This window comes from Triplophysa rosa, linkage group LG6, assembly GCF_024868665.1.
Source record: "Triplophysa rosa linkage group LG6, Trosa_1v2, whole genome shotgun sequence".
Taxonomy (NCBI): domain Eukaryota; kingdom Metazoa; phylum Chordata; class Actinopteri; order Cypriniformes; family Nemacheilidae; genus Triplophysa; species Triplophysa rosa.
Window position 1 is genome coordinate 8,331,619 of NC_079895.1, and position 284,363 is coordinate 8,615,981.

Consider the following 284,363-nt stretch of genomic DNA (forward strand, 5'->3'; position numbering starts at 1 on the left):
AACAAATGTGTAGGCTCTGGATACTGCTTCTCAGGACTGATCAGGCTCCAGAAACATGGCCTACATGTGCAGGTGTGATTGATCAGATGAGAGTGATGGAAGAGGAAACAGTGAGGAAAGGGTGGGTCTATCTCTCTCTCTCTCTCTCTCTCTCTCTCTCTCTCTCTCTGAGATGCTGATGCAGGAAGATTCTGACGTGCGTCTTCCTCCCGCATTTTAATGAGAGTACCGCTTCTGTGAAGCTATTAAACGAAATGAACCATTTGAAAGTGAATTTTAGATTTCCGGTCAAAGCGCTCTTTCTCAAGAATGGGTGTGGGGAGCGACGATTGTCGAGTGCCCCTCTCTACCCCCCAGTATCCACACCGAAACCTCTCGCACACAGCATGGATGATCAAAAGAGGCCAACGGCGGACGACCATTATGCCAATGACACTTTGAGTAAGAGTCTAGGGAACAAAATGACATGACAGCCATTAGAGTTTGAAAGTGGGACTTTAAAGAATGGCTGAAGGATGAGTGTCAGGAAGGAATCAAAGGGAGAAAGTTAAATCTTCATAACATTTGCCGCTCTCCACAAAAAATGAGTTCTTTGCAAACTAGCTCCCATTCAAGTCCAAAACAAGAAGATGAGTGTGTCCATGAAGAATAAAGCAGACGAGGAAGTTGAGTCTGGAGCTTCAGACATGAAAGCTAATAGGGCAACGAAGCTCCATTGTGCAGGTGGTTGATCATTCTCTTTTTGTGAGATGCAATATGTTCTGATATACTTATGTATCAGGAGTTTAGATGGTACCATATATAAACCACAAATAATAAAGAGGCCTTCCTGTATAAAAATATTCACAGCCAAACAAAATTGGAAAGCTTAAAACCAATTAAACAGCAATGTACTGATCTGCCGTTTGGTTTTTGTACTCGATTTCCCTTTAAAGAAGCAGCTTGCCCAAAATTTACATTTTATTATTTATCCACCATCATATCGCTGCTGTCCTTCCAAAACCTTTTATCTCCATGTTTCGTGATTTAAATATTTTGCCTTAATGGGTTTTTCCAATATCTAACCAATAAAAAGTTAAAAATAGTGCTTGTCAACAATACAAAAGTAGTGTTTTTTCCATTTCCTGAACAAGCGAATTTGGATATCCGAGGTTTCAGAAGGAGTGACAATATGTGACCCTGGACCACAAAACCAGTCATAGGTAGGATGGGTATATTTTGTAAATTTTCTACCGTAAATATATCAAAACTTTATTTTTGTGAGTGGATGTAGCAAAATTGCAAACAAAAATGGCCAGAAACACGCCTAAACCCACTCAAGTTTGATATGTAAAATGTAGAATTTCTGCTTTCTGGTTCATCTACTTTGCACAACATCATTACAGCAGTAACCCAAAAGAGAGCGTTAAAACAAACCTGTTTCTTCTTAGCAATGGTGGCTTAGCTACAGCACCTCTGATGGATAACTTTAAAAGCGATTTTCTCGATATTTCGATTTTTTGCACCCTCAGATTCCAGGTTTTCAAATAGTTGTATCTCGGCCAAATTTTTGTTATATCCTAACAAACCATACATCAATGGAAAGCTTATTTATTCAGCTTTCAGATGATGTGTAAATCTTAATTTAGAAAAATTTACCCTTATGACTGGTTTTGTGGTCCAGGGTCACATATTTACAACTTTTTGGCCACTTGACCACTTAAACACATTTCTAATGAGTTATACTAAATAAGTGTGCACTGTTTTAAAACTTTACACAGTTGTGTAAAGACGTTAAACAAAACAACAGTAATTTAGAATGGCATGGAGATGTCTAAATAACGTTTCATTTTTGGAAATTGCTGACAAAACAATTCTCCTCTAATGCTGTTTGTGCAATTTCTGATTCCTCCCCTCAATCAAATGCTGCATTATGCCAACGAATGTGACTGATCAGCTGGATTTTCTGGCACTGTCCACACAGCTCAGCTCTCCCTGCCTGCAGTGCACAGAAAAATGCATCTAATGCGTCTCCATGTCACATAATCAAGGATTTGAGAGTGTAAATCTTTGATCTGCCAGAACATTTTCTGATAGGATCACCCCCTCCACTGGCTGAAGTCTTCTGATCTCTCTCCAATTACTGGTGTCAAATGAGTCTTTTTACAGGCTGATTGGATGAGCGCTGTTCTGACAGTGCCCCTCCCTCTCCACAGAAAGCCTCTCTCCGTCCTCGGCTTCGTAGCCCTGGCCACCATCTAACCACCAGCTAACAGCCCCAATGGCACACGGTTAGGTCCCCCAGCACAGCTGGAGCTGTTTGGAGCAGCTTCAGAGCCAGTTGTAATGCAGCCAAGTTAGGGTCTCAAGGGTCTTCCATCTGGTGTGGAAGGGCAGGCTCTGGGGCTTGGCTGACAGAGTATGACAGAAAGAAAGGGAAGAGAGCCCACAAACCTGACTGCCTTACAGAGACTCACAAATCTTTTATTTATCGGCCTGCTCAGCTCGCATTTGCTGTAGTTAGTTAATATGCAGAGTGGGCTCCAGGTCTTCAAATGCCGCTGTGGAGTGAAGCTGGCTGAGTTTAGGGGAGGGGGGAGCTTCTCAGCCAGGCTCCCTGCTGTGAGCTGAAGGGGGGGAGGTCACTGTCCAGCTGTGGGGGAGATCTGGGGCTCTCATTTTTCAACTATCTTCATATTCATCACTACTATCAGCGTAATGAGGATCCCAGTTCACATGCGATGCATAAGGAGTGGAGATCTTAAGAAACCTATGACTTGCATCACCGCTGATTCTTATGCTGTTTGCTGTGCCCTAGAGGGGAACCGCTGAGAAATTTGTTTTCACTTGCAACAAATCAGGTTTGCAATTAGGTTCTCTTAATTATCACAGACCAACATAAAGGTAATGGCGTGCTTAAAAAGTAATAGGAAGAGAAAGTGCGGTTCTCATTTGCATAGTCTGTGTCAAGCGTTAGCATGTCAGAAAGCAGTGAATTCTGGGCTATTTCGTTCTGCCACCTAATTTTTTGATATGTGACTGCATTGGTGCTGAAACTACAGTATGTATAAGTAATCAGTTCCTCTATAAAAAAAGAAAAAATATAGTGGAGATAGGCTAATGCATGACAAAAATTTTATTAATAATAGTTATTTTTCCACTTAGTGTGAGAAAAACACCATAGACTCAATTCAAAATATTGACATTTTGTTCCCTTCCTAGAAAGTCTTTAAAAAAGAAAAGCAGTCTGTTCCTGAGGAACAGTTTCATGCTAAAGAAAGGTCAATAGATAGCGCCGTATGACATTTTCCTCAAATTTACGGAGCGTGTCAGACTGCATTGTCATGCGATGACGCCAATTTGACATGATGGCTCTTTACAACTGTCCCTTTCCTGTCATACTGCATGCACAGCAGATACAAGAGATGAACAAGCGCTCCAAAGGGGCTGTCTTATCACTCACATATAGCCACACACGCATCTGCACAAGCAAATGCCTCCGCTTGCCTCGTAACATTGAAAAAGAGGCTTGACAACAAATTTAAACAATTTAAAAACGCAGGCACGCTGGGAGACAAACACATTCTGTGGATACACAGTACAAACACAATACCATTAAGACAAACCACTCATCAGGCCACTGGGAATTTAGAAAGAGGTGAAATTGTGGATCTTCTCTCTGGTTTTCATGGGAACACAGATGCCAGCAGCTTGTCTATGCTCAGAGCAGCCAATCTCAGCAATTATTAACTAGGTGGCATTGAGAGCGCTCGATGTTGAACAGATCCCTAAGCTCTTTAAGGAACTCACGACATATTTTCCAGCAAGCCCTCTGGAGCATCGCTCCTCTCACACATACATGCTCTTTTTTTCCTTGGCACTTGTTCCTCTTCTCATTTAAAAGTTGTGTCCTTTTGGATCGAATCGAGGGGCTCCACTTGGCAACTCGGCATCGCCACTGTTAGCAGGTATTCTTCTCATATTATCCTATGTTCTTACACAATTTTCAGTCTTTGTGGTTAAATTATGTATTAAGGTCAATGTCAAAACTTGGAAGATCTGTAATCTTCTGGGAGTTTCCTTTTATTCGTTATTACAGTGAAGGCTGAACACAACTGTCAGGCATCCGAGGATGTGCGCAGCATGGAAGCTTGCTGCTCAGCGGGGCTCTTCATAGCCCCCTCTCCCACCCTCCTCCCAGGACAGACCCTTGATAGATTTACTCAGATAACCCATTTCACTTAAAAACTTTTTGTTTCTTCAATCTGAGACATGTCAAATGCACCTATAACAGTGGCATTTATCTAAAGGAAGACGTGAAAATTTGAGACTTGGGATGATGTCATCCATTCAGTTGCGTTTGGGGATTGTTGACGGGGGACTTTGAGATAGAGTTGAGCTTGCGGGTGGGGTATATCGTTGTGTCACAATGTCTGTACGTGTATCACATATCAAACATAAGTGATTATGTTTGATGGGAATGTGGTATACCAATCATGAGCAGTTATGAGCAGCGAACGTGACCCCCCCAGCATGCTTTTAGCTCGTGATGGGGATCTTCCTGCCCGCTCGGAGATTCCGAAACGCCTGGGACCTGGACTTGATGGGCAAATCCCATCTCTGCTGCCTGCTTAGTAAAAAAAAGACCTTGATCAATTTGAGCCAATTCTCTCTGGGGCGAGCATAATTATTTTCTGATTAGATTAATTCGGTTATACTTTGGTCCTTTCCAGAGCCATTGGCGTGCCTAGAAGAAACTCACTCAGTCATGCTAACAATTACACAATTAGCTGTGCAGCGCAAATCATGCAGGGAAATATAGCTCCAGCTAACAATCCACCCTCCTACACGCATAGACCATAACAATTATAATTTGTAGGGCTTTATGGTTCTCTGATGCTGATGGGGGTTGGAATAATGCGAGTTTACCCTGGCATTTAACCCGCCCACTCCTCATTATTTCTGCTCTAATGTGAATACCGTAAACGTCTCGATAACCTCAATGACAAACAATTCACTCTGATGAACGATCATTACCATTACAGGCAGCGTAATTGAATTCAGAATATCCTTTTTTTTAATACTTTGTAGTTTTGAGCATCGATTGTCCACAGGGGCGCATTCCTCAAACGGTCAAGAACAGCAAGATTTTTTCACTTTCAGATTTTATTACTTGGATATATCTTTACAATGCTAAATGAATACAGGTGTTACTGAATCATATCTGACATCTGCACAAACTGTTGTGTGTTTGAGCGTCACTCTGTAAACCTGTTTGCTTGTTTGTTTATATATTTGTGAACTTAAATTCAACCATAATGCAATTATCATGATGTTATATTTACAGTAATTAAAATGTGCCCAGATGTGCTTAAAGGGATAATTCACCCGAAATGAAAATTCTGTCATGATTTACTTACCATCACGTTGTTCCAAACCTGTATACATTTCTTTCTTTGGTTAAACGTTTTTTTTCTAATATGGTAGTCAGAAATCTCAGTTGCTAACAATTTTCTAAATATCTTTCTTTGTGTTCAACAGAACAGAGAAATTTTTACCGGAACAACTTGAAGGTGAGTAAATCGTGACAAGTTTTGGGTGAACTATCCCTTTAATCCACAAGGTTTTTACAAGAAACTCAACTTTTAAACTTGGTTTAGTTTCTGACACAAATAGCTGCTTAAAACAGTGGTTCTCAAACTGGGAGCCGTGGCCCCCTGGGGGGGCCCCAAGATGGATCCAGGGGGGCCACAGATTTTGTGGCATTTTATGAAATATAGAAATTTATCATAGATTTTATGCAATCAAACATCAGAAAAATGACACCACCAACCAAAAGAATTGAGGTTCCAGCATTGTATAACTGAATGTTTTTGGTTTAATTAAAATTATAAGTTTAAGATTATAAGTCTTTATATGGGGGGCCGCAAAGCGATGCACTTAACACAAAGGGGGCCTTAGAACGAAAAAGTTTGAGAACCACTGGCTTAAAATCAAAAATATGTGTTGGATTTTTGCAGACGGTGCCTGCTGTGGACCTCCACAACGTACTTGATCCCGTGTCTCTCTGGAGCGTTAACATCTCTTTGTTTTGCTGAGTGGTTTGATAAAAACTCTCTGTAGTCAAGCCAGAATTGTGAGCAACGTACTATGAGCTCACAACCCGTTCCTGACTCACACGCAGGGTAGGCCTCACGGCTTTTGTTACGGCCTGGATGTTCACGTTGAACATCCATTTTGAATTAAAGTTGATTAAAAGTAAAGGCAATTCGCATTCCTATAAGAATGTGAATGGGATGTAAAGATAATAAACAATAAAAACCGTCTCATCGGACCACATGCATAATAAATGTAGCCTGCTCAACTAATAGGCTTGTAGAGATCACGTTCAGATAGGCTACTCATTCTTTTCATCATTCATTTTTTTCCTCTCGTCCTGGCAAAGCGACAGCACTGCTACTATCTTAACCTTGCGTTTAGAGCAAGGAAAATAATTTGTGACTTGTACGCCTAATTAAGGAATCCTCCCTGACCTGCATACTCAGACTTCGTCTGAAATGTAACACAAGAGATGATTCAACATGAACTACACACCGGGCAGGACCCCGCACTAATGAATAATAATTACAGGCTCTTTGGCACCCAGACGCACAGCGGGGACAAATGCTAATACGCTTTAAACGTACACCGCTAGGAGTGACTAGCGGGTTCAACATGCGGCAGATTAGCCAAAGGGCCCGTGCAAACTCAAGGTGAAGGATGAAACATTTCTCTCGCAAGAAATTACAAGCATATTGGTTTGTTTTTCTGTGACGCTGGATGCAGACGAGCCATTGATGTCGAGAATTTAGTCCCTGTGAGAGCAGACGATTCTGGGGAAGTGGCGCTTCTAGCGTGTGTATGTTTGTGACACCTTTTAATTGGCAGCATTAGAGCTCATCAAGGAGACTGTTGTTTGTGAGAGCGCTCTGCTAACGCTTTTGTACTTGTTCTTGCGTGGCAGGGAAATTAAACTTTGCGATGTTATTTTTTCCCACTGTTTATTCTTTTGATCTGTGTGTACATTATTCGCTGCTCTTTGAATTTAAATTTCACTGTCATGTTTCTCTTTTCATCACACTGACGGTAGCAGCTCTAATAATATACCGCTTTTAAGTCACTGCGGGAATGTTAATTAGATTCTCTCTTTTTTTAATTAATACATCCCTGCAGGTTTCCTTATCAAATCATTTTTTAACAGCGGATCATGAAATTCGAGTCAATAAATTAGCGGAAAAAACCTCCAAATAAAATTACATCCAAAACAATAAAAATCTAAGGTAAAAGAGCGCACTGTGCGCTTTAAACGTGTTTACTAAAACAGCGTATCGTTGCATTCATATACTGAATATATTATTCTGCGTTGTGATTTTTCAGGATCACTCCAAAATCAAACCTGACGTTTCAATCTCTACTACTAAGTCAGCGCACACTTGCTGAGGTTACGAAAGATGTGTGATAAGCGTTTGTATTGTGGGATATTAGTGGTAATGTGTGCTGTTTTGCCTCCCTAAATGCTAGTGTTGTCCAGCGGCTTCTACTGTCCCATCTATCATCTTCAGCGGTGAGCCAAGGATTCTGGGATAGAGGAGCCACGTACTGGGTTGTGATAATGAAAGGTCACAAAGGGGGTGGAGTGTTGAAATTGCTTTACTTTACAATGAAACATGCTCAGTCCGACCGGTGCCTTACCCGAGGAAAGCAGAGGTAGAATTTCAAATGGTCTCAGCCGCTGGTGTAATAGATTTGTTTTCAGCATTGTGTTGCAATGGAAGTCGCCAAACTCATTACACATTCACATGGATCTTTCCCTATGTGTTGTCACATTTTTGGGTATTTTTCGTAAGTAAAAAGGTTTTGTTATTGGATTTGCATTGATTTTTTGTATTGGTTGTATTTTATTCTTTTTTCCTGGGTCAAAAGACTTGGCTGTTAGGCTTTTGTAAAATCGTGCAGAAAATTGATTTAGTGCAATTCTGTTTGGTGCTCATGGCATTCACAATATATATATATTTATGTTTTCTTTTTTAAAAGTCAGAACTGTAATAGAGGTTTGCTGTTTCAAATTTGTTATTCACTTTCCAGCAAGAGACATGACATGCCATGAAAATGCACTTTTGTGGTCTTAAGGTACACAAAGTATATATTTAAGACAATAAAAAAAGCATTTTCTCTACAAAATCTGCTTTCGGTGTGTGATAGTGTTCCTATTGCAAGTATATAAAAACATACTCCTAAAAATGAATCGTAATGTATCGGTGCTCAGTGTTAAAAACTCATATTCAAAGACCAAAAAATATATATTTGGCATTTATTATACTTTATAATGAACTGATTCACATCTTGCTGAGAGGTAATTAATACAGGGAAATCTTGAATTAAAGATGTAAATCTTGACACTTTTGTGGGGTGGTGTTGGTGGTGGGGGGTAAGGGACAGCCGTCTCTAAGGCCTGAATTATTCTTGGCATAGACCAATTAACACCATGTATCTTATTTTATGTTCAGTTCAATTAAGACCCTTTACAGATATTAAGTTCTTTTTCTTCTTTATAGTTGGAGATTGTCAGGAACACAGATCAAAGGCAAACGCTGCGGTCCGTGCACCATAGGTAAATCTGCTTTGCATAAGAATCTGCATGTTGCTACAAAGGTTTTTATTCCATTTTGCATGAATTAAAAAGCAAGATGGGAGCAGAAATATGGGAGAGAGGCGACAAAGCAGTCTATTAATCTGCTCTCAAATCTCTCTATCTCTCTATATCTACTGCTCTGACAGCTGAGTACCTCGATAGCTGAAACCCCAGCAGACCCGCGACGGCTGTGGAGAACAGTTTCACTTTTTGTCATTCCACGATCGTTCCTTGCGCTTTATTTTGATTTGAAACCAAGCGAGTCATAGGGAGTGAGTGAATGAATGGACATAGGTATCATTTAAATGGATGGCATCATTCATTTCTAAATCTGCAGTGGCCAATGTAAACTAAATATAACCTTAATAATGGTTATGTTTTTAATAACCTGCATTATGGTTATATTTATTCCGCATTGGCCACTATAGATTTCAACTTTAATAATGCTCCATGGGCAGATGGATGATTTCTTGAAAAGAGCTCTTCTGCTGGCTGCTTAAGAATCATAGTTCCAATGATATGATATGGTCAACATATATCATAATCATATTGAGAGATGACATCTAGAGAGAGGCACAGCCTCAGGGTAGATAGATGCTTTCAGGGCAACATAATAACACAAACAACCTGTTTTTCAGCACCCCTAATTGATGCACTTTAATTGCATTAAGCAGTGAGATATCAATAAATCAATGGGCAAATGAACTGGGCAACTATGAGCAATGACTGTTTAGTGTTGCCCTGTATTATTCTATTGATGTTTCACTAACAGCCGTCCTTGAGATATTGAATGCTATTCAAGCCAAGCGCTGACATCATAATAGAAGGCAGCGATGAGCAGTCTGGCCATGTGGACACTCAGTCCCGGCAACATGTATTTCTCGTACTTGTATGCTTTGTAAACATGCTTTTGTTTTCCAATATGTACTTTTTAAGACTTTTATATGGATCATATAGGTAATTTTATATAAAATGTTTGCAAAACATGTCAGGTCACACTTTTGTTCATAGTTCTACTGTTCTGTCCATGATTGCCCCTTGCATAGAAAAATTGCATAGGAAATTGTAAATGTGTATTAAATCGGTTTCAGCTTTTTGGTCCAGTATACATTAACATATATACACTGGCAATTTGTCACAAAGAAGAACATTCACTGTATAGGATTTTACAGTATATATCTGTGACTATAAGGTTTTGGTCTAAATGTTTTTTTTTTCAAGCAGTGATATTGAATGTTGATTTGAACATTTTGTTCAAAACCATAATTTAAAATTGCTTTTGTTAATTTAACTTCCAAAGTACAATTCCATTATCATCTTATAATCTGTAATTGTAATAAGTAAAGCCAAAAAACATACTGGGATACACTAAGGGAAATAAATCGACAATATATTATGTAGAACGATTGAACAATCTTTAACTGTGCTGTAAGATAAGTTTTAACTGTGCTGTAAGATTTTGTTTTATTTCAGGTTGGCCAAATTTCATCTTTTTTACACGTGGTAAGGTTTTCATGTTTAAATGTAATTTTAAACATGTTTTAATTGCTATGTACAGTATCTTAAACATTTTATTTAAAACAATAGTTTGGTCATCTTTTACATTTTATTCATGAATTATTGTAATGGCCAATAGACCCCATATTGTTCCAACATGCCCTGCTATGGTTTTTTTTTATCTTTCTAGGCATTGACAGTGACTGTTAATGTATAGCTGTAGAAATTGACTTTGAAAAATAAACCTACCTTGAGTAACATTCACTGGACTAATAGGTGTGACAACTAGCCCTGATTTCACCTACTATATATAGCCTATATTTTACACAAGAACAAGAAACAAGCAATGACCCTGTCTAATGACTTTGACAGAGATGCTTTTGTTTGATATTAATGTAGAAACTACTGTTATCTGTAGAGATGCTACTTATCAGACTTTTCTTTTACCCAATATTTTAAGACTTTGTATGGTAAGTATTTTAACTAGGCTTTGATATTTTATGCAAGTTTATTTTTAAGCCTTTTCGGATGCACTTACAACCTTGTGTCGGTTTATGACTGACAATTGCCATATAATGTTCAAAGAAATTTTAAGGATACCAGGCTAATTCAAATATCAAAATATTTTGGCAGGTGCAATTTCTTTGTTGGTTTATTCTCATAACCTCGCTGTCTCAATGCATTATTAAGTAAAATCGTTTTAATACAGTGGAAACTCAGTATGCTGTTTGAAGCAATGAATAGCATGTGCTGCCATCTAGCGTATCATTTATGTAATAGAATTTCTATCGAGTGTGTACTGTACTAATCACTTATATTTTGACTAGCTGTTTCAGACATATTCCATGATATTTAAACAATAAACACACATTCTCAGATTGTAACATGTTAAGAGTAAAGATCTCTAGTTCTTGTGTAATCACTTTAACTTTGGCTTAAAACTATCTTAAAAAGCCTACATTGATCTGTGTTTATCTGTTGTGCAGTTTGAGAAAACGAACAAAGAACGGCAAAAACAAGCAAAAGATGTTGTAAATCAAGCATGCAAATAGGGGGATTTAATCAAATATCCTGTGAGCACTAACTCAGTGGGAATCAATCAGACTAGCTCCGGATGGCCCTCTTTTTCCCTGCTGTGAACAACGTGCTCTGTCAGTGATCAGCAATAACACAGACTAGGGATGTAATTTCAGAAGGAGGGCTCACACACTTTCAGACGTGCATTTACGTACATAAACTCTTGGATGCATGTAAACACATTTTTGCACAGTGTTTTGTGCATCCCATATGCAGACCATGGTTTTTAATACAGATTTGTGTAAAATCGGTAAATTACAAAGGTGCAGGTTTGCACAGGTGCCATTCAGTCACAAGAAAGGAAGTTATAGTTGCACAGATACACACTTTCTGAGTCTGTAATAAAATTGCTTTACACTAGGGTCCACTAACAAAACTTAGGCCTCTTTTGTGAAAAAGCACAAATCAAACAAGTACTGTTACATGGCAAACCTCTGTACCGTAAACTGCAAAAGGGATACTTTCCTTACGAAAAATGTAAAAAAAATTGTAATCTCTCCATGTAGTCAGCCATATCTGTTGCCATGGCACCATGAAAGCGTTAACAGAACTGCTTGGGATGGATTGACTTGTAGCCTAATTATAAGAACTAGATGTTTACATCCCAGATGTCAAGACAGCATATCAGAGTAATGTGAAAGTAATGTGAATTAGACAGAAAACGTTTTCATGAGATCATGTGATCAGAGTGATGTGAAGTGTGTGCCAGTGTCGCTTGGCAGACGTGGGGCCTCTGCAGCTTCACCATGAGCCCTTTTTGGCCAATATGAATATTTTGGTTATTGTTTAATGGTGATGTTCCACTGATAATGCATCATTTGAGGACACGCGTCTAGAATTACATATGGGTAAATTTTGAAACATGGTGCAATTCTGAAATTTTGTCATATTAGTGCTGTTCACAAATTAGGATGCTGCTGTAGCCAAAGGAGGCATGTTTTGGCAAAGATAAAGAGTATGTTGTCTCATTTGGAAGATCAGGCAGGCTGTCTTTGATAAGACTTTACTGTATTTTAATGCTCATTAAAAATAAGTTTCAATGTGTTCTCATTTAAACTAACAATTGCTCAAATTAAACGGTTATACTTTTAATATGCATAAAATTCATTCAGTAATGACCTTTTCAATGCATACTCTACCGTCAAAAAGCTGTGTGTAATGTATGATCATGTTTTTGAAGTCCTAAGCAACCCTCCTCATCTGTTCTATTGCAAATTTGAAGTGTAAACCATTGCATCAGTTTTTAGTCATTATAGGCCACTGTATGTTTCTGAGCTCTTCTCAAATTCTAAAGATCCTTTTAAATTTCACAATTCTGAGGTGAGATAAGTTCTTATGCCCTTGTCCGTCACATCAATGAGATGTTACACCACAATAAATGTAGCTGCCTAAGTATAATCTCACTGATAAACATGATAGGAGTTGTTAGACTGATTCTCTACGCAGTCAAATCCAATGCCTTCTAATCTTCGTCTGCTTTTTCTGAATTATTCAAACAGATCTTGAAGCAACAGCGGCGTCTCGACAGCGAGCAAAGCTCCCTATGAGAGACCTTCAGATAATGTGAAATGAATGATGAAATTCTGGGAGACGAAATGAAAGACTGATGTGGTGTGTGTTCAAAGGTGGGGCCCGGGTCCCCAAGTCTCTAGGGGTTCAACGTGCCTCTTTTACATTTATTAACCAGTGATGAAAATGTTGTAATATCTTTGGCAAAATTAACCAAAACCAATTTCATGCAAGAGGCGTGTGAGCACGTCAGGGAAAGAAACAGCCATTGACCAACCAGACATCAGCAGCATTGGGGGGAACTTTTCTTCTCATGTTCGAGGAAAAAAGAAAAACCTAGATTGAAATCTTAAGTCAATTAATAGATGAAACACATTTTTGTAAAATAGGTTACTCATTTTTGTAGGACCCTTTAGGAGGCAATTTAGTTAATGCATGAAATAATTCACGCCATGATGTAATGTCCATTCTGTTTTATCTTAAAAGGAAACAGGCTTATCTGCCTTTAAATACAGTTAATAGCACATGAACAAACAAATAGCCTTAAATGCTGTTCTTTAATATTGATGACGATACTTGACCTGGGAACTTTAATGTGATTAAATAAAGCAATAAAATTAATATGCACATAATTATGTTTGTGTTATGTTTGAACCTCACGTTTAAACAAATAAAACTTCTCTGTGAACTCAACATTGAAATTTCAGTGCAATATTCACGCACCATGATTACAAAACACAATCATTGCTCAAACACATGGACAAAGATTTGCAATCTTGCCTTGGTGTTTAAGGCTGAACAACTAATAAAAGATTCCAAATCTGATGTTCTCAATGTATTAAGGTAGAACTTTCTTGTGTATTCTGGTGAAGTATGACCCCTACAGGTCATACACCAGGTCATACAGTACAATGTTTCCCTGCTCTATCATGCTGCAATATACAATATCAGCCATTTACTAACTATTGAGGCAAATAGAAAATAATGGCATTTGTATGTTGCATTATCACTTTTTTATTATTATACTGAACAATGAAAGTTGCTTGCATACTGCTAACATTAATACCCCCATGAATTTTCAAAGGCAAGAACTTTGTCCCTTTTCTCAAATTAAGAATGCAAACTGAGAGCAATTGAAATGTATTTTGAAATCAGTTCCTCTTGCCAAGCATTGATTTAAAATGTGAATTACAAATCTAAATGCCTGAATAAAGAGAGCGTTCTGTGGTGCTTTTTTTTTAAATCATAAAATACTGGGTGAAATAAATATGAAAGGATTTCAGAGTGTAGCCTACTGTAAATTACATGGTTGTCTGTGCTTTCTTAAGCACAATGTTATCACAGCAGTAGCCTAGTTTAAACAATCTAAACTATAAATAACTGACTAACATGAAGTTTCTTTCTGTTACATAATTTAAAAACAAAACAGAGTGTCATTTACTAGCAGAAATATAACCACATACAATTTTGACGATGTTTTTATATACATAACCTAGCATTTGGTTATTCAAAACAATGTTTCTGCAATTACTAATAGCAATTTTTCACCCTTTGACAGGCGTCTTTGATAACAACGATTCATTTAGGAGTCTAACAAGACGTTCGATTCACCAAATGACTCGTCTAGTTCAACTCTGGTACGGCAACTTAAACGAAATTGAATCCATAGTTCTTGTGAGTCAATTCGTTTGTGGTTCATTAAAAGAACTGCTTAAAAAGATTCAGTCGGTTCGCGTAAGGCGCTATAAACTCTCGCGAGAATTCTTTTCCCGGTGAGCTCAGGAGACGAGAGTTTGATTCAAAGTGTACTACTTCATCTGAATGAACGATTAAAACTCAAAACACATCTCAGTAACTACAGGTAGAGTAATGATACGTAGTTTCCTTTCATTTTTATATACTTTATATACTTAATTTATGAAATACTAACGATGTTTACAAGGGCTGTATCCGTTGTCTGCGTGCACTTAGTGAGTTAGCAACAACAGCAAAGCTGCTCATATCGCTCTCGTTTCAACAAAAACACGTTTATGAACCCATACGTTAACGTTACTTGTTTGAGTTTTGGGTGAAATTGGGAGAAAAATAAAGTTGACTATATATCTGCAGAGTGTTTCTTGATTTTAGAGTAAGGTTACGTGGTGGGATGTGGCATGTTCATGTTTACCACGGTAACCATAGTGTACGACAGAAAACCGTCTGCTGTCATAATATGCGACATTTATAAAACACTTTAAGAGGCATTCGATATCTTTCAACTTATTTTATTGATGATAGTGGAGGCAAGTTAATGGAGTTTATTGTAGTTTACTGTAACTGTTATTTTTGGAAGCTGGTCAAGTTACTATATTTCATTTTTTTGTAGCATAGGCTAACTTAGTTTATAAAAATGCAAACAAAAACAGCTAGCTGTTTATGTTCTGTCTGAGAAGATTAAATTAAATTTAACACCACACTAACCTCAGGCACAATACCCGTTTCTTTGTTTATTTGTATAGTGTTGCCTAAAAAGTAGACTAAAATGTAAGTTTTTACATGTCATTTACTTAATGTTTAGCTACCTTTGGCACAAAGTTTAATTTTCCTCTTTTCCACTTTAGGTTGTTTTAGAGGGAACCGTGCCCGGATGCAGCAAGTCAGAAATGGCATCACCACAAACACTTCAGCCAGTCCTGAAGATGAAGGTCGACGAGCTCTTCCTCTTTTGGTTGAGTGAGCCAAGCACTCAGGCAATGCTAAAAGACTACCTCACAAAGATCAAGAACGGAGATGAAATAGATCTGTGCCAGGAGGATTTCAAGAGCAGGAACACTCTGGTGTTAACAGAAAACAACAACTACCATGCATCAAAGATTAATGTGACGGAGAGAACGTGTGCGGCCCTTGGTGCACCGTGTAGCCCCCCCTCAGCCATGCTCCCTTCTGCAAGTGGCAGCAATAACAGAGCAGGACTCAATGCTCGGGCCCTACGCCGCTCTGTCAGCACTAAGAAGGTAAAGCACCTGTGCTCAGCACTGTTTATAATGCACCACACCACCCAAAATATAGCTGATCGTTGGTTTTTTAATCACGTTACAACTAGACTCATGCAAGCCTGGTCAGTCTAAAAAAATGCTCCACTTCATGTTCCACCTGCATTTGTGTAGTCAGATATGATTCCCTATCTTATCTTGAATCCCTCTGTTTACACTAGCAATGAGGACTGAACTGTCCATAACCCAGTTACTCTTATTTTATAATAGTTCTCTTTGGTGTGTTTGTGTTTAAATTAGCACTATGCCGTCTAAGTCCTCAATATAAACTGTTTGATACTATTACTGTATTTACAGTGAGTGTATATGAATCCACATTAAATGTAAAAGTAGTATTTGTGACATATATGCAAGCAGAGCATAGCGAGTAGTGTAGTAGTAGTGTAAGTAGGTCTTTCATAATATTCACGTCATCAATCATTATAGGGCTGGGGGATTAATCGAAAAGTAATCGAAACCGACATTAAAGGCGGAGTGTCCGATTTCTCTTAGCCGTTGTTGGTGTTCAAATCACCAAAACGACTCTCACTAAATCCTTGGTGTTTCGAGTCTGACGTCATCACGCAACAGTGCGCAACAGTGTTTTTAGGCGATTTTAACAATCAAAGGTAGTTTAGATGGTCAGAGTAAGGTTAGGGTTAGGGTGTGGGTTAGGGTAAAGGTTTCATAAGACTTGAAACACCAAGGATTTAGTCAAAACCAACAAGCCACGCCCACGGATCTGACTCGAAACACCAAGGATTTAGTGAGAGCCCACCAAAACAAACACACCCCAACCCCATCTTTCGCCTAATGTCCGTCCTGTGCACTGTGCACCTTACTGCTGATTGGCTACTAGTTTGTTTTGGTACTCGGCCCGACTCATTTGTCTAAAGCGTAATTCGGAAATCGGTTACTGAAGTAATTTTTCAATGTCGGTTATTTTGATTACTTTCCCTTTAATATCCATGTCGACGCATGCCGCTATCCCTCACTTTTTTCTTATCAGGGCAAAAGAGACTTAAAATATTCGATTTATTTTGGGCATACACATATATGTAAGACATTATTAGAAACTGTAAGTTGTCTACTTTTACGTGTGTACGCTTACAATAGCATCAAAGCGTTGTTATTTTGTAAAATAAAGAAAATTAAGAGGGCGCGTTATCAGCCGTCTCCACTCAAACTTGTGATATACTTATCACACAAACTAGAAACGTATGTCTAAAGAAAGCTTAAAATGTCTTCTTTTAAATGACCCGATTCAAATGGAAATCACATATTCTGTGTTTATGTAATATGCGTGAAAGACAAGTACAGTTGATACGAGACATTCTTCCAGGTCTGCTCCCGTTTAGTAATCACAAGACTTTTAGTCCAAAAATGTGCATATTGTGAGAAATATAGATATACTGAAACACGTTTACTTCATATTTCTTTAGACAGACTGATGAGTTTTAAGCTCCGTTCAACTATTAAAAACTCCGTCTGTTTCTTTCACGTGACAGCTCTTATGACGGCAGGACTGGTGTCTCCAGGCAGGGTCCTAAAGTACACCCGATTTCTCACGACACATAGAGGTCTGCACGGGCTTTAAACGAAAGCCCGAACCCGGCCCGTACCCGAGATTGTTTAACCCGACCCGACCATTACAGTTACATTTTAAGCCCGAACCCGAAGTGCGTTTAACAGCAAGCTTTGTTGAAAGGTGCTGCATTTTATGATTGCTTGTGATGATAATTAAACAAATAGCTACATGTAGGCAAACACAGTTTCATCAAGGCACGGCGGCCCCCTCAGCAGTGAACACACAAGAAAAAATAAGAAATAGCACAGACTTAACCAATAACGAAACTTTGCTGTGGGTGAACAGGTGTAAAAGTCAAAAATCATTTTTGAACCCTCTGGAACTGTTGGTTTAAGCATCGTCCTCCTCTGATTAAAAGTTAGCCCAGCTGTACTGAAGTTTCTCTCGCTGCTCCTGCTAACGTTACTTGCAGGGATGCTGAGGATACTACGGGCCAGTCTTGACAGTAATGACAAGATCATAATTCTTCCAGAGTGCAGCTTTCCCTGCATCATTTAGAACTGTAATACGTTTTCCATCGCTAATATTTTGCTTTATTGCACTCCTCTTACCATCACCTGCTGTGTTGTGACAACGAGGACAAGAGCGGGAGCACGTGCGCAGAACAGTTTACGCGAAAAGTGTGTGTTTTCTCTTGTGTTTTTTGTGGTCACAACGCAGCAAGCACACGCCACGGCACGCAAATTTGTTTGTATATAGCCTATATATTATTTTTTTTAGTTACAATCCCGAACCCGAGGCTATTCCTTAAACATTAACCCGAACCCGACCCGAGTGCCGACCCGAGGGTTGCAGACCTCTAACGACACATGCAGACAGATGATTTGCTGATTTGTGTTGCGTTTGTTCTCCTGTCTTCAGTGGCAAAGGAAATGTTTCCGAAAAATAACACAAAGATGTCTATTATTCTAAATGTTCAATAAATAACCATAATACTTTGTATTTTCTTTGATTATCTAAAAATAACATTAGATAAGAAATGTTTCATTAGAAAAAATACCCCACCTTTAGTTGGGCATATTTACACTACAAACCTTGTCAGTGATCTACGCGGGCAAAAAACAAGGAAAAATAAACAAAAACAAAATAATCGTTCAATAATCGTAATCGAGAGAAAATGTTCAATTAATCGAAAATTTTATTTTAGGCCAAATCGCCCAGCCCTAAATCATTATATGCCCTTCATGTGGGTTTTGTGTACACTATGAATCAAAAACAAATGTTTAATGTGTCATAGGGCAGTCCACAAACACTTCAGCACTTTTCAGTTAATTGTACATTCAGAATCCACTTATATCCTGTTTAGTTGAAAATATGAGACTTTATCGGTAGCAGCTAAGGAGGTCAGTTTTATTAACAATTGTACTACTGTACCTGGTTTTGCCACCAGAGGATGCTGCTGAATAGCTTTGGTTGCTTCTGGTCAGTTCTGTTCTGGTCAGTTCTGTTCTGGTCAGATGAGCTTTGGTCTTTTGTGTAAAGAAATATCCTTCATGTGTTCCTAGCCAGAGGTAGTTGAATCTGAATGCTGTCAATCCCTGGAATGGTAACGACTCTGTCATGGTATGATGTCCAGTGATGCCAGCGGACTTTGCTGCTAGTGTTTCTGTGGCTCCTGAGGCCTATGAGTTGGATTGTGCAGGCATGTTTTAAATTGTAGCCTCCACTCCTCCTGTCAGTACCACATTATTGTGACACCAATAAGAAAGATGGTACGAAAAAAAATTATAGTGATGCACTTCTGGAAATGTCAAGATTATGAGATATATTACTGCATCAAAATGCAAGAAGTGCCTGTAATGTGGGAAAAGCACTATAGATCTAAATCTGTTCAAAGTTTAGGGAAGGTAGGATTATATTGAAATCTAAAAACCAAAAACAGAATAGAACACACATCATAGATTTTTCCCTCCTTATATCTTGAAGGATTACAAATAATGATCCATTTTTCAGGCAAGACATCTGTTTGCAGTGAATTTAAATCATGTGTAGGGACATTATCTGTCCGGTGTGATTCTTTACTGTAAAATGCTAAGCAGATGTGTGGAGGCTTTGATTTCTATGTCCAGTTATTCTCAGATGCTTTGGTGATCCCCAAGCGCTTTTCAGAGGATGGAACAACTGTTGGATATTTTATATTTTCTGGCATGTACAATCAGCATGTGCCCACAACTTGTCACAATGTATTAAAGGGATTCTGATCCTGTATGTTCTATTTTAAGAGGCCTCAAGGAACTCTAGAACACAAACACATTCTTCTAAAGTATTAGATAAAAATTCAATTAACGTCATGCTGATGCTGTTAGGAACAACTGGTCCAACTTTGACACAGGACACAGATAAAGATAGCCTTGGTTCCCCTGTGCGGGAATTAACTACTGAGAATTTGGCTGCACTTCATAGGCAGTTTGCATATTTGCGTATGGTGTAATACAGTATGTATATGCTCTGTTAGATGCTGCTAATTGTCAACATTATTGTGAGTTTGTCACGTCTGGATCTGGTTGCAAGGCCAAAAGTAATTTTACAATTAAATGTGTTATGTTCAACCCTCTAGAACAGACGTTGATGGTGGTTAGTGAAAGGAGTGGGTTACATGCGTCAGACACATCTTTGGCCATTCCATTTTTTCTATATGTCGTGTTTTAATTGTGTGTCCTCCTGGCATTTGGGTGAAGTCTCATTCAGTTCTCTAACTGTCCATGCAGGAACTTGCCCAATGTATTAAATCCTAATCCTCTACAAATAGTGTTGAGCACTGTTGATGTCTCAGACTGAAAGTCACCGTCTACATTGTTGGCCCAAATGTTTTTTTTGTCACTCAAGTGCCACCCCACAGTAAGTGTATAGAGGGTATGCATTGACGTCACTTTCCCACGTGAACATGTCGGGACACTCTCCCCTGGGGAAATCACTGAGGAGAATAGGAGAAACAAAGAAACCTGGACTAAAACACGAAATGTTTTGCTGAAATTACAAGCAGCTGGATTCGATGGTGATCCGTACGACTTACAAAGGAATCAGGTGTTCCTAGACACTGAAACGTGTCGCGGAATTGTGTTTCCTGATATTGTAAGCAGTCATTTTGCTGAGTGTTTTGCCACCCACTGGGGTGTGCTCACGTGGTTAAGTGACGACACGTCCATACCCTCTATTTCTCCAGCAGTTTCAAATCCAGATACATGTTGCAAATCAGTTTTTTGTGCTCTGTGAAACTCATCTGCCTTGAAATCCCATTTTGTGGAAGAATAAAGAGAACTCTCTAGCACTTCATTTTGGCTCTCACACCCACATATTTTATTCAGCTGTGCATGAATTTAGTACTTGAAGCTTTTGTTTAAAAGTTTGTGAACTCTGTTTAACTCCTATAGCATGCCATCTGAACATTTATTAAATATTGTTTCTCCTCTCCAGCACTTAAATATGTGCTCGTTGGTTATCGCTCCCCATTTTTGCCTTGCCTGTCAGCTTCACTTCAACCAGTTGGCCCTACTGACTGGACACAGAGCTTTGTTTGTAAATTGGCACTTTCGGCCCAGACAGCTGCCATCTCTTGTTCGGGCAGAGCTTTTCCTCGTTCTGTTAGTACCAGTTCACTCTGACAGTGGAGCGATGTTTTTACACATAGCACACAGATTGAGCCAAACAGAGGGGAAAATCTTGTTGGGGAGAAACTTTCTGATAAATCCGAGTGGCAAACAAAAATATTGATAAGTTCACTAGTGAGTTTACTTTGGCCCTTTGATTTTCCGTATTTCTGTAATGCACTAATGGGTGAGGACAACACGTGCAGTTAGTGAGGAAATTAAGCTTATCAAATGTGTGCAGTATCCTGCCATTGTACAACAACAGGAACTGTGTTGAGTGGAAGAATGTGAACTTGATGATCTGACTTTTAAAATTACTTGTTTAAGCCAGGTGCGGCTTTATTTTTGCACTACCTTGTTTGGTAGAGACACTGCCTCCAAATCTTTTGCTGCATTATCTCTTATTTTTATAGCAGGTCAGATGTCACTAAATTGCGTCTGTTAATTCAGTTTGTTTTCATAACTGCGGTGGGCACGGGTAAGGGGTTTTCAGATGCACGGTGCCCAGACTGTGCTTTTTTTTGGATCTGCGCAGTATGAAGGTATTGATGTAATTGCTGTCAGTCTGGGAGCAGATGTTTGCTAAAGGACTAAATATACATTTGTTACGTGGGGTTGCCCAAACGGAGCATGTTAGGTCTTTTAATAGTCCTCGACTGTTTTAGCCATCATTCTTTGAATTCAACGCTTCCCCACTGTACTACTGACTAGGGTCTGTCATCTATAATAAGCTGTGGAATGGCTGGAAGCTGTAGCCTTGGAAAGCAAAATAAACAAAGCCCATGGGCGGCAATACATGTCGTTTTTTCCGCACCTCATTCAGACCTTGTGGTCTGTGTTTTTGCCGACCAGAGCACTAGGGGAGATGATTTGGATGAGACATCATTGGTTTGCTTTTGTTTATGCTTCCAGTCCAAACTGATTGGCTTTGGTTTAGACCACCACTGTGATTGGTTATACTGTATACATATTTTTACAATTATTGTGTAACATGCCAGTGTTGCTCTGTATATCTTCTGTATCCCACAGTGGTCCACCAGAACAGGTTTGTGTCTTTACAAAACCTCTATGAGAGCTGTGGAATGCACACTGAAAAGGGCAGATCCACACCCCCTCTGACCGTCACATCCCCCCACCTCTAGCACTCTCACACAGACACCCTCGTCCTATCTCCCCAGTGACTTTTCAGGATAGGACCGAGTGACCTCTGCCAGCCAATATTGGATGCATGGAGCAGCAGGCAGGGCTGCAACTTGGGCTACTGCGAGGCTAAGGAGAGCAGCTGCCACTCACTGGCGCTTCGATACAGACAGGCAGAGGAGTGTCCTCACGAAGCGAGATTATCCTGACCCTGGGCTGAATACTGTCCGTCACACTGGCTCCATTAGCTGGCAGCAGCATGAGAATGAAGGAGATCTCTTTACGGCAGGACCCTGATCTGAGGAAGGAGTTGGCGCTGCTGGCCCGCGGCTGCGATTTTGTGCTGCCCTCTCGCTTTAAAAAGAGGCTCAAAGCTTTCCAACAAGGACAGGCAGGTTGTCTTAAAGTGTTCCGTGTGAAGCTGTCAGACTGCTCCCGTTTGCTTATTGGTGTATGATGTCACACTCTGAAGTGAGGTTTTGCAGTTATTAGCCGTTGCGTTGAGCAAGATTGTCTCTTGTTTTGTGTTGCGTTTGAGGATTAAGCGTTTGCAGGTTTTAGAAGCATCCAAATGTTTATTATTACGCAGCAGCAGCATCTGTCAGCCCTGTGTTGGAGGTCGATGATGGCCATTCCCTTTTATAGACATGGCTGACACTGGCTAGCGAAGGCAAGATTAAACGTGTTCATCTCCCACACTGAGTAGAATCCCTCCATGCCACATCAAAGAGAGTTTTTGTAAATGCACATCTTCCATACAAGGCCTTATAAAGTTGTGGGTTTTAAAGGTCAAATCTCTTAGAAATTTGTGTCGTTTATGTGCAATTACTGATAGGCCACAGTTTATAACCTGCACTTAGCATTGCTTTGATACACAAACTTAGTCCCGAAATAAATCCCCAAATGTTTTTTAGGAAGCTGTGATTTAATCAGCAGGAATACTGCTTTGAAATGATATCGTTGGGAGATTAAAGTCTGGTTAAATAATGTCTTCCTCAGTGGAGTGTAACAGTTGCATCCTAGGGCAAAACATAGATTATTTTTTAACAAATTAATGTGTAAACTGAAATAGTATTTGTAGAAGCCACAAGTCTGTGAATGTGATTTTAAGTATTTTTTTTATTTCTGTAAAAAATAAACTATAAAATGCTCACATTTCTATAGGATGCTCCACCAACCAGACTTACTGTACTGTAAATGTGAACTGTATTGCAGCTGAAGTGGACTATCTAGGGACAGTGTAAAGTTATTTTTCAGTTTGACCACATTATATAAAACTCTGGTAGAAGGAAAAACGTTCTTATATGTAAACACCCTTGACGACAAACTCTTATTGAAAGCAAAGAATAAGGAAAATGACTTTAACTGCAAAAACTACAAACTATCAAGCTGCAAGCTACTTTTAGCCCTTATGCATGCAACAGCAATACGCAGTGTTTAAGTTTACGGTTTAAGTTGCAATGTTTTTCACCGAGACGTGCAGTCTTGTAATGATGTTTATGAATATCTACTATCGTTTTGCAGTGTAGGTTAGTTCCCCTTGGGGGATCCTTGTCAAATCTTCAAGGTCTGCCAGCTCTCCGAGGATTAAACGGTAGTACAGAGAAGGTCGAGGTTGCTAAAGTCTACATGTTAATGTGTTTGTCTTAAACCGAATAGCTAGTTGGATCTTGTTGAGTGTGACGTTGCTTATTTCAGAGATTGGGTTCTGATGGTTTTTCCTGTGTGGACGTTCTAGGGGGTCAAGATCTTCACAGCTGCAGCCTGACACTTAAATAGTTGAGGTTTTATGTTACAGTGGGAAACTGAGCCTTTGGAAAATCGGTAATAAGAGGAATATAACCACAAGTGTTTGGGTATGATGTATTTTCTGTAGTCATTTAGAATGTTTTGACATGGTATGCTTTTTTAAAAATAGGCTTTATTTTGGACTTGATGTGTCAAGTTGTCTTAGGATGATAACCACTCTTGTAGAAATTTACTGTTATGCTTGTAATGTTTTTGCAGTTTCTTTCGTGAATGTTTTAGTAAGGTGTCATCAGACAGATTGATCACAAACTAGTATGTTTAAAGTCTTTTATATAGATAAATATAGATTTGAGATTTTTTCCCTTTTCTAAATATTTGTATGTATTTATTTATTGCGTGTGTACTTTATTGATTGTTCTTGCCATTTGAATAGTGTTTCAAAATGCCCATGCCTTCGCCATGAGGTCAAATGTAAACACATACAGTACAAGGCCTTTAACCTGCTTATTTATGTCTCTTTGTTTGTCTATCCGTTATCTAACCCTTAGTTTAACCCCCAGTCTTAAAACATTTAAAGTACTGTACATAAAGCTTAGACAACTTTCAATACTTCTTAAATGTGTAACCAAACCAGTCTTTTTTGTGTTGTTGATCCACAGTTAATCTGTTCTGAACGGAAATGTTTGAAATAATATACAGTATATCATGATATCAGTACCCATGCTGCGTGAACTATTAAAAGAGCTAGTACGATATTAGTTAACCCTTCTATGTGAACAGGCTGGTTCCAACAGTTATTAGTATTTTCCCCCCACACTAACACTATTCCATTTTCCCACTGTCTTGGGTCCATCATATAATGTAAGGGTCCAAAAAATGGGCATCTGTCAGAATTGTTCTCAGTTGGGCATCATGGGACCATATGTCCTAATTATGCCGTCACCCTGAAACGATAATTGTGGTGCCGTTTTCAAAGCACCCATGCATCGCTCACATGTAGTGCTGGCAAATGTAAACTGCATTCTCAGTCTTGTGGCTAACTGTTGTTATTTCTGTCTGTTTCAGCAAGCGCAGGCTAAGAGAGAGGAGCCCGTTACACCAGCCTTAAGTGAAAGCATTCCAAAGTTCTACTTTCCTCGAGGACAGCCCCCGGCCAATATCAACATCGACAATCTCATTTCCAAGATCGAGAAAATATTTTCCCAGTTCCCTGATGAAAGAGTCACTATTAAAGACATGGGTCTAGTCGCCAAGGTAAGTGTGGTTTGTAGCGTGCCACCTTTACCCGCCTACCAAATTGTTAATTTGTGTAATTTACTTTTGTAAGATTGAGGGTTTGACTTTTCATGTAGTTGATGGGAAAAATATTACCACTGTTTATATGTTGAAAGACGTATCCTGAGGAGAATCTGTCTAGGTAAGCCACGGGATTCAGAACTTTAAACAGAATGGTTTATAAACACAACCATTGCCAATTTAGCCCAATTTATAGTTCCTAGAGCACACGTGAAAGATGTAGTCAGAATATCCAAACACTTCGAAATCTCAGAATATGTTGAATTGCTCTTTTGTTGTTTGCGAGAGAATGGTCAAGTGCTTAAAGTGCTTGATTTCCCCCCCTTTTTTTTTACTTAAAGGGGCGTATCATGAATCCGTGTGCCATGAAAGCCTAATCTAACACTCACTTCCTAGTCCTGAAATATATTAAATTCATTAGAAACATCAACAACAACGATTAAAACATCAGAATCACGGCCCTTTAACATAATGTCAACATTAAAAAAGAATGGCATTTATTTCGTTTTGTTTTCCCCCTTGTAAGACCTGGTCATTTTCTAAAATAATTGCTGTTGTTGAAGTTTTATTAGCATTGCAAGTGAACAGAGTTTTGTTTAGTGATTTGACCCTGTTAATGTGTGTCTCTTTATTAAAATAAGTGCTAATGCTGTATATCTGACAATTTGAATGTATTTTGACACCCTAAGTACGCAAGAACAGTGCATGCTACGAAAAAATCGGTCCGCTACGAATAAATTTAATAGTGTAGCACGCGTGCAATACAGTTTGGCAGGTGCATTAGACAGAGCCGCTTGTTTGTGTGAAGTGCATTTGTCGTTGTGCTTGTTCGTGTATGAGGTTAACTAATGGTGCACCACTTTATTTTTGTTTTAGTTTTTGCAAATAAAACTTGTTTTCCGGCTGCATCAAGTCCATTGATCTAGAACCATGCGATCTGCATGAATTGGGAAAACATGGAAGGAATTACGAAAGTGGAATTCTACTATTTAAATATAGACACGCAGAACAAGCAGAAGACATGAGTGAATGAGTTGCACACTTTAGTGTCACAAGCGTGACACTTGTGGATTTGTCTGTATCTTACTATACGTGGACATGAACTTCAGAGTTGTTCTAAGTTTATTTTACGAGCATTTCACTGTTTGAGTGAAGTTACTGTCAACCACACTGAAACTCAAGCATCTGCGCGACGATCCGCCAAAATAAAAGTCTGCTAAATTTGAACCAGTTGATAAAATAATAAACTTGTAGTAAACACTACAAGTAAAAACACTAGTATACTTTAATATTTACTATAGTAAGGTTCAAATATACTATAGTACACAACAATTTTACTGCAGTTTACTGTAGGAAAGGCTATAGTATACAGTATTTTTTATGGACAAATGTATTTACTACTGTATAGTAAAGCATTGAAAATAAAGAACTCAGAAAAATTTAAAAGGAAAAACTAATTTGGTAAAAACTAAAAATTATATGGCCCTAATTTATCCATTTGTATGTTAATGTACTTTTTCAGTTACATTCAGTTATTTATGTGATGACCTGCACTTGTGTTTTTTTAAAGATGATAACAGACGAATACTTGTGCTACAACTGTTTGGCCTGTGCTGCAAAACTTTAAAACTCTGTAGCACCGGTGCTATGTGCAAAAAGTTAATGTACAGCACTGAATAACACAATCTGTGTGTAACGCTTTTGTATCACTGCAGGCCTGCGAGTGCCCACTCTATTGGAAAGCCCCATTGTTCCACGCTGCTGGAGGAGACAGGAGGGGACATGTGTCAGTTCACAAGTTTGTGGCAATGTGGAGAAAGTAAGACAATAGCTCTCTTCACAGTGGCCTCTTGCATTAATGTCTGCACAACATCCAGTGCATTTTAACAAGTGTGCATCGTCCCATCAAGAGTGCAGTGAGCAGTTTTGGTTGCATGATTATGTTGTACCGCATTACTGCTTGGTTTCAGGTGCCCATGTAAAGCGTCATGATCTCCGAGTGGCTCTCTTGAATATAGTCCTGCCTTTAAGTCATTATTCCACCATCTTTGTAATGTAGGTCATAAATGAGAGTGTAAATTACGAAGCCTCATTTGTAGATTCCATTGATCTGATGCTGCATATTTAAAGTGAGGGGTTTCGGAGATCATATTGTTTTTTGAAAGGGTGGAAGAAAGCCTGAAACCATCTGCTTCCTCTCCACAGAGTGCTTCTGACCTGTCATGATGATGCATCCAAATTTCTTCACCTTCTGGCCAAGCCTGGCTGCAATTATTTGGAACAAGAGGACTTTATTCCATTCCTGCAGGTACAGCGTGCTGGAACAGAGACCCACCACTGCGAACACAGACACACACACACCGCACAGGAGCATTAATAGTCTCGCCGTTTATTTGCATTGCATCCAGTGCTTTGTGCGAATGGAGAATTTAAAATGTTCTGCTAAATGTTATGGTTGCGCACAGAAGTGCAGTCATATGGACTACGCTTATTCTTTGAGTCCTTTTAAGTGAGCTGTGATTTGCTAAGCTGGTGATTGGCATGTCATTTATATTCACACTGGCGGGATTGGCCAAGCCGCCCGGGCGAGCAGTTGCACAGTAGAGGAGATGCGTTCTGGCATCCACAGTTTAATTTGTATTGTGTAGCTTTAGCGATTGTTTTGACCGTTTTGATGAATGAAAAAAGTATTGCTGTGGAGTAGATTGGCCTGTCCTTGCCCGCTCCTTTACAGCAGTGATTTATGTGTTTTTCTATTGTGTAATTTCACATGGGAATAGGTCAAGGAGCCCCTCGCCTAAAATAAGTCGCCGTCATTTTACCGCCTTCTATGCATGCACACAGATATTTGACTATGGAACATGAAAGAAATCCCGCTGCTTGTGAGCTGAAAATGTGTGCACATATGTATGCATGGAGTGACGCTGGATGAAACCGAGACAAAAGCTCAGTTTTGAATTTGGCCTTAAACTTCTAAGAACAAAGGCACAATTTTAATACCTTTAACATTTCCACACGTCTTGAAGTGCAAGTGGACACATTGAAATGATTCGCCTTTTCTCTGTAATCTAATCCAGAGCCTCTTTGCACACTAATGGATTGAACGTTTTCCTCCATAAGCTGTATATGTTATAATATGGTGACTTTCTTATATTGGTGTGTGAATCATTTTTAAAGCTTTTTTCTTAAGGACGTGGTGGATTCACACACAGGCCTGGCGTTTTTAAAGGAGGCTTCAGACTTTCATTCTCGCTACATTACCACAGTAAGGATGACTCACGGTTTTGCTTTTTCTTTAACCTTTAAAACATGTGAACTATGCAACGTTATTAGCATTATTTATGAATAAGAACTTGACATTGTTTTCCTGTGTGCCAACAGGTGGTCCAGAGGATATTTTATAATGTAAACCGCTCATGGACAGGAAAAATAACATGTTCAGAACTCAGGAGAAGTAGTTTTCTTCAGGTAAATACGTTACAAGCATCACTTATATTTTTAAAATCAGTGCTTCATTACTTAGTGCTTTATTTCTGGTGTAAAATCTGAAAATTCCCATTAGAATGTGGCATTGCTTGAAGAAGATGAAGAGATTAACCAGCTGACAGAGTTCTTCTCTTACGAACATTTCTACGTCATCTACTGTAAATTCTGGGAGCTGGACACAGACCACGACTTGTACATAGACCAGAGGGACCTAGCCCGACATAATGACCAAGGTATGTCCCCTTAACCCATTGTGTGACATTGGTATAGATCTGAATGGCTATGGATGCAATAGAAAAAGAAATAAGACATTGTTATTTAATTGTATTACATTGATCTAAAGTGGTCTATTCTGTGCAGAAAATGTGTACTACACACTTCATGTCAGCAAAGCCTCTGTGGCATGCATTGTAAAACAAAAATGGTATTTAAAGCTGGGAGTGAAGTGAAATCCATCTCCTTCAGCAGCACTTCATTGCACATGTTTCTGTTTGGTGCAGTATGAGTTTAGTGAATTGAGTGAAGTTTTAATATCAATTTCCTCTAGCATGACGGCATGTCTGGCACCGCTATAGTTTTATCTCCTCTCTGGCTGTTTAATAATCACTGTCTTTTTACAATGATAAAATGGGAGCATTAAATTGCTGTCTTGCTGTTGCTATTTATGTGATTTACAACCTTTTGACAGCTTCTTTTTTCCATCTTCGAGCATTTGCTGTGTGTCATGTGATTTGTCTGCTCTCTTTGACAGCCATCTCCCACAGAATGATTGAGAGAATATTTTCAGGAGCTGTAACCAGGTACAGTCTTTCATTTGCTATGGGGTTTTCTTTTAAAGCTTGTGTGTCATGAAACTGGTTGTTTTATATGTTCAGTGAGTGCTGTGGTTCATTTTATTCTGATTCTCAGGGACAGGAAGGTTCATAAAGAGGGCAAATTGAGCTATGCAGACTTTGTGTGGTTCCTTATATCTGAGGAGGACAAAAAAACTGAGACTAGGTAACTGATATCTACATAATCTTTTTTTTTGCGCATTTAATGGTTTTTGTTTCTTTAGTGTGTTCATCATTGGCTCGTGCTCGATTTGAGGGGTTGTGGTACTGATGCTGTCTGTTGTTGTCTGTGTAGCATAGTGTACTGGTTCCGCTGTATGGATCTGGATGGGGACGGGGTGCTGTCCATGTACGAACTGCAGTATTTCTACCACGAACAGTGTCAGAAGCTTGAGACTATGGGCATCGAGCCACTTCCATTTGAGGACTGCTTGTGCCAAATGTTAGACCTAGTTAAGCCAGAAATTCCAGGTATTTTAACCGATACAGTAAATAATTTGATTTGATGTGATTTACATGCTGATTTTGTAAAAACACTCAAACCTGCTGTACATCTTGAAGTGGTTTGTTGATTTTTAGGCATGCTGAGTTGTCACTTTTTGAACTGGATAAAGTTTTCTAACAGCACCTTTTACAAAGCGCTCTAATATCTCCTCAGGAAAGATCACCCTCAGAGACTTGAAGAGATGTAAACTTTCCCATATATTCTTTGACACATTATTTAACATTGAGAAATACCTGGACCATGAACAAAGGGATCCCTTGATGGCTGCAAGGGTAACGAATGGCTTTTTTCCCCCGTTTTCTCGTTTTATTGCCATTATGGTCATTTGGATGATGTAATAGCAATTCCGTTTGCATGTGCAGGATGCAGAGACAATGGGACAAGAGATTTCTGACTGGGAGAGATATGCTGCCGAGGAATACGATCACTTGGTGGCTGAAGAAACTACCAACGAGCAGTACAATGATGGGTAAGGCCACATTTCCCATGTACACATCCACCACATCTTTATTACTGTATGAGCTCTATAACATCACATGCAGCAAATCAGCAATTTCTTAGAGGAATATATCCAGTAGACTCTGGATGAGGCAAAATAGTCATTTGTGACCCTGGATTACAAAAGCACAAGAACATTTTTAGTAAAAGCCAAAAATACATTGTATGGGTCTAAATTATCAATTTTTCTTTTATGCCAAAAATCACTAGGATATTAATAAAGATCATGTTCCATGAAGATATTTTGTAAATTTCCTACCCTAAATATATAAAAACTTTATTTTTGTGAGTGGATGGTCTGCTAAAGTGCCTCTGATTAACAACATCAAAGGCAATTTTCTCAATATTTAATTTTTTTGCACCCTCAGATTCCAGAGTTTTAAACGGCTGTGTCTTCGCCAGATATTGTCCTAGCCTAACAAACATGCATCAAAAGAAAGCTTGTTTATTCAGCTTTCAGGTGATGTAAAATCTCAATTTCGAAAAATTGACCCAAAAGACTGGTTTTGTCGTCCAGGGTCACATTTGTTGCAGTGAGTCTTTGCACTGAGATCAGTGGTTAAAGGGCTGATGAGATATTATGTGATGGTTTTAGGATCAGCACAGATTTCTCATGGCGAGATGAGTAGTAAAGCACACAGGTAAGACACACTAGGTGCAGGGTGAGGTTCTTTCCATGTTCTTCTCACTTCTGTTCCTTGTGGGTTCACCTGGTCCCTGTGAAAATCTCACAATTATTTTCCAGTGATTCCTCCAAATGTAAATTCCTTGCCTGTTTTGTCCTACCCTGTTTTTGGACATGTAAGCTTATGTTATGCTTCGATTTGAGAGTGTAGAGCGACTCCATTGTCATTTTTGGTTGTATCATAACAGACTTCACTGATGGATCTCTCATTAGGTTTATCCTTAATGTTCTTCACCGGGAAATTGTCAAACATGATTTATTTTTTAGAAATAGGTTTTGCGCCCTCTACAGAAGCATGTCATTATTTATACTTGCTGTTTTTGTTTTATTCTTTCACTCTGTATTATAGCAGGCGTAGTCTTCATAGCTATGACTGTGTTAACAATTTTTCCCTCCCTTTTCAGCTATGAAAATCTTCTCGACCCAGTTGACCACATTTCATGTGCTTTTGACCTACGTAATGAGAAGAGACCTCTGTTTGAGATCCCCAGTCCTCACTGTAACCTGGACCTGGATGAATATGAATACGAGGACGATTTTGAATGACGGCCCCTGAAAACACCATCTGGTAGGATGTAGAACAGTAAATGGACCGATCCTGTTCTCACAGTTATGCCTGGTTAGCAAACCAATGTTTGAGAGCTTATAGAATGTGTCCCACCCTATAAATGCCAAGCCATAAACCAGCATTCTGGGGACTCCTGCCTGTGTTTAGCAAGATGTTTGCTAGCAGGCAGTATATTTGTCAGTCTGACATCTGTGTACAACCAGGTTTCTAGAAGATGCACTATAGGTTTCAAGTAACTACATTGGACTTCAAAGTACACTTGAAATGTTGAATGTGCACTGTTTTTATATATAGTTTTTACACTTCAGATTGGCTAATCAGACATTCCAGAGATTAACCAAAATGATTTCAGTCCAACAGCTTGATTTCATGGGTGTCTTATTTCTCATGGACCTCTGTCTACATGCCTTATTTATTTGAGTCACGCATATGAAATAATGCAATAATCAGACTCTGACATTTTACTGTCTGTGTGAGAGGTGTTTCTAAATTATAATGTATTTATCAATGTACATATTTATGTTGTGCCTGACTCTTGTTTGTTCAGAACTTTTAGGCTCAGTCAGCTAAATGTTTTCAACAAATTATGTTTGTACTATTTCTATAGAAGTGCTTCTTAACAGTGTACTTTTATTGTAAAAATGAACTGTTTTCCTTTTGTCTTAAGTTTAATAAAGTATTAAGATAAAAAATGTTCACACTTATAAGCACGATGTTTGGATTTTATTGATTGAAAACATGTTTTAAACCATAAACATGGTAGAATAATCAGGATCTTTAATTGCTGCTTTTCTGCAGTCACAATAAAAAATGTCCGTTGACCTTCCCCCTCACCGTGTTTATACACTAGAAAAATATAAAAAGGAAATTGGTACAAATACAGCACTGAATAATTATACTTTTACACAAAACTAAAGGTGATTAAAAATTATGAAACCTTCAAGATTTACTTGTTTTATAGAGGGTGACCTTGAGCGATTGGTGAGGGAGGGTTGTTTGTTGGTGTCAGAGCTGATGAAGGAGACTGTCGTCTTCCTCGGCCGTGCCCATCAGAAATGCTCTTTAGTAAATAAGAGGCATCCAGGCCTTCTCTCGTTTGTTGGGGACTTGAGCATGATGTTACACAGCGAAGAAGTTTGAACATGTTTTGTTCAAAATTTGCATAGTGTAGGGAACATTAATCTTTATTAATCACATCTTATTTCAGTATTGAAATGTAGGCTATACTTTTTATTCATCCCAAAAGAATGGAAGTTGAAATTTGACAACATGCTTAATAGGTGAGGCATGTTGTAAACTGACAATATGACAGCTTAATTTTATCAGGGGGCAAATCTATAATGCTTCTCCATATGTTTTGTTTTTTTAGTTTGTTTTCTTTTTAGTCTTCACAAAAAGAACACATTGACGATCAACCTTGTACAGTTTTATCAACTCTGTGATGATAAAAGCCAATCAAAGATGAGCCAATCAAAAATATAGAAGCCCAACAAACTTTTTTGTCAGTACAAAAGTAATTATTTACAATTTTATTGAAATAATTAAAGAGGTCACATGATGCATTTTTATGTTTTCTAGCATTACTAAAAAGGGGCGCGAGCACTAATGTTATTTACCACCAAGTTAACAAAATGATAAACTTTTAAACTTGTGTCACACGACCCCTTTCAAAATGAACATTTTGGAGTTTTGACAAAGCACAGCTTTATAGCACAGTTCAAATCAATGTCAGCAAATAGAAGAAACAGATGAACACTATACCCCTCCACACACACACAAAGAGAGAGATGAGATAGAATGCTTTACATTTCTTGAAATAATTTCACTACGTTAAATATTGACTCCGTGTTTATTCATGATATGTTTCTCATAATTCTCAATACTATTCATAAAAAAATTACAATTCACAACAGTAATTACGGATATATATATAGAACAGCATATAGAGTTGTGATGCAACTTACATAAAATAAAAATATTGATTTGCACATTTACAGTAGTGGCCAAAATTTTTAGAACACTAGTATTTTTACCAGCTCAAAAATGGTTTTAAGTCAGTTATTTCTACCTGCTAATTAATGTCATTGACATATTAAAGCTAGCGCCTGTCAACGACCAAATCCTTTACGAGCTGCAAGAATGGCTTATATTCCAAAAACCTGCAGCACTCGGACAAGCAAATGTGTGTATGTCCGCTCAGAGCCTAATGGCGCTAAGCTCTTTTCCACGTCAAGGACCGTTTATATAAATATGAATGTTGCTATTGGTTTTTGCGTATGCTCACTCTATGATCAAATCTGCACGTGCACGTTTTAATAATGAGGCCCCATGTATCAGTGTTGAAAAACACTACATTTCCTCTTGAACTTGAAAATGTTTCCACACGGGATGAGTTTTAAATAATACTGATAGTATTGTGTCAACCTGAAACTATGGTTTACACTTGCTTCTCAATGTTACTTGGCTTGAGTAATCTGTTTACATATACAGTACAAATTACTGCTAATACTAGCCTATTTCGTTTGGTAAAGGGGGGGGGAAATAAGCATATTTATATGCTTGTCTAAAAGCTAATTTAAGCACAATCATTTAAACCGAAAGGTATTTAAGATCATGAGAGCCATTTTTGAAAGCATGAGAAGGCATTTTTGTTTGTTGTACATGCAGCATGGGATTATTACCTAATAGTGATACAACTGTACACTTAGTCAAACAAACTTATTTTTCTTATTTAACTCTTTTCCTTTTCAGATGGTCTGTTCATCCAAACACACTCACAAGTGAAGATCAAACATTCTCAAGGTTATACAGTCATTTACTGCACAGTGCGCACACATCATACAAAGACAGTCAATGCCATTGATATAAGTAATCATCGTATTATCAGCATCAGTTATGAGCTTATTCTGACTTTTATATTAGCAGTACATAACTGTCCATCTTCATTCTTTCCCTGCCACGTTATCGTTTTAATCCTGTCCCGTGTCACTCCAGGATAGGGGCATATGAAGGTCAGCCTAGATAGTTCCTGAAATTTTTGAATGTTCAAATAATACTTTTCATAAAGATTACATTTTGGAGGTTCATTGGGAAACAGATAGCATTCTGGCTCTTCTACTGTCCCATTATCCTTCTCCACAATCATCACCTTAAAGAAGTGACTTGGCAAAGCTTTCCCTCCCACACTCTCTCTTTGATAAAGATAAAGTGGTCCAGTGTACACATGGACGTTACGGACTGTTCTTTCTTCAGTTTTTTGTCGACAATGTGTCCAATGATGCCCAAGTGCGTTTGTTTAATTTGTGGTGCTGTGGTGCTAGGTTGCTGAACAAAGAAGCATCATTTTTAGCTTCAAGACACCACCTATGATTGGCAGCAGCAGCAAGATGACCTTTGTGATACTTTTTATCTTTCAAGTTTAGCTCCAAACAATTGTTAGCTAAAGTACTCGCATTTAAAATCTCATAAACCCAATCAGCATTCTTTGTCTCATTGTTGTATGACATTGCATATGACTTTCCTTTCCTTATTTCTTTCTCTGAAGGATAACCATGCATTAATTTATAGGGGGTTTGGGGAGATGCTATTTGGTTTGCACTAACATCTGTTGAGTTTTTTTCAGACATGTCTGAGAGTGGGATCAGTATGTAGAGGTGTTGTTGACAGAAATTTTGTCCAATCTGGTCCTTAGGGATCAATGTGTTTTGCCAGCGTTCAGCTGGTTGCGAGGCATCACCCACCATCTTCAGTTCAGTGTTACTTACGAATGATCTGCTATCTGTGTTTTCTTTTCTCTGTGCTGGTCCACAAGCTTGCGTATCTTCATTTTCCTTCAGATCAGGCTCTGCTTCTTCATTATACATCCGTCTTTTTAACTCCTGCAATACTATCACACGAGACCAGCGTTTTCTTCTGCTTGATTTTTTTCTCATGTTTTCTGTTTTTCTCCAAGCTTGTTTGATATCTTTAACTGACCAGATACTTTTCTTTTTAATGTCACATATAATTTCAATATCTGCTTTAGCCTGAAACCCACTAAAATAGGATAACAATTCCTTAACTATGTCATCGACAGTAATATGAGATGGGTATTCATCATCTGAAGAAGATCCACTTAAACAATTCATCTTGATGCAAAGGAACACAGTTAAGGAAGAAATCACCCGTGACTCGTGAATCTGGTGTTATTACTTCTTGAAGCTTCTCAACCAAGGATTTTTTTTCTGGTCTGGCTAAAATAAAACAAACAAACTTTGCGTCAGATTTCTTAATTCAGGACCTGTTAGACTCTGAATACAACAAACACAGGTTTTATAATGTACTCTGATGTATTAAAACAGAACAATATCAAGACTTTTATTAAGACCATTGTGTCAGCACAAGGCCAAAAGCCAGTTGCTAGTTGTCTCCTGCAGTACGCCCAACACTTAAAATTCATGTGGGAGAAATAATTCTAAAATTTGAGCGACGATCTGATGTCTAAAAGCTTTTGGTGATCATATTGAATGATCAAGGGAGCAGAAGTGTAAAGTAACGAATTACAAATACTGTCATTACTTTGAGTAGTTTTCCTTTTCGTATTTCAATTGTATTGTAATTAATCATTCAAAAACAGTTTACTTTTACTTTTATATCAATACGTACATTTACTCGTATACTGTAAGTGCTGTAATGGTGCCTTTACTGCGCTATTCCCCCCCATCAACCCCCCCCAACCCCGCCGTTGTAGAAGTATTTTTTGTTTTTCTGTCATTGCTAAAGAGAATAATCATTCGTCTAATCAAAGCACGCAGAGCGAACATGCGACCTCTCCACACATGTTGCGCTAGCTTCTTAAAGAAAGTGCCACTATCATTTAGATAACATTAAACATTCGGTATTTGTTTTGTTGTTTAAACAAGTGTTCAGATTTAACTGTGTCATTGTAGCATTGCCTTACCTTGTCTTTTGTAGAATCTCAGAAAATCATGCAGACTTCTACGTGCTTGTACAGGGTCCAAATTATATCCGAAATTTACGTACACTGTACACAGAAATGTGAGTCTCAGTTTTAGACATTGAATCGATGTCAAGTTTAGGGTCACCGTCAGAATGAGCCGTTCCTTTAACTATTTAAAGAAACTGATAACTAATAGAATTGAGATCTATGTAGTTGTTGTGGAAAATTACTTTTCACCTATTTCAGGAGATGCTAAAATGAGAATCGAGTCTGAGGATTGCCTTTGATCTGACATACAGAAAGTCCTGCAGTGAGAAAGCAAAAGGCATTTTATACCCTGCTCAGAGACAGCCGGATGTCACTTTGAAAGCAACACCCAAGAAACCAGTTCTAACTAGTTCCAGCGAGGAAGAAATGTACTTAGATTGTATACATACATGATATGTTGCTGTCTGGGTGTCAGTCATTTTCCACCATCCCCCAATACAAAGCACTTCCTTAGTTATTAAATAAAAATATAACTCATAATCATTATTTGATCACAATGTGTAAGTACATTTCTCATGCAGATTCAACAGACATTAACTGGGATCCAATACATGACATGATATTTCAAAAGTAAAAGATTCTGTTGTTTTTTCTTTCTTTCCCCCCACACTGTAATAAATAACTTTAGGATTTACTTAATTTTTGTTGCAAATTTGCGTTAATAAGTTTTGCACACTGTTTTTAAAGTATAGTATATTTTACTTAGAATTTTTTGGTGGCAAGTTTTTTTTAAGTAAAAAACAGAGAAGCAGAGACAGGCATCTCTATCAATTTACCAAGTTTAAAATGACAAACCCTTCTGAGATTATACTGCACTCATCTCTTAAAGGACCAGTCAGGGAAATCTAGAGGCATCTAGCGCTGAGGTTGCGAATTGCAAACAACGGCTCACTCCACCCCACCCCTTTCAAAGTACTACGGCGGCTGACACAACATGGCGAATGTAAGGGGACCCGCTGTGTATGTAGATAGAAATAGCTGATTCTAAGGTAATAAAAACATAACGCTTCATTATGTAAGGTCTTTATACTCCTCTGAAGACATAGTTATGAATATTTTATTGCATTTGTGTCAATAGATCCTAAAAATTACACCGCACCTTTAACACGAATAACATGTGCTTCCTTCCTATAGACCCTCACGTTTCTGTAACATCATAATCATTGTCACCACCACTGCTTTCTTTGTTTGTTTTTCAATTTTAGGTGAACTCACATCAAAAACGTATCATTATACTCTGTTATACATAAACATACATGATTACAACAATAGCTACTGAGAATATAGTGGACATTCAAGGAACAATCATTTTTAAGATCCTGGGAAATTTCCCCATGTCCCCTTATGCTTTGCTTTTTTTAGAAAATTTTAGAAACTTTAGGCTTCGTCAGCTTTCAATAAATTGGGTTTGTATCATATAGAAGTGCTTCTTTAACAGTGTACTTTTATTGTAAAAAATAAACTACTGTCTGTTTGTCTTTAGTTTAATTAAGTAAAAAAAAACCTCTTCACACATTCAGCAGGATGTTTGTGTTTTATTGATTGAATAAATGTTATGAAGGATAAACATGGTAGAAGAATCAAGAACTATAAACATACACTTTTCTGCTAAGTCACAAATTCCGTTGATACGATGTTTATAGACCTTCCCCCTCACCATATTTATATATTAAAAAAGTATAAAAGGACACATTGGTCTAGTTGTAATACAGGGTTTCTGGACTTTTTTAACATTGAAATATTTAAGAGGTTAGCTATAAATGTTTATTTACTACTGAACTTTACATGACCTTTCCAGGCTTGAATTACACAATTTTAAAAAGAAAGCGCTGTGACAATAAAATCTTGTGTGCTTAATTTGCATCAATAATAACACTGTGCAATGTGCACTTTTTTTACATAATCTGTAGTCTTATAGCACAGGAAAACACATGTAAACACAATTGTAAAATAAATATGTATTGAGGAACCAAATTATAATATTTTGCCATAGTTTTGAAGCCCACAGGCAGGGCAGATCAATAAAGTTTGTTTAACTTGCTTTAACCTGGTCAATAAAAGTACACCATGTTTATGATCTTTAGCTTACCTAGGGTTTTGTGCAAAAAAAAAAAATGTCTTGGCAACAATAATGTAATTCTTAAATTTACATTTCAGCACCAGCATACTAGATATCTGGATTTGCTTATTATTACAATTTAAATTTAATTTTTATGTACAGTAGCACATGTACTACATAGAGTTTATGTAGTAAGGGAATGCAGGTTAGTTGTCCTAAACAAAAAGAAAACAGTCCAATGTCTGGTGTGAACTACAGTATTAAACATCTATATCTACGGTATCATCATCATCCACCTCCTCACTGCCCCGTGGACCTTCATCAACTATAAGACTGCTGGTCAGTGGGGTTTGTGAGACCTTTGCTTCTTCAGAACTGCCCATAGATGAAAAACAGAAAAACATGTGACACATGATTGACTTTTCTTGACATTAGTCTGTCATTAAGACCTTTTATTGACCTCACCTTTTCACAAGCTTGTTTCCTTTTGATTCAATAGATGGTGAAAGGAACCGTTGATCTCCTGCAAAAATGATTGTATAAACCATGGTTAAAGTCAATGCAAAACACAGACATATGGCTGCATATTGTGTGCCTGCCATTTCGTTTCAACAAATATTCCAGTTTTGTTAATATGACTTAATGGCGATGTCCTGTTTTACCCTTTAAAAGGGATAACTCATCCAAGAATTCTGTCATAATTTATTCACCGTCATATCATTCGAAACCTGTACATGACTTTTGTATAACACAAAAAAAGACATTTTGAGAAATGTTTGAGTGGTTTTGTGTCCATACAGTGGAAGTCAATGTTAGGGCCAATGTTGGTTGGATTCCAACATTCTTCATTTAATTTTCGAGTGAACTATCCTTTTAATGTGAAACTAAACAGCATTTATTATTATATTTTGCAAAATTATTACATATGCTGTAATGACCTCCTATTAAATACAGCACTGAATAATTCTACTTTTACAAATAAACTGTAAACACAGCACACAATTAAAGGTGATTAAAATTGATTAAACATCATTTTCCTTGTGCTTTCATTTCCACGTTTTTGTCAATGTGATTTGATTTATTCCTTCTTATGGCAATTTTGATTTCATTTGACCTCTTACCTTTATTTTTCTAATGCATAAGAAAGTGCTTTGTACTGGTGGATGATGGAAAGTTACTGAGTAAGTGCACATGTTTACGTACTTCCTTGCATAAACGGGAAGTGAGAACTGTGTCTGTACCAGTGTTGGGTGTAACTAGTTACTAAGTAATTAGTTACTGTAATTTAATTACTTTTCCCTTGAAAAGGTAAAGTAAGGGATTACTCTTATTTTTTCTGTAATTTAATTACAGTTACTTCTGATGTAATTAAACTAAATACTTTGTGTAATATGTGTGTGTGCAGAAGAGGAATTGACATCAAAATTCAAAGTCTAACTTTAAAATCCATGCTTTAATGTATAATTCTCACATTTGTAATTAATAATAATACTTTATGTAGTTTAATATTATTTATTTGAATGAATTAAAAGAGCCGTTTCATGTCTATCCTTGAATCACTTAACTCATCAAGGCTGATGTAGGATATAGAAAGTAATTAGTAATGAGTAATTAAATACTTTTTGAAGAGAGTAACTTGTACAGTAATCTAATTACATTATCGAATGTGTAATTAGTAACTAGTAATTAATTACTTTTTCAGAGTAACTTACCCAACACTGGTCTGTACATGATGTTCTTTGACCTAACGTCTAGTTTTTGACTAGAGTCAGTTAGAACTGGTTGTTAGAATGCTTTAGTAAGAGACTTCTGCTATGGGTGTGATATCCGGCAGGGTATAAAAATAGTTTGCCTCTACTTCTTGTCTTCTCACTGCAGAACTTTCTGTATGCTAGACAATCTTCTTGCAAGAATAAACTATCAATTTTAGCCTCACCTGTGTTAAATGTGTTAAATATAATTTTTCCACAACAGTCAACTACCTTGTACATAATTTAAGTCCAAGACCTGAATTTAGCCACAGTTGACCCACTGACCTTCAAGATTGACTTGTTTTATAGAGGGTGACCTTGAGTGATTGGTGAGGGAGGCCTGTTTGTTGGTGTCAGAGCTGATGAAGGAGACAGCATCTTCTCCCTCGGCCGTGCCCATCAGAGATGCTCTGTAGTAAATAAGAGGCATCCAGCTCTCCTCTCGGTTATTGATAACCTGCTCACCTGCAAACTTCTGCAAATAACTGTAGCTACGGGAAAATCAAACGCAAGCATGTTACACAGCTAAGAGCTTTGCAAATGTGCAAGACACAAGATGTGCAAAAATAAACCTTGTATGTCCAAATTCGCTGTTTTTTAGGAAATGGAAAAAACACTGTACTTTTTAAATGATTGAATACTGTGTAGACAAAGTTGACAAGCACTTTTTAATACTTTTTATTGGTTAGATATTTGCAAAACCTAGTGACAATCGTGAACAGTGACCAATAATAATGATTTAAGGCAAAAAATCAAAATCACGAAATATGGAGATACAAGGTTTCAGAAGGACAGCACTGATATGCTAAATCTAGCCCCAAAATGATTGTTTTAACATACACAGTCTTCTTGTCAGGTTTGAGGAGCTTGCTCGAGAACTCGCTGAGGATGGTGAGGTAAGAAATGTGTGGTGGTGAGTGTTTCTCAGACTGCTGAATGAATCCTTTGAAAACGAACTCAATGCCATCCCTGCAATAAGGAACCCAGATGTCACTCAGAATCACAGATCCATTCACACATGCATTTCCTTTTACGTCAAAAATATTTCTTTACCCCTCCATCTATATTTGTATCCTAATGTGAGATCAGAACAGCCGTTGACAAAATTAATTCCATAGCCCTCAAATAACCAAAGACAGCACTCTTGTGCGCAGGCCAAATGAAGCCATGCACGTCTTGATGTAACTATTTTTATTGATGCGCAAATATAGCGTTCATTTAGTTTCAAGACATCTAATGTGAAGTCTTTGAAAAACTGCAGAACGAGGCGAGCTGACAGCAGTACCTGTGGATCATGGCCAGAGACTCGCGGGATTTGATCTGGTCCCAGCCGAAGGTGAGCGAGAAGCGTCTGGCCAGCTCTTTTATGCTGCTGTAGGTCTGAACCTTGGAGCTGCACGTGTTCCCTCTGTCCTGCTCCTGTTTCAACCTCAGGTACAGCTGGACATTAAGGTGGAGATAATTTTCATTTAAAGGGTGAATTTGCAGTTTACATAAATCTGTCATAAATTTTAATAATATGTGATCAATTACAACTAATTTAAAGGTGCAGTTTGTAAAAACCTCCGCTAGAGGGCGCACGATCAAAACAACAACAATGCCGTAGCTTGATGACTCTGTGGAGGAGCCTGGAATGATGGGATCTGTTGTCTTCAACTCCACCGCTGATGCCCATCAATCAGACGGGAACGAGAAATCATGTTAGCGGATGAGGATTTGAAGTTGAAGTGAAGTTTTATAAATGTTGCGAATTATTGTGGTCCATAAATAAGTGACTGCTCCAAAAAAGCTAGTGGCTAGCTAGACGCATTTGTCCACGTCACTGTTGTCATGCGGTTTCTACGTCATGAAAGCCGGTAACAAAGGGTAACGCGGATATGACGCCATTGACAGGCGACTGCACAGCCCCGTGTCACTGTTTAGAATGGCGATTTTCTCACGATTTACAAGTAGTTGGAAACATTTGAGATATTGTAAGTACTCAGCTAAACAAAATACTGTATATAACACTAGCCTAGTGGTTTTTGGATATTTTACTGCAAAATTGTTACAAACTGCACCTTTAAGCTTTATGTCAAATCATATAAATTCATTACAAATACAAATACTTAAAATAAATACTTCGCCATTTAGTTTTTTTGGCACAGAATGGTAAAAGTGGTAAAATGAGTACAAGTGTGTGAGCAATGTTTCCACCACCCCCTTACAAACAGCTTCTACCATTAAGCTATTAAAGGAGGGCAAAAGCTTCTAGAACATTCCACTCAGAGCATAGTGATGATGGTGCGGTGCGGTTTCTGAGGTGTCGACAGCTGCAGGGGCCCATCACAGAGCAGAGAGCAGGACAATCAGCTGAGCAGATGTGCCACGCAAAGGAATGTGATATGAGAGAGACAAAGAGCATGCGTGAAGGAATGCACCCTTCATACCTGCTGAAGGCAAAGCACCAGCGTGCGCGCACTTTCTATCTTGTCCATCTGCCTTGTCCTGTTCAGGGTCTCTTTGATGATGTCGCCGAAGTCATTGTAATACTGCGGAGATACGACATATCACATGTAGGCATGTGGCATACCAAGAGCACATTACCTATGATGCTGTGTTTAAAGGAATAGTTCTAACGTGTCTCCTGACTAGTTCTCATGGAATCTTCAAAAATTCTAAGCTTATAGGGTTGAGTAAATAGGGTTGAGTAAATTGAGAATTAAAATGTTTGGGTGAACTATTCCTTTAATGTAGATTTCATAGACCACATACACTGTAGAGTTTTATTTAATGTTGTTTTTTCAACCAGATTTTTTAATATAGAGCCAAAGTTGTCTTAAACTGCAGTGCACGTTGTCACATCTCTGTGATTGAAATCCCAGGTACTTAAGATAAATCCATTCACTCCTACATGGACTTTGAAGCTTCTGCCAGTTCGAGCTGTTCTGGCATCAAACCTATTCGCTGTAGGTGAGGCTCTGTATTATCCCAGCTGTTGGGCCACCGATTACCCGATTATACACCGATTATTAGATTTATTTCTCCTTAATAAATATTCATTCAAGAGGCTCTAAATTGGTCATGAAATTTGTAAATGTTGGACAGTTCAGAAAAGTGACTACTTGTTGCTGTGGACACAAGAAGCTTGCATGACTAACCAACTTTGGGTCATTTGCCCCAATTTTGATTTGAGTGTGAGAGAGTTTGTGTGTGTCTGTGTGTATGTGTTTGAGTGTAAATCACTCTTTGAATGCCAGTTTAGGAAGAATGTTGCTAAGAGACTGTTGGCGGCTCCGCGCTGGTCCATCTAAGCGGGTATTCCAAACATGTCGACGTGCCAAACACAAACACACACAGATAAATCCCACCTATCAGGTCATAAATTTAAAGCCTAAGACCTCCAGTTATGAGCAGAGGAGTGTAGTCAATCTAGTCAGTGAATCACTTCACATTAGAAAATGAAGCAGAAACATACAGTACCATTTTGTCAATGTAACAGTTTAAGTACTTGCTTTCACTTTCCTTTCAGAAAATGAAAGGTGGCAGATATTTTAAGTGTAAAGTAAATTATCTGCACTCGAATTTGACTTGAGTCTGAGCAAAACTGACACGTAATGGCTAATTTTAAGTGTTTTAGCAAAATATTTTTTACTCGCAATATTCATGCAACTTGACTCAATTTTTTTGCATTTTAGATCCACTTAGCAAAAAAATGAATTTCTTACTAAGCCTTTTTGTCTTGTTTTATAGTACAAATATCTAAACACTCTTAAATCAAGATACATTTTCTTGACAAGAAAAGTGATATTTTGATTTTTTTTGATGAAAAAAATATATATACAGTATAAGAATTGGGCAAGTTTATGTATAAAACAAGCACAAAAATCTGCAAATGGGGTGAGAAGAATAAACTTGAAAGAGGAACTTAAGAAAAAAGTCAAACTAAATTCAAGTTTCATTTTCTCACCCCATTGGCAGATTTGCTTGTTTTAATCATAAACTTACATAATTCATATATTGTCTTTCATAAAACAAGACGTAATATCTTAGGTCACTTTTATAGTCAAGAAAATGTATCCTGATCTAAGAATGTTTTGAAATGTTACTAGAAAACAAGACAAATATGCTTAGTAAGAAATTCATTTTTGCAGTGAAACATCTTAGGAACACCTTGCGTCACACTGGACAAAAACAAATTCATTTCATGCAGTGCTCTTAGTTGTTCACCAAGGTAAGAGCGGTAACAGTGTCATTTCAAGAGTTCAGAAGCAAGAAACATGAGCAGCGAGGGTCGTACCTTCACATACTGCTTGAAAACCTCAGCAGCCATGCTCATCTCAAGCACTCCGTGCACTATCAGCTTGCAGTACGCAGCCAGAAGATTTCTCCGCTTGTGCAAGTCTTCCAGCCGACCCTCTCCACACTCGCTCTCACCGACTGCGCAGACAGACAGAGAGAGAGAGAGACAGGTCGAAACGGAGAAGGGGAGATTCAATAAGCGAGCAGTATAATTATGATACTCAAATCTTATAAATGAAATGCTTTCCTGAGGTGAGCGAAAGTTAACAACATTTTCGCTCTGAAAACAGAACGTATCTATCGTCCCCTGCCTGGTCCCGGAGCCATCACTTAATAGAGATGTTTCATAACAGCATTAGTGACGAGAAGACAATCCAATAACCAAATTGCTTTTTATTACATGTTACCAGCAAAAGCCTATATTGCATTTTTCAAGAGGTGAGGAGTCCATGCCAGCACAAATCGACGACTCGCTGAAATATTTATAAAATTGATATGATTTGCTTCAGTCATTCTTGATTTCTAATCAAATACCCCAAAATCTGATGTTATCTCGGACGGTTGCGTGTGTGGAAAGCAACACAAAGGCCAAAAACAACAGAAAAACAAATTTGTGAGAGCTCTAACATTGATTTTTCTGCATACTATATTGGGATTTTGTATATGCCTACCAAAGCTTGCTGTTCTCTCGGGTGGGTTTGTAATTATAATTCTGTAGGGTCTCTGTTGATCTCATTATCTGTTCATTGAGACTTTCTGTGAGATCTCAAACAATTACATCATAATGGATTATTATGATAATAGATTATGTGTTGGAGTAATACTCCTCCTTGATTCAAAGGCATGTTTCATAGGTCAGAGAAGGTGGCAAGCAATTAGATTAAGCGAGCACAAACAAATGCTGGGTTCTGCTAGAGTAATGTGCTACTAATAGGGTGAAGATCAGGCCGATTGTGTTTCTTTATGGGATGTTATTTAGCGCCTGACGTTGGCAAGGGTAGAGGCAGACTGCCATCTGCTGGTGAAATTCTGTGTCGAGCAAATTTACAATTGTGCTCAAAATTACACACACTTGAAGAATATTTGTCATCATAAAAATATGAATAACTCATAAAAGGATATCTACAATCCTGGATTCTGATTGGTCAATAGCTGTGGTTTATTCACAATAAAGGCAGCTATTACCTCTTCATTGCTATTAAGTATCGCGAAACAGCACCCACAGTCAAATTTTAATTCTGCATGTGTGTAAACTTATGGAAAGAATTGTACCAGGAAATAGTACCAAGTAAATAAATAAATAAAAGTTAAATGTCAAAAACATGGCACTAACTCTCCAAATATGTTTAAGATACACCCTACAACTCGTCCCAGTGCAGAACACAGGCAAAATGATAAGCTTATTATTTACATGAATAGAGGAGAGAACCTTTACTGCTATGGGTGTCAAGCTCAGGGCTGGTGAAGACGTGTTCCAGGATGAAAGACAGCAAAGCTTTCTGGAGTTTTGGATCAGGGGTGTACAGTACCGGAGAGCCGGCTGAAGAATCCCACATCTGAAGCTGGTAGTTATGAGCTATGAGAACATCACTCAGACACATGAAGGCCTTAATGAGAAAGAAACACGTATGTGATAAAGTAGGTCACATAAAACAAATATTAAAAGTTAAGCCTGTATTTTTTTGGTTTCAAAAAGCTAATACGATTGTTTCTATTATATCACAGGGTCCAACATTCATTTTTCCCTTAAAGGGATAATTCTCCCGAAAAAGAAAATTGTCATCAACTGTCATTAATTACTCACCTTCTCGTCATAACCTGTATGCCTTTCTTTCGTTTGCAGAAAAAAAGAAGATATTTTGAAGAATGTTGGTAGATGAACAATAGTGGTACTCGTTCACTTCTATTGTATAGACACAAAACGAATTCAAGTCAATGGGTACCGTCGTTGTTCGGTTACCGACATTCTTCAAAATATCTTCTTTTTTATTCTGTAGTAGAAGGAAAGCCATACGGGTAACTTTAAAATGACAAGAGGGTGAGTGAATGATGACAAAATGTTCATTTTTGGGTAAACAATCCCTTCAATGTTGCTGCTGTTGACCTCTTGGCACACGTGCTATTGTTTGTGTAATCTAATGTGTTTGAGATGAAGGAAAAATGGCTACATGGAGTGGAATGTTGTAAACAGAGAGAAAAACAATGCTCACTTGCTCTCTTATGAGCTGCTGGGCGTGCGACAAACAGCGGTGGCATTTCTCACAGAAGACACGCAGCTGGTTTCTCTGGTGGAGGGCAGACTCCTATAAAAAAACACACAAACGACAAACGAATTTGATTTACACTTCATTCGAAGTGGCTTACTCAATATTTGTAGTTTTCAAAATACGCAAGGTCACACCACATGGACTATAATAGGTGATTAAAATAGCTCAAATGAACCCTAAAGTGGTGTTGGGGACAAATGTGGGAAAAATGATTTTGCTTTCTTAAATAACTTTTTTTGTCTTAATCTGATCGGTGCAAAACTCAGCTACTTTTCCAAAGCTTCTATGCATACCCTAAAAATTTGGACTTCATTCAACAATGTTAAGTTGGTGAAACTAAAAAACTCCTTAATGAGCTGTTAGTGCCCATTTTTGGGCACCCATAGGAAATGAATGGGAAATTACAAAATTCAGAGCAATTTTTTTATTTGTTCAATAACACAATGCAGATCATACATACACATAAATGAAGGGGTGAGCCTATACAACATAATCAATGTGACCAACATTCACACAAATGCACACACAACCACGCACACGCAAACACACAAACAAAGAATTGAAAAAGCCTATAACAGAGTGCTTTTTTATTTTTTTGTCAAATAAAAACAGCAACTCACACATACATAAACAAAAAAATGAATGAGACAATAACTGAGCAATAAAAAAATGCCTATCAGCCACTGTGCAGAACACACACATATACACAAACACACACTTCAAAGAGAGTTCGAAGTCCCACTGCAAGATTTGATGATGCTTCCAGATAAAACATAGCTAAAGTTAAGTTTTCAAGTAATTTTGTAGCAGCACAATGGCAAAGAGGTTTACTGTAGCAAAGACCCTGGATCTCTTACTTGAAATTTGATGTTTGTTGCTGCAAATAAGTGATTACTTTCTACTACTTTGCATTTACCTTATAACACGGTTAGATTTGTCTGTAAGCATATTACGGCATCGTTGCACAGTGGTACCCAACAATCTTTTTTTATTCAACAATTTTAACTAGAACTTAAGACGTTAAGTTTGTTACAACATTGATTTTATGCAACCAGTGAGTAGTACTGCCATTGAAATTACATAATTGCTATTTTGATTAAATCAGATGTCACTAAAAAACAAACGTGGGACATATTGGGTGTTTTCATTGTGTTTTAATTAGTGGAATTACGTTTTTAATGAAAATCATGTTTTCATGTGAATTTTGGGTGAAAAACACAAAAACTGCTTATTTTACATTCAAATAAATGGAGTAATTGAGGTAAAAAAAATAACAAAAATCACCAAATAAATATATAACTTGAAAGATTTTACATTTATTAAAAAGAAAAAAAGATGACATTTATGTAAAATATAAATGGAATCACAAAGTGCCCAAATTTGTCCAACAGCAGATTAGTGCAGTTGTAATTAACACCACTGGAGGGTTAAAACTAAAACGGAAATAAAAAGGAGTAAAATATAACGCATCTACATCAGCACATTTTACATGTATGTCATATAGCTTTATCCTATAAACTTGATGTTCATTACAACAAAAGTTCTTGGACAAAACTGAATCATTGACATTTTAATTGCAAATGACAAATTCTACGGCTTTCAACCTCTGACACAACCTAACAGATTTGCCGTGCCTGATATAAAATATGCAGGAAATTCTTCAGTAATGTGGTGTGGGAGTTGAGTTCTGTACACAGCACAGACAGAAATGAGAGCATAATTACACTAAATAATAGAAGCTGAAAGAAGGCCATAGCAGCGCTCTAACTGATGTGGACTGATAAAAGCAACGTTCAGATCTGCCAGTCTCTAGTGTACAATATTCTTTCATAATTATGTGCGTGGGGGGCTCCGGAGCGGACGTGCTGGAACGGTCTTCCCATTCTGCGCAGCTGCAATGTCGTTTGAATCGGACATTTATTCCAATTTTATGCTGAACACGGCTTTTTTCAACTTCACCTCGGGTCGCCGCTGACATTAGAATTGCAGATTGAGCCGAGTTGCCATCTGTAGGCCAAAAATTGCCGCCTGCACTGTCAGTTATTGATGAGGAGGCCAGAGGAGGAAGCGGCCAATCCCGAACTCCTCTATACTGCCGAACTGAACGCCTTACAGCGGTCTTAATGGCCGTCAATATTTCAGCGCATAAAGGTTAGAGGTGGGGAAATATGATTACCTCGTGCGCTGCATGGAAACACAGGCCTAATAAGAAGTCCAGACAGTAACGAATCATCTAAGAATACAACCATTACGCCCTCTCCAATCCATCACCTGTACCTATTTTTCCTAAGGACTCACGATCAATCGCTTTCTATCACTTATTATTAAAATCCAATGAACATAACCTTAGGCATAGAGGAGCCTCTGTGGCGATATTTGAAATGTAATGTGTCAAGTTTAAAGGACATAGTTCTCCGTGATGGATCATATAGCATTTCTGTAGACGAACAGACGTGCATACCAAAAAACACTGGTTTAATTAATCACCCAAGGGAAACATATGTACTCATACACATTAGCATTCTAAGCATGATGTCATCCGTCTGCGACACAGGGGTCATGCTCTAATCAGAGACAGAGCGGTACAGAAAGACTCACCCTGGAGGTCAGACCTTCTCCGGAGGTGTTGAGCTTCCAGAGGATGCAGCTACACATACAGCGCAGAGCCTCAATTGTTATCTACAAGAATCATAGATGAGAGGGAGATAAATGATGTTGAAGGAAAAGTGACTGATAATCTTAAGGGGCTGATGCATTATTAATAAACGTTACCTCTATGGGTAGACCACCATGTTTTATCTCTGCCTCTAAAAGTCTTCTGCCCAGCTCAGACAGGCTCCATTTAGACAGGTCCTGAGCACTAGACAGATTTGATGAAGTAAAACGCGCTCATATAATACAGCCGCGGAAAAAAAATAAGAGACCATTTTAGCTTTTTCTGAAGTATTTTTAGGTATGCGTTTAGGTAAAATGATCATTTTTTGTTTAATTCTGTGAACGTCTAACAATATTTCTCCCAAATTTCAAATAAAAATATTGTTTCTATTTGCATTTATTTGCAGAAAATAAAAACTGGAGAAACAGTTCAAAATAACAGAAAAGATGCTTTGCATTTTTTCAGACCTCAAATACTGCAAAGAAAACATGATCATATTCACTATTAAAGTCCCAGTGAAATTAAAAATGACAATTCTTATTTTTCATGAAATATTGCAGCGTTTATAGTAAATAGCTTATCAATGTGGGTCATTTTCCTTTTAAAATTCATGTACCCTCATAATCTTGAGTTAAAATCTGAAAATCCACTTCCGCCCTGAAATGACTATCTATCTCAAAAGACGTAAACTAGAAGGCTTGGACGGAGCATCCGTTAACTCCTCCCCTTCAACTGTCAGTCTGCTGCCAGATTCATTTCAAAATGAAACGGCTGTTTTTACACATCCAATCAATTCGCAGGGAAAACCGCAAGCCACGCCCACTAATTTTCTCCTTTGAAATTCCTTTTCACTCGGAAATGTGTCAGAATACGGAAGTCGATCGCAACTTCCGGTTCACAGGGACTTTAAGCAATATAACAGTAATATTTGTACATGTATTTAGGAAAAGTTCTGTAAATTATTTTTTATGTGATAACCTCTTTTTCATGTCATGTGTCTTGTCATGCTGTCAGTAATTCACATTGCTGTTGGATGATTTTATGTCACACCTGAGGTTTGACACTGCACTGGAATGGCCACAATACATCTAGAAATGCTGATTAAATGAAAACTTGCAATGGTCTCTTAATTTTTCCACGCTTGTTCGATTAAACATATTTAATTGCATAAAATAAATGATGATACAATTAAGACACGTTATGTAAACACTACAGCTCAAACTGGATTATATATGAGACTTGTGAGTTATCTGTAAGTAGTTACACCCTAACAGAAACCAAGCTTACTTGTTGAATGCAGTAAGTTTCTTCAGTGTGGACAGAATTTCCACAGTGTTGTCCTCATTTGCAGTGAAACAACCATCCTATACATAAAAGGAAGTGTTTCAGTTTTACACCATTGTATCTGATACAAGCTTGGTAAAGAACATCCTAAAGAGTTTAAATGGTACTCACACTTAATGATTCTTCTAACCATGTTTCCAGTGTTTGGGTCCAGCGCTGAACAAGCTGGTCGAAGGTGGACCGGGTCAGAGAGTACCAGGGGGAATCCTGAGCACAGATGCTCTGGTAAGAGCGAGCAGCTGTCTCCAGCAGCCCTGTGTCTGTGTGTCTGTCCACCACAGCCTCCAGCTCAGCCAGCAATGCCTGCACAAACTATGCCAATGCATTGACATATTACAACCACCAGAGGGTGCTCTAGAGCACATCACGTTTCTTATGGACATGATGTTTATGGAATTTTAATTATGGGGCTGTTAAAGGTGGGGTGTCCGATTTCCGAATTACACTTGTTTAGACAAACAAAGTCGGGGCGAGTACCAAAACAACCTTGTAGCCAATCAGCAGTAAGGTGCACAGTGCTCAGGATGGACATTAGTCGAGCCGAGCGCTGACGAAAGCTAAAGATGGGGGTAGGGGTGTTTTGGTGATTTGAATTTCAACAACGGCTATGAGAAATCGGACACCCCGCCTTTGAAAAAAGAATGTGAATGTTGCCAAATGATTGTGCTGAAAACTGATTTTAATTAATTTGACAAAAGTTGTGTTTGGGAAAACAAAGTGGAAGTCTACGAGGCAAGACATTCCAGAGAGTTTCAAATATTCAAAGCTAGTTATTTTATTAAAATACAAAAAGTGACTCTTTCGTGTACGTGTTTAAGCAAAAAATGTGTCTAAACTGACCTTTTATTTGTGAGATCCTATTTACCTAAATATGGTATGTATGAATATTTATCTTGGTGCAATGCCCTGTCCCGTGGAACTTTATTGTAAATGCATAACCATAATTTGATTTAAGTGTGAGTTTTTACAAACTAGGTCTTTGGTAAATTACAGCGTGTCATATATATATGTATAGCACTAAATTATCAATTTAATTCTGTTCATTAAACAGTGTGTATTGTCCAAAAGTAGCAGTGCAATAGCTGCCAAACAAACACTTACCTGTGAGTTTTCTTGATCACAGGTGTCCATCTGGAAATACTGAGGTATTCTTAGGAAGGAGATCAGTTTTTCAGCATCCTCGGAGTACTAGAATATAAGATTGCACATCACATGACTAGTTAAGGGCAACATAAGCATTCTGAGGAAAAATCGGTCACAGGGTTTACCTTGGATAAAAGCTCAGGTAGCACTTTAATAAAATGTTCAGTGAGTTTTGAGCAGTCATCAGTTTGAACCTTTTTCTCTTTAGCACTTATCACCTGAAAACATACAAACATATACAGTATTTACAACTGGTAAAATCAACAGGTTCGCAGAATGTAAACAGTGTAAATGATGGTGGAGTTTGCACATGTAAATTATAAAGAATGAAATCTTGGATAAATGTACGAATTAAGAGGACGCTGCAGTCTCACCTTTTTACCTGTTCCTCTCCCTGATAATGAAGGACCCTCTGCAGCCTGTCTCAATGATGCCAGCAAGAGCTCAATCACAAACGTCTCCTCATCACTGCTCAAATCTGACATAAAATAATTATACATAAAACATATATCACATATAGGCAAAACAATGTAATGTCATTTAAATGCTAAAACCATATTTTAGATAGAATTGTAAATAATAGTTGAGGTCGGAAACCTGTGCTCTGACCAACCAAGAATGATCTGCAATCAGCCTTTCCATATTGCAAAATATTTTTAAAGTGTGCTACTGGACCGCATATAATAAAAGCTCCTGATAATGACACTCAGGTTTATACTGGATTGGGCATCAGATTATACTAACCTTGTTCCTGACATGAAGTGTGAGGTAGGAGCAGTGAGGTAAGACCAGTCCAGTCCTTCAGCAGAACTCCTGCACTGTCCCACAGACTGTCCACGAGATACAGCACGTGCTGATGCAGCTATGACAACCACAATCATCATATTCCAACACACGCTTGCTGGCTATTGCCGCTTAGACACAAGACGTGTTCTTGACTTCATCTGTCCTATTCTTTATTTGCTGGTTCAAGCATGCATGCATCACATGATCACTGCATTGTGTCTCTGTTCATTCAGCATCTTAAACGCAGAATGACATTCTTTTATTTCTTACGTTTGTTTTTTTATTAAACCAGATTCAAACATGGGATGTCCATGCATGCGCACTACCCATGAGATCATGCCTTCAAAATGATAATACATTGGAACACAAAGAGGTGCGTTGTAACACATACCTGACTCTCAGTGTGGAAGCGGATAAGGACTTGGATTCTTGCTAAGATAAGCTCTCTGTGCCTGTCCTGTTCGTCCCTGGACCTTGGTAATTCAGGGTTACTGAGCAGCCTAAGAGTCCAGACATGACACCACGTTGGAATCCACAAATATACCCTATAATACCAGTTACAGAAAGTTTAACACAAGCAACCAACCTGTTGTAGAGGAATTCACCAGCAGCGGTAGCTAGAGGTCTGTGGGAGCAGTACACAAACTGGAAGACGTTCTTGTAGTCATCAGGACCCAAAACATCCTCGCAGGATCTAACACACAAGGAAACAGCAGATACATAAGCGACCTGAATATACTCTACAAAGACATTATTATTATTATAATTATTATCCTATATGTGAAGACACAGGATGTGTAAAACAGGCCAGAGTATAGATTGTCAAAAATACTGCATATGTGTTCAACTTTATCAGGTCAACATGAAGCACAAGGGAGAGATACTCACTGGGAGATGGCCATCAGCAATCTCACGGCCTGTATCGCCACTTCATGATCTTTATCCAGCGTCATTGAGATCATTCGCTCCTTCAACAAAAAAAGCATTAAATCTCTCACGTAAACAAACACCTTAACTACCCTCTGTGAGAGCAATCTGATCTCAAAACCTACAATATGACTTGCACGTCTGAGACACACCGAGCACCTAAATAGCTCTTTAAATTGTGTTTACTGCCGGCAGTGAGGACGCGGTGAGGGTGGGGTCCTGTGGGAAGCTATCAGGCCTGTGTGGGGATACTGAGCCCAAGGCGAACCTGAGGGGCTTTTCAGCCTGTCAATCATCAATCATGTCCTCATGCTCCCACTTATAGATTCACTAAACCTGAACTTAAATGCTGCCAAGGAAGCTCCATTGAGAAGTTTGGGTAAAAACAAATAGACCGCAAAAGTTTGAGGGCAACGTCACAAACAATAACTGCCCACCCTTCATAAACTTTTTGCACTTTTCACTCCTGCATTTGCTTAAAACTTTGAGCACTTGCTGATAAAAGCTTGCTATGATTACTCCAGTTTATTAAACATCAGTTCATGAATATACAGGTGAGAATGTGAGTTTTACCTTAAACCGTATAGTGAAGAGGTCCATTTTAGGACTAATTTGATCCTGATAAAGTGCCTGCAGACCCAGCACACATTTCAGACGCACGTCAGGTTGCTGTACATTAATAGAAAAAAGGAAATCAAATATAAGTTGCAGAAAAGAAAGCCTATGTGAATCCAGAAGCTGCTACTTTAAGGTAACCATTTATTTTCTTTGTTAAACAACAAATAAATACTGTACGTTAACGTTTACTCATCACATTCGGCGTTGGTTGGCAAACAGGATGATACACTTCAAAATGCTTGCATAGTACACAAGTAACTTGTTTATCTAAAAACAAAACACAGGTAACTTGATGTCTAATGAAGTCAAAGTGACTGGTGACCCACCTTGTCATGCATCATCCATCCCACGTACTTCAGATAGCTGTCATTCAAAAACACAGAACTGTACTGCTTCATCCACACTGTCAGTTCCTCCATACAGATGGCCCTGATCTCAGGAATCACGTCTCTGCCATACATCACACAGTTAAGGTAATATAGTCGATTTTAAGGAAGGAGACCTATAGCTGTGGTTTTAAACAACAATTACCTGTATCTCTTCAGGAAAACACCTTTAAAAATGGCATCCGTCATGTTCTCTATTTCGAATTTCCTGTCCTGTAACTGAGAAGTGAATTAATATTTAGTTTTCATAAATCATAGCATTGCAGCTTTGCATGAGTTCTATATTAACTGTACACGGCAATGAAATAAGTACTTTGATTTTGTTCCTCATATTTTCATCGAATATTCCACATATGTATCACAACACAGAATTTTTAAGAAAAATAACATTTCCCTTATATACAAACTCCACATGTTAAAGGTCCATTGTGTAATTTTTTGGAGGATCTATTGACAGAAATGCAATATAATATACATGACTATGTCTTAAGAGGTGTATAAAGATATTACATAATGAAGCGGATTTTTTTATAACCTTAGAATGAGCTACTCTATCTACATACACCGCATGTCTTACATGGAATCCGTCTTGTTGTTTCTAAAGCAGCCCTAAATGGACAAACTGCTCTACAGACCGCGTTCCGTACATATGTTATCCCCTACGGCAAAAAGCGAAAACGTGACAACATCTTAGTCCTGTGGCAGCCACCGTAGTACTTCGAAAGGGAGGGGGTGGGGTGAGCCGTTGGTTGCAATTTGCAACCTCACCGCTAGATGTCGCTAAATATCATACTCTTTAAAATAGACAAGTCATGTAATCTGAAACGCTCCTATAAATCTAACCTCAGTAATCTTTCGCTGTATCCTGTCCAACCTCGGAGAAGCCCTTTTGCTCTGCGTTTTGGCCATTTCAACCTCATACAGCCGCTGACTGTTATCAACACCAACACTAAGGCTGAGAGCCACATTCACCAGAGCGCTGAGTAGTTTAACTGCTGCAGAGACACACACAATATCATACACAGCCTTCAGAATGTGTGTGCTTAAATCAACGAGAATTAGATTAGGAGGACAACTTACCTGCCAGTGTACAGGTGTGTCTAAAAGCACGAACTCTAGAGTCGGAGAGCTCTGTCAGGAGTGAGATGAGCATGTTCAGGAGGTAGCCGTCAAAGATGACGCATTTCTGACACTGCGCCACAAGCACCGATACGAATTCACAGAAGTGTGACCGGAACCTTTTCCAGTACAGGCCGGACATGATGAGCGGATACTCGCCACTGTCCTAAGACGGGTGAAGAAAGGAGTGTGCTGAAACATTTTGATTTTAACTTATATCAAGATTTTCGAAAATAATCATTCTGGCTATTGTTCTATTAAATCAAAGTGGAAGGAAGATTGATTGAACCATACAATGTCAAGAGGCCACGTGACAGTTAAAATCCATGGAAATGCAAGAAACTTCTTATATTGTAAACCTGTGTCCTGTAATTAAAAAACAAGTGATTAAAAACATTTGTAAGAGATAGAAATGTGAATGGAGGATTGAATGATTGTGATACCTCATCCAGATCTTCCACCATTTTACTCATGACGTCAGTACCCTGTTTGCTGTGAAACATCTCTGCTGTTACCATCCCTACAAAAAAGCAGCAATCACATCCTATTAATTTAGACTTTTAGACAGTTTTGTTAAAAAAGTTAATTAGTTTTTTAAATGAATTATAGAATGACACTACATATTCATATCTAATAAATCAGGATTGCATAGAGGCATTTAACTTGAATTCCATAAATATTGAAATTGCACACAAAAGAAATGTAAAGCATATAACATGGATCACCATGCATATTGACTATTTGTTTTTTTATAATGTTTGTATTGGTGTAAATCAATCTATTACGACAGGAAGTAAGGATAATGTGATATTCACCTCTACATCCACAGCACTGGATAAAGAAGCTGATGAGATCCAGCAGTGCTGTGTCTCTGTCTATAGTATATGCATCAATCCAGTCGTCCACCACAGCCTTTCACAGAACAAAACCATGATTCATTTATTAATGTCAAAGTCTTGTGCAAATCTATAAAGTAAAAATAACTTTGCAACCTGCTAACCGTAGTTAGTTATTTATTATTATTCATAGTGGGGCTACATAGGACTTTATCAAACGTTTATCAACAGGATGTACCTGCATGGCACTCCGGCCCATGCTGACCACCTCAAACAAGGTGACGGCTTCCACATCTCCATTTTTGAGCTGGTCGTTCTCTGCTCTTCCCAGACTGCCATTACTGCCCTTCGAACGTTTACGTTTAGCATTTTCAGAGCATTCCCGGGCTTTCCTCTTTCCTCTCTGCACAGGACAAACACACTCAAAATATTTAACTTGTGACTATGTGTTTGTTGTATTATCATGGAGTTATATGAGATGTTGTCTAGCCTACCACAGTCTTCTGTCTGTTTTCATTCCTCTCACTTGAGACGTGATGAACCGATGCACAGGAAGAGGCATCGACCACTGAGTTCTCTCTAAAAAAAAAAGGATGCATGCGCAATTGTTTGTTTGTACATATAATCCACTAGTCTTAATAACGTATATATTTCAATTGGGACTGGGTCTTACTTTTGAACGGATCTGGACAGTAAAGTTGGTTCTGCTATCATCTCTCAGATCGAGACTAGATGCACTTCTGAATAACAAAATACACTTTTGAGAGTCTCCAATTTTACAAATTTAAGTGTGTTAATAATTCTAATAATTATAGAGGTAGTTCACTTAAAATATAGAATTTATGAGAGTGAGAGCGATTTTTATTATTGGGTGAACTGTACCTTTAACAAATGTAAACAAGATGCACCTACAAAGAGGTCACATGCTTTTGCATTGTATTAAAATGTACATTTTTAGATAAAAAATGTCAAATTAAAACGCTTGTACATGCATAGGCTATCTATTGGCAATAGACGTTCTGATAAGGATCTGATGATTTCAACTAGTCAAACATAATACATAGTGCAGTCCTGCTGGGATTTTTAGTGTACTGTAATAATTCACAGAAGACACTTTATTGCCTTAAGTATAAATCTGCATGACAAAATCGATCAAAAACGAGTCTCTTCCACTTTAACTGAATGGAGCCAGCGGCTGACTGCAGACATGCACATGAAAAGACACTCAGGAACAACAAACAGCCATATTTGATCCCATTGGTTTAAATGCACGTCAAAAACAAAACCAAGCACTTGATTGGCTTCTTCGAGTGTCAATCAGAATCGGTCTTTTCTCTTTCCCAGTGTCATTTTGAAACAAAAGGCTCACATGAGAACCCGCAGTTTCATTGATCAGCATTTGCAAACCAGTATCGATACAGCCGTGTTAAAAACACAACTCGCATGCTGTTTATCATTTTAAACCAACAAACACAAAAGGATTGTTAGGATATTAATTCTCTCGTGACATTTATGTTTTATTAAAGACGTTCTTTTATAAGACATACAACTGTGCAAAATGAAATGTCTGCCCTCAGATTCTTACCAGTAACAATCCTCATCTGGACTGGTGAATGTATGTACACTGCAAGAATAGATTTGTCGACTCCCAGTTCAACATACCCGCGTGCACGCCAACGAGAGCGCGCTGTTACTCTGACGTCGTCAACATGAGGGGAGGAATATATTACATAACAGGAGCAAATCAGTTTGAAGGTTTCACTATAGTTTCAAAACAAGTGCAACAATAAATTACATTTATTACATATTGTATAATTATATGTTATAATATTATATAATAAAGAAAACCATGTGTGTATGTATATTTTTAATACATATAACAAAGTTGACATTTGACAAATCAAAACCATTTTATTTCAGAATACAGAACATAATAAATAACATCTGGCTCAGGAAGGGATGGATCTATAAAAATTAATCATTCTAATTGTGATCAACATGTGAAATGCTGATGACCAATGCTAGCACCATCATGTATAGAATGGGAAGAACGTGTAACAGTCACTTCAGTTTTACTAATGCATTAACGAAAAACATCATTGCAGTTTTTAGGAATGAATTCTCTAGATGTCTTGAATTACAGTAAGTGATGATTGAGTGCTACTACTCAAAAATGTATGTAAACATTTATTTATGTACAGCATTGTAGTAAACAAGATCTTTTAGACATTTGCATCAATGTATCACAGTTTCATTTCTGTTTTATGCAACTGAATAAATAATTACATTAAAATGCATCTCTAAAACATTTTTAAAGAAAATTATTAATTCTGTGATTTACTTCAGCCACTATGGATTCTGTTATGATGAAATGTTAGAGATGAATTCCATGACAGGACTGAGGTCTCCTGTGAGTTCTTCTGAGAGTGATAACACTGTTGATATTAAGTTTCGTGTTAAATCGGACACCCTGTGAAGATTAGGATGATTAATTATTGAGGTGACTTCCCTTTTGATTCTAACAAACAGAATAAACAATGTCATACTCACCAGCTTGCATACTGTGCTGGCAACTGAGGCTCCAGCTTAGACCCCTCTTCTGTAAAAAGAGCCATCTTCAATTGTTTGAAGTTTGCCTCAATATCCTTTCTTATGGTGCATAATGGTAAAATGTTTTTGATAGTGTTGAGCACTTGCTGTAAGAGATACAAAAGTGATTACAAGACAAATAATTTTCCTCTACAAAATCATATCAGTTGAAATAATACAAAATAAAATATTTTATATTATATATATTTTACATGAAGAAAATGCAATAGAATAAAATGACAGCTGCATTACACATATTGAAACTTCAATGCAACACACATTACAGGACAGACCAAATGGAAAAACTAAAACAAACTCACATAAATTGCTGACAGCTGATGTGCTACATATTTATGACTGCCCAGATGCTTGATATCTTCATCTAACTGCTGACTGAGTACCAAGAGCTGGTTCAATTTCCCAATGTGAGGAAAATATTCTGGAATTATGAAACATCCACACTTAACAATCAAATTATTTCAAAAATTATTATTATTATTATCACTTTTCATAATAAAATAGTTAATAAATAAATAGAGCCCTACCCATGTTTATGCCCCCAGTTTAAGATAATTGCTAGTTATTCTATTTCGGAGGTCTCACCATCTGATGGTGGTCTTTCCAACATGTCAACAGGGCTGCCATGTATGACATAAACTTCCACTCGAGGAAACAGGGTGGATAATCCTACAGCATCCAGATAATCCTAAATAAATAAATGGGAACATTCGGAGGCAAAATTATAACTTTTAAAATGATTAAATTATTCATAAATAAAATATTTAAATTATATTGAACTACCTCAAGAAGAACAGGTTCAGAAAGATGCTCAAGACACTGATTCATCTGATATATTAATTCAGCCCCTTTTGACGAAACACAATTCAAAGGTCATACATATGTTTTGCACACTAACATATACCTATGTCTTTCAGGTAAAATATTTTTTTTAATTGAGCTTACCTTGTTTTTGAAAACAAGGTAAGTCATCTGGGCTTGTGTCCTGTTTGAGCTGCTCCTGAAACTACAAAAAGATTAGACATCTGCACAAGCAGGGGCGGACTGGCCATCTGGCGTACAGTGCGTTTTCCCGGTGGGCCGCTAACGTATTGGGCCGGAACGGAGGCGTTGGCCGCTAACGTATGGGGCCGTAACGTATGTTTGCCGCTAACGTAAGGGGCCATAACGGAGGCGTTGGCCGCTTAGACGGACGTATTATAAATGTGAATGCACGCAACGCGAATGCAAAAGACACGTATGCATGCATGCACAACCCCCACCCCCCCCCCACCCGACAGATTCGGTGGAGGGCAGATGCGGGCCTAAAAATGACAGGGCCGATTTTTCTTCCCAGTCCAGCCCTGTGCACAAGTACAATACAATGGGAAGTCTTTAAAACCTGGAAATAAACAGAACAAACAACTCCATGAATAAAAAATATATGCACTTCTGTTGTACACATTTCTAATTCACCAATCAAGCCAATGTAACAATATGTGACAAAAAGTTTTTACTTTTGTTTAGGCAAAAAAATTCCTTATCTTGGCCATTTTAGTTAAGAATTTTGCAATAAATTAGAAAACTGCAAATCAAAAGCATTTTCTCTAGCAGTCTAATTTGTCTGGACTACACTGTATGGGTAGCCTATAAGCCTCACCTGATGGACCTGAGCTCTAATCAAAAGGTCCAGTTGGCTGCAGAGACACAGCATCTCCAGCGCCACCTGATCACTGCTCAGGTGGATGGGCATCAATGGCTTCCTCACATACACCTCAACTGTAAACAATCAACAACAACAAAAAACATGCCATATGTGTTTAAATATATTAAACGCATTTTATTTACAAAAGGATTGAAGATATTATCATTACCTTTAAAATATGAATTGTATGAACAAGGTTTGCAAAGCGGATCCGTAAGACTTACAGCTGCCATTATCCCACAAGTGACATAGGCTATATATTAATACCGCCTCATATAAATACTACTAACTGAATTAACTGGATCATTTATTTATTGTTGGCGTTGTCACTCTTCCTACTGGCAGAAGAGCATCTGATCCTCATATTCTCCCTCCATAGTGGTCATTCATACAGCGGCATCAGATGTAAGTAAAAGGCGTGGTCAAAACTGAGAAGACGATGAGATGAGAGATGCGTCCGTGGTTTGCGAATCTGCTCTACCTGATATAGAAATAGAATCAACGGATGTAAAATGGCATTCGTTTTGAAATCTGAAGTGGGCGGGGCTTATTGGTCCGGACGTTGTTTCCATGTAGGATGTGTCTAGTAAGAAGTTTCACCGTATTGAAACCTGTTCATCTATTCACCATATATGTTAAATTTAATAGCTTTTAAATATTTTTTAAGTCGTTAGTCGTATACATTTATGTTCGTGCTAGGAATGGCGTCATCATGTGGTGTTCCCGATACTTTTTAGAGCGAAGGTCAGGATGGACCAATCACATCGTGTGTGATCATTAAAATGTTTGCCGTTGATATATTTAAACAACTGTGTTTTTGTGGGTAGATATCTCAAGAAAAACAAAAAAGCGTTCTGAATACGGTTCAATGAGAGTCCGGCATTCTGAGCCGCCTTGCGCCCCCTTGCGAAAGATACCAGTATGTTACAAAATCAGTGCTAATACATGATCTACCCAAATGGTACCCGATCGATAAAGATTCTGTTCAAATTAATAATGAACTAAATGATTTTAACTTTTGATCAAATGACAAAGTTTTCGAAACAAATGGTTGAACCGCAAGTAAATAAATGTCATGGCAACATAACAGCTTTTAATTTCTTTCTCTTCAAAATATTTCACCTCAGCCATCAAATGAGGGTTTATTAATGAATTGATGGAGTTTATTAAATAGTAATAAACACAGACAAGAAAAGTCTTAGATCTCTTCAATGATTCCAACGAACAACAATAAAACACGACTTTAGATGGTCACTATATTCAAAGTGACAGGTGTATTAAGTCAAAGTAATGCAATGAAAAAAAACATTTAAATAGTGTGCTGATAAAGAAAGCATCCAATACCTACACAGTATTGATATCTTGTAATACAAGAAACAGCAATTTTTCTGCAAAATTTGATTAAAAAAATACAGCTGTAGTTAAACATTTTTTCTATCACAACCCTTTCCTTAAGAAGTGCATCTGACAAAAATAACTCCGTCAGCAGAACTAAGCCAAGCTATAAAAAAGAAAGTCCTGCTTTTGCTCCATTTGTTCGTTTACATGCTTCATAACAGTACAGTAAAAAAAGTTCCATCGTATTTCTGCTCCTTTTATAGCAATATTATACACCAGAGGAAGAGTTTATTGGCTGTAGTAGATAACCTGAATCTCCCTGGACGTTAAGGAGATAATTTATTCACTGATAAGTCTGCGGGAGAGTTTCCTGATGAGAGATACTGAGTTATGGCCGTCCACCTGGGTTCAGTGTGAGATTAGCCATGAGTTCATGAACCGCTGCAAATATTGTGCACTCTCCTAAAAAGGATAGAAAGGATAACACATTAGAATAGGGTGTACATTGGAATTTGAACAGTAAAGGTAACTATATAGAGACAACAAACCTGCTCGTGGTGGATGGTGATCATTGAACCTCTTGAGGATGGAGCTGACCATCAGGGCCGCGGCCCCTGACGAGCTATGCTGACGGGGAATATCGGCCTGTTGGGTCAGTCCAGTGGCCATATCATACACAATGGGCACTATGATGTTGATGGGCTCCAGGGGTCCCGGCAGCCTCTGGGTCAACTGGAGCTGTAAACAGCATAAGATCAACGGATCATTAAAATCACGGTAGTTACAATCCCAGGGGACAATACAGGCTTTGGTTAATCACTTAAGACCACACAATGATTGATGGTCATGAATATCTAGTAAAATCGCAAAATACCAATTCACTTACAAAGAACAGCATTTTGGTCTTGAGTACGACAGCGATGGTTCCTGGTGGGGCAATGGGAGGAGCGCTGGGTGGGATGGTCAGACAAAACTGCACATTCCAATTCAGCTGAGCAGCCTGGTCTGGGAACTAGAAGAAAAATGTCGGATTGGTCACATTTCCAAATCTATGTTTGCAGCACACGTAAAAAAACAAATAAACATAGAGGTGCTTACCAACTCCAGTTTCATAATTCGAACACAGTCTCGGAGTATATTGGTAGGAGCCCCCAACAACTTTGTGAAGGCGTTTAGTGTGTTGTACTTAAAAGGTGGTCCAGCAACCTAAGATAACAATGAAAAAACAGTAAAAAAATAAAATAAAATAAAAAATAAAAAGTGCCCAACATGTTACACTGTAGAGAATTGATTTCCTACCCTGGTTTCAAAGAACTTCTCTAGAACTTGCAGTTCCTCTTGTGACCAGGGTCCAGTGTTTTCTGGGGTGACCTTCAGCTGCAGCGTCTGGTAGGACTTGGGGTTTAAAGCCACTCTACACTTAAGCACTTCTGTTTTAAACATGATCACGCCTGGTTCGTTGGAGTTCACGATAGTGAGCTGCAGAGACCATAGGGACATTAAGATGAGTTTCGGTATGTGGCTATAACATAATAAGCTCATTTTTAGTTTCTGGATGCGTTCTGATCACAGAGCGGGACAGTTTCAGACTCACATTTGGTTCTAACTGGATGATTCTCTGTAGGTGACGTCTCATGATGACAGAACCCAGGAAGCGTTCCAAAGGTGAGCAGAGGTAGCTGCCCGCCAGCCCTGGCACTGGGCACGGCATGGGTGAAGGCAGAAGCAGCACATGCAATTTACTGTGGGTGAGGATGGTGGGAATGGAGGCGGCCCAGGAACGCTGGGGCAGTTTGCGGGGTGGAGGCATATTGGTTGGCATGGCCTGGGAACCTGTGAGCACATGTACATAGTTATTGAATAAGCGAATCCATTTACCAGATATTGTTCAAAGGAATTTGTCTTCGAAAAGCAAAAATGTCTGGCAACTTGGGAATCAAAGCTATTCACACCAAGATTCTTACAAATAATGACTAATTTAGAATCATTAATATGTTTGTACTGTAACAATTTTAAAACAATTAACGACATTTCCCTCTCCAAACCTTCTTCAGACCATGTAAAAAAAGTACTTCTAAAACATGGTAGTAACCTAGTTATTGCACTGCTTTTATCCCGATTTTTTAATGCAGAATAAACTCTTTAGATTAGATGGGAATGTGGGTAAATTAATAATAACAAATCTTTCATTTTTCAGTGAATCAACTCTTTTAATTGAAATTTCTGATATAATGTACTAATATGCAGACTTGAACATGTCCTGACAGACAGCCTGTGGACTTACTGGTTCCAGCTCTTGGCGAGTGGGATGCATCTGGAATGGGTGAGTGCAAAGAAGGGTTGCCTGGTGACATGCCTGGGATCCGTGCCCCAGGGGAGGGTCCGGACACCTGCGGGGACAACGGCCAGTTGCCAACCCTTGGGCTAGCAGACACCATTGTGTATGGTGAACTGGGATCAAGAGTTCCTGCAAGACATTTTGACGACGATTGTTTTGTATATTTTTATATCACACAGGTAGACCAGGTAGAATCAATTTAAAAACAGTACCAAGTTTACTTTTCATCCGTGTCGAAATCCAGCATATAATCATGTGTATGATTCAGACGCTTTTGTCCTCCCAGGAAGAAGCAGGAAATTATAAGCAAGGGAATGCAGAACTAACAAGCAAGTGCCCATATCTGCTGACTACACACCCACCCCGTGCGCTAGTTTAAGAGATGATAATAAAAGATCACAAATCTTTCACCAGCTTCAACCCAGCCCAAAGTCTGAAAGCCCTGGACCGCAGAGGTAAGAAGGAAAGCCGATCAACAAGCCCTGGATCCAGGCCTCCCGAAAACTTACCATGCGGGCTGGCAAAGTTGGAGGTCTGCCCCATAGAAATGCCCAGGGAGGAGGGAGAAGGGGTGGGCCCGAAGGGAGAAGGGGCCCGCAGAGCTCCGCTAGGGGAATTGGCTGCATGGATGTTCCCTGCACACAATTAACCAATCAATGGCCTTATCAACAGCTCTCCCGTTCTTTCACGCTCTCGTTCACACACTCTAAAGCAGGTCAGGAGCTGCAGGCCCCGGGTGGAGATGGGTAGACGGGTATATGACTTCAGGCATGACTCTTGAGTTTGGCGCAAGGTCAACTCTTCTGGGCGTATGAGCATGGTGACAATGTGAATGCGCAAAGACAGGTCTGCGTTCAGCAATGGGAGGGACACCGATGAGAGAATGCTTTAACTTCCTTTCTGCCTCCAAGGCAGCATGACTAGCATTTCCAACACAGGCAGAGCAAACAAAAGCATTTTACATTAACTAGATGCATATATATACCTGGAGATTGCGTTGCCATCATGGAAGGTGAGGGAGGCACGTGGTACGGGTTGGGGGGAGATGTGAGGGGCGGGTATACGCCTCTGCCCGGAGGCTGCGTCTGTGTGTGGGGCATGAAGTTGTCATCCATGCTAATGGGGGAGGGAGGGTTGTCGTCCTCATTGACAGAGCGTCTGCGGGCATCCTGGTTACTGTCCACAAACATGTTCAAAAACGTCTGCGGAAAAGGATGGGGAAATTAAATAGTGCTGCAACTAAGTGATCAAATCGTTATGGTGACTTTTCCACCCACCTTTAGTCCAGGGGCAGGATAGAAACCTTCCACTATCTTGGTGTTGTCAAAGAGACTGTAGGCGCCATCGCGGATGGCCACCACACCTCTACTACGGCAATATATGTCAATGCAGTACATGTTGCGGAAGGCCAGGCGGATATGAGTGGGCGACTGGGGCAGGATGGAGAAGCATTGATAAGCTGTGTTGGTCCTTTGGGTGAGGCCCAGCATGGGCACGGTGGGTAGCTTGTTGATGGCATTCAGAGGAGCTTGAGTATCTGAGAGCACCTGAGAACAGAAGTATGTGAGTTTAACATACAACATGACTAATAGTGACAGTCTACTGACTGGAGCACAAAACCAGTCTTAAGTAGCACAGGTACATTTGTAGCAATGGCCAACAATACATTGTATGGGTCAAAATTATAGATTTTTTGCCAAAAATCATTAGGAAAGATCATGTTCCATGAAGATACTTTGTACGTTTCCTACGTAAATATATAAAAACTTTATTTTTGCGAGTGGATGCAGCAAAATCGTGAACAAAAATGGCGGGAAACACGCCTATAAACTTCACTCGCTGCTGCCTGCTCTTGGGAAATAACTTAAGTTTGAAGCCGATTTTCTCAATATTTTGATTTTTGCACCCTTAGATTTTCAAATAGTTTCAAAAAATTAACCCTTATGACTGGTTTTGTGGTCCAGAATCACTTATTTGGCCATTTTACACTGTGCGATATGTGTATAGGTGATTATTGTGTGTAACAGTGCAAATTATTTAAAAGAAACAATGCACAACCACCAATTTTACTCCCATTACTGTATTCCTGCATTTTTGGAAAAACATAATATTAAATAACAGATGGCCAAGCTGGAGATACCTGTAGAAGTTGTACTACATTGGGTGTTTTGTTGAACATCTCTTGAAGTTGGTGAAGAATGATGTTGTGACAGTTGCTACAGCCTGAATTTGGCCCCACAGTCCCCAGGGACAGATGATAGCGCTGGGTCACTGAGTTCCATTGTATTGTAACCTTCAAATAAAAAGCATAATCAAAGCTATGAAATAAAGCTGAAAGGACCTAAAAATTTTGGATGACGCAAAGGTGTTTACCGAGCTGCCTTTTGTGTTGCCATAACACAGGACCAGTTTCCGATAATTATACAGCCGTATCTCTGAGAACAGGCTTAAATACGATGGCATTTCTGTAAAGCAAATTGTGATTAATAATGAATTATGCAGTAGTTAGACAGTTTAGAAAAATAAACAATAAAATACTTATTCTCAAATGTGACCCTGGATCACAAAACCAGTCCTAAGTAGCACGGGAACATTTCGAGTAAAAGCCAAAAATAAGTTTGAATGGATCAAAAGTATCGATTTTTCTTTTATGCCAAAAATCATTAGGATATTAAGTAAAGATCATGTTCCATGAAGATATTTTGTAAATTTCCTACCGTAAATATATAAAAACTTTATTTTTGTAAGTGGATGGCCTGCTACAGTGCCTATGATTAACAACTTCAAAGGAAATTTTCTCAGTATTTTGATTTTTTGCACCCTCAGTTTTGTCCAATCCTGACAACCCATACATCAATAGAAAGCTTAATTATTCAGCTTTCGGATGATGTAAAAATCTCAATTTCAAAAAATTGACCCGTAAGAGTGGTTTTGTTGTCAAGGGAAACAAATTTACTTTGCCATGAAAGGAACTTAACACCAGAAACTTGGATATAATTTGCAATATTTGAAAGATTTTGAACCAATGAGATCTTATAGTGGGTGAGAATACCCAGTTCGACATGACATTAATAAAAAAAGCTACATCGAGCTACAAGTCAGTGTTACAGTTGCACTAACCTGGTAAGGAGCGTGAAAATTCCAGCACACATTCATACAGTTTACTAATGCTGTTCCAGTCATTCAAGAACATCTCCACCACCTTCCTGCCACCCACCGGCTCGGACAGTGGACTCTCATACGTCAGGTAGACATGCCGCATGGAAGCTGCATCGAAACGCACAGCAAATATTATAAAAAACATTTATTACACATGCACATTCTTGCACTGAAACGCACAGGCTTTACCTTGCTCTTTGTTAGATGTACCGTTAAGAGGGCAACTGGCGAAAATTAATTCGGCCACCCAAGTGCGATTATTTCGGCCCTGTAATCTGAAGGTGCAATCCAGAAGGGTGCGCTCTAGAGCCTTTCTCGTTTCTTCACCTACTGCCTTACAAGGTGTAATTCTGAGAGCAGAGGAAAGTAGTCAGTAGTATATTTAACAATGAAATCAAACTATAGATCAAATCTAGTGTATGTGCCCTTCTACGCTGTAATAAGACAAATCTTACTTTAAAATACGTATGGCATGGCTACAGCCGTCTCCCTCCACCTGAACACCCTGATGAGGAATCTCCATATTGGACAGCTGTATTGGAAAAGAGTGAGAAAAAGAATCAAAGAAAATCGATGAAAAACAAAGCACAAACAAATCTCATTAAATGTGTATAGTACCTCACAACGGAGTCCAATGAGGGGCATATTGGTGTCACACATGGCCACCAGGTGGGCCAGTTCTTTATTAAAGGCACACATCTCTCCTGACCTCTTGGGTTTCTTCGGTTCAACTGCATTTTGCTCTCCTGACAACTGTGGACAGATCAAAAGATATTCAGGTACCACAGATGCATAGTAGATTATGCAATAATATATTAAAGCACATATTCTGTTGGGTATTGCACCTTCCTCTTGGCTCCGGGGCGAGCTATTCGACCAGAGGAAATGTCCTGCACAAGTTCCTCCAGGTTGGGCTTAAACTGCTGCAGCAGCTGGGCACAGGGAAGGCCGTCCTCTCCCTCCACCTGACTCACAGAGAGGAAGTAATACTTGTACTGCAGCTCTGTCGGACTGCTGGCCATGTCAAACATCTCCACCACCTGAGAAAAGATGAGGGATGTTATAGTAAAGTAACTGCCTTACTGTAAACAAGATTCCAGCTCGTTTTTATTTAGCAAATATAAATAAACGTTAATCTTAAACATGAACTTAAAGTGAAAGTTAACCCAAAGTCACCCTCTTGCCATTTCAAACCTTTATGATTTTCTTTTTTCCGCAGAACACAAAAGAAGATATGAAGAGTTTATTTCCAAAATGAGACAACTTTAAAACGTTACAACGTTTTTCAAATGTCATGTTTTTTTATTGTGCATTCAAATTAATATAAATCCAACTGCAGTTGATTTGTTTTGATTTAAGCCATAATAACAAAACAAAAAAACACAGCTAACAAACACAATAAAAACATGATAACATAATAAAAAACATGATTTTTGAATTTTTAAAAAAATGGAGTCATCTCATTTTGGAAACAAACTCTTCATATTTTAGTTGGTAACTGAACAGCACTGGACCATTCACTTCTATTGTATGGACACAAAACCAAAACAAGTGAAAAGGGTCAAGTTAACAACATTTTTCAAAATATCTTCCTTTGTGTTCTGCAGAAGAAAGAAAGTCATACAGGCTTGAAATGACAAAGGGGTGAGTAAATGATGACAGAATTTTACCTATCCCTTTAAATTGAAAATAAAGCTGAATGTTCCTTTAAGAAGCAGATTAAGGTATTTACAATATAGTACTGTGGGAGGCGGGTGAGTTTGATGAAAAGGCGGTGTTTTGACAGGTTGCCCACAGGATGATCGGTTAAATTCGACAGATGAAGAGTGTCTGTGCACAGCGTGGGAAGATGTTTTACAGACTGTCGACACCTCTGCTCTCCTAGCCAGAACCTATTTAAAACACAAATCACGTTTATATCCACCAATGTTACAGTCAAGGTCTGAAACAGATCAAGAGTAGGACAATCAAAGCTTACTTTAGCTGCTGTAGCCATGTGATGATGCGTTTCATGTCATCGTTGATGCTCTTCTCAATTTCGTCTATCATAGACTGATCTGCAAAGAGTCGAGACAGGTTAAATCCGACTCAGTCAAACATATAATGATTTCAGGTAGCTCTGATATATCTGTGACTAACCGACTCCGTAAAGCATCGGCTGAAACATCCCCGAGTGTAAATCGACAAATATGTGGAGGCATTCGGATCGGCCACAGGGCTCGAGTATTGGAATGACCAGTGTGGGTAAGGCAGTCTCGATGAATGCTGGAAAACAAACACAGAAAATTAGGAATCAGTCAGGTGGGTCAGGTGGTGTTCTTTATAATAAAGAACAGATTTGGTTATACAGATTATGAGACGGATGGTGCTGGATGCTAATTGGTCAATGTGGCGTATAAGAGAATAAATAAAACAGAACTATGAAGGTGTAAAACAACAACACCATCAAACATTGGTTGCATTGAATGGTTTCTATGGCATAAAAGACTCACAGTTATCATTGGGGTTGCGGGTTTTCAGAATGGCTTTGAGTTCCTGCAGTTTTTGATGCGAGCGAGCATGAACACTATCGATCAAAAGCTTTTCCACCGAAAGATGATCAATCTGAAAAAAAAAGAAACAGGGCCCAAACATACATTACCAGTTTTCATACTTATTCTGTTATTTATAAACTATTCTCCACAACAATCGCTTTTAAAGGGATAGTCCACCCAAAAATTTAAATTCTATCATTATTTACACCCTTAGATTGTTCCAAACCTGTGTAAATTTCTTTGTTCTGCTAAACACAAAGGAAGATATTTGGAAGAATGTTTGTAACCAAACAGATCTCATCCCCCATTGACTCTTATAGTATTTATTTTCCCTACTACGGCAGTAAATGGGGGATGAGATCTGTTTGGTTGCAAATTTCTTCCTTTGTGTTGTATACAGGTTTTATACGATATGAGGGTGAGTAAATGATGACACAAATTTTATTTTAGGGTGAACTGTCCCTTTAAGGAATTATGACACTCACCTTCATGGCTCTTTCCATTAACTTGGAATCACATGCCGGCAGTGGAGGCTCATGTGAGATCTGTAAAGGCTTGGAACCATCGGTCTCATCGATTCTGATGGTGACCTTGTGCACTGATGCCGTGCCAGTCTTTCTACCCAGGACCTGTTGACTACATGACAAAAACAATGAGCTGCAAAATTTAAGGAAACTGAACATTTTGTAGCGAGATGATTTTGAAACCTACTTCCAGACGGACAGCGTGAGGTACTTGGCAGGGAGGTAGCGCTCCACCTGCACTAGATCACCCCATCGCTCTCTGATCAACATGAGAGTCTGTGAATGAAGCACTTCTAGCTGCAGTGACAGGCAGAACGAATCTGACACCATTCATCAAGGACTTTTTACAATTAATACAAACAGGGTTTGAAATTAATTATGTTTCATAAATCAAATTTGGTCACTCTAGGTTATCATCAGCGTTAAAGCATGGCAACTAAAAATATATTGATGTATTTACTTTTGACGCCATACCAGTACTAAAGGCTATTCATGGCAAACTCAGTCATCGTATAAGAACTTTACAGCATAATATAAGTCTGTATGATCTGCTAAAACATAAAGACCTATCTTAGTCTTGTGCTGAAAGGATACGAAGACAGTTGTACATGTCCTGAAGAGGCTTGTCATCTCCAAACAGCCGGGACTGTACCAGCTCATGGATATAATTTACCTGCATACTGTGGACCAACGACCGTCCATCTTAAGGAAAGACACAGAAAGCGTAAATACATGTACAAGACCACCTTAGCATGCGTTTAATTGAAAAATGACACAAATTTTTTCTTACCTCCAGTCTCCTTGTCTTCCACTAGTATCTCCAGTTTCAGCAGTCTCCAGGGGATATCGGGATCATCTCCCATCACTGTAAGTGTGGCCTCAAATTCCCCTTCAACTCGAAACTTCACCCGTCCGTTGGCTTGAGATGCCAAGAAATTACATGCATTAAAGTAAATATCACGATCTATTCAGAGTCGAGCATAAACAGCATTTTTTTATTGTAAAAAAAAGTTATCCTTGCACATCATGAACACCTACAGTATATCTTTTGTAATTATAAACAACCTTCTGGTAATAAAAAAACAAGAAATAAATGGCGTTTCTGCCGGCGTACGGTGTGTTTATTCAATTGTTTCCAACTGAAACGCCACGTTTTATGAAAACGCGAGCAGCTGGCGTTTTTTTCCACACTCAGCGCCGAAAAACCGGACGTTCGACCAGAGTTGAAAAATGCTCAACTTGGGGCAGAACGTGATGCAACCAAGCGCCTGGCATTTTCAGCCACGTAAAAACGCCTTGGTGGACACAGCCCCAAGTGTATAGGGCTTGGAACATACCCACTGTTAAGTTGGCCAGCTGTGGAGGCAAATCCGTTGTGACCAGTCGATGCCGCAAGATTTGATTCAGTTGATTTAGTGTAGTCTGCTTCTCTACTTTGGTTATAGGGTCTGGAGGAATAATTTTGTCCTGAAAAGATAAAAACAGTGTTTATTTGAATTTTTAAGGTTTGTTCACTTTGAGCTGTTGAATGCTTCTTAAGATCAATTACTCACCCGGATACACGTGGGCAGGCGTGGGTAAGACCCCGTGGTAAGCACATCGATGGCGAACGGGATGGCAAAGCTAGGCAAACGAGCATGTACCAAGGCGTCCCTGGCCAGCGATGCGAGTCGGTCAGCCGCATCGACAAACAAGTAAGCTTGTTGATCCAGAAAGGAGGAAATCATCTACAAACAGAGCCAAAAGAGTACTTAAATCAACAAGAGTGAAAATACTTTCTGGTAATTAATACACAGATTGGAAGTGAGAAAAACAAATAACATACCGCACATTTCTCCACCTTTCCAGCATTACTTGCCCATTTCACAAGACCAAGCAGTCGAACGAAAAGCTGCCGCGTTCGACTGGCAAACTGAACGATTTCAATTTTTCTGTCAAAAACAAGTCAGGAACATTTAGACGTGAGGATAATGTAACCAACATCACAATCTTGGAAAATGTGATAATTTTTCTCAAACTTAACAGTTTCTTACCGTTCCATATCTGTTTTTCGTGGGAGTCTGTAAAAATAGTAATGTTACAGTTATATAAATGTCAAATCATGGCATGAAGCATTTTACATATAAAATTGGAATAAAACAATAGGATAACATAAAAACAATTATGCACAAAACAAAACAAAACAGCAGAGTAGATGTGGAGCTTTGATTGATATAATATAAGTATAATGGTAGTTATATACAATATACTTTAGAGACATCTGCTGGAGGAAAAGCAATGTTACAGAGGCTGCCAATCTACTATCAAGTTCGGCAGTGAATGATCAGAGATAACCTGCGAAGCAATATTAAGGAAACATATGAGACCAATCTGTAGCAAACGACCTAAAGTTGAACTTGACATCATCTACATTTAACCAAACCTGATCATTCAAAACAATCCGATCTCTTATAAACTCACAGCTCAGCCAGCAGAGTGATCTCATGATAGGTCCGCTGCAGTAGAAACTCGATCAGGAGGCTCAGTCGGACACCTTGCGTGGCCGGCGCTCCTAGCGGGGGCTGCGGGGCTGAAGTCGGACCCCCGGCGGGGACCAGCTGCCCGTCCGAACCGATCTGAACCGGGGCCATCTTAAAATACAACTGGAGCGATGTGCGGGTACGGTTCCGACCCTTTCCACTTGCGTTTACCGTAAAGGGGCTGAGGAAATATTATACCGGCTTAGTTCTTAAGCTGATGTGAAAGTAAAACGATTTCACCCCATTGAGAAGCGAGAAAATACATCAATAACGTGCTGGTAGGGTATAGATGGAGCCCCGCCATCACCCACTCAGGAGCTGAAGCATGAAACAAAACTCGTATTTCCCTAAATGGCCGCTGGATAAATTATTTTAAAATAAAAGTTTAAAAAGTGCAATTTAATACTTAATTTAATAATTTAATTGTATCACAGCGCATATAGGTTGGCCACTCACTTAATAAAAAAATATTTTGTTTATTTGTCGATAAATAGCATCTTAATAAACATTTGCTGTCGAAAAATAGAACGCTGGGGGACTTTTATTCTGCAACAGTAAACGGTCAAGAAAAGCTTCCGGTTTGTATTTTTACATTATTTTATTGTATTTTTAATTATACGATTTATTATATACAAAATACCTAGCAATAATTTTGACAATGTCAAAAACAGTCAACTCATTTTAGAAAGTTCTACACAATACTACAGTACATCGAAACAACGAAACAATGATTTAATGAATTACTTAAATTTAAAATATTATAAGAAGTAGTAGTAGGCTCAGAAAGTCTAACTGTTACACTTGTATGAATGTAAGTCACATTTACAGAAGAAATATCCTTTTAATAATATTGTGAACACTGGTCTGAAAGCCTGAAAATGAAACATTTGTATTCATTGGCACATTTTAATAAATTCTGAAAGTATTTAAGTTTATAAATGTTTATATCTAATATACTTACTACTATAAAATACCTATGCCTAATTTATACATAATATAGTTATTACATAATATAGTTGTTGCGTTTTCTCTTGTATTATATTGCCTACGTTAATAAAAAACAGCAAAAATATAAGTTACTGAAACAAATACTAAAATTGTTTTGTCAATAAACAAGATAAACAAAATGTTTAACGTTACTCCCTTGTGATAAAGATTGCCTGACAGTGCTGTTAGTCCCGCTATTTTGATAGTCCTCGTTCCAACCATCCAATCGTCGCTTTATTAGAGCAAAAGCAACAACTTAGATCTAATATTAATACTTTATTGAAACGGTATAGTATAGCAATATACTAGCAATATAGTTTAGCAGTAAACTGGACTGTAAAATTATATACAACAAAACTTGACGTGTAAGCAAAAGCAATGGTAAGTTTATGTGGGGGTGGAGTTTATGTGAACTGACCTCAGTTGGAGTCAAGAATCCGACCCGTTGGAAAGAGAAGCACCTTCTAAAATGGAGATTCACCTTAATGATCAAAGCACACCCGTTGCCTCTAAAAGCACCTATCAGCGGTATGAATGCACGTTTATTATTTCGACAATAGTGATGTTTTTATAAAATACTTGCTTTGATATGGGGATGTTCAAATCACCTGTGCGTCAGGTGACATATGCGCAATAGCATGACACTGAAAATCATCTTTTTTTTACTTCGTAATTTTGTGGTATAATTTTGCCTTTTATTCTTCTTATTCTACCCTCTAACATCTAATAGATATCTTAATATACGTCTGTAGGGTAGACCAATATGGATTCGAGAGATCAGAGGAACATGAGTCCAATGAGCATTTAACGTTAACTGTTCTTACCAGAAGATCAAAGAAGTGGTCTAAACTTTTGCAGGGCACTGGTAATGTGGAGAAGACAATGAAAGGCATGTCTATTACGCACTCACCAATTTAATCCTACCCACTGATTTTTTTATTTTCTTTTAAATAAAGCCTAACAACAAAATAATATTTATATATTTATAAATAATTTTTGCTTTGCAGTGAAGCGGTATGTGAGGAAGGGAGTTCCGTGTGAACATCGGGCTCAGATGTGGATGGCAGCTAGTGGAGCCCATGATCAGATGGGGAGAAATCCAGGCCATTATCACTCTTTATTAAACGCTCAACATGATCCTGAGGTAGAAGATGCTGTACGTGCTGGTAAGTTTTATTCATCTCATGGAATCATGGTGTATTATGTTTCTTGAATTATGATCCTTCTTGAATCCTGATTAATCATATTGGAAACCAAGAATGTATAAAGTGTCTTCTTTTCAGATATACACAGAACCTTCCCTGACAACACTCAGTTCCGTGACTCTTCCCATCCATGTTTACAAAAAGCCTTGTTTAATGTACTTCTAGCATATGGACATCACAATAAGGATGTTGGGTACTGTCAGGTATTAGTTTGACTATTTTATCATTACATTTACATTATCATTTACATTGTGCCTGAAATGTTAGATGAATTCAGGATGCTTGAACTTCCCACTGTGTAGAATTTAATAGAGCTATTGTGTTGCAAAGATCTGAATAGTCAACTGTAACAAATGAGGAAGTATTACATTCCAAGACTGCTGTAATTTGGTATTGTTTACCTTGTCAATATTATGACTAAAACCTGCTGTACCTGTCAGCATTTAGTAAATCAACACTAAAAACTATATACCATCTGAACTAGTACTTCTTGTTGACATGTTAGGGAATGAACTTTGTTGCTGGATACCTCCTCATTATCACCAAAGATGAGGAGAAGTCTTTCTGGTTAATGGATGCTTTACTTGGCAAGATCCTGCCAGGTTAGTCTTGTTTTAACTACGTATAACCACCTCCTAGAATAGTCTCTAAAGGTCCTTGAAATAACTGGCTTGTGAAAGAAAAGCAAAGAAAGAAAATTACTCTCTATTTCTTCTATCAGCAAATTAATTGTTTGTTTAACTAAAGTATAACATTTTAAAGTGGATAAACACCACATGGTATTGCCATCTGCTGGTCAAACGCTTGTAAATTAAGTTAAATAAAAAAATACTCTGAAACATACAGATCTAAATGTAGACTATGTAGACCCTCGTGTATAAATTAGATTCTGTTGTTGTTAAATGACGTTTATTCTATGACAAAAACATTAATGTCTTTCACCCACAACATTTTTGTTTAAAAAAAAAAACATTTGCGAGCATACTTTAGGGAAATAGCAGAAGATTGAAAACCACTAAAGTCACTATAATCAGACAAAATTGCTTTTATTCATTGTGATTCATCATGATCAGTTATACAAACACATTTTTATTTGCTTTGGGATTAACATAAATTCTTCATATCTCCATTATTTAACATGTTTCATGTTCATGTTGTTGTTTTTAGATTATTACACACGAAATATGCTGGGCCTTCAAATGGATCAAGAGGTGCTTGGAGAGCTTATCAGGTTGAAAGTTCCTAACGTCTGGAAGGTTTTGAATCAGCACAATGTAATGTGGACCCTGGTGGTCTCAAGATGGTTCATCTGCCTTTACATCGACATCCTTCCAGTCGAGGTGAGAACAACACAAGGTTATTAGTATCTTGTCAAATGAAATCAGTGTTTGCTGTCGATGAGCGGTTGTCAGTCTTATGAGGTGACTAATGTAATAGTCTGTGAATTGAGTACTGAAATCAGTAATCGTCAATGGTGTTTTTAGACAGTGCTTAGAATATGGGACTGCCTGTTCTACGAGGGATCCAAGATCTTGTTCCGTGTGGCTTTGACACTAATCCATCACCACCAGAACCTCATCTCTCAGGCTCAGAGTCTCCCGGAAATATGTGAACTATTTAAACAGATCACGCACGGAGTGTTTGTGGAGGACTGCCATAGCTTCATGCAGGTAAATTCTGTGGCTTGTATTGATACAGAAGCTATAATACTTGTGAAGCATATATGATCAAATTTTTGAACTAAATTATCTTTATTTGTCCTCCAATGTCAGAAAATCTTTATGGAGCCAGGAGGTCTCTCTATGGCAACAATCAGTAAACTCAGGGAGGTGTGTAGAAATCGCATTATAACTGCAAAGAAAATCTGATTCAGTAAACATACATCACTTGTATGTATAGTTCGAGACAGATTTAGCTAAATATGACTATTTGAGTTAAAAACTATTATTTAGAGTGTGGAAACAATGTAAACCAAAAGTCAATGCTTTGTGTATGTTTATGAAAAATACAGTTTATTAAGAGACCTTTTTTAGTTTTTCTGAATTTACTATTTATAGGTATGTGTTTAGGTAAAATTATCATTTTTGTTTCATTCTGTAAAATACTAACAATATTGCTCCCAAATTTCAAATAAAAAGATAGTTTCTATTCACATTTATTTGCAGAAAATGAAAACTGGAGAAACAGGTCAAAATAACAGAAAAGATGTTCTGTATTTTTCAGACCTCAAATACTGCAAAGAAAACAAGTTCATATTCACTTTTAAGAAATACAACAGTAATATTTGTACACGTATTTAGGAAAAATTCAAAAACTACTTTATTTATGTGATAACCTCGCATTTTATCAGTTTTCATGCGTCTTGTCATGCTGTCAGTATTTCACATTGCTGCTGGATGATTTTATATCACTCCTGAGGTTTGATTTTGTTGAAATTCAACAAGACACTGGACTGGAATTGCCACAATACATCTAGAAATGCTGATTAAATAAAAATGTGGAATGGTCTCTTAATTTTCCACAGCTGTATTTGTAAAGATAAAGGTCAATTAAATTGGTTGTTTTGTTGGGATGAAGGTTATAAACTCTTAATTATTTTGATATAGATCATGCTTAACCAAATAAAGACATTTCCATTTTCTATATTATTGATTTATAGCAGTGTTGTCTGGGTGGTTTGTTCACACAAAGATGCAAGCAAACTTTTAATTTTTTTATTTAGAAACTTAGACTTGCATTCCCTAAAACAATATGAAAGTTAAAGCAATATCCACATCAACTCCATTCATGCAGTTGTTTAATTTACAGGCCTCTATATATCACCCATATTTATAGAGGCATAATAAGCATTCAGTGCACTTTGCATTTGTAACAGTTTAACCTGGGGTCTATAATATTCTAAGTTATTCTTCAAGTTAACATGAATCGTACCCTTTTTCATCCCAGTAGTGCAATACCATAATATTTCGTCCTTCACAGAAAAGTTTTTCCTTTTTAGTTCCTGCTAATGAGTGCAAATCCGATAAATAGTAAAAAGAAGCAAGCAGGCTACATAGTTTCACATCTTTGATATGTAATATGGGAGAGAAGGAACTCTTAGAAGGTACTGAAGGAGTTTCTATGCTAGAATAGACATTCCCTTTATTCAACAAACTGTTTGTGTCTCAGATTTCTGCTCTCTGGAACTTTTCTTTAAAATGTTTTAACATCAGACTCAAAATTTAAGGCTTTGTTCACAGCTTTTATCTGGTGAATCTCAGTATGTTCTCCCTAAACAAGAATAGCTCAAATCACAAAAAGTATTTGGATATCAGAATCAGAAAAGTGTTAAATAAATAGTCCCTTTACAGCATTAGCAACAAATTCCCTAAATCCTCCTATTTATATAAACGTATGACTTTAAATGTAAGCATATGAGGTACCAGATACAGATTGTATGTTTTCTAAGACCCGTATTAAGCCTCGGTAACAAAGATCAGACCTTATACTGATCATCCTAATCTGGCATAAAATGGGTCATGTAAACAAACATTTTAGGATGACCTAGAGCTTCAAACACACATTAGAACTCGCCCTGCACCTTAAAAGAATAGTTTGCCTTCAAATGAAAATTCTGTCATCATTTAGTCACCCTGTTCTCATTTTAAACCTGTGATTTTCTTTCTTCTGCAAAACACATAAGAAATATGTTGCTAACCAAAAACCTTTTTTCTATTACCTACATTTTTCAAAATATCTTCTTTTGTGTTGTAAGAAGAAAGTCATACAGGTTTGAAATGACAAGAGGGTGAGTAAATGATGACAGAATTTTTATTTTGAAGGTGAACTATTCCTTTAAGCGAGTATGAATGTATTTTTTTTATACTATATTCCCCACACTTAACATAATGCAACAAAGTCCAGGAAATGCAGGTCTACCCTCAGTAGTGGCAGTGAGACACCAGCAGGGGCCAGGGCAGGTTAAACTATGCAGCTGTAGTTTTTTTAGTGCTATAGTTGTAGTAGTAGTATAGAGTTTAGTCCAGCTTAGAGGAGAAATTGGTGGCACCTGCATGTCCTAGCTTTAAAATAAAGGGTTTAGATGGTCTGGTAGCCAGCGTGGCTTCTGTTCCGGCCAATGAGGTAGGCCAGGATCACTATGAGCACTAGAACAGCCAGAGCAGCTCCCACAATGATGGGAATCAACATATCATCCACATCAAGCGCACACTCCACAGCTACAACAGCAAGAGGGAACAGAAGAAAAATGAGACAGTGTTAAGCAAAACAATAAATGTTAACGGACTATTTATCATCCGTATATCAAGATCATTCTAAACTAATGCCAATGTAAGGATCTTCAACGGAGGGGGGGTCCATGGTGGTATCGCATGGGTCTTCAAATTATTGTTTGATATCTTTTTCATTTTTTATAAATAAGGATATAATACATTTTAAAAATTTTAAAGCATAAAGGTCTTATGTATTAAATCTTATGTTAAAAAGTTATATACTATGTTATGACTTTGTATAGCAGGAATGACTAGTTAAATATCTTTGTAATGTAAGCTTCATAACAAATAAGAAAACCTATGCCATTTTCCATTTCCCTATCTATCTACTAAGAGATCATGTACAAATATTTTTTCATAAGAAGTGTCCAAAATCAATCATACTGTAGTTTATGATTAGTTCTGAAAGTCACAGATTCTTACCTTAAAATATAAAGATGAATTTGTTCTAGGAAAGTGTAATAAAGAAAAAAACGTACCTGATCCAAAGTCTCCACTGACACCAAAAGGTTGCACTTGCAGCCCGAAGGTGTTGAGCGAGAAATCCTGCGTAACGTTCAGGGTCTGTTCCTTCCGACACATGTAGGAGTGGCCCTGGGTTCCCACCCAGTAGTTCAGACTGGTGTTACTCACAAAAAGCATCTCTGTGCATAACAAAAGGTACTTCACGTATTTGATTGAACAATGAATGACTTTTATTTCCAACATACATGGGTTACTTTGACTTACTTGACATGTTTGGTAATGCAGCTAACAGCTCCAAACCACTAAGATGGTACTTGTTCAACGTGGAATTCTAAAATGTTAAAAAGAACATTCCTTGTGTTATGATGAGGGGACTAGATAATAAAAGAAGGCACTGGGAACATAACAGGAGGAGTTTAAAACTTACCAAGGTGAAAATGAACGTCAGAGTAATGTTGTTTTCAGTGAGTATCAGCGTTGCATTGTCTGGCTCACAGGATCCAGAAGTTTTAGTTATGTTTGGATGCAGGTTCATAACCTCCTGAACTGTCTGAGCAGCAAGGTATGTTCACATTTAAATTACATTTACAAATAATGACCATGAAGGGTTTTAAAACGTGCAAATCCCGGAATACAGATGTAACTTCTCAAAGCATTTTACAAATGATAATGCAAATGTTATTTATAAAATAAAAGTCTAGTTTTTACTTGCTGACAACAAGTAAAAATTACAGGGACGTTCACCCAAAAGTGAAAATTCTGTCATATACCCGCACTGCTGTAACTTGAAACATGCTTGAGTTTTTTTACCCATGGAACACAACAGGATATTTTTTCCATTAACACAATATTAGCAGACTGTTTAGCCAACTTTGATAATAAAAACATATCAAAGTGATAAGCAGGCAGAAAAAAAATGCTTTTTAACTTTAAATAGTTAAAATAGCTTTGTGTCAGGAAGAGACTGAAATGTAAAAATCTTGTCTTTCCCCCAAAAAGGTAAGTACAGACGACAATGTTCTTTCTTGGATGAACTAACCCTTTAAGTAAACTCTGTAAATTCTTTAGTAAACATTTGGCACATGCAAGATGCGTTTTAAGTGTGCAAATACCTTTCCATGAGAGCTTGAAAGATAGCTGATGTTGAGCTGCAGGCCCATTCGTGCCAAGAGACAGACAGTGCCAGTGGCATTGGTGACATTGTAGTTGCCCCGCTCAGGAAGGCCAGGGGTCACCGGAGGAGGGCTGGTTGCAGAAGCAGTCACAGTGGGTGGAACTTCATTGGTAAAACACTGATGTATAGACACCGCTGTAATGATGACATCAGCAATATTTCAAAGGCTGTAGAGCTGTGCCACTAATACTTCAGGTTAAAGATATAGAATTAGGTATGAAGTCATCCATTAGAAAAATTAACCTATTAGCTTTGCAAGTCAATCTGTTAATAACATTTTCTTCCAGATGTAAATTAAACTCTTAAAACAAAGCAGGCCTAGTTTGACCCAAGGCGTCACAGGATTAACAAATAATTGGAATAAACGTAACGTTAAATTAATCACGATATTAAAAAATAAAGCGTCATCCCCTAATAACAAAGACCCGTTATTTAATATCAATTAATACCATAATACATCTAGATCAAATAGCCATGCAATGATGCACTATATTAAATACAAAATTACCTAACAGCAGGCTAAATATCGCTCCGGCGGGCATGTTTTGTTTGCGGCTGATGAGGATCATGTTTCTTGGCAAAGTGAATCAAAACACAGTCGACACAATAACAGCCGATGGCAGACTATGCAAATAGCGCATAAATGGGCTTAAAACGGTATCTGTTGTTTTATGTCCACACGTATGATGTCCGTTTAAACGACCGCTGTGCGAATTGTTTCTCTGTTTGGTGCCGCAGGTCAGATTTGTTTAGTTCGTAACCGCAGAAGAAAACGCAACTGTCATGTGAGGTATGCGCATGCGCGGTTGTATTCTATAGTTTTATTTTGTGTTTATCTCCCTTTTAACAACTTAAAGAACACATACACAAACTGCGTGCCGTGTCATATTTATTTGTACGGAAAAATAAATACTGAATAAATATATTTAATAATAAAAATAAGTAAAGGACTTTTATATGACAAACGATTTTCTATAACTTTTAAATTATCATATTTTAGTCATAAAATATAATGCTTCGACAGATGTTCTTCTTGGATAAACTTTGGAATGGTATGGAATTAAAGCCCTAAACATTTGTGACAAATTCAGAAAATGTGATTAATGTGAGCAAAATGTAATAAATACAACGTAAAGGTGCTTAATGTATACAGCCTAAGGTAACCTAAATGAATGATGTAAAGGGGATGGAATGAGGATGCATGTGACTTAAATTCTCTGTCACTGTGACTGTCACATAACAAAGACAATTTACAAGAAGGCTAAACATTTTAGGACCGTTTAAACGTACCATCACAAAAATGTGACACCTGACCTTCAACCCTTTTAATTACAGTAGTATGTTGCTGACAATAGTAGGCCTATATAAACTACGAAACTAATCTAAAACTGGGGGAATGTTGTGCAACATCTTTCTATTTCAATGTTTAGACATAGAGTCCGTTTTAAAATACTTCTTATAAATGACGTCTGGTCAGGACAGTAGCATGTAATTGGCAGTCAAAAACATTAGTAATGTTTTAAAAACATTATTTCTATAAACACAGAATTTCTTCAGAAAAGTTCTATAGACCATACAAAAGACATAGTTATTTTAAGAACCTTTGCAGTTCTTTGAGCAACCGAAAATACTTATTCTGTGACATCACTGTGAAAAACTCTTAGCACCTTTATTTTAAGGATGTAAGTGGACAGCCCTGATTCTGCAAGCACATTATAAATATTCTTTTCTGCTGTAATTGACCAGGAAAAGCATATCAGCAGCAAAAAATACAAAACAGCAGGGGGCAGATGGTACACAAAGTTGCTTTTGGGGGCAATGTAACTTCCACTTTAATTTTTTACCTAAAATGTCATTTTTGTGTTAGGTTTACAATCTCTGGTCTGAAGTTATGACCTGCTTATGTTTTTCCTTAGCTGTTTGTCAATGTAAACAAAAATGTCTATATTCAGTTTTCAGTATTTCATATTGCCATGAAGCAATAAAACATTTAACTGTATATGTACAAACATATGCAATTTATAAAAGCAAGACATTAAACAGAAAGTAGCTATGCGATAATCTTGCAATGGTAAAACGTTTATTGTTAGAACGTAAGGGTCGGTCTAAAAATATACAGGAAATGCTGGTAAGACTTTCTTGAGATGAGAGGACAAAAGACCTAAGCAAGTGGTTGTCATTCACTAGAACAGACTCAAGGCGAGGGCCACTTCCTGTTAGTTGAGGGTTGCCACTGTAGGCTATAAGCAGTAAAAACAGAAAGGTAAAAAAAAATTGCACATCACTTACCAGGCCAGGCAACACAAAGAAACAACATCCACAGAAACTGTCATCTCAGGGAATGTAATGGGAATGAGAGGGACAGCGACTATATTGTTTTTGGCCATACATATATCCGATGCAGGTAAATCAATTCTACTCTTATTCTTAATGCAGAGGGTACCATACACTTAAGTAATATAGTTTTGATGGTTATTACTCTATGGTTTTATTGTGTTGATAAATCTGAAGTCTTTGTACATTTTAGGAATTAATATGAATTTCTGGTGCCAGTTAGGTTTTTTCACTTGTGAAGATTTGCATCGAACATCAAGGCCTTTTTAGGTGACCATTTTAGTTTCAGTGAACCAGTAAGACCTTATGTGATGACTGCGCAATGCATTCTTTTGTTGGCAACATGATGCAGAAGATCCTAAAGATGAAGGGTTTGCAGCATTGTTATGCTGTTTGTGGCACACATGCCAGCTTTTACAACTGAACTTCATGTTTGAATGTTGTTTCCGGAGAAAGAAAACACAATAAAGCAAGTAAAACCCAGCCTTATCTTTTGTAAAAAAAATTAAGCATTTTAAAAGAATAAGTCAGTTGTTAACCATCACTTAGACATGCTCAGTACATGATTTTTTATTTGTATAAAAAATATTGTTGTTAAATAAATAACAACAACAACAACAACAACAATTGAGGTGGTTGTAATTATAGTTAAACAATGATTTTTTATTTTCCAGGTGAATTCAGTGGGTTTCAGTACAGGTTTCAATTCAACATGCACATTTAACTGTAGAGTTGGTCAACACTTATTAACTGTTCGATGCAAAAACTGAAGGGAAAATTTTGTTCCAAACATGATTAGTATTCGAAAAACTTTTTTGCCTGGTTTGACAGACAGGGCTTAGATTAAGCCAGGAAAAAAACATTACTGATGCATGCGAGACATGTGGCAATGGTATATTTTAACATATGTCAGTGCAAATTGTCTTCAGTTTAGACATTTTATGCATTTTAGTCTGAGACTAGCTTAAGCCTGTGAAACCAAGCCTTTGAGTGTGAATAGAGTTTTAGTAACACATCAGATTTTTCAGATTTATCAGATAAACATATAAAATCTCTGCTGCTACTACAACATGTTAAACAGATTAAAACATAAACTAGTTTCTTCTTCTAACTTTTATTTTCACACTGTAAGATCTGAAAATAAACTTCATCCAGATTGAAGCAACAGACAAAAGGATAAAAGAAAATTGTCAGCGTAATCATTTAATTTATTTGGAATGTACAAGGCTGCGCTTTCCGAAACCTTTCTATACATCAATCTTAAATTTAGGAGTTTAGAGTGGTAGTGATTATAAACTTAAGAACGACGTATAGAGATAAGGTTTCGGGAAACACAGCCCAGGTCATTTATACACGCGCTTTCAGCAAACTGCAGCCCAGGTCATTTACAGATTAAGCTCAATCCATTAGGTATTTCCAAAGCATATTCCTGAATATTTTACTATGTGACATTAAAGGGATAGTTCAGCCAAAAATGTAACTTTTGTCATTTACTCACCACCCCCTTGTCATTTCAAACAGGACACAAAAGAAGATATTTTGAAGAATGTTTGTAACCGAACAATGGCAGTACCCATTCACATCTATTGTATAGACATAAAACCAATGCAAGTCAATGGGTCCACTGTTGTTCGGTTACCAACGTTCTTCGAAATATCTCCTTTTGTGTTCTAAGAAGAAAGAAAGTCTTTGAAAGAAAGTTTTGAAATGACAAGAGGGTGAGCATGATGACAGAATATTCATTTTGGGGTGAACAATCCCTTTAACTTATCGTTTGTAAATAGTTTTTACTTGGCCGTCATGAGGCCAAATTTGTAAAAACCCATTCCCAACGCAATTTCAGTTTGTAATCTAGTTGAATATTTTTTTGTGTTTGTATATTGTCCTTACATTCAAATTAACTACAAAGCGTAAGTATTTATTTTGTTGATTGCAAGCTTGTTGGGATTGCATAACATGGCGCATCCCTACAACGGTTGCCTGTGTGTAGGCCTAAATACTGTGTCTTATTTTGACCAGGTCCTTCATTCTATGTGTAATAAACATGCAGAAAGTAATGTGTTTGTGTCACTTTGACGCGTAAATAGGTGTGTGGTCAATTTTTAACCATCAGCCACCAGCACCCATTAACACCCTTTTGATATGTGATGCACCGGGTCTTCACTGCTCTGTGCTCATTCTCGCGTGCTTATTTTAACTCCCACGTCCCATGCAAAGAAACCACTGAACTACATTAAACACACACATTTCTACAAAGATAACAGAGACACAGGTAGAAGCGCACCGGCCCCTGAACAGGAAGGTTTCTTCATGAAGGACTGGGTTGCAAAACTACAAAAGTTCTTAATTTAGGACTACTTAACATAGAAGAGAGGAAGTGATGTTCTGCCTTCCAGTGTTAGTTATGCAAGCATTGTCTATAATTCACCACAATTCCGTGCCAAAAAAGAAAAAAGTCTAGATTACTTTACTCTAAAAGAGTTTTTCTTCAAAATACTACTATCAGCCTAAGAATATACTGTAGCAGGTTTTTAGTCAATCATTCCCATTTTTTATTTACCTTTACGCATTTGGCAGGCGCTTTTATCCAAAGCGACCTAAAATGCATTCAGATTATACATTTACTCAGAATGTGGGATTGAACCAACAAACTTTGTGCAGCTGGAATGCTCTAAGCTATTGAAATTGATAATTGTTAATTTATGAATTGATTTTTCTTATTTAAGAAGGAGTGCCAGTTTGCCAAGACCACAGAGCTTATACAGGATTGTGCATTTTATCTTCTATTATTTTATGCATTTATCTAATCATATTTATATCTCAGCAAAACTATAGAGGTTGTTTAATCGGACATTCCTGCTTTAAATATATACTAAATGATCATTTTCACAATTATTTTGCTTTTAAATTATTCTGATGGTACTGCATAGGAATTCATGCTCTGTGTGAAGTAGGCTACATCAAAATACTTTACAATAACACTTTCATCAGTTTTAGACGTTTTAACTTTGAAATTATTATTGTTATAAATCTTTTGCTCCATAAACGCTTGCTAAATTAACAAATCACAATGCAATGAGCTTACAGTATTGCAATGTATAGCTTAGCCTATCCTTCCTCTTGTAAAGCATTGTTCATGCCTTGTGAAAAACTTGCCGTGTTCATTCACTTTCGAATCATACTCTTTACTGAGTATTTCTAGGAAAGTTATATTTAGAACTAGTTTTGTCCACATTCAAGACATTTTTATATCTTCACGAAACTCAAACAATCTGCATTATCAGACACTGTTCTTAGATTTGTGCAGCTCTATTCAGCAGTAACAATCATTTAAATGTTAAACCACATGATGTAAAATTAATTTTAACACCTAGCTTTGAGGGAGTGCATTTGTAATTTCAAGAATCTTTAACTTGTCTATGGGTTTATTTAGTTGTAGACTCCTCTTCTGACAGGAGTAAAAAAAAACACAAACCGTTTTGATTATTAAAAGCGATGCTATTGCAATGTGCAAGTTCAAATCCAAATCCAAATCTGATTATGTTTATGTTGTTAACCAAATTCTTTATAGCATAATTTAAATCCACACTTACTACTTCAAGGCCAAGAAACAAACAAAGCTTAATGTAATGGAAATACAGAGATTCTTTCAATGTTTAATCAGAAGACTGATTTATACATACCTGTGCGTCTCACCTATTTTTATTTCTTTATTTTTCAGTTTACATTGTATTTAATTAATTAATTTATTGATTGCTGTTTTTTCAACATCTACACACAAAAACCAACAAAGCCGAGAGAGGCAGAACTGATTACAAAAACACATTACAAAACATCCATAAGTCAATCAAGTTTTTGTTCAGTATTTACTTCACAAGGTGTAAAACTTTTGTTCTGTTCACAGAGGCTATGCAACCGAGCGACCCAGTTTATTGTTATATTTTAGATGTAATTCTGCTGCTGTATTCTATCATTTTTACTGCTCTCTACTTCAGAGAGAAGGTAAGTTGAGCTCTAGCACGCTCATTTTGTTTTCACTGATGACATTTAACCAACATTTAACCGTTAACCTGTTTTGGCATGGTTTAGTTACTGAGGAAAGGGTCTGTTCCTGAAGACCCTTCAGAGCCTGCAGCCCCTACCCGTGACCCAAATGAGCCTGTTTATACAGTGAGTTATCATAAATACATTATTAATACAACATCTGTTTGAAAACAAACCTGGCTGGGTTAAGGATTATGTTTGAGGTTCATAATTCATCACAATGAATGGGTTATTTCTGTTATGACTAGCACTCTATTATTTCTACTCTATTATTCCTATATTTAATATTGGTTCAACTTTAACTTGAAAATTTCTAAAATGAAAATCACAAAATATGACAGTAGCCTAAACATGCTGCCAATGTATAACTTGAATAAGTTCATTTATATTAATAATAATAATCACTCTATACATTTACATTGGAAATGTTTCTATATTACATTTTTGTATATTTTTCCCAATGTTATAATAAATAACTTTTAATTAAGGTTTAAGGACCTAAATTTCTAAGTTGAATAGGTTTAACAAGAATGTGACGTCATGCAAAGTGTGCGCTGTATTTCTCAGGATTTGGATCTGCCTCAGATGGATTCCGATTATCAGCAATTGAACAGACCGGTGAGATAATCTTCTCATAATTTTACGTTTATTTAAATAAACACAATCCCACGTACAGGAAAAAAAGTGCATGAGACGTATAATTATGATAAAGGTCGCATTACATACTGACGACATCTCCGGTTCTGTCTGTCATTTACGATACAATGAATAATAAACATTTCATAAATTTCTTATGGTTTCTAAAACCAATCTCTAATATGTACATATCTACACACTGTAGATTAGAAGACGGGAGGAAGAGACTCAATATCAGGTCAGTGCCTCAGCTGGAACTGAAACAAATGAGATGAATTAGACAGGCTATTTTTATCTTAAATTCATAATGATGGAGCCATACCGTCCCCCTGTGGTTGATTGTAGTTGTGCACTTACATTAGTCTCCTGGATGTTTGAATCCCGGTCTGTGTATTTTCTAGGAACTCAGAGGACAATCGAATGATGAATACCAGCGAATAAATCCCACAGGACGCAATGTAAGATTATAGAAACAAGTGTGTTTTTATTGTGACATGGAGACTCAATAACTTGCATCCTGTCTGTAATAAGTTAATGACTGAATTAATGTTGTTTATAGTTAAATGTACAATGTCTATGACACTTATTCTTTGCAGCCTCGCAAATCCAAGAACAAATCTAATGAGGTAATGTACCTTTTTCTGATTATACCCTATAAACTACAGTATATATACAGTGGTCCAAATAAGCATGCTAGTATGTAAAAAAATATATATCTGAAAACAAATGTTTCTAGACCTTTTTATAAGTGCGTTAGCACTATAACCACGTTTCATTAAGAATCAACTATTTCTGCTTGGTTAGAAGTTTTATATTTTGATATAAAGGTATGTGCTTAAACGTACGGAGAGAGCAATATTTTTACAAAGCTTTTATTTTACAATAAAACTCCCATAACAATTCAATAAGACGTGAAGATTAAGTTATTTTCAAAAATAGCACATAGAGCATCCTTATAGCACCAAATATTCTCAAAAGAGAACAAATCATCAATGCATTTATTGTAATAGAAATCAATAAGATGCACCAAGTTGAGAAACAAAACAACAATGCTTTGTTCTACATTTTGCTCAATTTTCTTTTTTCTACTCAAATAAATAGCCATCTTTGCTTGACCCACTACAAAATTGAGCAGTTGACACACATTCTTCTTTAAAACATATCTACATCCTAAAATGAAAGTCTCTTGTGAGAATGCTTCATTATTTATTTTAAAAACGTCATTCAAAACAACAAACAACAATTCAAGTCTATGACAATTAAGAATAGCATGAGAGAGAGAGAACAGTGCACACTTTTCTGCACAGTGGCTGATTTGTAGTTTGTACCATCAAAAGATTTTCTGAGTTTTCATATTTTTCATATTTCCCACCGTGAAGGAGCCAAGTGTGACTATTTTTTGTGACCCTTTAACATATACGAATCATGTCCATAATTTATTTTTGTGTTCACATAGCTAATGTGAGAAGTAATCAAGTGTCATCTCAATCTGATGAAGCAACGATTTTTAATATTTCAAAATGTAGCGTAGAGTCCCAGAGGGTTAAATGCTTCTCTGGGTAAGACCTTAAGAAGCTGGTTGATAAAATGTTAGAAGTACATTTGTACAAATTTTGATCAAAGGGTGGATATTTTGAAAATGGTCAAATAAAACAGTTTTCTGTAGTGACAACCTAATTCCCAAGTTGTAATATAATATTTAAAAACAAAAATTCAGTTATCCCAAAGTTTGCTATTGTTATATGTGGAGAATTGTAAGTGATACTAAACTTATGAACGGATAGTGTGTGTGCGTGCGAATATAAAATCACTTATTACAATTGGTTTGTTACTTTAAAGGCTCGAACAGGAAGGAGAAGGGATGCAGCTGAGGCTGTGGAGATGTACACACTTCCCCAATAACATCACACTACTATAGTGTGAATTCAACAAGAACCTGATTATCTACAAACTAACAGCTAAATCATCATGTATCTCTATTGAATGCATTCATGTATTTTGTGTGAATTTGTTACTTAGTCAATAGTTTTTTGGTATCTTGTGTGTGTGTGTATATGCAACCTTTGGTTAAAAGAGGTTCTTGAATGCTTTAACACACAAGCACAAATAATGTATACTGGTCTGTGTCTAGCAGCACAGTCTGTTGTCGTTTCTACATATTTTGTATGAGTAAAATAGTCTGTGTCACATTCAACAACATGAGACTAAATGCATTTTTTATACTGCAATTATGGCCAAACATACAGTAAAAATAAACTTTAATTTAACATAAGGTGCTCCGACATTAAATTATACAAAAAAGTCTGATATTAAAAGACCAAAAGTTAGAATATTAAAACACTTGGAAAATGGTTTAATGATGTTTACAACAAAAAAGGAACTGTACATATACAGTAAAAGATTATCTTTATATATATATAAAAAAAACAAAATACAGCAGACAAATGCATCAAATCTACCATGTAATCCTGATTCACATACTTATAATCTACACAATCATTCTTAGCTACAGTGATGTAGCCATTTAGCGTTCAGTCTGGGGTATGTTCACTTGTTAACCGGCCACGAGTGGCACAAGAGTTCAGGTTTGTAGTGATATCCATAACCTAACCAATCATCACTATGACAACAGTGAGTTACAGGTCCTGAAGAAAGAATCTACAGTATGTGACAGGGTGTTAATGAAATTCCTTGAACTTTAGCTGTAGGAAATATGAAAACGAGAGTATAGAGAGATTTCTTTTGAAATCCTTGACTAGAAGTTTTATGTACACATTTTTTACTTAACTTTTTTCTGTCTTTTGTTTTAAAAACAATGATAACTTGGGCAGTGAAACTGATATCACATACATCGACACATCCAAAAACATACAAAAATACTATTTCTTTAACCTACAGTAAGACAGTTTTGCAGTTAATTCCATGCTGTGACAGAAAAAGAGCAACAAATCCAACAAACAAGAAAATTTTAACGACAAACGTTTTTTCCCCATAAGCATCTCAGAAAAATACCAAAATATACATCTAAGCTTTGGAATTACTGAGGTTAGGACTACTGCCAGAGCTGGGTTCTGTTTCTTAACACACAAGCTGAAGGGTTTGGTGAGGAAGAAGAAAAATGAAGAGAGTATTCTTTGGTATCTGCATTTGTAAAACATTTCATATTTGGATTTTTGCTTTGGGATAGAGCTTATAGTTTCTTTTACTCAGCATAAAACGTTGAGACCCGTCTGAAAAGACGTGTCATTCGGACGCCACCCCTGCAGGATGGAGAACAAGGATGCATAGTTGCACGGCTGATCGATCAAACCAATTGAAATCATGAGAGTGGAAACAGCAAAGCTAGAGAACTACACAGACACAGAAACCACAGGATGACAGCATCTAAAAGATTTAACTATGGAGAGACATTGCATGTGTTGTGTGTAGACAGAAAAGTGTTTGCCTTGCTGTAGCCACAGAAAGTGTAACTCCAGAGAACAGTTTATCCTGAGCAGTTTGCAGTGAGCTCAGGCCTTCCTTCAGCGTGTATTAAAAAACATCACCCAGCCCATGAAGGGTTACTTTTAAGAAATCCTTTCAAGAAGCCAGCAGAGCTGTTTTTCTTCCTCTTTCTACTAAGCCCCGCCCACACAGCACACGTGTGACCGACAATCTCAAATCCCATGCTGATGGTTGAGGCAGGGTTACGAGAAGAGTTTAGTCCATACAATCACTTTGAAAGTCTTTGGTTACCACAGGGAAGGTGAGAAACAAGCAGACCATCAACCCAGAAGAAAGCAAACCACACAAACGCACAAAACCCGCACCAGAGGCAGAAATGGATCAAGGGGTTTATAAGGCCGACGATTGTCAAATCATAAACAAGCTTTGGTACAAAATGGCTACAGTGTGAATTTAAATTAGCATAACGCAAAATATACAAAAAAAGTGGGATGGGCAACTAATGTCTGGAATTAGGGTTTGCGAGCTGTCTGGGTATCTGCCCGGTTCCTCACTCCAAACAATAAACGGACATCTGCAGGCTTCTGTTTTGGAACAGTTCATTATTTCATTTTATCTTTTGAAGTGGACTAAAGCAGGTTTTACTCAGTTTCGAGTTATAAATGAGGTATACAACAGCTCCTTTACTCAGACCACCTCTCTCACGCGTTTCTAGTGCATGACCTCTTCTGCAACTACCCTATTTTGTCACTAGACTAAGGGTCTACAGCAGCGAACCCCACTACAATTGAGAAACTACCCAATCACAAGTCAGAGCATCCACACGAGCCAAAATCAAGTGCCAAAAAACAGGACGCTGTTGGCCAGGTTCTACATCTCACCTGAAACATCTCGTGATCACAGGTTCAAATTTACAGGCAAGTGGTCAATTACATCCAACGATAATGATGCGCCCTCATATCCACTTTCACGCCATAGGTTTTCTGTATTTCCGCGTTATTTCGTCAGAAAGACCCTAACCTTTCAAAATAAATGCACCACCTGCAATAAACGCCACCCCCCTACAAACCAGCTGGAGTTATTAGTAAAGCTTTTTCAACAGGTATCCAACCGGCTTGAATTATACCTACCATAATAGGTGAACAGTTCCAAAATATCACAACACACAAATAAAACTCACAGCGTTATTTTCATGGTCGATATGCACCGTGAGTTTTGACATTGGTGCATGCTTGGTTGCATCATCTTTCACATGCGCACACGCATTCACAACAAAACCACCTTTCACATCAACCACACACACACTACAAATTGCTACAACGTGTCAAACGTCTGAAATAATAGTAAGGCATAAATGATAATTGTGAGTTTTGTCGTCAAACTAAGAAAGCCAGTGACGTTGCTCCCTTATGATATACAAACAAACAAAGGCATAAAGTAAATTCAAATGATTGTTAAAGATTGTTAAAAAGCAAAATAAACTCATAAAAGCAAAGAAAAATGTAAAAGTAGTTTGGTGCTATTAAGTCTTTTTTCCCTAGCGTCAACAAAAGCTGGGAGCTTTCTTTAGGAGCACCATCGCAAGCCCCTCCCACTCGAACAAACCACACCTCAATGTGGATGGGGCACATGGCAGCCCCTCCCATATCACAAAGGTGTGGTTTCAATTTTTGGTCTAGACTTCTTTTTTTATTTTTTAAGAATAGCTATAATATAAATGAAGTTTTTTTTGTTACGTTTTCTTTTTAGTGAATAAGCATGACAAAAACACTACATTCAAACTAGATATTAGTTCAAATATAAAATATGAGCATCTTACATAAGTGAATATATATAGAAATTAGAAAAGAAGTTCTCTAATCTTTTGAGTCATTCCTCAGATAAATATATCAGTAACTCCCCACAGTCCCGGCACTACCGGGTCATGACACAAATGCGCAAAAACAACATAAATCGACACGTCCAGAGAGGCTACGTTGAAACTTCCGAACAGAACCAGCATAATGAGCAGCAACAAGACCCAGCCGCAAAGACGAAGGCTTTTTTTACTTTGGCAAAGTAGGATAACAAAATATTCATTACAAGTTAACCTGGAAATACCCTTTAAGTAGTAGTACTTGAAATAGCAGTAGTAGACTTGTGAGACATTATTATTACAGATTTTTCTGTTCTATTACGTTTGTAGTTGTACACTGTTACAAACAGCTTCTGTACATTCTGAAGTTGACTGGTGTCTTGCGCAAAGTGAACCTTTCATGTAAGTGCTGTTGAGGTATTTCAAATTATATAAACAACACAAAAAAACACCATGTGTAAAGAACTGACAGACAGGGCCACAATAATAGGGACAACGGAAGAGATGCCGACTTCTCTGTGACAATTCAAGAAAGTTAACAGGAATGCTACAGATGAAATACTAATGTAATTCTCACAATACACCTAGCTCTACTTTCCTTTAACATAAAAATATTTAAAGAATGTACCAATGCTATGCTTAAAATTCACCTTCTTGTCATGCATGCCAACAAAAGCTCCTGGGCCTTCTGCACATCCACAGGTTCTCCTTAGACTTTGGTGGTATTATTTCTATTGCTATACACTCGTGAAAACGTTTTGGCTAGGCAACACCAATGCAGCATCTGGGTTCTTCCAAAACCTAGATTTACAAAGAAGGGAGAAAAATGAAATGAAGGACCAAGGACTCCCGAAATCACAACAGCACTTAAATACAAGGCCCTTTAGTTTCTCTTTGGATCATTAAATGCGTCAATATCAAGAGCTAAAATAAGTTAACGCTGCGCTTTTTTCTTTATGAAGCCAAATGCAATCTGTTAGACAATTTGTGAAAAAGAAGTGTAATAGATGGCAAAGTTTTGTCAGTAGTGAGTAGTGAAAGTGTGGTCAGCACTGCGCTGGTCCACACAGGCACAGCAGCTAGCGAGAAAACGACTTTGGTTCAAGCTTTACATCATGGCTGCATTACATTGGTCGGGGAAAAAAAAAACATTCGGCTAAAATTCAATTCTGCTCCCAGATGACTGAAAAAAAAATCGGCCCCCAGTGACGAAGGGACCAACTAATGTTTTATATGGTATAACCTTCTCATTGGGCCCCAGGAAGGGACACCTATAAAAAAATGATATAGTGCCCGTAAATTGAAGCGATGGCCCTGATTTTAGATTACTGAGGACTGAGTCTGCCACCTCTGAACTACAAATAATGGAAAATATTTAAAAGGCTGCAAGGCCTGAACATACTGGCATTAGTTTCAAGAACGCATCTCTGTCATTTTTAAATATTTAACAGGACAGACTCCATTTTCTGTCTATATTTTGCCCACTCAAATGACCAGCGAAAGGGACAATTCCTGTTCTCATGCTGGTACTCCATGATCTTGCTGTGGCACCCCAGATCTAGTTAGTTGCTTTGACACTTTACAAAATTGAGGAAAGACAGCCACCTTTTCAAAAATAATATTAGAAAATGAAAGAAATGAAAAGAAAAAAACATTTTAGTCTTTGGAAAAACTTTTAAAATATTGCATTATATTTCCTGTGGTCTACCAAGAGCCTTCGCTCATAAATATTTAGGCTTCTACGCTACAACAGCAATATACAGCAACAGGTATAACAAAGATTTTTGGTATATCTTCAAAGAGAGGCAATACAAAGACCTCTGAAATAAAGACCTCTTAAAGCGTGACAGGAGTTCTGCTCAAACTCAGCAGACTGCAGTTCTCAAATCCAGTTTTTTTTGGTACAGATACTGTGCACAAGTAGAAAATCAAACAATTAAAAAAAATAAAAATAACATCATCCAACTTAACTCTCTCACTTGACCTACACCTTCACAATCAGGTGACTTTACCAAAAGTACATCCCTTGCGAGGAAGACCTTGAGGAGGTTTACCTTACGTGGTTACACAGTCCTGCAAAGTAAAGCCACGTAAGGTTTGTGAGTTCTCAGTACACACGTTCCTTACGCTTTTCAATTACCGAGATTAAACGCTACGGCCCAACAAATCCCCCTCGATGGATAATCACACGATTCCTTAAAGCTTTTAGTATTAAGTTAGCCTGTGACTGGATTCAGACCCAGTCTTAAAGTCGGCCACTACAGAGTAAACTACAAAAAAAATGAATCTAGAAGTGTTTCTAGAAAGAAAGGCCTGTCAAACGATTCCTTAAAGCAATGAAACCGCATCACAGCCGCTTATTACTCCGTTAAAGCCTTGTAACCACATGTTAGTAAGATACAGGACGTAAAGCTAACCCACTGCTTGATACAAAAAAACAAGTGCATTTAAAAGGAAAAGTTGTAAAAAAGCCTGTAAAGCAGAATCTCCAGTGGAAAGAGACTAGAACGTCTACAGAAGAACATAAGGTGTTCTTTATCTATGTGAGGAGATGAGGGCTACTCTTGGGGTTAAGAAGGTATCATTCAACGGAGTAAACAAAGTTTTTTGGTTTAAAGCATTTCAGAAGAACTTCTGAAGAAGAGAGTTGCAGATATAGTGTGATATAAGAATGGGAGCGAAGAATGAGCTCGCTAAACCGAATATGTCTTTGCATCGCACAGAGAGACTTGGCACAATGTCCAGGGAGGTTTCCTCTCTCCTGATGCAAGCCCTATGGAGATGCCAACATTCGCTTATGGTTGCTAAAAAGTGAGGTCCAAAACATACCATCATTAAGGTGTAAAAGATATGTCAAAAGAAGATACAAACGTAACCATTAAAAGTTAAAACATCGACATTAAGTCTATGTGGGTTTGTTTTTGGTGGTAGCAAGAGAGTTGATGAAGAGTAAGCGTATAGAAGAGGAGAAGAGTGGGTAAAGCTTTCACTGGGCCTTTGAGGCTGTGATGATGGTGGAGGCGGGCATAGTTGCCGTGGTAACTGCATTCTGGTGGGCATCAGCGCTTATGTGCAGGTTGAGGGCCCCAGAGGCACCTGATGCCCCACCTGCAGACACCAGGCTGACCGGGTTACTGGCGAGCAGTGACAGGTTCTGAGGGTTCAGAAATAGGGGCGTCGTCACAAGATTTGGGGTACTGCCTGCGCAGGTGTTCGCAAACAGCAGATTCCCACTCCCATCCAGAGATGTAATAGGCAGAGTGCCACTAGACGCCAGAGCTAAAGATGGAAAAAAAATTGAAAAAAAATTAGAACTGACGTTTCAAAACTTGCTATATAAAGAATTGGAAAAATATACGCCCTGAAATTACCCGTTTCCAATATAGGCTAAATAAGACCAATTCTAATCATTTAAAGCTGCAATTTGTAGATTTTGCCTCTATATCACCATCTCTGTTCGAAATGTAAAATTGCAGGCTTCAAACTGCAGGTTTCGAAATGTCAAACTGACATTTCATGTGAAATCCAACCAGACAGCTCAAATTATAAAACATTATTATAAGCTTTCGGTCACAAATTAGGATAAGATAAAGAGACATTGTTTTAAAAAAAATGTTTATATACCTGGTTAATAAATGATTTTTTGTTCAATTATAACAAAAAGTTACAGATTGCAGTTTTTAAACATGAATTATTTAGTCATTAAACAACATTTTGTTTTTTTATGCATGTTTCTAGTCATTAAACTACATATTGCCATGCCAAATGCAATGCGACCATGTGCACTGAAAGCCTAGTTCACCCTAAAATATAAAATTCTTTCATTATTTACTCACCCTCATGTCATTCCAAACCAGTAAAAGCCGTTTTCTGCAGAATATGAACAATTTTGGAGAATGCTGGTAACAAGGGGGACGATGGCTACAGTGAAACATTGCGATGAACGATGACATCGCCCTGCTGCGTTTTAAAGTGAGGCGTGTCTGGCACGAGCTGCGCAGAGACACATCTTTATACAGCGTGAGCTGGGCAGTTATCAATTCAGGCGTGTGTCATCTGTACAGCGCGAGCTTCACAGTTATAAAGTGAGGCTTGATTGTATTGTTGTTCTGATATTATATTCAATAAAGGAGTTCTTTATACAATACGGACTGCGCAGACACGCGTCTTCCTTATAGAGTTATAAAGTCAGGCGGGTCTGCTCAAACTGTGCGTCCTCTTTATACAGTGCAAGCTACACAGTTAGAAGTCAGGCCAGTGTGATCTGTACAGTGCAAGGTTTTATGCCCCTTACACCGTGTCTACACCGGATGCGGCGCGACAAGAGAACGAATTAGAACCCATTAAAATTTGTCCACACCGGACGTGACGCGATGCGGCGCAACAATCCCATTAGAACAAGCCATGTGTCCATTGTACACACGGTGTTAGCCTTGTTCATATTTATTTACAACGCGATTTGCAGCACAGAGCAGCGAGTCACGTGACGAAAGTGAAACATTTGTTGGAATCACGATGCCGGCTCAACATCGTCATGTCTACTGGTAACCAAGCAACAATGGCAACAACTCCCATTGTATAGACACAAAACTGACTAATTGTTTTTGAGAAAAAAGGCAAAATATCTTTTGTGTTCCACATTAAGAGAGTCATATACAGGTTTTGAATGACAGGGTAAATAAATTCAAGATTTTTTATTTTTAGGTGGAGTATCCCTTTAAAAAGAAAAGTGCATAATGGTGACGCCAAGATTAAATAAGCACATGCAAAGCCATATTGTAAATACAAGGGTACTTGCCGCTCCACACACCTTGGATTGTGGCCAAGGTGCTGTTGCTCAATAGTGCTGGACTCAGACCGCTCCCGAGACCACCAGGTGCCAAACTTAGAAGAGCCCCACTGCACATGAAACACCATAGTAAACATAACACTTAACAAAAGAGTGCATCATCAACCCACTGCATAACAGTCCCACATAAAGAGAAACTCACCCAGGAGCGAATTGCGAGGATGCCATGAGCCCAGGATTGAGGCCAGCGGCAGCAGCCATGGCAGCAAGGCTGGCGCTGGTGGGTAGCTGGGCGGCACCTTGCAGAGCCGCAGAGAGGCTGGAGGCCACCATCACCTGTCCGGTGCCGAAAGTGGACGCCAGGGAGGATGGTGCCTGACTAACCGCAGTCACAATCTCCTGAGGCGACACCTGCTCCACTGAGGTCGTCTGTGGCGTGGTGGGAGAAGGGCTGAGCGAGGGAGAGGATGCTGCGGTAGTGATCACAGGTGCAGTGGAGATGACGGATGCAGTGTTAGTGGTGGCCGAGCCAATAGTCGTACCTGGAGGAAACACCAATGCACGTGTTATTTTTGGAGATGTTAGATTGTCAACAATGTTCAACATTGCCTGGCAACCAAATTGTAGAGAGTAAATTACGCCAAGCAATGCTAGCATTCGTAACACAGAATGGGAGATTTATCATTCTCAACTCGTTTTTACCAGTTTGCATGTACCCTGGGACCCATGATCTTCGCATTGTTAGCTGCAACTGCAGTGGAGTTTGGGTGAGCCTTGCTTACCAGTGAAACTGACGCTGGAGACAGTGCTGGTGAGAGGCAAAATTGGGTTTACAGTCATTGTAGTCGGCACATTACTGGTCACAAGACTGGCCTAACAAACAAAACAGAAGGAAAACGTTAAGAAGAACTTTAACCAGTATGAAAGAAAAAGCGCATCACGGATCTATCGTACCAGAGTGGTAGGTGGGAAGATCGCTTTGATGGGGGTGCTGGCGGCACTGCCACTGCTGGGTGGGTTGATCCTCTTCTCTTTCTGCCTGCGGTTACAGAACCATACTCGGATCACCTCTTTTTCCATATTGAGCTGGTCCGCGATCATGGTGATCTCCTCAGAGGTAGGTTTTTGGTTCTGCTTGAAAATGGCAAATGCACAGGAACGCACTTATGGCAAAACACTCGCTGAAAAGCTTAGCTTGCAGTTCAAAGCATTTAGGCCATTTTACGAAGTTTACCAGGGTTGTGAGTCATGGTTCAACGAACAACTTTCTAAATGTACTACAGGAACTATAGCACTGTCTTGCAATACTCTCTGATGTGAGATGTCGCTCACCTCCAGAAAGCTCTTTTCTAAGGCCACTCTGATGTTGGTCTCGATGCTGGTCCTCTTCTTGCGGCGACGGTTCAGGCCCTCCAAGCCCAACCCAGGCGAGCCAAGAGAGCTGGGACTGGACAGGCCCTGATCAGACGTCTGATTCTCTGCACAAACAGCGCGTACAAAACCACAAGGGAGTGATATAAGCACCTGTCTCAAACTGCATCTTTACTATTTGTTAAGTAACAAGTTTGCTTTATGTGAGAAACCATAGTCTGCATGTGCACAGAAGAGAGAGTTGGAGTTGCCTGAGAGGAGCTTTAAATCTAAAGAGGAATGCGAACAGGAACCTCCATATCCTTTCCAACATCCTTATGTATGGTATGCAATGTCAACATAGGAGAGAGAGTTCAAAAATGTCTCAGATCAGAGAAAATACATACCTGCATCATTGAGCCATTTCTCAAGCAGGGGCTTCAGTTTGCACATGTTTTTAAAGCTCAGGTTCAAGGCCTCAAATCGAGAAATGGTGGTTTGGCTGAAGTCATTCCCGTAAAGTTTTCCCATGGCAAGGCCAACATCCCCCTGGTGCAAGCAACACATCAGCATTAGTCTAGAGAGGTTGATGTGATGATGTCACTTGTAACAACGAAAAATGTATAAGTTAAGATCACGCAAATGACAATCTGTGATGATTTCGAAAAATGGTCATCATATACTTTTGAACAGAGCATTTAAATTAGTAAACACCATGAACAAATCCTGTGTATGAACTTTTGTATATACTGTAACTGTACCTGCGTGAAGCCCAGTTTGATACGTCTCTGTTTGAAGGTCTTGGCAAACTGCTCTAGCTCCTCCAAGTCGCTCGGCTCCTCCAGAGTGGGCGTGTCAATGTGCTTTGGTGTCATCTGGGTGTGAGGGAGGGATTGGATGGGGGTAGCTGCTATCGTGCGCGTGGGCGTGGCAGGCTGTGAGGTGTAAGGAAAGATTCATGAAAAAGGCAAACCATCAAATTGATATTTAAAGAAACAAAATTGTGTAAACTGTCAAAAGAAACGTTCCATTTGAACGTATGAAATTTCGTGCAATATTTAGGGTGAATTATTAAGTCGTCTAAGTGTCAACATTTATTTGAATTCACCCTAAAATTACAAATATTTAACTATATTACAGATTACGGTTACTGTTCCATAATTGTTTTGGAGGATTCTTAAAGACTCACTGAAGTGCTTCGAAATGTGCACGTTTTTTTTTTATACATGCTTGATTGACATTGATGCTTGATTGAGCGAGGGTGGGGCTTGTTGATCGGCTCCTCCCTTTTTTAAAATAGCCAATAGCTTTAAATTTACCTCAGTTTGGAAATTGATTAGAAGCTAAAGTGCAGAATTGATCTATTTTGCCAGAAGTCAGATCCTGTAAATTTTGAAAGCTTATCTTCTACATGTGAATTAAAGGGGTCATATTGCACAGCTAAAACGAATATTATTGTTTGTTTTAGATGTAACGCAATGGTGTATACACCATTTAAAGTTTAAAAAACGTTGTATTTTCCACATACCGTGCATTTTTGTATCTCCTCTTTGCCCCGACTCTCTGAAACGCGCTGATTTTTTACAAAGCTCATCGCTCTGAAAAGCGAGGTGTGCTATGATTGGCCAGTTCACCAGTGCGTAGTGATTGGTCAAATACTGCAAGCGTGTGATGGAAATGTAACGCCTCTTACCATATTCAGAACATCAGGTTCCAAAGCAATTGTACTGACAGGCGATACAATGAGATTTACAATTACGCCCACTTTAACTACGTGTAGATTTGGGCGGTCTTAGTCAAATCATGTTACGAAGTTACGTAGATTCGCCGGGGTGTGGTTACACGAGGCGTTACAGGCAAGTCTGGTTGAGCATTCGCTTTTAGATAGAATGCATCTTTTGTTCCCACACTTTCATTTGTGCAATTTTACGTGTCTAATACATGCATGGGCAACTTATAACACACCAAAAACACAGAAAAACACGTACTTCCGGAAAACTGCTAAAAATGCTTGTGACTACTTATGCAGCAAATTCGCAACAGTTGACATTCAAATTTTAAACAAGTCTTCTATCTGGGTGGGCTAAATAATACATCTCATATGTTGAAGAGATCAGTTCGCCCCTGACCTGTGTGGCAAGTGTGATGCTTGGCTGGGTCTGCAGGAGGTTGGCTTGGCTTTGAGGTAGTTGAGTAAGAAGGTTCTGGGCTTGCAGGAGACCTGTTGAGTGCAAGAGAAACGACAAATCATTCAGAAAAAAGCATGAGGACTGAGACTTCAGAGGAGGGTGATATAACACCAGACTCACTCTGCTGACCATGTGGCGTCTGAGAGATGATAAATTGCGCAGGCTGCAGCTGGGTTGCGATGTGGTGGCCCGGCTGGACCAGCACGAACTGCTGCAGGTTGAGGTTCTGCTGCTGTTGCAGCTGCTGTAACTGCTGAACATGGTCCAGATATGGAGAAGAATGTTAATAGACGGCACCGTACCAGAGTACAATAAAGGCTTATCAAAGTCCAAAATGACAGAAAAAACACCATACAAATATAATAGTGTATTTAAATTATTGTCATTTAGAAAAGCCTGAATCCTGAATATAGTTTAGAATGTGAAGATTAGAAAACTATTAAGGTATAAAGTACTTTGAACCATACACACTAGGGCTGTCAAACGATTAATCGCATCCAGAATTAAAAGTTTGTGTTTACATAATATATGTATGTGTACTGTGCATATTAATTTTGTATTCATAAACACAAAAACATACACATACATGTATGTATGTATGTATGTATGCATGCATGTATGTATATATATTTATTTATTTATATAGAAAATGTTTAGATGTATTTATTTATATTTACCAATAATTAAAATTATATATAAACATTTATTAATTTTTATATTTGATATTTGTCTTAAATATGTACATGTATGTATATGTGTTTATAAATACAAAATTAATATGCACAGTGCACAGCCATATATTATGTAAACACAAACTTTTATTCTGGATGCGTTTAATCATTTGACAGCCCTAAAATCAATTTAAAATCTTTTTCTGAAAACAGATTAATGTTTGAAGTCCATATGTGCAGTGGTGGCGTTTCCTCAAATGTCATTTATTCAAATGACCCCATTACATCAAAAGAATGATTCTCTATTGAAAAGAACTGCACTTAAAAATTCCGCCCCAGGCATTGCACTGAACAAACCACTACATGATAAGCTGTTACAATTGTTGCTTCTAAAAATAAAAACCTCTCTAAAGTAACATTTAAACAAGCCCGCCACAGTATGGGAATGAATAGGAATCGACAAACGGCTCTCTTACAGGTGTGATCTGGATGGGTTGGGAGAGGGGGATGTGGGTGATGGGCGTGGCTGCGGAGGCGGAGATGCTGGCTCCTGTAGTGCTGCTCTGCTGGCCGGCCGAATGCTGCACGGCTGCTGCAAACAGCTGAGCCTGGGCCTGCTGCAGCAATAACTGCTGCTGCGCTGGAGTCAAAGTCAACTGGAATCAAACAGAGAGAGAGAGACAAAGACAAAAAGTCATCATTGTTGTCCATATCAGATTATCACAAAGTCCACACACAAATCTGTGCTCTGGATTTTACTCACCCTCAAGTTGTTCCAAATCTGCATACATTTCTACGTTCTAATGACCATAGTAGGAAAATGCATTATAAATGTCTTTGTTCTGTGAACATAAAAGAAGATATTTTGAAGAATGTAGGAAAGCAAACCGTTCTGGAGCACTTTTTACCACTATTGTAATTTGTCATTTTTCTTACTAAGGTAGTCAATGGTGGCCAAGAACCGTTTGGTTACAAGCATTCTTCCAAATATCTTTTTCTGTGTTCATCAGAACAAAGAAATTTATACAGATTTGGAACAACTCGAGGGTGAGTAACTGATGACAATTTTTTGGGATGGTGAACTGTGCCTTTAATTATGCATGCTCATAAACATTTAATAACCATATTAATAGCTCGATCATGAAAAAATACGACACAGTCAATGACATTGAAGCTTGCTCCACTGTCTCAAGTATTTGGTTGGCCAATATAATCTGCTTGGCTTTGCTGTTAACAAGGGCCAGTTCCGGTTAGGACTCAATAATGGCCTCCAGCAATTTACAAAAAAACAGCTGTTCCAGAAGACCTTAAAACATGATGGAGATGGGGACGATGGGCCAGATCACACTCCGAGCAAGAAGCATGCAATTTACGGCTCTCACTAAATCCTTGGTGTTTCGAGTCAGATCCGTGGGCGTGGCTTGTTGGTTTTGACTAAATCCTTGGTGTTTCAAGTCTTACGAAACCTTTACCTTTAACCCTAACCTTACTCTGACCATCTAAACTACCTTTGATTGTTAAAATTGCCTAAAAAACACTGTTGCGCACTGTTGCGTGATGACGTCAGACTCGAAACACCAAGGATTTGGTGAGAGCCGCAACTTACATCAGCGATCTGCCCCCCCCGGCCAACAGGAGCCGAGTCTGAGGCAGCACACCCTGCTGGCTGGAGGTCAAAACCTCAGTTGAAGCATCAGATTTAGACTATGGGCAGAGCACAGGGTGGGGTCAGTTTGTGGCCTGTGATAAGACAGGTAAGGATGCACACACGTTTTGTCATGAATGGATAACAGAATCCGTGTGGTCGTTCATGTCTTTGGTTTAAAAGGTAGCAGAGCAGAGCCAAATACAAGTTCAAAGTAAAATGCTAGAACACAACACAATCTGAAAAATCTGAAACACGATTCGTCTCTGTGGTGATTTGCGGTGATAAAAATACTGCAGCCTTCCGAGGCTGCAAGCGGAGGAGAGCGGGTATGCTAATTAACGAAACGGTTATGCAGCACATGTAAATTCTGCATAGATTTGCATATTCTCAACCATCTGTTTCCGAGCAACTGCAGAGCAGCTAATTAGCATATGGGGCCCAATAATTTCCCCTGTAACTAGGAGATAGAATGTTGTTCTGTTTTCGCAAGCCTACCTGTCTCTAATCTCTGGCGTAGCGACAGATCTCGCGCATTATACAAATGACAATTATCCCCTTTCCATACTCTCTCTCCATAACAAGGGGGAAAGACTCTGAGAGAGTCACTCAGAGAGACATGATAATTACACGTGCAGGTCAAGACAGTGGCAGTTACACAGACAGAAGAGAAACATGACCCTGGGGACATCTTTAAATTCCTAAAGCTCTTTTGTCCAGTGCGTCTGTGTTTCATGACACACAGACCACAAGTAAGTGTGCAATTCAGACAGAATGAATATACCTGTTGGAGCAGGGCCTGTGCGTGTGCGTTGGTGATTGCGCTTGTTGTTTGCACAGTCTGTCTCTGAAAGTCCAGACCATTTGTTTGGGCACCTGGAAGAAGAAAAGCAGTCAATGCCACAATAGATCAGAACCGCACAAAAGGTCTTTTCAAATAACTTACTCGGTTCTGTGGCCTTTCTTATTTTGAATGTTAAAAAAGCTCTGCAATACATATCGAGAGACAAGTGACCCTTCAGAACGTGTTATTTATTCGCTTATCAAAATGCAAAGGAAAGCAGCGTTGGAAAGATCGGGCAGAAAGATCTGCGGGGACTCAATTGAATTCAAATGCAGGAAAGCCTTGATATGCAAGCCAGACATCTCCAAAGAGCCGAGAGTTCCACAAGAGACGGACTGAGACAAAACCAAGTGACTCACCAGTGTTTTCGTCCCCGCTCTCCATTGCACATTTACTCGTTTCCGATGGATTACTCATTCTAGAATCTGGAACGGAGAGAGAAAGATCTGACTTTCAGACTCAACGCTAAATAAATAAACCAAAGGAAAAAAATGGATCTTAACAGTATCAACAGCAACTTCACTGAACTGAAGTAAAAAAAAAAACCACCACTTAACGTAACAGATACTCATCACTACAAAAGCAAAAACATCTCGACACTTTGTTGGTGACTCCAAACGATCACTCACCAGCAGCTGTGGCACCTGCTTTCTCAAGCGTATCCACGAGCATCACAACAAGCTCGGTACCCCTTTCACACAAAGCGCTCAAAGCAAAGACGTCTCTGTTCGACTAAACGGTTTTCAGTAAGTCAACACAGAAGCACAGCACATGTGTAGAGCACAGCTGAGCTCGCTGACACTGTGGTTGCTCCTCTCGCAATCTCTCCGGCTCGGTTGGCGTTTCTCTCTCTCTCTCTCTGTGCCATGATTGTCATAACAACTAGAGAAGTTCGTTTCCCTTCTATAACGGAACAGAAGCGGAGCGGCTGACAGCGCCCGTAATGAAGTGTAATCAGTATGCAGCTGATTAAAGCCATATGCAAATCTCCCTCAATTCATTAGCCGAGCGACGCTTTGAAGTCCTGCTAGCAATTCATTTCACACAGCGCTCTGAGAGCTTTTTCCCTAATTTAAATGTTCATAAATATTTATCATCTCATTAGCATATTAATTGGATCGCTTTTGGAGGGGAAAAAAGAAACAGGGGACAAAAAGAATCTACGGTGTTGCGCTAGACTAGGGTTTCAAGGCACAAACCCAATTATTTGCAAAGTGCTGGTTAAATTAGGTAAAACAGGTGAGGTTTGCTTCAATGTGATCAAAACAAAAAAAACTTTATAGACACGTTATAAGCACCAGAGATTGCTTCTCCTCCATCCTATTCAAACAACCTCCTCATTGCACTTCACAGATCACATTCGGTGACTTCTGAAGCCACATTGTTTCCAAAGAACGTGGAGACTGCTTTGCATATCCAGATTAACTGTGCACCTCATTAGCTGGTATTTTCAGACCTCAGCCTAATTACAACAGGGATTTACATCTTAGAACAAAGATCTGACAAAGCATGCATAAAGAAATCATATTATCCAAAAGAAACTTTTGCTGATATTTTCAAGTTTCGAACTTTCCCCTCAGAGGAATGTAGTCAAAGCAAAAGGATTTCAATAACCAGACTAGAAGAATCTGACAAAACTTGTGTTATTCATTTACCAGATGTTTACATATCCACAGCCTTGATTGTTTGAAAACCATTAAACAATTTAGGTAATTATCCTGGAGAGCAACACTCAAACAGGCAGAAATATATTTTGCAGTGGTTATATGCAAATGTTACACAAGCAAATCTTTAAGGGTATATTAATGGAAAAAGATGATTAAATGCAGTACAGAGAAAACATTTCAATATTTCATGAGTGACCATGAACACAGAACATTAGACACATTTAAATTTTAAATTTGACAACAATGCGATTTTCAGAGAGGCTTTTATAAAACATTAAAGCCACATTCAGCGCAGGCCTCTCAGGAATGCGTGATAATATGAAGAAAAAAATCCTGCCAGCCATATATTTGCATCTCATATGATAAAAACCATTGCACTGGACAACAAGCACAAAAACATGAAAAACAATCTGTGGAGAACTAGACGCATTTAAAAGGCCTTCAGTATATTTTTTATACGTTTTATTTTAGAGCTACAATTCAGGCTGTCACGATTATTATATAATCGTCTCATCGCAATTGTTTGACCTCATCGCGATGATTTCAGATCATCGCAATTATTGCACATCTCCAAAGAAGACACTATGGGGGAGCTCCGGAGCTGTACTGCATATTTTAGTGTATATATTGAAACTAAAGCATGGTAATACTTGTACAATGTACCACCACAACACAATCACTTAAAAAAAACTAAAGCATATACAGTGCCATAAAAATAACAGTACAATTTAATTTGACTCAAGCTAATCTCAGTGTGAAAACCAGTCTACCAAAATTTAATTTGCATAGAAGTACAATTCTATTGTAGTCTTGCAAGTGAGATAAAAACAGACTAGAAGCATTTCTATGACTAGGGCTGTCGCTATTATTAAATAATCGTCTCATCGCGATTGTTTGACCTCATCGCGATGGTTTCAGATCATCGCAATTATTGCACATCTCTATAGAAGACACTAGGGGGAGCTGTAGTGCATCTGCATATTGCATATTTTAGTGTGTATATTGTTACTAAAGCATGGTTATACTTGTAAAATGTACCACCACAACACGATCACTTAAAAAAAAAAAAAACATATACAAATTACCTGCAGTACAATTTAATATTATTTAAGCAAATCTCAGTGTGAAAACCAGTCTACCAAAATTTCATTAACACACAAGTAAAATTTTATTGTAGTCTTGCAAGTGAGAAAAAAACAGACTAGAAGCTTTTCTATGACTGATAGCATTTTAATGGGAGCTTCAATTCACACCTGATCAATTTACTTAATTTACAAGTATTTGGTGGTTGTATTATTGACAGGTATAAGCCTAAACCTTAAATATATGATGACCCACTTTTTTCCGATGTATTTCCAAGAAAAAAACATAGTCTTGTATTCAGAACAATATGGTCGTTTCAACCGCTGAATCAAAAATGTATGAGAATTAAATGTCAAAGCTCAAAAACAGACAATTAATCGTCATAATCGCCAAAGCCCTAAAACAGACAATCGTCATAATCGCAATGATTTATTAGACAATTAATCGTCAATCAAATTTCATAATCGTGACAGCCCTATCTATGACTGATAGTATTTTAATGTTGGGTTCAAATCAATTTCCTTAATTTACAAGTATTTGGCAGTTGTATTATTGACAAGTAAAAGCCTAAACCTTAAATATATGATGACCCAATTTTTTCCGATGTATTTCCAATAAAAAAACAGTCTTATATTCAGAACAATATGGTCGTTTCAAAGCTGAATAAAAATGTATGAAATTTAAATGTCAAAGCTCTAAAACAGACAATTAATCGTCATAATCGCAATGATTTATAAGACAATTAATTGTCAGCCAAATTTCATAATCGTGACAACCCTATCTACAATCAATTAAATAGACTGTTAACCTTTAGAAATGTACTACACGGTCTCATCATCAGAACAAGAGGAAAAACAAGGATTGACCGATATGCAAAGTGCTGTGATGTTTTGCCACTCCACACACACTTTTGAAGAGTCAGCAACCATAAAAATAAAAGCAGTATTCATTCAGGTAATTTAAACTATATGTAAGCTGTGCATGCAGGAAACAAACGTGTCACAGCATGCCATTGCTCTCTAAACCCAACACCCTGCTCAAGAGAGTAAAAATGCTATCTGACTAAAAGACCTACAAATGTAACACCTGACTCTTAAAAAAATAATATAATTTGCTAATAATATGTAAATCAAATAACCTCTACCTAGTCGGTCAGATGATAATTCACAAACACACCACCAAAACATTTTTTTTACTTTTAAGTCATCTCCCATCGATAGTAAGGGGAATAGGCTATTTATATTTACACTGTTGCGTTTAGACAAATCATCTTTAGTTAAATCATCTGAAGCATACTGACAGCCAATTTATGACTTGGCCTTGTTGTCGGGGTTAAATAAAAGAAACAGAAAGTTGTTATTTTTCGGTTGTTCACGGGTAATGAAATCCAGTTAAGCGTAAAATGGTTAAATACACACGCATACAGCTGTTGGAACAATAACGTAGAAGATGGTCCCTAAACAAGGATTACCGCGCAGACAGCGCTTATTATACTAGCAAATAAACCTGGCACAATGCCTGCATGACATCTCTTTAAGCAACCGATACAATGTTACAGTAACAAACGCTGCGCGGAGAGTAAACAAAAGACAAATTGTAACAAAGTAGCAATTTGTTAAAAAAACTAAAATATTTTCAAATGGATACCGTGTATCATTTTTCACAGAGCTGAAATTTGGAACGTTCCATCATCCTTCAACAATGAAACGAATTCATTCTGATAGAACATGCTGAACACCGCATTCTGAGCTGTGAAAGGCCCACATGAATAACACAACAGGGCTACACGCCTGCAATGGGCACAAAAGACAGGGGAATGGGCATTAAAAAAATCACGCTGCGCTAAAAATCCGTGTCCCAACTGTATACCAAGCAAACCTCGGCTGCTCTTCCGTTTCATATTTTGCTCGTAAACACGTTGCGCAGACGCCGGCTGATTGCGAGCGAATGAATATTCAAACCTTTATATGTGGGATTGGTTCACGGCACAATACAGAAACACAAAGCCGCCGGAGTAGCATTAGCCGCCTAGCATGCACACAGCAGCCTTTAGATAAGATTAACTGTACATTTCCTACAACCTCTAACCGAGGACAATGCAAAAGCCCACATGAAGGCGCCGATTATTATTAATAAAATATGCTAAGCGGCGTTTGCTCAGCCGCGGTATGAATATGTAACGCGGCGGCTGTAATCACACAAAGGAGGCATTTTTCCTTTAATTTGCCGTCGCACCGCATCGCCAGTTTCACCGTCGCACAGACTGAGAATTATTGCGCGAAACGTTCATTTAAAGAGTGCATATGACTGCAACATCAGGCCTGAGTATTTTGTTTACGCTTTCTCCTTCGTGCATTTCTGGGTTGAGAGAAAGAGCGTTTGAATATGAATATGAATATGTAAAATGCAGTAATGATTACCTGGTCCTGAACTCTCATCTTGACTCGCTGCTCCTCCGTCCGCCATTTTGAATATTTAAGCCCGAATCCTTAAACCTTAATACGAAAACACAACACAGGGGCTTCCCGAATCCCGATCCACTCACTGCAGCATCAGCATGGTAGATCTGAGAGTTCACAGCAGCGCCTTAGAACATGCCTAGAAGAGTCGCCTCCGATCAAAAACCTAATGGATTGAAGTTTTAATTTTGGACATTTGTATATATTCATGAAATTGCATAAAAATCAAATAAAGAAAGAACATGCTCACAAGATAAAATCCTTATGTGGCCATTGTAGTGAAAGTTAAATGAAAGAAAAGTGGATGGACATCTGTTCTATGTTGCCAGGTCATTAAATTCGTTATGCTTCTCTTTGTTGGCAAAAAAAAAAACGTGTGCATCTTTTCATCAAGAAGATGGAGACTTAAGTGGTTCAGCTTTCGATGTTATACGGAAGTTTCATTTGCATTTAACACCGTTCTAACGGCTCAACGGAGATAACTAAGCAATTCCACAATCTGTAAATGTGTACTTGTCTATCAAACAAATAAGCTGAACTTGATTAAACAAGAACAGTAAACGTTCACATAACATGCTTGGAATGCCGTGTATTGTACAGTATACTGTATAATATCTGTGTTAAAAAGTAAAATAGAAGACGTGCAATTGTTTATTTCACAAATATTGTAAAATGTTATTCTTAATTGTATCCCACATCTCTTTATATTAAGGCCCCTGGGACGTCTCTGCGACTCAATGTGGACAGAGCGAAAGTAAGAAAAGGTCTGGATGTGGAAGTAATATAAACTGATGCGTTGTAATCATTTTTTTGTCTGAAGTTCGTCAACAAAAGGAAAATTAAATCTGCTCACAAAGCGCATGCAAACTCAATTCTGTCTCCAAGACAAGAGCACCATCTACTGGTCAAATATTTGGTGTACATCCCAGATGGAACCCATCACTGATTTTTTTAGCACAATCATTACTTTGTGGTTGATGAATACATACCTTACTTCAAGATTCCAGTAATTATTTCGAGAAAGAATAATTGAATCAATATGTAATACCAATACTGTAATACGGAAATACCAACAAACATACAGTCAAACAAACTGAATGTTTTATCCAGTGATAAGGCATGATATACTATAGTGTGTATTACTTCCCGTGTAGCGTGATCACTTCACACCTGCCGTTTTGTTACAACCATACTTGTAAAACTTTGAGGAAGAGGAATAGCTGGGTGAAGAGTCCAAAGGGCACACAAGGGTGTGGTAGATACTGGTGCAGAAGAGAAAACTGTTTCATTGAGCACAGGAAGCCAATAGATAAGTATAAGTCAGGAATATCTATCTATAAATTTGCCTGCAGACCACGTTCTTCATTAAAATGACGAACTGGAAACTGATTTTTTGCTGCTTTCATTTAATATCAGGTGAGATTGTTTTCCTGCGAGATCAGATGAAAGACATTTTATGTACGATAACTTAATGTGGTTAAAAAGGTCACTTGTATTCTTCTTAATTTTTTATATGTTTATATAAATGTTTATAAATTGTATTGTTGAAGTTCTGTTTCTCCGTATTTCCACAAGCTACCAAATGGTGGCTTTCATTGATCTACAAGTTTTAATAATTTATTCAGGTAACACAATGTACTTAATTCAGTAGTCATTTTTACAAATCATGTAGATTCATTTATTCTTAAATACTTCAATGAAAAATATTGATCAATAGTAGACAGTTCATGCAAGATTAATGAATGTATGAAAAATGGAAGGTAGGGATTTATAGAAAGGTGTGGTGCAAATACTGTGAATGAGGGTATAAGTTACTTGGACTCCATACTAAATTTTTTGAAGTCGTATTCTCCTAAATCGAGTTTTTAAATAATTTTTTTGCCTCAGGTGCTTTGTCTTGTGTAATATTGTTCTTGTAGTCCATGGTATACATTTTGCTATAGGACTCTCTCTTTGCCTTTTAGTGATGTCTGCTGGTTTTGGATTGGAAGTGACTATGAGTCAAGAATCCCTTGAGGTTGCCCGGGGTGATGATGTCACCCTTACATGTAATTTTAAACCTAAAAATCAAAACAATCCTCTTACCATCATCACATGGAGCGGTGATGCTGATGGGACTGCACAGAAGGTACAGTACACCTTACATAATTTTCTTCAATAATTTGCATAAATAATAAAGGTAAAAACAGTGTACTGTAATAACTCTTCAGAAGTTTCAAAATTTTTAAACACAAGCTATAAAACCATACATTTCCTTCTTAACAGGTTATTTTTGGGACCTACTACTCCGAAAATAATTTAGTAGACATTGGACCAGAGTATGAAGGTAAAGCCTCCATAGCGACTGAACTTGCCGCTCGAAAGTCAATGCTGACACTAAAACAAGTATCAATGAAAGAAAGCAGAAAAATCAGATGCTATGTTCAGATTCCTGGGGACAACGAGGGTCAGACCTCTGGCACTACCTTCCTTTTGGTTCAGGGTGAGAGTTCTACAACTAAATTGTTGTCTGTAACATCAGATATTTTAAAAAAAAGTAAAATCACATACATTTTGAATAAATAAACATTGTTTTACAGTTCCACCATCAAAACCCATCTGTAAGTTAGTAGGCACAGCAGAATACGGACAGAATATTAGCCTAACCTGTGTCTCTGAAGAGGGCTCTCCAACCCCTACGTACAAATGGGAGGGATATGATGTCAAAAACGTCCTCCGACCATTTCCACCCAAAACCACTGAAAGTATGTTCTTTCTGAGAATTTGCTATAGGCTATTTTATGACTATATCATTATTTGCTATAATTTGCACATGGTTTTGAGTCACAGAGGATGGAGTTTTGTCTCTGTTCAATGTATCCATGGAGACGTCAGGCTTCTATGTCTGCCTGTCAAGCAATAAGGTTGGATCAGAAAAATGTAACTTCACCTTGTCTGTAATCCCTCGTGAGTATTGGTACCTTTGCTTACTTTTACTATCTGTAGTTTCTCAGATTTATGCTCTTTTAGCTATTTTATCTTAAAAATATAAAACATATAAAACATTACTGAATAGACCCTATTTTCATAAAATATAATGACAGAAATGACTTTTCTTTGCAGCATGATGGAAGATAATGTTAAGCAATAGCCAAAGATCTATTGAAGTATTGTTTTAGAGTACTGTTGTAGGTACAGGATTTGGTCAAATCTTTGGGGAAATGATTTGATGTCTATGACAAAATTAGCACAACAGATTTTGATAGATCTGGAAAAAATCATAATATTGGGATGCTTGAGATGCTCTCAAGGGTCAACACGATGTTTGACCTTTATAACTTGGAAACAAATTCAAGTCTCTGTTTAACTCTGTAAAATGTCACATTAAACAAGTGAAATGGGTGGTGAATATCATTTTATGTTGACTTACATTTTTAAGTCTTCCTGTCTTTGCAGCCTCTATGAATATTGCTTCCACATTAGGCATTGTTGGTGGTTGTATTGCTGGAGTTGCATTGCTTATCATAATAATTTTCTGCTGTTGTCGCAAACGTAAACAGAAACCGGAGGAGTATGAAGTGGGGTACGTCTTTATTGATCTTCTAGAAGTAATATATAGCCTACATAAAGAGATTGTTGGTCATTAACAACACAAAAGTCATGTTTGTTGTGTCATGGAACAAAGAAACTGTATAATGGACAATTCATGTAAATGTTTATTTTTTGTTTCAGAACTCCTGTAGTGGAATATCTTGACAAACCATTAGCAGTAGTAGCAGAAGACTACAAAGACCAAAGGATGAAAAACATTGACGAGCAAAGTGAGAAAGTTAACCACGATGACGTCAGAGATAACTATGATGACCGCATGGGTATTCGTGATGACCTCAGTAATCGGGATGATGACCGCAAGGGTAGCCGTGATGAGCTCAGTTATCGTTATGATGACCAAAGAGGTAGCCGTGATGAGCTCAGAGTTCGGTACGATGACCGCAAAGGAAGCCGTGATGACCTCAGAGATCGGTACGATGACCGCAAAGGAAGCCGTGATGACCTCAGAGATCGGTATGATGACCGCAGAGGTAGCCGTGATGAGCTCAGAGAACGGTACAATGAACGCAGAGGTAGCCGTGATGAGCTCAGAGAACGGAACGATGAACGCAGAGGTAGCCGTGATGAGCTCAGAGAACGGAACGATGAACGCAGAGGTAGTCGGGATGAGCTCAGAGAACGGTACGATGAACGCAGAGGTAGTCGGGATGAGCTCAGAGAACGGTACGATGAACGCAGAGGTAGTCGGGATGACCTCAGCAATAGGTATGATGATAAAAGAGAACGCCATACTGTAGGTATAATTGAGTGAGTATTATGAACAACAATGGTAATATAGCCCATAACCATGAAATCGTCAATCTACTTTTTTGCTAGATAGTAATAATATGTTATATAAAACATAAACTCTAAAAATGCTTGTCTCAAAAAGGGACAAACCCAACCTTTGGGTAAATTAACCTGTGCTGGCCTGCTGGGTTGTTTCAATTCAAAATTCTGGGTTGTTTTAAACCATTGTTGGGTCAAAAATAAATATTTTCTGGGTTAATTTAACGCAGTGGCTGGGTTTGTCCCTTTTTATCCAACGCTGGGTTGGAACGAGTATAAAATCATCAGTCATATTTCTAAATCATAGTAAATATATTTTGATTATTTTTCAGAATCATCTGGGTATTTTTTTGTAGTTGTCATTTGTAAATTTATTAAACAACATTATTTTGAATTTAAAATGTTAAAACTTACATTTTATATTTGGAATTTGTTTTCGTAACGTCTCTTTTTATTCACTTCATAAATAGCTTTTTCATTATTTTTCTACATGTTACCAGCTTGATAACTTAGCCTACTGTGGTTCTTTTTTGTAATCATATTAATGTTGCATAATTTGATTTGTGAGTCAAATTGTAAAAATGTAAAATTAGTCTTGTTCATTCTACATATTGGAATTGTGATTCATCAAAATGACTAAAATGTGTTCACAAATGCGTATATATGATACATTATATCCCATGTGTAAGATACAATGTTATTGCCATATCATAAGGGCCTTATCATGATCATTTCTGTTATTAGTGTTTTTAATAAAAAAAGTGTCTTTGAAACAAATCTACAAATATTTGTAGCCTACTTATTTGACTTTTTACCATGTTTTTTTAAAGACTTTTTACTTGAAATTTACTTTTCTTTATTTAATATAATATTTCCTTTTGCTTTAATAATTTCTCTTTCAATGTTTTCTATAGTTTTTTCTACATTTTCCTGGTAGATGCATCCACGTTTGATGATAGGTAAACTGCTTTAACTGAGTGTCATGCAAAGTCATTTTCGATACTTGTTTCGATCGCTTTCATTCTGTACAAAGCATTGAGTCAATATATATGATCGATCAACACAGCAAAAGCCGTTCAGCAGATTTAGGTGTTTCAGGGTTTCAGTTGTTATGCACACAGTTGTCCCCACCCGTTCTGTTTGTGGTACAGTCCATTCACTCTGAACGGCGCAGCAGAGATGAAGCGAATAACAGTCCGGGGGAAGATGGACTAGATACCTAAGCAACTGAACCGCTACAAACTACATCATGCTTTTCTTACACGATCATTGGATTCTGTTTATACTGTTTTCACGTGAGTTTTAATCTGCTTTACATTTTATTTCTGTGTAGAAAACAGAGACAGGCAGCTACAAACTACACTCATCTATAAAGTGCAACAGGATGCGAGTTTCAGACACCGGTTTTATTTTTAGATCACGGGACGGCGCGAGGTTTTCAACAAGAAAATTTTCAAATAAAAACAAATTAATTTTTTAACAAATATTTACAAATTAAAATTAGGCCTATATTAAAGAGTAGTTTGAAAAGGAAAGTTCAATATTAGGATCTTTTTATTGTTCAATTCAAGAATGATATCTAATAACTTATAAACTTTAAAACAGACGGAAAGGAATGTGTACTTGTGTTCAGCGTCAGATTATTGTTGCTTGAATGTCTGTCTGCATATGTCATATTTCATTTTAATTGTATTTCGTAAGTATTTTGCACCATTAAAACTATTATACCCCCTAGTTTTCGTTGTGGAAAAGATTTGTGGGAAGTGCTGCTGAATGTGTGTCAGCCAGTAAATCTGCATTGAATCAGTTTTTGAAGTGTGCATGCAACAGACACAATACAACATATGTTATGGCTGTTAAATGGGCAGCTCATTGGCTAACTTTGCACTTTTTATTTACATAAACATGCAAGTTAAAAGTAAACCAAATAGATAAAGCTCATGATAGTCAGGACATTTAACTGTGTTTAAATGTTGTAGGGAAAAGTTGCTTTAAGTTGGTGAGCAGCCCAATACTATTTGCAATAATACCTCCTTATTTATTATACAATACTTTTGTTAATAGCATCAGGCTATTTATTTATTAATACGTATCAACATGGTGGAGATCAAGTGGAGTGATAGTAACGGCTTGGTTTAAATCTCCTAAACCTAATTGGGCGTTCATGGATGACTGAGTGTATCTTATTGGTGGGACCTCAACTTCCCCCTCCTGCACTGGGTTCTGGTGGGTGGGGGTTCACTTTAATGCCAAACAATGAGTCAAACAGGCAACAGAGAGGACAAAAGGAGGACCCCCCAAACCCCCAACCAAGTATTACAGAATGAAATGCAGAAATCTCAAATGTATTCCCCTCACTAACACGATCCATCCAAAAGTACACCAGGAAAATGCTCAGGAAGTTGCTCTATTTCCTGTCAGGCAACAATGCATGAACACGGATCTCATAGACATCTGTGATGACAAGATGTTGTATATTTTTTCTTGCTGTGCTCCACCCTTTGATGAGAAGTTGGGTGACACAAACTTCTCCATCTCCTCCCTACTTGGACTAAACAACTCTTTCTCCATTCTAAGAATTTTCCCTGAATATTTAGGTTGCACAACCCCACCCCGATCAAACAGTCAGAGACTCCAGAGATACAGGCTGTGATGTCTCTTCTAAAATGACAGCCCCCACCCTATGCACCCCACGCAGCATGGAATTTAACTTTTCTCTAGTTTAACTCAACCACCCCACCTCTCCCTCTCTCTTGGATGCTTCTCTGATTTTGTCCATCTTGTTGTTCCATAATCTCCCACACACGGCTGGACAAACACACTCTTTCATGGTTAGGCACACACACTCGAATGCTCAGACTGAGTAGATCCAGATGTTTTCAGTTGTTTGTGCTTTCAAGTCGTCTTACCTCGTAATCTCTAGCTGATAAAGTGAATAGTGAACATGGTGTGACTAAGCATTCTTAAAGAGAGGCACTGTGCAAATTTAGGGTTTCGTTTGATCCGCTGGTTGGTCAAGCATAGTCTGAGAAAGGGCTTTGGGTAATGAGCACATGTCTGACTGTACCATTACACTTACGGTTCTCAAACACCATAATACTAATCACGAACAGGTCAGTAGTCATTATATCTGTTGAAACACCCAATGACATCACTCTCTTTACTGATGGGTGTTGCCCACATATGGGACACTTTACATTTTTTGGCTTTAGAGCAGTTGTACAGCACAAATATCTTATACTGTGAGAACCTTTACTTATGTCATAATAGTTTGTTTAATATAAAAATGTAGCATGAAAAGTACCAGCATAAGCATTTCTCAAACAAATACTTTTAAATAAAAAATGTAGCTTTTGCAAATTCTGATAAACGTACTGTCTGGTGCAACCAAATCCGTGTTTCAGTACTAAATTGGATGTGTTTATTATATATTGTAATTCACTATAAATCTCTCTCTCTTGTTTTCGCAGTGCAAAGTGTTAATGGTGTACAAGTGATCGTGAAAGATGAGAAGAAGTTTGCCATGCTGTTCTCCCCCATCGTTCTTCCGTGTCATTACACCACCCATTCCACTCAAATTGCAGTGGTGCAATGGTGGTATAAGTCCTTCTGTACGGACCGCACACGGGATTCTTTCACGTTTACAGAGACCCTGGGGGTCCATGTCTCTGATGTGCGAGGCACCTCTCATCTGGACTGTTCAGACAAGAGCCGGACTGTCCGCATAGTGGCCTCTGCACAGGGGGCTTCAGTGACCTTAGCGGAACACTACAAAGAGAGAGACATCTCCATCATAAACAGTAATGCTTCTCTGATGTATTTTATAATTGCTTTTAGCTGGAGGAAGTTTTGTGGTGGAAGTGGAGGAGATATTGTATTGTATATAGGGCAGAATAGTTTATTGACTCTGATCATAACTTTATTAAATTGTTAAAGCAAGAGGTGAAACATGAAAATCATAGTGTTTGTCATCTGGAACATGGAAATACCAAACCTAATGACCTAATGAAGGGGGCTTCCAGTTCATTTATTAACTAGTGACTTTAGCAGGTCCCAAACACAGAATGACACGGTACAATGGTCAATTAGTTGACATAGGAAGTCTTTAAAAAAAGTGATTTCTTAAAGTGAAGTAAAAACCATTAGCTTTCAGATGCTACTTTTCAAGTAGCTGGAGGGTCCAAATACGTTCTAGGGGCCTTGTATAATAAAATCAAATTTTATTACACTATTATTGAATTTTGAGATGCCTCATCTGCACTCTCATGCGTAATCTCCCTCTTAGGAAACCTGGCCGATTGTGCTGTGTTTTCCTGTTCCTTAAATGGGGCTTTTTTCTAGGTGGCACAATGGTCAGGGGGGTGGACCTCATAAAGGTCTCACAAAACACCCCCGCAGCTTTCCTTATCAAACACAAACACTCTCTCCTCTGACTTTAGCTAACAGAGTTCTCCCTCCTCCACACACATCTCCAGCAAAGACTTCAACTGTTGAGACAAATTATTACAGATAGATAATGAGTATGAATGATGTGTTGTTCTTATCGCATTACCGGTGAGTGCCAAAGGCACCTGCTGTAGTTCTAACTAAATACATTTATTGAAAGTTATAGTTTGAGATACAAACAGGTAGAATGGATTTGAATAAAATGTGACCCTGCCTGTGAAACCCAGATAAAGTCATTTTTTGTAAATGTTAAAGTCCCAGTGAAATTAAAAATAACAATTCCTATTTTTTCATGATCTTGCGGCGTTTATTGTAAATAGCTTACCAATGTGGGTCATTCTCTTTTAAAATTTCATATGCCCTCATAATCTTGACTATCCATTTCAAATGGCGTAAGATAGACGGCTTGGGCGGAGCATCCGTTAACTCCTCCCCTTCAACTGTCAGTCTGCTGCTCCCAGTTCCAAATGCAAATGGTTGTTTTTATACATCCAATCAAATCGCAGTGAAAACAAGCCACGCCCACTATTTTATCTCATGAAAATCCGTTTCACTCGGAAATGTGTCAAAATACAGAAGTAAAAACATTCGCAACTTCCGCCTCACAGGGACATTAATGATATATTTATATAATTATATATTCATAAATATTTTTGTGGATATCAATATGAAGCGTATTATGTTCTGTTCTTTCAGAAGCAGATCTGCGCATTGGACAATTGCAGTGGGGTGACAGCGGGGTTTACTTTTGTAAAGTTATCATTGCTAATGATTTGGAAGGAATAAATGAAGACCAGGTGGAGCTACTGGTGCAAGGTCAGTCTTCTAAGAGCACATCCTCTTCTGCAAACACAAAAATGTTGTTTGCCATCTGTCTAACATGACTTAATACAAGGTTAAAGTGTTCAAAAAACAGTCGGCAGGCGCATGCTTTTAATACTTGTGATCATAGGATTTTCTATTAAAAAGAACATTTAAGAGCTTTGTCGATCACCAAACATGTTTGTTTGTGTGTGTATGCTTGGTTATTGTGTCTGAATGATTGTTAATAGCAATCCCTGTCTGAATTACGAAGTGCACTTACAAGCGCTACCATGGTGACGACTGAACGGCGCATGCCTCTCAACAGGCCTCAGTTTCTCAATAAGAGACTCTATTGTTCATCTGAGCCCCGGTAGTTTGGGACAGCCTCACATATTCTACACGTCCAGGACAGGACCACTGCAGAGAGAAACTGTGTGTGACTGACCCAAACTGCTTAAGTTATTTCTGTGTCAGCTAGACAAAGGAAAGTCAGATGCCTCAAGCCAGACAAAGAGTAAATAACTGGCAGTTATTGACGTGAGCAATATAAGCTGCATCTTAAGCCGTTACCATGGGAGCAAAGGGGTTTTCAGGGGACGGAAGATGCCGGGGCCTCTAGTACAGCCCTGTGTGGTGTAGAAAAAAAGAAAAATACAAGAACAAAGAGAGAGAGAGACGGAGAGAGGGTTAGAGCTAATCTTAGATAGGAGGATCAACGAGAGTGTTTCATATATACTTAGAAGTGCAGCAGGCCACTTGTGTACACTGAGTAATCAAGATTTAATTGGTTTATGAAGTGGAGGAATATCAATGGATCTCGGTGGGTTAGATTAAATCTGGTGTATTGAGTGAGAGTTGCTGTAGACTTTGAGCCAGACACTCCCTATTCTATCTATCATACTTTCTATCCAGTCACTACTTTCAGTTTTTCTTTTGCTTACAGTTTGGCCCTGATGCTGAGCTTTTAAATAATTAGCTTACGCAATTTTGCACAATAAGGCTGTTGCTCAAAATGAGGGTTAGGGATTTGAACACATCCCTTGGAATTTAGAAATAACCAGGGGCGGTTCTATGGTCAGTGGATGTTCCAAGCGTAGCCCAGAGCTCTGTGGTTGCAAATAGATCCTTTGATTAAAAATGTAAATGTTACATACTTAAAAATAAAAGTTAACATGCAACATCTTCAAGTTATCATTTAAATATTACTAAAGACAATCAGCCATGAATCAGGCGTGCTTTAAAACACACTAGTTAATAAAATAAACAAATAAATGGACAGGTTTGTCTCTTTGACACTAATATGTGTCATTAAAAGTATTAAATGTTCATTAGATCTAGATGGATTCCAAACAGACCCTGTAGTTTGTCTATTTTTTAAGGTTTGTCTGCAGAACATAAGATTACAATTTAACAAGTATTCTAATTTACCGGTTTACAGTAGATTTTATGAGTAATATTATGTGATTTATAGAAGACGCATACATCCCTTCACACCTAGTGCCACTAATATGTAAGTTATCACATGCTGGATACAAATATTTCGTTAAAGGGACAGTTCACCCAAAAATGTAAATGATGTCATAATTTATTCACCCTCATGTCATTCAAAACCTGTAGATGACTCATTCTTCTGTGGAACACAAAAGAAGATATTCTGAGAAATGTCAGGATAGGTTTTGTGTCTATACAATGGAAGTCAGTGGGGTTCAATGGTGTTTGGTTACCAACATTCTTCAAAATATCTTCTTTTGTCTTCTACAGAAGAAAGAAAATCATACAGGTTTGGAATGACACGACGGTGAATAAATGATGATGAACTATCCCTTTAAATCATGCTGTTACTTTTTAAATAATTGGACTTGCGATTTTTTTTAAAATAGCTGAGGATAAATTACATCGAAGGTCATCATTAGTGACTTGGGGGTGAAACTCTTTAGACTCATAATGAACATCCTCACAACCTCCCACATCACCCAAAAAATAAGGCAGTGAGTTTTAAAGGGGCATGCACCACACAGCCTCTGTACGTTTTCAGAAAAATAAAAAAAATAGTTCTCAATGTTCTCCCAAGGGATTCACAAAGCATGTCTTTACATATGTCTCTTTCTCTGTTCCCATTCCCTGTACCTCTCAGAATCAGTGTGAGGTTTCCTCTAGGCTACTCTCAGGTTACAGTTGCTTTAATTAAAGGTAATAGCAGAGTAGAGAAGCTGATGGCAACCCACACACAGCACAGAGACGTGGATACTATTTTTCCTCTTCCTGTCTGCCAGCTCAGCACTTCCTGTCACTCAGGGATACATCTGCCCTGACTGTGGTCATATTTGTGCATGACACTCTTGTTCAGGGAGGGACATGTTAAAAACAAAATTCTTCTTGCACATATTTAGAAAGTGTTTTTCATGTGTGCTGGCACATTTTGGAATGCAACAAGCTCCAAGCATTTTTATTTATACTTGAGTTTCAAGCTTTATACTGAAAATAAAGGTCAGGTAGGTGGTGAGAATGCACTTTGCTTTTGGCAGCGTTTCAGGCATTGACAAAGTATTCTCTGTAAAATAGACTCTACGTCTAAGGACACCCTCATTTCTCTCTCAGGGAGGATCTTTGTTGGAAGCTGATTGGACAGTTCTTTAATGCCAAACAATGCCAACACTGTCTCCGTGGTGATGCCGTAACCCTTCCCCCCTTACAGGATGGCTAATGAGGCCGTGTGATTAATTAGTCTCCCATATTTCTCTGCTGCCTCCCGCTTTAAAGCCCCGTCCGCCTCGACTTCCCTTCGTGCACATTGGAGAACCTGATCTGTTGCTCAGGGCAGATATAAATACTGAATGCATACATCAACATAAGCAGGTGCTGGGAATCTGCGATGTCAGAATATCATTAGTTTCTGTCATTGAGCTGTATACAGAATTCATTAATAAATAAAAAGAGATCGACAAAACAATTCACAGATTAAGAAAGATTTTTTTATCCAATTTACATTCAGGTGTGGACACCGTTTGTCCGATAGTGTTTCTGCATGCACGCTTTGTTTAGATGTAACATTCCTCAATGAGATTAACAGACATTGCGCCCGATTTAGTCTAAACGGGCAAAATGGCAGATCAAAGTTTAAAACCAGAAATCATGCAAGTGTCAAATCAGCTTTCAGATTACACTTTTGAGAAATTCCTAGCCACTAACACAGTAACATTTCAGTAACACACGCGCCTTTGGCCCACGACTCTTTAAACTTTCACGCTCTGTCCACTGCTTCTGTTTATGTCTGATCTTCTCCCTTTTCCAGGTAGGACAGGTGTGCTGGATGACATCCTGCCTGAGTTTGATTTGGAGATTATGCCAGGTACGCCTGCCATACCAGTTCTTTCCTTTTTCTCTCTCTTTTCTTTCCGGTGGGTCCTCTCACGTGGGTCCTCTTTAACTCACTTGCTTCATCCTCTGCTCCAATCAACACATAACCAAACCGAACAAAACAGCTAAATTATATTGTTTATTTTGAGGACACAGCTTGCAACATTTATACATACTACCAAAATGTATACTTTGAAGTTTCCATAAGCACTGTGAGACATTCTTGTGAATTAAGAATGTGTCTGTTTACTAAGAAAGTTATCTGCAATGTATGCTTTAGGAATTTTAAGACCACACCTAAAGGAAGTTTGTCATTAGTTTTGTATAAAGTCCTGATAAGAGGGGTCTGAATCATACACACGCTCCCTTGCGGTTGGTCACGATCACAGGCTTTACATCCTGTGGGCAGAAATGATTTCAGGACAGCATTTCCTTTTAGGATCTGCTTTTCGTCGCTACAGAAACCAAGCTTCCTGATGCGTTTTATGTGTCACTCTCACATGCATCACATCCTGATATTTCTTACGTCATCATGGCATTCATGTCTAAATAAATCCGTTTTTTTACATGGACCTCTGTCTGTCTTGTCTCTGTCTTAGAATGGGTGTTTGTGGGAGTTGTCGTCCTCGGTAGCATCCTCTTTCTGCTACTGGTTGGGATCTGCTGGTGTCAGTGTTGCCCTCATTCCTGTTGTTGTTACGTCCGCTGCTGCTGCTGTCCTGATACATGCTGTTGTCCAAAACACTGTAAGTAATAAAACAATCTCAATATCTCAATATGTGGTTTCAGTAATGCAATTACATTGCATTATTTTAAGCCTAATGAGCCCTAAGAATCAACCTGCTGTTTTCCTCATACACACATTTCTTAAATAATAATAATAAAACTTTAAAATGTCTTTTTCAGTATATGAAGCAGGGAAGATGGCAAAGAGCAGCCAAGCTCCTCAGATTGCCATGTATCAACCTTATTACGTTCCTGGTATTCCTGTGGTTCCTTCAACTGCACCATCTCTCATTGATCCCAAGCTGATCCCAACTGCTGTCCCTCCTTCAGTAGAAAACAATATAGTCGGAGGTAAGAGACAATAATAGCGATAACAATAATTTAAACATTTTACATGCTCATGGTGCTGTTCATCTATATAGCAATATGTATTAAATGCAATGCTAAAAATATTTGAATGCCTTGGGTTATTTTTTATTCTTGGCCTCCCATCTGCCCAATCTGAAAGTATTTTTTCATTATACAGAAGTTTTATAGAAATGCATTATAGATCACATTCAGCTGGTAACTTACACCTTCGTTTAAAAAGAATCAAGTTGTCATTGTGGTTGGATAAGAGAAGAGAGCGCTTGGTGCATTTATGTTGGTAAACGTAATTTTATAAAGGCACCCACCAGATTCCTCCCCTTACATGGAATTCGCCATGTTGTTTCTACAGTAGCCCTAAATGGACAAACGGCTCTACAGAGCGCGTTTCGTAAATACGTTATCTCCTTCGGCAAAGAAGCGAAAACGTGACGACATCTTAGCCCTGTGTCAGCCAATGTAGTGCTTCGAAAGGAAAGGGGGAGAGGTGGAGTGAGCCATTGGTTGCAATTCGCAACCTCATCGCATTAAAATTCATACACTGTACCTTTAAGAGTGTAGAAAGAGTAGGAAAACACATCTCAATCTGTTAAATGTTTTCTGCAATTTGGTGTCTTTCACATCGAGATTATGGGTAGTGTAATTCTTCGGCTATTTTAAAGTTAATTACTGACACAGTATGTAGTATTCAGTATACAGTAGTGTTTGCACATACTTATGTAACCAAGCACTGTGTAAGGTTAAGCTATGTAGGTGTCCTAAATGTACAGTACATTAACTTTGAATGATGTGTGCATGTGTGATAACACGGACACAGCTACAACACACAGATCACCTGTGTGTGTCCACAGTGCGCAGTGGCTATCGACTCCATGCCAGTCAGGGTCAGGACGCTATGAAGGTTGTGTACTACGTAGAGAGAGACCTGGCGCAGTTCCACCCTACCAAGGGGGCCAGTCATCCATGTAAGCCTGTATGCAGTTTTTGTATACTGTGTGTGAATGGAGGCGTTTGTGAAGTTCAGTTAGTGGGACGCTAAAACAATCTGAAATAGACTCTTATACATATCATCATAATGACTATCATCAATGTTCCAGTAAAGGGGAAGTGTGTAATTTCTGCCCAACTAAACAGAATTGCAAATGCAAATGGTTTTTCAAATAGTTCTTGGTTACCCCCTGATGGTAGATACTGTAACTAAATAAAGTAGCTTTCCTCTGCTTTTTAAAGTAGCTGTGCAATCAGGTGAAATAAAATCGTTGCATAAGAACAAATCAGAAACGTTTGATCATGTTATAGTACAGTATATGATTTATCAAAGCCTAGTGTTTTTGGAGTGATTCGAAGAGCCTGAAATCGACCTTTGCTTCCACGTTTTACATGAAAGCTGCACCGGCAGGTCTGAACTTAAACATGGCATGAATGTTCTTGAGAACATGTCCTGGAGTTGTCTTTCTTTAGCATGTAAATGTAATTGCCTTCCATTCATATTTAAAAAAAAAAAACATCTAAAGCGAAATGTTACATGCCCATGTGAATTCAAAATATGCTAACCAAGTTCCTAACTTCTGACTTGACACAATTTTTTTCTGGCTGATTAGCGTGACAGTGACAGAATGGCTGAGAGTCTCAAAGTCTTTGTAATGATGTCATTGTGTCAGCAGCTGGCAGCCTATCAGAACTGAGCTCTCTGCATGATGCTGATGTAGACTTCAGGCAGACCTATAGGCAGATCCAGAGGAAGGCACTGCCACCCATCAGCGACCATGGCGACGAGCCACGCCTCCGAACTGCATCAATTGGCCATGGGCTCCGCCACTCACATTACCAAAGCAATAATTCTTTGGATGAGCATGACAGCAGGTACAATTTGAGTGTGTGAACAAAATATGCTCTAATATTTTAACACTTAACCGTAATGATGTCAGAGCATATGGCCACGGCCACTAATATAACGTCAGTTTATCCAGGTGGAACTGTCGCTCCGAGTACCTGCCTCGCAAAGCCTTTGACACCAGGGGCCGTACGGGGTCGTTAGATGAACTTGAAGAGTTTGCCATGTCATACGGCCCACATGGTCGTCAGCGAGGTGACGTTCGAGAACCTCAGCGAGACTTCGAAATGGCCCCGAGGTCACGGGACCATTACACATCCTATCGAGACGGCCCTCGTTGTTCCCGTGATGCAGACGACGATGACTGGCGTCGGCGAGACTCACCGCCGTCCCCGCCTAAAAGGCGCGGTGCCAGCGAGCGTTACGCTGCCCGTCAGAGGTCGTATGATGACACCTACCTGAACAGTCTGCTGGAGCGCAAGGCCAGGGGCGAGCGTGGAGAGCGAGGTGGGAGGGCTGACAATGACAGTGACACACCCTCAAAAGGCAGTTCCAAGAAGAGCAGTGACTGTTACAATAGCAGGTCACCTAGCAACCGGCCCGAGGAGGATGATCCATTACCTCCGTACTCTGAAAGAGAGGCAGAGAGGTTTAAAAATGAACGGTACAGGACCGCTGACCCTGCCATGCGCCCTTTTTCGTACACACGGCCGGCCCATGGGCTTGCCCATACGTTGCAGGAGCGCAGGGAGGAAAGAGACAAACCCAGGAAACTGGTGAGTTATTTGTGAACTTCTGCCCTGTTGGTGTATGGTGTTTTTGTACTTTAAAGGGTGGACGAAAGAGAGCAAATTTCATTCAAAAGAAGATAAGAGTTTACTGAGATGCCACCATGTGGTCCCATTTAAACCAATTGTGAAGTGACAAAGTAGAAAGACGTAAAAAAAAATGGAATAAAAATGTTTCAGTAGTAAAGTTAGTATGTTTATTTAAATTATGGAATTAAAATATTCCACCAGCCTATTTTTGTACTTTTCATCTGCCAACAGTTTTTTAAAGAGGCACTGCTGTGTTATCTTTTTTATTTTGATATGTAAATACTATCTTTACAAGAATGTATGTAAGTCAAAGTCCACATTGAATTATGAAAACGATTGTTAACGCCTCAGGCATCTTCTGACTGACATACTAACTCTAATGGGCTTGCATTACTGCACAAGACTGCCGCACTAACAACGCATCAGCAAACGCATCACGCTAATGGGTGTCTAATGTGTGGCTCTTAATGTTTTTTAACAGACCACTCACCTAAGCAGAGACACTTTAATTGTGTGACATCATCAGACTGAACTGACATCATACTGTTAACATCACCATCAAGCTGAAGAGAAATGCACCAGACACCAAGAATCAATCAGGACACATTACACAGGATTACAAAGACATGAAGAATCAAGGGGAGGGACTTACTGTATGAACGTGTTTGTGTTTACCTGAATTACAATTTTACATTTCGTACTTTATTAGGTAAAAAGTAGTCTTCTCTACTACCAATGCACTTGAATTTTGTGATCTAAATTTTACAACAAGGACTTCAAAATATTCAAATTATGTTTTTAATTATTTTGCTCGGTTGTGTTATAAACATTCCTTGATGTTTTTTATGCCTTAAGTACTGTAACTGGACACTGTCTCTGATATTTCAGTGTTTGTTTGCACTGCACCGTAAATGTATGCGTCATCTTTTAGCTTTTCAAGGGAATATGTGCCATTTATTTGTATTCCATGATTTTAAATAATGATTTTGATACGAACATTTGCTGTCTGTATGTTTTCTTTAGTACGGTTGATAACCTCTGTGTATTCATGATAACTTGTCTGTGTTCCTTATCACTCAAGTTAATGCAAACTACAAAGACTTTCCTCTTTGCTCTTGCTTCAACATATTTAAAAACAACAAATAAGAGATTTTTCCAGCAATAATGACCAGACCGAGGCCCTGCAGGAAACTGGACAGGACAAAGTAAAGGAAAGGATGCTTCTTGCCAGGATGAGATTACAATACAAGGAAACAATATCATACAAGCCTTCAAAGGTGTTTAGTGGTCAAACTGTTTTGCACTATTATCTGCATTTCCCTTTTTTCCACACACTCTCACAGTGTAATTAATAGTTATTCGGTGCACATTTGTTATTAATAATAAGGAATTCAACTGAAATTATTATTAATAATAACTAAGCAATTCAAGTTCATTAATGTTACTGTAGACCGTTTGTTTTTATAAGTAGGCTAATGCAGCAACTTTATTCTTATCTTGTTCGTTATGTGCAACCGTTTCAATCTCGGATAATAATGTCAGAAATTGAACAACGTTTAAGAATTAAAATGGCCTTAGTAAAGTTTTCTATATAACTTTTTAGTATATAGTATTTATAATTATATAACGTTGGGAACATTTTGTAAATGACAGACGTCACGCTACAAAAAATATTGGCGCCCCAAAGGTTTTCGTGGATAAAAGTGCTCGTCTAAGAATATGGGTTTACCGTTTGTTATTGGGTAGTTGACAGACTAATATACAAATTTTCATATGCATAATAATATAAAACAATTTAACATGAACAGTTTGTTTTCTAAATTTTGCTGTCACACCATAGCAAACACTACCCATTGCACAACAAAATGATAAGCAGAGATACAAAGTTTACTGTTTGTAGAAAGGTCGCCCTCTACTGGTTTATTGATAAACTACACTTTGACGCTTCAAAATAAACAATGCAATATTCCTTTCGTTTAAAACGATGATTTACATTTGCAATGAAACAAAGTGGACACGCAAAACGAATATTTTATAAAGAAGCATTTGGTGACACGTACTGTTCCAGACACACCTCTGTTGTTGTGTGTGATGCACCTGTTCAGGGGTGGGTTCGTGGGTGACATCATCTTGGGATGGGGGAAGGGAATCCGACTTCCGAAGAGCAAAGGTGTATTTACATTGAGTTCGTTTAAAGATACGTAAGAATATCTTTGGGTATACGTGTAGTAACGTTAGACCTTTTACGATGACATGACGGCTATTGTACTAAAGTATGCCTGTTTTAGCGGTTTGAATGGTATTGTGGATTTTGTTGCGTTTTGGTGGAAAACAGACGGGAAAAAAACTTCCGTGTAACGAAGAGACATGCCGAAGCTCCAGGCGATCGCGCTCGTGCTAATCGTATTTCCTATAGGTAAGATGTCATTTAAAGTTACTATCAGGAAGCTTGTTTGCTACGGTCTGTCAGAGTTGGCGATGTTTTTACTGTTAATTGTACCTAATGGGCAACAGGTGCAAACATGAGAGGCCAAAAAGCAGATCACGTGACCAATACAAACGTTTAAACTGGATTATATTATATATTTATGAAGTATTGTGTTGACTAAAATTCTGTCACTTGTGTGCATTTTCTCTCGGGTTGTGGAAACATGTAGTGAGAGAGACATCTACACAAATAATTTGTATCTGGTCTCTGTATGTTCAGGCGTTAAAGATTAATGTATTTACTCATCCAGCAGGTTCCCACGGTCATGAAAAAGCTGGAAATATCAGAAAATTGTAACATTTCCATGAACGCGAATGCAATCTTTAAAGGTTCTCGCGCTTTTCGGCTAATTCTTAAAATAAAATCTTATCAAAAAATGTCTGTTTTCACTTCCAGATAACAGTAGATAAATTATTAATATTAAGGATAAAACATTTAACATTGATTAAACCTTAAATCAATTACATTTGCTATGTTCTAGTGCTAAAAGATATGGCTAAAAATTGTTCTTTGCAAGTGCAATCTCCATAAAATCCCTAAAAAGTCCAATAATCTGTCCATCCATTCTCCATCTGCTTTATTTTGGACCAATTCGTGAAGACAACAGGTCGAGAAGGGCCACAAGTCCTTTTTCCTGGCCATAACTTCAAGCTCCACCTGGGGGATTCTGATATCTCTCCAGCGTGTCCTGGGTCTGCCATGGGGTCTCTGCCCAGTTAGATACCTCCCCTAGGACCACATGTCCGAACTACCTAAAATGGCAAATTGTTTGGAAAAGTCCATCAAAAAGAATTAGTCAAAAGGTAATCTTCATCCAAACTGTGTTAATTGCAATCTCGGTCTCTCTTCTCTCAGAGCTGTTGTCTATCCAAGTCTCAGTTCCTCAGACAGAGAGACACACAACTCTGTTTGCTTCAGTTCTTCTGCGGTGTGATTACTCCACAACTGCGAACACACAAGATGTTCTGGTCACATGGCGATATAAGTCCTTCTGTTTGGATCCAGTGCTGGAGTATTACTCCATTGGTAAGGGTTACACCTGTACTTTATGCTTTAATGCATCAAAAATATACCTGCAAAGCTTTTACACACAGTTGAAGTCAAAAGTTTACAAACTCCTTTGCAGAATCAGGAAAATGCTGAAAATTTGGGGAAAATTTTACGAAAGAAATGTTAGCAAAGTTCACACCAAAGAATAATGACATAATTTCTAAAAATAGCCCAGGGCCAAAGTTTACATCCCCCTGATTATTAAGACTGTATGATGTTACATGCACAATCAATGACAGTGTTTATGTTTTGTCATAGTTGTTGTGATGCTCATGAAGGCAACATGATTCATTTGAAGTCAGGTGGGTGTAAACCTCTGAAAAAAAATTTTTTTGGTGTAAATTGTTTATATTTAATTTCCTGAGAAACGTGTATTTTATAGCTTCTGAAAGACACTACTAAATGAAATAATAAATATATAAACAAAACAATAATAATTTACACCAAAAAAAAACATTTTCAGAGGTTTACACCCACCTGACTTTAAATGAATCGTGTTGCCTTCATGAGCATCACTGAATGTTTCCATCTATTGTAATAGTTGTGTATGAGTCTCTTGAATGTCCTCCATGTAAACAGATGAATCTCAACATCAAACTGTTACTGATGGACATGAGTCAAATATACAGAAATGCTGAAAAAGATTCTGGAGGAAATGGATAATTTTTCTGAAGATCAGTGGACAGTTTAATGACTCAGCTCAAACAAGAAACCATTAAACAACTATGACAAAACATAAAAACTGTCATTGAATGTGCAGGTAACATCATACCGTATTAATAATCAAGGGGATGTCAACTTTTGACCTGGGCTATTTTTATAAATTCTGTTATGATTCTTTGGTGTGAACTTCATGTTAACATTTCTTTCGTAAAATAACTTGTTCAGGGCAGGACTAAACAACAAAAAATGAACGTTTTCCTCTTAGTTTTCCAAAATTTTCAGCATTTTCCAGATTCTGCAAAGGTGTATGTAAACCTTTGACTTCAACTGTAAATGAACGCGACAGTTATGTGACTTTTATAAGTTTCTTTATTCCTTCAGCGTACCAAGCAGCTCTGGCTCTGAAGCAGGACCCAGCCAATGATTGTCCAGACATTCAGCGGACTGTGCGCATAGTGATTCAGAAGAGAGGAATGAATGAAGCTACTCTGGGACCCGAGTATCGAGATCGCAAGATCTACGTACAAAACAGTGAGTCTGGACCCTAAACATTGAACATGATGTTTTAATTACAGTATAATCTACTGAATTTATATATAGATTTAAAAATGATTTTGAATGTGTGTGAATTACAGATGCAGACCTAGTCATCAATGAGGTCATGTGGTGGGACAACGGCATGTATTTTTGCACCATCGATGCAGCGGGTGATGTTGTGGGGGACTCCGACAAGGAAATCAGGCTCATCGTGTATCGTAAGTATTAGCAGATTGAACTTTAATATTTTACGCCCAGAGAAACTTTTACATGTAGATGATAATGAGGTCACATTTCCTGTTTCTCAGACTGGCTGACGGTGCTGTTGATCATTCTTGGAGCTTTGCTTCTGATCATATTGTTTGGCGTGTGCTGCTGCCAGTGCTGTCCTCAGAACTGCTGCTGTTATGTGCGCTGCCCATGTTGTCCTCGAACCTGCTGCTGTCCTGAAGAGGGTATTTTCTTCCAGTAACTCTGTCCTTGTTGTGTCTGTTTGTGTATGCATGTCTTTCTTTATATACTTATAATGACTCCAAGACTGTTTGGCTATTACTCTAGTTTACCCCAAAATTTAAATTCTCTCATCATTTATTCTCCCTTATGTTGTTCAAAACCTTTATATGTTATATATATTTTGAAACATGTGTCAGTGGTTTTGTGTCCATATAATGGAAGTCAATGGGGGCCAATTGTGTTTGGATACCAACCTTTAAAATATATGTTTTTGTTATTCTGCTGCAGAAAAAAATCATACAGATTTTCATCTTTTCTATATTTGTTTATGTTCGTTGTGTCTTTAGCTGTCATGCACCACAGGATGATGCGTGAAGCTCAGAAGGCAATGGTGCCATGGTTTAATGGTCAGCCCATCTATGCTCCTATTGCCTCCAATGCATCTTCTCAAGGAAACCCTCTACTGTATTCAGGTTAAGATTACTATTTCTAATCATCTGCTAATACATATACACTTTAATGATGAACGATGGAACAACACTAATGCGTCTCTTACCTCGAATAGGCTCTTTTTCTGAACCTCCATCCAACTACCCCATGGGCCCAATGGCCATGCCTCCCCCTCAGACTGGCCCACCCTTCATAGCTCCCCACGGATACCATCCCAACGGCAGCATGAATGGGAGTGCACATGGAAATAACCAGATGTTAGAATATCTAGAAAACCAGGTTAGAGGAATGGAAATGGCAGCCCCGGTGCTCCAGCCTCAGCATCACACAGCAGTCCCGCTTCAGAAGCATCAACCTCAATATATGCCTCAGCCATCCCAGGCTGTATCCTTTCCAGCCAGGCCACCCAGCATGCTGTCAGCCCTGGATGAAATGGGCGTCCAAGGTGTGGAGCGCAGGGTCATCCAGCTGCCTCCGATCGTGGGACGAGCAAAACAGAGCTCACGGCGAGCCAATGACGGTGCCCGTGGGAAACCCAGGCAGTCAAGACAGTCCAGCGGTAGCTCTAATCGCAACGGTTCTCATCGTGATGACTCCTGGAGGGGGCCGGTATCTTCACGTAGAGAGATCCCGCGCAGCTACAGTGATGAGTCAGACTGGGGTGAAAGGCGTGGAGGTCGAGGTTCCTCGGGACGCAGGGGAGGATCAGGTTCAGAGTGGTCTCGTCCACAGGCTCGCACTAAAGGGGAGCTGCTGGAGGAGTTGGAGCGTGCTAATTGGAGGGACAGAAGCTATTCGCCTGCTCCACACAGAAACTCCTGGAGTTCAGATGAGGACGATTATAGAAAAGGAACGCGATCTCAAGGGAAGTTGGTTGAGAAGCCACCAGATTACTCTACTATTGACATTTTGCCTGGCCACAGCAGAAGGAACGACCAATTTTCTGTAAGAATATAGATCCATGATTAAAATGCTGTGATTATATGCAGTGACCTCAGTTAACATATGCATAGATAAAGGTTCCAAGTATATAGACATGATCAAAATATTGCATATCACAAAGATTTGCAATAACTAAATCATTTTAATTCTTAAAGTTTTTAAAGTGTTAGGTCAGTGCAGATAGCAGAGAGAAACTGTTTTAAGCTTAAACTTAAAGATATATCATATTTCATCTTGTATATTGCATTATTTAGCAATTTATCACATATTGCGTTAATCTTTTATATTGTTTAGCCCTAGTTCTGTGATCTTGACATCCACAAAAAAAATCATGCGACCTGATGGTTAGAAGTAGCATTAGTATCCTATTAAATAATTATTTTTAATTGTGGCTTTAGTGTCCAAATACTTTTCAGAAACACTGTATATGAAGACTAACTAATTTTGATCTATTTTAAAATCTTGTCCCATTTTATTTGATTTCCATTTACTTTTTTCCTGGTAACCCTTTTTTACATCAACTGAATAAATGAAAAATATTTTAAAGGTCCAGTGTCGAAATTTAGTGGCATCTAGCGATGAGGTTGCGAATTGCAACCAACGGCTCACTCCACCTCTTTCTTTCGAAGCACATGGTGGCTGACACAGGGTTATGATGTCACGTTTTCACTTTGCCGAAGGAGATAACGTATTTATGAAACGCGCTCTGTAGAGCATTTTTGTCTGTTTAGGGCTTCTGTAGAAACAACATGGCGAATTCCATGCAAGGGGACCCGCGGTGTATGTAGATAGAACTAGCTAAAAAAAAAACATAATGCTTCATTATGTAAGGTTTTATACACCTCTGAAGACATAGTGATGTATATTTTATTGCATTTCTGTCAATAGATCCTCCACAAAATGACACGTTGGACCTTTAAGTTTACAATTACTTACTGTTAAGTTAATTTTGATAAGTGTATGTTAAATGAACAAAGGTATAAATAAATGTTATTGATTGTCCAATGATAATTTATCTCGCTCTTACAGGAAAAGAGTTCTCGCAGTGGTACAAGCGTTGTGATCTGAATTCTTACCCTTCTTCGTCCTTCGTTTCCAACCCACTTTATTTCTACTACTCCACTGCATTTGAATATCTACAGGAGCAGACTGTTATCATTGGGACTAATGGTGCACTATTGCGCAACTGCCTCTGAAACACAGTTAATGCAGCTTTATGTTTTTATTTTACGTATTTTAAGTAGGTTTGAGATGTGATAATTTCTTTATTTTATACTGGAACTTTTTTACCATACTATTGATTATTACTATTGATAATCAAATACCAAGTATTTGATTAGTACTTGGTATTTGATTAATTTTCAAACATGACAAATGGAATTGAACAGGTGTTGTAACTTTTGTTTTGTTACATATTTCAAAGTGAAATAAATGATCAAACAAGAAAAACAATATATAGACCACTTCTGAAGACAAAAACAATGCTGGTCCAAAAGAATGTCCTTTTTTAGTTTTTAACACTGCGCAAACATTTGAACAGAATACTACCAACAGAACATTTATGACCAAATGATGTTAAACAAAGATTTAATTATATATGTAAGATGGAGGATGGAGTCCAAGGACTGGACTTGGTTTTTGTCCCTTGTGAAAAGTGGGTATTTCATACGGACTGATAAGAATAATAGAAATGTGATGTTCATAACATCAGTGCAGAAGAAAAAGAAACACTTGCAGCAGAAAAAGAAACATTTGTAGCATATATTCAAAAATATATATATTAAAATCACCTGTTACATGCATTATAAAAATAAACAGGGTCAATTTTGATTTCATGCCAACTTGAAGTGATGACACTTCAGTGAATGCTGTACAATATATAAAAAAATCCTTTAATTCACTTATGTGTGGTGTTTGCCCTGTTTAGTTTTTGTTGGGTTTTGTTCTGTGCCGTTATTCAAATAATATTATACAGTTTATACTGAGGTGCATTTTCATAAACAACAGACTCATTCTTTTGTTGTTTGCTGTTCAATATGTATCAATCTGAGCATTCAAGGTATTTGTACTGTCATGCTGAAATTGGTGTAACGTTAGACATTGGATAGAAATTGCAATAAAGTTTCTTTGAAGGCTTTCAATTTTTGTCCTGGAACATTTTTTGAATATTTCCCTCTACATATGCTACAGTGTTAATAGATAAAACGAATAAATGTCTAAGATAAAACAGTTCGAATGTTACTTTTTAAAACAAGCTACTTAAATGTTTTACGAAACAAAGGGGGGAGCGCAGCAGACAAAGAGTGTAGATTACCAAGAGGAGAAATTCTGGTGCTTTTTAATAAGCCACTAGGTGGCGCTTCGGTAGCGCGGCCGCCATTTTGGGGTGAAAATGCCAGCTGGACAATAGCACAGACATACATAATAGAAATATCCTAAAATTAAGTCATCAGTCAATTTTATGACACCTACAGTAAATGTTGCATTGTCTTATATATGTTTAATGTTATCCGTTCCGGAATCCAAATATTTAACCTACTGTATTGAGCTATGTTCATTTTATGCAACTTTACACATTTACTATTACTATTAGTTCATATTACTCCACTAGGTCTGAAATGAATAGTGTACGTTTTAGTCCCCTGCAGCACACTACAAACACACGTGATGATCTTCTAGAACCATACTGATTTTTTTAAATGGATTTAATGGTACTAATGTTAAATCCAAAAACACACCTACAAAAAGGTATTTTATAATGGTTATGGAAAGGGCTAATGGCAAATTAGCTCTTTTGCATTAAAATTTGGGAATTTGACTGATTAATATGCAAATTTGTCCTATGGTGTGACAGCAAAAATGTAGAAAAAAACAGTGAAGAAAACTCTTTCTAATAGTATTTTATATCATAAACATAAATGTTAATAATATAAAACAGTTTGTTTTCTAAATTGTGATATGTCACACAGTAGGACACGATTTATTCATCAACCACCCATTTATTGTTCAACAAAGGCAATTTTTCTGAAGCATGTCCTTAATTTGTTGGTATCAATAACGTGTTTAAAATGCTAATACTTGATAACTCACATGGTTTATAGAGAGCAAAGGTTTTGTCATCGTGTATTTTCATCATTCAGGTTGGATTTCAGCTTTATTAACAAATCAGCTGATTCACTCCAAAATGGCGGAAAAGCACGGCTGCTACTGGGCGCGAGTGTTGCAATGGAACATTTGTTCAATTGAGTTTCGCCTCTTCGTATTCCATACTCTGTGCAGCAGACAGGCCTGCAAATCTTCGTTTTATATGGAAACCCCGTCACTCGCAGCGCGTCACCCTATTGGCCCGTTCACCACAAAAGGGGAGGGTTTAAAGCTAGAGTCTTTGGCAGCGAAAGTGTCAATGTCACACAAACCCGGATCGTTTGTATCAACCGATTGCAACATCATCCTCATCCGCAGATAACGCTCGTCCTGGAGACAGGTAGGAGCAGGTCAGCGTTTATTAACCCAGTGAAACAGAACCTGCCGGTGGACAGATCAGCACAGAGTCGGGCTGTTCTCAGGTACGTACACAAAACAACAACAATGAATATTAAAATCCATAATGTGCTGCTGGCCTAGAACGCAAAGTTTGAAAAGCTTAGTGAATACATACACACTGCAATTCATTATGAATTTACCGATCATTTGTCGCAGCTATTTGTGTCCCACCCAAAGGCCTTGTTTACGGGACGAACTTGCTGAACTTGCATGGCTCTATTAGTCATATTTGTTTCTTTGTTGCAACATGACACCCTTTAACAATACAACCACGAATTGTTTTTGCGGCAATTATTGTTACTTTTGTAAATGCATAATTCATCGATGCATAATGTTTTCATGCTGAATTTTTTTTCTAATAGTTTCCATTACAAAAACCACGATAGTTTCTGTTAAAACCTTTGACTGGCTTTCAAATAATAAAAAAGCTTTCTGATTATTTTTGTCATTTTAGTTTTTATGTCCTTTTATAACACAGTTTTAATGTGATGACTGCAGTAAATGGCGTTTTGGTACCATAGTAAAACATTTTCAGGGGTCTGCCTTAAACCTGATTTCTTTTGATTGCAGGAATCATGAACTCTCTCACAGGTAAAAGTGTGCTGTCCCTATGCAGGGTTTTCTCCGGTCCACCATGTCTTCCTGCCTCTCTCGTAGGGGCAGTGAGGGTCTGTCACGCAGGCGTGACTTCCAAAGGCGTCTTCACTAAAAAGCGAGGCTATGATATCACCAGGAACCCCCACTTGAACAAGGTAAACACAGTTAGACCCAAAACGCGGATCCTGGGAGTCCGAGAGTCTTTTTTTTGTTTGATTTCTGTCCAAAATGATGCACAAAAGGCATGGTCTACGTGACAATGGTAATGCGTTGCCATCGGATGCTGTTTAATATGATTTTATAGCATGCCTTAATGCCAAAGTCCCCACAGATAAGAGAGTAGTATGTAAGTGTTATAATTATCTTTGCATGGGAAATACTTGAAGTTGTAGTTTAGTGATTTCCTCAGGTTGGAATGGATGGTGTATGTTGTAAGGTTGGGTTCCATGTGGACTGAACGTGGAAAAAAATTGTAGTTTTGGATGGGTTGCAGAAATGAGCCTATTTGAATGTTACTTTCACACTCTATGTCCTATTTGCAAACACTTATAAAAGTATGAGTAAGTATTACTGGCCATAAAAGTACTTCAGAACTTGCCTTTGGATGCCACCATGGATGGAAACTGTAAGACGTAAGCACAGTGAGTGGAGAATCTTACAGGGGAGGGTGGCCATGCATCCCTCCCATTGGTCAGAAATAAATAGATCTAGCATGTGATATGCCCACCCTAAACTGGGAACTTGCCCAGAGGCAGGACCAGTTAGCAGGGAGATCATTTGTATTCAAACCAGACTGTAGAATGTGCGGAGATGGTTTTTTTGGAATGACAAGCTTGTTGTTAACAGCGTTATATTGTATGTTAACAGGGCATGGCGTTCACTCTGGAGGAGAGGTTACAGCTGGGTATCCACGGCCTGCTTCCTCCCTGTTTCCTCTCTCAGGATGTACAAGTGCTTCGAGTCATGAAGAGTTACGAGACACGCAGCAACGCTCTCGACAAGTAAACACACTTTGATCAAAGCTGTCCTGCTTTACTCAACTTGACCGTATCCAAATGCTTAACAAATGTAATGTAGTAATGTGTATTGGCATTCAAAAAGCACATTTTGCACTCTCCCATTTTGCTTTCTAATCTCACCCTGTAGATACATATTGCTGATGACCCTGCAGGACAGGAATGAAAAACTTTTTTATCGTGTGTTGACCTCTGACATTGAGGAATTTATGCCTATCGTGTACACTCCGACTGTGGGCCTGGCCTGCCAACAGTACGGCCTGGCTTTCAGAAGACCGAGGTGAGATGTTTGCATACTCTGTTCCTGGTATGACTAGTTTAGCCAGAGCAATGCTAAAGCAAGTGCATTATAAGCACCTATAGCAGTCCAACCAGTTTTCACTGTACATGCATAGCATTGGAAGACTCCACCTTAAAGGTCCAATGTGTATTTTTTGGACGATTTATTGTCAGAAATGCAACATAATATACATAACTATGTCTTCAGAGGTGTATAAAAGACCTTACATATTGAAGCGTTATGTTTTTATTACCTTAGAATCAGCTATTTCTATCAACACCGCAGGTCCCCTTGCATGGAATTGGCCTTGTTGTTTCTACAGTAGCCCTAAACGGACAAACTGCTCTACAGAGCGTGTTTTGTAAATACGTTATCTCCATCGGCAAAGAAGCGAAAACGTGATGACATCTTAGTCCTCTGTCAGCCACAGTAGCGCTTCAAAGAGAGGGGTGGAGTGAGCCGTTGGTTGCAATTCACAACCTCACCACTAAATTTAATACACTGGTCCTTTAAATGACACCAAAAATGGATGGACCATTAAAAAATAACACAGACTTTTTTAATGTGAATTGATTCATTCATTTTTAGGATTGATTAGATCACATGATTATGTGTGTTTTTATCTAGAGGGCTGTTTATCACAATCCATGACAAGGGCCATATTGCCAGCATGTTAAACTCATGGCCGGAGGAGAACATTAAGGTTTGTGCAGAACAACAAAGTGTCTTTATGTAATCCAGTGCTATTAAATGTTATAGATGTGAATTATTTGTGCATCAATAGGCGATAGTGGTGACGGACGGAGAGAGAATCCTGGGATTAGGAGATTTGGGAGGTTATGGGATGGGCATTCCAGTGGGTAAACTGGCTCTGTATACAGCTTGTGGAGGAGTGCCACCCCAGCAGTGCCTGCCTGTACTGCTAGATGTGGGCACTGATAATCAGGTATAAGAAAAATAGGGTTGTTATACAAAATGTGTGACTTTAATGTTTGCTGTGTTGTTGACAAGATTTGTTGTCTATGCATTTAACCTTATTAAATAAAAAAATCTGTTTTTGGTCAGACCCTCTTGGATGATCCCTTGTACATTGGTTTGAAGCACAAAAGAGTGAGAGGCAAAGAATATGATGATCTCATTGATGAGTTCATGCAAGCCGTCACTGACAAGTATGTTGTTTAGGGGTGTGAAATACAGGCATGCAAAAAAAACACATTTTCAAAATTGTTTATGTTTGCGTGTGTTTGTTTTAGGTACGGGATGAATTGTCTTATTCAGTTTGAAGATTTTGCCAACAGCAATGCATTTCGTATTCTCAATAAATACCGTAACCGCTTCTGCACCTTTAATGATGATATCCAGGGTAAGTATACACGTTATAATAACAAATGATAATGCAAAGGTTATCACACACATTTCATCTAAAGACTATTACACACGGGATGCAGTTGTTTTTATTATTCGAGTCTTAAAACTGAAAGCACATTTCTTCCATTTTAGGCACAGCTTCAGTTGCTGTGGCTGGGATCCTCGCTGCTCTAAAAATCACAAAGAACAAACTTTCTGACCACAAGTTTGTATTTCAAGGAGCAGGAGAGGTAATGCAGATTCAATTAAAACCTTTTACAAACTTAGAAAATCCACTTATAAATAATAGGAATATTTTCACATGTTCTTAGTAGTGAGAAGTATTCGATGAGTCTGAAGTGCTGAAAAGCAAACAATAAAAAACATTATAAAACTGATATTATGATTTTTGGTTACTCCATTGCTTGTCACATGACCAGGCTGCCTTGGGCATTGCTCACTTACTCATAATGGCCATGGCCAAGGAAGGTATACCACATGCTGAGGCCGTGAAAAGAATTTGGATGGTGGATTCCAAAGGCCTGATTGTTAAGGTAACAATCATCCCCGTCCCGTACTAGCTATTTTTTTGTCAAGCTGCATTTATCCTCCTACATGACAATGCAAAAATCCATTAAGTTTAGTTGTACATCGCCACAAATTAATTGTTACTAAAACTGTGCATTTGTGTCTCTGTGCCCTTTAGGGTAGAAGTCATCTTAATCATGAGAAGGAGGAATTTGCTCAGGATCATCCACACATAAAGACTCTGGAGGAAGTCGTGGAAACCATCAAGCCCACAGCTATCATTGGTGAGAGTGTAATCCTGTTCTTAACACACACAGTTTGGTTATTTACACAAGTGTAATACATACACAAACTGAATTCACTTCCGCATTCAAATGTGGTTTTCGTTTCCAAACTTTTACACAGTTAGGTCACTAGAGGGCAATGTTTGCTTATTTTATTACATTTACAGAAGCGCATGTTAAAGGGATAGTTCACAAAAAAACTGAAATCCTGTCATTTATTTACTCTCATGTCCTTGTGTATGACTCTTTTTTTCTGTGGAAGACCAAAGAAGATATTTTGAGAAATGTCTCAGTGGTTTTGTGTTCATACAATAAAAGTCCGTAAGGGCCAGTATTGTTTAGTTACCAACGTTCTTCAAAATATCTTCTTTTGTGTTCCGCAGAAGAAAGCCATGAGAATGACAAGTTTTTGGCTGCTTTTGTATGAAGTTTGGTGTCTGTGATTCCATATACAGGTGTGGCTGCTATAAATGGTGCGTTTACTGAGAAAATCATCAAGAACATGGCAGCTTACAATGAACGGCCAATCATTTTTGCCCTCAGCAATCCTACAAGCAAAGCTGAGTGCACAGCAGAGCAATGTTATACGCTCACTGAGGTAAAACGCCCTGATATGCATCAAAATCACACAGCAATATACCAATACTTGTTTTAACCAGTTTAAAGTGCCCATGTGTGTGTCTTACAGGGAAGAGGAATATTTGCCAGTGGAAGCCCCTTTAAAAAGGTGACTTTGGCAGATGGTCGCACCTTCTACCCTGGTCAGGGAAACAACGCTTACGTGTTTCCCGGTGTAGCATTAGGAGTCATCGCCTGTGGAGTGCGCCACATCTCGGACGAAATTTTCCTCACCACAGCAGAGGTGAAGATGCTTGTAGCGTAAATGTGCGTATGAGTTGGTTTTAACAGCTAATATAATACATGTTGTTTTCTCTTTCAGGCAATTTCTGACATGGTTACTGAGGAGCATCTGGCCGAGGGTCGCCTGTACCCTCCTCTGAAAACCATCAGAGAAGTGTCCTTTAAAATAGCTGTTAAGGTGAGTAACCGTTTCCGTATTCTTGACTCCCCCTTACTTTCAACCGTAAACCACTCTTTCTCTTTCAGATTGTTGACCATGCCTACAAGCAAGGCACTGCTTCCTGGTACCCTGAACCCAAAGATAAAGAAGCATTTGTTTTATCCCAAGTCTACAACTCTGACTATGACTCCTTCACCCTGGATTCATACAGCTGGCCCAAGGAGGCCATGGAGGTTCAGGATGTGTAGATCATTCATCGTTCAGCCTCATATCAGTCACATGCCTTATTTCTTAGTACATAATCATCTGTTATACACTCCGCCCCAGGTCTGAGAGCTAAAAGCCAACACAGTTCATTCATTTTTCACATAATGCATTTTCCCAGCGGGCTTTCTTTTTATAATAGCTCTTTTTAGCAATTGTTTTTTAACCAGTTATCCACTCCAGAGATTCAGCACTCCTACTTATCTTATTACAGTGACTCCTACAAGAGAATGTCAGTTCAGCCCGGGCTGAATGTTTGTATAAAGAGAATTTTTCTTCAGTAGGTAGGTAGGGTTGTTGTCCAATTGACTAACGTGCAAATCGAGTGCTTTTAAGATGCTTTTTTGTATGAATTTTTTTCTTGTTATTATGCCAAAGCTTATCTTTATTTTAAATGTATTGTCAAGCAGAAAACTGGACATTATTTTATGACAAACGGAGACGCAAGATATATGTGTGTTTAATGCTGTGTTTAGAAATATGCTTTGCTTATGAGTAACGCACAATTGGATTTCTATTTTCAGATATTCAAGGAGATTTTGAAGGGACAGTGACTTTTAAATAAACAATTTAAAAAAGTGCTGCATCTTATCATCTTGCAATGAGACTGTATTGGAGATTTTGTTATCTTTACCCCTTGATGGTTACTACATTACTCGACTCGTTCTTTTAAATTACGTGAACAGAATTCTTTAGAAACTAATTGAAATGCTAATGTAATTTACACTGTAACTTGCCTGATGACACACAAAATCGCTGTAGCCTATGCATCCTCTTTATAGGTCCTGTAAAGATATGAAAATAAAAAGTAGCAAACTTAAAAACAGTGCAAAAAATACACAATTTATAAATGTTTGTGTATTTATTTATATTAGGAGAAAATATAGCTCAGATATTAAGTTTAGAATTAGTTGTTAATGTTCCTGTAGTAATTATTGTGTTTCACAGTGAAACGTATATTATTTTAATAAAAAAATGTATTACAATCTAACTGGCTTTAAAAGTAATTTACTATTTTAAAATGTGTTTACTTTTCACTGATAAAATAAGCTGAAAAAACTTTTTTTAGTTAAAATACATCTAGTCAACAATTGATAGTTGAAGACTTTGAAGAAAGCCAATTTGATTCTACTTAAATCTTTAGAGCAGCAATTTTATGCAGGAATGCAAATATTGTGGATTGAAACCCAGGGAACACAAACTGATAATATTTACCTTGAATGCATTGTAAAGTCGCTTTGCAAAAAAAATCATGTTCCAAATGTAGAAACATAATAATGGTATGATGGAGAAAATGAAAGAGAATGAGAACACAATTACTGTAAGCATACTGCTGTGTCTCGCATGAGATTTTGAAATTAACCACAATGCAACTTTCAGGTTTCAAATAGTCGCAGTTCCTTATTTTCTTGTTTCGCTAACAAGCCTTACCACTAAGTTAACAAGCAAATTATAACACTACTGTTACATATGACAACATTTAACATCACCAAAAGTCTGTTACATTACCAAAGAAATGTAGACATAACCCTCTTAATTTACTAATTCATAACAAGAGTGTAAATGTACACTAAACATCTTTATCTTTGTGACATTGTGCATTCTTATGATGTAACTGGCCATTAGAAGATGGGTACTTTGTGGCCATAAAGGGACATTTATGGTCAGAAACATTATTTAAATTGTCTGTGGTATTCAAGCAATGATTGTTTGGAATTAATAAACCCACAGTGCCAAAAATATTTTCCTAAACAATTACGCTATTGCCCCAAGACTGGACTGTGACTCCCAAAGTTGAGTTAAAATGACTTAAATTATGAGCTTCCTAAACATTGTTTTAGAAGAAAACCTGTAATTTAAAAACTAGTATATCAAAGTCAGATTAAAACAAAGGGGTTGATGCTTGAGAATAATTTATTTTGTTGAAATAAATACACATAAATGAGTTATTAGTGTGTTAACAATGTGTTAGATATGTAAATGTAAGATACATGTTTAAAAGACTACACAATTTCATTCAAATGTAAGACATTTATTTACATTTACGCGTTTGGCAGATGCTTCTATCCAAAGCGATTTACATTGCATTGTATTATTTGTGCATGACTATGACTATGTGCAATCCCCTGGGAGCGAACCCATGACCTTGGCATTGCTAGTGCCATGCTCTAACCCCACTGAGCCACATTACATTTTCTAAGCCATGAAACCCGTGAGACACAATTTTAGACCTGTAAATCACTCAACAGAGACGAAAATGAAATGAAAATCATGTTAAATAAGGCACATGAAACGGATTGTGAACAAAAATACTTTCAGAATATCACAGATCTGAATGATCTCACTTATTCAGAGTGTGAATTGCTTATACTGTACATAGCATTTTAAAACAACATAGTAAAAATAATCACATATTTTGCATGACACAGAGGTAAACACAGAATGGGAAAATTGAATGAAATTGGCATAATAGAATCCTTAACACTATAATGGCGAAAGACAATACAGTAACAACCGGTAAAATTCACATTCAGATAAGAGGACAAGTATTTATATGTCAGTGTTACGCTGGTCACAGCTCGTCTCTGAAAAGAAAAATTAATCTAAAAGAATACCTGCACGAGTCTTCATATATTGTTGTTTGAAATGAACGAACTTCCAAACATACAGTGACATGCGAGCACATATTTAGATTTTTTTTTTTTAGATTTAGATTCAATTTATTGTCATTGCACATGTACGAAGGTACAAGGCAACGAAATGTGACCTCTGCATTTAACCCATCCAGAGAGTAGTGAACACACGTACCCCCGGAGCAGTGGGCAGCTATCACTGCAGCGCCCGGGGAGCAAGTAGGGGTAAGGTGCCTTGCTCAAGGGCACCTCAGTCGTTACCCGCCGGCCCTGGGAATCGAACCGGCAACCTTCTGGTCATGAGTCCGACTCTCTAACCATTAGGCCACAACTGCCCTAATATTTAGCTGTACAGCCACAAGCGAATGCAGCATTACAACAAAGCAATACTTGTTTAGCAAGGCAAAGAAAAATCGTCCTGTTGCTCATACAGTAGATATTTAGTAATACTCTTATATACCACACTCTTCATTTATTAATCATTTTTCTCTATACATGTTATTTAGTTTTTTTTATTCATGTACAGCTGTAAGTCTGAGTTGATGGCTCGGATTTCTTAATCATGAGACATTTTCCAAGATGGCCTTGGGGAGGAAATCTGCAGAATGGATGAAACATGGTAAATGTGTTGGCTGAACACATCAGATTAAGCAAAATATATTTAAGAAGCAAAACAGAACCGGAAGTATGAATGATTGTGCGTTCCAACTCTGTTGATCTCCATGTGAAGTTCTGTGTGCACATATCCCATGTTGATCTGCTTATTTATTGCCTTTAAATCTGAGAGTGCATGATGTGGAACTATCTAGCCATAATGTAATCTGGAATTACAATTTGAACAATGATTAGTGTTTACCGCAATCTTCTGTTATAATTTCTCTCTCTTACCATTATTTAATTGTGCCTTTTGCCTGCTAAATAAATGTGCAGAATCCATTCATTTTAAAATGCATTTGTTGCAGAGTAAAAGGGCTATTATATTAAGAGGTCTGCCACAATCCATTAACCGTCATATAAGTGCTTGAAAAGTTTCATTATGATAATGTTTTAAGGATGCATATCACAACCAACACAAGGCTCTACGCAGTGCGACAATTTATAAAAATGACTTGTGTGACCGTGAGAACACATTTAGTCGTACCGATAAGACTGACCCAATCTAAACCTATAATCCGTTATATATACACTCACCTAAAGGATTATTAGGAACACCTGTTCAATTTCTCATTAATGCAATTATCTAATCAACCAATCACATGGCAGTTGCTTCAATGCATTTAGGGGTGTGGTCCTGGTCAAGACAATCTCCTGAACTCCAAACTGAATGTCAGAATGGGAAAGAAAGGTGATTTAAGCAATTTTGAGCGTGGCATGGTTGTTGGTGCCAGACGGGCCGGTCTGAGTATTTCACAATCTGCTCAGTTACTGGGATTTTCACGCACAACCATTTCTAGGGTTTACAAAGAATGGTGTGAAAAGGGAAAAACATCCAGTATGCGGCAGTCCTGTGGGCGAAAATGCCTTGTTGATGCTAGAGGTCAGAGGAGAATGGGCCGACTGATTCAAGCTGATAGAAGAGCAACTTTGACTGAAATAACCACTCGTTACAACCGAGGTATGCAGCAAAGCATTTGTGAAGCCACAACACGCACAACCTTGAGGCAGATGGGCTACAACAGCAGAAGACCCCACCGGGTACCACTCATCTCCACTACAAATAGGAAAAAGAGGCTACAATTTGCACGAGCTCACCAAAATTGGACAGTTGAAGACTGGAAAAATGTTGCCTGGTCTGATGAGTCTCGATTTCTGTTGAGACATTCAAATGGTAGAGTCAGAATTTGGCGTAAACAGAATGAGAACATGGATCCATCATGCCTTGTTACCACTGTGCAGGCTGGTGGTGGTGGTGTAATGGTGTGGGGGATGTTTTCTTGGCACACTTTAGGCCCCTTAGTGCCAATTGGGCATCGTTTAAATGCCACGGCCTACCTGAGCATTGTTTCTGACCATGTCCATCCCTTTATGACCACCATGTACCCATCCTCTAATGGCTACTTCCAGCAGGATAATGCACCATGTCACAAAGCTCGAATCATTTCAAATTGGTTTCTTGAACATGACAATGAGTTCACTGTACTAGAATGGCCCCCACAGTCACCAGATCTCAACCCGATAGAACATCTTTGGGATGTGGTGGAACGGGAGCTTCGTGCCCTGGATGTGCATCCCACAAATCTCCATCAACTGCAAGATGCTATCCTATCAATATGGGCCAACATTTCTAAAGAATGCTTTCAGCACCTTGTTGAATCAATGCCACGTAGAATTAAGGCAGTTCTGAAGGCGAAAGGGGGTCAAACACCGTATTAGTATGGTGTTCCTAATAATCCTTTAGGTGAGTGTATATATATATATATATATATACATAATACAATCGAATTAAAAAACTTCAACTCCCAAATGTGCCTACAAGTATACGTACCAAAACAGACGTTTTGCACTGCGTTTGGTTTCTTTTGCAAGACAATAACGATGGCAATAGCTCAAAATAAACCTCATTATTGCATAACTCGAAATATTATACTCTGCCTTGAAAGATTGTTTGCCCCTTCCAAGAAGCACTTCCCAAAATCTGCAAGAGAAATTTAGCCTTGCATTAGCTTACCCCGCCTTCTCTTCTTCCTAACCGGGCAGATGTGTGACAGGATGAAGTGAACCATGTTTGATATGATGGCAGGTGGAGGGTGTAACTGATGAGGGTGGTGGTGGGCAAGTGTCATCTCCCAGGCATCCACGAAACGGACATTTAGACCTTTAAACATGACCCGCAGGACCGTATCCAGCTGTTGGGAGAACCAGTCGCTGTTGTACAAGCTAGACTCTGGGTCCAATTTCTGGGGGTTGGCTGTGCGAATCAGCACCAAAGTCGCTGGTTCGCGGTTTAGCAACCGCAACACTGCTCTGCGGATGTGTCTCAGCCGACGTATGTACACCTGTACCGGGAAAGTGCTGAAATGTGACCAGATGCTAATCATGACCACCGTGTCCGATCCCCCTCGTAAACTGTCCAGCTCATTAGAGATGTAGCGCAGTTCAGCTGAGGAAACGGATGTGAACCGGATCGGCGGACCGTGACAGCGGTACCTCAACACGATGTTGTGGTTGGTGTCCACTGCCATGTATGGACCAACATTTTTTGGGCTGTGAAAGTTGAGCTCCTTAAACTCTGTAGTGTTTATGAGAGAGAGAGAGATTAGATTAAAATATAAAGATGCAGTGATTATTTGTGATAACAGATTTTTAATATCATGCATACACAGTAGAGGCTGACATTTTTTGGGGATTCCCGCGGGTCACAGGAATCTCGTGGCATGGGGGAAACAAAATCACTTTTAATCACGTGACTGGAACGGGACAGGAAAAAATGTCAGCGGGAGAGGGCGGGACCGGGAATACACAAATATATCTTTGATATAAATAAACATATAATCTTCTGTTTGCTTTGGTGTGGCTGGTTAAGTGAATGACGTGCTCCACACACCCGTTAACAGTTGGTGGCGGTAATGCACCAAGTTGGTATGCCAACCACCAATAATAGGAGAGAAGGCAGCGGCTACCCCGTGCACTCACTAGACTACAGACGCGAAAATCAAAATGGAGTCGGACCTGAAACTCGCGCTGCAACGACTACTCTGGGAAAATGATGCCTCTGTTGTGCTCACCAACATTTCTGGGCGGTCTTATTCTATTTTTTTGGGAGTGGGACGGTCACCCTCTAATACACAGCCAAACTCAAGCACATATTTTATCAGAAAACCTGCTCAGAAAAACAGGTATCTGCCTATAAATCCTTCTGTAAATGATTTGCTGACATCATTAAAGCACAATGGTGGAAGCTGAAAATGAAATGGCCAAAATCCCTTACAGCAACTTTGAGAGTTGTTTAAAGAAAATATTGCTGACCTGAGACGCGGGCAACAAGATACTCGTACCACTGTCGCACAGTGGAGTCTCCAAACATGTACACATTCTTCCCTCTAAGACATTGCGTTACAGCAGAAGAGTCATTAAACTGACGCATGACAACGCCACTCAAAGGCCTCCATAACCCCCGGAGGTAGAACCCAGAGGGAGTAAATTCAAGGCGTCTCCGTTTACTTTGTACTGAAAGGAAACAGAAAAAAAGTTAAGTGTACTTAAAGCATTTCACTGCATGTTACGTACTATGTATGGTTTTGTATGTGACAAATAAACTTTGAACTTGAATTACTACAGGTACAAGGTCAACATTATGGCCCGGTTTCACAAACAAGGCTTAGCTTAAGCCAGGACTGTGCCTTAGTTGAATTAAGATATTTATGTCGCTTTTATAAAAATGCCTTAGAAGAATACATTACTGGTGTGCATCTTGAGACAAAACAATGACACTGATGTATTTTAAGATATTTCTCTGCAAGTTCTATTCAGTTAAGACAGGTCACATATTAATTTCAGTCTGGGACTAGCCTTAAGTCTTGTCTGTGAAACGGGGCCAATGATCTTTTAATAATGAAACATTTTATTCTGGTCTGAGCAGGAGGTGATTTCACAAACATTTCAGAACTTCTTTACTATTGAAACCATGCTACAGAACCAGTTTATTCAGAACCTCCGCAATCATATACACGAGTATATTAACACACAACTGCCCACATTTACAAATAACACCTTATATCACCTTAGAGCACATTTTGTGTGGCTGTAAAGCAGACATTGCATTAAGAATGTTATTAAAAGATAAGGCAAGTACAACTACTTGCAGCTTATGAGCACTATCACTGCATCATTTTCCACACACAAAGAAGGTGTTAAAACAGAACACTTAGAATTATGGTTAGATAAGGGTAACGTAGTATGGAAAGTAATTTAAAAAGTTACAATTTCTAATTTTTTTTTAAATTGTATGACGACGACATAACATAACATACATACCATATGTGTATGGGATTCCACGTGTCACAGTACGTTTAACGGCAGGAAGAACTGTCACACTGTCTGTCCCTGCAGCGCGTATTGGAATTTTTATATTTACATCACTAGAACAAAACAGAATATGAACAACTGAAAAGCAATCTTAAATAGCGTGCATCATTTTTTTATGTTTGTTGCAACCAATTTCGATTTTTTTCTAAAAAGGTCACTTGTATAGTAAAAGTAATCAATGCGTATTGGTGGGATGACACAAAGCTGACAAATTCAGTGCTGCTTGAATAATTCTCATGTTTTTGTGAATGATGTAAATATTGTGAAAATAAAAACTGAAATTGAATTAAGTTTCCTTTGTGATCGCTGAACTGCATCATTAATAACATATTGGCAATACATTGATGACAAGACACTCACCCATTTTTACATAATGCTTGACGATAATATATATAATATATAATAAAAGGTTACATTTCTCACTTACCTTTGAAAGTACTGTGACTCATATAGCGTAAGAAGGTACTTTTTATATCCCCCTTTCGCATGGTTGATTCTTGTGTCACAATCCAACAATTTGGGCTTATAACAGTACCAAGGTTCTCCGGTCTGGGGGTCTGTGTAGTTACAAAGCGGTTGCTGTTTAACCGGCAGACACAAATTACAAACGGTGGTCTCCGAGAGATACCCGGAACGGAAGAGGCTCTTGAAGAATACTCGGTCCGACTGTTCCTCTCTCAGTCGCCTGAGGACCATCACAGCTTCACTGGGGTGCACCATTGTCAATTCCACCAGCACAACACCGGGCCAAAGCAGTGGAAAAAACACAGTGTAGCTTCCATTTCGGTGATCGCGTACCAGCCCCGCTACACCTGCCCCCAGTTCTGGTGTATGAAGTCGTGCTACTAGGAAGTCCCCTCCGTGTTTCTTAGGCTGACCCAAAAAATTGTTGACATACACCTTTACTACCAGCTGCCCACCAACATGCAGCTCCCCAGAGTCTTGGATTATATAATAGCTTTGTGCAGGATCGCTACTTTGACGTAATGGGAGTCCCAGAACCGGTGGCTCTGGCCAGGAGATGAATTTGAGAAGATAACCCTCCTCTCCGGCCTCCTCTTCGATGGGCTCCTGGCCAAAGCGTGAACAGTACGAATAGTTGAATGCCACAGGAAGCAACCTTTCAGAGGTCTTCAAGACAGACTGTATATTGTTTTGAAGCTGATAGAAAGTAGATGCTGTCTGACAGTTCCAGTTCTGCATGGGGGACGGGACAAGGTTTTATTACACAAAGCTTTGAAACTTACAGAAAGACTGTCAAAGGAGCACAAGCTTAAACACAGGTTACTTCTACCTACTTCCACTGTGGTGATATTCCACAGCAGGAATACAAGTCCTGACAGTGCCAACAGGGTGAAGTAAGGGACATATTTGGACAGGTGTTTATCCATGGTTTCCGTTCCTCTCTGTCATCCTCCTGGCCGGCACTACATTGGGCCATGGCTGGCCATTACCACACACTTGTCAAAAGGAACAGAATAGAACAAAATATGAAAATACAAACTGCGTTTTTTATGGTTCTTTTCATTTAAGATGGATAAAAAGTATTCTTTTAATCCAACAGTTCTCTCTTGTTTTGGAAGCAGCCCGAAATACATATTTGTGTTCTCAATAATTGCGTAACGTTATGTTTATTTCCTGGAAAATATGCGGAATTCACTCCATTCATGCAAAACATAGCAAATTATCAACTGAAAACTACTCTTGTAACCCTAAATTTGTTCAACCGGTTATCAAAACAAAATACCGCAACTACGGTAACGTTAATCCTAAATCTTAGCACAGCGGGGAATGGGGGTTCAGTTTTTGCCCAAAAACCTGAAATCACTGGATTCAGTGACGTGTCCCCGGCTTGAAAGCGTTCTCAGATCAACATCTGACTACACAGACAATACATACAGTATGTGCTTTCAATATAACGTGAAACCAAGGCGTTAAAAAGCACATTTGTCTGCATGCACTGCATAATAGCAATTACACTGACAACCATCCAAATAAAAAGCTTAATGTAAAGGTCCATTTCCAAAAGCACAAACATAGAACGTTATTTTAAGTTTTAATTGCTGGTTGTAACGACTGTATACAGTTTGTTAAAATGAAAATATTAAAAACAATTAGAGAATGTTAAAAATGGTTACAACAGTATTTGTCATATGTTTTCATAGTTGTTATATTTTTGTAGTGTAATTGAATTTAATGCATGCAATGCTGTTTTGATCGTTTGCAATGTTTAGTATTTACTATTTTTACAGTGGACCTTTTTTTCGAATCGAGTTTTGGTAAACTTTATTAAAACCAGTTAATGTCAGTTTGATCTGCAAACAATAGTATACTATTGTAATTAATTGCAATAGTACAAAAACGTAATAATTATGTGCATAATTGCGTTTTTTAACTGATTGATTATAACAAATGAGATTTAAATGATATTTTGACCATTTAACTAGGAAATGTACCAGGTTTTCATTAAAAATTTGATGTAGTTTTGATACGTTACGGCTCTAAAAAAATGTTATTCATTTATTTGTGTCTTATCGAGGATTCGGGTGAATTAACAAATGTGCGAATCTAGCATCCGCATGACGCTTACCTGCACCGATGATTCAGTCCTGGCATGCTGCAGCGGATGCTGAAGGCTTTGTTAATACAAATCATGGCAACAAAATAAAACATTCTGATGAAATATGGTAAAATAATGAAATGACCGAGTTACAAAGCAGCTACTTTGAGCAGACCAGGCTCGATGTTAAGGCAAGAAGAGATACAGCTACGGCCGGAAGTGATGCAAAATCTCGCCATAAAATTACAATAAATTAGATTAGCTCTGTGGAGGTAGCTGTATCCCCTCTAGATAGTACCTACCTATCGACCGTTAAAACAGTACGTTCTATATAGTATGTATGGGTGTAGTATGGCGCACTCCGGTCTTGTGGACCTCCTCCTAGTCCACACTTGGTGACGTCAGGAAGTGCAGACCTATAAGGCACTCGGCACGAGTCTATGGCCCTGCTCCAAATGGCGCACTTGCGGTCTCGTGGACTTAAATTGCGCGTTCTCGCCAAGTCTACGAGTCCGTAGGGTGTCCCATTTGTCTTTTTAGCGCTCAGAAGTCTGCTCGCGAGCGCCTCCTTTGTGCCCTCGAGAGTGAGACTCCACTGAAGTCCCCTACCCAGGAATCCTTGCAAGCGCCCAATCACAGAACGGATGGGAGGAGTGTCGTGGATGTCAGACATATGCGTAAACATGCCATAATAAGCCATGTTTTGTTGTAGATTTATATCTAGTTGTCTCTGGGCTCTGTAAAGCTGATCGACACAGCTTCTGTATTATAGAGAAATATGAAATAACAACATATATGCATATTAAGAACACATTATGCACATTAAGTATAGTGTAAACAAATTAATAAATATACATTCATGACGTCATGACAAATGAATGCATTACAAACATAAGTATCTACTGCATAATGCTCGGGTGGCATATCAACATATGAAATACAAACATATGAAATACAGAACAATAAAAACCGGCAGCTCCAGTCCCAAATAACAACAGTGGGACAACAAGTGGTCGACTTCACGCGGCGCTGCGCAGACTGATCAGCGAATGACAACAAAGTACCGCGAGAGTGATTAGAAAGCACCGCTTGCTTTTTCCGGTGTGATGACCTCAAGTCTGACTCAAATGCACTCCCATGTACCCTTGTGGACTTGTGCCTAGTGCCCTATAGGTCTGCACTTCCTGACGTCACCAAGTGTGGACTCAGAGGAGGTCCACAACACCGGAGTGCGCCATTTGGGACAGGGCCTATAAGGTACATGGGAGTGCATTTTGGGACAGACTTGAAGACATAACGCCGGAAAGAGAATTTAGATCTGCACTTCCTGACGTCACCAAGTGTGGACTCGGAGGATGTCCACAAGACCGGAGTGCGCCGTTTGGACAGGGCCTTTGAGGAAAAGAAATATCATCGTTTCCGGTGTGGTGTAGAGAAATGACTCCTACCAAATTATGACACTGCCCCCCATTCCCCACTATGTATGTTAGGGTTAGGATTTGGGTGTCAAAGAGGGGAGTCGTAACGAAGAAATGAAGAGAATTTCAAATGATGTTATAATGTGACATATTGCGCATCAACAAAATAAAAATAATATTAATACCTAAATAATTAAAAATATTTAAATAGATATGTTACTAAATTTGGTATTTTTACATTTGTAATTATATATATAAACAATGACATTTTTGCTCTGTACTGTATACTACAATTTACGTCAACGAAGTCAAAATTTAAGGTTCTCACGTGTTTTAACGTTGGTAAAATTGGAAATTACAACGCAGTTCAGTCTGCGTAAAAAATGCAGTTACAAACTATATATTTTTAATTTGCGTTAAATATTTTGTCTTAAATAATTTAAGTGTGCAGTTTTTTAAATCACCACACGAGGGCAGAGGTGTACTGTGAGAAAGCTGATTTGTAAAATTTTCAAGGTCGTTTCTGACGCTAGATAGCCATAGACGAAGGTCAGTGACTATGCACTCTGTGTTGTATCCTGCATATTTTGTGAACGTAGTGGTGTTTTCGGTGTTACGCCTGCACAACCCATACAGCAAAAAAGTATGGCAGTAGGCTATTTTGTAAATAGTCGTCTCATACCCTCCAATGATAAGCAAGTTTGAGACACATTTTGTTTATTTAAAATGTAGGATACAGAAGATGCACAGTGAATGTACAGACCTATTTCAAACTAGTAAGCTAACTTTTCATGTTACTTTATTTTAGCGTGAATTAAAAAGTTAAAACATTACAGTACAGTTCAGCGTATTTCATGATGTATGGTCTTAAAAAAATAAAAACAATCTTAAGTGAATTGATTGTTACTCATGATATGACTGAGAAGTCAAAAAACTAAAACAAAAATCAATTTGTTGCAGTTGTTTAATAAATATTTCCTAAGAAATACATGTAATGAAAGAGACCTTTTAAAAATTTATTCAGAGACATTCCTTTAACAGTACGTCATAGGCTGGGTATACAAGTTCACCCAGGAAGTAACGGAAAGCTTTAAATCATGTTACATAAAAACGCATCTTAATCAAGACAAAGCATTTAAAAAAACATACAATCATACTAATATGAATATGTAACATGTTGTGCGTTGTTAACAACCGTAATTGTTGCCATGAGGCCAGTGGCACAGTACAATGATGGGCTCTGAACTCTAAAACAACTGTTTTATCTGTTTATGAAAAAAAACTGAAGAGGCTCGAAGGATGACGGTGGGAGGTTTCTAGGGTACCAGTCAGTGAGAGTCCCTTTGGGTCCTCTGGATGCACTTTATATGCAGCAGTGCTATCAAGCCTGTTCAGCCTTCTCCTTTTCCTTCTGTTCCCGATTATACCTGTGGAGAATGGGACAGCACATGTATTAAAAATCCACCTGCGCATCTTCTTATTGCTTTGCATAACTGTTCTGCTCTCCACCCAGTCCATTCTAAATTACACGATATGCTGGAAGACCCAGTCTGCTTTATTGCTACTATTGAGTGTCTTATTAACCTGTAGAAAAACAAGCTACAAGTTCACTGCAGACATAATATCAGTATGACGGTTGTTTGTTTGCAGGTTCTTTGTACTATGAAAACAAACTGTGACTTTCAAAACTGAGAACATCCAATGTATGATATGCCCCTTTAAAGATAATCTTTTGACCCATTTTAAGTGTTGTTTAACTTATAAATAGACAACGCAGTTTATTTCTCAAACAGTTTTTTTATTATTATACATCTACATAGCTGATCTCTGAATCCTTCATAGATTTCCCCCACGCTGATCTGTCAGAGCTGTTGACAGATCCAAAAATGAGTGAGAATTAAGTGAGAACACTAAAGCTACTGTGATATCGAATGGCTGTGAAGCAAACATGATGTTGGGTTCACAGAGGCTTAAGGGTTGTTTGGAAATCAGACAAATCACATCCTTTGAAATTTTCATCCTTAGGCATTTCCTGTCATGTAGTTGAGTTCAGTTAACTATAAGATTAATTCACAATTTTATTTCTCAGATCACAGATTATATTTCTCAGTACACATTAACTGATCAAATACACATTAACTGAAGAAATACTCACTGCCATATTCTGTACAGTTGTGAGCCTCCTGCACCTCCTACAAAGAAGTTTACAGCAAATAGGTTCCAGTTCTTGGGAATTATAACCAGGGAATACCTGGACCAAACTAAACCTGAAAAACAAGTAGTGGGAGACATTTAGATGCGAACAGTTTTGAACAGATCTTTGTAACTTTACAATCTCTATGACAATTTCATACCTGTAGCTGTCAATACAGCAGACTGGGATGTACTGAGTTTATCAGCTGGACGTGTCATATCTGCCAAACCAGCCATGACCAGACCCTGTGTGAAATCAGAAATATGACTCAAACACTTTGAAAAAACGAACATATCCAGTGAAAATTCAGATGTGTTGTGAATCTTACCCATTTAAACATTGGTGCCCAGAAAAACACAGTCTTTGGACCTAAAGAAAAGAATATCAATACTGACGAACTCATGGTTGCTGCAATTGCTTAAATGTATAATTGTGACAGTCACTACAACTCAGACTAAATCTTTAGTGAGATGCTGGTACAATGTAAACAGGCTGTACACCATTACCTGTAAACATGAATTATACACCACATTTTAAAATAATTTAGTAATGGATTCAGAATCTACAGTACTGTTGAGACAGTTCAAAATCATTGTCTCTTGCATACTGATCAGCAGAGGCTGACTGGAATATTATCTGATCTTTATTTAGTTTGCCACCAATACCTATACCACGTTTAGGCAAACTAAACTATACATCCTGACTTTCAAGAGACCTCACCTACAGTAAGGTGAGGTCAAAAGCAGTAGTACAGGTTATTTAGTTATAAAGTAATCTCAGGTTCCGTCAATAAAGACACATTCAAAGTGCCTGTATACTATATAACAAATGTTATCAGTATATATTATATAAATTATATAAAAAGTATATGTTATACTTGCAAGAAGCAGCGCTTCAGATATTGTACTGTACTATAGGATAAAAATAAATATGAGCTATTGTGCATGAATGCTTTAAAAAATAAAACGTTTGTTAACAATGCATATGCGAAATATTACCAGGAACCAGGTTTCCATGCAGCATCAAAAAAATATTTAAACAGTGTTATTATTAGCTGGAACTTTAGTTACCATTACCATGCAGTTAACCTTACTTGGAGGACGAACATTTTCCAGACTCAAACTTTTTTTACAACCATTATTCTATTCTGTTTTCTACTTTTTTATGTTATATCATAAACATTTAAAACTTACATGCATGCTAAAACATTAGTGACATCTAATTAGGATCAAAACACCTGCTCAGGTTGCAGTTTCTATAGACGCTCAGGACACAGACAGGTTAACGTTACCATTTCAAGAAATTAAATGGATCGGTGACAAATAAGGTATCGTGCTAATTCCAAATGTGTTACCTGCAGGGTGATTATAAATAGGTCGTAGCTTAGCCGGCAGCATGTGCTCGATCCTGTCGAGGATTCTGTGGTAAGAAGCTCTCAGCCCCACCATAGCCATGATGACTGCTAAACAAGCTAAATGCTATCACTGTCCGCACAAAAATACGGCTAGGACGTGCAAAGCACTCTACTGTTATTGACCTGTGACGTTTCTAAAAGCCAAGGGCTCGAAAGTAAGAAAACAATACCTTTGGACCAGCATAAAGCACAAAGTCTTTATTGCTGTCCTACTTTCGACCTTGCTTAAACAGTTCTCTACTCTGTTGTCTTGGGAAGTGTCATTAGGGACGCTGCAAAGCGCAAGCGTAGAAGGACGCTGCAAAGCGCAAGCGTAGAAGGACGACGCGTCATGACGCATGAACTTCTGAGGTATGAGATTGGTTGATGTTGCTACGCCTTTTTAATGATTGGTTAGAATGTGACGTGGGACTGAAAATGTTGCCCCTTTCACCCTTTCACAAGATTCTTTCACAAAATGGGCGGTCTTGTTTTGGGTAGAACAAAAACATTCAACACAATATAATTGTCGTGGAAAAATACGACAAAGCTAGACGTGGACGACGTGGAACAATTTTCATTAATACTTTTTGTATTTCTTAAAATAAAGAGCACTGTACAAAAAGCCTGCGCAAAATGTCATTTAGCACCTACATTTACATTTAGTCATTTAGCAGACGCTTTTATCCAAAGCAACTTACAGAGAGTTCGGAGCAATACACGATATGTCATACTGGAGCAATAATACAATAGGTGGTAATACAAAGTTACTAAACTTTAATATTTGCATATACAAACTTTGCATATAAAATAATTCAATAATAATAATTCTACTATTTTAAACCTCGACCGTATTTTCAATAAAAAATGTAAATCCGGATTGCTTCCGAAACAGCGTGGTCACGTTGCCCCTGTTTCTTTTCTCAGCGCTGCACAGCATGGACCAATCGCAGTCTTATGTGAATGCAAATGATTATTGAAACACATTATATAGAATTTAATACCTTTATTCGTACGTTAGTTTATATATAAAATCTTATTATTGGTATAGCGTACATAACTCTCAAGTGAAACAAAAGGTTTGTTGAAGGAAGTCAGTGTTGGGCATTCTGCGTAACTACTGCGCAGACATGACCCTGTCGAGAGCGAACTGCTCATTACCGTCAACAAACTGCGCGTCTGCCTCTTCATTGGCTTTTGACTCGAGATGAATTTGACGTACCACAGCAGAAGCTAAAGCCAAACAAGAAGCATAATATTTTTACTACACCTCAAAGCAACCATGCTCAAAGTGTCGGAAGCCGATCGTCGCAAGTGCGTCTTTATCACGGACTAATATTCATGTATAACTCATTAATGCAGTATCATTTGTCGATTAACTTCGCGACTACTAGGCACTGTGCAGTGAAATAATAATAACCAAACGCCACGGAAGGAATAGAAACACACGAAAAGCGCCTGCTCGCCTTTCCCCATCCATGCATGTCTCAACAATAGAGGTTTAAACACCATGTCCTGCTCTGGCAACCTCATTTGGGATGTGAGAAAACGCGCCATCGGATGCACTGATCCATACTCATTGAGGACAAATTATTTAGGTAAGAAATCGCTGGTTAAATCAGCTGTGTTTACAAAGACTTTCTGGAGTGACAGCTGTCATCTGAGCTTGCACGCACACTAGCCACCGGTTAAAGATAATCTGACCTGTTACTTCGATGCGGTGCTGTTTCGAGAAGCGGTGTCACAACGATGCATTAGTTAAAAAGATCCTGAGTTGATTCACACATTTAAAGGGAAGGTCCTCTAGGCTACACATTTTCTTCCTTATTTGTGCCCTTTTAAACTTTTGAAATATGCTAAGTAGGTGCAAAAGTCAGAAAAGTAACACATTGTCGTGTTTTATCATAAATAAGATAGATCCCCATTATATCCGGTTATAGAAAATGCCACAAATTGTTTCGCTGCTATAGTGGGATAAACATCTACATGTTTTATAATCAGCAGATGCTTTTGTTTGATAAAACATGTTAAAAAGAAGGCAAATGCACAAAATGTATAATCGTGCGAAATGTCCTGTATTTATTTACTCTTTATATTTTATTTCAGCTCTATTTTGAGGTTCTTACATTGACAGTACAAACAGTACAACATCTCTTGATAGCGTATAACACAAAACTTAATTTTAGTTTTCAGAATGCTATCTGTGGTGAAAAAGAATTACATTATTTGACATCCTTGATTTATTGCCACATCTCTTATTTCCTTTTAGACATATAGCCTCGAATTCCCTCATATCAGGACTGATAAAAGCAGCAGGGATGTTTTAACTCAATATTACACTTCTTTAGTGTAAACATTTTGTTCTAAAGACAACTGCAACATGGCTTCTATTATCTGTTAGTGTTTTCTAAATGTAATTTAAAGTAAAAATCAGCTGTAACACATTTTTACCCACAGTAGGCCTTTCATTTGTAGCTTCACTTCCCTCTGCACCCTTTACACTTAGATGTGATTAAAAAATGCCATTCAGCCACCCTCCAGACAATACACTTGTTCTCTGTACTAAAAGAGATTTATTAAAAGTATCATGGTGTTCTGTGTGTGAGTACGCTTTTACTCTGAATCTCACAGTCAGATAGTGAAGTGATGACAGCATATGATTTAGAGTGTGCCATATTTAGCTCACATCTTCATGTTGTACAGGCTTCAGCTCTAATGGTTAGAAACTATAAGGAAAATAAAAGTGACACGCTTTATGCATGGAGTGAGAGTTTTATAGTTTATGAAATGTAACATGTGCAAATGTTAACCTTTTATCAGCCAAGCCTGAGTATTTAAAATGTAGCTCCATTGAAAATGCTGACATTTTGAGTTATGCAAGTGAATTTGGGCTTTTGATTCCCATTGGCAGTGTCATCCATGATCAGTTTGTCGAGGTTGTAACAGCGTTGAACAGAACAATGTCAGCCCCTGCTACCGCTGTTCTCTAAACTTGTACCATTGCGAATGGTTGACCTAAGTTTGGCACTTGCTATTTGTAGCTCCTTATTACTCAGGCTGTAAAAACAGACAGGAAAAGATCTATCTTTTACCAGGCACAAGATGTCTCCTTGATGTCAGGATTAGAAACTTTTATTATAGGCTACATTTAAATAAAACTATATGTTTTAGGACTGAACAAATGATAAATGTAATAAATAATCTGACATTGGTATGATCATTGTGGGCAAGAATTGTTGTGCTGTTTGTTTATCGAATACATTAGAAGGCAGCACAAACAAGAGCATCAACAAACATAATCGGGGTGGTTGACATTACTCCATCACAGCATGACAGGGTGTTTGCTTTGAGTCAGCAAATACAGTCAGGGTGTAATGTAATAACGTTGTGGCGTTTTTCCAAACTAATGAGGATATCTCTTGCCATTAACAATCATTTCACCCACCTCACCCACATAATACAGATTTGAGTTTTCGGCTCAGATTTAAATTGTAGGGGTAGGCGTTCAACTTTAGATTACAGCAGCTGTAAATCAAAATGAAAATCGAAATCATAATTTGTTCTCTCTGGCATATCACAGTTGATTAAAATGTATGATTAAGAGTGTTGTTTTCAATATTAAATATTAATTTGTGATAAGATAAAGTGTGACAGTCATATAAGCCATTTGTCAGTTGATTTTCCTGAAAAACGTAAACAGTTTGCATACACGGTTGCATTATAAACACATAACTGTGAATTTATGGCAGAAGATGAATGTAAACAGACATGTCGCACCAATAAATATAATTTTCTCTCACTCCAGGCAGAAGAGAGTTTGTGCAACGACTGAAGCTTGAAGCCGTTCTCAATGTGCACGATGGATGCGTAAGTTGCTAAAAAAAACTTCACCTGTACTAAAGTTCTAATTCTGTCTGTGATGCTCAGATGTGTTTTTTGGGGGGGTCATTTCTTTTCTAGCTAATTTTTTCTGTGGAAGAATGTGTCTGTCTGGGTTATGTTGTCTCGGGAGAATGGCTGTATACTTGCTTTGTAAGTGAGTGTCGTGTGTGTCTTTTTACTCACTTATCACTGGCTCCTGTTCTTTATCTGTCAGTGATTTAAACTCAGAGGCTGATAGGCGCCAGGCCACCACTGGGGATGTCATTTTGTGCACTGCCAATGCTTCTTTACTGCTGGGACATCCAACAAAGCTGTACTCTATTTTAGTTTTGTTAGCTATGCCAAGCAATGTTCTGATGTTTCTGTCACATCACACAGTATTGTTACGGTCAGTGTGAACTGACAAATTGCTTGTCTTGTTTGAATATAAACCATTATCTAACAAGCATATACAATATCTCTTTCCATATAGAACATTGGATCTGAGTCTCAATTGGTTTATGTAAAAATTGATATGACACACCAATTTATATCCTATTCATAGAAAGTGCCATCAGAGGCCATTGAAAAGCTTTGTTTTTGTTTCTGATCAATTTTCTCTCTTTCACTGATGTCAGTGGATGTGTAAAACCAGGACAAAAGCACTGAAAACCAGCTGCAAGGAGAGATGGGTGTCTTTTATCACCTGGGGTAGCGTATCAGGTTCTGTTCCGATGTGACATAGTTGCTTTATTTACACCAGACTCCCTGTGTTCACAGATGACACTGCTCATGCTGCTTTCAGTGCCTATGATGCATTATACTGCATTTAAAAACGTCATCTAATTCCATCTCTCCACTATAAAAAGCAGAGCTTTAGAGTAAAAAGCAAAAGAGGAGAATGAGGGATAACTGCTTAATCCCGACCGATGATGTTATTTTGGAGAAGCAGAGATCACAATAAATTGACCCAGTGTGATGAGGCTTGTGCTGCTGTAGAAAGAGGAGGAAAATAGCGTATCAGCGTTGAGTTAATGAAATATTGATCGATCGCCCTTAAAGGCGAAGGCGCACATGGGACCTTTGTCCTTCTTCTTTGTCCATCTTCCTGTCCAAAGCAGGATTTAATGACTGTAAATGATCACAGAATTTGTAATGATTACGCTGTTGTTTGTTATGTTTCTCAACAGGTTAACACCATATCTTGGAATGAAACAGGGGAATACATCTTATCAGGTTCAGATGATACAAACCTGGTTATCACAAACCCTTACAACAGAAAGGTGGGTTAAAGACAGAAACACTACACATCAAGTAAAACTGCACACAACTGTAGGCTGTTTTTGTTTATGTTGAATCATTGGAGTAGGATGAGCGAATGCACTGAAACACTCATACAAAACAAAATATGTAATGGTTGTGAGTGCATCTTTATCACAAATTGTATTATTGAGCGGTCTTTTTCCATTATCAGAAACCGTTGCACTGTTGGATTTTTATTGGTGCAGACAGCAGTGCTTGTATTACGCTTTGATTAAAACTGACTGTGCTGGATTATTCCTGCTCTAGTACTTTGTAATGAACGTCAAGTCCATTTACATTTAATTATTTGGCAGGTGCTTTTAAGCATCTTCCATTGCATTTGCATTTACATTCATGCATGAGGCAGATCATTTTATCCAAAAGGGCAAATTACAATTCATTCAAAATAAACATTTGATCAGTATTTGTTTTCCCTGGGAATCAAACCCATGGCCAATGTTTTACCAATTGAGCTATCAATTACATTTAAGAGTTATATTTTTAGGCCGATTATCTACATTTGTCAAAGCTCGAATAGACTAGAATAGTGTTAATTAGTTGGAATTTTTCTATTACATTAAAAGGGACAGTTCACTCACAACCGAAAATTCTGTCTTCATTTACTCACCCACAAGTTGTTCCAAATCTGTATACATTTCTTGTTCTGATGAACACAGAGAAAGATGAAGAAGGAAGAATGCTTGTAACCAAACAGTTCTTGGCTAAAACTGACTACCAGAGTAGGAAAAATTACAATGGTAGTCAAAAGTGCCCCAGAACTGTTTGCTTTCATACATTCTTCAAAATATCTTTTGTGTTCAACAGAACAAATACATTTATAAAGCAATTTTTCCTACTATGGTAGTCCATGGTGGCCCATAACTGTTTGGCTTTAAGCATTCTTCCAAATCTTTTTTTATAAATTTAATACAGATAAAATAGAGATCAAATAAATAAATAAAATAAATGTATACAGATTTGGAACAACTTGAGGGTGAATAAATGAAGACAGAATTTTCGTTTTTGGGTGAACTGTCCCTTTAAGATTTTTCTTGATTGTTTCACTTTTTCATTTAGGTCAAGACAACTATTCGCTCGGGACACCGGGCCAACATCTTCAGCGCAAAGTTCATGCCCCACACTAACGATCAACAGATCGTGTCCTGCTCCGGAGACGGCATTATTTATTACACGCATACAGAAAAGAGCCAGGAAATCAACAGACAGTGCCAGTTCACCTGCCACTATGGCACTGCTTATGAGGTACAGGGGTTCTTTAAAGAGACTGCAGTGCAAAACTAGAATAGTGGTGGACAAGAGGAATGCATTTCTTTGACGTTTGACATATTTGTCTCTGTTTTCATCTGTAGATAATGACTGTGCCAAATGACCCCTATACCTTCTTGTCCTGTGGAGAAGATGGTACGGTGAGGTGGTTTGACTTGCGCATGAAGACCAGCTGCACGAAAGAGGACTGTAAAGATGTAAGTGTCGGAGAAACCAGTGTGCGTGTGCTTGTTTGGTTGTTTTTTCTAAGAATATGATTCCTTGATTCATGTTCTCCATAACAGCTCCCTGCAATACATAATAAATAGGTTCCTTACGAATGCATTCTGTTTTTGGCTTCTAGACTTTTGTTGCATTTCTTCTGTTACTCGTTTCTTTAGTCATTTTCTGGTTCTCATTTACATAATCAGATCAGAGGGAAGCCAGCATGTCTTCCTGATAATGCTCTAGGGAAAGGATGCTGTACTGATCTGAGATCAGGTGCCCCACCCACAGCTGTCAGTGTTATCATTATTGCACTGATGCTCGAATTGCACCTCAGAAACATTCCTGACAATGAGAAAGCAGCCTCCACCCTTGATTTCTTAAGCCACATATTGTGTGTGCTAAGGGAGAAATTTGCTTACGGGCAGGATCCCTTTTTTTAAAAGCGTGCAAAAGAAAATGTACTTTTTGAAAGTGCTTTTTGCATCTGGCTGATGTTTGTCTTCTGTGTAATCTAATTGAGGATCTCTTAAAAGGCTGGATGAGATTATTCATATGTATTCTAAGGACACATGCCCTGGGTTAAGGCATGATGTGACTCAAGTAATTTTTTTACAAATGCTGTGTGAAACAGCCAAATAAAGTGAATTAGGACAAGCTTGATTTTAAAATACGTGGAGACTAATTTTGGACCAATGAGATTTTGAGAAATGAAGACACCAGCAAAATGTTGTATTATTGCATAATGGTTTACTTTGGCAAATTGATGATGTTCCTTAAAAAACACTGTAGTCCTCGCTCATCTATTTGTCTATTTGACTTGCTACTATTTGTTTAAAGGTTTTCTGATAACCTGTGTAGTGATTTTGAAATGTTGCCTTTCACATATATTTTTTTGTCTCATCCTCCTCTCTCAAACTTTCTCTCTCTGCCGCCTCTAATCAGGACATTTTGATTAATTGCCGGAGAGCCGCTACCTCAATATCCATTTGCCCCATGGTCCCATATTATCTTGCTGTGGGCTGTTCTGACAGCTCTGTGAGGATCTATGACAGACGAATGCTTGGAACAAGAGCTACGGGTGGGAAATTAATGTTTTTTTCTTTGTGTCAGAAACATGAAGGAGTAAATACATGCACCAGAGGTCCACAACGAACACTTTTTGTGTATAATGAACACGTAATAGTACTATTGTCACACCTTGCACGTTTAATACAATTGTTAACAAAAGTTCAAAATTACACTGCGTTCCAAATTATTATGCAAATGATATCTTTCTCTGGTTTTCCTAATTTGTCGATGCAAATGACAGTCAGTATAATTTTCAAGTAATCAACAGTTAGGGTACATTTGGAATTTTATTGAACAAACCTCCCACTGACAACAGTATTTATTTAAAAAATGAAAAACTCAAAATGCACTGTTCCAAATTATTATGCACAACAGAGTTTGAAAACATTTCATAGGTTGTAAAAAACTGAAAATGGTCATTTGTTGAATTTGCAGCATTAGGAGGTCATATTTACTGAAATCAAAAGCTATTTCAATCAAAAACATCCTAACAGGGCAAGTTACATGTTAACATAGGACCCCTTCTTTGATATCACCTTCACAATTCTTGCATCCATTGAACTTGTGAGTTTTTGGATAGTTTCTGATTGAATTTCTTTGCAGGATGTCAGAATAGCCTCCCAGAGCTGCTGTTTTGATGCTAACTGCCTCCCACCATCATAGATCTTTCGCTTGAGGATGCTCCAAAGGTTCTCAATAGGGTTGAGGTCAGGGGAGGATGGTGGCCACACCATGAGTTTCTCTCCTTTTATGCCCATAGCAGCCAATGACACAGAGGTATTCTTTGCAGCATGAGATGGTGCATTGTCATGCATGAAGATGATTTTGCTACGGAAGGCATGGTTCTTCTTTTTGTACCATGGAAGAAAGTGCTCAGTCAGAAACTCTACATACCTTGCAGAGTTCATTTTCACACCTTCAGGGACCCTAAAGGGGCCCACCAGCTGTCTCCCCATGATTCCAGCCCAAAACATGACTCCGCCACCTCCTTGCTGACGTCGCAGCCTTGTTGGGACATGGTGGCCATCCACCAACCATCCACTACTCCATCCATCTGGACCATCCAGGGTTGCACGGCACTCATCAGTAAACAAGACTGTTTGAAAATTAGTCTTCATGTATGTGTGGGCCCACTGCAACCGTTTCTGCTTGTGAGCATTGGTTAGGGGTGGCCGAATAGTAGGTTTATGCACAACTGCAAGCATCTGGAGGATCCTACACCTTGAGGTTTTCGGGACTCCCGAGGCACCAGCAGCTTCAAATACCTGTTTGCTGCTTTGCAATGGCATTTTTGCAGCTGCTCTCTTAATCCGATGAATTTGTCTGGAAGAAACCTTCCTCATTCTGCCTTTATCTGCACGAACCCTTCTGTGCTCTGAATCAGCCACAAATCTCTTCACAGTACGATGATCTCGCTTAAGTTTTCGTGAAATATCTAATGTTTTCATACCTTGTCCAAGACATTGCACTATTTGACGCTTTTCGGCAGCAGACAGATCCTTTTTCTTTCCCATATTGCTTGAAACCTGTGGCCTGCTTAATAATGTGGAACGTCCTTCTTAAGTAGTTTTCCTTTAATTGGGCTCACCTGGCAAACTACTTATCACAGGTGTCTGAGATTGATTTCAGTGATCCAAAGAGCACTGAGACACAATACCATCCATAAGTTTAATTGAACAATATAAAATTAAATGTTTACGACACTTAAATCCAATTTGCATAATAATTTGGAACGCAGTGTATAGGTCTGAGCTTCTCTATAAAAAACATAGATCTTTAATAAAAACGTAACATTGTCTTGCAAATTGTGTTTCTATTTCTTCAGGTAACTACATGGGAAGAGGGACGACAGGCATGTGTGTGCGTTTCGTCCCTGCCCACCTGTCCACCAAATCATGCCGCGTCACCTCACTGTGTTACAGTGAAGATGGACAGGAAGTGCTGGTCAGTTACTCCTCAGACTACATTTACCTGTTCGACCCCAAAGATGACCAGGCCAGAGAGCTCAAGGGCCCTTCTGAGGAACGGAGGGAGGAGGTAAGCAACTGTCTAGGGATGCTCTTGAGACATTTTCATACTAGGAGTAGATATTATAATTTGGATTTAGATTTAAATTTGTTAAAATTTGTTTTCTAACAACGGTAATTGCAAAGGAACCACACTCCAGTGGTCTGGGGTACAATGTTAAAGGTTATTAAATTATGTTAAATGTTAGAAATTTAGAATCATTAGTTCTGTTGTAATCTTACAATTTAGAATAAAGATTACGAAGTGTGAATGGTTTCTGATGGACACTGGTGCTAAACAATAATGTAATATTCCGTCTCCTCTATTTAAACCGATCAGTAGACTCCTGGAGTGTTGTGTTGGGATTTTAGGGGGTGAAATGTGCTGGGTCACCGCTCCGTTCTCTTCAGCTGTCGCACAGCGTGATTAGCTGTGTCTGGATCCCCTCGATCACATTCCTTTCCAAATAGAGCCGCAGACGCACGCAGATCTCTCCTGCCGAGACATAAATAGACCAGCTCTTCACAATAACTGCCAGCAAGACTGAAGGGACTCCTGTTGATATGCAAAAATAATTTTTACATTTAAATGTAGATGTAAAATTCTTCTCTGAGTGGTCACCAACTGCATAAAGAGAGCCAATCAGAGTACTGCGGCAGTGTTAAGTTCATTTAAAATGGCTAAAAATGTTACTTTGCATTACAGTACAACACAGAGCAGCTTCTCCACAACATCTTAACCAAGTAAAAAATTAATCGCTCAATTTATCCCTCCACTTAAAGTAGAGATAAGCTTGCTTTGTTTGGTCTAATATTAGAGTTTATGCTAGTCTTGTTAATACTCATAAAGCCTTAAAAGGTTTAGCCCCTACCTACTTAACAGAGCTTCTACCACACTACAAACCATCACGCTCTCAAAGATCTCAAAACTCCAGACTTTTGATAACACCTAGAATAACTAAATCCACCAAAGGGGGTAGAGTTTTCTCATAAGTAGCACCTAAACTCTGGAATAGCCTTCCCGATACTATTCGAGGGTCAGACACACTCTCCCAATTTAAATCTAGATTAAAGACACATCTTTTCAGCCAAGCATTCACTTAATGCAAAATATGCTAAATAAACCACCGGGAGACTGCATTTATTAGATAGTATTTACTAGAATAATCTTGCTTGTTCTATAAACACCATGCACTGTGCTGTGTTTTACCTTTTTTGTGTTTTTCAGTTTTTCTTATTTTCTCCTGTAAAGCTGCTTTGGAACAATGCACATTGTGAAAAGCGCTATATAAATAAAATTGAATTGAATTGAACTCACTTGCACCCAGAATAGACTGTCCTGACTGAACCAGAGCTGGTAAAAATGTGGGAAGCAGGTGGAAGGTAGACCTCAATAGTTCATCCCATCAACATCACTTATATTGGGATTATTAAAGTTGTGTATCTCAAGGATATAGAGAGGAAATCCCCTGCTACATACTTGCTTTACTTTGTGATGCTTACATTGCACAACTACTGTATTCTTTGCCGTCATGATCTTCCCTTTGATCCCATTATCTACCCAGGGGCGCAGATGGGATTTTTTAACTGAGGGGACCAAGCTGTCAGCAAATGATTTCAACTCAGTTATTTATTTTGTGTAATTTGGGCTTTAACTAGTGCTCAAGTAGTTACTTTGCATAATTTTGGCTAATGGTTTGCATTTAAAAGCCATTGGAGGATTATTATTTGAAATCATGGATAAAAAACAATGAACAAAGGCCTAATTGATCAACACTAGCAATGCATGATCAAACTGTTATTTGTCTAGTATGCCAATCACCCACCAAAACTTCATGGGAAAAGTCAACAGGCATAGGATACTTACATTGTTTGGTTTTTAAAAAAAATGAGGTGATTGTTTTTTTGTCTCTTCATTGCCTTTATGTGGCAGTTATGCAAGTCCATTTTTTTAAGTCCAGAAAAATCACCAGGTCAGTCATAGACGATGGCATTTGATCACTTTGGTTACCGCTACTACAGGCACAATTGAGGCAGCTAACAGCTCCTTGTAGGACCCCGGGGACGGGGTCAGGAGTCGTAGCAGGCTAGCAGCAGCACACAGAGAGCACAGAGAACGTAAACGTCAATGGCAGCACCATCGTGTGTGTTTATTGACAGCAGAATAGCGTGTAGTGAGAACGTGGGTACAAAGTAATGGTGACCGGTAGATTATTATTGTGCGTCAGCCTGTGTCTGCCCCGACCCGATTCTGAAGCAGTGACGGCAAAATAATTAAGGGAGCGGCGGGCATGTCCGCCACTACTTTTAGGCTAATGTAATTTACATAGCTATCCAATCGCCGGCTAATTTTTTGTTATATTTCTTATGGGCCAATGAGGGTCTATTTTTGTTCACGCTGAAGTAAATTTAAAATAAAAAATCTGGCCAATCAGGGGCCCCTAAACAGGCGGGCCCCCTAGGCTGCAGCCTAGGCAAGCCTGTGCGTTAATCCGCACCTGCTCAAAAGTGACTGACTGCAGCTGTAAAATGTCAGAGGAGAACTGGCACTCCCGTTTTGGTTTCTTGCCACCATTTGGGACGGCACAATAGCTCCGTGGTTAGCACTGTTGCCTCACAACAAGAAGGTCCCCGGTTCGAGCCCCGGCTGGGACGGGAAGCTTTTCTGTGTGGAGTTTGCATGTTCTCCCTGTGTCAGCATTCCAAATTGTCCCCCCAACTTGTGTATGGATCGAGTTGTGTATAGACTAACTGGTTCTCGCCATGAATATAGCCTGTTTAAAACAAACAAACAAATCTTGCCACCGTTGCCGTGTTGGCTTGCTCACAGGGAGACTGTGGATATTAGATTAACATCTGCAAATTCCATTAACATTGCTTTTATTAGAATGGTCCTCTCTGTTTGTACTCTTTACACTAATGTTCCTCTTTTGTTTTTTCTTTTTCATGTAAAGCTGCTTTGAAACAATGCAAAATTGTAAAAAGCGCTATATAAATAAACTTGACTTGACTTGACCTTTCATTGTTTGTTGATTATAATTTCTGTCTTATAATTACATCCTAAGCAGTAAGATATGATGTCCAGAAAGGGGAAAAGGGTGTTCATTTTAGGGTGTCTGAAACAGTGATTGACAGCCTGTTGATGTGTGTTCCCACAGCTGAGGCAGCCCCCGGTGAAACGCTTACGTCTGAGGGGGGACTGGTCAGACACGGGACCCCGAGCTCGACCAGAGAGTGAGAGGGAACGTGACGGTAAGATGAGGATCACACAAATATTTAACACACAGCAGCATAAATAGGTGGTACATATACAGGAGCAAATATACACAGAGGGCTTACTCAACCAAAATAGATTTATAGATTCTTGTGCTCAGAATGTAAGGCAAACATCATTGTTAATCACTATTTTGATTTAATATAAAAATACTGCAGCTTCTGGGCATTAACAGAATGTTGTTTTTATGGAGCTTTTGGCTTTATATTATAATCAGCCCCTCCAAGTTTTCTACATATAGCTGTAAAAAAATACTATAACATTAACACGAAAAAGGCTGTGTGTTTCTTCGGTAACACTTTATTTGACGGGATGTTCATAAGACTGACATGACACCTTCATAATCATGACATGACAAATGATGATGAAGGAGATTTTATGCATGTTTATGACAACTGTCATTAAGTGTCATTCGCTCATTTATGTATTTTTTAATGCAAAGATGACATTGTTCGAGATGTCTTTGTTATGACAACTTGACATAAAGCAATACATCATAATCTGTCAGTGTCTTTGTCAGGACAACTTGACATTACCAAGACAACATAACCTGTCATAAACATGACATAGCAGAATAATAATCAAATTTAAGAAACTACGTAGCTTTATGGATTAACATTACATAAAACTGTCATGTGGTTGGTTTTGACATTGGCTGTCATGAGGCCATTACATTCACATTTACATTTATGCATTTGGCAGACGCTTTTATCCAAAGCGAGTGCTTTGCATTATACTATACATTTGTATCAGAGTACGTGCAATCCCTGGGATCGAACCCATGAAAAAACACAGTCAAAAGTGCCCCAGAACTGTTTGCTGCCCTACATTCTTCAAAATGTCGTCTTTTGTGTTCAACAGAACAAAAAAATAGTATTTTTTTCAATGGGGGGCAAGATCTGTTTGGGTATAAGCATTCTTCCAAATATCTTTCTCTGTGTTCATCAGAACAAAGAAATTTATACAGATTTGGAACAACTCGAAGGTGAGTAAATGATGACAGAATTTTTATTTTTGGGTGATTTATGCCTTTAATGACTGTGTTAACGCTTACAATTTTTAATGACAGGTTCAATTTGTACCACTAGTTGAGGTCAAGAAAAACATTAATGTCGCTGTTATAAAACTATTTGACAGACTATTAACCCTAAATGACATTTTAATGACATGTTTAATTGAAAAAGTATTAGTAGTTCAGTGGTTAGAGCATGGCGCTAGCAACGCCAAGGTCATGGGTTCGATCCCAGGGATTGCACGTACTCTGATACAAATGTATAGTATAATGCAATTTAAGTCGCTTTGGATAAAGCGTCTGCCAAATGCGAAAATGTGAATGTAATGGACTCATGACAGCCAATGTAAAAACCAACCACATGACAGTTTTATGTAATGTTAACCCATAAAGCTACATAGTTTCTTAAATTTGATTATTATTCTGCTATGTCATGTTTATGACAGGTTATGTTGTCTTGGTAATGTCAAGTTGTCCTGACAAAGACACTGACAGATTATGATGTATTGCTTTATGTCAAGTTGTCATAACAAAGACATCTCAAACAATGTCATCTTTGCATAAAAAATTACATAAATGAGCGAATGACACTTAATGACAGTTGTCATAAACATGTATAAAATCTCCTTCATAATTCATGACATTTGTCATGTCATGATTATGAAGGTGTCATGTTAGTCTTATGAACATCCCGTCAAATAAAGTGTTACCGTTTCTTCTAACCAAATGAGTGATTTACTAACGAAAATAATGCACGATAAAAACAATTTACTCAAGAAAGCTAAGCATACGAAAACACATCAATAATTCTCTAAATGTGATGGCACAAACTAAAAATTACTTATTATCATGGGCAACCAAATACAGTAGACAAATACTGAATTTGTAAATCTGTACTGAAGAATTGTTTTGTTAGTAATTAATTGCATAATTTGGCAGAACGAAATTAGACTTAAAATAGTACGGAAACACATGCCTTCTTGTTCTTTTGCTTCGCGTTGTTGTCGTTTTTTTTTTCTGTTTTCCGCTCCAGACGGATAGCTCCGTTTTAAAGCTATATGGTCATATATAAAGAGACGCATATCAGCACATTATTCGCATGTCATTACCTGCCGCCCACGGCATGATATCCGAGTTTGTAACAGTAATTAAATATAGTAAGTATTAAAAAGGACATTTCCAAATGATTCCACTAAAATTAAATCCGCAAGAAATAAAATAGCGTCTTGTTTACAATAGTGTTTTTGATTCGGTACTCAAGTGGGCCCCATGGTGGTGCAGGGGCCCTACGCACCTTGCGTAGTCTGTGTATAGGAAGGATTGGCTCTGCTCATATGCACACCCACTTAATCGGCAACTGTCTCCTTTAATGATCAGAGTCCCCTAGCATCTAGTCTGTAGCGCCTCTTAAGTCTTTAATCCTAACAGTACTTCTGATTATGAGCTTTAACAAGACTTAGTCTGTCTAAAGGGAGCTTATTAAGTTTTCATGAAGCTGTTGTCAAAAGACCTCTGTACTTTATCCTTGTGTTTTGCAGCAAGCTCCCCTGAAGTGAGCAGCTTTTGAGTGCCTCACTTTCTGTGGGTGGAAAGATTTGAGGTTTAATCTGGCGTAATATTGATTATGAAGACATGGTTTGTTGTGTTTGCAGGAGAGCAGAGTCCGAACGTGTCGCTCATGCAAAGGATGTCGGACATGCTGTCGCGCTGGTTTGAGGAGGCCAGTGAGGCGCAAAGCAGCAGAGTACGTCCGCAAACTCGACCCAGAGGTACGGTATGTTAGGATTATTTGGGGATGTGAATTTACAAATTCTTCACAACAGTTTTAAGCTTAAATTTTGATGATTTGGCTCCAGGTACAGCAGCCCGACCAGAAGGGGTTATGGCGACATCAGAGACGCGCGCCCAGGCTCAGGAACCTGCTGAGGGAGCGATGGAGGTGGCAACAGCCTCATCTGTTCCTCTCTCTGCGTCTGCTACTCCCGCAGACCCTCTCCCCGCATCCATCTCATCGTCCTCCTCCTCAGGCTCATCCTCCACTGTTACAGCTCCGCCCCCTTCTACCTCCTCCATGGGAAGTGCTACCTCCTCCTCTATTCTCTCCTCCCCAGACACAGAGCAGAGGAGTCAGGATGAGGTCACGCCCACTCCCTCGGCCACGCCCACCCCCTCAGCCACACCCACCCCCTCAAGAGAGGCAGCTTCATCTGGTAAGAATGACACAATTGACCCTTCGCAAGCAGTTTGATTGACAGGTGATCCGACCAATCATAACGCCGATATTATGTGCCCCCATGACTGACCGCCATTTAGTCCGACAAACAATCCAGTCCGACAAACCTGCCGTAGTAGAGCTTTGGTGATTAATGTGAAAAAATAACTTTTTAATTATTGTAATAGTAAACAGAGAGATATATACCCAGCTTTAATAGACGTTCACACTATAACGATAAACGATAACTATAAGTTATAACTTATAAAAATCATTCTAAATGAAGGAGAATAGCGGAGTTCACATCACAACTTTACCAATACAGATACGAGACACGATATTGTTGGAATCATTAGAGACGGAAGCGTTCGGGAAGTGGTGTTTTAAGGCGGTATATAATACTTATTGATATATTATTTACATATTACAAGTATGAGCAAGTTGGCAAGATATGCTTTGCATCCCTGTGATGTGATGAGGGCACCTTCAGCCTTCAGAGAGCAGCATTTGCAGTGACATTTTAAAGGAAAGACGTTTTCAGCTATGAAGTCGTAAAGCAACAGCTGTACTGTGTTTGTTGAATTTAAAGAGTACATTCCTTAATATTTTTAAGGGCTTATTTTGGTTTATGGAGTGTCCGACAACAAGTTTATGTACATACATGATGTAAAAATACTATTATTTCGTAATAATAAGCAGTTTTTATTACCTTACTTCTTGACTGACTCTCAAATGATTCATTCCGCGATTCATCTGTGTAATCTCCGCCTTTCCGCCAGCGTAGTCTGATCTGATTGGTCAGATAGTGTAGTCTGCTGTGATTGGTCAGATGGTCTAGTCTGCTGTGATTGGTCAAATGGTCTAGTCTGCTGTGATTGGTCAAACGCGTTCAGCATGTGTCGCAAATGGACCGCCTATCATTACTGCTGTATTACGGTTTGCAGGTGGTTGGATATTAACAGTGTATAGAGAGAGATGGCGTCGATTTTACCTTACCAGTTCGAGCCCGAGTCTGACGAATCATTCTTTAATCCTATACAGATGCCAGTAAGAAAAAGGACTGTTTTAGACACTTCTCTTGTAACAGTTAGTTATCACGGCATACAGTGTTCGTATCTTCAGATGTTATTATAACTATAGTACACCGCGCAGTTCTTGAAATAAAGACTTTGCGAGTTAATATGGTTGAACACTTACATTAGCGCAACGAGTTTATAGCTAACGTTAGGTAAACAAACAGTAACAACCCCAAAAATAACGGTAACGTTAGCTAAACACAGACATGAGATAACGTCACACAAATTTAATTTTAAGTAAAGACAAAAATAAAGAGTCACACTTACAGGTTGTGATTCGGTGGAGCTTACAGGTCCAAATAAAGTTGGTATTGCAACATCTTTTAAGGAAAGACGTTTAATGTATCCTGCAGTAAAGGCGCCAAGATTGATGAAGCAATCTTCGGTAAAATGACGCGCGCAAAGTAAAACGTTCGGTTTATACTCCTTTGGTGTCGTTTGAAAAATAAATAGTAACCATTTTTCCTCAGAAGTTCTTCCTTTGGTAGTGAAAATAAGACTGACTTAGTTTCACTACATAGAACACAGCTTCTCTTAGACATGATGCACACGTCACGAACGAGCTAGTACAGTGTTTGGGGAGGAGAGAGTTAAGTTTTCGCAGTCAGTAGGCGGGGATTTTTCTAGTGACGTAGGTACATTGTGGTTAAAGATTCGGACAGGTCATGGCTTGTTCGCGTGATTCAGAGTCGATTACCTTTTTTATAAGCTAATAACTTTGTTATTCGTTCACCTTCGGATTTACAACTTGGCAGATTGCTTACATTCAAACACGGCAAAATTAAACACTTCATGAAATGTATTTTTTATGATCTCGAGGAATGTACTCTTTAACACGAATAAATGTTAAGACACTGATGGACTGTTATTCGTTTCTGTACTGAACTGAAATTTAAAAGTTTACTTTTGTTTTCACAAAGAAGGTAGAGCTGGGAATCGACTCCTCTTTAAGACCCTTCATAAGCACAAGCCCCCCACCTTTGCTGATGTAATCGGTCAACTAAATCACATTCGTTTCTTGTCTAAAACAGTACAGACTTCAGAAAAAAACTAATGGATGAAGTCTAGAGCTGTGGAATGATATAAAATATTCTGCATGCATAAAAGCAAAAGCTTTTTTGCACACACTGCAGTTTAAAGCTGTTGAAGCTGGACAAAACTTTTTCAACACCTGTCTGCATTACCTGCATTATTATTTAACATTAAATGAGAAGACGAGAAAGGGCAATAGCAAAACAACGTGTGTGAGTCTATTAGTAGTAAAGAGAAATAAAGCTACTTAGTACCTGATCCATAGAGATCTGTCTGTCATTTACACTTACTGAATATGCACAGTATTCTTACATACTTTTAATACAATTTACTGATTATCGATCTGTCTATCTATATTCTGCAAGTATTTTTGTGTACACTGCTGAATAACTTAAAAAATAGTTAATAGTAATTTGACGTGTGCTTTATTATGAAAACGGCTAGTAAATAAAAAAACCTGAGAAAGATTATTAATGATATAAATTATACATAGGAATTGCAGAACAAGATCGACGTATTTGGTTAAGGTTTTGTTATAGAAACAATAAACAATTAATAAATGTAAAAAGTGACATCTTAGAAAATTGTATTGCATTAAAAATGTGTCAATTTTTTAATAACAAATAAAAATCTGTAGTAAAACAGGGAATTGAGCCGACCAATACTCTGCCCGAAGTTACTCTCTCTCTAAAATTGTCATTACCACAAATTTCTTAATACTTAATACACCACATTTAGGTTAGATATACATCCATTTGTGTGACAGTAGTAGCTGCATCGTGCGAGTTTAGAATTAACGTAACGTTATTGTGCTGGTGTGGATGCAAATGTAGGTATAATTATTGTTACAGTTATCTCAAATCCTGAATGCATTCCTCGAATGCATATTGCAGGCTTTTCTGTCTGAAATCAGCCTGTCATTTTTCCAGAAATTCTTCGCTATTTCCCCAGAGAGTGCACAAATTTTCACTGGGAGCGCATGGCTGATACAGAAAGCTTGTCGGACATAGCAACAGGAACAAAGAGGGGGCGGGGTTTTGCGAAGGGTCAATTGAAACAACGTTTTATTTTTTGAAGATTGTAACAAAAAAAGTTTTCAGTGATTTCATTTATTAAACCTGTTTTTTTTCTAGTCCTTTAGTGTTTTTTTGTTGTTGGACTGTAGTTTGATCATGGTGGTGTAAATTAGTTTATGTCGTTGCCTAAAGAACGAGTGTGTACTCACATGTGCATTTGATGCATTTGGGATTTGACCATTTTTTTCTAAGGGTGATGAAACCATGCAGTCCTGTACGACATCACTAGCTTTAGTCTTTAACTTGCGCTTTTACCCATCAATGCCTCTTTCTTATCTATGATTTGCCTCTTTCACCCAGTCAAATTTCTTTCTACATGCTGCTTTTTCTCTCTTCCTCCCCCTCTCTCTCTCTCTGACCTACCCTGTCAGAATATGGTCCTCACAGGCTGCCGGTAAGTTTAGTGTGTAGACGTTTGCAGAGGCTGCTTAACTTATCCGACCCCCCAGGACAGGGCAGACGCACGGTCCCCAGTGTACCCGTGACATCCAGCCTAGAAAGCTCAGGCCGTCAGGCTGCTTCGTCTGGCACTGCCCCGCCTGCAGGTTACCATCTTTAGCCAGGCTGCATCCCTGCTATCCTTTAACCTCCTGACCTCACGGCTGTTCTGGTTTGATGCTGCACCTCTGGCTGTGGAGTGTGTTCCTCTTGTCCTCTGTCACATCTATCCACTGGCCATTCATGCTCACATGCTCCCTGATAAACGCTCTACTACAGTATACAGTACAATATTTTATCAACAGCAGGGATCATTTTCAAAACATTGTGTGTTCGTTACTGAAATTGCGACCGTTGAATAGAGTTTCCAGCCCGTCTTTTAAGCCATACAAATTGTAGACGAGATGAAATGTTTATCATTAATGCTAGTCAGATATGACAGTAAGTAATTAATTAAATGTTTGAGAGAATGTCTGTTAATCCTGTTTCTGATTATAAGGCTTTCATAATTTAAATACAGCATAGTGTGACTAACTTGAGTAGTGTTTGACAGGCTGCTGGCATACTTTATTGTGCATGAGTATACGTATACTCTCTATTGCTGTGACAATACAATGAATTGATTGTTTATTCTGCTTGAGAGCAAATGCTGCATTGAAGAAGCCTGAGCATCAGTTTGTTCTATTTGCTCACCTCTCTGGATGTCATTTCATAGGTTTTGATGAATGGCTCACCGGATTTGTAACCTCTGGCTTTTGTCTTTAACATAGAATAAGCCTCTCACATTCATACTTATAAAGTTTGTGGCTTCAGAGTTTGTGAGAAGGTTCTTTCACCCCGCCTGCGCTCTGGTGTGTTTCCTGTGGATGAAACATCTGCACTTTGTTACCGGTTGCTCAGTACGTCTTATTTTTGTTTCAGATTCTCCCTCGTCTGTGGTAAACAAACAGCTCGGATCCATGACTCTGGATGAGGAGCAGGGTGCGTCTTCTTTCTTTTTACACCTCCCACTGTTTCTCACGTTCTTGCACCTCCTTGTGTGTGCTCTCTCTGCATCCCTTACTGGAAAACATCTTGACCTCAGTCTCCTTAGGAGGACCCCGCAGATGCATCTCTCAGAGAAACTTAAGAGAGTTGCTGAAGCTTTCTCGGAAGCATCATCAGTCAATGGACAGACTTGGGAAAAAAAACCATTTGGACACATTTCCTCCTTACTCCATGTCCATTGATCTTGCTTGCAAGATCAAAGAAAAGCTTTAACAACATTGATTATTTTCACTCGTGTTGCACTAAAATCCCTTGCATTGAGTTACTTGCAACCTGCAGTTGTTGCTGTTGCCTTAATTGCTTAAAGCAAGTGTGTGGATCTCATCCTGCCACATAAATTTTGAATGTGTTCTTCAGTCTGAATTTCAGTACAGCATTTAACATAGCGTTCCAAAGTCGATGCATTATTTATCTCTTCACTGACACAGTTTTCTCTGTCTTCTATCTAGGAGGATCAGAGGAGGCAGGAAATGTGAGTGTCAGCGAAGCTTCCCTAGAGACCACAGAATCCGTGCCATCCACCTCAGCGCCTTCACTTGGCACCAGGTCTGCCAACAGCGGCAACACTCCTCCAGGGCGAACAGGAACGGCAGAACCGGTGCTGAGTCTGCACTATAGCACTGAGGGAACCACCACCAGAACCATTAAACTGGACTTCACGGATGAGTGGTGAGTAGGCAGCGAATCAGCCTCAACTCCAGCACACAAGTCATTAAGACAAGTGTCTAAACAGCCTCGCTTTTAAATCATAATGCCGCTGCGTTTTGAATGCCATCTTGACTTCACTTTGCATTATGTGAACACATGACTAACTTTGTGGGTAACTGTTATAGGAGCAATCCGACATCCAGCAGCAAAAGCAGCGGTGGAGGACATAAGACTGGGGAGGTTGCTGAGAGCCAGGCCTTTGAGGAACCCTCCGGAGAAAGCTTAGAACAGGGTAAGGCAACAGTCACATGCACAATGCTAAAAACATAATGACCGCCTCACACTATGCCTCCATAGACAGCATTTCAATGCATCAGAAATGGACTCTCAATGCAAAGGCTGTTCCGAAATTATTTCATTTACTTTATTTCAAATAAGCAGGGTCAAGCCCGGCCTTAGCGAGTCCTCCTACAGAAAAGGCCCGTGTAAGCTCTCAGGACAGCACAACGCTTCAGACGCCAACAGAGGGTTCATCTCCTGAAGACACAGCTAGTGCTAGCGCCCCCTCTGCCTCGGAGGAGATCCAGGCTGCCAGCTCATCGGTGACCAGAAGGAGCGATACCCCTGGAACGGGCGGCCAGGGTTCGACTCAACCCTCTCGCAATAATCAGGACTCGGATGACAGCGATGACGACCCCATCCTCATCCCTTCTGCCAGGTATAGACGAGGGCAGGGACAGAGGTATGGACTCCGCCATGTCACAATGTAACTTTGTGTTTTTAGTTTCATGAATGTTTCAAATCATCACCGTGTCTAAGCGAGGGCTACGACAGATGGAAAGGTCAATGAAGATGTTTATGTTGAAAGGTCCTCTCAGTAATAGTTTATACTAAAGGAATATACTGAGATAAAGGAAGCAGTAGTCAGCTAGTCATGTGACTTGAATACTGTATGTGCTCCCGTGAGGTGACCCGGTTCACGTAAAGTAAAACAGTTTGAATTATGCCACTGATATATCTGGATTGTTCATTTCATACATGTTAATGTGATTTTTGTACCTTTTTAATAAGGGACAAATTACTGAGTGCACCTGCAGTATATACAAGGTTCAGATGGAGATTTTGAGAACCTCAAGTAAAGTAATACTCTTCCATTAGATTTAATTTCAGAGGATCAGCTGTAGGTGAAAGAATGATAAGGTACTGTGATAGTGCGAAAGTGACTACTAATATATTTTAACTGCAAGGGTTGCAGAATTCATTTATTATATTAACCTTAATGAGAAATGTGTGTTCTTTCTACTGGTTTATGGTGTGGCTGTGAAATATACCATTAACTGTATTATGTAGAAGTTCCTATTAACTTTTGCTTGAGAGTGTATAATGTGTGGGTCGTTTATTTAACAAATTAATAGAGTAATAATTATGTGCATGTATTTATAAGTAACCTTATGTGGATAATAAAAATGGCAAACCCATTCTTTGTCCCACCCATACTTAGATTTTTGTTTTTTAGTTTTATTGTTTAATATGAATCAATAATATTTTGAATTATATAAATGATTTATATATATTTATAAGGAATTATATTTTTAGTTTTTATGTTAATTTGTGCTTTGGTCATTTAATTATTTGTTTATTTTTAATATTGCTATATAATTAAATTTTAACTAAATGTAATTTAGTTTTAGTTTATTTTCAGTAAATAGTTAAATAAATATTTAATTTAAGTTTATTGCTGAGGCAACATTTCTAATTTCCTTTTTGAAAGATTTTTAGGACGACATTTCATTTGATTTTGATAGTTTTAGTTTTGATGAACTAAAATAACCTTGATCCCACCCAAGCTGTATGTAGGAACCAGAATATCACACTTTTGGGGTGAGCTTTTCTCACTTGGGCCACTCAGCAAGCACCCAGAACACCTTAGCAAACACTTAGCAATGTCCACCCAGAACATCTCAACTCCATTCAATCCCTACTCAAGATACCTTAGCAAAGACATCACTGGCCACGCCCTGAAAACCTCCCCAAACACCTGAGCATCACACGTGCAAGTTTTGCCATTTAGAGTCTCTGCACAAAATACTGCCTGTCTAGCAGAGTTCTGGATTAATGTTGTGTTCTGATGTGAAGTTGAAGTGTGTTTATTGTTATTGTGCATAAATAGTTCTGCTGTTTTTCACAAGCAATGATCCTTGTGCTCCCCGTTTCATAGACGCTCAGCCGCGGCTCGCATCCAGGAGCTGTTCCGCAGGAGAAAAGAAAGGCGTGAGATGGAAGAAAGTGAGACCCAGAACATCAGAAGACCCACGGTCAAGATGATGTACAAGGGTCACCGCAACTCCAGAACCATGGTACGCTGGCAATATTAAAGAGAACTGCGCCAATATTATTTCACAACATTACAAAACAGTGTTGAAGACATGCAATATGTAACCAACCTGGCCAGAATATAATGTTAATAACTCTCTTTATGAGAGTGCATCTTTTGTAGAGAATTGTTCACATAATGTTTCTCTTGTTGACGTGTTTGTACATGTAGATTAAAGAATCATGTTTCTGGGGAAATAACTTTGTGATGAGTGGCTCGGACTGTGGCCACATCTTCATCTGGGACAGGCATACAGGAGAACACCTGATGCTACTCGAGGCCGACAACCACGTAGTCAACTGCCTACAGCCACACCCTTATGACCCCAGTAAGCAAAAAAAAAAACCTTGTAAAAACAATAGATGGTCAAAATATCCAACAGTGTTGGCATTTGAAGAGGCTCCTCTGTGAAATCCTTTGAGCTGACTTTCCTGTATCTTAAGTGGTAGATCGTAGCACTAGCAATGCCAATGTCATGTGTTCGATTCCCAAAGAACAAATGCTCTTAAGAAAAACATTATAATATAGCTTGAATGTAAGTTTGGATTAAAGCTTTTGTTGAAAGACATTGTCTGTTTTGCAGTTCTTGCATCATCTGGAATTGACTATGACATCAAGCTGTGGTCTCCTTTAGAGCAGTCAACATCATTCAACAAAGGACTCGCTGAAGAGGTATTGCAAACCTGATTTTGTGTTGTTTAACCGTATGAAAGACATTCGAGCATGCAGTAACAGTATATTCTTTATTGTGAGATATAACTAAAATGCCCAGTAGACGGAGCCAGAGCTCCATACATGGTACTGTCAGGAGTTGACGCTGCTTGAGGAAGTCTACACTGAAACAAAATCTTATTTAAACCTGGACACAAAGAGAATGTTTAGGGATTTTGAACGTTTTGGAACAATGAGACATTATGAAGTAATGTGGACAAGAAATAGTAATCTCCTCATCGGGAGAAGGTGTCCTTTTGCATTCAATTTGAGTATACTTCATAGTGTATATATCACTTTATAGAGTATATATCACTTTTTTTCACTTTCACTTTATAATAACTTATACATGTGATTTCTGATCTGTTTCTTTGGTGTAGGTAATTGCTCGTAATGAATTAATGCTGGAAGAGACAAGAAACACCATCACAGTTCCGGCTTCCTTCATGCTCAGAATGCTGGCATCACTAAATCACATCAGAACAGGTGATATTCCAATAGGTCTCACCAGCTTGTACGGTTTATTATTGAATTGTTAGACCTTGAATTCAGTGTCTATAATGTTGACATTTCTTTTCCTCAGACCGTGTGGAGGGGGACCGTTCAGAAGGTTCCGGACAAGACAATGATGACGAACAGTAGCCCTCTCACTAGAGGCGGTTTTTGCTATGGCGCATTCAAGATTTATACACGTTACAAAATAGACTATTTCCTTATTAGTTCTGTTTTGGATTGTTTTTTTTTTTAAATAAGACGTTTCTTATCGATTACTCTAAATGAGAGTAAATTGCATCTGGGCTGTTCATGCAAACAAGGAGAAGAATAAGATGAGTGAAGATGGCTGGTGTTTGAGTATTTAAGTGCAATATTAATTTTGTTAAAAGCAAACGGTTGAGCTTTGAACTGTGTTTTTCGGCGTGGAATCTTATTGTAGCCTCAAAAGGAGAACTCAAATATTTGTATACCAAACAATATGCATGTCAAACATGAGTGCATTCACTTAGTCAATAACTGTTGTGTTTTTGGTCATTACTAAATGTTGCACCGGTACAACTTGCAATATTTCACTATCCAAAACAGGCATTGTTACACTGAAAACGTTTATAAAGGATTATTAAAATGAAAATGGTTTTGGCTCTGATCAGTCAACATATATATAACCTGCAGCTCTTTAGTCAAATGGTTAGTTGGCAGGATGCATTTCTCGCAACACAGATGGCCTTTGTTTTGGCAGATGTCCGCTTGAGCATTCTGCTAAGTGTCTTGTGATTGCTGGAGACGCTCAGATGAGGTCTTCATCTAATCTAGTGTGCCATTCTACACTAACCTCATTCAGAACTGTTAAGGAATGCAAGCCATCTTTTTCAATGTGTGTTAAGTTATTCAGTTCCAATTTTTTTTAAACATGTACCTGAGGACGGTGTAAGCATTAAATGTGTTGTGATTTAACAAACAGTGACTGAAAGCCTGTTGAGTACTCATAGATTTTAATGTCACATCAACATTACTTGTGGCTTGTAAATAACGGGCAGTGTTGTAATTTACAACCTTTGGCAAATACTTGTAGAGTTGATTTATTATGATATAATATAAATGACGGTCATAAACAACCATTCCAGAGATTCCACAGGAAACTAGTAGAATAGGCCACTAAATTATGCTTGAACATGCTTTCAACGTTAAGATTTTATGTAGTGTAATCAGTAAATTTAAATTCAATAGTACCAAAATGTTTTAATTTTTTAGAAACTGCAAAAATAGCATCAATATTGTTCTTGCTCTTCAATCACCACTGCAGATTTGGACTAGTGTTGTCATTTTTCACAAATACAAAAGAGTTCAGATTTTCCACTGAAATATATCAATAACATAATACAATTAATTTAAGGGTATACTATGCCATTTTTGACACGAAGGTTTGTTATGTCCAGCATCCTTCTCATGTTTATATATATACTGTGTGTGTGTATATATATATATAATATATATATATATGACTCTTGCATAAATTGAAAAAGACTCATGTATGCACCCTTTTGAAATTTCTAAACGATTACATGAGGGTCAGCAAATTATGAAATTTCCATTTTTTTTGGTGAACTATTCCATTAAGGGTCTGAGGGTGTGAATACACCCACGAAGCAAAATGTTACACTGTTATTTATCGTTTTCTTCAAACTTTGTGAAACCTTTTTAAAGAATGGAATCCATTTCACTAGGATCATTCTTGCAAACAAATGTGTAACTATTACACAAAGCAAAGTGGTTACAGTGGATAAAGCTAAACGATACAATTTTCAAGAATGGTAAGATACATAACATAAGAGGACCTTACAAGATGTACATTATACAGTACCTTTTGTAATTTTACAAAAAGAAAACAAACCTCCTGACATCCACACTAGATCTGGAGATCTTTGGCCTCACCGTGACAAATAGCAGCAGCTACTAAAACACTCTTTACCTTTTATGTAAATTACTCATGAACAACATTGTGTACAAATTATTTGTAAACACTTGCCAACATGTTGACATTTTTAATGACGTTCTGTACCTTTAAGGATGCAGATAACACAATGATCTTGTCCTTCAAGTTCAAGGAACTACATGGAACTATCACATATTTTTTCCTGATGCTCCTTTTCTTCCTCCTCCTCCTCATTGTCATCATCTTTAACTATTCCTTCATCGATGCTTTCCATCCTGAGTCTCTGGCCATCCAGGTAACGTGGACCTCTCTGTGTGTTCCGGACACTAAACAAACTGATGGGAATTTCAGCCCATTCCCCAAACAGCTGAATCTTAGCATCGTTCTCTATAGCCTTGGCCAGAGAAGAGGCAAAGCTGTCCAAAGACTTGTGGATGTCTGCGTTTACCTGGACTGTTGATGGATCACCTTCAGACGAATGAAAGCATGAAATCTCAGTTTGACCCATGGTTTATCTTAAACATACACTTTCTTTAATATTTGACTTAATTTGTATCTTTTCTACACAACACAACCGTCACATACTATACATGTTTTACACACAAACATATACAGTATGGCAGTTCATGGATACAATTAACATATTTAAGTGAGGATCCTCTTCAGTTAGGGACATTAGTCAGATGCAAAATAGGAGCATATTTGATACCTTTAGGGATTTGATCCACTTGGTCTTCGAATGTGACAGAACTTCGTCTCTTACTGGCAGCACAGTGGGTTGAGTGGGAGGGTTCTGATGTGTAGTTGTCCAACAGCATGACGTCTGTAGCTAGAGGGTAAATCACAGCAGGCATCTTTCAATCAAATATCAATTTTAACACCTCCCACCCACACCAGTCTGGACTGTGGGGGAGCCGGTGTGTGTCGCCGCCTGTGGTTTTCAGTGACGGGTTCTATGTTTCCTCAAATGGCACAACCTGATAACAAAAGCCTGCAAGGCACATATCCACCTCTGCTGGAACTGTTGACTATGTTTTTTAATATTACTTAAAAATATTCAAAAGTATTCAGAAACATTGCTAAATTGAAAATTTATAGATCGTCTCTACGTGAAATGACAAAAGAAGATTTTAGGCAGAATGTTTATGAAGCTCTTATTGACCGTTTCATCGGACGCGATTTATTTTATATTGAATTTATATTAATATTTTATTGTATATTAATTGTATTAAATTACTTTGAAACGACTTAACCATTATTGATTCTTTCCGGAGGTCCAGCGGAAGTTTACATTGAAACCGTCTCTAGTGAGAATTAAAATGGCAGTGAGAGGCTAGGTATAGTTTATTAAAAATAAACCTATTAAAACATTTCTGTAAATTGAACTTAAATAAAATTTCGGCCTAAATATTATTTGAAAAATGTTTAAATGAAAATTAGAAATGTTACCAATACTGAAATAAGTTAAGACTGAGGCACTAAAATCATTAACTGAAAATACATAACTAAACTAAAAATTGTTTTTTAACTTGTATTGGTATATAACAAATAATAAAATGACAAACAAAACAACACATAACAAAATGGCTAAAAATGTAATTAAAATGACCATGAAAAATATACAAATAAAATGTTATTTAAAATATGAATCTACAGTAAAACTGAAAACAAAACTATAACAACTTAAGACAGGTCGGACAGGACAGACACTGTACTGGATCATTAATAGTACCATAAGTCGACTGAAATTTAGATTTGTTTTCCACAAAATGTTATCGTGGCTATCGAAGATTTGGAATATAGCACAAAAGTTTTTAAGACTGTACTTTACATGATGCTTTTCTCTTCTTCACTACTACTAAAGCATGTATCCCCATATCTGAAAATCTGCTAAACATCTTGTTTTGAGCTCCACAGTAGAAAACGTCATTTAGGGCGAGTAAATGACAACACAACTTATTTTGTATGATCTGTCTTTCTTTTGACTTATGTGTAAAAATACAGCAGAAGGTCTACCTGAGTCCTGTGTATAGCTGAAGCCTGTGTCTCCCGTGCTGCTGCCACGTGCCAGGAGCTGCCCACCGCCAACAAACATGGCCGTCAGGTGAGGAGACATCCCCAGATCTGTTAAAGAATGTCCAATCCAAACATCAGGTTACAGTTGTGCACTTAACAGTAATCCACCAAACTAAAAGAAGATGAAAAGTCTCACCCGTTATCCGGTTCGAGATGCTAAACAGACGAGAGTTCCTGTGTCGTATAACGAAAGACTCTCTGTAATATCGATCGCCGAAGCACATGCCCAGCAACTCCTTTCGTACAGTTTTGTTCCACAGTCCATAAATAAGTGGATGACACACGGCACTGGTGAAAGACAGCCAAGACACCAGTGTCTCCATCTGTGGTGAAACATTGTCTTTACCCCACAGTGCTTCAGTACTAATCACAACCACGTACGGACCCCATGTGGTCAGAAATGTTCCCAGCACCACCAGGATGGTGACAAAGGCCTTGCATTGGCTCCCCGAGTAGATCAGGCTCCTCCGGCTACCGCTAGACGAGGTGGAGGTATTGGAGTTCTTACGGCCGTTCTTCTGAGACCCGGACTCCTCCTGCGGTACCACCACGGTACCGCAGTAAACCTTGCGCGCTTTAACGCGGGCCACGCGGAAGATGACCCCGTAGCAGACCAGCATTGCCGCCAGCGGTAGAAGGCAGCACCACGTAACCCAGAAGGCAGTGTAGCTGATCTCTTTGTGCCATGCTGCCGTGCAGGTCCATTTGAAGCGGTCGAATTCGAAAGTAGACCAACCGAAGAGGGGCGGCAGACATCCGACCAAAGAGTGAAGCCACACGTAAACAATGGCAAGGCCGGCTCGGTTTCCAGTAATTTTCATGGGGTAGATCATGGGAAACAATACAGCATAGTACCTAAGGATGAGAGACAGACATTCATTTAAAAAACATAAGTGCTTCTCGAGAATCACATGACGTTTGAATGAATCAACAAGGGGGCCTAGTAATATTTGAGCATGTTCATGAATCAACTGAAAGAGAGTTTTTATAAGATTTACTCAGTTATGCTGCAAGTGCTGCTTATAAATACTTCTGTGTATTAAAGGTCCAACGTGTAATTTTTTAGGAGGATCTATTGACAGAAATGCAATATAATACACATAACTATGTCTTCAGAGGTGTATAAAGACCTTACATAATGAAGCGTTATTTCAAGCGTTATTTATTACCTTAGAATGAGCTATTTCTATCTACCTGTACATACACAGCGGGTCCCTTTGCATGGAATTCACCATGTTGTTTCTACAGTAACCCTAAATGGACAAACGGCTCTACAGAGCATGTTTTGTAAATACGTTATCTCCTTCGGCAAAGAAGCAAAAACGTGACGACATCCCATTGCTGTGTCAGCCCCCGTAGTGCTTCGAAAGGGAGGGGCGAGCTGTGGAGTGAGCCTTTGTTTGCAATTTGCAACCTAACCGCTAGATGTTGCTAAATTTCATACACTGGATCTTTAAGCGCATTACTTTTTCACAGATATCAATGTCATGATATTCAAATGATGTGCATATGAAAACATGGATTTTAAGGTAATGATTTCATGTATTCAGTAAAGTGATTCATGCCCATGAGTGTGTTATGTTGACATTTTGTTGACATTATCTTGACTATTTTGATGCAAGAATGAGTTTTGTATGATCCTGTAGATGTTCATTTTGTAATAATTACAGGCTGAACGGACATTAAATATTGATTTATTGGTAAATGATTTTATAATGCGAAAAGAAAGAGACTATATAGTGTTACAAGAGGCGTTAACACGGTTAAACTAACATAGCATAATAAATCAGTAGCCGGGGACGACAGTCAACTATACACTTTAGCAGTCATGACACAAACATATCTGACCGCAGATGCTGCAGCCGACCAATCAGAATCGAGTATTCGATGCCATAAGAAAAATACAACTAACCTGTCAATAGCAATGGCCCCTAGTGTCAGCATGCTAGATGAGCTGACGAGGAGATGAAGGAGTGCTGTAAAGTTACACCACACCACCCCAAACATCCAATCTCTGCGCACTGAGCTGACCGCCACAAAAGGCAAAGTTAGTAAAGAAAGCAACAGATTGGACAAGGTCAGGCTGAAGACAAACTTGTTGCTGGGAGTCAATAAGTAGGGTTTCTTATACAGCGTCACCACAATAACCAGATTCCCCAGACATGCCAGTATGGCTATGATGATGATAGAGACAGCCTCCAGCGCCACAGCTCCATCATCATCCGGACCGTTAGTGGTGTTTGCCACCGTTGTCCCATTCTTAGTGCTGTTCATTATTGGAGGATGAGGAATATGCAGAATTGGACAGACATGTTGACAAACTGTGAAGAGATAAAAGAGAAGCTCATTATCAAAGTAGTCAGGAAACTGAGAACTTAGCAACCGGGATATCATTACAAAAGCCCAAAGGATTACTCATATTTGTACAATGTGTTATTTGTTACAGAATGTAAGCTGTGAAGAATTCTGAGACCAGTTGGGCTCTGATTTGTACTATGAATAAAACACCTACACATTCACACATTACAATGTGACCAGAAGATAATCTTGAAATTTCACATGTTCTACAGTGTATAAGCTCTCCTCTCGAAAGTAACCCTTGCTTACAAATGTATGAATGTCATTGCTTTTATTTTAATGATTGCACATCACTTGAAACAACACAATAAAAAAATGGTCTGGTTTGATTTGGACACCATTTGTGTTAAAGGTCAAAACAACCATTAAACTTAAGTAGGCTACACTAAAACTTCCCATGGATGTTAAAAATGGCTAAGAAAACGAGAACACTTAGTTTAGTATTTAGTTTTCTAATGCTGCAACAGTATATCTTTAAATTTGGCTTTATGTTGTAATGTTTAAGAGTTTGTCACGTCTCTCCAGTAAATGTTTACCATGCACGTCTAATGAACGACCACACGAATGCGATCAGCAAGCGAGCGGCTGACAAAACCGCCCAGATTTCCAAATTTCTCAACTACAGCCACACTTTTGCATTGCACAATAAACATACTCCGGAACATGTGCCCGCAAAATGCAGAGGTGCATTTAAGAGCACAGATTCATGGGATAGCACACAGGCTCTAAAGACCAGGCAATATCCCGTACAGTGGAGTGTTCGTAACTTTCTACGCCTGCCTTTGTTAATGAACGGCGACTTTTCCCCCCTGAAACGTTCTCACCTCTTGCAGGATGCTGGAGCTCTCACGATCGCATGTCAGAAGACACTTTCAGGAATCGGGCGTTTGAAGTAACAAAGTTACAAAATATCAGAACGATTCCGCTGATGTTCATGTGTTGCGGTTGTTGCGGTCGGCGGGGAAGAAAGAGGGGCTGTCCTGACGTCACAATGGCGTCTTGAAAACTTCCCTCCATCCCTCCCAGGAACAGCCATCCAGAGGGTGGTCTCAACCACAACACTTGCTGTACTGTAGTAGTCTATCTATCTATCTATCTATCTATCTATCTATCTATCTATCTATCTATCTGTCTGTCTGTCTGTCTGTCTGTCTGTCTGTCTGTCTGTCTGTCTGTCTGTCTGTCTCTAATATAAGTCAGAGTTTACCAAGGCGTTTAAAGTTGCCTAGGACTGAGAAGTTAAAAAAGAAAAAATGAAGTGGACTGCAAATTGTTAATGATAAAAACAAGAAAGTGCGAAGCAGAACGTGATAAATAAATATTCAAGTTGTAACTTAGATATTTAGATGTATTTTATTTATATCAAGATATCAACTCTCATTGGTTTGCTCAATGTGAGCGACTCATTTGAAAATGGTTTACATTCCGTTTTAAAATATTTGACTGGGTTGACACAAACGTTACAAACACTAGGTGGCGCGCTTTATAAAGTTTCCCTTGTAACTCGTGTAAAACCATTTTAACTGTGGGTACAGTTATACGTTCGTGTATGCCATTTAAAATAAATGTATTTCATAAAGTTGATCCACGCAAACGAAATATAAAATATTGTAATTTCAGTGAAAGAGGGCACAGTATTTATTCAAAATCACAGCCAAGCAGTTCAATCCTCATAGTGATACAGCTCTGCCATCGTTTGGGAACAACCCGGATGAATCTGGAAAATATCGGTGGGTAGATGTAGTTTTTCACCTGGCTATTGTTGTCGGTGTTGCCTTGAAAAGTCTATGGAAGTACAGGAAGTTCTTTAGACACAATAACACTGTATTTTGTTAGATGTTTGTAGAAATGTGCCCGTCTAAAAAAGTGGGGTGCTTACCTTTTGCTCATAATCCTCATCATCAGTGTACTTTGTCCATCTCCTGCCATCATCACTGTACTCTAGAGTAAATGCCGCCACAAACATCTCTGTACCTAATGATTTGGCCCCCTGTGTTATAATCCCAGTTATCTTCTTCACAACCGGGAGTTCCACTTGGATCCATTGCTGCATGTCATTGTTCTGTAAATCACAGACTGTGAACTGAGACTTGGTCCATTGAATAATTGTTAAAAGAGTGTGTATGATTTATGAAGTACGTCTTATACCTTGGCTTGCCAGGCATTAGTGGTTCCTTGTTTATTTAAGCGTGCGTACCAGGGATGCCACTGTCCGGAGTACCAACCTGAAGCCACTGAACTGGCTGTGATCTGATTGTCTTTAATAATGCCACTTTGCATTCCCATTGACACAGAGCAACCTGCCATCACAACAAGGATTTTTGGTATATACTGTATGTGAATGGAATCTTTATTTTGTCATTATAGGTGACATAAAAATAAAATCTGTTCCTCCATACCATCAAGCTCACAGCCGAAGTACTCCAAACGAACAGTTGGATTGTTGTAAGATTGTAAAGGATGCAGCCTCACATATCGACCAATCAAAGGTGGGAAAAATATATTCTCCTTCTCCTCATGAGCCTCATTGTTCCCTTCAAAAGTCTTTTGAACATAAAAAGAATATTGTTTGCATGTGTTGAAATGTGCATTCAACATTAGGGGTGTAATTGTACGTGTATTCGTACCGAACCGTCACAGGCAACATATTCCAAATATAGTCATCATTCCTATGGCCTACTCCTTCAAGGGCACATCCCTCGGAGTTTAGACTTTGGAGTGAACAAGGCATTTGTGTCCATTATGTAGACGTTTGGAATGCACTTGGCAAAGGAAGCGACGTAATTTCCTCATTATCTTCAGCTGGCATGTTCACGTGACAAAAATTACAAGCAAATATGCTATTGTTGATTAACCCTATCCTTTTATTTATTTATTTTATTTTTCTCTCTCTCTTTTTTGTTATAAGTAATCAGACTCTGGCTTATTTGATTTTACGTTTATATTTGTTTGATATAATGTGAATATTTCTCTTTGTATTCACTATATGGCATTAATAATAAAAAAAAATGTTCACGTGACAATGCAGAATTTTGTCCGTCAGCAGATGTCGCTGTTTTAATGGCATAATTTAAGCATAAAACCTGTTTGCAAATAAACAATACATTTTATATTTTGAAAAGTTTTATATATATTAGTGTATATATATATTATATAGCATATTTTAAAAACTTTTTAGAATGTATGTTTATTTGCAAACAGTTAGGTTTTATGCTTAAATTATGCCATTAAAACAGCAACATCTGCTGACGGACACAATGCTTCGTTGTCACAGGAACATGCCAGCTGAATGAGGAAATTACGTCGCTTACTTTGCCATGTGCAATCCAAACGTCTACATAATGGCACGCAAATGCCCTGTTCACTCCAAAGTCTCTACAAGGGCTCTGCCCTTCGAAGGGAGTAGGGTATAGGAATGATAACTTAATTTTGGAATTTTCCCCTCGACAGCTCGTGGCGGTTCGGTACGAATATGCGTACCGTTACACCCCTATTCAACATACAACGGCACTAAAATATCGACTTGCCTTTCTGACAGCATCGCTGTCTCCCTTATAGAAGAACCACTTCTTTTTGTCTGTGCTGTAGGAAATGGTGTAGTTAAGCACAAAGTTTGATTTCAGGAATTGCTTGGCTCCCTGTGTGGCGACTTTACTGATCACCACCGGCCTCTGGAAGTCCACCTGGAATGCAGGATACAGTCTCAACTTGTAACTAGTCGTTAGCATTTTATGATCTAGTGCACACCATTCTGACAGGTCACCTGAATATACTGTCCCGTCTCTGTTGTACTCCATGCATTGTATTTCCCTGTGTTACGTAGTCTAGCCAAATGAGGATACCATTGTCCTTGGACACATAACATAAATGTCAATTATTTACATTTTATGCATTTGACAGATGCTTTTATTCATTGAGATCATACCTCTGGAGTCCGATGCTGTAATGTGTTCGTTTTTTACAGTACCAGAGATGAGACCGAGTGGGTGATCACAGACTGTGAAACAGACAAGATTCTGACAACTGACCAAATAATAACAACAGTAGCACTACAAATGATGTTTACCATTATCTAACACAAGAAAGAGCGTCTGCATTCCTCTCTGCTGCGAGAGTCCGACCTCAGACTCCAGCTGCCAGAGACCAGGCTTTGAGGGCAACATCTCTAGTGTCGCAAATCCACCTGAACAGCAGAAGTTTGGTGTGAATGAGAGTTTTAGATCGTACAGCTCTAAAGATCTTATTTTCTAATATCACTACAAACCTGGTAAAAGTGGGTAAACACCCTGACGATAGTCCCTTAATTCCTTATTTATGAACGTTTGACCATGAAAGTGGACACTGTGGAGGTCTTTAGGAGAGCCCATGTTGATGAGGTGCCACTTGGCTACCTGATTGGTGTACATTCGGAGTCCTTTGAGGCTGTAGATAATACCATTGATGGCTGACAAGAGAATTTTTTTTATTTTGTGCTTGATCAAATTATCAAACACTATAAGTAATTCTAAAATAAATTCTGTATTAATTCATGTTTTAATGTTCAATGTTACCCATAACCAAACTCTATTGATGTAATCCATCAGTACTGACCTATTTGAAAAAATCAATCTTTCCTACCGTCAAATTTCAAATTGTCATGGAAGTTTGGATCCAGGGCTGTTCTTTTGTTTTTCCTCTCGATTCTCGCCCGGTTCTCCTCGTAGTACCAGCTTTTGTTCTCATTAAAGGTCATAAAGAGAAGGACAAACTCTCTTCTATCCATAGCTGGTTTAACCAATGTTCCCTTTCTACAGATAAGAAGAGGTCCAATCAGCCCAGAGTTTATATCTCTCTCCTGTGAAAGAAATGAATTTAATGGTCAATGATAATGAACACATTTTATACACTCATTACAAAAAATCATTTGCATTGACAAATAACCCAACGTTGATGATTCATGCCTGGATCTAAACCATCACCATCATCATACAAACAAACATATTGTCTCTGTTCTTCCAAAACCTTGGATGTCCAAATTTACAGTTTTTCATGAAGTGAAAAAAACGTACTTTTTCAGTGATTAAATAGTGTGTTGTCAAGTTGACGAGCACTTTTTAATATTTTTTTATTGGTTAGATATTTGCAAAACCCAGTGACAAACATAAAGAGGACTAATAATAATGATTTATGGCAAAATCTAAAAATCGCAAAATATGTAGATTCAAAGTTTTCATAAGGACAGCAGTGATATGAAGAAATACTAATGCTTACAGGGTTCACTCCAGAGTAGTATGTCCACGTTCGACAGTCAGATTCATTGTTTTGTGGTACAGATTTAGGATTTATAGTCCACATGTAAACAAAAGAGCTGTTGGGTTGAACTGCATCGTCTTGCTTGTACCAGTAAGGCGACTGATCATCGTAACTCAAACCTTCCATTTGTTTTAGATATGTCACCCCATTTGCATGCAGAGAGTATGGACGACTGGCACGGTTTCTGAAAAATATCTACAATAACACAGACAACATTGGGAATGTAGTTGCAAAGTTTCACATACTATATTTTGTTTGTGCAGATTGGATGGCATACCATAATAGTCTGATCAACTTCAGCTTTAATGACCGGACCCAGAATACCCAAATGTTCGTCCATTTCTCCCCGGATGTCGCGGATGCTGAAAGTGATGTCCAAGTACTTCCTGAACACCACTTTTTTAAAAGCCGTGGGCCTCTCATTTAGATTTGATTTATCAAGCCTCCTTTGCAAAGGGAAAACAATTTCACAAAATACGATTTGATTGTTTTAGAAATGTAACATTTGTGATAATGTGAATGTATGATGCTGGGAATACCTTTGGCCATAGCCAGCATAATCCCATTCCTCCTCATCTGCTGCGATAAAATAGGTCCTGGTATCTTTGTCCTCAGCCTTCTTTAAGAAATGCTGAGATGTCGTGTCAAACGCCATGTTCTGAACATCTACCGATTTGCTATAAGGATCCATGTACTCCACAAATTCATATTCTTCTGATTTGTCAGGAAACCCAATGTCATTTTCCTGCTCTTGTTTTGGAACATATAAGTCATAATCGTTGAAATCCCGTCTTGGCACTCCTATGACAATGGCCTTGCTCATCAGGTCCTCCTCACTTGAAACAGGTCTGGTTCCCCTTGGACTGAAAACGGCAGGTCCAAAACCTCGTGGAGACGGACCCAATGGAGACATCTCAGAAAGGGCTTGTGGTTTATACTCTTTCCTCTTCTTCGTCTTCATGGCATGACCTTTTCTGGGCTTCACTGGCTTGTGAACTACCTTTTTTTTCTTTTTTGGACTTTGGACTGCATTATTTGTTTTTGCTGCCGGCTCATCTGTGATGTATTTCTTTACATGATCAGGGATTTCCATAGCAATCAGTTTATGTGTGCTCTCATAACCCCAGTGTTCTTCATCTGGGTTGAGAGGAGAGGTGAGTAAAACCTCACTGTGGTTGTTTTTCAGATAGATGACCACTTCTTCGATACTATCTTCAGTAATACTTTCTGAGCTGTTCGTAGATGAAACATTGACGGAAATATTCATATTGTCTAAATGGAAGAGCAATGATGCATTATTGAGAATTTCGCTATTAGATTCCAACGTTTCATGAATTTTTGATGAAGTTGTGTTTGGGCTGACAGTGCTGTTTCTGGATGGCATGGAAACATTGAGGTATGGTGTAGAAAAAGTGCTCTCAATTTCAGAGTTCATCAGAGAATAAACCTCATTGGAATCATTCCCCCGTGTGCTCCCGAGTTCCTCAATGCCTGTTGTGTTTGCAGTTGGATCACCAGTGTTCTCAAAAAGCTCTAGTGTGGTGTTCTTGAGAAATGCTGGTGAGATATCGTCCTTGGAAATTTCCAAGGTTTGCTGACTATCTAGTAGCAGAAAATACTCTTCTGGTTCTGAGGCGTTGGAGAGAGAGTCAGAACTAGGAACGTTGTAAATGAAGATGTGGCCTGAAGCATCACTGTTAACATCCGCAATGTCGGTGCTATTTACATCTGTTTTGTTTAGCTTAAAATGTTCTGAGGTTTGGTTTAAAAAAATTTCTTCAGTTGAATTTAAAGATCGTCTACCATCCTTTATGGTGATATTTCTCTTACCATCACTGGTGTTCAAGGAGACACCGTGTGTTTCATTCATTGGTTCTACCAGCGTTATGTTTCTCAGATTATTTGGAAGATGAGTGGTATTAGTAGAAACACTGTCTGTTTCATTCGTCATCTCGAGTGATACATTTTCATAGAGACTGAATGATGAAATTACTATAGAGGCATTTCGGACAATTGCTGGAAAATAAGTTGCATTTGTTGCAATGTTTCGCTTTACTTGGAAATGTGATTTAATGCTGTCTGTGCCATTGCTTGCCATGATCTCTGAATCAGAATCAAAAGAACTGGTCATGTATTGTGATGCATCTACTGTGCTTTCATTCGTAATACTTTGATTCGAAATATGTTTCTTATCCAAACCAGCCGAATCAACTGATAAATGATGAGCCACAGTCTGATTGGAGGAGGCTGAAGTAGCATTATGTGATTTATCCACTTCCTCAGCAGTCGGAAAGATACCATCATCATGATCTAGAAACGAAAGATCCAGAGGCTCAACATCCAGATTTTTTAACGTCCTCAGACCAAGAAGATCAGCAAAGTATTCAGTTTCTTCGTCAACCACATTAGGGTTTGTTGAGTTTGCCGTTTCATTTGTAGTTTCATTGACGGATGAATTAACAGCTGAGTTCTGGTTTCTAAACGACCTCATGCCAAGAAGCCCAGCAAAGTAGTCGGTATCTTCGTCAACCACATTAGGGTTTGTTGACTTTGCTGTTTCTTTTAACATTTCATTGATGGATGGAGGTTTCAATACGGTGAATTTATCAGGTATGTCATAATCGTATTCCATGACGTAATCTCTGAAGCATTCGAGATCCTTGAATTTCACCCTCATTCCTTTATTGGAATCGTGAGAGTTCATGGAGGCTAAAAGCCAAAGACCTATAAAACAGAGGATGCCAAAGTTTTATTCATAGTTCTTTTTTTATGTTAGAAACCCACAGACCTTCTGATAGTTAGGATAATGATTTAAAAAAACATATTGGCAGAGGAATTATTTAAAATATTTATTCAGTATATGTATTGTTATGTTTTAAAAAGTCTGAAACACAATTATTGTGCACCATGGCCTGCTGTGGCCTATGCTTTTATGTAATATTTAGATACTCACCTATATTAACCATGTTCATACTAATAGTTTCTCCAGTCATGGGAAAGAGACCGAGCATGTCCTCTTCCCTGTTTTTCAGCTCAAATGTATGTCCATAAAAAGTTGCGGTCTGGATATAATCCTGTTCCCCAACACTGGACACATGCCACGTCACAATTTCACCATGACAAAATCCCAGTTCTTGGCCACTTTCATACACGTAACCATTGATTGCTGTAAAAAATGATGCAATAAATCTATACACTCTTAAAATGCTGGGTCATTTTTAACTCAGCATTGGGTCAAAAAGGGAAAAACCTAGCCGCTGGGTTAATTCAAAGATATTAATATTAACAAGATGCGTCACTGCCATTGAAATGAATGGGGAGGAACGCAACGCTCATTATGGCCGCCCTAGCGAAGCTTTGTGCATGTGTTGTTTTTAAAGCAACATGAAAAAGAATGTTTTTTAAGCGCAGTTTGATCATAGGAAACAAACGTTATGGTACAGTTTACGTCGTTTTTAAATATTGTTTTTAAATGTGTCTTTTAATTGGGAGATTTTAGCCGGTGATTGTAGAAATTTCAGTATTCCCCATTCAGGTCTTGTTTGAATTACGTAATAATCGCCTGGGAGCGCGTTGCAAACATGGCCGCCGAGTGGCACGACTTCCCTAAACGGACTTTGGTTAAATTAACCCAGAAAATGTAATGTTTGACCCAACAATGGGTTTAAACAACCCAGCATTTTGGGATGAAACAAAAATGTAAGTTGTAAGGGTTGTAAGGTCAATACAGGAAAATACTGTACTCACTATGCATAACATTTGATTTGCAGAATTCTGGATCTTCTCTTTTGACCTTTGTAGGATCACTAAAGTAGGTGTTGATATTCTCATCAATGTACCAGCTCTTGTTCTCATCAAAAACTGAAAACATGGCATGTTGTTCTTTGTCTGCTTTTAGCTAAAAAAAAAAAGTTAAAAAATCTGAATAATTTAACATTTAATATTTATAATATTACAAATTCCATACTTTTGTACATACTTTGCAATATTCAATAAAATACAAACATTTTAATAATCAACATTTTCCTCAGCTCTGTCTGCCACACAAATAATTAGCTGAAATATTGTATAGTATGAGGCACCATACATTTGTTGCCAACTGTTTAAAACAGTCTTTAAACTAATAGCACATCAGGGGTGCCATAAAATGCTATTGTATTAAAACTTTAATTTGATTTCAATTCAGTGGCCTGATATAATATAAATAGAAAACAGTTACCTGGACATTCTTTTTGTTGAGAGACTGACTCTTACATATCAGCAGAGGACCTACAAGACCAGAAGCAATGTCTCTAGGTGTGTCGACTGCACTGTGGTACATCCTTGTAAGACACCTTGAGTCACTGTCTGTTGGCACATCTTCCTCCCCCACATTCCATACATATGTGTAGGTCTCCCCAGGCTGGATGCCATGCGTCTGGTTCCCTTTAAAATGAAAGTTGAATGACCTCATCTAAATACATTTTATTCTATTTATACAAATATACTTTTTATTTGGTGACTTGGAGGAAAGAAAATGAGAAAGAAATATATTTGGGTGAAGATCGATTTGGACTAACCTCCCTCAGGATAACTGGCTCCTTCTGCTGATTTATCAATGGTCAGTCCATGAGGATAGATGCTATATGAACGCGATGCTTTGTTTTTAAAGACAATCTATGAAAACAAATTAAAATGGTATGCAACATTTAAAAGGTCTGTTTACCTTTAATACTAAAGTAACAGCTAAAAATCAATTAACGTGATAAATGTACCTTTATGACATCTCTGATTTGTGCTCTTATCACAGGGCCCAGAATGCCAAGTTCCTTTTTTCTTTGCTTATCTTCTGCTCTTTCTTTAAATGTGCCGTCTTTGTACTGTGTAAACACAGCTTTTTTGTATTTTTTACCAATGCGATGAGGCCCCTGTTTTAAATATTTCATGCGGAAATCCCTAAGTGAAAAACATTGGAAATAAACTTGAGAATGGAGCTCACACAAGCATCCAGTTTCTATTGATAAATCATCATGACACAGAATTTTCTGGATACCCATCCATGTTTTCTGGCATATTTGGTGCATAATCCCAGATGATCTCTTCTGCTGCTATAAAATAAGTCCACTCTTGACTTTCCTCCCTCTCTTGGATGGTTAACCTTCTTTTAGGTGCTGGGAACTTTTCACATGTCCTGATATTCAGGTAACCGTGCAAACCAGCTACAGAAAACAAAATCTCTTAGTAGTGATGCTCACATTTGAGGCTTTCAACACTCACTTTTGACAAGTAGAAACTTAAGCATTAAGCTATGAAATAAAACCTATACTATACAGCATAGCTTTGAGAATCTGATAGACATTTTATGTGTTTCATTCATGAACCTCGTGGTGTTTCTGGCAGATTTACCTTCCAAGTGCCTGCTAATGTAAGAGGAGAAAAGCCAGCGGCCGGGGTGGACAGCAGTCATACTGGCACTAGTGGCAGTGCCACTAATAATGCCAACGGCTGAGGTTTTGTGTCCATATTGCAGAAGAACTTGACCATTGAAGTGCACAGAGAAGAGCTCTGGCTCTGAACTCATAGCCAGCAGGTGCCAGCTGACTTTAGAGTGAGCACAGATGCCAAGATCTGGAGAACGCAAGAAACAGTCCTACACATAAGCAGCTATTAGAAAGAAGAAAATAATGTTTGTATACAAGTATATAATAAACCAACCAGGTACAGATCCATTTGTATAGCCATTGATGGTGTATTTCATGTTCTGCGCTTGTGGAGGGCCGCCAGTGCTGTACCAGCTCTTGTTTTCATCAAACACACCAAACAACAGCACAGCCTCCTGATGGAAATGAATCTGATTTCCAGAGTCGTCTAGCGCACCTTTGAGAAAAACATAGATTTAAACTCCTTACATGGGCTTCGTAAAGAAGATAATGTAAAACAATCAGATTTTTTTAGATTAGACTAGATTCATAAGATTTCAAACAATTTAAATGAGCATATTTTAGTTATCTATTGTTTTAAAAAGTAATAGTTTAATATTATTAATTCTACTTCATGTTTTAATAAAAGTAAAAAAAAGTGCCAAGAAAAGGGGATCCTTGGTAGGCTGTCTCTATGAATGAATCCCTTTGTCTTAAAAAAAACCCCTGTGTTCCAAAGTAACAGAGCTTACTTACTTTTGTAACTTCTTTATAAATACTGTTTCATGATATCATAACAATATATCTTTTGCTTAACCTTTCTTGCAGATCAGCATTGTTCCAATCAGCCCTGTGTTGAAGTCTTTGACGATGTCAACGTGGGAGAGATACGTGTAGGTGATGCATGGGGGGTCCGCAGCCATAGGAGCCACCTCAGATGTTACCTCCCAATAGTACGTGTGCTCTTTTCCAGGCAAAATGACATCATCCTCTTTCTCATACAGTGAAGTGTTGTCAAAGTATAAAGATCCTAATGGAAACATAAACGTTCTTGAAAAAGAAGCAGCTTCACTATAAATGTGTGGGTTCAGTATGAACATATGAAATAAACAAAATGTTTATTTACAAAATTTTTAACTTCAGGTATGATGATTCAGCAGCCTGCTTTGGACTTAGGTACAGCCCGTCGTTGATTTGTCTCTTGGGTTAATATTTTCAGAGAAATCAAACACAGCTGTTTGCATTGCTCAAGTTGTTTACACAACTAAATGACAAACACTCAAATAATCCATAATGTTCCCTAAGCAATAAAATGTATCCAGCATCCAGAACAGTGTCTGTTTGTTACTGTACCGTACATGACAACACTGTAGCATTAATCATACTGTTACCACATTCATGACATCAGTATACACACCCTCTGACTGCTTGCCGTAAGCAATGCCATGTGGGTGGATGCTGCAAGGACGATCGGCCATGTTCCTAAATGTAACAATAATTGTGTCACCCTCTTGTCCTCGCAACGTTGGCCCAAGTAACCCTAGAAAATGCATTATAAAACCTTCTGTTTGTACAGGATTGTTTTAATTATGATTTATAACATTATGTATAAGATAAAAATGTGCAATACATTCTGTAGTACTTAAATCATAGATTTCAGTGTTAAAATGTTTAAAATACCTGAGGACAAGGGTTGTGCTTTAGCCTTTGTAAATCCTGCATCATACTCCCTGTATACTATTTTTCTATACGTTGGTATAACACTGGAATACAATAAAACACATACCAGTATCGTGAAACATGAAAAAATAATTAATAATAAAAATATAAATATAAACAAGTTGGATGTACTCTTAACGTTTTCTTCAGTACCACATTTTTTCATATACACATTTTCAGGTTTTATATAAAAATATTGTCCTTGCTCATAAAATCAATCAAACATTTTTTAGGAGTACTGCTTTTCAGTTCTAGTTATTTGAGAAAAATGTTTCTATATCATCATAGTATTCGTTTTCATACCTTTGCTGTACATCAGACGTGTAATCCCAGTCAACATTAATAGCTGCAATGTAATAGCGTCTTTCCACAGCTGTCGCACAATGAGACAGGATTGCCAGAAGGGCCAAACCATATGGAGCCCCTGGCCAGGAGCAGAGCTGCATATCTGACAATGAAAGTCCAGGTAATGGACTGTTCTGAAGTGCAGGGAATTATGAACTTCCAGAGAAACGTCAGTGTGAGCTTTATCCCCCCCCCCACTCCTTATTACACAAATACAAACACGCACACATCACAGCGACGTGTTTAAACACTTTGTTCTGGGAAGCGTACTATCATTATCTATACTGATATAAAAGAATAAAACTGAATCTTCTTGATTTTGTACAGTTGTTAATACTATGAAGCTTTTTTGACAATGAAAATCTTTTTGTATTTTTTAAATTGTGACTACATGTTCTGTTGAAGAGAAAAAGTTTCTCTCTAGCTAGCACATACACATTTGTCATTGCCAGTTGAATCCCTCCCAGTGTAAATACTGGCAGACGACTTAAATGTCCTTTAAAAACTTGTTTTGAGACAGGCAAGGTAACTTAGTTGCTGAATGGCTGATATTTAAAATGAAGATTCTGTTTTGTAGCTTTACTGTACTGTAAATGTAATGATAGTGAAAAATAAACAAAATGGAACTGACCTTCAGTTTTTTAAACCCAGACAACAATTTCATTATTAGGGATTTAAACATAATCCCTTATTTCCTTCTATTTGTTTTGAGAATGAGCCTGACTCCACAGCCTGACTTCACTAACTGGATGTGCACACAATAATAAAAATTGTTATCATGAGCTTTATGTCACATTGCACATGAACTGCATATTTTCCTTAAAGATGTTTGGATAAATAGATCTGCTTGGAATGACAAATATTCTCCTACTGTTTTTAGACAGTTACAGAAAAACAGTCTGATATATCATAAAAACAAACTGCCCATAGAAACGTGACAAGAAATTGTGTCTGGGGTTTGAGCTGAAAAGAAGGCATCAATACACTCAATTATTCAGTAATTAATTCAAAACTACTCACGGAACCAACAAAAAAAACCACCAAAAGTTTAGAGCTTTAAAAACGAAAGAACAGGGTTTTTATATTGCATTTTCAATAGGTAGTAGTCGTTTCTTTTACATTCTATTTTATTTTCCTAATCAGAAATATTAATAGTGCATTTCTTATATCAAAATAAATGTTTGTGTTTGATGTCAAACATACAATCTCACACACAGCTCTCAAGTCGAATTTACTAACTCTACTATTGTGAAGGTCCTGCCTATAGCCGCGTAGCCACGCAATGACGTAGCGTCTTCGTTGTACGCATGCTCACAGATGCGGAAGCAGTGGGCAGGTTGTATGTTGGCGTGAGCACATATGGACAGGTAAATAAAACAACTTAACATTTCTTTATTTCTGCATTTTCTTCCTGCATTTTATAAAAGACATGTCGTAAAAAACAGATAGTAGAGCTTAGTGATGGTGAAATGAAGCTTTGCGAAGCATCGAGGCTTAGCCCTCAAGTGAGGTGAAAAAGAATCAATAAATGGAACAAAACAACATTTTTATGAATGTGCTTCGATCAGCATATGCAGTTATTCACAAAAACTTTTGTCTTAGTCCTGTAAGTTTATAAGCGAGGCTCATGTAGACGTACATGGCAAAATGAAAGAAAATTATTGTATAACTGTGACGTGATTGTGAACTGGGGACTTTAGAAAAATCTAAAGATTTCTATTAAGGAACAGTGATGTATAAAGTACATGAAAACAATACTTGAGTAAAAGTACAAATATCTTGCCAGAAAATTACTTTGCTAGAAGTGAAAGTAACCTTTTAGAATATGATTTGAGTAAAAGTCTTAAAGTAACAGATAAATATTGTACTTAAGTATCAAAAGTACTTCTTATATGAAATATTCTGAAGTATTTAAAGTAAAGTTCAAGCAAACGTTGTTAAAAAAAATTTTTTTTAGCATAAAGATCAAAAATGGTGCTTACATAGAAATGTACAACTGAAAAAGCTCTGACTCAAGCTCAGTAGTTTTCTGGAACAACATGTTGCCAAATTGCTAAACTATCAAAATACAAGTTCAGAAACCACATCTTTATAACTTTACTTTATAAATTATAAGTACAGGTATTTTTATAAGTATACAGTTCTGTTTCTATGCTTTTATTTTGTAGTAACGAACATGCTTAGGGGAAATGTATCAGAGTAAAAGTATACATTTTGTTCAGGAAATGTAGTGGACTAAAAGCAAATGTCTGCCGAAATATAAAGTAATATTACGGAAAAATTCGAAGTATTTTTACTTCATTACATTACAACACTGTTAAGGAACCGGACGTGTTCAACAGTTACTTTTGCTGCCTTTGTGATATTCTTTCACACGTGACAGTTGTAGTTCCAATTCACTGACGTTACTGAAGCAAAAAAAGACAATAGAAACCTGCGGAACCCGCCTGGTCACCCGTCGGAGAAATCTGTGGCCACAGTTTTGTAATTCGTTCCCTCAGTTTAAAAAACCGTACTCACAGATTCTAAAACTGCTCCCTCAGTTTACCAAATCGTGCTCACGGATTAATAAACCGTACCCATGATATTCAAATATGTGCCCTCAGTTTTTGAAAAACCCACAAATTCATAAACCTTGCGCACGCTTTCGCAATCCGTTCCCACACTTTTGCAAATGGAGAGGCTCAGAGATGATGTATTTTTGTATGCAAAACCCGGAAGCGACTTACATTGCATTATCCTATACATTTGTTTCTAAGTATGTGCAATCCCCTGGGATCGAACCCACGACCTTGGCGTTGTTAGCGTCATGCTCTTACCACTGAGCTACAGGAACTACTTCTTCAAGTCCTTGTGATCTTACATTACAAATAAACGATGTATCCTTTGCTGCCTTCAATGTCCCAGAATTCTATGCGTGTACTCGTGCGGGGAATGTGATTGGTCGAGCAGGGTCGAGTTTGAAAAAAAAAGGTGGCTAAGAAAGTGGCTGGAGCACAGTTTTTGTGTAAATAAAGTTCTATTTGGTCTTTTTACAACTTTCGATTGCATTTCTAGCGAGAAATTAGTATTGTAGTTTTAACATATTCGATTAGTATTCACAAAGGTGCCCTCTGTTTATATTTCAAACAGAATTCTGTTACGCTAGCCTGCCTCTGAAGGCTGACCGAATGTGTATCACGGAGCTGCCTTCATGCCCAAACGCTGCCCCGAAGTCACTGCCTCATGAGGCAACGAGGCAACAAGTCAGCTGCCTAAGCTTTTGGACGCAGCCCTCGATTTTTTTATACAAGCTTCGAAGCCTCGGTGTCAAACGTCACATCACTAGTAGGGCTGGTTGATGTTTATACTTCTTACTCATTACGAATGTTGCGAGCATAAAAATATTAATCATCATATTGTGTTAAGGTAATTTTGGACATATAACATTACAGTCATAAATTTGCTTGTTCATAGATACTGTATTAAAGTGATAGTTCACCCAAAAATGAAAATTCTGCCATCATTTGCTCACCCTCATGTCATTTCATACCTGTATAAATTACTTTGTTCTGATGAACACAGAGAAAGATGATTGGAAGAATGTTAGCAATTTTCAATTCTGTGAAATCATTTATAGTAGGAAAAATTAAATGGTAATCAAAGGTGCCCCAGAACTGTTTGTGTTCCTAAATTCTTCAAAATATCTCACTTTGTGTTCAACAGAACAACAAAATAAAACATTTTTTTCCTACTATGATAGTGGATGATGTCACAGTACTGAAAATTGCTAACATTCTTACAAATATCTTTCCTTGTGTTTAACAGAACAAAGAAATGCATATAGGTTTGAAACAACCTGAGGGTGAGTAATTGATGACAGAATTTTTATTTTTGGGTGAACTATCCCTTTAATGTTAAAATATTATTTAACGTGTATGTATTTCATCAGCAGTAGCCATTCATTTATTAGCCTCACGTTTAATTTCGATAGTGCTGTAAATCCATTCCAAGCAATGTCATTTCCTTCTCATATCACACAGTGTTCATGTTCTTTTTCAACCGAACTTTAAGCCACAGTAGTCCATTAATGTTACTGACTGTCCTGACTGCTTTGTCTTTGCTGAGTGTCTGCTTTGTATTAGTCAATTACATTCTAATCAATGTCTTGAAAACAGAAGGTTGCTGGCTTTGGCTAAGATTTGAGTATCGCAAATGTGGTATTAGAGGAGTGAAGATAGCTGACACCAACATTCCTGTTTTATTAATAAAAACATTTATTACATAGTTGATGATTTATCTTTGGTGATTATGTTTAGCAATTTCATTAACTGAGCTTTCTTTTTTCTATTTTGGTCATCTTTTGTGATTGATCCTAGGTTGTGTTATTCATAATGGCCCCCTCCTCTTCATCTTCCTGTTATGGCTGTCCTAGCTCCCGGCTGTGCTCCAGGTCTTCGGTCTACACTTTGGCTCTGGGTCTGGGTTTCATCACCTTGGGAACTAGTCGCATCCTATTACTAAAATTTTCAGCTAATGAGGGTATTGCACCATCATAGACCGACTAAAAAAACTCTGTCGTATTGATATAAAATGTCTTGCTGCTTAAAGGGATACTTCACCCAAAAATGAAAATTCTGTCATCATTACTCACCTTCGAGTTGTTCCAAATCTGTATACATTTCTTTGTTCTGATGAACACAGAGAAAGGTATTTGGAAGAATGCTTTTAACCAGACAGATTTTGCCCCCCATTGACTACTATAGTAGGAAAAATACTTTTATCGTTTTTTTGTTCTGTTGAACACAAAAGAAGACTGTAGGACAGCAAACAGTTCTGGGGCACTTTTGACTACCATTGTATTTTTTCCTACTATGGTAGTCAATGCGGGGCTAAATCTGTCTGGTTATAAGCATTCTTCCAAATATCTTTCTCTGTGTTCATCAGAACAAAGAAATGTATACATATTTGGAACAACTCGAAGGTGAGTAAATGATGACAGAATTTTCATTTTTGGGTGAAGTAACCCTTTAAGACAAGTTTCTTGTCTCATGCTTGTTTCTTATACTTGCAGAAAACAAATATGACTTTCTTCCTGCATCTGTGAATTTAATGGCAGAGGCCATTAAATTAGTACTTTGTTTAGTGATGTCAGCACGGGTGGTCATTCGAGGTGAGCCAGCTTTAGTCCCAAAATACCATCTCTCATTAGCTTGTTAAACAATTTTGTTATATTCTGAAATAATGACATAAATAACATATATTTTTTGTTTTCCAGAGGGCCGCTCGTGGACTGGCTTTGGATCTTTTCTTAGTTACCTGAAATGGTTTGTTCCTGCATTCCTCTACTTCCTTGACAACCTTATAATCTTCTATGTGATGACCTACTTGCAACCTGTACGTTGGACTTATAAAGGCATTCTTTAATAAATATTAATTGATTATTATATAATATGATTATTTTGATACTTTGTATGAATACAGATAATTGAGCAATTAATTCTTTAAGCACGCTTTTTTATTCCTCGTGTTTTTAACAGGCCATGGCAGTATTATTTTCCAATATTGTAATTTTTACAACAGCCATTCTTTTCCGGGTTGTTTTAAAGTAAGTGCTGACACACCACGTTTTTACTAGCCTATCTTTTTCTATTCCAAAGAAATATATATTATATATTACTGACTATGTGTACTTTGACCTGCAGGAGGCACCTGTCCTGGGTGCAGTGGGCGTCTTTGATCATCCTGTTCCTGTCTATTGTCTCCTTAACTACTGGAAACAGTGAGCAACACACCAATGCCATACACGCTATCCACCCGGCCCACATTTCCAGTCCCTCAAACAGCTGTCTGAAATACAGCCACCCTAAACATCACAATTCATCAGACTGGATGGGAGGCTTGCCACAGGAGCTGTGGGACAGCCAGCTCATCCAGAAGCTGAACAGCTTTGGCCTGGGTTACATCCTACTACTGCTTCAGTGCTTCATCTCTGCGCTGGCCAACATCTACAATGAGAAGATCCTCAAGGAGGGGGAACAGCTGGCAGAAAGCATCTTCATCCAGAACAGCAAGCTATACCTCTTCGGTCTGATCTTCAATAGCCTCATGCTGCTCCTTCACTCTGATTACCGGGACCTGACGCTGCACTGCGGCCTCCTCTATGGCCACAATGTCTTCTCCATTGCGTTGGCGTTCGTCACCGCCGCCTTGGGTCTGTCGGTGGCTTTCATCCTGAAGTTTCGGGATAACATGTTTCACGTGCTGACGGGCCAGATCACCACAGTAATCGTCACAGCGCTGTCTCTCTTCCTCTTTGACTTTCAACCATCGATGGATTTCTTCCTGCAGGCGCCTGTAGTACTGCTAGCAATCTTTATCTACCACAGCAGCAGATTGAAGGATCCAGAGTACGTTTTGCAACAGGAGAGGCTCAGGGTCTTCAATGGCGAAGTCTTTGAGAGGTCAAGAGGGGTAAGGGACTCGGCTTTAAATGTTAAATCCGAATGACAACAGACAAAAAAAAACTTTTGCATACTTAATTGTCCACCAACCACGGCGAACACACAGCTAACACAACGCTAGCAAAACAAGCGAGTCTTCTTCTCCAACAGCAACATATACAACCATTTTCCCCTTAAACTCACTACTCCAGCACCCCTGTGAGGACACAGGACAAAACTCAACTTAACATTAAACTTCTTCGATTAATTCGAAGTCTGTTAGGGTATTTGACAGACTAATATGCAGATTTGTCTTATGGTGTGATGGCAAAAAATTTGAAAAAAAAAACAATGAAGATAAATCTCTCTTATGCTATTTTATATGATACATATAAATATTAACAATATAAAACAATGTAGTATTAACTTTTTTTCCCCAAAATTTTGCTGTCACACCATAGGACACAGGTACGATTTATTCGTCAACTAGCCATTACCAGTATAGACTTTACAGTTCGTTCTGATGTAGTGTCAAAATCACCATGTGTGGGTGAAATGCTTCCACCTTTATAATTAGTGTGTACATATTGACAGTTTAAACAAGGGTCTCATTGTAAAACAGGTCTGGCAAACCATAATCTGATTTAGTGTAGAGGGGTGAGAAATTTGACTCCTATAATGAAAACACAATTGAGTGCCAAAGCTTGCTTTGAATAACTGCATTATTTAGATAAAATGTAATATATACTGCATGGAATTACATTATTAAAAAGCTCAATAATGCTACTGAAGGATATTTTGTACATAATGTTTTGGTATGAAACTCTTCATGATTGCATTTTATTTTAGGATGGAGAAGAGCTGGAGAGACTAACCAAGGACAATACAGAGAGCGAATCGGAGGATAACTCTTTCTAAATGTGCTATCTGTACATAGTTGACATATTTTAAAATCAGCCTTTATACTGTATGTATTATAAAAACAGATTGTTTTATGTATTATAAAGAATCATCTATTGCATTGGTTCAGTTTCATTAAATGTATGGGGTACTGTTGTTTTTATCTATCTTTATATTACCATTATGAGCATGTGTAACTTTTGCAAGACAGTATTTCTCTCATCATATACTGAATTATTTGGTTTCTTCATTGCTTCATACATAAAAGGGACATGATGTGATAGTGTGATAAGGTATTTAGAGGAATTCATTCTTTTTTTTTTTTAGTTCTGTTATGGGAGAATTTGCCTTTTACACAATCACATTTAACAAACAGTTATTGTGCCATACTATAAATGCATGTGTTATATTTTTAGGTTCTTGACATATGACACTAAAAATACTGTTCTGATTTTGGAACAAACAAAATTCATTTTATTCATATCATAGCTGAAATATTTGCACAGTTGTTAGTTGAGATTCTCAAACTTCTAAAAATACTGTTTTGCAGCTATTGCCAATATATCACTGACCAGCAGAGGGGGACAAAACAAAACCGTCGAGCTTGACGAGTAGTTATTAGATTTTCTTGTAGTGCAAAGCTAAAAACGTCGATATATGGACCAGTACTTAAAATATGATTTGCAAAGTTTCCAACATTCATGTTCAGGATGCAGAAGCATGATGGTAATATAACTTTACTGATATTAAAGCACAACTTAAATGTGTATAAATAAGACATTCAGCATGTGGCAGTGCTCCTTACAATACAGTGACAAATTTAAACATGGTTTCACAAAGAAATAAAGCCTGTTGTGACCTTTAAAAATGATCACTTAAAAAAATCCAATAAATACAAATGGTTTTTTTTGTATCTACAAAAGATTATGTCCATAGATGTGAAATGATATACACCAAACATGAATGAAGAGATCTTAGGCCTACAGCGGAGAAAATGCATCTTTTTACTTTATACTGTATAATTATGATAGAACCATTTAAAGGTATGTTCTGAGAGTTTTCTCTTATCTTGAAACACAGAGTTCACGGATAAACCCTAATAACCATAACCCTGATGGTAGCCCTCCTGGTAACCGTCATGGTAGCCATGATGGTAACCATAGCCACCGTACTCGTCTTCTGGGCAGCGCATGCCTAGAGACTGCTGGATGGCCATCTCCTGTCTGCGTAGTTGCATGGAGTCGATCAGGTCGTAGATAATGGCCATGGACCACATGGGAGACGGGTACCAGGACTTGACGTTTCCATCTTTTCCCACCAGCAGCATGGAGAAGTACTCAGGGCTGATCTGGAAGTAGTTTCTGATGTCTTTGACCAGAGCGCCAGATAAGCCCTCGCGCTCCACTGTTGCGCTCCCTAAACACATACATGTGGGAGTCAGAAGCAAGCAGCGTGCACATATTTTAACGATTCTCTGGAATGCGTGCGTGTGTACCAATATAATGAACAGGTTGCTAAACACAAATGCTTTTTAACAAAGTCATGGTACATTTTTATAGAAATCTATCTTTGTAAATCCAATCAAATATTGACTTAGCTTTTATCTTCCGTACATGTGGGATCTGCTGGATCACTACCAAGATTCAAGTATGTTTACACTGAAGCACACAAAGACTGTAGTGTCAGCTCTCCAGACGCGGTTTATTGAAATCAACATCTGATCTAAACGCATCAGACAGGCAACTGTTCCAATTTGCTGATGCAGCCCTTCAAAACACACAGGAGCTTCACTGGCAGTGACCAGGAAGCTGTCTGATGGAAAGTATGCAAACACCTCAGCCCCCTTTCATTCTTGACCTGCAAAATATTATTCTTGCGAGAACTGTTTGGTCAATTCAGGACCCTGCTGGGTTGGAGAAGCTGACTCATGCCGGGACAGGCCTGAATCACAAAGCTATTTGATGCTTTTGATGGACAACGAAAAAAATGTTAACACAACAAAAACACACAGTTTCAGACTGCATGGATGTTGTCAAAAATGCAGAATGTAAAATAGTGAATAGGCTTCCTATAGTATGTTTACTAAGACTACAGTATGATAGAGTGTTAAGCAGCAAGCTGGTATTTTAATCAAGTTGCTCCAAATGTCTGCACACCAGTTAATAATAGCGTTTTTCGCACCACTTTTTCGCAAGTCTAGACCGCATTTTATGTGTTTATTGGTAAGTCTAATTTGCCAGAAATGTAGCTTTTCTGCCAGTTCTGCCAGAGGTAGGATTCTTACCATTGATGGGGTAAAGCTCCAACACTCCCCCCATGTCCGCCAGGTCTGTCCCCATCAGCTTCAGTATTGATACGTGGCGAAGTCCTGAAAATCAACAGCAAGCATTTTGAGTTTTTGTGCTCTCATGTTGACATTAATGCATGTTTAAGGCTTACAGGCTGTTGATAGGAAATACAGCTGATATATGAGAACCAACAGTTTAAATAGATATGAAAGCAAGTCATTTGTTAATTCTTCATTTCTTGTTGCCTCACAATAATGCTTTTAAGGATCTTGATCACCAAATCTTAAAGGTGCTGTGTGTAATTTTCTGGAGGATCTGTTGATAGAAATGCAATATACTATACATAACTATGTCTTCAGAGGTGTATAAAGACCTTACATAATGAAGCGTTATCTTTTATTACCTTGGAATGAGCTATTTCCATCTTCATACACCGCGGGTCCCCTTACATGGAATTCGGCAGATTGTTTCTACAGTAACCCTAAACGGACAAACTGCTCTACAGAGCATGTTTCGTAAATACATTATCTCAGTCGGCAAAGAAGTGTAACGTGACGACATCTTCGTTCTGTGTCAGCCACCGTAGTGCTTCAAAAGGTAGGGGTTCAGTGAGCTGTTGGTTGCAATTTGCGAGCTCACCGCTAGATGCCGCTAAATTTCCGACACTGGACCTTTAAGAAAGTGACAATATTTTTGGACATAACATTACTTAAGCTGTCTCATCAAATCTGATATCTCAGCCCTTTATGATTTCCATAGCCATTGCATGTGGAAATTGTGTCTTTTAGATAAAGCAACTATTACTACGTGACGCACCAAGTATCATCACTAACTGGGACCATCAGCATGACTAATGGGTGTGGAACTGGTTTACTAACTACTACCAATAAAAATGGCTAATCCAGCCAGTAAAAGCTGTATATTATAAAATTAAGTTGTACATGCTACAATGATGAATTACTGCTTAGTAAAATTAATGATTTGCTTGTCAAGATTTCTGGGACAAGATACAATCTGGCAAACGCTCTGTGCTGTTGTGTCAAGTGTATTTTGTTAAAAACGTTACCGACTGTAAGCAACATCAGGAATACACATTGTTCATTGGAATAACACCAAGAAAAATCCCAATTCCACCACGCTGTGGAGTTTATGAGATCTGGTTTGGTATGAACTAAAGTGGTTAACTGGTTTTAATCTTCGCTGAGTGACAAGAGGAAATCAATGTCAGAGCTTTTCATATGGCACACATATTATTTTGGCGAACGTGAGATATGCAAAAGAAAACGGAAACGCAAAACAGAGCAGGGTGAAAATGAGGTCAGTAGACCTAGCATGTAGAGTCCCTGAAGCAATAAACCAAATTATCCAGTGTATTTATGCAATAATTATATCTGGTATTTATATCAGAGTTACCCTTCAAAGAAATGCTAGGGTTTATCATGCTTACCCAGGTTGCACGCCTGACTGGTCAGAGCGTATAGCTGCTGCTGATAAGCCCATTCCTCATCATTTGGCGCAGATATGACAAACAACCTGCGTCTCCAGCGGAACCTACAGTAGAATCACCCAGAGTAAAATTATTACCAGACTGTAAGACTAGAAACAGGTTTGTTTATCCAGAGGTTCAAAGGAATGCAGTAAAATCATAAAAAAATACTGTTCACAGATGATAACGTTTTTATCCAAATGTTGACATTTCTAAGAGATCTAACTGATAGCTCTGTTTTCACTAAAGGTCTCCTTATGTAAAGCTTTCCAAACAACAACTGTAACTAGACTGACGCAAAACAAAATATGATGCTCAATGAATGTATACACTCACAACACATTTTATTCATTATACGTATATGGACCATTACATCAAAGCTAAAAAAATATACTGACTTAAATGACTTTAGATGTTTAAATAAACAAAGGCCAGGATGAGCCATGTTTGTTTGTGGGCAGGTTATGAGATGCCATCCTGAGGCTCTTATAGGAATACTTCACCCAAAAATGAAAATTCTGTCATCATTTACTCACCTTCGAGTTGTTCCAAATGTGTATGAATGTCTTTGTTCTTATGAACACAGAGAAAGATATTCGGAATAATGCTTCAGATATCAACACCCATTGACTACATAGTCGGAAAAAAACAATGGTAGTCAAAAGTGCCCCAGAACTGTTTGCTGTCCTACATTCTTCAAAATATCTTCTTTCGTGTTCAACAGAACAAAAAAAAAGATAAAGTAATTTTCCCTACTATGGTAGTCAATGGGTGTTGAGATCTGTTTGGTTAAAAGCATTGTTTCCAAATATCTTTCTCTGTGTTCATCAGAACAAAGAAATGTATACACATTTGGAACGACTCGAAGGTGAGTAAATGATGACAGAATTTTCATTTTTGTCAGTGGAAACATACTGAGCACCAACATCATGAACTAGAGAAGGGCTATGAGGTACCTGGAGAGGAAGTTCTCCAATGATCTTGGCTTGTCCTCTTTTTTACACGACACCCCATCACGTTTCTGTTGTTCCATCTCTCTGATTCGCGAGGAAAACGTGTCGACATAGTCAAACACAGCTTTCATCGCAATTGGGACATCATAGTTTTGCTGGATAAAATGAGAAGAGATAAAGTCATACTCGTGGATACCCTTGCAAGGTGATTTTCGAAATACATTTTGAGCGGACAAGAATGCTATACCTAAAATTCTGTCAAATTGACAGAGCTGTAAAGAATTCTTGACATTTTCAACAGTAAATACAAGGTGCAAGCCAGATTCAAAGCATGTATATGTACTGTATGTGAAAACTGTATGACTTTTCCATGACGTTCTTGATTCAGTGGGACATAATGGGAAATATTAAGCAGTACATGCTTTTAAAATAATGAAAATGCAAAGTTTTCATTTTAGACTTTTTATTGATTTTTTGGGCGAACTATCCCTTTAGCTGCCCAGCATGATTTTTTTTTGTTTTTAAAAGGAAGCTCTGAGGATTTTCATTAGATTATAGACTCCTATCCAGCCTGACTGCACAGTAGACTCTTTGTTTATTCCAGCTGTCTGCAAACAGAACTTGGCTTTACCCTGGCACAACTCACATACCGATGCAAACGACTGTTAAGGAAAGCTTTAAAATCAGTGAAAAATGTAATGTGTGACATGTTATGATTTGTAAATATAATGTGTGACATTACGATGTTAATATAATGTTATAATAATATAATGTAATGTGATTCAAATGCAGTCACATAGACAACCTCAAGTTTATTTTCTGCAGAATCATTGTTCCAAAAACAGGTACAGTAGTAGTGCCCCAAAAGCCTCCCCTGAAATCTGATTGGTCGAAAAACAAAACATTGATCTCCGAGACGGTCTGTACTGTTTGAAAAACCCTAAAAGGCTTTAATGTTATCCTTCCCCACACAAAACACACCTACACCTTCAACTAGTCTTCTGAAGTAAACAACCCAGTTCACTACCATCATATTCGTGTGTAATATGGTTATTTACCTTTCTTTTCATGTCGACATCTGTGAGGACGACGTAGAAATCATTGTAGGTCATTCCGTACGCTTTCCTCAGTTCCGTGATGAGATCCTGGTTCTCCAAATCCTCCTGTCTCAGACCTTTCATGGGTTTGTCATTCTCTGCAAAGACGCCACACAAAATCCCACAGTCTGATCAACCACAAGAGAGATAAATTCAGAAGATTACAGATAGCCAGACAGTCTTTGTTTTGATTGGAGTTCTAAGAGACGTGTGTCTTTCATAACATAGTATGTGTGGTGACCTATCCGACGAGGTCAACGGTACTCAACTCAAGACTTATGAGAATCTCAATGCTGTTCTGCGGTTTGTCTGAATGGAAAGTCACAAGACATGCGGTCTAGCACAGCTCTGTGTGTTTATTCTGGGAACATGGCTTTCTCTGCTTCAAATAATACAGATAAAGCAGACTCGTGTGAAAGAAGTTCGTGAGACAGCACAGGACAACACGGTCGACCCAAAGTATTTGATTTCCTTTCCACAAAATTCAAAGAATTTCTCACTCTGATCTCCAGCGGACATGCTGGGAGGAGGTTTAAAGCTCTACTTTCAACATGGGAGGCCCTTGTGAAATGCAATCCACTGTCATTATAGAAAAAAATACCAAAAGCTGAGGCTAAACGGTAATTCTGTCTATAAATATATGGTCTTTATTTATCTCTCACTGCAAGAAATGAATATTATGGAGTTTGTTCTGTACCAAGGCTCATACCCACAACTCAACCTAATTGAAAGTACAACAAAAAAAATTATACAGCAGGGTTCAAAATAATGTAAAATGAATATAAACAAATATGTTTCTGTAACATTTCTTGATTAATACTAAGGTAACCATACAATGGCGGTACCCATTCACTTCTATTGTATGGACACAAAACCAATGCAAGTCAATGGGTACCGCCGTTGTTCGGTTGCCAACATTCTTAACAATATTTTCTTTCGTGTTCTGCAGAAGAAAGCCATGCAGGTTTGAAATGACAAGAGGGTGAGTAAATTATGACAAAATTTTCATTTTTGGGTGAACTATACCTTTAAAGGAGAACTTCACCTCAAAATTGGTCACCATTAACTTTCCATAGTAGGAATAAAGCGACTATGGAAAGTCAACGGGGACAAATTTTGAAGTAAATTACTCCTTTAAGAACCTTTTGTAACACAGACATTGAGTTAACAATAGGTTAACTTGATCCATTGAGGCACAATGACGGGCGTAGCACAGAATCTCGGGCCCTGTGCAAAGGCAATGTGTGGGGCCCCTCCACGTTAAACATCAATTAAATTGTTATATTTATTTATAATACAGCACTGAATCCCATTTCTGTATGAATTGTGATATACTTAAATCTAAATAGATCACCTCAGTATCCCCTTAAACATGAATTGACAGTTTAGCTATATTTAATTTGTGTTTCATTAATAAAGACACTGTGCAGTGTAGTCCAAAACATTACACATTTAACTACTGAACAGTAAAAAAATCTAGTACTAGTACTGTATAAATGGTAGCAATAATGCCACTTCATGACTGTTACTGAGATTGCCAATAAATATTTCTTAAAAAGTTTAATGCCAAGTCAAGAAAAAATGGCTCCCTTCTTATCAATTTTCATTAAAAATAAAAAGGCACAAATACACTAGCACATCTTTTTATTACTTACATATTTATTGACCTTTTTAACTTTAGCATGATATTATTTTAATTGAATGTTTACATATGATTAGGGATAAAATGAATATATACCATATATACGTACATATCCAGAGTTTACCTCAATGCGCAGATAAAAACAAAAAGCGCAAGATGTTTGTCTCTTCATGCGCTCCGTAGTCCGGTGTACATTGTTTTCAAGTGATTGTTTTAAAGTTAGCAGCCTGCCCTGTAGGTTATATTCAATTCCAACTATTTTTTGGTTTGTCTGCTGAATATTACTCTCACAGTCCCCTGCCTAATTTTTGTGAAGGCTAAGAACAGCGAATTTGGTGTTAATTTAAACCACTGAGAACAATTTCATCATTTTAGCAGGCTTCCAAAATACTGCCACTGCACTATCAGAAACAAAAACAATACATTTCCGACACAAATACTAAAAACAAACTACCCAAATACTACTTTGATCAGGTCAAGCACTAGCTGTAAAGTGTATTGTACTTCATCTACCTGTCGATGAGACTATCCGTCATTAAATGACAAGTTCACCTTCAAAATGAAAATTCTGTCATCATTTACTCACCCCTTTGTCATTTCAAACCTGTATGACTTTCTTTCTTCCGCAGAACACAAAAGAAGATATTTTAAAGAATGTTGTTAACACCCCCCCATTCACTTGCATTGGGCTCAATAGAAGTGAATTGGGGGCTGTGCTGTTCTGTTACCAACATTTAAAAATATCTTCTTTTGTGTCCTGCAGAAGAAATTAAGTCATACAGGTTTGAAACGACAAGAGGGTGAGTAAATGATGACAGAATTTTCATTTTGAAGGTGAACTACTCCTTTAAAGCAAACGGTATACTGTACATGTTAATTCAATATGAGAATGCAAAACAGAACTATTTTCTCTATAAATCAAAAATAAACAAAAATCCCCATCCTGCAGTTAGGCGTAACAAATGGAAAAAGAGAGATTTGGCTTTGCCTTAGCGCTGCTCCTAATTATATACTGTATGGGCTAGTGTGCCTACCACAGCCACAGCACAGGACCTTTAATTGTGGTTTAGGAACCACCGAACATACAGTCAGTCATGTTTCCTTTTCCAGTACCTCTAATGTCTTCAGCTGCACTACAACCAGTCAGAGTGAGCTGGCAGTCTGTAAATGCTCAGAACATGGTGGACTGATATATACCTTCACAGAGAGGCCTGTGTATTCACTTAACTGATGTGTTCCTGGACAGTGAAGTCATCTAAGCACCTGTTTTGCTTCCATTTTTCCATGTGGCAGTGAAAGGGACCCCTCACACACAGACTGATGAGTGCATGGAACAACAATGTAAGCAGTGAGTCACTCAGAGTCAGTCCGGATGATGTCAACTTTAAACCCACTCATCAGATTTCATCTCAACGGCTTTTCAATTTTACAGTCGTATAATCGTGCGACGTAAAATGGCGACTGTTTTAAAAGCAAAATTTACGTGAACCTTTTTAGGTGACCTTTAAGCAAATCTGGTGCGAATTATCTCAGCATGGAAGAGGGAGAGAACTTTTGGAAGTTGTATAATAAATCAAACATCTTAAGATCTCTACCCATGATCTCAAATCCATTGTTTACACTCCAGGTTTTGGAATTCATCCCTTAGGCTTCCCTTCTGTTTTTCTTATCCAGAAACAGAGCATCAAAAAGCACATTTAAGTCCTTGTCAGACTCCAGCAGCAATGAATGCTCAACAACACATCCTGCCCAGAACTGCTGAGCTAAAATTCTCCAGTCAGAGTATCTGCTACAAAGGAAACAGACTTTTCCCCATGTCTTGGATAGAGAACTTCAGAGTATAACACGCCAAGGCAGACTCTGCTCCCACTGTTCCATTTGATTCATCCTGAAGGATTCCGTGACACTTGAACAAGTACCATTTACTTCATTCTCAAGTTCCTTCACAATGAGGTTTTATGTCATGCGAGGTCACGGTCTGGAAAAGTGCTCCCACACTCACAAGTGAGTGCCAACTGTCAGAAAAAAGGCACTTTTTGCATGCCGTGTAATTAAAAGCTCTTCATTTCCAGCACACAGAGAGAAAATGTGCATCTTTGGTCTAATCATACATAACTCCGTGTGAAAACTAGTAAAACTCTCACAGAACAGGAAACAGTTGTTCTATTTTGTATAGGCTGCGGGATTTTACGATGGGTTGCCACAGTTCCGTTCGGCTAAGTGAGAATGGATGGAATGCTTTGACCAGAAACCCTATAACATGCGTTTAAATGCCCATATGTCTACACATGACTTGGACTCTCAGAAGTGGCTGCTCAAAAAATAGCAAGATAGATAATGGAGCAAAAACAAAATCAGGAGAGTTAAAGTGATAGTTCGCTCAAAAATGAAAATTCGGTCATCATTTACTCACCCTCTTGTCATTTCAACCCTGTATGACTTTCTTTTTTCAGCAGAACACAAAAGAAGATATTTTGAAGAATACTGATAACCGAATAATTACCCGTTCACTTCTGTTCGAAAGTCTTTGAAAGAAAGGTTTGAAATGATAAGAGGGTGAGTAAATGATGACAGAATTTTCATTTTTGGGTGAACTACTCCTTTAAGAAATACAATGCAAATCTCAGAGTTGTTTTACTTCAAATGCCTTTTGTGGATGAAATACAAACATATACATAATATCAGGCAGTTCTACAGTATTATATTTTTAAGTAAATATATTCTAAATGAATGTCTTATATTTTTACGGCAATGCCATAGGAGAACCATTTTTGCTCCCCAGAGAAAAATGATTTATTTATGCCTACCATTTTATAGTCTGACAACCCTTTTATCACTACAATGAACCTTTTATGCAACAAAAAGGTTTTGTGTGTGTTAAAGGTTCTTTATAATACTATCCACCTCACGAACGTTTAATTTTAAAGAGTGAATAAGCAAATAGTGACCTACCAAGTTGGTAATGATCTATCTTCATGGTGCTGTTTGTCAATGCACCAAAGATAGAGATGATGGAGATCTTTCTGATGGCCATCTCACACACGTGCTCCAGGTATTCATCCCTCTGCTGAACATACATGTTGCTCTCTTCTGTTGGAGAGGTAATCAACTGCAGAAAAAAAAAGAAGTGAACAACATATACAAACACACAAACATTAAAAAAGTATTATAGAGTACTCACAATAAGTCTTCTTTTGTTTTCAAAATAGTCCAAAAATGTTCCCAGAGTTCCTTTAGGTGGTGGTGGGGGAGGCGGTGGTCTCTTTGTTGGTTTCTGATACTCTTCTTGCTCGTGGTGTTTCGAAGCCTTCTTTCCATTCTTCTTACCACCTTTTCCTCTCCTCTCCGCTTTATCCTTCTTTGCAAACTTCTCCGTCTTGTCCTTTTTCTTTTTTTTGTCCGTTTTGTCCTGCCTGCCCTTGCCTTTCTTAGCGGGCACGATCTCTTCCTCCTTCTCTTCAGGATAAACTTCAGTAGGTTCTCCGACATCATATTTATCCTCGTAGGCGTTACTTACTCCCTTATTGCCGTTCTTTTTCTTGGATGGCTTAACTTTAGAGGGCTTGTGCTGCGTAGGTATGACATTGGCATATTTGTTACTGTATTCTTTTCTATCTGTGCGGTTTTCACCGTATTTCCCCGTGTCAGCCTTGCTGTAATAGACAGGAAGGGTGGTGGGTGAGGTGGTCATTTTGGTCTGGTATCTGTCCCTACGGTTGTAATAGTGCGGATCAGCGGTGGTCTTGGCGGCCGGGATCCACTGCGGGGTGGTCTGAGCTCTGGTGGTCCTCTGAGTTGTTGTTGTGGTCGGTCGTGTTGTTGTGGTCGTAGTGGAACGGGTTGTTGTAGTAGGGGGCCGCGTGGTGGTCGTGGTAGTTGCTTTAGTTGTTGTGGTGGTTGTAGTGGTTATCAGTCTTGTTGGAACGGGGGCGGCTGTAGTTGTCGTCCGAGACAGTCTGCGAATCGGTTTTCGGTCGTCTTTTCTCTCTGGTTTCCTTTCTACTGGTGGGTCCAAACCAGTGCTCGGGATGCCCTCCACCACCTGACCCTCCACCCCAGCTCCTCTGCACTTTTGCACGAAGCCTTTCTGTCGGACCTTCTCCATCTTGCGCATGGGTGACTGATCGATAACTTCGTACATCGCTTCCAGTCTGACCGGGTACGGGTAGCGCTCCTCCACCTGAAGAGTCTTTTTAAGCAGGACCATTCCAAACTTTCCTTTTTCTAATTTAAGAAAGTTCATAAGCCTGGGAATAAGGGTGGTATCTAAAGGTTCCTCCATCACTTTGCCTTCATTAGTAATCCGTCTGATCTTCCCACCCAACTCCCCATCCTGGTGAAACATCACAATCTGATGCACATGGCGCTCTGCTAACTCACAGTAAACCTCTGGTTTGAGCAGACTCATCATTAACCTGTAGTAACCATCAGATTCGTGAGGTGCGGAAATGACCAGCAGCCGATTCTTCCCCGCAAATGAGGCCAACAAATTTTGAGAACCCGCACTGCTTGGCATACGGGACACTCTGGATGCAGGTGTTCCATCATCTTGCTGGACGGGATTTCTAGTCCCACCCTGTGGTCTTCTTTGTGCCAATGCCTTCCTGGGGTTTATACCTTCATCCGCCTGCATTTGCTGGCGTCTGTCATTAAGCACTGAATAAGAACCCGGTCGTGTCTTTAAGATCTGACTCTGTCGTGATTTATTGAGTCTTGCTCGCCTTACGGAAATCAGTCTGAGTTTGGCTTGTTTGTCGTTCGGGCTGCTCTCTGACACGTAAACGGCCAATGTCAACAAACACAACACGGCAAAACCAAGCGTGTACCTTCCCCTCATGTTGAAAAACGTCAGTAACACAAAGATACAATCCAGTAAAGCGGCATAAGAGTCGCGGCAAGACCTGATTTAGTTTTATACGTGCGAACAGTTCTAGTGATCAATGTAGAGTAGTGCGTAAGTTATTTAAAACCATCATTGTATTTTTTTGGACACGTTTTTAAACTTTTTTAAAAAACGATATTTTATAAATCGGTCATATTAGATCGTCCTTTGATTTCGGCCAAAAACAAACATTTAGCGCAATTACCTGTAAGCGCATTTCTGGAGCGTTCATTCAGCGCGCGTACTCCACGATTCAAAGAAAAGACAATTTACTGCTGCCTCTTCTCATCCTTCCTACACTGAGCTCCTAAAACACCTCAAAATAAAAGCCATGCAGTTCAGATGTGGTCCTCAATCAATCGGAAATCGGCGATCTTTGATACTATAGTCTTACATTAAGTTTGACAAGCTCAACTTTAACACGAGGCGCTCCGCGAGAACGAGCAAAAATACTTCCGAAAGTTCCGAAACTCCTCTCTGTGCGACTTCTTATCATTGGAAGCTTTCCCAGACATGTCAGAAAGTAACAGCAACCTCTGCGTACAGAGGACCAGCCCAATGAGCCCATGCAGATGCGGGTTGCCAGTGCGCAATAATTTACTCTCGTAGTGAAGTTCAAGTGTACCGTTATCTTGGACGGATTTCCACCATTATATATATATATATATATATAATAATACTATATATATATATATATATATATATATACTTTTTATCATTCATTACTTTCCATGTCAAAAAACCATGTAAATGCATTTTATTATAATTGTGCCTCTATAATAAGGGATCAATAACAAAGGATGTGAAAGAGGTCTGCGGGTCTAAAGTTTGTATAGGCTTTGGCTTTTTGTCAAGTCCTTTTGTACTGTATAACCCACAATGTCCTTAGTTGTTGAAATGACTATGGATTTTTAAGAGATTACTGGCAACCCAGAGAAAGTTTGAAAGAAAAAAACGTGCTAATATCTGTGACGTGGTCCAATTTTATTAATCGAAATAAGAGTTTCCACTGTCAATCCCTTACATATGCCGTATTTGTTAGTATTTACATATTTCTCATACCCCCCACCCCAAAAAACAGATTTTCACCATCACAGAACATTTCAAATAGATTTAATTTACCTTCTACTGTCCAATTTATTATTAGTTTTCAAAATGTGAAATGAATATTAATTGTTTAAACACATTCTGCAAACAAATACAACAATGGAACTTTACAATGTGAAATGAAAATCACGTGCAGGCCTCTTTGACATGTATTCACTGAGGAGATGTTTGGCCCAGTCCCCTTAAATGGCCCCTAACATACTAGGCCTGCATGATGTAACTGCTTAAAATAATCCAGGGGATACATTATGCTTGTTTTCATTAACTAACATGAACAAAACAAGATAAGATACATCACCATAACACACCCTCAGGGCTTCCACCAGTATACCCCATAGACATTAAATATTTACTTTAGACATAGTTACAGCATGTACATTTTTTACAATTCAACCATTGTATTTTCTATGTCACTGATAAATGAGGATTTGTGGTCTGGCACAGCCAAAAGGATATTGGTCACTGTTTGTATGTTATCATCCATGCAGTGGATGCGTTAGGTTGTTGTTTAGGCCCATAATCCTTAATTTCTTATTCATGTGGATGCATTTAATACAGAACATTAAACTGTATGAAAAGTATTTCTGTAAACAGTTAACAAATACCATCAAGTAAACAAAGCTCTATGATGAAAATAAGACAATGTTGTGTTACTTGTTGAACTTACAAATCTCAGAAATAAACTTGAAAACATAATACTTTATATCATGGTATCAACATTTCTAATTAATAGATTTTATGCACTGATTTTTGGTGAGGGGGGCGAGTCTGTGGAATTCTGAGGAAAATTTAAACTTGATAAATTTATTTGAAGGATTACGATGTCTGTAGATGAAACTATGTATACGATAAAGAAATTTGCAAAAGTGTATGTGTGCACAAATGTTATGTTATTTAACAGATAACAGAACATTTATAATGGCCTGTTATTTAAAGTAATCGTGCCCAGAATTCAGTCTACTGTAATTATGTGATATAAGAGTGTTGAAATATGTTTAGTTAAAAATTGTACAGATCAAACACAATAAATTCAACCATCTGATGCATGGTGTCTACCACAGAGAGCAGATCTTTAAAAATATTCACAGTGTGATGTTAAATGTAGACCACAATGGGGTTTTTCATAATTTAATGTGATTATGCATATGTCATAAACGTTTTAATTTATGAACACATAAAATTCAACATGGTTGATCAAAGCGCTTAGTTACACAGCTGCACTGAATGTGAAGTCATTGTTGTAAAATTGAGGCTAAAGGTTACATGCACCGTGAAAAGGGCATTTGAGACATTAATCAAATAATGAAAACTATTTGACCCAGACTAGACCAAAAAAGACCTAGACTTTAATTATTCATCTCCTACTTCCCACAGAAAAGGCCACATTTGCACACCTAATGTAAGAATATAACAACATTACTAAATCATTCAAGATTTTTTCCAAATTAAGAAAAAAAATAATTTTATGACTGTGAAGTTATTGCATAAATCATACTATTTACTATTTATAATAATTTATGTTCTTTTTAAAAGCAAAAATCCTGGATGTGCAGAAATTTGTTAGGGCCAGTGAGTAGCTTTATTTTTGTCTACATGTTTGCTTGTTAAAGGCTTGATAAGGCGGTTGTGTAATGCTGCAAGTCAAGAGCAAAAGCTACTGGTGAATGGGCCATGAAACAGTCCAAAGTGTTGCCACATGTGTGACAGCTCCGATCAGCATTAAATGATCCAGTATTTAGTGTGACTAAAAAGCACTGGGGCGAGCAATGCTGCAGATCAAATGTTCTGTATCCTCAATCAATCTTAGCATGCTGACTGTGTTTGAAGTAATGTTCACTTTATTAAAAAGTATTAAAAAAGGAAGCAAAACAAAGTCAACAATAGCTTAGGATGCTGTACGGATATGCCGACATATCGAGTGACAGTAGTGTTTCGTGTGACATAAGCCCAAATTCCAGCTAGTGGTCCTTGCCCAACTTCTGTTCCCATGATCCCTTGTTGTCTCTCCACTGTCCTGTATTATAAAAGTCAAAATAATAATTAAACTGACTATACAGGAAAATAATCTGTTTTCTAGTAAAACCATCATCAATCACTGTTTGTGTATATATCTGGAAGTACTTGCTTAGTCAAATCATTGAGCTCATCGCCAGGTCTCTCCATTAACAGAAATATTAACATACCCTGTAGTAAATGTAATGCTTGACTTAGCAAGCCATGGTAATGTCTTTTTGATCAAGAAACTTAAAATGATAGATGATTGTGAGTCCATGTGCTTCCAGATTACAAGAACACAAATTTCAAACTGTATTTCAGCTCTGCTTCAGACCATCTTCAGTCTCAGTGTTAGTCCACACTCTCGTACATAATGTGATCCAGACCATTTTGGGTTTTACTGAATTAAGCACCTGTTTTTGGTTTAAAAGAACAGGGGTTGTCCTAACAAACAATGTCTTTGCTTTCTATTTGAACACCTCACAGAGGACTTCAAACAAACTATTTTACTTTAAACAGAAAATTAAAAATCACAATATGGACTTATCTTGTCAGATAATACGTAACTGTAGTAGTTTATTAACATTAGATTGAATTTTTCTCTTCATTTAATCTGTAAGTGTTTATTTGCAAAAGGGCGCTGTTTACATCACGTCCTCTATTTAATAACAATAATTAAAAACCTCATTATATGTTATTTATTTGACGTACCCTTCACTCTTCACCACACAACATCAAATGTTTTCCTCAGAATGATGTTTAAAGAAGGACAGCCAGCTATTTTATATTAAACTTTTAAGGAGCCAGACCAGACTACAGTGTTTGAATAAGGCATTCCACATTCAGGCATTAGAACAACATTCTGTGTGGAGCTCCAGGCAGGGCTGACCTACCTCGCCCACTCCTCTCCCACACACATTCGCCGCTCTCCCATTTTCCACTTCCTTTCTGCAATACACACACATGTAAGCCCACATACAAATGCACACACAAGCATTCAGAAAAGGCCAAGGTTACCTGTGTACACAGCAACAAAAGGTCCAGTCAGTCGGCTTGTAATGTTAACTTTAAGTTGACCGTGTCTGCACATTTTTACTTACCAAGGTCACTTATTTATATCATGTCACATACGTTAGTGGACTAAATGACAAGGGCAAACAGTTTGCTTAACACCTGCGTAACACCTTGCTATTCCTTATTGACAGTTTTAAGTTTTACATTTTTATGTAGCCTACTGTTTTTGACAGACACTTTTATCCGAACAAACTTACAGTACTGTACATTCAAGGTAGCTATCCATTGATTTTAGAAGAATCATCTGAAATGCAGGACAAATAAATGCTATCCATTTAATCCACTGCTGTTTAGGAGAAACAATTGAGAAATTAATGATCTAATCTGTTTCCCTCTTGTCATTTCAAACCTGTATGACTTTCTTTCTTCCACAGAACACAAAAGAAGATATTTTAAAGAATGTTGTTAACCGGCACCCATTTACTTGCATTGGTTTTGTGTCCATACAATAGAAGTGAATGGGTGCCAGCACTGTTCGGTTACCAACTTTCTTCAAAATATCTTCTTTTGTTTTCTGAAGAGTAAAGAAAGACAAACAGGTCTGAAATGACAAGTGGGTGAATAAATGATGACAGTATTTAGTTTTTTGGGCAAACTATCCCTTTACAGTAATGTCTCTTAAAATCATCAAAGCAATTCATTTATGAGAAAATCACATGTCGACATGTGTAGAATATTTACAGTAACTGTTAAAAACAGGGATCGTCTGCTGTAGTTCTCTAATAAGAACCATCAGCAGTGTTTTTTCCTGTGGGGTTGCGACGGACAGGCAGGCATTTGCTCTATGTGTGTGTGTGTGCGTGTGTGTGTGCAGTGGACCAAAGCTGAGTTTTTAGATTAGCGGTGGGACACTCCTCAACAAAAGGAAACTACTAACTGGAAGCAAAAGGAAACAATGAGTGTTATGCCATGACAGTTTAACATTCAAGTTAAAAGACTGAATATCAATTTTTGCTTCGCTGTAAATATTTTAAAATCTACTTCACACGTTTAATGTTTTGTGGAAATTTTATGCATTTACGAGGGCTCAATATCACCACTGAGATATCACCTTTTCTTGTACTTCTATAGTACACGGCCAAATACAACTTTGCTGAAAAGACCAGGCTCACAATATTGAATCCTTAATTAAAAACGTTGTTCATCAATAAACTGTTTCAAAACAAACTTGATTATTGAGACTAACATTAAAGGATAGCACTGTTACGGGTGAGACATTCTTATATTTGGATCTGTGGGGCAATACAACCGAGAGCCTGTGTAATTGATTACTCATGCACAAAACCTTGAGGAACAGATGTTCTTCATTTCCCCCAAAGCCAAAATAGGAAAGATGGTGAATGTGTGATTTCTGGAGTCCAGCTCTGAATTAAGTTCCATTTCCAAGACAAACAGAATCAAATAGGTGTAAAGGAAATGTCATTGTTGGGTGAACTACCTGCATCCCTTCAACAAACGCAGAGATTCTGGAATCAGATTTGATCTATATACGGAACAAGATCTTATCTGCTGATTATGCAGAAAAAGACGTAGCTAAAGGGCTTGAGTGTCTTACTGTTAAAGCCGAGTGTGATGTACTGCACAAGCACAAAGCTACAAGTTCAAGGACTGAAACCTAATTGCATATAGCAGTGCCAGCTCCACTGGTTTTGTCAAAGGTCTCTATTTTCCACGATCACAAGAATATCTGTAGATGATGCTTCAGTGAGGTTCCTTGCTACTATACTGTGTTTTGCTCTCAATGGTGACCTCATCATGATGAGCTAAAATATTAAATTAGTCTTTTTCCCTGTATAACTCTATTTGTATTGTCAAATCAATACAGTCAAAACTGATTATTTAAAATGAAGATTTTTTGCTACAGTACATCTAATATGTGCAAAAGAAAATATACCTTTTGATTTGAAAACAGCAACTACATTTTTCAGGGCTAACAGGTTAAATTTGACTTTAATGCCAGGGTAAATAAAGCATATTCTATATGTGTTAAATCAACATACAGTTAAAATCTGAGAGACCTTTGCTCTTGTATGTTTAGACAGGCTTGTGTCCAAAAATCTTTCTTGGGTTCTTTTAGGCTGATTGAACACTAGATATGCAGCTTCATTCTGGATCATTTGCAAGGGCTTGACTGCATTGGTTGGAAGGCCGGCCAGTAGAGAATTGCAGTAGTCCAGTCTTCATATGACCAGAGCTTGGACTAGCAGCTGAGAGGCATGCTCCGACAGAACCGGCCTGTCCAGAAGGTCGTGCTGTGAGAGATAGGCAGAGAGTTGGTTAAATACTACCCTTTCGAGGGCCTTGGAAAGGCAAGGCAGGAGTGAGATTGGTCTGTAGTTGTTGACCAGTAAAGGTGTTACCAGGGCTTGTTTAAATGAGGTGGGGACAGTGCCAGTGGTGATGGAGGTGTTTATAATGTGTGCGAGTTGAGGCAGTAGAGACGGAGACATAGCCTGTAGGAGGTGGGAAGAGATTGGGTCGAGGGGACAGGTAGTAGGCCGGGTGGAAAGGAGAATTTTGGAGAAATCTGTCTCCGGGAGGGGGGAGAAAGAAGGGAGTTGAGGATAGCAAGGGGTAAGAGAGAGATCAGGGATGCGTTGAGCAGAGAATTGCTTGCTGATGGTCTCCACTTTATCAGTGAAGAAGTTGGCAAAGTCATCAGTCAGCGAGGTATTGGCCGGAGGTGGAGGGTGACAGAGAAGAGAGGAGAAGGTTGAGATTTTGTGATCTTTCTTTCCCTGTTCTAGAGAATGGCGAATTATTTATCAAATTCAGTGCCAGTACTTTCTTTATAAAATGTCCTTTGTACAAAAAATGAGAATAGTTTGTGCTATTGATACAGAAGTTTCCCAGCACTGCAGAAGAGCTTGAAGAAGCCTGCTTGTATGATCACACAATAACAGACTTACAAACGCTAATTGATCAAACAGACCTCTTCATGCTAACTTTCTAAGGTCAGTTCATGCGCCTCACCAGCAGTAAAACTAGAATTGACAAGGAAGGAACTGAATCATCCAGCGACAGTAAACGTTCTTTCTATTCACCCAATACTACCCCAGTGAAAAATAAATATAGTAAAATGTATTTGAAATACATTTATTTCATGCTAAGTATACTACAAATCCATTTACATCTTATATACTTAATGAAAATACACTGCGATTGTATTTGTGGCATACTAAATTGGTATACTTAAAGTCTGCTAAATTGGAGCAACTCATTTTTTACTTAATATACTTGAATTGTGCAGAAATAGTGCTGAAGTCCAACTAAAGATACATTTAAGTGCATTTGATTGTGCTAAAGTGGAGCTATTACAAGTATGCTTCATGTACACTTTAAATATCTTGCATTGAAAGATTGATTTTATTTAAAAAATTATAAAATCCTTATCAAAAGTGACATTAGAACACATTTTTATTTAAACACAGGCTTAATATGAAGAAACGTGCGTTGTGTATAAATAGTTCTACAAATAACGTTTAATTATAATTTTATATCAGTAAGTCATGTCAGTAAATATGTTAATACATTTAAACTATACGTAGCATGAAATAAATGCATTTTAAAGAATTGTTTTTTTACTAGGGTAACGACTGTGACTCACCTAAATATTGGTCACGTTTTTACATGGGGCCATTGGTGACACCTGCTGGTAGCTTGTGTCATTTTGTTTGTTGTAATCACCCAATTGTTTAATTTCCTTGTATTATTTTATTCATTCAGGTCTATGTTAACTTTATTAATATTCATTTTTACTGTCATAAGTAAATCTATGCACATTTTAAATGAGAGAACTTTTCCCCCTTCTGTGACAAACATAAAGAATGAATGTGGCTGTGCTGCCACCTACTGGTCTCACTGTAACTGCATACAGTACAGACCAGGGCAGATTCCAAAAGTATAAATAAGGATGTGGGCCAGTTTTTTACCATATCCTCATTTCTTCTGTTATTTTGTATTTCTGTTATTTATTGCGTTTTGTTCCTTTTATACTGTTTTTGTTGCTGTTACTTATAGACCATATATTAAAATTGCATCCAATATTTGTGCCTTTTCATGATATTAAATTAAAAGGGATATTGTCTTTTTAATTGCATTTTATATTCCTTAATGTGTTGCTTTACCCAAAAATTGCTACTAATTTACACCCACAGTCCTCCGTACATCCAAGATGTGGGTGGCATTGTTTTTTCAAGAAGATATTTATGAAAATATTTGGTTGAATTAATTAAAGTTAAATCAATAAAAGTAAAAAACGCAAATACATTCAACACAAAAGTAAACCCTGCCCCTTGTGACGTTAAATCAGCGTCTTATAAAGCGAGTCAATTGATCTGTGCAAGAAACTGAACGCTATTATCACATCCTCGGGTGAAATTTCCGATCGCATTCATGTGCCCCACGCACTTATAGGCCAGAGCCTTTGTATAGTGCGAGTTCTGGGGGAGATGAACAGCTGTTTTTCGTAAATATAGCCATTATTCATAATGAATGCAGTAATAAAAACAACACCGTTTTCCCCTTATCTGAGACAACCGTTCACGTGGTGTAACCTTCCTACAGTTAGCCTACTTTCAAGGGCACAAAACGCGTTTTAGCACGCAACCCACCGCGTGCGCAAACCGATTGCCTGTGGCCGTGCAATGCATTGCTGATTATAACGTTGTACATAACATAAAGTTTCTTGGACTAATCGCTTTATAAGACGTAAATCATTATGAGCCGCGGGAATTACTTTCGTTTTGAATGTAGCAGCGTTTTGGACTTAAAGATGTGGCGTCTCAGGAGGACGTGCATTTTTTAAGGCACTTATTTAAAATGTTAAGGCGGGCCAGGTAAAGATGATTGACGGGCCGCCAGTTGACTAGCCCTGGTATAGACGTAACAGCACATAGTGAAAAGGAAAAAGTCCCATTGTTATAATATATTTACCAACAAATGTGCATAACTCGCGTGCTTATTCAGTCACTAAACTAAGTCACTAACTCTGAATTTTCTAGTGACTAGTAACATACATTTTTTCAATTGGCTTAGTTTCTGATTCTGACTGAGGTTTCCTAAATGTATCACTTGTGTGGCAACAGTCTCAACAGGCGTTTGTAACATTTTAAAAATAACCTGTAGTAGTTATTAAAGTAGGCTAAAAGTCGCAAAGAAATGACAAAGAAACTAAATAAATTAAATTAAACTTCTTCCATCTAACCAATTGTTATTTGAGTTGACCTTCCAGCCAATTAGCTTTTGATATTGTTTAGTGCGTCATCACCCACAGGTAGAGGGATACGTTCCTATGAAATTATTAAGGATTTTACGAAATACTGAACTACAGTGTGGTCTAAAAATGTATCACAACCAATAGATGGAGTTTGTCTGCATAAGTAGATGTTAGAAGGAATTTGTCCATCCCTTCATTTCCTAATTGTTTGTGTGGGTTACAGTCTGTAAACAAATATGCTCTCTGTGTTTACTTTTTTGACCAGTGTTGGGTTGTTGATTAAAAATATGCTGTATTGCTGTAAGCAAGAGGGATTGTCATGTTAAAGTTTCATTGGTTTTCATCTGCCATATTACATTCCACTTAACTCGTTTAGCACATATTATATTTTCTCTTAAAACCAATGCCGTTCCTATGACATTAAATTAATTAGAGTTTCTGTGATGGTTTATACTGTATTTTTTCAGCAATGTTGTGCAACGGAAAAATGTACCTGTAGGTGTCACCGTTTCTTCGTTTTTACACTTCGTAGTAATAGGTAATGCCGCTGATACGCTGTACGTCTTCAAGTGGCTTAAATATGACCATGGCACGTCGTATACACAGCAGGTGCCTAAAACACGTGTTTCCACGTTGTGAATTTGGCGGTAGCGTGTTCACAAGATAGATGTAGATTCAATTTTAGAGTTGCTTTTTAATAAAAACAAATTAGACTTCAGTGCTAATAATATAAAGCTAGTGACGCGTTTTCACGGGTTACCGTATGCAATTAAACATGTCCTATCCAGGGGCATGTTCAAGCTCAAACCGGTGCGCAACGTTTTGCTACGGTTTCCGGGTTGAACGACACGTTTCCTGGAAACGGTTTGCAACGGTGTGCAACAGGGTTTGAGATGCGTTTTCTTTCGCTTGGTGGGCGTGTCAAGAATGTCAGCCCAATCAGCAGCAACATGTATATAACCCACGCGGTATTAAAGAGAACGCTCGCACAATGGGACCAAGTAAAGTCGTTTAAATGTGTCCGCTGCAGCTCGGTATAGGCAACAATTGAAGATATTAGAAGAGATGTATTTTGCAGTATTAAACACGTATTTATTCCGATTTCAACAGGCTCCGAAAATTATTCAAAACGATCACAAAGAATGGCCTTCTCAGCTGCCATAGTTCAACTCTTGCGTCATCGCAACAGAGTGTTCAACCGCGCCACCGTTTCCGTTTAAAAAACGTTTTGTCGGGGCTGAACGCAGCCCAGTATTATAGACAGTAATGCCTATGTAATGCATGGGTACGCGTACAGTATCAAAGCACTACATCGCCTCGTTCTCGCGGTAATTTGATGTAATACACGGAACGGTCTGCGCAAGGCCGCATCAAAAACTCTGATGCAAGAGTATATCAGGTTATGTTTTCATAACGTGCACATGATTTAGTAGTGATGATTAAGACAATTCTATGCTTTAAACACCCCACCTCTCATCTTTTTAATGGTCTTCCCAAACCGCAAATTATGTCCTCCATGTTGTAACGTGCCTGGTGTTATGGCGCTCCACCTCAGTATCTTGCTATTTAGGTGAGGGTTGGTGAGAAAGTTCTAGGGTGTAATTTTCGGCATAGTTGAGAACAAAAAGATAGGATTGTTTATGTATTGTGAATTATTAAGCGACCTGATGGTGGCGGTATTGCATACTGAATGATTTGAGTATTTCAGACTCGCGATTCTGGTGGAGTGTGTGTGGTAAGGTCAGTTTGTTTGCTGTCATAATGAGTGGCCTTTTGAACTTTTTGTGTAATGATGACTCAGTCATTATACAGAGTGTTGTGTTGTAAAATTCATTCTTGATATATGCTTTATCTAATTACTATTTGTTTAGTCTACAAGTTAAAGGCACCCAAGGCATAATAGATAGTTTAATCAAGCATGAGGCTAATAACGAGTAACTTACATTTGATTTCATCTTGTAGGTATTATAGAATAATTTTTTGATTTAAAGGTCCATCTCTCTCTACCTCGCTCGTATAGCTATGCCTTTACTGTGTGGAAACGTGAGGCATAAAAATGTCCAACGTGAGATTCAGCAAACCTTCAAGCATTTAAAGGCTCAGTGCGCTTTTACTCATGACCCCTATTCACTTGTGTGAAAAATATTTTCATGGTGTTCATATTTTTCCTCCAGCGCTGCCCACACAACTCCAGCGTGCCGCAGTGCATAACCAGCATGCCTCAAGCTTGCAATCCGCCGTGTTTTCGCAGACTCTTATTGTGGTGTAAACAGGACGTGTCGATTCACATCCCCAGTTATCTCGTTTTTCTCCCCAAACCCATGCATTCCTTGGCATTTCTTCAAAGATGAACATAAGGGTCAAGTAAAAGCACTTAGAAACAGGCATACTGGTGATCTGGGGGAGCTAGAGTGGGTTGGTCTGTCTTCCATCAGCCATGGCTAACAGATCATTCCCAGGTTCATGGGGCTGGAGATGGCAGAACAGCTTGGTTTGTTTTAAGAGGGAATGCCTTTAACATACATTCAAAATATCACGCAGCCGAACTCTGGCACCATTCACAAATGGGATGCCTTCACTGCAACTTCGTTTTGCGGTCGCTAAGATCACACAACACCCTTATGGCTTCTTTTACTGCTGTTGCCCATGCCATCAATCACAGTGCACTGATAGGCATTGACAAGACATTTCCAGACTGCTCAAACAAGGGATTACAGAGGCATTTTAAAAGCTCTCACAGGATGTCAGAGTTCACTTGTGGCCCTTTAAGAGTCTATAATTCTGGAACGAAATTGGCAAATTCTGCTGCGCTTTAGAAATGCCAAGGGCAAACGCTTCTGAAGCAACTTTCTGCACAGGAGAGCATCATACAGTATGTAGCATAATAAAACGAAACGCCAATTGTTTTTATTCCTAGAGTAAAGGATACATACTAGCAAGGATGATATTCAGAATGGATGACTTCCAGAAGATATCTGAGTGACGATTATGTTTATTTAAAATATAATAGACATTGTTCAGATTCCATTCGATGAGCCTCAGGAATAATACTGTAGGTCGTGTCTGGAACAAGTTGCTTTGAAGCTATGAGGAGCCGGCTGCTTTTGCAAAGATTTGAACATCTCATTTTACTCACCATCTTCTGGGTGTACTTTCTGTTTTGTTGCGTAATATATTCGCTCCTATCATGTAGAATAGATGAAAGATCAGATCACCCTGTGAAAGAGCCTTATCTGCATGGTGCCTAGTTTGGTGTCGTAATCTTTATGGGTTTCTCCTAAAAATGAAACCAGTTAATTGCCGACTGTCATGCCCATATTCTAAAAAGCCCCATTTGAGTTCTTCTCTAACCCCCTAAATTTTTATCTTGATCAGATTTCTTTCTGGCTGGGGTGGGGTGGGGTGGGGTGCTGCCGTGGGTGGTGGTGTGCTGCGGAACTTTTGGAATTCCAGAGCTGATTTTACATGTTTTACATGGCCCTCATTCTGACTCACTTTGGGTGCACATGGGTGTCAGACTGGATGTGGATTAGGTGATGAAGGTTGGCGAACTCTTACTGGCTGTGCCGTTTCGACTGGCCCACCTTAAGATAGGAATGAGAAGCGAAGGCAGGGTGGCGGTTGCTGGTCCTACTCGAGTCGGTTCCCATGTCTCCTTTAGAATTTAATGGGCTGAGACGGTTGGAATCGGACAACTTTTGTTTAATTTATGAGAAGATGGGCCTGTTTTTGTAGTTTCTCCCCAGGTCACATACCAAGGATTGTGTGTGCGTGTGTGTGTTTGTTTGTGCATGCATAGAATGGTTTCACGTTACCATTGCTTAGCAATGGTGTCACTGTTGTCACGTTAGCTTGGATTGTGTTATCACTACCTATCCAGGGGTTTGTGTTTAACAGAGATGATATCTTGAGAAGAAATGACTTGGGAAGAATTTAGCTGGAATCCTCATGTCGTATGACTTTGATGTCAAGGGTCATATCAGATGTATTCATTAACGTGTGATAAATCTGTATTACCCTAACTAGAGATAAAACACAAATTGAAAATTTTACAGTTTCGTAAATGTTATAGAGTTATGCTTTCTCGGATTTGACTTAAGTAGACAAAGAACCGTCTCAACACAAGTTACAAGGCTTACTCTAAAAAAAAGCGAATGCACCGTGATGGTGTGTCTGATGACAATACATTATGTGCTAATGTATTCCTCTTTGTGCAATTACAGATCCATACTTTTGACTTAAGACTTGAGTCATACAAACCGAGGAACGAGAGAGTTATTAAACGTATGACAGACAGAAAGAGAGCAAGACAGAGGGTGGCAAGAAAGAAAATTGAACTTAACTACCTTAACGCCACTTCATCTCATTTGCATTGCTTCTTTCTTTGCTAACCTCAACCTGTGGCATGCCAGAGTCTCCCCCACGTGTCACCTAGGAATTTCCTAAAAGAAGAGAATGCAGCGCTAATGTATAACCAATTACACAAGTAGCATTTCCTGTGTTCCTTTGAGATTTTTTTCAACCTCAAAGTGCCAATCAAGGCTGGAATGTTAGAACATGATTCTTATTTACTAAGGGTCATCGCACCATTGCCCCTACATTCTAAAGGCCCATTGTTCCCAAGAGCCGAGAGACTCCATAACCCTCGGCCCCTGCTCTCTTACCCCAGAGCCCCTACATCAAGGGACCACGCTGTTTACACAGCATCCGCTCATAGAGTGACCCGCCACGGAAAGGATTAAATAAGGTAGAGCCCTCACAGCAAAGGACAGAGAGATTCAATCACTGCCATAGATAGTTAGACTGAGCCAGTGAGTGGAAAGAGAGAGAGGCGACTCGGGTCCGTGAGGTTTTTGTGCAGGGAACAATGGTGAGATTGAGACGGGGAGCTCTTGATGCTTTCTTCAACCCCTTACAGAGGCGTGTACATGTAACAATGTGAACACATTCGTGATATTTTAATTTAGAAGATGATAGAGAGAGACGATTCATTTAAAGGGACAGTTCACCCCAAAATAAATATTCCGTCATCATTTAAAGAAAGAAATTGAAACATATTTGGAACAGCTCACTTAAGTTGTTCCAAATATGTTTAAATTTCTTTGTTCTGATGAACATATAGAAAGATATTTAGAAGAATGCTTCTAGTTCTTGGCCACGATTGACTACCATAGTAGGAAAAATGACAATGGTAGTCAAAAGTACCCCAGAACTGTTTGCTTGCATTCTTCAAAATATCTTCTTTTGTGTTCAACAGAACAAAGGAATTTATAAAGCAATTTTTCCTATGGTAGTCAATGGTGCCCAAGAACTGTTTGGTTACAAGCATTCTTCCAAATATCTTTCAGCAATATCACAAGAGCAATAGTGCCGTTGTGCTGATGTCATATTATGCAACACTTTTAAACCATTATAAGAAAAATAATTGTTGTATAATGGAGCATATACTAAATTCAGATTGAATGTCAAAACTGTTATTCATATAGTGATGTTACTTCTATGACTGGTATTGGTAGAATTAATACATTAATATTTGAATTAGTGTTGTTGTAGTAAATTATCCAGAAGCATGAAGATCTTTTGCAACATACTATAGCTTCAAATGATTTCACGGCGAGGGGTGAGGGATGTGAGCCACCTGTATAGAGAGTTAATAAGGAATGTCTTCAGAGTCAAGCGAAAGGGCACGATAGGAAATGAACCCTCTCGCAATCAATGGCTAATTTATGGAAACATGACCATTTTGAGCACTGCAGATGCAACTAGAGGGGATTAAACCAAATCCGACGCTCATGCTCTGAATTAATGCATTGCCATCCCACCGCAATCCACCGAGTGCAAGACATTTTGACATTATTCTCTGCGCATTATTTTCCAAACTTCTATTTATTGCTTCACTCCGTAAAAGATCTTTTGGCTCAAGGTGGCTGACAGTATGTCTGTGAGGGTGAGCTTCTCTGCGAGCACGTGGCACAAAATGAGAGCTGCTGGATACTGACCATCTCCTGTGCTTTTAGGAGAAGTGCCTGACATCTCCACACTCACATGGAGGCAGACGATTTGCATTGTTAGCATGAAGGGTATTCTATCTACCCTCTCTGTCAGGGCCATCAGCTACGTTGGAGAAGCTCAGCACACATTAAGAATGATTTTGGTTTCACAGCACTGGATTAGATTACATTTAGTTTCGATTTAGTGTAGTATGGATACTAGTAAAACTGACTAAAATAAATCTTGGTTGAATTGGCTTTTGTAAATTCAATTAAAGGGATAATCCATCCAAATATGACAATTCTGTCATCATTTACTCACCCTCAAGTTGTTTCAAATCTGTATACATATCATTGTTCTGATGAAGTAGGAAAATAGTAGGGAAATTATTGTATCCTTTTTTTGTTCTGTTGAACACAAAATGAGATATTTTGAAGAATTTAGGAAAGCATACAGTTCTGGGGCACACTGTAAAACTTTGCTGTAATTTCGCAGCAGGTTTGTCAGTAACTTACTGTATAGATTTAATGTACAATTTTGTTTAAGCATAAATTTACCCAGTTTATATATTTTTCTTTCATAAAACTAGACTAAATATCTTGGGTCACTTTTCTTGTAATGTAAATGTATCATAATTTAAGAAGTTTTAAATATTTTGACAGAAAACAAGAGAATAATGCTTAGGAAGAATGCCATTTTTTTCACTTTGTTGCTGTGCTAATGCCAGTCTCTTCTTGCTCATTTTGAATCTCAAAAGTCAGTGTTTTAATTTTGATGAAAGTAATTGAAAACAGTACTAATTGGAAAGTATATTAAGTAGTAATGAAATCTACAGTAAGTTACTGGCAAACCTGCTGCAAAAACTACAGCAAAGTTTTACAGTGCACCTTTGACTACCATTTTAATTTTTCCTATGATGGTCGATGATGTCCCGGAAATGTCAGGTGCAAACATTTTTCCAAATATCTTTCTTTGTGTTCAGCAGAACAAAGATATTTATACCGGTTTGGAACAGCTTGGGGGGAGTAAGTCATGACAGAATTTTCATTTTTGGGCGGAGTGTCCCTTTAATTGTGCTGACAAACATAGCAACATGAAAAGAAACCTGCAGATGCCGGATTGGGGAGATGACTTTTGTTTTAAAATATTGCAATTGTATGATAGGAAGAATTGATATGCTATCCTGTCCGTGAAAATCAGGCTAAAATCTTTTAATCTAATTACAACACTCATCAACATAAGATAACAAGCATCAACATTTGATTTCAACTATTAATTTTACTATGATATTAATATTTGACATGGCCTTATAGTCGATATTAAAGATATCAAGGTTACATTTTCTTTACATTATGTAAAATGATATTATGTAAACAATAATAAATCACAAAAACGGCTTTATCGGGGTTTTCACAGGCAGGGTCACATATTTATAGTTGCGTTCTTTTACAAAATGAACCAAAATTGACAAATACCAACATGAAATAGCACACAATCCAAAATGTGTTTGTAAGCATGTTCATGCAATTTCAATACATCATGAACTAAAGCGCCGGATTAGATTGAGTGCTTCAGCAGTATGTGAATCCTGAACGCTTTGACCTTTGACTCGTTGCTTTAATGCAGAAACCAGATTAGAACGAGGTGGTCAGCACTGTTTGCTCTCTCTGAACCGCCGTCTTCGCCACTATGACAGGCATGCCAAGAATTCCACAGATCACTGTGTGTGCCGATATGGCTCAAAGGTATGCAGTCACATTAACAGAAACTCGACCTACCTGACTGATCGAAACTACACCCACGCGTTATTAAGCTCACAATGCCCTTGTGGGAAACTATGAAACGGTCTTGGAAGCTAATTCCTTCCCAGATTCGGGACAGAGACGGGCAGGTTTGAATGAACCGAGGTATGTGTATAGAAATGCCAAGGTCCTTCTCTTCATTCTGTCCTCGGTGGTTGCCAGGATATGCTTAGATTTCTTTTATATATTTTCTTTCAGACAGCACTGGCAAACAACCTCAGATGATGTGTATTTGTTCTCTCCTCAAAACATTCTGTGTTTACGATGCTCGGCACCTTAAGGTTGGTTAACCGAACAGCTGACAAAATTTAATAAAGGCATCTTGTGTATCTTCTCAGCACAAAGGCGCTTCACAGTAAAGGTGGTCAGTATATCCCCTCTCGTTTCTTGACATTCAAACAGCTTCCACAGGGAATACATGCGTGTTTTGTACCTTTTCCTAAAATTACAGAATATGTTGCATTGCAACTTGTCGTCTTGCCCTTATTGAGGTGTCATGCAAATAGTCAAAAAAGTACAAAATGTATCATATTTATAATACTACTAGGACTACATGCATCCATCAATTAATATACATGTGTGATTTAATGTACAGTATACATGCAGAAATACATCTCTATTTAAATAAACATACATTTCATGAAACAGATTTATTTCCCAGTCCTAGTGGAAGTACATTCCTGAGGGTTTGGTTCTTGTTTTGTGGTTCTTGTTTTATCCTCCCTGCCTGGCCCAACCCAGCTGTGGGAACAGGGCTGTGGGGCGTAACTTCATGCCCAGTCCTCTCACATACTTAAACAAACACATGTACATACATATCCATGCACTATATACGTAGCATCTGCTGTTTTACAGCTCCTGTGGGCCAGTGCCACAAAAAGTGACTATTGCACCTGTCTGTGCACATTCTCTGTCATGTAGTATTTGTAGTTACAATGTGCGATGGACATAAATGAAGACAAATTGCAAAACCTCTGGTCTACTGTGGAGCTTATTCTGACAGGAATTCTCATCCTATTCTCACCCATTTAGACAGGAAGAGACTACATGTACTGTGTAGATCACACAGCACATGTAGTGTTTTCATGGCTAAGTGGACTATAGTTAGTTTTGTTTTTAACATTTAGAAGCAGGTAAATCGAAAACTGATAATAGACCATTTCTGAAATAAAACTCATTCTGTGCTCCAAAACTCACAGCAAAGCAGAATATACAGTCATTTTTGAAGATGAGATTATAAGGATAGTTCAACCAAAAAGGAAATTTCTGTCGACATTCTTTTAATCTCATTGTGTTCAAAACCTGTATATACAGTATTTCATCTGTGGAACACAAGAGTAAATATTTTGAGAAATGTCTCAGTGGTTTTGTGTCCATACAGTGGAAGTCAATGGGGTCCAATGTTGTTTGGTTGCCAGTACTCTTGAAAAATATTATTTTTGTGTTTTGCAGAAGAAACTCATACAGGTTTGGAATGACATGAAGGTGATGGTGAATGATGAAAGAACTTTCATTTTTGGGTGAACTAAGTGCCTCTTCCTTTTATTCCATATCCCCCTTCGTTTAGTGGTCTTAATGCTAAAGGCACTTAGATATTTCTCCCTATGATGTCTTTGTCACATCTCTGGATAGTCACTACTCTCAAGCTTTTCTACATTTATTATAGACCCCCTTGGTGCACCCTTACACCTGGAAGCTGCATAGACTTCACCCAATCAGTCTAGAGCTGCTCGTGTTTTCAATGCAGCGCTTTCCATTTTTGTGTGCAGTGTGCGTCAGATGGCCCGTGAACTGTTGGCGGTCTGAAGGTGTGCCATCTTGAGTCCGACGTATCCCCGTGATGATTTCCATCAGCTTGTCAAACCCACGTGTGGGAGCTAAACTCAGACCCCGCGACTGCATCTGCGAACAGGCATCAGCCACTACAGCTGCATAATCCAGAGAAGTGCCGCATGTAAATCTCAGCCAGTCCTCATTAACCTGGCGTATCCTCAACTCAGACCTGTGCCGATGACATGCTTTGAGGGGCCGGGAGTGTGTGCTCATTAGTCAAACCCACACACGCTGCCTACCTCGGGTCAAGAGCTTTTACTGTAGCCACCCTCTCGGTTCTCGCGGCTGATTGATGCCTGTTAAGGTGTCACATAAAAGAACTCCACTTTAGGCATGATGAGTAGGCCAGGTGAGAGTAGATGAGCACCGCAGTTTCAAGAAACATTTTTGAAGTAGGCTAATTTACATGTCTGTAAAGCGTAAGAGGTTTTACCACCTCGCTGTTTGGAAGCTTTGGGGATGATGTGGAGTTTTTTAATCTTGTGGTTTGAACTATGGCATTGTTGCACTGTTGACATTTTCTTTGTTTTGGCTCCATGCAGTGTTTTTTTTTTATTGTACGGTCAATGACATTCTTTGGCCTTTCCAGTTTACAGTCTGATTATGTCACATCCGCTTGTGAAAGCCAACTGATGTCAGCTGCGCGGTAACAAAACAGCTCGCTTCTCTGAATCCTTTCACTGTGAACTCTAATGGAACATTGTTGCTAGGCGCTCATTATCTTGTCCGCTTTATTCTTTTTTGTTATTTGCAAAATCATGGTTTTAGCAAAATGGTTTTTAGCCAAAAATGCCCTGTATCGTAAGGGTTCACGGTTAGCGGCATAATTTATTTTGTACAATATGATACCATATGGATACCTGGCGTAATGTATGAAAATTAGTGGTGTCTTGATGTACCGGTATTGATAATCGGGATGTTAATAACCAGGATTTGTGTTAATATTTAACATATGATATCTCATTGCACCTGTTTAAAGGGGTCATATGACACGGCTAAAACAAATATTATCATTTGTTTTAGATGTAATGCAATGTGTATACACGATTTAAGGTTCAAAAACGCTGTTTTTTCCACATACCGTGCATGTTTGTATCTCCTCTTTGCCCCGCCTCGCTGAAACGCACAGATATTTACCAAAGCTCATCGCTCTGAAGAGTGAGGTGTGCTATGATTTGCCAGTTCACCAGTGCGTAGTGATTGGTCGAATACTGCAAGCGTGTGACAGAAATGTAACGCCTCTTACCTTATTTGGAACATCAGGTTCCAAAGCAATTGTACTGACAGGTACGCCCACCTTACTTACGTATACATTTTGGAGGTCTTGGTCAACTCATACCACGAACTGACGTAGATTTGTGAGGGTGTGGTTACACGAGGCATTTCAGGCAGGTCTGGGTGAGTATTCGCTTCTAGATAGAATGCATCTTTTGCATTCTAATTGCAAAAACTTTAATTTTTGCAATTTTATGTGTCTAATACATGCATGGGCAACTTATAACACACCAAAGACACAGAAAACATATTTGTGTCATATGACCCCTTTAACATTTTGCCTTAAATGGAGTTCACCCAAAATGTTTTATTCTGCAATCATTTAGTCACCCTCACGTCATACAAAACATTCTGTGGAACACACAAAAGAAGATATGAATATAAGAAGATATTTTGAGAAATGTCTAAGTGGTTTTGCGTCCATACAATGGTCAGTGGGCCCCCAATGCTGTTGGGGCACCAACATTCTTCAAAATATTTTCTTTTGTGTTCTGCATGGGAAAGAAGGTCATACAGGTTTGTATAGATAAAATAATTTTGTGTCAAATATCCCTTTAAGTGCCACACAAAAAAACTAAATTAAAGATACATTTGATTGATAGCATTTATTTATTTTCCAAAATAAGTTGCAATACATATTGGGAATTCTTTGGCCATGTAGTCAAAATGTATTACAAACAATTTAAATGTATCTTTATATTAACAAACTCTGACAAACGATTAAATGTTATGTTGGTTGGGCAGCCCCGCTCACTTTTCAATTTGACGGTTTATATAATGCTGTACCCATTACTGCACATTAAATGTACAACATGTTCTGTTATTTTGCCACATCGAAATGCATTTTTGCTGTCAGCAAAGACAGGCAAATTGTTTGTCCCTGGAAACTCTCCTTGTGCCTGGTGAGGACACGGTATAGTGTCTGCATATGTAAAGTAGGAAGCTCTTGTGGATGCAATTTCATAGGTATGTCAGAACTTCTGTTTAAAAGATGATCTTTTACAAACTGGACAACTTCTTTTTAAAAGTAGATCTTTTACAAACTGGACTTTAAAGACTTCGATCAGTGAACCCAAACCCTGTATGGTCCGTCCGTACATGGTGTGCGTAGGCTGGCCTGTTTAATATTCAAATACCCTTTATTCCACATTTATGGGCTTGTAAACGGTTTCAAAGTGGGCCGACCTGATAAAGGCCTTCTGACAAGCAACAGAGAAGGGCAGGGTCCTTATCTGAGTTATGATTTCCTTTGTGCCCTTGGATACCATTTGATTAGGGGCACATGAAAACCTTGCGGCAAAATCATTTCTCTTTCTCTGACAAAACGTGGTCTTGGGTTTTATCAGTTTACCATTGATCAGCTGAGATCCCACAAGCCCTCGCACGCCATTGAGCAACAGGTGTGACGTCCACTGTACTGTGCAGAGGACAAACTTTAACGTCATATCTTATACAATATCGCCTTTGCCATCAATAGTCACAGCTGGTGTTTAGAAAGATTTTTATCTTGACTGTGAATGGGAAATAGAAGCTGCCATTTTGGCCAGGATTTATTTATTAATTATTTCTTGAATTTTGCATCTTCACACATTCTGCTCAATGTGTGATACTAAACCTTTTTGCTTTAGCGTCTGAGATGATATAACAGGATTTAATTTTATGATAAACGTTTTTGGTTGTTCTTCTATATAGTTCATTATATTGTTTATATAAAAGAATATTATTTTTACTGCTGTCAAAACATGAATAATCGATTCCATAATTAATGTTTGTGTTTATATAACATATACAGTATGTGTGTGGCATGTATGTTTATATGTATATATGAATACACAAACATACATGTACATACTGTATTTAAAACAATATGAGTTATATAGGCCTGTTTGTATATTTATATATAAAGTAAATTATATGTAATTATAAATTAATATATATTTATGTAAATATTTATATATACTGTACATTATATACATTTATTTTGCAATCAGTTAATCACGATTAATCAATTTGACAGCAATTATTAAAAATATTATTTTGGTGTTTAAATAGTGTTTTTATCCATCAGCATACACACAATGATAAGAAAACAGTCTCTAATGGTATAAATTAAGTTCCAATTCTGATTTTGTGATCAGATGATGTTTTTGACCACCGTTTTTTTATTTTCCACTTTCTCCTTGTATTGAAGATATCTGTACATCAGATGACAGTGTTCCATTAACTGTTATCTTATCTTTTTATATTAGGTCAGGAAGTCAGACTTACTCATTGCCTTATATAGCTTCAAACATAAAATGCAATTCATACCAATTGTGAGCTAATGGTTTATGTGAAGGTTATTTTTCAAAATTGTTCATAATCACCTATTAATAGAGATTGTTTAAGACAGTTTAGGGTTCCTTTTCCTGTAAATATAAGAAACACAATTTCAACTGCCTTCTCACGACAATAGAATTCAGTTTATGTAACGTCTTTTCAGTTACGTCTAATCAAATGACATTTTAATTTAGCTGGAACAACTTCTCTTGTTAGGTCAGAGGAATGGAAGCAGTTACTAAAAATATTGGTCGATATGTCAGTATTTTACAAATACAAGTTTACCATATTTCTACACACTCATAAATTCTATTAAATATGAAAATACCCTAAGGTGACAGTTAAAGATGTACAAGTAAGAAACTGACACAAGTGGCTGAGGCACCAGCTCATTAGTTGGATGCTAGCTGCTTCTCAAAGATGCTCCAATCTTGATAGTCTGGCATCCTGCAATATGTGAAATCACTTGACTCTGTTACAGCAGTTTTTATGACTGCTAGACGTGGTTACAGAGACTGCAGAAGTTATTAAAAATAATCATCTGTCTTTTTAATGCGTTTAACCCTGTTCTGCAGCCTTTCAACTAACCCTTCCCCTGAATCATCATTGTTTAACAGCAACCCATTAATCTGGCACAGAAAAATGATCCGTACCTGCATTATCATTTCCACTGTTTTTGCAGTATGTATTGAATAAGAGAATAGGTAAAACAGTGTTTTTCATGACTTGCCAGCCGAGCTGATTTCCGCTGTCAGTTCTGCGGTCCACGTACCCGGCGTTCTCCCCTCCGCATGTGTTTAGCATGCCATGTCTCAGGAAAAAAACACCACAACTATGTCACGGAGACATTTATTTTTGCCTTGTAAAACAACCTGAATGTTGCGGCATTTTTGAAAATAGTTGTGACACAAAACTCTCTGCCTTTCTGAGGTAATACGAGACCTTTACGGGAGGCAAGGGAAGTTGAACTGGACGAAAGGTTTTAATTGACTTGGAAAATGACTCGATAGCGCTGGACGTCACTCAGCCCACACTAAAGCAAACAGATCTGGACATGTCAAGGGCCTTTGACGTCCAGCGTGCAGTGTAGGTCATATTTTCTTCTGCTAGGACAGACTGTGGCTAAACCGCCATGAAGAAACCACCACACCCCCACCTAGCTTCTCAGCCCCCCCCCCCCGTTTCCATCGTACTTTCAGACTCCGCCTTGGTTTTCTAATTCGCAATGTGTTAAACCTCGCTGTTATTCAGCAGTTCTGTATGATATGCTGTTTGTACAGTGGTGTTGATAATGGAAAGCTATGACGCTGCTGTCCTGTCTGGAAGAGAGACTTTAGTCATGTGAGGGCAACAGTCTAATCTCTGTGTGGCCCCTTTAAAAACACAAACACACAGGTTGATACGCTGACCTCTAGGTTAGTGACAGATGTACGTCATACATCACCGTCAACGTTGAAACTACAGAGTCATTCGCGGAACAACATTCTTTCATCAAGGACCAAAACAACCATTGGTTTAGTTTTGGCTTCTAGCCTTTGGCACAGAATTTGAGTTGTATTTGAATGTGTCATGTATCCTGTTCAGATGTGTCTTAAGCATTTAGTTTGGATGTTTTCAGGTTTTGATATTTAGGTTTAATATTTGCAGGTTTTCATTCAAATTTGGGAGAAAAATTGTAAGTGGTTCATAGAATGAAATGATCATTTTACCTAAAAACATATACCTATAAATAGTAAATTAGGAAAAACTGAATTTTTTTTGGAAATGTTCTCTTAATTTTTTCTACAGCGCTCAGAAAGTATTGTGCCATACAACTCTACAATGTCATAAAATTTTGTTTCGATAGTACGTACCACCTTGCTGTACTGTTTGCAAATGCACAAAAGTGTGGCACATTGGCACACACTGGACCTGCTTTTTACCTGATTTTCCAGTTCTCAGATTTGTGCTTCAGACACCCCCTACTGCTTTAATATGAAGTCACGGCTACCTAACACAAAAAGTAAGATTAAATGAATATATTTTTATTCCTCAAGGGAGAAGTGCATGCATGCTGTGGAGGAACGGGGGTTGGTTATGACAGACGCCTCTCTTTTGGAATGTGCCAAATTCAGTTTTTACTCTGTCACATGTAACATGATGTATTTTGCCAGAGCATTCATTTGAAATAAGGACAGTGGAAACTCATGGAGCAAGAGCATAATTATAAGACCATTCATTCACACATTTTGACAACTTTGATATGCATGATTCATTTGAACCTTGTGAATACATTTTGAATGCCAGATTATTTGTTTTGGGTGGCGGCACCTTGTAACTTACTGGAGCATGTTGAGATTTATTTTGTTTGGCGTTTATTCACAGAAATTCTTCCTACGTATGGATTCCTACTGGACACAATTTGAAAGATTGTTGAGATCTCATTAGAAGAGATGCATGATACCATTGGGGTCTCGTAGAGGAAACACTGACTGAGAAGCACATGATTTCAATGAAACTCTCCATTTTTACTTTTCATAGGATATCAAAGCTTTACACAAAGATTCAACTCCGATAACCACTGTCGTATAGACAAATAACAAAATATACCATACATATATTTCTGTCCATTTAACTTGCACACCCAAGGGGCCAAAGTGACTTCACATTGAGTGTGTGTGTGTGGTCCTCTCTTTTCTCTCCAAACTAAAAGAAATCCTAAGAAAACTAAGGTCTGCCCGCACACCGCTAAACTCGGAATTCACTGTCTGCTCTACTCACCTTGAGCGGTACACGCTCCCCGCCACGCAGACCCTCTTCACCCCGCACACAAGAAAATGTGCCATCTAGATGTGGACAGCGGCTAAGAGAGGAAGAGGAAAAAAAGGAAAGCAATTAGTCATCGATTTCAAAGCGAGCATATAATAAAACGTTTCCCCCTAAGGTAAACCTGCTGAATACAAACACGAATTAACCGCCCACACCAGGCCTGTGAATAAGGCTAGAAGAATGTACGGCAGCCCACACAACCGCCATTAAAGAGTGACACACTTAGACACACCGACACATGTAGATATGCCTCTCACCTCCCTGTCACTGCACTCAGCTTTTCAATATTCATCATGTAGCGCGCTGTAGAAAAGCACAGGCTGCGCTCGGCTTCTCAGACCCTTTCACGCTCGCACGATGGAGTCCTTTCAAAGCCCTGCTCTGTAAGGTGAGAAAAATGTTCACCAAATCTATACTATATGTAGACATCTTTGGTATATAAAATTATGCAGCAAATTTTGTGAGGATTTAAGTTTTCCAATGAAAAAATATGTTTTAAAACGCATGTTTAACGATGAAATATAGCGATGTGGTAGTTCATCCAAAAATGAAAATTGTCCTTTTATTTTTGTCTCTTGTCCTTTTAAACCTGTATGACTTTTCTTTCTTCTGCAGAACACAAAAGAAGACATTTTGAAGAATGTTAGTAACTGAACAACGTCGGTACCCATTGACTTGCATAGGTTTTGTGTCCATACAATAGAAGTGAATGGGTACGGCCGTTGTTTGGTTACCAACATTCTTCAAAATATCTTCTTTTGTGTTCTGCAGAAGAAAGAAAAGTCATACAGGTTTGAAATGACAAGAGGGTTAGTAAATGATGACAGCATTTTCATTTTTAGGTGAACTGTCTCTTTAATCCCATTTTTAGAAAGATAGATTTATATTATTTTGCATTAAATATTCACATCTTTTTTTAAACATTCTTTATCAACATCTTATTTAGTGTTGCAGTGAGATTAAACAAGGAAAGATAAATTTATACAAATGTATAAAACTCACTCACTCGCTCTCTCTCTCTCTGTATATTAATGTTTTATATATTTAATTTTTTACTTTTGTTTTGACTAAAATGTTTATAATATTAATTAAGTATCGTTTTTGTAAGATTGCAATGAAAGCTGTTAAATTATGTTATGCTGTCTTTTATATAGCCCATCATGTCTCTGAGAACTCAGTTTGGACACCTACTCTCCACCCTCCCGCATTCTGCTGTTACCCTAGCAACGTAAGGGTGCTGTGTCCCCCAATGGGTTTTCACTAAGCTTGACTCTTTGTATCTAAATCGCGAGAGAAACAAAGAAGAGAAGTTTGTCAAAAATCCACTTTCAGAGTTTTCCAATTCCACATGCAACTTAAACTGCATTCACATCAAAACAACAGCAAAGGTTAAACCTCAGATCGCTTTGACCTTTTTTAAAATCTCAATGTGTAGGCCCTAACAAGTATGAAATCTTTGGAAAAAGTACAGAACTACTTTTTTAGAAAACTACTTATGTGAAATCTGTGTCTTTGCAAAGTAGTTTTTATTCCTGAGAAAAGTAGCAATCCGTCATTTGTCTCCTTTACAATCTACAATCAAAATGAAACCACCGAGAAGCCTCTGAGATCTCTGAGAAATAAAACCGTTTGGTTTTATAGCAAGTCTAGGATCACTTGCTACAAAAGTGTGACATCAATTGTGTCTTAGTTTCCAGGAAAGAGAGATGATTCTGTGCTGTCCCTTCACCCACATGCTTTAGATGAAACATGATGAACTACTTCTCTGGGGCCACTCCGGGATGTCCAGAGATGAACGCAGTTTTCTGAAATGTGAGCGAGTGATTGGAAAAATGTCTGAGGCTGAATAACACTGCGCCTGACCTCTGAGGACAGTGTTCAAAGGAAACGTGCCTACTTCGTCTGTCAGTCAGTTTGATTAATCATATTTTCCATAAAATGGGGATTTTTGGTTAAATGTTTTTATCTGAGAGTTGCAGCTTTAAAATGGCTTTTCAAATAGAAGCATCGCTGCTTTGTTGCTCTGTCAGCAACTTCTGCAGTTTTGAAGAGATTATTTCGGGGATACTGTAATAATGTCAGGAAACCTGCATTTGTCAAATACATTGAGTACTAGTTTAATCTCGTGTTTACTGGTCTCTAGCAACACCGGTGTTGTGAGTTTAATTTCAAAGAAATGCAATTGATAAAAGGTTGGCTTAAATGTATTGCATTTGTGCATGTGGCAGATTTTATGTACTCACAGCAACTCATTCAAGGTACAGTATAGCCTACATTTAATCAGTTTTTTCAGTTTTCTTGGATTTTAATTTATGACCATGCTTCACTAGTTTTGCATAAACACTTTGAATAAAAACACCTGGTGCATAAACATATATCACTATTTTGTGCAGATTGGGACAAAACAGGCAACACATTATGCAAAAGTGAAGACAATTAGAAGTAGATTCATTTCATACTTTTCAATCTGTAAAATGTTTAGTTCATTAACAGAAGTAGATAGGAAAAGTTATACTATTTAAACAACGTACAATACCACAATGTGGCCTTTAGTAAACAGAGTAAAATGGTCATGGTGGTCTGACCTCTCAGCAATCTCACAGAAACCTCACTTAAGGGTGTGACTCATCACTTTCAACAATGTCAGAAGTAGGAAGGGTTGACACGGCTGCTAATGTATGCAAAGTCTTTTCACTTATCAAGAGCTGTTAGCTCATCATTGCTAAATGTCAGACCAATTTCACTCTGTATGATTCATCCAGGTGTTCTTTGTTTCTACATGTTGTCCCCAGAATTTGCAGTATGTGAATGGCATTTTTTACATGCCGGGAGAGACTTGGGCCTTTCCCCTCATGCCTTGACTGAACCTCCCTTATTGTTTTGGATTTTAAGCAATGTGCGTCTTTGATGTAAGTGTAAATGTTCAATCCCCCCTTTTTTGCCACACAAAGCTCCCCGCTGGAAAGCAGTGAGAATGAATGTGCGGTCGAGGTGACTGTTTTGTTTGGTGCCTGGTCTCAGAAGGCTCCAGATGAGCAGGTAAATGTGCTGTATAGATTTTCTTTTATTGTATGACTGAATGTAGAATTTTTTCTCAGACCCGAAGTCTCACACAGACAGATACCCCCCCATCAAGGACCGAGAGGAGAACCCCAGTCTCGAAGTGCAGGCGAAACACGTCTGTCAACACACTGTGCCATGTCTGTGTAATCCTCCAAGACAAATTAGTAGGATCTTAGAAAAGGGAAAGCCCTCTTTACCCACCGTAAGAAGTGCAAACCATCTCCTCATGAGTGAATCGTTTCTGTTCTTTTGCATGCTGAGATTTTTTTCAGACTTTTCAACGTATTCGTCCAGTATCGTAGCAAACATATGATATTATGTTTCTCTAGGATTTGAATTTAGTCTGTCTTCACTAAGGTTTAACACATTTGAATGTCCTAAACTTTGTTTGACTCACACACACTTACGTTGTCTGGTGACAGTATACGACATGGGTCGCACAGGACCACAGGGGTTCGCTCTCTCTCTCTCTCTCTCTCTCTCACTCTGGCCTGTAGCCCTGTGTTCTTCAGACAGTTCACACATATATCAAATAACTCTCACAGCAGAACATATGATCTTATTCATGCTTTCTTGGGCACATAAGATTAAAATGTATTGTTTAATACGTTTGGTGTTGCAGTCAGTTTACCTTGTAATTGACTATATTTGTGACATCTGAGCTACTGTATTAAGACGGTAATTTATCATATTCATTCATTTTGACTTCCAACGATTACAAAAACAAAACAACCGAGGTAAAACGATTCTAATTTGGATGTTATTTGTAACCACGGTGGAGCTCCTTTTTTTTACATATTACATTTTGTACATTTTCATTTGTTTTTTGATTGAATTCAAGGGAAAATAATTTATTTATTTTTGTAATGTTTTTTTAAGTAAGTGAGTATTTGTTAAATAATCATTATCTCAGTATTGGCTAAAACAAGCGTGATTATGATTTTTCTCGTTTCATAATCTTGTTTTTACAAAACTGATGTTTGGAGTTGAATGTTATGTTATGTCATTACAAAAATGAATGTTAAGAGTCAACGTGTTTATTTAACCATGTCAATCTTTTTGTAAGGATATATAAGTGACTTTTTGGCTTATTTCTGTGACAACAGAATGCAACAGTCAGTTCTGTTCTCGCAGAATCGCCCCAACTTCACCTTTAATTTTCATTTCCATCGCACATGCATTAACTTCAGCTAATTAATTAGAACTTCCGGGGGGGATTCAGAGTCCGAGTCAAGTCTCATCCTCAACCTCCTCCATTGTGAACAGCAAGCCAAATCTGTTTACCTTCATTACACTTAGAGACTATATTAACTTGTGAACTAAAATGTAAACAAAAAATCAGAGAAGGCGAGAGAGAACGTGGAGAGAGAGAGAGAGCGAATGTGTTAAAAAGATAGAAATCTATTGTCTGTTTTGTTTGTCTCGGTGGAATTACTTCTCTACGGTTGAACTTCCCACCTTGCTCCAAGCACTTTAGCCCACTCCACAGCCCCCTCCCCCCCACAGCTGTCCCTGGAGAGGACCCCCCTGACCCTCCTCAGCCTATCTGTGCCAATGCAGCCCACTTCTCTGAGTCCTGAAGAGGAGAGCTGGGCTCTACCGAGCAGCTGGTGAAGAGGCAGAGATATGACGCCTCCCTCTTGCTCGCTCTCTTATTCTCTCTTATTTATGCCAAGTTCCTTTCAAATGTCCGTTGTCCAGGCAACTGAATTTACTGGATAGAGTAATGCATTTATTGTATAGATTCGGAAATGTTTGGAAATCTTAATGTACACTAGAGTTTATTTGCAATGTTGGTCAAAACGACGGTGTGATATTTGTGTTCAGGTTCTGTTTTGACAACTTGCCTCATGTGATGCAGTGCGTGTTTGTATACAAAAGATCAACATGTGTTCAATAAACTACAGTAGACCTATTTCTGGGCGATATCAAATCGAATGTTACATTTCGTTTTTGTTGAATAGGCTTCACAGCAAAATCGCCAGTGTTAAAAAGGGACAAATTAACACTCAAAGTATATATATAATCCACACTATCGAAGTGTGGAATATAGGCCTATACATACACTGTGGGAGTTAATTTGACCTTTTTTAACACTGGCGATTTTGCTGTTTACAGTATACAGTATGCCTATACAGATATAAGACAACCAAACAGGGATCTTTATATGAAAATGTGGTATTTAAAACAAAATTCGACTGAAGAGTATGTATCTAAAAAATGTACCATGGAATTTTTGAATGATGTAAAGATAGAGATATTACATAACAAAATATATTTCTTAACTCTACAAAAGTTCAGATGTCCTTACATATAGAGCTGCGGAAAAAATGAAGAGACCATTTTTTTCAGCTTTTCTGAATTTGCTAGTATTGATATGTGTTAAGGTGAAATGATCATTTTTGTTTTATTCTGTGAACTGCTTACAATATTCACCCAAATTTCAAATAAAAAATAATTTTTCTATTTTAATTTATTTGCAGAAAATGAAAACTGGAGAAACGGGTCAAAATAACAGAAAAGATGCTCTGCATTTTTTCAGACCTCAAATACTGCAAAGAAAACAAGGTCATATTTACTTTAAAGCAAACAGTAATATTTGTATATGTATTGAGGAAAAGTTTATTTTTATGTGATAACCTGAAATTTTATCTCAGTTTTCATGTGTCTTGCCATGCTGTCAGACATTCACATTGCTGTTGGACGACCTTATCACTCCTGAGGTTTGATTTAGTTGAAATTCAACAGTCACTGGACTGGAATGGCCACGATACATCTAGAAATGCTGATTAAATAAAAAATCTGCAATTGTCTCTAAATTTTTCCGCAGCTGTATATTGGCCTGCACGAATAATCATATTTCATATATAAAATGTTTAAAAAGATATACAAATATGATTTCTGCTGACAGAATAATTGTGATTATTAATAATAATAAATAATAATAATTTTACCCATTACAGTGCAGACATAATATTTCTATATATTCCATATTAAAATATTTCAGTATTTTCTATTCAATCGTGCTATTCAATTAACTCATGTCTGTTGTGCTTTACAAGTGAAGGTAGATCACTGCTTTCAGGACTGCAGGCTCTGATCCGATAACATGTCAAATGCCTCTGACCCTGATCAGCAAATCTCCCGCAGGGCCATTGAAAGGAGACTAATGGTCATTCATCACTAAGGGCTGGATAAACAGAGGAAGTGAGAGGGTGATCGTGCCTCTGTGTAATTTATGTGGGAAGCGATGTGTGTACAACACTGTGCGGGGCCGAGGTGTATACGTTACTCTCCAGAATGCTTTTATTTGAGGTTCTACTTGACCCTCTGTGAATCTGCTCGGAGGCATCTGATATGAAGTTACTCTCTCTCTCGGGAGGGTATCTCTTTGACTGGGCCCCCCAGGTTGATCTTGTTTGAACCTGCTGATCTGTCTGCGAGCATGAGCTGTTACAGAACACCAAAACGTGTAATGTAGAAAGTTAACTTTGTGTTTTATTTTCTTGTAGTAAACATGCACATCACAATTAAATAGACAAAATGTATAAGATTGTTCCTGTAATGCTTATAAAACGATACTGGCAAACCATTGTGACTGTACCATGTTTGCACTGCCCCACAAAACCTTGCTTCCTCACAGACTCTGTTATTTGGCATGGATTTCATTTTTTCATTTTTCTTATTGTCTTTTTCCTTTCACCCTCAATCAATGAATCTTAAAGTCCCTGAAGCATGTGTGACTAAGACATACCAACCCCCAAGTTTATTCAAGGCAAACGGTACAAAAATGATAACAATCCTGTTGGTTCATGTTCCTGTGTCAGTATATGCTACTGACTAAATAGCAATGATATACAAGTGATGTACAGCAGTGATTTGATTTGTATCTCATGCATCAGGTAAAATGCAACACACACGCAAATATACATATAGGCTACACATCGCAGACATTCCAGCTCTCACTCTGTTAAAAGAAACATTATTTTTGTAAACCTAAAGCCAATGCCAGACTGATACCAGAACAAATGTTAATGGTTTCTTTTTTCTTGCAGAAGCTTCTTTTCCAAATTCAATAGATCTGAGCTGAATAGAGATGTTGTCACGTTGCTGGGCAGAACGCTTGAAATGTGTGCAGCACTGAAAATCGACAGGGAGAGCGAAATTGTTACTCCCACGTTATTCCATTGCATTCTCTCTTAAATCCTAAATAGTGCTGTTGGCAATGGGAAGCAGCTTTTAATGACATTAATAAACGTGAATGTGAAGTCTACATGAATGCATTTGGTATATGATTTTATCTATAATGACTCGAGGTATACGTTTTATCAGTATGTATTTGCTTTCCTGGGGATTTGAACCTGGTGTTTCTAGCACAATTTTCTAGCCGTTAAATTAGAGGAACACCATGAATTTCAGAGCAAGAATCTTGTTTGGTTTTGTTGGTGGACTGTTAAAATGTAGAACCTGAGGAAAAACTAGTTTGTGTTTGTCAGAGGACTTGAAAAAATAATTTGGCAATTCAACCATTTGGCTTACTCATCTTTCATAGCTTGTGTGGTGTGTTGGTGTATAACTGTTAACTTGTTTTTCCATTAATTTCCAGTTAATTTTTACAAACCGAGGAATGAGTCCAAAAATTTCTTGTGGTAATGATGGCAAATTAGGGTATTGTTCAGAGGCTATTGTTATCTGATAAGACGTGACTTGGGCATTCAAGTGTGCTGTTTGTGGGTTGCACAAAAAAGGCGGGGTGTCAAAGAGAACATTAAAAATAATTAGGAGGAACTCAAACATAAGTGCTGCTTTTTGACCAGTTAAATTAAAAGATGGCCTCTTTTGTATGCCATTTTCTCCTTATGTTTTTTACAGATGTACGTAGCTTCTGTCATTCTCTGCATTGCTAATAAACAATTAAAATATTCGAGCCATGGATTATCAAAAAGCCTAGAATATTTCAATTAAAATTCTGCCATAGAAGAACCATTTTTTACTGAATGGTCTAATAAAGAACCTTTAACGTTCGAAGAGCCTTTCTGTTTCACAAAAGGTCTTTTGTGGTGGAGAAAAGTTCTTAGTGGTTCTCAAACTGGCCCCAAGATGGATCCAGGGGGGCCACAGATTTTGTGGCATTTTATGAAATATAGACATTTATTATAAATTTTATGCAATCACACATCAGAAAAATAAGCCCACCAACCAATAGAATTGATGTTCATGCGTTGTGTAACTGAATAGGTTTTTGGTTTCATTCAAATTCTAAGTTTAAGATTTTACGTCTTTATTTGGGGGTGCAAAGTGATGCACCCTATACTTAAAGGGGGCCTTTCAACGTAAACGTTTGAGAACCACTGCTTAAGATTATAAAAAAAGACAGAAATGCTTCTTTTAAGAACTGTTGTAAAAATGGTTCCTTGGGCAACCAAAAACGGCATGAAGAACCTTTTGTTTTTTTAAGAGGGTATGATCAGGCAGGAAGCATCAACGTCAATTATCGTTTTAATAAAGAATCTGTGTTTACCATCAAGAACATAATTTATGCTGCAAAATCTCACAGATCATCGCACAAGTGACACCTATAGATTCGCTCGGCTCTGCAAGAGGGAGTGATGGAATAACGGCGCTGCAGAATAACATTATCAAACACCCACGCATACATGCACACAAGTGTATATACTCCACCATTAGTACCGAACGCAAACACAAAGAGCCTCTGAACGCAGAAGGCTTCATGCGTTGCTTTTCTGGAGCAGATGGGGTTGAACTGAGCGATGAAGCCTGGCTTCATATTTATTCATCAACCTTCATTTCTCGCCTCAAACATTCACATGTTGAATTTATTTTATTTTTTTGCCCAAGCTTAGTCCTATTATATCCATCGGGTTATTGAAGCTTTTGTGCACCGCGTTCGTTTAAGAGAAGGTGTTACATCACAGCGGAGCACAACAGGGGATATGGAAGGCTTAATCAGCCCTTCATTGCCCAAACAGGCTTCCCACACTCTGCCGTGGGGTCACCCCACCACCTCCATCTCCATTTGAAACACTCCAAAACGGGGGCTCACAATCCAGTATGTGGGGGTGGAGGAGGGCTACAATGGGTCGCAGCAGCAGTCTGTGAAAAACCAGCGCCGGTAGCGGACAAAAGGTAATAGAGAGCCTACACATTTGAGTCGTGACTCCTGCATGAAACAGCTGTAGGAGTTGTCTGACTGCACTTGTAGCGCTGTTGCATAACAAACTGGGCGGCTTTAATCGTGATGGGCGCAGGTCAGTTTTCCCGCGGCGCATCCAGCACCTCGGAGAGGCACTCCTCTCTCAAATAGCGCTAATCCACTGTGTGTGAGTGCATTTCAATTCGGCACTCAGCGATTCCAACACCCCCGCTGCGCGCGCGCGTATGTATGTGAGTGCATCGCACACTTTCGAAAAATCAGGAGCGAAATGGCCACAAGCTGGTTATGTTTCACATACTTTTGAAAGTGAAATTTCACGTTGGATAAGAAAAGTGAGCAAAATTCTGGGATACGTTTGACAAATTATTAGATGTATTTGAAGCTGCCTCTAAAGCTTCCATTTGCTCCCCGCACGCCGTCACCAGCGAACACTCGGGTGAAAGAAAATGTGACATAAATGAGTTCGTATTTAAGGCAAAGAGCAGATCTAATGTTCGAGGTGGCTGCTGATAATTGAATGTGTGACAAGTATGCGACTGAGTGCAGGCGGAAGGCCTCGGTTGGGAAATGAAAGGAAATGTGCGCAGAACGCCGGTGGTTGGAGGGAGCGGGCGGGGAGCAGACATATGTCTGGGTGCTATAGATTAAAGTGCTCCGCTGAAAGATCAATCAAATTAATGTCTCAGTCTTTCTAAAGCGAGGGTGGCTGTTACTCACAGTCTGGCTGTACGTGGCACGACAATACCTGCATAATTTCAATACAGTAAAAAAATCTGATCAACGCCAAATGCGGCAAATTTATGTGAGTTTAGATGCTACTTGAGTGTTTATTTTTAATTGAATCCTGATCATTAATTAGTTTAAACAGGAGCTATCATGCGACGTCATGCATTCTGACTTCTTTACACTGTTAAACGGGCTGGCTTCTCATGCTTAACATGGTCAACTTGTTAAAAAACGAGTTGGACGTATGACGTAGTATTTCTGTACTTGATACACCCCCCCAGCACTCCAACTTGTTTCGGAAAGTTTTTTCTAATTCTGGATACCTGTGTCGTCAAAGGGATCCTTTTCCTTTTATTGGCCAAAAGCACGGCAAGGGGAAGGCGAAAGAGCCCGCCCACGAGCCAACCGACGAGCGAGACCCGCTTACCATCAAGGTTATCAAGGTTATCTGCGCTGCAGGTCGTTACTCTAGCGATCGTGAAGTTTAGGTGTGTCTGTTTGTTCACAGCATTTCAGTGATGGATGTTATATAAACGGTGGATATAACGCTGGATTTGGAGATCGTTTGAAACTGATAGATGGCGCGGTCCCAGCACTAAAAGATGTCGGACATGAACTGCACGCAGTAAGTGAAACTAAGTCATACGTCTGTGTTTTGTTGGCAATCTGCGTGTACGTGTATGTACAAAACATGAAGGGACGATGTGATGATGTGTTGCTTGCTCGTGCTGTATAGTTCCATCCCACTCTCCCCACTAGTCCCACCAGTGTTTTCCCGGAAATAATCGTACAGCTTTATCCCTCTTTTATAAATTTGAACTAAACTAAATACTCTTTGAAGATACGACGTATGCAATATTACTGTATAGGCACTCAAGATTAATACGAGATTGGCAGAAACTGCCTGTGATACGCAATCTTTAAATGACTTTAAGACAATAAAACTCATATGTACTAATACTAATTGACAACGGAAGTAGTTATGATGCCCGGACATCAAAACTTGGTCATAAAAATATCCATTTAAATTCTGTATCAAATGTGGAAGTAGTGCAGTGAGATATACACATTTTTAAAATAACCAATGTATGGATATCATTTTTATCTAGTTTTTAATTGGGTTTATGAATTTGAATTAAATCTTTCTTTTGTTACATATTTTACCTCCTACTTTTAATTGAATTGGTAATATCTGTGTGAATCTACTTTATCAATCCTACAGGATAACAAGATTTTCATCATTAAATAATCTTCGTATAACAAGTCAGCCTGTATAAAATGGAAACTTGTGAACATATTTTGACAATTTCATGCAAGTCAATGTTTGAAAGTATTGATATACTTGTTTTTTGCTGATAAATATATCAATCTTTCTTATGCCAAATGTATGTTTGCTTACCTTTACCTGTTGTTGCGTATATTTCTTTTCTCAGAATCATTATACCATGCCGAAGGGACTTGAATTGCAGATTTTAAAATCTATTAGACTTTGACATCTTGTTGTCCTATACAAAGTATTCAAACTGTGTTTGTACTGTAAAATATTAAGCTGAGCAGATCTCAGGTATTTATTATAAACTCAATCAGTAGCACAGCCCCAAACCGCTTTCTGTGCCCAGGAGAGCCATGTTTATGAAACAGCCGTTAAGTCAACACTCGTGATCCTATGACAAAGACAGATACTGCTATAAATCATTACAACAGATAACAAGTTTGATGGTACTTTAAACGAAACTCATCAGGCAAAATATTCCTTCTTTCCCAAGGTAGGCAAATCCAGACCTTTTTTGAGAAAGGTCAGGGGAGTCAAATACCACAAGGAAATCTCCTCGAGATGAACCCCAAAACATCGGAACGCCTCCCTCAGGGTACGTACGGAGCGGCTCTGTTGCCTGGAACCCAGAAGTGTTTGTCTTATGTTTTGCATTATCTTCTACCCGCTCTGAATGCTCTGCCGCTAACTGTTTTTTATGTATGATTTGCATTGAACATGTCTGATGGGACGCTTACTTCTGCAGCAGCACATCGGGGCGATTTACTCGTAACTGACTGTGGATGATAATGAGGTACTTGTGCTGTGAGTGACGGGGTTGGTGTTTTCACAGGAGGAATCACAGTGGGGCAGCTCCCTCCTGGCTCACGGCCCCTCTGGCTCCCCCATTATGTTCAACAAAGAATGTAAATCCACTGTTAGCTATTAGCGTCCGTCCGCTTTCTTCGCACACAAACCCCTGCTCCAGAGGGGCACTGAGAACATTCCACCAAAGCTGTGGAATTTCACTGTTTTCAGAGAGGAAGAATCGAGGAACATAAATTAATCTTTTCTTTTTGATTCTGTGCTATCTGTGTGAGCTGTGATTTTATGTAAAAGCGTCATGACAAAAAACAAAAATAAGCGTAATACAAATATAAAAATCAAAGAATTAAAAGATTTGTACATTTTTTTGGCCTCATATAAAAAATATTTTTATTTTGAAAACCACATCAACCTTTTATTGCTAAAAGACGTCCTCGCCAATTTTCGTCTCTGTGAGCATGGAAATATTATCCAAACCTAAAGGTGGCTCTCATGAATGCATGTTTGTTTTACTTTGGTTGACATTTTGGAAACCACTTTTAGATATTGCGTTTTTGCATTATTTTTAGCGCTCTTCATTTGAGATAGACAGCATCACACTGTAAAAAATTATTTAAAGCATTATCTGTTATTTATATGGATGTTTGCTTTAAAGCTAAGACAAAACACTGCATTACAAATTTCAAAATGCAGTTGAAACAGCTGTAAATATCCTTCATATTAATTCGGTATATTGCATTGTATTTTCAAGTGCATGTTTTTAGATGACACATATCACCGCTGTCCTTCTGAAACCTTGTATCTCCATATTTCATGATTTTTATTTTATGCCACAAATCGTTGTAATTATTTGTCACCTTTTATGTTTGTCACTGGGTTTTGCAAATATCTAACCAATATAAAGTATTGAAAACTTTTTATATTATTAAAATTATTTTTAAATATTATGTTTATAAGTCTCCACATTGGCCATATTCTGTATGATAAAAGCTGTATATGCATATTCTGTATATAGCTAAAGAGAAAAGCTTTTATACTGTACAGGCATCTACTGTATATATAGATACAGTATATCAGTATTTTTTATACTTGGAGACATTGAACCTACAAACAAAGGTGCCAGTTTTTAACCGTGTCCTTTGGCGCGTTCTACCATTTGCTGACCTCTCAATGACAGAGCTTGCGATGATCTCCAGCTTGCCAGGTGAGTTTCGCCTGGCAAGGCGTTCAGTGTCCTGCTGTGCCATTGTGGCGCTGCCACAATCTAAGCTGAGAGTGCCAGGGAGCCTTGCCTCATTAGTGTAGGATATTTGTCAGCCACCTGCTTGTTTTATACCACCCTATAGTAACCAACAAAAAAACAACATCTGAAATGCTGACAACACAAACCAATGTTTCTTTCTGCTGTCGGCTGCTTTTTTCTCTTCCATCTACCCCACGTCAAAACCATTTCTCTTTTAAATTTTTCTCTGAAATATGTTGTGGTTGCAATCTGCACGTGGGTGTCACATTGGCGTGTACCCGAAGTTCCACTGACTTTCATCCTGCTGAGCGATGGGCTGTACTGTGAGGTTTGCAGTGTGTTTGAATACCGAATGGCTGTGGCCTGGTGCTGGTGTGTGGGTTATAGGCTGGGCTGCATGGGGTAGCCTTCGCCAGTCCTGCCACCTTCTAGTTATTTACTTACCACTGAGGAGATGAGGTGCTTTCAGGCTGCGGTCTTTCTCATCTGTTACATGGGTTGACATTTTTTGGGTGGAGTATCAGGAGAGCGTGCTAAAGCTGAGAACCGTGGTACTTGAGAACAGGGAGATATTTGAAGACATATCCTTTTGTCTGATACAAAATTTTTGCAAAGTAAACATTTTTTGAGCCTAGTAGATGTCTGAACTGTCAGCAAACTTATCTGCCTGGCTTTTGTTTTTGGGTACTACTAGTCAAGTCAAGTTTATTTCTTTAGCACTTTTTACAATTTTGCATTGATGCAAAGTACAGAAAACAGACAAGACATATACTTAAAGTATAATAATTACTATAAAAACAGGGAAAGGAAATTATATTTTTATTTAATTATTATAGTTATTTGTATTATAGAATATGGAGTGCATGGTATTTTTGTAAATCTTTACCATGTGATACAATGTCCCCATGAACGTTTTTTTGGTTTGTGAAGTCACCATGAAACGGAAGTAGCGATTGACTTCTTTTCCGTACCGTGACGTATATCCGAGTGAAACGGATTCTGAAATGAGAAAAAAATGTAGGGCAGGACTTGATTTTGTCCATCCAGAACTGACTGGATGTTGGAAGTTGGAAAAAAAAATTGGCAGAATGGAATGCCAATTTGCAGTCATTCAGTCATTGGAGCCAGTCTTAGTGACTGGAAGTGAAGAGAGGTCGTTTTAACATTACCGTTTTTGTTTAAAGATTATGAGGCTGCATGAATTAAAAAAATTAATAAAGTGCACCGATAAGTCACTTATAAAAACAATACAATTTTCCATAAAAAATATGATTTCATGCCATCTTTATGTAAATATGTTCAGCCTTAAGAAAGTATTGTGCATCCAAACATTGACCAAATTCACATTTAGACGATGTAAGCATTCAAAACTTACAGTCACTTTTGGCAATATAAATCAATGATTTCATGACAACATTGTGCACTTCTTACCAAATTTCAAGCTTTGAGGTATAGGCTTAACGTCTATTGGCTATAATAATATGCACTAAAAAAAAGACTTTTGCTGCTTGTCTAACTTGATTAATTTAAATAAGTTAAATCAACATAATTTTTGTACAAGTTTGTCACAACATGATTTTTTCATGTCCAGTTATGTAACTTAATCCATTCATGTTGGCACTACATAAATTATTTGTGTTGGGTTAACATGTAATTGTTATAACTAGGCAGAGGATTTATATTTCCCAGCATGCTTTGTGTAAAACTGCATTTTGAGAGTTATTTTCTTAATTAAGTGTTGTTTTATGTGTTTTTCAGTAAAGAGAAACACTTGTTAGGGTTTAGTGTTCATTTATCTTTGAGATTTAGAGGAGTTTGTTATACTTTTAAGTTTTGTGGTTACCATTGAAAAAAAAGCGTTGCCTTTGCTTAGGTAGTGGGCGGTTACATATTTTAATTTGAATTTCTGTTAATCTTGGTTGACTTCAAATCTTGTTAGAGATAAAAGAAAATGTTATGTTACATTAACTAAAAACACTTATGTTGGGAACGTTAAATGAAAATATTAAATGTTAACATATAAAAATCATGTTTGTTTAACAAACATAAGTTTGACAACTTGAACATAATGAAATTCTGCTGAGTAAACATAACTTTATTATGTGCAACCGATGTACATAATTTTTTCATGTTAATCCAAAAGATTTTTTTTCAGTGTGGGAGGAGCCACTTAATTTATTCTGCCTTCACTAAAATAAACTTCTAATTTCATTGAATATTACGTTAACTGATCAAATAAATTCAAAATGGTGGAAGAAAGTCAGAGAAATGGTATGTACTTTATATAATTTAATAATCAAAATGATTGTTTCAATTTAACTTTTTTACAGATATTTGTTGGTGCTCTGTATTTCTATGTCAACAAGTTGTTAGCTTAGCCACACAAAACACTATTCAAGTCAATAGAGTTGAGTGTGACAATACAAAGCGCTTCTCACGTGAAGTGCATGAGACAGAGTCCAAATCGGTCACTTATTCGCTTTTATGACAGAAGCAGCTACCTTCTAAAGCAGAAGTATACAGCAGACATCAAGGTGGCTCACTGGGGTTTGGTATAGGGATCGAATAAAGTGTTTTTTTAGTATACAACATTCACAATATAACTTTCATTCCAGCTCTCATGCAGCTTCACTCTAATTAATGCACAACTCAGTGGCTGAAAGTGGGAAAGTGTCTGTGGGAGGGAAAGAGCGCTGTGCCCACTTCATCACGGGCAATGCTTGCATTAATTGAGCACACGTGTGTATCACAGTCTCTCTTTGACCCCAAACAAACATACATGTGTGTCGAAGCGTAAACACACACGTTTACAGAGGCTTCCTGCAGCCGTCACCTACTTGCCCGCCCACATGCCTCTCCAGCCTTCACTTCCCCTCTGTGATTGACAGCCCACCTAACAACCCTGCAAACCCCCACACGCAAACGCACATGCACGTGGAGGGAAAGGTCGCCCCCGGTTCAACCTCTCCTCAACAACAATGGAGCATGTTCATAATGAGGCACGAGGGCTAACAGATTGTGCCGGCCGCCCCACCGCTCAGCCACGGAAAGTGGGAGGGTTGCGTTTTGAGAATAGCCGCTTTCTGGTTCACAAGGTCCCTATGTTCAGTGCTTACTTCATAGTGAGCAGAGGACATTTGTGGTTGTTCATTTTATTTGGAATTCCCTGAAGCAGTATCAAGAAATTATATTTATAAATGTGTAAAATGAAACAAAATATATCTATGTTAAAGGGATAGTTCACCCAAAAATGAATTTTTGTTGTTCATCTCCCTTGCTTACTCCAGCTTTGATCCTCCTATTCGCATGTCCTTAGTACAGTACAGTAACTAACGGCACTGTTTAGCGTGTTAACAAAATGTTATGCTCTCCTACTTGTAAGTCGCTTTGGATAAAAGCGTCAGAAAAGAATAAATTTAAATGTAATGTAAACCAAACAAATCTCATCCCCCATTGACAACCATAGTGGGATGCAATGAGGGAAGAGATCTGTTTGGTTAGTTACATTCTTCCAAATATTTTCCTTTGTGTTCAGCAGAACAAAGAAATGTATACAGGTTTGAAACAAACTGAGTAAATGATGAAATTTTTTGGGGGCAAACTATCCTTTTAAGAATGTAAATCTAATATTGTGATTAAATAGCACACCTTAGAAATATAAAAGCAGATTTTTTACACTTTATATTTGTGACAATGACATTCGGCATCAAACTTCTTGTCACTGTATTAGCTCACTGTAATTTTAATATTGAGTCAATGAGCGATGACTGATGGGTATATTTCCCTGTCTGATTCCTGCGAAGTGATATATCGATGTAACCTTCTTTATGCCGTTTGCAGTGCCCTTGGGACTAAGCAGTGAGATCTCACTTAAGATGGCCCTGCGAAATCTTCACAGGGCGATTAAAACATGCCCAGTTTTTCATCATTTCACACCAAACACACTGGTTTAAAGTATTGATGATGGTGTAAAATGTGGATGTCACAGTTTTCTCACATTGTTGTGTTGTATCTCATTTAATCCTTGTTTTGGGTATTTCGTCAGTCATTGCTTGAAGAATATGAAACAACAAAATTTTCTGAACTATTAAACCACATGGCATGATTTGATATGGTATTTCTCATTATTGATGCGATTATGTTTTGAGATGTGTGAAAACACTTCTTAATTATCCCTGACTTCATATTAATGTCCTTGATATAGCCTTGATCGCTCCTATCAAAATAACACAACACCATTAAAAGCATGATGGAACAGATACTTTAAATAGATTGTGTCAGTGGTATATTTTTATTCACACGTGCAAAGCTAAACACTTGTGTTTCTTGTGTAAATATGGGTTTACCGTATACTTAAACCACTTTTAAGCATTACAGTTAAAATGATGAAAATGCTGTGTTCATTTACTCACCCTCATGTCATGTCATGTCAGTGATGGCACTCGTTGACTTCTATTGTATAGACACAAATCCAATGCAAGCGAATGGGTGCCAGTTAACAACTTTCTTCTAAATATTTTCTTTAGTGTTTTGAGGAATAAATAAAGTCTAAAATGACATGAGGGTAAGTAAATGATGACAGAATTGCCATTTTGGGAGGAACAGTCACTTCAATTACAGTAGAAATGCATGCAGGATACTGTACAGTAGAATGTGCACAGACAGTCTGCAAATTGTTAAATATAATATAATATAATATAATATAATGAAATTAAATACAAAAAATAATTTCAGTAAAATATTTTCCAATTAATTGAATATACTGTATTTGTTTAATATATTACATTATTGGGAGAGTAGCTGAATGGAGGAAAATGTCTTGTGGGATTGACTCAACAAGCTGGAGTTTCAAGATTGATTTGCTTGGATGATACAAGATTTAATATTTATAGGTCAGTAAAGTATTATTTATTGTACATATAAAATCGTTTAAATATAAAAACATAAAACACAATTAATTAGTTAAATGTAGGTTAATGTAGGTTAACAAACCTACATATGTTAACAAAATAACCTTTACTAGAATTTGTGAAACAAGAATTAAACTAGAATTTGTGTTTCACATAATATGCGGGTTGTACGAAAAGACCTTTGACACTTGCTATGAATGGAATGCAAAATCATGGCTTTCCTCCGCATCTGAGTCACCTTCATTGAGAGCTGAGGAAAGAGAAGGGTGTCCTGTTTTTACTTGTTACGACAAGTGCCGTGAAGGAATGGAAGTCAATCTAATGCAGACGCGCTTAGAAGATTGGACTATCTTGGTATGCTCATAATTGTCAGTTTGAGATTATTACGTTGCTGGAGGGTGATTCCCGCTCGCATTCCTTTCCGTCTTCATTATAATTACCTGTCTGCATGTCCATTGGGTCTTTAAGGGTCTTCGTAGGCTTTTATCGGGTACCACTTCCAAAGAGAATCCCTTAAATTTTCTTTCATTTTTTTCATCTTGGGTGTGTTGAATGAAAGAATCCAATTGTGAGTGAATGATTGTTTTATAGGAGGAGCTGGTTTTGGATGAAAGAAAAGCACACCTACGAAAGGGTGTGCTTCAACATCGAAGCCCACCCCTGCCCAAGAACATTTATACCTGGAAAGTCTCCTTCCACGAACAGTTGAGGTGGGTTTATTTGTTTCTTATCTACGCTTCTCACTTTGGTTTTGCCAGACGTTAAGCATTTCAGGAAGTGGCTTTGGTGCAATCTCCTACCAGATGCCAGCAGCTAAAACAATAACTTAAGTAAACAAGTGTAAAGCAGCCGTCGCTCCACCTTTAACAGCATGACTCCTCCTATAATTCATTGCTGTACTGGCTTGTGCACATTAACGCTATTACATTAAAAACAATCACCTGTATTAAATAATCTCTTTATGCCTGAAAATAACTCTTCACAGTAAGAAAGGTGGAAGAATTTAGATGTTGAGATGTCCATGGCTTGTTCAAAATTGTAAGAAAAGTTCTCTTAGATCACCTGTAAACTTTTACGGGTCATTTTAGCACATCAGACAGCATAATCTAGCTCTCAGCCCCGCGTTGACACCTTTTGTCTAAATGTAAATGTTAGGTCGACAGTCAATTAGTTTTAAGCTATTCCAAGTATGCAGACTCAATTTCAAGGTACTTTACTCTTAAAGCACTAATTATCAGATAGCATAGTCAAAGTCAATCTGCAGTCAGAACTTTAGTTTTGTATTTGCATATTCTTAGAAAAATCTAAGGAATCTTTGGCCCGGTTTCACAGACAAGACTTAAGGCTAGTCCCAGACTGAAATGAATGTGTGACCTGTCTTAACTGAATATAACTTGCCCTGAAATATCTTTAATATATCAGTGACATTGTTTTGTCTCGATATGTACACAAGTAATGTATTCTTCTAAGGCATTTTTATAAAAGCGACATAAATATCTTAATTGAACTAAGGCATGGCTTTAAACTAAGCTGTGTCTGTGAAACCAGGCCTTAGTTTACAACACACAGTGGTCTAAAAATATGTATTCTGATAAAGACAAAGTAGTCTCATTGTTTACTTGTCACCTGCTTAAGATTTGAATGGTGCCAATATTTAAAAACAAAAAGACAAAAGACAAGACTGGTTCTTTACTGCATGAGCTGCCTTATAAAAGGTAAAGTGATTATCTTGTAGATAATATGACCATGAAGTAATTTCAAACCTAGATCAACACATCCCTACTGTTTTAAATCTGAATTTGATTTATTTTCATGGTAATACAACTAAACATACTGTTATGAATTACCAATGCCCTTTTTTGTTATCATTGCTATGGAATTACAAGGGGAACTCCGTTCTATATCAAAATGAGAACAGTATTTTACCAGCATGTGCTCAACCACTTCACTTAATATCATCCATGCTTTTTATGTACTATATAAAAATATGTTCTTGTACAATTTTATAACAAATAATATCCAAGACACTCTTTAAAAAAATGTGCCTCAGGATTCCATAGAAAAAACATTTTTGAATGCATGGTTCCATAAGGGACCTTTACATTCCAAAGAATCAGTTCACATAGGGTTCGTTTTAGTGTAAAAAGTTATAGATTATAAAAATAAAGATATACATTTTCTCATTAAAACCTTCCAGGAAATTATTCTTCAGTGGCATAAAGAACCTTTTGTAGCACCTTTTATTTTTAAAAGCGTATGCTTATCATGGACATAAATGCTTTAATAAGTGTCATAGAAACTGGCTATGTGAAGCAACATTTCCCACGATGCTTAGACAAGATGCGATTAAAAGAACCTCTAAGAATAGAACATGAGTTAGAATTCAAATATCTTGAAATAGCTCATCAGTGCTTGTTGACTATGGATGAAATCATTCAGGTACTGTGCCTGTACCAAATAACTGCCATCCTTTCCATGATTAAAATCACCCCTCTGTCCTTTACCTGAGATTGTCGGTAGAGTAGCATAAATAATCTTTCAAATGACAAAAAAAGAATATTTTTTAGTTTTTGTATTTTGTTTTAGTGTTAGAATACAATTAGTATTTACATGTTTTAAGGGATAGTTCACCTAAAAATGTTTTTTTTTAATGTAATTATGCAACATTATTTTATCATTTACTCACCCTCATCATCATCATTTGCTCACCCTCACATCTTTACAAATCTGTATGACTTTATTTCTCCTGCAGATCACAAAAGAATATTATAAATAAAGTTGGTAACCAAACAACATTCCTCCCATTGACTTCCATTATCTAGACACAAAACCACTGAGACACATTTCTCAAAATATATTCTTTTGTCTTCCACAGAAGAAAGAAAATCATACACTTTTTGAATCACATGAGGGTAAATAAATGATGATGAAATTATTGTTTATAAGAATCATTAATAAATATAAGAATCATTATAATTATTTTATTTATTTTTATTTATGGGGGAACTATCCCTTTAATGGGACCTAATATTTCAGATCATTTTTATCACCACTCAATGTTTAACTCATGCCTTTATTTTTTATTTTTTTTCTTCAGTTAAACTGTCGTCAACCACTAAAGTTGACACTCATTAACAACTTGTTTGCAAAGTAATAATACAGTGACATTACGGTACTTAGCGTCAGAGCAGAGAGTCCAGAGGGTATTCCCACTTCGTCTGTCCACATCCCACTTATGAAAAAGTACCTAATGTTGCAGTTAACTGCAAAGGAAGTCGAATCATCTTCTTGGTCTTTTTTAAAGAAAATTCTTAACATTGGTGATGTATTTTTTTCAGGGTACGTAGATACCTAAAATTCATAGCTTGTAAAAAATTTCCCCCCAGATGCATAAATGTAAATGCATAACATGTAAATTTGCTTTTAACAGCTGGATGTAAATGTCTGGGATGTACACTGTAATCATCAGAGCCTTGAATCTGAGAAACTAGTGGGTTGTGTGCGAAAACAGGGTGAGTCGATTAGCTCTGTGGGTAAAATCTGGGTGAAGGTGGGGAGAGAATTGTCGGGAAACTGTGGTAGGGGTGCAGGGGTGGGGTCTTTGTGCAAACACATGTGATGAGAAGTTACTTAACTGAATACATGAGTATTTTTCTTTGTAAACGGCCACACCTGTTGATAACAAGCTTCCAGATCTTACGGCCTGCTTAGTGAACTCATGAAATGCAAGCCTTTATGTACATTAGAATATACAGTTTGTAAGCGACACAATACAATACAATGTAACTGTCAGCAGTCTCCCATGCTTGTGCGCTGCGATTCTACACAGTAAAATCGCCAGTGTTAAAAAAGGTCAAATTAACACGCACAGCGTATATATAATCCACACTCTCAAAGTGTGGATTATATAAACACTGTGAGTGTTAATTTGACCTTTTTTAACACTGGCAATTTTGCAGTGTATAGTTCCTGGTGCTAGGCATCTAAGCACCGCAATATAAAGTGCTAAGAAATCAATTATGTTATCTGACAAAATCATTATGAAATACAGGTATCCATTGATGAAGAATTTCAGCTCCTGTAGTATTTTTTTTGTGAAATATATTTTTAATAGACAATGACAGGCACAAAGAAAACAAATGAAAAATCTGTCAGCCTGTGTTCTGTGCCACCTGTAAATGAATAGAAACTGATTGGATTGTTCAGGGAGTTCAGAAAATGTTGTGTCATACATCTTGACAGGTTAATGTTAATAGTTTTGTTAGTTAACAACCAGAGATCAGACAAAGAAATAAATTTAGGTAATATAAGGATCAACCATGCAGGGTCAGAAATTAACCTGGGCTTGTGGGAAAAATGCTACTGAAAGTGACAAAAATGACCCCCTTTGTGAATTCTTCAGTTTTGAAAAGTTTCTGACACTGGACTAAACAAACTTTTGTGAGCGTTTAAGCCATTGAGACAAGTTTGTACCTCGAATAAGCCTTGTATGTGGCATCAGGGTCTATAAAATCTGTCTGCGTTCTGACAGAGACTCTGCCTCTCCCTATTATCTCCCACCTACGCATAATTCCAGCCTCTTGTCCATAAGCATATTACTTGAATGTATATGAATATTCTTTCACTCTCGCTCTTTAAAATAGCCCAATTACCTGCTCTGAAACGTAATCACAGGTTGAACCGCACACACCCACTTCTGCTTAATGCACAGCAATAAATGTAATGTTGTGTAACCGGGGTGGTCGGACCTAATAGAGCATTTACCGTCCAAATGGTCTCTCTGATAGACATGTTCGTATTATATGACCTATTTTGCGGATTGCTAGCTTTAAAAGGATTATGACTCCAACGCATCTTCCCTGAAATGGGAGGTTAAAAACACCATACAGCTCTTTCCCTTCATATATAGTAACAAACTGCTCTATTGTAATAGTTTGGGGTTGATGGAAATACTGATTAATTTATTTTGGGTAGAATGAATGTCTAAAGACTTCATGTGTCCACATTCGTTCCTTCTCCTCAATAAGCGTTTGATTGCATTTGCAACAAAGGCATATGTTTTCCGTATACTGACATTTCATTGAGTCCTCACACTTTTAAATGCATGCAGTGTTTGATGGGCATTAACGAGCTGGTTTGATGAGACGCTCATGGAAAACAGTACACATATTGAGGTGACCTATTTATGATTTAATGGAGTGAGTAATCAATCCAATAACAGGGTGAGCATTGTGAGATCATGAATTATAATGTCACGTCCAATTTACGATTTGTTTTTTTCCCTCAGATGACAAATCCTAGCTGGATCATGTCTCACAACAGATTGGTTATTGGTAAGACCAGCCTTAGGTTGTCAAAAAGCCAATACAATAGTATAGTCGCAATATGTTTCAACTGAGATTCAGATAAGATTTCAAGGCCCCCTGTGGTGAAAATCAAGTTTTAATGTTGTTTATGTCTATGTTGTGTTTTTAATATTTACATTTAGTCATTTAGCAGACGCTTTTATCCAAAGCGACGTCCAAAGTAGGGGAAAACAATAGAAGCAATTTGTGCAACAAAAGATGCAGTAAAAACTTGTCTCAGTCAGCCTATCACTATATACGAAGCTAAGAGTTTTTTTGGGGGGTGGACAGGAAAGTAGAAAAGAAGTAGAAGACTGTACTAATGGGTCAGATGTTGACGGAAGAGATGTGTTTTAGCCGATTCTTAAAGACAGCTACATAATCAGCTGATAAAACTGCTCTGAGAAATATGCTTCAAGATAAAGCAAATTCATCATTTTAAACCATTGCGGAGTATTTTCTACATAAAACTGCTGCTGTTTTAGCTCTGTTTCTGCCACACGAGTATCGAATGAGGCATCTATGTACCTATAATCAATCATCCGAGCTTACGCGATTGAATGGAGGCGGGGACTAATTTGCATATTCATGAATTCACTTATACTAAATGAAGCAAGGGTGTACAGTTTTTAGAGTCATTTTAAGGCATGAAGAAATGATCACCAAAAAATATTTTACAAATGCTATTTTAGTGCTTAAAGATGAGTTTTAAGTGATACAAATATCGAATGCAGTGTGATTGTTACAGCACAGAAGAAATTTTTGTAAAAGAGGTTGCTCTCGCATAACTTGCTTTAGATGTTTCTCCTGAAATTTCTTAGCTGGAGAGGATCGCAAGTTAGACATGTTGCAATGCAACAAAAATAAGAATAGAGAATAGAGTAATGGAGGACTTTTCAATAGACAATTTATATACAGTCGTTGGAGTCTGTGCACATCTGAACAAAGTCTGAGACATCTTTTCCAAAACTACACAGGACACGCATGTTAAATTTTCCACGAGAAAGCAGACTTAAGCAAATGAAGCAGAAATCTGTGAAATACTAGAGAGAGTGAAAGAATAAAGGGAACTATGTGTGGGGTAACTGAGGGAGGCTGGTCAGGTGGCGGCATTTTAAAGTAGGCAGTGAATGTTGTGAGAGAGTTTGTGTGGGGTGGGGGCGGTGGGGGCGGTGGGGGCTGACTTACAGAGCCGTGTGTAGGCAGGAAACCTTCCTTGCTCACACACGCTTACCATCCAGCCATGGGGGTGGAGAGATGCTATGTAGTTAAACCCAAGGCAGCCTGTGGATTCGACACTTCCAGCGTGACACTTGCGGAGAAAGCACAGCCAAAAGCTTAGCTTGAACACACTTGCACACACACACACAAACACACAGAACAGCAGAATCTTAACAGGATACTGCAGTCAGGCACATGAGCATGGGAGGAAATGAAGGCGAGGGTAAAGAAAGAGAGGACCTGCATGTACAGGTAAGATTTTGAAGACATTTTACACTATAGACTCAAGAACACCTCCTTTTGGAAAAACAAACAATCTTAAGCAATTGTTTTCCGATTTTAGAATGATTTTTTAGAGTGATGTGAAGTTTTGTTATCATTAATTGTTTCATATGGAGAGTTTTGGTGGTGTTTCACTTATTCCTGTGTTCTGCAGTAAGTGTGAATCCTCTGTGTCGTGCGGTGCTGTTGAGAAACGAATTGTTTTCTGTGTGGTAAGACGGTGTCTTTGATGGATTGGAATGTAAGGGACCGAAATCACGCTTTGCTCTTTGTTCTCTGCTGTTGCGTGGCGGTTCGTGAGAGATAACCCAAAGAGGTTAAACTTCACAGCGGGGACTTGGCTAATGCCATTATCCAGCGTATTTGTTTGTGCTGTATCCCATATACCAAAGCAGATTAGAGTTATCATGAGAAACTTATTGTGTGTGTGTGTGTGGGTGGATATGTCTTACTGTGTGTGTGTGCACTCAGGAGCACATGTGTGTGTGGGTGTTTCAATATAGGTATTTGTGTGGGTAGGTGTATCACGGTGTGTGTGGGTGAGCAAGCGTGTGTGGGTGCCAGAAAATGAGGACAAACGTGCGCATACGTGAAATATTCCACCCCAAGCATGCGTTTGGCTATACGGTGCCTGTCAAAACTCTGAATGGTGCGATGAATGCTGTGAATTTCAGCTGAAACATGAAGACAAAAGCCAGAGGCACATTTAGGAGGGTATAGCTCAGACGGATCGCTGGGAATCAATCCCCTCGCTGCAGTGGGAAAATCCAGCTCTCGGGCTTGTATTTCAGGTTCAGCTGGAGACAGTCGCAGCCTGCTGACGAGGGGCTTTCCCAAAATGGGGCACAACCGGGAGGGGATACAAAGAAACCCACCTGTGGTGCCGTTAGAACGGTGATGGTGAAGCGCCTTGCTGTTGTGTCCCCGCAGGGTTGGCGATATTTTTCATTTCCAGCTGACTGATTAATGCAGCAAAGTATTTCAATGCTGGGTGGTCTGAGAGGTGGTCTCATTCCGTCCTTACAATTGATGAACAAAGAGTAAGGTTTCTATGGATGTGCTGCCTTCAAGTGTCCTTGACGTTCAAACCCCAAAAGATGCTATAGAGAAATATAAGATTAGCCAGGACTTCACAGTGCCTTCTCTTTAGATTTATTTTAACAATCAATTTGTTGTTTCGATATTGGAAATAAAACAACGGAGATTGAAGTACTGCAGGACCTTTCTAAATCTTCAATTTTAACCTGTGTAAATTGACTCCATAGACTGTATTTTGCAATGTCCCTTTAGATGCTATTCACAAAAGTATAGAAAGGGCCTGACTATTTTAAAAAGATTATCATATAGATTAGTTCATTCGTTTATATCAAGTCTCAATTGTTCTTGACACAAACCTTGATGCAGATTCTCTCATATCAAGATTCTTAAAAAGAGCTCTCCATCAAAGTTAATTCTGGAAGAATGTGTTGCATCACTTGTTTTTGTGCTTTGGCGATCAATCCACGTGGACAGTCTATATGAGAGGTAGGTTGTGAAAGTTCACTTGAATTCCTTTTTAGATACCACCTTTGAATTCAGGAATTTGGGGGTCACTGATCATTCACCGTGATTTTTTTTCAACAGGAATAAACAACTGTACTTAAGAAACCTGCACAGTAAGATTTAAAGTTTTGGTTTTATCTTCAGTCCCAGTATCCGCTCTTACTTTACAGGTATATGAAATTTGTCTTAAACAGACCTGCTATCAATGTATATGAAAATCTGTGTTCCAAGAATGTCAGATTCAACATGATCATTCATGTTGTGGAAGATAAAATAGTGACATATAAACTACATATAACATCAGTGGTTATTCATTACAATACTTTTAGTCTAACTAAACAAAGGCAACATGTCCTTTAGACTATGGTTAAACAAATTCCAGCCAAAGCGGGCTGAAGTCAGAGTTGACTGAAGTCAAGAGAGAGAATGCAGTCAGCTATTGTTTGCTTTTGTCTGCATCTTAAGCTAAGCACAACCATGGATGTTGAGTAATAAATAGAAAATAATCTTAAAACTTCAGTTCTGTATCCTGAAATGCAATTTCTGAAAAGTTGAATCAGCATCAATTTATTATCACATGATGTTGCAAGTAGAGAAAAATGTATATACCAGTAGATTTCAGCAAGGTTGTTTACTGTTAAATAGTTCAGATGACACTGTTTTTGTATATTATCGACTGGAAAAGCTTTTTTAAACGTCTTATACATATCAGTTGTTAAAGTAAAGATTTTTTGTAAAGTTCCTTAGTGTAGAAAAGTAGTTCTGCTTATTTTATTGATTTTAAAACAGTAGAAGGATTTACAACATGTGCCAGAAAAATGAACTGCCTTGTAAATTTATGGGGAAAATGTATACAATGCCAAACCATTACTGATCATACTACAGAAGCAAATTGTGCATCTTCAGTTCTGTGCTGTACAGAAATATTGAGTTTAAAAGGTTAACTTCGTTATTTGTTTTCTTATATTGTAGAAGGTGTGGAAATTAGTTATAAATATTTTGTAGAAGTTCAATAAATACACATTTGTAAATATTTAACTGAAACATCTTAAGTCACTTGCATGAGAACCTAGTAATGGTTTTGAAAGAACATCACCCAGTTTTTCCAAATACAGATTTTCCAAATTCTTATTTGTTATAATTAGACTTTTTTAAATTAGACTGTTTTCTGACTCTTTGTCTGTTGCTTGTGTCTTATTTGGCTGAAGCAGCTGTGAAACTGATATTTAAAATGTTTCCATACCAGTACAGGCTCATACTGTGCTGTGTGTGTGAGCAGGGCTGAAGAATCACGCTGCGCAGGCTATGTTTTCATATTTTGTTGTGTGCAGATGTCCACACATTGATTAGAAGAATAAATGGTAGCTACAAAAGTTCATTAGTTAAGTGTAACGCTAATTTATTAAAGGGATTAAAATTTTCCTAATTATAAGATTTTTCATTTTTGAAATTTTTGAAAAGTGTTTTTACTTTAAACACTTAATAAAACGTATTTGATGAATTAGCGCATTCAAGATTTTGTTCAAAATATATATTTAGATATGTCTTACACAAAATCATCAGGGTTTAAGAATCATATTTTCTATGATAATGTCAAGTGATCAAATTTCCCCATCTGCTCATCCTCCCCTTGAAAACCCTCTATGAGATGCTCATGTAAAATTGTAAGGTAAAATGGAAATTATACATATGCCAGTCTGGCACTTTGGAAATTTTATGTAAATTGTTGGGCACCACCCACAGCTTTTGTATTTCCCCTGTGCATCCTATCTGCACCCGGGACAAGGCAGTGTGTGCATTGAGAAGTGAGTTCATGGTCTGTTATGAATGAGACAATGTGGTCAGTTAGGTAAACTCCCATTGTACTTATTTCCTGCTCATCTTACTCTGGTGAAATCCCGGGTGTCTACTGTAAAAACAGCTCTGTCGAGAGATGCATGTTGTACACAAAGCTCAGTGGTTTCCCATATTAATGTACATCAACAAAAGTACTTAAAATGAGTGAAAACACCAATTACTCATTTGTCAACATGCAAATTCCAGCATCTGCAATGCACACAGCAATTGAAATTCATGTGTTTGCCAATGCAAAGCTAAGAAACCTCCGTTTCCCAAGTTTAGGTCTCAAATGCTGTTGCTTCAGGAGATTTATGCATTCTTATTGTACATCTTTAGGCAAGATTTCCTTAGAAGCAGTTGATAAATTATTATTCAGTATTTATCATCAATAAGAGACCAAAATCTTCATCGAACAAAATTTTAAAACCCACATCTCGGGAAACATAAGCTTATTACAAAGCATCCAAATACACATGAAAGGCTTAAATGGATTAGAAAATACTTTTTCCTCAAACGTGATTTAATTAATTGAAAGTCTTTATTATAAAGTACTTCCTCTCTTGAATTACAGTTTCTACATTAACCGAGTCATAAGGTAAAGACACCTTATCATGTTATACTGGTGCTATACTTTTTTTAAATTAATAATGACATCAAAACAAGATATTGGCTACTACGTCTGTTTATTCATTATTAAAAAACGAACAAAAAAAAGGTTTTACAATGGTTCCTTGTGTTTTCAGAGTCTTAAAAACGTTTTTGTTTAGATTTGTACCTTCAGTTTTTTAAGTGTTTTAACAATAAAAACAAAATGCATTTCCCCTTAGAATTTACAGTTCAAATCTGCCTACAAAATCGAGTTACGACGATGCAGCTGTTTTGTTTGTCTCATTTTGTTCTCAGAAATATCTGCGCGTAAATTCAATATAAGGAGAAATGTTGTCATCTCAGCGTTCAACTTTTGCCTTTCTTGCACTAAACTCTATTTTTGACTTAGGAGTTTCCTCAAGTGTTTGCACGAAAGAATATGCATATATATCGTAGGCCCACACACGCTGAGTTACAGCCGCGAAGGAGGGACGGCCCCGGCGGAGGGGGGATTTCTGAACTAAAATGCTGGTTAGTGGTGAAGTCAGCAACGTTCATGTGAACGGGGCAGCAGTGGCATTTCCAAGCAGATGAATGAAAGACGCGATGAACATCAAGTGTTACTGCATTTGCGACGGAGTCGTACTTTCATTTTGTCGACCGAGCTCATTTTTTTCATACCTTTCTTTTTCTCTGCCTTTTTTCTGGACACAGAGAAACAGATAGTCCGCTATCAGCGGTGATGGTGCGGAGCGGAAGAATAAGCACGAAGTCGAACAAAAGGTACGTGTTTCTGTGTATTTTAAAGAATTTTATTTGGCTGCAGATGCATGTTTCAAATGTATTGTTGAGGATTTTTTTCATATGTAAAACCACGGAGTGGCATGTGGCCAAAATATAGCAGTAATGCCATAAATATGATGCATTCGCCGATGGGTTTTAAAGAAATAAGAACACTCTTTCTTGCTGCTGTTTGCATTTATGTTGGTTTGTGTATTAAACCTCGAACTTGCAGTGCCGCATGTACGGAGCGTGATGCAGCTACAGTGTGTGTGTGTGTGTGTGTGTGTGTGTGTGTGGTCTCTGTGTGTTCTGACAAATGCATTTTATAGAGAGACGCTGTGGCAAAAAGTGATGTGCCGTCAAAGATTGTCATAAATTGTAAAGACGTTGTGACATAGCCTAATATATTTATTTGTGCTATTTCGTGTAAGGATCGGAGGGTGATGTATTCTGTCCTTTTCTTGAATTGAGGTAGAGGGGAGGGTTGTGAACTGAAGGAAAGGAAATTCTTGTGTGTGTTTTGGAATGCTGTTGCCCCGGGGGGACTGAAAGAATTGAGTTGGGGAATAAGAGAGGAGAGAGTTTAGAGAGGGGGAAATAGGGGGGACGCGTTTCCCCTTTTCTTTTTCCCCAATGACAAGGATAACACCACAGAAAGATGAAGTGCAGTGGCCGGTGATCGGACACATTATGCATATGGATTTAACGAACCCGGTCACCCCAGCAGCACCCTCAAAATTGAGGAATTGGCAGCAGGCTTTTCTTATAACTACTATTATTAATACTACTGCCACTATTACATATGCTACTTTATTAAAGTATAATTCCCTGTTAAAATGCTTTAAGTTTAAACAACGTTGTATCTTTATCTGCTTTTAAATAAAACCGTTTCGTTTGGTGAAGAGTTCTTTTCTCTTGTGGTGTCAAACGAACCCAAGTTCGTTTATTCATTAATATTTAGCGAATTACCGTTTAGTGTGAATTGTACGTTTCTTTGTTTCGAATATTTTCCATCAGGGGGCGCGCACGAGACACACTGTGATGACAGGCGATGAACTGTAGAACTGGAGCATCTACACATTTTGTTTAATCCTGTTGGTCTAATATGAACGTGATTGTTTCTGATATTGTTACAATGTGGCTACAGCTTATCAGTAACAATAGCTGGGGCCTGTATGCTGACTGGCAGCATTTTCCTGTAGTGATTTGTTTTTAAAGAGCAGGACAATTGCACCTGATGTCTGCCTTGTTCTGGTTTTGTTAGTTTTTGTAATCTCCTTACATACTTAAAACCTAAAAGGCTTAGTGTCTTGGGTTTCCTATTTGTTTAACTCTAAACCAGATAAATTGGACAATTGGCTTATTTTTCAGTAAACCCGCATCAAACGTAATTTTAGTTTTAGACAGACAGTGTATGTGTGATCAGTTACACAGCAGCGCATTAACAATGTCTGCATTGTGCTGTCAGACATGTCAGAGGATTTTTTTCCTTCCTCTTTTTGCCCTGAAAAGAGCTGTTAATGGATCCTGTACCTCAATTGGCATAATGATAAGGACGTGAATGATACCTCAGTATATTTCAGTTAAGTACCTCAAAGTGCCTTCAAAAAGCTTCCCTCTTTTAGCAACGGCTGCATAATTGCCACAGTTTCGTGTTCTATTACACAATAGTGTTTTAAACCTTTGTCCTTAGTCTACGTTTTACTGTTACGGGAATTTAAGGCTTATAATTCCTATAGGATGTGTAATCATAAACAGAAAAAAGTGATTATATGTGATCTGAGATCTGTTTCGTGAGTAAAGCTCTCATATCTGGAGATTATTTGAGTTGTGTTGAAGAATGGCTGTTGGTGATCGCCCACACGCAAATGTGAAGTATTCTAATGAGCAATCTGTCTCACATTGGTGTCATTTTAGCTGGTCCGTTTCAACAAAATGTTCCTTCACAGTCATGAAGGGTTTCATTTGAATTGGACATGTTGCATACATAATAATGACGTATATACTGTAGATATTTTTTTAGAAATAAACATGATCAAGAGTGATCCGGTCTTTTCCCTCTTATTTTCCTATAGTGCTTCAGATGACCTTTTCGGAATAGGACAGACTTGCTTAAACTAAATCGCAGATTCGTTCAACAATGGTAAGTCCAATATTCTCTTCTTTGTGTCTGCTCCTTTACTAAAGGTTGGCTGGACCGGGCAGTTCTATAAATTGGCAGGTTACACACTTTTGTGGTTTTGAGAGTTTAGGTCTGTAGGTGATGATTGGCAGGTGCCAGACCGGGTTGTTAATCCACGGTGAAGAGTGAGATCAGAGCACGGCAGGAGCGGAGTCTTTCATCCGTGGTGTTGAAAAGAAACGTGATCAATTGTTTCCCGCTGCCAGAAATGTGCAAAAGGGAAAAGTTTGGAAGAAATCTCAAGAACGTGTTGCACAAAAGATTAGGCGTTTTACACGCATGCACACCGTGCAAATGTATAGAGGATAATAGCCCACACATTATCTCGAGTGCCGTGTCCCTTTAGATCTAAGGAAGATGACATCATGAAACGCTCGCTCGGTGTGGGCTTAGCTCGTGGGTAGAAGAGGTGTATGTGTGCAGAGGAGTAGAGAAAGTGAAAAAGAGAGGGAGAGATGGAGCGATAGAAAGAAAGAGACGATCGTTGTAAGTGTAAAGCCCGTAGGCTCCGAGCCCAGCGTTTTTACACCCACTCTCTGGTTTGTGTGGGTGTTTGAGTGGGCAGCAAACTGTGACTCATCCTTGTTCAGACCCACACAGGGGCAACTCCTCTCCTCATCTCCTCTCCTCTGCTGTCATCTCCTCTACTTCAGACTTTTCATCTCTTTTCTTTTCTCATCTGTTTTCTCTTCTCTGTTCTTCTCCACGTCTTGGTGTCGTTCTTAATGTTGTCCAGCTGAACAATCAATTCCTTTATTTTTATTTGACCAGTGACACATCGTCCCTTCTGCTGAACCTTGTAACTGTTTTTGTGCTCTTTCAAGAGATTAGTATTACACATGTATGAGCAGTGTCATGAGTCATATGCCAAAGATTATTGTATTCCCTTTTCTTAAGTACTTATTTATGCATTGTCATTCAGACAGAAGACTTTTGTTTCCCTGTCCAAGCTGTGAAGTCTCTACACTTCTTTAATACAGTGCGCAAGATCGGGATCACTAACCCCAAAATCATCTAAAATTGCGTTTCTCACAAAGCCCCATCAGTAAGGCTCATGCGATGCTTCATCGATGCCAAATCTGTAATCCGTCCAGTATCTTTAAAGGTTATGCTATATGCACATCTGTTTCCCTGAAAGTCGTATCAACACGAAATATTCTAATTCACATATAATTTTCCATAAGAAAAAAATCACGATTCATTATAAAAAATGGACCCTTCTTAAGCTGTTGGAACGTTGACTAGAAACGTTGAATTTCACCAGTGATGTTCTGTACGTGTGACAAACCATTGCGTGTCCGCAGACATAACATTGATGTAGACTCTGGATCAGAGCGGTCCCATTTTTACCCTGAATCACACGTGAGGGCAAAGGCGGACAATACAGTAGCACCAGGAAGTCTGCAGGGATGTGTGATCGCGCACCCCTCTTAAATTAAAGACAAAGAAATGCACCCCTGTTTCAACACCCCTCCTCTGTCCCCCAGGCTCCTATCAGGTCCACCGGCAGATGAGCCGGATAAAGACGTGTGTGCTCTGGAGGAAATGAACCCCGCTGACCCGTAGCCCAGTAAAACAGCTGGAGAGAAGCCCCTCTCTCTCTCTCTCTCTCTCTCTTTCTCTATGTAATTTCTTCCCTCCCTCAGTCCGCTCTTGAATTTCTCGTTCCGCTTTTAATCCAGCGTCGCTCTCTCGTCCCTTAACTCATATTCGTTTTTTTTCTTATGCGCGCTGTCTTGTTTATCTCCTGTGGAGTGTCTCCGTCAACCCTGCTGATGTCCAGCGAGATCCCGTGCCAGAGTAATCACTTCCGCCTTTCATTACGCCTCTCCGCTTTAGTGAGTAAGGCATGGAAGGGAATTTAATCAGCATTGTATACCATCAGCACTTTCTCTCCGGCCCTGAGATAATTGAAGGTGGTGCTCCAGGAAGCCCTGAAAGAACTCATGTCTGGGCCAAGGGAGGCCGAGCGCAGAGGGTGGGCACAGGAGGGCGGAGGGCCTGGGTGTGAGAGCAGGAAACCCCTTTTGGCATGGATTGGAATGTTTCAAAAGAACACATTCGGAACTTCCAGGGCGAGGGCGTCTGCCTCTGCGCTGCTGGTCACTCTTGCTCTGGAGAGGGGGGCGGAAAAGGGAAGCAGCGGCTCTCCTCTTGCACCCTATCGCATAGGTGACGGGACAGCCCACAGGATATACGTGGGGGGAAGAGCGGATGGCGTCACCGCGGCACAAGGCGGGGGTCCCGCATCCTGAGTTTGGAGGGACAACCCGAGGCGGCAGGCTGGGGTTGACGAGGGGCCTGGGCGTGTGTCGGTGCGAGCGTGAGCAAGGAGTGTGTGGGCAGATGAGGAGAAAATAAAAGACGTGGGCGTTGAGGGGGCGAGCGCAGGCAGAAGAATGCTACAGAGCAACAGACAACCCAGCGGAGGGGGGTGGAGAGAGAGAGAGAGTGACAATCTCTGCTGCATCTGACACCTTTTAAAGGGCCAGCCGAGGGGTTAAGGCTTTAATGGAGTCTTAACCTTTTTCTCACTGTTCCCCACCCCAACATCACCCAAAGCCCTGCAGCATGGGACAGGAAAAGCTTAAGATCGTACTTATCGCCAGATTGGTTTATCACTTACTTGATCTCACATAGAAAATGTTTTCATATTATGTCATACAAACCGATTTTTTTGTTCGAATTTCTATTTGTTAAATAGATTGAAATGCAGTTCAATCCAAGGACAGACAATTGAGAGCATTGCTTGCATTATAATAAGTCACAATGTAGTAGAGTTGAAGTAAGGTTGTCAACGTTACGGGTTCATTCAGTACAATTTATATTTGAGAAAAATAGCACGATTTGAAAACTCAATGACCTATATGGATAAATTTAACATTTCTAAAAGTCTGCACTGTTACCAAAAATGTCCTGCGTAAACATGCCCTTATTAACTCCATGTTAAAAATTCAATTCAAGATATTTGTAAATGACAGTGTCTTAAGGGACAGTGCACCCAAAGATATTAATTATTTTATCATTTAATCATCCTCATGTCATTCAAAATGTGAATGACTCTTTCTTCTGTGGAACAAAAGAAAAGATATTTTAAGAAATGTCTCTGCGGTTTTGTGTTCATACTGTGGAAGTCAATGGCATTCGATGTTGCTTGGTTACCAACGTTCTTCAAAATATCTTTTTTTGTTGTTCTGCAGAAGAAAGAAAGTCATACAGGTTTTGAAGGACATGAGGGTGAGTAAATGATAAAAGAATTTTCGAAAAAAACGTGATGTGGGATGCCTAAAACAGGAGGATGACACAATGGTCAAGTATTGCAAAAGCAATAAAAGTCCTCTGTGTTTGATCATATTTTTTAACCAGTTGACAGCCCTATATAAGTATTGAACATTTTAAGCATCGTGTATATTAGCTGCTCAGTCGGACTGGAGTAAAAAGTAACACTGTTGGAGAACAATACCTCTGCATACGCGGAGACGGTCACAAAGTGTCCTACAATTATAACCGCGGTTGTACAACTAATCATTAAGAGACCGTTGGTTTCCGCAATAGGAATGTTTCGCATTCCTGAATCAGGGTCAGATTCGCCTCCACTCACCGGCTCAATCCCTCTTTGTCTTGTCAGCTATGTCAAGCAGATGGTTGGCATGGTTACAAAGTGTCTGGGCGCAGAGTCTTGTGCCTTTTAAAAGCCGCGTTCGCACGCTGGTGAAATGACAGGGGGAGAGCATGTGTGCAAGGCAGAATGCAACACAAGCACGCAGCTCTATCTGCAGGCCCATAAAGCCATGCCTCCACTGCATGACAATGACATCACAGCTGCATGTTTTTCTCTGCCTGTCGGCAGCTAGCTGCCACCTAATATAGCCATCCAGTGCCTGGGGCAAGACTGGTAGAAACCAGCGGGGTGAGACCCGGCAGGCATGCACACAAGCCGCAGAACTACGTTCGAGGAGGAGGGACAGGGTGGCGGCAGTACGTCAACCTGACGTCTCTCACCAGCAGACTAACCAAATTCCATCGTGGCCCAAACTAGCTGAGCACAGTCATGTGGTTTGGGCTCACTCGCACAGACGAGGGCTATCTGAGCTCACTGTCACCATAAGGTCCATTGTGTCTTACGATTGATGTGGTCACCTGATGTTGGCAGCTGCTAGAGCCGTTATGTGAATGACCCTGAATGAATCTGATTACAGCATGGGTCGTTTTTAACCCACAGAGAGTTTGGAGATGCTTTTGTCGTTGTTGAGATGATGCATAATGAACATTTTGTGCATATACGGTTGTGTAAAATATATTTCTGTGTGCAGTGAGTTAAGCATGTCATGCTTTAAAAATTTAAATACGTTTATTTTTAGGGTATTCTTTTTAAGTATACTTTATTATATAAACTGTGTGTTTCTATTACATTTGCATTAGAATTCTCGGTTTTTATATTCTCTTAATTGTATAGCTCTGTCTAAATTTATTATAATCTCTTTAACTTTTTGGAGTTTGGATTCTGGTCAAACAGAAATAATTGATTGTGTGTTGAATGCTACGGTATGCTTCGCCTTCTCACAGACATAAATATTCGTATGAAAAATGCAACTAAAAATATTAATTCTTGGCACGAAGATACAGTATCTTGAGGCAAAGTATTCCAATACTTTAAAATATTCGTTTTTTTCTCCCACCCTTACAATAAAGTGGGAATTGCTTCTGGGTTATTCTGAGGCAAGGAGTAACAAAATTGATTTGAAATCAGATTGATCTTTCATAGCGTTTGGCTCATGAATAATTCCAGTCTCTCAGCAGCTGGGGTCAGTCATTTCTAAATCTGTCTTGACCCCTGTCCTGCATTAGGTTGTAGTTTATCAGGTCCAAGTGAGGTTGCAGAGGTCAGTGAGCACAGGCTGGACCAGTCTTTTATCTTTACATTCATGGTGCTGTTTTCAGCTACAGCCTCACACCATTTATACAAATGGAATGTGAAGAATTTAAAGTAATTTCTA

At 38.3% G+C, this 284,363-nt stretch overlaps 19 protein-coding genes, 1 long non-coding RNA gene and 1 pseudogene across 49 annotated transcripts; 10 read left to right on the forward strand and 11 right to left on the reverse strand.

Annotated features, from left to right (window-relative positions):
* Positions 1-7,718: 7,718 nt before the first annotated feature.
* Positions 7,719-8,985, forward strand: LOC130556115 (uncharacterized). The gene is made up of 3 exons (XR_008963183.1): positions 7,719-7,860; positions 8,574-8,629; positions 8,797-8,985. It is a non-coding gene; the product is annotated as an uncharacterized LOC130556115 (long non-coding RNA).
* Positions 8,986-14,503: 5,518 nt separating this feature from the next.
* Positions 14,504-32,350, forward strand: ppp2r3b (protein phosphatase 2, regulatory subunit B'', beta). Of its 3 annotated transcripts, XM_057336536.1 has the most exons (14): positions 14,504-14,594; positions 15,334-15,726; positions 24,874-25,062; positions 26,820-26,923; positions 27,310-27,412; positions 28,295-28,369; positions 28,486-28,572; positions 28,667-28,823; positions 29,342-29,390; positions 29,500-29,589; positions 29,719-29,894; positions 30,082-30,200; positions 30,291-30,397; positions 31,516-32,350. In XM_057336536.1, exons 2-14 carry the CDS (start codon positions 15,376-15,378, stop codon positions 31,655-31,657), a joined length of 1,749 nt encoding a protein of 582 aa, XP_057192519.1. In that variant the 5' UTR covers positions 14,504-14,594; positions 15,334-15,375; the 3' UTR covers positions 31,658-32,350. The 3 variants fall into 3 exon arrangements, with proteins under 3 accessions (XP_057192519.1, XP_057192520.1, XP_057192521.1); XM_057336537.1 differs by lacking the exons at positions 14,504-14,594; positions 15,334-15,726 and adding an exon at positions 21,970-22,454 and having other exon boundaries at positions 24,878-25,062; XM_057336538.1 differs by lacking the exons at positions 14,504-14,594; positions 15,334-15,726 and adding an exon at positions 23,801-23,915 and having other exon boundaries at positions 31,516-32,337.
* Positions 32,351-32,380: 30 nt separating this feature from the next.
* Positions 32,381-37,046, reverse strand: LOC130555963 (uncharacterized; annotated as a pseudogene).
* Positions 37,047-38,189: 1,143 nt separating this feature from the next.
* si:ch211-269e2.1 (cohesin subunit SA-2) lies at positions 38,190-58,533 on the reverse strand. Of its 3 annotated transcripts, none has more exons than XM_057336314.1 (32): positions 58,425-58,533; positions 57,513-57,579; positions 57,334-57,418; positions 57,078-57,242; positions 56,819-56,915; positions 56,447-56,523; positions 56,298-56,369; positions 55,965-56,169; positions 55,728-55,876; positions 55,030-55,103; positions 54,825-54,948; positions 54,454-54,549; positions 53,842-53,921; positions 53,540-53,647; positions 53,345-53,453; positions 52,912-53,029; positions 52,542-52,645; positions 52,293-52,385; positions 52,126-52,212; positions 51,136-51,336; positions 50,968-51,044; positions 49,797-49,884; positions 49,623-49,703; positions 46,968-47,060; positions 46,169-46,364; positions 44,756-44,895; positions 42,906-43,007; positions 41,762-41,916; positions 41,317-41,445; positions 40,762-40,967; positions 39,191-39,248; positions 38,190-39,100 (listed from the first exon to the last, which is right to left on the reverse strand). In XM_057336314.1, exons 2-32 carry the CDS (start codon positions 57,551-57,553, stop codon positions 38,986-38,988), a joined length of 3,525 nt encoding a protein of 1,174 aa, XP_057192297.1. In that variant the 5' UTR covers positions 57,554-57,579; positions 58,425-58,533; the 3' UTR covers positions 38,190-38,985. The 3 variants fall into 3 exon arrangements, with proteins under 3 accessions (XP_057192297.1, XP_057192298.1, XP_057192296.1); XM_057336315.1 differs by having other exon boundaries at positions 46,187-46,364; positions 55,728-55,879; XM_057336313.1 differs by having other exon boundaries at positions 55,728-55,879.
* A 205-nt stretch (positions 58,534-58,738) lies between these two features.
* si:ch211-218d20.15 (uncharacterized) lies at positions 58,739-61,606 on the reverse strand. Of its 3 annotated transcripts, none has more exons than XM_057336420.1 (8): positions 61,300-61,606; positions 61,086-61,204; positions 60,392-60,440; positions 60,230-60,294; positions 60,032-60,134; positions 59,749-59,867; positions 59,390-59,535; positions 58,739-59,309 (listed from the first exon to the last, which is right to left on the reverse strand). In XM_057336420.1, exons 1-8 carry the CDS (start codon positions 61,361-61,363, stop codon positions 59,201-59,203), a joined length of 774 nt encoding a protein of 257 aa, XP_057192403.1. In that variant the 5' UTR covers positions 61,364-61,606; the 3' UTR covers positions 58,739-59,200. The 3 variants fall into 3 exon arrangements, with proteins under 3 accessions (XP_057192403.1, XP_057192402.1, XP_057192399.1); XM_057336419.1 differs by having other exon boundaries at positions 60,392-60,446; XM_057336416.1 differs by having other exon boundaries at positions 60,392-60,452.
* Positions 61,607-62,239: 633 nt separating this feature from the next.
* On the reverse strand, positions 62,240-73,888 carry med14 (mediator complex subunit 14). 2 transcript variants are annotated; one of them, XM_057336679.1, is made up of 30 exons: positions 73,484-73,888; positions 73,057-73,083; positions 72,849-72,954; positions 72,577-72,750; positions 72,361-72,490; positions 71,814-71,942; positions 71,618-71,725; positions 71,211-71,343; positions 70,985-71,135; positions 70,458-70,569; positions 70,105-70,230; positions 69,944-70,022; positions 69,698-69,857; positions 68,811-69,005; positions 68,584-68,718; positions 68,421-68,497; positions 68,155-68,315; positions 67,927-68,073; positions 67,180-67,271; positions 66,947-67,099; positions 66,084-66,353; positions 65,792-66,008; positions 65,316-65,441; positions 64,753-64,935; positions 64,063-64,301; positions 63,768-63,947; positions 63,567-63,674; positions 63,355-63,480; positions 63,017-63,206; positions 62,240-62,930 (listed from the first exon to the last, which is right to left on the reverse strand). In XM_057336679.1, the coding sequence occupies exons 1-30, from the start codon at positions 73,651-73,653 to the stop codon at positions 62,857-62,859; spliced, it is 4,278 nt and encodes a 1,425-aa protein (XP_057192662.1). In that variant the 5' UTR covers positions 73,654-73,888; the 3' UTR covers positions 62,240-62,856. The 2 variants fall into 2 exon arrangements, with proteins under 2 accessions (XP_057192662.1, XP_057192663.1); XM_057336680.1 differs by lacking the exon at positions 65,316-65,441.
* A 1,077-nt stretch (positions 73,889-74,965) lies between these two features.
* grtp1b (growth hormone regulated TBC protein 1b) lies at positions 74,966-78,283 on the forward strand. Its single transcript, XM_057336770.1, has 8 exons — positions 74,966-75,057; positions 75,282-75,418; positions 75,537-75,695; positions 75,813-75,937; positions 76,240-76,336; positions 76,902-77,074; positions 77,219-77,404; positions 77,507-78,283. Exons 1-8 carry the CDS (start codon positions 74,999-75,001, stop codon positions 77,600-77,602), a joined length of 1,032 nt encoding a protein of 343 aa, XP_057192753.1. The 5' UTR covers positions 74,966-74,998; the 3' UTR covers positions 77,603-78,283.
* Positions 78,284-78,444: 161 nt separating this feature from the next.
* On the reverse strand, positions 78,445-82,437 carry lamp1b (lysosomal associated membrane protein 1b). The gene is made up of 6 exons (XM_057336771.1): positions 82,153-82,437; positions 81,583-81,779; positions 80,898-81,020; positions 80,735-80,801; positions 80,485-80,649; positions 78,445-79,951 (listed from the first exon to the last, which is right to left on the reverse strand). Exons 1-6 carry the CDS (start codon positions 82,211-82,213, stop codon positions 79,812-79,814), a joined length of 753 nt encoding a protein of 250 aa, XP_057192754.1. The 5' UTR covers positions 82,214-82,437; the 3' UTR covers positions 78,445-79,811.
* A 1,406-nt stretch (positions 82,438-83,843) lies between these two features.
* On the forward strand, positions 83,844-90,830 carry cd247l (CD247 antigen like). The gene is made up of 8 exons (XM_057335702.1): positions 83,844-84,048; positions 87,883-87,980; positions 88,068-88,148; positions 88,590-88,640; positions 88,864-88,896; positions 89,060-89,116; positions 89,255-89,284; positions 90,498-90,830. Exons 1-8 carry the CDS (start codon positions 83,991-83,993, stop codon positions 90,558-90,560), a joined length of 471 nt encoding a protein of 156 aa, XP_057191685.1. The 5' UTR covers positions 83,844-83,990; the 3' UTR covers positions 90,561-90,830.
* Positions 90,831-90,988: 158 nt separating this feature from the next.
* Positions 90,989-110,769, reverse strand: pou2f1b (POU class 2 homeobox 1b). 4 transcript variants are annotated; one of them, XM_057335699.1, is made up of 14 exons: positions 110,616-110,769; positions 105,805-105,870; positions 105,386-105,477; positions 103,433-103,612; positions 102,406-102,538; positions 102,226-102,317; positions 100,858-101,031; positions 100,504-100,645; positions 100,079-100,224; positions 99,701-99,877; positions 99,529-99,619; positions 98,949-99,288; positions 98,756-98,856; positions 90,989-97,236 (listed from the first exon to the last, which is right to left on the reverse strand). In XM_057335699.1, exons 1-14 carry the CDS (start codon positions 110,659-110,661, stop codon positions 96,944-96,946), a joined length of 2,073 nt encoding a protein of 690 aa, XP_057191682.1. In that variant the 5' UTR covers positions 110,662-110,769; the 3' UTR covers positions 90,989-96,943. The 4 variants fall into 4 exon arrangements, with proteins under 4 accessions (XP_057191682.1, XP_057191683.1, XP_057191684.1 ...); XM_057335700.1 differs by having other exon boundaries at positions 90,990-97,236; positions 98,768-98,856; XM_057335701.1 differs by having other exon boundaries at positions 90,991-97,236; positions 98,768-98,856; positions 99,701-99,880; positions 110,616-110,764.
* Positions 110,770-112,024: 1,255 nt separating this feature from the next.
* gpa33b (glycoprotein A33 (transmembrane), paralog b) lies at positions 112,025-115,367 on the forward strand. The gene is made up of 7 exons (XM_057336986.1): positions 112,025-112,070; positions 112,619-112,782; positions 112,920-113,136; positions 113,234-113,398; positions 113,484-113,600; positions 114,090-114,216; positions 114,366-115,367. The coding sequence occupies exons 1-7, from the start codon at positions 112,025-112,027 to the stop codon at positions 114,994-114,996; spliced, it is 1,467 nt and encodes a 488-aa protein (XP_057192969.1). The 3' UTR covers positions 114,997-115,367.
* An 831-nt stretch (positions 115,368-116,198) lies between these two features.
* Positions 116,199-128,355, forward strand: ildr2 (immunoglobulin-like domain containing receptor 2). 5 transcript variants are annotated; one of them, XM_057336527.1, is made up of 10 exons: positions 116,199-116,308; positions 118,484-118,813; positions 120,156-120,275; positions 123,556-123,612; positions 124,220-124,366; positions 124,527-124,697; positions 125,564-125,677; positions 126,374-126,575; positions 126,683-127,322; positions 127,846-128,355. In XM_057336527.1, the coding sequence occupies exons 1-10, from the start codon at positions 116,263-116,265 to the stop codon at positions 127,879-127,881; spliced, it is 1,863 nt and encodes a 620-aa protein (XP_057192510.1). In that variant the 5' UTR covers positions 116,199-116,262; the 3' UTR covers positions 127,882-128,355. The 5 variants fall into 5 exon arrangements, with proteins under 5 accessions (XP_057192510.1, XP_057192511.1, XP_057192514.1 ...); XM_057336528.1 differs by having other exon boundaries at positions 126,377-126,575; XM_057336531.1 differs by lacking the exon at positions 125,564-125,677.
* A 1,128-nt stretch (positions 128,356-129,483) lies between these two features.
* Positions 129,484-136,082, forward strand: ildr1b (immunoglobulin-like domain containing receptor 1b). 2 transcript variants are annotated; one of them, XM_057336533.1, is made up of 8 exons: positions 129,484-129,780; positions 130,708-130,878; positions 131,947-132,096; positions 132,201-132,320; positions 132,411-132,557; positions 132,903-133,028; positions 133,121-133,950; positions 134,977-136,082. In XM_057336533.1, exons 1-8 carry the CDS (start codon positions 129,732-129,734, stop codon positions 135,013-135,015), a joined length of 1,632 nt encoding a protein of 543 aa, XP_057192516.1. In that variant the 5' UTR covers positions 129,484-129,731; the 3' UTR covers positions 135,016-136,082. The 2 variants fall into 2 exon arrangements, with proteins under 2 accessions (XP_057192516.1, XP_057192517.1); XM_057336534.1 differs by lacking the exons at positions 129,484-129,780; positions 130,708-130,878 and adding an exon at positions 131,534-131,662.
* A 1,229-nt stretch (positions 136,083-137,311) lies between these two features.
* me3 (malic enzyme 3, NADP(+)-dependent, mitochondrial) lies at positions 137,312-143,757 on the forward strand. The gene is made up of 15 exons (XM_057336778.1): positions 137,312-137,513; positions 138,061-138,242; positions 138,955-139,088; positions 139,234-139,383; positions 140,011-140,086; positions 140,168-140,329; positions 140,449-140,552; positions 140,637-140,746; positions 140,884-140,981; positions 141,171-141,284; positions 141,437-141,542; positions 141,998-142,140; positions 142,231-142,404; positions 142,483-142,581; positions 142,650-143,757. Exons 2-15 carry the CDS (start codon positions 138,066-138,068, stop codon positions 142,809-142,811), a joined length of 1,809 nt encoding a protein of 602 aa, XP_057192761.1. The 5' UTR covers positions 137,312-137,513; positions 138,061-138,065; the 3' UTR covers positions 142,812-143,757.
* Positions 143,758-145,805: 2,048 nt separating this feature from the next.
* On the reverse strand, positions 145,806-153,624 carry nxpe3 (neurexophilin and PC-esterase domain family, member 3). Of its 4 annotated transcripts, XM_057336485.1 has the most exons (8): positions 153,348-153,624; positions 153,076-153,121; positions 151,784-151,945; positions 150,913-151,682; positions 150,435-150,538; positions 149,427-149,627; positions 148,129-148,689; positions 145,806-146,058 (listed from the first exon to the last, which is right to left on the reverse strand). In XM_057336485.1, the coding sequence occupies exons 3-8, from the start codon at positions 151,874-151,876 to the stop codon at positions 146,021-146,023; spliced, it is 1,767 nt and encodes a 588-aa protein (XP_057192468.1). In that variant the 5' UTR covers positions 151,877-151,945; positions 153,076-153,121; positions 153,348-153,624; the 3' UTR covers positions 145,806-146,020. The 4 variants fall into 4 exon arrangements, with proteins under 4 accessions (XP_057192468.1, XP_057192466.1, XP_057192469.1 ...); XM_057336483.1 differs by having other exon boundaries at positions 153,076-153,624; XM_057336486.1 differs by having other exon boundaries at positions 145,806-146,281; positions 153,076-153,623.
* A 1,539-nt stretch (positions 153,625-155,163) lies between these two features.
* mpc2b (mitochondrial pyruvate carrier 2b) lies at positions 155,164-158,350 on the reverse strand. The gene is made up of 5 exons (XM_057336000.1): positions 158,012-158,350; positions 156,986-157,026; positions 156,818-156,902; positions 156,619-156,730; positions 155,164-155,890 (listed from the first exon to the last, which is right to left on the reverse strand). The coding sequence occupies exons 1-5, from the start codon at positions 158,109-158,111 to the stop codon at positions 155,845-155,847; spliced, it is 384 nt and encodes a 127-aa protein (XP_057191983.1). The 5' UTR covers positions 158,112-158,350; the 3' UTR covers positions 155,164-155,844.
* Positions 158,351-159,212: 862 nt separating this feature from the next.
* Positions 159,213-184,134, forward strand: dcaf6 (ddb1 and cul4 associated factor 6). 7 transcript variants are annotated; one of them, XM_057335921.1, is made up of 21 exons: positions 159,213-159,648; positions 161,856-161,917; positions 163,102-163,194; positions 164,291-164,476; positions 164,584-164,697; positions 165,650-165,785; positions 167,601-167,812; positions 170,940-171,033; positions 173,720-173,836; positions 173,924-174,277; positions 177,835-178,008; positions 178,823-178,882; positions 179,398-179,617; positions 179,782-179,888; positions 180,035-180,338; positions 180,755-180,796; positions 181,815-181,953; positions 182,142-182,298; positions 182,554-182,642; positions 183,062-183,167; positions 183,265-184,134. In XM_057335921.1, the coding sequence occupies exons 1-21, from the start codon at positions 159,561-159,563 to the stop codon at positions 183,321-183,323; spliced, it is 2,913 nt and encodes a 970-aa protein (XP_057191904.1). In that variant the 5' UTR covers positions 159,213-159,560; the 3' UTR covers positions 183,324-184,134. The 7 variants fall into 7 exon arrangements, with proteins under 7 accessions (XP_057191904.1, XP_057191906.1, XP_057191905.1 ...); XM_057335923.1 differs by having other exon boundaries at positions 180,035-180,314; XM_057335922.1 differs by having other exon boundaries at positions 180,038-180,338.
* Positions 184,135-184,157: 23 nt separating this feature from the next.
* Positions 184,158-190,603, reverse strand: gpr161a (G protein-coupled receptor 161a). The gene is made up of 6 exons (XM_057335929.1): positions 190,368-190,603; positions 189,098-189,506; positions 187,322-188,040; positions 187,126-187,233; positions 185,819-185,938; positions 184,158-185,577 (listed from the first exon to the last, which is right to left on the reverse strand). Exons 2-6 carry the CDS (start codon positions 189,457-189,459, stop codon positions 185,285-185,287), a joined length of 1,602 nt encoding a protein of 533 aa, XP_057191912.1. The 5' UTR covers positions 189,460-189,506; positions 190,368-190,603; the 3' UTR covers positions 184,158-185,284.
* Positions 190,604-190,894: 291 nt separating this feature from the next.
* Positions 190,895-202,407, reverse strand: f5 (coagulation factor V). Of its 3 annotated transcripts, none has more exons than XM_057336137.1 (25): positions 202,257-202,407; positions 201,915-201,997; positions 201,652-201,774; positions 201,052-201,264; positions 200,530-200,691; positions 200,221-200,442; positions 199,868-200,033; positions 199,590-199,770; positions 199,395-199,491; positions 199,055-199,260; positions 198,583-198,733; positions 197,789-198,001; positions 195,375-197,559; positions 195,113-195,278; positions 194,794-195,030; positions 194,161-194,377; positions 193,808-193,987; positions 193,610-193,726; positions 193,469-193,540; positions 193,307-193,392; positions 193,071-193,226; positions 191,943-192,087; positions 191,692-191,843; positions 191,423-191,605; positions 190,895-191,328 (listed from the first exon to the last, which is right to left on the reverse strand). In XM_057336137.1, exons 1-25 carry the CDS (start codon positions 202,397-202,399, stop codon positions 191,182-191,184), a joined length of 6,003 nt encoding a protein of 2,000 aa, XP_057192120.1. In that variant the 5' UTR covers positions 202,400-202,407; the 3' UTR covers positions 190,895-191,181. The 3 variants fall into 3 exon arrangements, with proteins under 3 accessions (XP_057192120.1, XP_057192119.1, XP_057192121.1); XM_057336136.1 differs by having other exon boundaries at positions 195,113-195,281; XM_057336138.1 differs by lacking the exons at positions 201,652-201,774; positions 201,915-201,997; positions 202,257-202,407 and adding an exon at positions 201,361-201,426 and having other exon boundaries at positions 195,113-195,281.
* Positions 202,408-203,605: 1,198 nt separating this feature from the next.
* Positions 203,606-209,903, forward strand: slc35a5 (solute carrier family 35 member A5). Of its 4 annotated transcripts, none has more exons than XM_057336385.1 (8): positions 203,631-203,665; positions 206,106-206,142; positions 206,657-206,819; positions 207,352-207,450; positions 207,556-207,674; positions 207,818-207,885; positions 207,983-208,751; positions 209,570-209,903. In XM_057336385.1, exons 3-8 carry the CDS (start codon positions 206,672-206,674, stop codon positions 209,636-209,638), a joined length of 1,272 nt encoding a protein of 423 aa, XP_057192368.1. In that variant the 5' UTR covers positions 203,631-203,665; positions 206,106-206,142; positions 206,657-206,671; the 3' UTR covers positions 209,639-209,903. The 4 variants fall into 4 exon arrangements, with proteins under 4 accessions (XP_057192365.1, XP_057192368.1, XP_057192366.1 ...); XM_057336383.1 differs by lacking the exon at positions 203,631-203,665 and adding an exon at positions 205,458-205,625; XM_057336382.1 differs by lacking the exon at positions 206,106-206,142 and having other exon boundaries at positions 203,606-203,665.
* A 137-nt stretch (positions 209,904-210,040) lies between these two features.
* ccdc80 (coiled-coil domain containing 80) lies at positions 210,041-222,493 on the reverse strand. Its single transcript, XM_057336380.1, has 7 exons — positions 220,268-222,493; positions 220,039-220,195; positions 215,406-215,542; positions 214,351-214,502; positions 213,356-213,459; positions 211,905-211,988; positions 210,041-211,036 (listed from the first exon to the last, which is right to left on the reverse strand). The coding sequence occupies exons 1-7, from the start codon at positions 221,921-221,923 to the stop codon at positions 210,717-210,719; spliced, it is 2,610 nt and encodes an 869-aa protein (XP_057192363.1). The 5' UTR covers positions 221,924-222,493; the 3' UTR covers positions 210,041-210,716.
* Positions 222,494-284,363: the final 61,870 nt, after the last annotated feature.

What these genes read in the sequence shown, in the direction of transcription:
- me3 (XM_057336778.1), top strand. Translation starts at nt 138,066, where the DNA reads ATGAACTCTCTCACAGGTAAAAGTGTGCTGTCCCTATGCAGGGTTTTC. An exon ending in CGCAGCAACGCTCTCGACAA is followed by an intron (nt 139,089 to 139,233) that starts GTAAACACACTT and finishes CTCACCCTGTAG; the next exon opens with ATACATATTGCTGATGACCC. An exon ending in CCAAAGGCCTGATTGTTAAG is followed by an intron (nt 141,285 to 141,436) that starts GTAACAATCATC and finishes TGTGCCCTTTAG; the next exon opens with GGTAGAAGTCATCTTAATCA.
- ildr1b (XM_057336533.1), top strand. Translation starts at nt 129,732, where the DNA reads ATGCCGAAGCTCCAGGCGATCGCGCTCGTGCTAATCGTATTTCCTATA. An exon ending in GCTAATCGTATTTCCTATAG is followed by an intron (nt 129,781 to 130,707) that starts GTAAGATGTCAT and finishes CTCTTCTCTCAG; the next exon opens with AGCTGTTGTCTATCCAAGTC. An exon ending in CAAGATCTACGTACAAAACA is followed by an intron (nt 132,097 to 132,200) that starts GTGAGTCTGGAC and finishes TGTGAATTACAG; the next exon opens with ATGCAGACCTAGTCATCAAT.
- cd247l (XM_057335702.1), top strand. Translation starts at nt 83,991, where the DNA reads ATGGGAATGAGAGGGACAGCGACTATATTGTTTTTGGCCATACATATA. An exon ending in CAAATGAGCCTGTTTATACA is followed by an intron (nt 88,149 to 88,589) that starts GTGAGTTATCAT and finishes TGTATTTCTCAG; the next exon opens with GATTTGGATCTGCCTCAGAT. An exon ending in AGGAAGAGACTCAATATCAG is followed by an intron (nt 88,897 to 89,059) that starts GTCAGTGCCTCA and finishes TGTATTTTCTAG; the next exon opens with GAACTCAGAGGACAATCGAA.
- grtp1b (XM_057336770.1), top strand. Translation starts at nt 74,999, where the DNA reads ATGGAGATTCACCTTAATGATCAAAGCACACCCGTTGCCTCTAAAAGC. An exon ending in TGTGGAGAAGACAATGAAAG is followed by an intron (nt 75,419 to 75,536) that starts GCATGTCTATTA and finishes TTTGCTTTGCAG; the next exon opens with TGAAGCGGTATGTGAGGAAG. An exon ending in AGGATGTTGGGTACTGTCAG is followed by an intron (nt 75,938 to 76,239) that starts GTATTAGTTTGA and finishes TTGACATGTTAG; the next exon opens with GGAATGAACTTTGTTGCTGG.
- slc35a5 (XM_057336382.1), top strand. Translation starts at nt 203,606, where the DNA reads ATGCTCACAGATGCGGAAGCAGTGGGCAGGTTGTATGTTGGCGTGAGC. An exon ending in AGCACGGGTGGTCATTCGAG is followed by an intron (nt 207,451 to 207,555) that starts GTGAGCCAGCTT and finishes TTTGTTTTCCAG; the next exon opens with AGGGCCGCTCGTGGACTGGC. An exon ending in TGATGACCTACTTGCAACCT is followed by an intron (nt 207,675 to 207,817) that starts GTACGTTGGACT and finishes TGTTTTTAACAG; the next exon opens with GCCATGGCAGTATTATTTTC.
- lamp1b (XM_057336771.1), bottom strand. Translation starts at nt 82,213, where the DNA reads ATGATCCTCATCAGCCGCAAACAAAACATGCCCGCCGGAGCGATATTT. An exon ending in TTTCAAGCTCTCATGGAAAG is followed by an intron (nt 81,021 to 81,582) that starts GTATTTGCACAC and finishes CTTGCTGCTCAG; the next exon opens with ACAGTTCAGGAGGTTATGAA. An exon ending in TGACGTTCATTTTCACCTTG is followed by an intron (nt 80,802 to 80,897) that starts GTAAGTTTTAAA and finishes TTAACATTTTAG; the next exon opens with AATTCCACGTTGAACAAGTA.
- si:ch211-269e2.1 (XM_057336313.1), bottom strand. Translation starts at nt 57,553, where the DNA reads ATGATAGCAGAACCAACTTTACTGTCCAGATCCGTTCAAAA. An exon ending in AAAACAGACAGAAGACTGTG is followed by an intron (nt 57,243 to 57,333) that starts GTAGGCTAGACA and finishes TGTCCTGTGCAG; the next exon opens with AGAGGAAAGAGGAAAGCCCG. An exon ending in AAACCTGACAAGAAGACTGT is followed by an intron (nt 40,968 to 41,316) that starts GTATGTTAAAAC and finishes ATTTTCCCGTAG; the next exon opens with CTACAGTTATTTGCAGAAGT.
- ildr2 (XM_057336527.1), top strand. Translation starts at nt 116,263, where the DNA reads ATGCTTTTCTTACACGATCATTGGATTCTGTTTATACTGTTTTCAC. An exon ending in AGACATCTCCATCATAAACA is followed by an intron (nt 118,814 to 120,155) that starts GTAATGCTTCTC and finishes CTGTTCTTTCAG; the next exon opens with AAGCAGATCTGCGCATTGGA. An exon ending in TTGGATGAGCATGACAGCAG is followed by an intron (nt 126,576 to 126,682) that starts GTACAATTTGAG and finishes CAGTTTATCCAG; the next exon opens with GTGGAACTGTCGCTCCGAGT.
- dcaf6 (XM_057335921.1), top strand. Translation starts at nt 159,561, where the DNA reads ATGTCCTGCTCTGGCAACCTCATTTGGGATGTGAGAAAACGCGCCATC. An exon ending in CAAACCCTTACAACAGAAAG is followed by an intron (nt 163,195 to 164,290) that starts GTGGGTTAAAGA and finishes TTTTTCATTTAG; the next exon opens with GTCAAGACAACTATTCGCTC. An exon ending in GTAGGTGAAAGAATGATAAG is followed by an intron (nt 180,797 to 181,814) that starts GTACTGTGATAG and finishes CCCGTTTCATAG; the next exon opens with ACGCTCAGCCGCGGCTCGCA.
- med14 (XM_057336679.1), bottom strand. Translation starts at nt 73,653, where the DNA reads ATGGCCCCGGTTCAGATCGGTTCGGACGGGCAGCTGGTCCCCGCCGGG. An exon ending in GAAAGGTGGAGAAATGTGCG is followed by an intron (nt 72,751 to 72,848) that starts GTATGTTATTTG and finishes CTCTGTTTGTAG; the next exon opens with ATGATTTCCTCCTTTCTGGA. An exon ending in AGACCAAAATGCTGTTCTTT is followed by an intron (nt 63,207 to 63,354) that starts GTAAGTGAATTG and finishes TGCTGTTTACAG; the next exon opens with CTCCAGTTGACCCAGAGGCT.
- si:ch211-218d20.15 (XM_057336416.1), bottom strand. Translation starts at nt 61,363, where the DNA reads ATGGCAGCTGTAAGTCTTACGGATCCGCTTTGCAAACCTTGTTCATAC. An exon ending in ATACAATTCATATTTTAAAG is followed by an intron (nt 61,205 to 61,299) that starts GTAATGATAATA and finishes GATTGTTTACAG; the next exon opens with TTGAGGTGTATGTGAGGAAG. An exon ending in GGAAAGACCACCATCAGATG is followed by an intron (nt 59,868 to 60,031) that starts GTGAGACCTCCG and finishes TCATAATTCCAG; the next exon opens with AATATTTTCCTCACATTGGG.
- gpa33b (XM_057336986.1), top strand. Translation starts at nt 112,025, where the DNA reads ATGACGAACTGGAAACTGATTTTTTGCTGCTTTCATTTAATATCAG. An exon ending in CTGCTTTCATTTAATATCAG is followed by an intron (nt 112,071 to 112,618) that starts GTGAGATTGTTT and finishes TTTGCCTTTTAG; the next exon opens with TGATGTCTGCTGGTTTTGGA. An exon ending in CTGATGGGACTGCACAGAAG is followed by an intron (nt 112,783 to 112,919) that starts GTACAGTACACC and finishes CCTTCTTAACAG; the next exon opens with GTTATTTTTGGGACCTACTA.
- pou2f1b (XM_057335698.1), bottom strand. Translation starts at nt 110,661, where the DNA reads ATGGCGGACGGAGGAGCAGCGAGTCAAGATGAGAGTTCAGGACCAG. An exon ending in AACCCATCCAGATCACACCT is followed by an intron (nt 102,539 to 103,432) that starts GTAAGAGAGCCG and finishes GACCATGTTCAG; the next exon opens with CAGTTACAGCAGCTGCAACA. An exon ending in TCCTCGCAATTCGCTCCTGG is followed by an intron (nt 98,857 to 98,948) that starts GTGAGTTTCTCT and finishes TTTCATGTGCAG; the next exon opens with TGGGGCTCTTCTAAGTTTGG.
- ppp2r3b (XM_057336536.1), top strand. Translation starts at nt 15,376, where the DNA reads ATGGCATCACCACAAACACTTCAGCCAGTCCTGAAGATGAAGGTCGAC. An exon ending in TTTGTGGCAATGTGGAGAAA is followed by an intron (nt 26,924 to 27,309) that starts GTAAGACAATAG and finishes TCCTCTCCACAG; the next exon opens with AGTGCTTCTGACCTGTCATG. An exon ending in ATTCTCGCTACATTACCACA is followed by an intron (nt 28,370 to 28,485) that starts GTAAGGATGACT and finishes GTGTGCCAACAG; the next exon opens with GTGGTCCAGAGGATATTTTA.
- gpr161a (XM_057335929.1), bottom strand. Translation starts at nt 189,459, where the DNA reads ATGAACAGCACTAAGAATGGGACAACGGTGGCAAACACCACTAACGGT. An exon ending in GGGGCCATTGCTATTGACAG is followed by an intron (nt 188,041 to 189,097) that starts GTTAGTTGTATT and finishes TCTCATCCTTAG; the next exon opens with GTACTATGCTGTATTGTTTC. An exon ending in CAGCTATACACAGGACTCAG is followed by an intron (nt 185,939 to 187,125) that starts GTAGACCTTCTG and finishes TTTACCCTCTAG; the next exon opens with CTACAGACGTCATGCTGTTG.
- nxpe3 (XM_057336485.1), bottom strand. Translation starts at nt 151,876, where the DNA reads ATGGATAAACACCTGTCCAAATATGTCCCTTACTTCACCCTGTTGGCA. An exon ending in GAGTCACAGTACTTTCAAAG is followed by an intron (nt 150,539 to 150,912) that starts GTAAGTGAGAAA and finishes GTTTTGTTCTAG; the next exon opens with TGATGTAAATATAAAAATTC. An exon ending in TCTTGTTGCCCGCGTCTCAG is followed by an intron (nt 148,690 to 149,426) that starts GTCAGCAATATT and finishes TAAACACTACAG; the next exon opens with AGTTTAAGGAGCTCAACTTT.
- f5 (XM_057336136.1), bottom strand. Translation starts at nt 202,399, where the DNA reads ATGCAGCTCTGCTCCTGGCCAGGGGCTCCATATGGTTTGGCCCTTCTG. An exon ending in AGCACAACCCTTGTCCTCAG is followed by an intron (nt 201,775 to 201,914) that starts GTATTTTAAACA and finishes TGCATTTTCTAG; the next exon opens with GGTTACTTGGGCCAACGTTG. An exon ending in TTACGGCAAGCAGTCAGAGG is followed by an intron (nt 201,265 to 201,651) that starts GTGTGTATACTG and finishes TGTTTCCATTAG; the next exon opens with GATCTTTATACTTTGACAAC.
- mpc2b (XM_057336000.1), bottom strand. Translation starts at nt 158,111, where the DNA reads ATGGCTATGGTGGGGCTGAGAGCTTCTTACCACAGAATCCTCGACAGG. An exon ending in TGCTGTATTGACAGCTACAG is followed by an intron (nt 156,731 to 156,817) that starts GTATGAAATTGT and finishes CTTGTTTTTCAG; the next exon opens with GTTTAGTTTGGTCCAGGTAT. An exon ending in CAACTGTACAGAATATGGCA is followed by an intron (nt 155,891 to 156,618) that starts GTGAGTATTTCT and finishes CATTCTCCACAG; the next exon opens with GTATAATCGGGAACAGAAGG.
- ccdc80 (XM_057336380.1), bottom strand. Translation starts at nt 221,923, where the DNA reads ATGAGGGGAAGGTACACGCTTGGTTTTGCCGTGTTGTGTTTGTTGACA. An exon ending in AAAACAAAAGAAGACTTATT is followed by an intron (nt 220,196 to 220,267) that starts GTGAGTACTCTA and finishes TTTTTTCTGCAG; the next exon opens with TTGATTACCTCTCCAACAGA. An exon ending in ATGTCGACATGAAAAGAAAG is followed by an intron (nt 214,503 to 215,405) that starts GTAAATAACCAT and finishes CATTTTATCCAG; the next exon opens with CAAAACTATGATGTCCCAAT.